General features: G+C 41.7%; 1 protein-coding gene across 6 annotated transcripts; it reads left to right on the forward strand.

Moving 5' to 3' along the window:
• Positions 1-56,026: 56,026 nt before the first annotated feature.
• On the forward strand, positions 56,027-213,571 carry LOC105479920 (neuropilin 1). 6 transcript variants are annotated; one of them, XM_011738246.2, is made up of 17 exons: positions 56,027-56,386; positions 59,796-59,970; positions 119,492-119,673; positions 126,486-126,713; positions 133,923-134,078; positions 136,143-136,309; positions 164,346-164,501; positions 168,703-168,847; positions 176,841-177,172; positions 183,469-183,613; positions 187,760-187,864; positions 193,059-193,118; positions 198,337-198,474; positions 204,316-204,587; positions 205,081-205,177; positions 208,289-208,339; positions 210,701-213,571. In XM_011738246.2, the coding sequence occupies exons 1-17, from the start codon at positions 56,314-56,316 to the stop codon at positions 210,988-210,990; spliced, it is 2,772 nt and encodes a 923-aa protein (XP_011736548.2). In that variant the 5' UTR covers positions 56,027-56,313; the 3' UTR covers positions 210,991-213,571. The 6 variants fall into 6 exon arrangements, with proteins under 6 accessions (XP_011736548.2, XP_011736549.2, XP_011736550.2 ...); XM_011738247.2 differs by having other exon boundaries at positions 187,760-187,843; XM_011738248.2 differs by lacking the exon at positions 208,289-208,339.
• The last annotated feature ends 74,787 nt before the right edge of the window (positions 213,572-288,358 follow it).

Raw genomic sequence — 288,358 nt, forward strand, 5'->3', positions numbered from 1 at the left:
CGGCATAGAGACTTCCTTTTCTTTCCTGCCAACTTGAGGCATCTCTATAGCTGCAAAGGACAAGAAGATTCAGTAACTGCCAAGACTGAGTGAATGAGTCCCCAAAAGCCGTAGTAAAAATTATGAAGGAAATAACAGGCCAAGAACATCCAGTGCAGAAACAATGGTCATTTTAAGTCTAAGTGTCACAGCTTTTATGTTACAAAAGAAACAAGCAAATTAATAGAGACTTGAGCCCCAAAGAAATTAGTCTGGAATTTAGAAAGAAAGTGTGACAAATAAACTTAAAGTTTTTAACGAAAACTGACATTTTTATCTAAAGCACAGTCTTGCATTTCATCAAACTTCTCCTTAGAAGATCATAAAACGCTCCATTATGAATATAGTGGAAACTTGATGAACTATTGTTCTTGGCTTGTTTGCAAGAAAGCAATAAAGTTGCCTTTTCTTGGCTGTTATCTAGATTGTTGTCATTATCTGTGACATTGCATGAACCTAAATTATCTTTAATTTTGTTTTTGCAAACTGATAGTCATAAGAAAATCTCCTCTTTTCCACTTAGTGAATTACTTTATTTTCAATCTTTCCTTGGGTATGATCTCAGCTCTGGGGGAAAAGGCACTGAGAAACTCTTAGAAGCTTGACAAGGACCAGGGGTGGAAGTCAGTGAGAGAGGCATGATAAAACCCTGGTCATAAATATACAGAAAGCATGTGTTGCAATTGTGTGATCACCCTTGTCGTTCAAAATCTGCCCCATTATAAATGCTAGTCATGAATGATAGAATTCCAAATTGGTGGACACTTGAGTGGGCACTTCTCTTTCTCTGGTCACCCAGCCATGCCTAGGAAACTGAAGAAGCCCACATATTCAACTATCAGATCCAACTGATGCTTGATGGCTGGGCTGTCATACGAAGAGGAAGGTTTCAGCCAGAGTGGCTAAATTGACTCTCATTAAGACAGCGAAGCTGAGCATGATGGTTCACTCCCGTAATTCCAGCACTTTGGGAGGGCCGGGCAGAAGACTTGCTTGAGGCCAGGAGCGCGAGACCTGCCCCGGCAATGTAGTGAGACCCGTCTCCACAAAACTAAAAATAAAATCAGCTGAGCATGGTGGCACATGCCTGTAGTCCCAGCTACTCGGGAGGCTGAGGTGAGAGGATCACTTAAGCCTAGGAGATGGAGACTGTAGTGAGCTATGATCATGCCGCTGCACTCTATCCTGGGTGACAGAAAGAGATCCTGTTTTAAATAATTTAAAATTTAGATTGTAAAAATAAATAAAAGAAAAAAGAAAAAGATGGCAATGTAGGGAATGAAACCAACCCCTCAGTGTTTTAATACAGGCCTCAGAGTGGCAAGGCCAGGCCAGCCACCCCAGAGCCTTGCCTCACCGCTTGCTGCTTGGGGGAAGTCATTCTCAGAATTAGGTGGAGCCCACAGTGGCAACAAAAGAAGTTAATATAAAAACATGTCAAAAATTCTCATCTCTTGCAAGATTAGATGATAGCTGCAAAGCAAGCAAAAGGGGAAAGTTTCAAGTTTGTCAGCCAAAAGCATGCTGATGGAGTAGGAATGTGGAAAGCTTAACAAAGTTAAGGCAAGAAAAAAAAAAAAAGAAAAGACCAGGGTGGTGTTGCCTAACAAGGAAAAAGACAGGAACAAGAATGTGGGAAACTATACTAATGTACGTATTGAGTGGCCTGAGCCCTCCAAGACCTTCCAGGTTGAAGAGCACTGTTCCCCCATCCCATCCCATCTTCCCTCTGCCTGTCAGGAACCTTAGCTGAGACTTGAAAACATCTACAATAAAACTGAGAGACCCACAGTGAAAAAGTTCCACCTGCAAAAAAGACCTCAATCCCTTCATGCCAAGAAAGGGAGTGGTAGGAGCCTAGAAATTGAGATGAGGCTGGGCGCAGTGGCTTATGCCTGTAATCCCAGAACTTTGGGAGGCCGAGACAAGAGGATCACTTGAGGTCAGGAGTTCGAGAGAACCCTGGTCAACATGGCGAAACCCCGTCTCTACTAAAAACACAAAAATTAGCTGGGCATGGTGGTGGGCACTTGTAATCCCAGCTACTCAGGAGGCTGAGGCAGGAGAATCACTTATACTGGGGAGGCAGAGGTTGCAGTGAGCTAAGATCGCACCACTGCACTCCAGCCTGGGCAACAAGAGTGAAACTCCATCTAAAAAAAAATTAAATTTAATTTAAATTTAAAAAAATTAAAAAAAGAGAGAAATTGAGATGAGAACTCAGAGTGGGGAGGGGATTTTATTTGAAATAGACCCTAGAGTGAAGGTGGAAGTATCCCACAAATTATGCAATTTAGGTCTCATTTTACAAATCAAGAGAGAAGGGGGTTTGTTCAAGATCACAGAGTTACCGGTGGACTCTGAGTCTTCCGACTCCTTCTATGACGTGGCACTAGCTCTCCGGGACTGAGATGCCTAAGGAATAATGAGGCTAATGGAATTAGGTAACCCATAACCCGATTTCTCATCTCTCAATGAGATCAGGAAAGGAAATATGAAGTCAGGATGTGCGTGACAAGAAGACAGGGCAGTTCAGAGGAGACCAAGGGTAGACATAGATTTGTGCTGATATCTGTCAGGGAAGTGACTTCTGTCCAGGCTCTGGGAGTCTGTGGAGGTGAGCAGGAAGAGCTGAGCGTCCCAGGCAGGTGTGCAGGGGAGGACTCAAAGATCAACAGCAGCAGGCGAGACCAACCTGTTGAAAAATGGGGCAAAGAAGTGGGCTATGGACTCATCTTAGGTCAAAGACTCTTGCCTCTCCAGTTTTATAAGGTTCCTGCTATGTAGAAACACAAAAGACTGCCTAAATTGCAGTTCACCCCAGAGAGAGACAGTGCCTCACAGGCGCTGATAATGCTGTTCACAACAAATACTGGATATAGGCTTCTATGAATGAGGCTTTGAAAAGTCTAGGAGACTTCACCACAATCACCAATTAAACTAGGTTTAACTACTGAAAAGAATGGATGTATGTTATTAGTTGGGTTTCTGGATACAAAACACAAAACTAATTAGAACTACTTTTCATCCAAAAACAGGGCAAAAGGGAAATTCACTATGGGTATACAAGCCCCCTTATGGAACCCAAAGTCAGGCAACCCTCAGCTTTCACCAAGGGACTGGGAACCGCCAGAAGTCTCCACTTGCTCTGTCCGCTCTGGTTTGGAGACGGCTTTTTTCCTCTCTCTCTCTCTGCCCTCTGACTGTCTCTGCCCAGCCCTCCACACTGGGCAGGAGGCCGTCACTCCCACAGTTCCCAAATCCACAGGTCACAGAGCAGCTGTAAGCAGATTCCAAATGGCAGGTCCTTAGGCCTAGCACCGAATACCTGGAAAAAAGCAGGTGCTCCTTCCAGCTAAGATCTGGAGTCTACCTCTGGCCTAGATGGCTATCTCCAGGTAACGCTGTGCTGCAGTGAGATGAAGATGCGGGTTGTGCAAACGGTTTTCAGATGAGGGGCAGTGGTAGAGCCCTAGGGCATCTATGGTATATTCATGTATGGAATTGAAGGCTTCTGGAATTTAAGATGAAGCTTGGAGAGCCTCCAAGCCAAATCAGCCATTTCTTAAAGAAAGAATCTGAGGCTCCAAGAAGGGAAATGCTGGCCTGAGCTTATAAAACTTGTAAATTTCAGAGCAAGGATTATTTGGAAGTCTTCCTGTTCTACCGTTCATTCATTCACCTCATAATGACCTATGGCTTGTCAGCTTGCTGAAAATATAACCGTGTTCCAACCAGACAGGATCTCTACCTTCTCGGAGTGTACAGATGTGGGGGAAAGATCCTACAAACACATATAAAATTATAACCCTGATCAATGCTAAGAAAGCCAATGCCAAGAAAGACACTGATGCTATTTAGTGTCATCAGGCAGGTCAAATGAGTAGGTCCCAGCACTGGGCACTAAGAAAAAAGAGAAATTGCATCTAAAATAAACATTGACATTTTTCTAATTTTGTCCATCAACATAACTTATGTAGATACAGTATGCCATTTTCGAATCTTGAAAAACAGTTTGAAAACACCCACAGCTGTGGCACAGTCCTCAGAGTATGTGATTGTTTACTAGCTAACAGCATTTTATCAATACATACGACAGGGTTAGGCTGTGTCCCCACCCAAATCTCATCTTGAATTGTAGCTCCCATAATTCCCACGTGTTGTGGGAGGGACCTGGTGGGAGATAACTGAAGTATGGGAGTGGTTTCCCCCATACTGTTTTCATGATGGTGAATAAGTGTCATGGGATCTGATGGTTTTATAAAGGGAAATCCTTTTCACTTGGCTTTCATTTCTCTCTCTTGCCTGCTGCCATGTAAACATGTCTTTTGCCTTCCGCCGTGATTGTGAGGCCTTTCTAGCCACATGGAACTATGAGTCCATTAAACCTCTTTTTCCTTATAATTTACCCAGTCTTGGGTATGTCTTTATCAACAGCATAAAAATGAACTAATACAACATACATCTTTATTTTGTTTAATTGGCATTGGTGAACATTTGAAAACAGTGGAGATACAATGTCAACTCAAAACACACTGACTTCTTCAAAGATTTTCACAGTGCAAGCATCTTAGCGATTTCTTTATCAGACATTTGTGACTCCTCAACTAAAATGTTGTCATCAAAAATGTAGAAGCCTATGACAAATTAAAATGACTTTGGTTTGGCTAAGGCCTTCGGCTGGAAGAACATCATCACATGTCTTCACTTCTCTTGCATGTATGGAATTGTATATTTCAGAGATTTTTCTTTTCTTCTTTTTGACTAAAACCATGTCAATTTCAAAGGATCCAGCTGCCTTTCTTCTGAAGGAGGTACTCCTGATTTTTGTGTGTCATTGTTCTCTTCTGTTACAATGTGACTCCTTCTCCAAACAAGAGGCATTCCTCATTTTTTCTTCCATTCCATGAAACGCAAACTAAACTGGAAAAAAAATAAGTCCAAAATAGCATCCTCCTATTTTGGCAGTTTTATATGATTATAACATGCTAGAAATGTCACTATAATTATAGCAACAAATTATTTCAACAGTCCTCACAAGTGATGCTATTTATAGACAATCAGAAATGTATATAGAGAATGAATCCACCCTAACAGAAAAACCTGCTAATGGTTGTCTTGAGCCTGGGGCTGGGGCCACCTGGCACTGCGTGATTAAATGCGAAAACAAGGGTTTCCATGAGCCTTCATTGAAACACAGAACATGAGAAATGAAATAAATAAAGAAGGACATTTAAATGATTATAGCTTGGCATTTACTCTGCATTCCTAATGTGTTAGGTACTATGTATAAAAAATTACAATCACTGCTTAACTGTCTTTCAAGATTTACAACTGATTGTCATATCAGAGAGAGCAGCAGGTTCAGAAGAGGTGACTGTTAGGAGAGCAATGTTTAGGTCAGGGAAATAAATTAGGATATGTACATATCCCTTATCTGTGATCATTTGTAGGCTATTAAGGCTGGGAAAATTACCATCAATTATTACATACCATGCTTTCTTCATTTCATCTTGAGCAGAGGAAAAATAGTTGGCTGGAATTGCTTGTTTGTTATTGGTTTTTCCCTTTTTATTTTTAGCCTCTTTCATTTTATGGTTTTTATGTAGTTTTGCTTAACAGAGCTGTAAATTCAGGGATGAAACAAATTTCACGGTGACTCTTTAACCTCCACTGCTAGGATGCATTTGCAGAAACTTCAATTTAGCTCTGAGAATTTGGTTGGGATGGATAGGGTTCAGAGAGGAGGGAAAATCATTTAACCAAAAGTAATCCCTCAGTAAATCAATTTGCTCCAAATTTCATCTGTATTTTTTGCATACTGGTTAATGCTGTTGTCTCCCTGGGTCACTGAGTAGAGCTGACATCACTGTCATTCTGAGGGTAATGGGTCAGAAGTTTACCATCTCTGCCCAGGAGCCTGACCATGCCACTCTGGGACACCTCCCAGGGATGTGTGAGCGCCAGCTGCAGTAGCTTATAATGACAACCCTATGTTTGACTGTTTTTCGCTTACAAAAAATATGTCCTTAAATTTTCTTAACCTCTTTGTGAATGTCTGCCTTTGTGTCATTGAATGTTTACCTGCCATATTTTAGATTCAGTCAAAAATTGCTTTTTCCCCATCTGTGTTTTTCTGGTGTGCACTATTGCCTTGAGTCTGTAGGGCTACATTTGTCACTAGTTGGCTGTCATTACACTGTGGGAGCATGCATACAGAATGATGCTTAGTGCAGGGCACAAAACTGAACTTCTAGTGGCCATTGCCTGCCATCCAGGAAGTGATCTGGGGACACACCTCATGGAGAAACGACAAGGGTACAAAGGTTCCTCAAAGGCAGCAAACAAAGATTTCAGGAGTTCATTGCTGGTCGCTTCTGATCCACGTGAAGAACCAACCTAGAGAGGAAAAATAATAACAACAATAAAAAAAAAAATCCCCAATAACATGTGTGCAGCAGGGACTGCAGCCGTGGCTCCATTTGGAATGAATAAACATGTGTTAATCATTAGAGTTTGAAACTGATCCCAGAGTATGTTGCATTATAGCTACAGACTTGCAAAATGAAGCATTGCACAGACAATAGCTATGCATGCCTAGGATGGCAACAAAGCCACCCCTCAGTGTAGAGCTCAGGATGGGCTGAGGAGGACAATGTGATGTCATGGGTCACATTTAAGAAAAAAAAAGAGATGAATTTTCTTCCGAGGCAGCAAGATGTTCTCTGGCACGCAACCTACTGGCTTTGTAAAAGAGCTCCAGATGGATGCTGAGAATAAGATACTAAACACAGCAACAACATGCAAGTTGGACAGCTACCTGACAACATGGGAAGAAGCCTGCAGAAAGGGTCCCTTCATTAAACTAATAATACACCTGCTTATGTGGTTAACTGAAGCCAAGGGCTGGGGATAATTCTACAAAAAAGAAAAAAAAAATAGCTGCCATGGTAACCTGGACAACGACAGATCTTCTGGATGTGACAAAATTCCAGTCTGAATTACACAAAGTCACCATAAGCCCAGAAAGCAAAGTAGATTTAATTAGTTGGTTAAGTCTGCAGCACAGGAAGGAAGGCAACACTTGTCCTTTATTCTCTCTCCAAACTAACAACGCGTCACTAGCATGAGCGATCCTCGAAAAGGAGAATTTTTAGCTAAGCACATGATTGCAAAGTGATGCTTCACATGGGAAATCCCCAAATTTAAATTCCCTCAAAATTCCCCATCCAAATTAGCTGGGACCACTTGAAGGATGCATAGAGAAGAGGCTTCATTATATGTCACATCTAAACATTGAGGCTTCAGATGCTCCTCCCCACAGTCACAGAAGTCAAAATGGACACTTTCTAATTTTAGCAGTCAATAGAACTTTAGCACAAGAACCTTCTTTGTCTTATTAATAAAAACATATCTGGTAAGTACACATGGCATTGTATTGAGTATTAAATAAAGCAAATTTCAACAGAGCAAATTCCCATAGACCAGGAATTTACTACCCAAGATAATATCCATGTGATCATAGATAGATATGGGGAAGCATATTAAAGGCACTGAAAACTTCTAAAATGAAAAGATTTATAGGGCTGTTGAGCATTGATTTTTTTCTATAATCCTCATTTTAGTGGCAACTCGACTGTGTTTTTTACTATTATCAATAGCTGCTTTTTATATTTTTCCGTAACTCCCACCTTTGACCACTCTTGGTCTCATTCCTAACTCCCCTTCGCTGAGTCCTCTTCCTCTTCCTCTCTAAGGTTGGTGCAGGCATCTAAGCTCATCTTTCTCTAATTAACATTTGACCTTCACATGTTTCCCAAAGACTTCTCATATATTTAAAAATTGAATTCTTCTCTATTCATTCATTTCCCTAGCTTTATATCAATATTACCACCACTCTTCCAGGGCTTCCAAGCTTGCAACTTCAGATTTGGTTATCCGTGTGTGCCATTTCCAATCAGTCACTAAGTCTTTTTGGTTCTTCCTTCAGATTTTCCTTCAACCCCACCCACCTATTTCATACCTGTCAATAACAAGGGGATTATAGTTCTGTTAACAGATCACAGTCTCTCGGGTCTGTATGCCTTGGAATACATGCTTAATTCAACATCATTGGGTAATAAGCAATTGAAACACAAAATAGTTGACAGTAAGAGATACTGATTATCAAGACATGGATGAACCTCATGGACCTCAAGACCGGAAGCAAAATCCAGCTCCCAAGACTAGAGCCGAGAAAAGTGTCAGAAAGCAAGATGGCATTTCTCCTTACCCAGGGGAGGCTTTCTTCTCTCGCTTTGCTTGGAAACCCACTCTTTGTTCATTCATTAGCATGCAGATGACTACCAGGTATCAAGACCTCCCAGCTCTACTTCCGGTCACCACTGCTATGGCGATATGCCTGGATCTTTTGGTTCAAATTCTCCAGGGAAATAATATACAGGACCAACTCACCTGTTTAACCAAGACCACACATGCGCAAGACTGCTGGAGCACTGATCAGGGATGGCTGTGTAGCAGGGACCAGAGGCCCTCCCTAAGTCTATCAGCTCAGGAAGTAGGAGAGTAAATATGGCTGCTGTTTAAAGAGCCTGTGGGTGGACATGGACTTTAAGGAGCCCAGGGGAAGACAGGGAATGCAACAATTCTTGTCGAAAGTGCTGTTTCCCAGAACACCCTTTCCCCACCCATCGACTCGGAACGCTCCTCCTATACATTCTTTGAAACTCAGAAAGCGTCATTCTTTTTATTCCACATTTCACTCATTTCGCTTAGTGCCCCCAATAAAAACAATCACACCCTGTCTGTGCCGTCCCCCTTTCTTGAGCTCGTACCCATGACTGCACAGAAATCACTAAACAGTAATTATTTATTTCCATGATTGTATCTCCTTCTGGACTGACAGTCCCCTAAGTTTAGGTTTTAAACTTTACTCATTTCAGTATTCTCAACATTAAGCACAGTGTCTGGTAGTAAGTGCTCAACAAATGTTTTGTTGACTGAATTGCTTTTAATATGCTAATTGGTTAATTAATATTTATGAATGATGTCTCCCGAGTCTGCCCCTTGCTTTAGGGAATTAATTGTATGTAATTGAAAGGGCAGAAGTTGGAGTTAGAAGCAATGAATTAGAAGCATCCATAGAAATATGGATGAGTCTTTAAAAAAATAGTCCTTCATGAAAAAAAAGGAAGGAGGATACGTAATTAATATCGCTTACATAAATTAACAATATATGCACACAAAATAATAATACTCAGTTTTCAAGAACACATGTAAAAAACAAATACACATCAAACACACTGAATTTTTTGGCTGTGAAAAGAGGCGAATGAAAACAAGGCATAGGAATTTTTTTAAAAGGATAAAAATAAATAAATAAAACTTCCAAAGGGGCCCGACACACATCAAAGATGATAATGTGTCTTGAACTGAGGAAAATAATTAACTCAACCATCTGCTTTTGACTTAAAAATAAAGAATAAAGAACAGGATATGCTTTAACATTATAAAAGTTTAGGTTTATACCCCAGCTCTTACTTGCTAGTAAATTGAGACTGGGAAAGTTACTTAAATCTCGTTGTGCCTTAGTTTGCCTGTTTATAAAATTGGGATATTATTATCGACCTAATTGGGTTGTCTTAAAATTAAACTGGAAATAATATATAGAACACACGTCACATAGGAACACAAGAAATGTTCATATAAATGGATTCCTTCCAGGCAGATCACCTGAAGTCAGGAGTCCAAGACCAGCCTGGCCAACATGGCAAAACCCTGTCTCTACCAAAAAATACAAAAATTAGCTGGGCATGGTGGTGGGCACCTGTAATCCCAGCTACCCGGGAGGCTGAAGTAGGAGAATCACTTGAACCCGGGAGGTGGAGGTTGCAGTGAGCCTAGATCGCGCCACTGCACTCCAGCCTGGGCAACAGAGTGAGACTCCATCTCAAAAATAATAATAATTAATAAAATAAATAAATGGATTCCTTCACAGACCTCTTGCCTGAATTTACCTATAGATCCTTCCAGTTCAAATATATTCACCAAATCCATCTTTCAAAGACATTGTGCCCTGCTCAAAGCCTTTCTATTATTTCCTGCTTCCTGTGTTATGTATATTCCAATTTATTGGGAATTGAGTAGAGGTGGTAGTTACAAAGTAGGAGTGTTAGAAATGATGTGTTAAATCTTGTTATCTGTGAATTTGATCCAGTGGGGGTGGAGAGATGGCACAGGACAGGGAAGGACTGCCCCATACCATAGGGTTAGACGATGGAGCTGGCTCCTAGAACACCTTTCCTGCTTCTGTAATATGAGGAGTGGCCTCAGCTGTCACCTGATTATCCACTGCTCAATGCTTAGTGATTCCAGGACTTACCAACTTCCTTTCATAAACCTTTAGCTCTAGTTATACCAATTTTGTTTTCATCTTCTCAGTAGGAGTCTTGAGATTTCCAAGTCTATGACTTTACCGAAGATATTCTACATTTGGAATCTTGTGTCTTCTTGTCTCCTATTTTAATATTATTCATTCTTCAGGGACCAGCTAAAACCTTAACTTCTGAATAAAACTTCCCTAGAGCACCCCGCGTTTTGTGTAATTTCTCCTTTCAAGATGGTCACGCTGGCTGGGCACAGTGGCTCATGCCTGTAATCCTAGCATGAGGTGGGGAGGATTGCTTGAGGACAGGAGTTGGAGACCAGTCTGAGCAACATAGCAAGATCCTGTCTTTACTAACAATGAAAAAAAAAAAAAAAAAAAAAAAAAAGCCAGGCATGGGCATGGTGGTGCATACCATGGTGGTGCAGCTACTCAGGAGGTTGAAGTAGGAGGATCGCTTGAACCTGGGAGGTCAAGGCTGCAGTGAGTCAAGATCGCATCACTGCACTCCAGCCTGGGTAACAAAGTGAGACCCTTTCAAAAAAAAAAAACAAAAAGCAAAAAGACGGTCATACTTATTTGTCATTATGTACCACCTTCTCATAAGATTGAGTCATCTATACAATCTGAATTCTATTCATATTTAGTGTAGAATGTTTTATCTTTATGGTATCTTTCGTTGTACCTAGACAGTGACATATATAGTAAACTCTCAAAAAATACTATTTAATGAAGAAAGTGGTTCAATAGTTTAAAATAATGTCATGTTCTGGTGAGTTAATTGAGGACAAAAATTGCAATTTATTCAATCAGTCAAAAAAGCGTGGGTAGAGGAAATAACTATCATAACTATGAGTCAGCAAATCTGTGAGTCAAATTTGTTCTTTTGAATTTTTAGTTTCCCTCTGTCTTTTTCCTCATCCATAGCGGTTTATATGTATATTACTTTGGGATAAGTCACAACCACAATATCGGCTTCAGTTTTGCCATTTGCGAAATGAAAGTGCTTGACTACAACTTTCTTCAATTGGAATTTTACATGGAAATTCAATCTATAACACACAGAAATGTAGCTGCTGCAACCGAAGTTGGGGAGGAGGTGGGATCCCCATTTCTCATCTGTGCCTCATTCTCCAGTCTCTTTGAAGCTGAGCTTGAAAACCTCAGGATGAAATAACCCCAAAGGCTCTCGGATGTCAGTTGCTGACTCTGTTCATGCAGGAAACTGAACACCCTCTTGCTTCTTTTGTAACACCTGTCCATTAGGCTGGCTTTCAGGGTGGCACAAATTACCTAGCAGGCCATTCAAAAAAGTAGGCACATCACTACCCTCCCACATTTCTATAAAGATCAAATAAAATAACATAGGTCAAAGTGTTTACCTATAATGAGTCTTACCAGAAAGGCATAATGGAATTATTCATATTCAACTGTTAATTATTATATTACTACTTTGTGACACCATTTAGAGACAGTTATCTTAGTTTTCTTGAAAGATGAGGAAACAGAGGCTCAAAGAAGTTAAATAAGTATCTCAAATCTGGCCAGTCAGAAGTAACAGAACAGAACAAATTGCAGACATTCGTTTTTACTCCAAAGTCCATGATGTTTTCAAAAGACTGTGTGGCCTCAAGCTGACTTGAAAAAGACTCCCTTTGATAGAAGATGACCCTTGAGAAATACTTTTAAAATAAACTTATAGGTCCTCCATCATGCTAACCTTGACTGACATCCCTGAAGAACTTGGGGTAAATCCTGTTTGATTCTCAGAACAATCCTGAAACACAGGCGATGTTGAGGGTGACGGGATGAGAGGCTATCCATGAGCTTGGTCTGCAATAAAAGATGACAGAGAGGAGCAAAGACCAAGCAGTGTGATTTACTGGTACTCAGGGGTTACTGCTCCTGAGGCGTGGGTAAACTCTATTCTGAGGCTATTTCTGTGGTTCCTGATCATCTTTCACTCTTGGTGATGGCTTGACACAATTCCATGCTTGGTTTCTAGGCACTCCCTTTTTAGAGATCTCAGACTAACACCTTTCATGGTACAGATAAGACCCACACACAATGCATGTCCACATATTTACTGACTACTTTCTGGTATTAAACATGTACACTTGTTTTTTGTTGTCAGCTCAGAGGCCATCAGTCATGACAGTGGGCTGATGATGCCACCTACATTACTGAGATAAAGTAACTTATCTAAGATCATGCAGACAGTGACAAATTCAGTGTCCAAACCCCAAATCCATGGCATGGCTTTTGGACGAAGCATGAAGAACTGGCCTGCATGTTACTATATTGCCATCTGATCCCATTAGTGGCATATGGGTTGTGCAAAATTCAGTATTTTCTTCCCCAGGAAGCTATTTGATTCTCATATAACCAACACTGAAAACATTATGTTTCATGTCCTCACAATATGTACTGTGATGGAAATGGAGCATGAGAGCTTGTTCTGTTTTAAGAAATTTCTCCATGAGGGGTGGAAGGAAGCAGGAATTACCTTTTCCAGGTTGAGCGTCCCAAATCTGAAAATCTGAAATTCACAATGTTTCTAAATTCAAAACGTTTTGAGCATAGACATGCTACGCAAAGGAAATGCTCATTGGAGCATTTTTTATTTCAAATTTTCAAATTTGGGGTGCTACATATATCCAAATATTCCAAAATCCCTAAAAATCCAAGACTGAAACACTTCTGGTTCCAAGCATTTTGGATAAGGGATACTCAACCTGTATTCATCTTTTTGACCTTTCTGTTTCTTTTCTTTTGCAAGTTATTTTTAAACAATCATGCCCAAGAAATTAGTTTTGGTTTGTTTTTTTTTTTCTTCTCTCCTCTGTGTCCATAGCTCCCTGTGGAATCCTAAGTACATCTATTCAAAGAGAAGAACCCCAGAGACTTAGCAAGGGCTGACTTTGGAGAAGGACTTCAAAACATGCCTTCTCATAGGTGCCCAGAGATTCATTAACCTCGCTTCCGAAAACTGCTGGGACTAGAATTTAAACCCAGAGCAGAGAGTCCAAAACCTTTGCTTACAACTTCTGGTCTGCTTCCAGTAAATCTGGGTCTTCCATCTAAGATTTCATTCTTGGCCTCAACACTTCACAGAAAGATACGTTTTAATATAATTCACAAAAACTGGCTACATTTGATAAATTATTAATAAACATTAAATAAGCTACAACAAAATTTGAACCCAATATCATTAGGTGATTTCCATTTAGAATTTCTATTAATTACTCTGATTTAGTCTAAAACGAATACAAAATATGATTGCAATTCAACACATTTTAAATCTTGCATTTTAATTTCATGGGATAAACAGGAAATGAAGAAGGGAAGAAAATTATTACAATTCGAAATCTACAAAACTGTTCAGCCCTCGTTTATTTGAAAAAAAAAAAGAAAAAAAAAACCCTTGGTTTTCAATTTATTCAAATCAGTGTAGGCACTGCAAATAAAATTTTAGAATGTAGACAGAAGGTCTGTGAACATAAATTATAGGTATTTTCCCAACTGGTTTGTGTGATGGATTTGCTAGATCATAAAAGTTTAATTCACTAAAACTTGGTTCTTCTGAAAAATAAACTAACTGGACTTGAAAAATCACATTCGTTCATTTAAGGAATTTATATCGCTGTCCGCAACCCTTGGCAACATGGAAGACAGACAGAGAGAGAGAGAGAGAACAATTTCTGACATTAACAGGTTCATAGCCTAGAAAGTTGGTTGCAATTACTTGAAGAAAAGGAAGAAAAGTACAGAAACATACATTCACTATGCTGGAAATCTCAGGAAATCTTTTTTTGGAACATGGATTACATGTTGAATTCCCTTGCCCCATTTTGGTTGTATGTAGCTTGCTTACCAAAAAAAAAAAAAAAAAAAAAAAAAAAGAAAAGAAAAATGTGTCCAGTGTTTAAGCATCAGTGAAAATACAATGATGAATAACCCATAATCCTTGTCCTCAAGGAATTGCTGATCTTATAATCACTAATAACTAGGTGGTTTTTAATAAGAAGGGAAGTCTCCTGTCCCCACAAATCAAGAATGGGTAGCTTTGAATAAAATAATTACAGAGACAAAAGAACAAAATAGCTAAGTTGGATTTTGTAGAAAGGGGATTATGTTAAGATTGACAACTGACTTTTCCATGACAAGCTCAACATAGAAGACAAACAGACTTCAGGGAGCCAATTTGAATTCCTGGGCCAAAAACTGGCTGTGGTTTAGGAAGATAATGCAGACCCAAAGAAATCTGTGAGAATGGCCTCTCTATCTACACGAAACTGGATACTTATCTACACTGGGTACTTACATGTTTTTTTTTTTTTCTTTTTGTTTTTTAATTTATTTTTATTTTTATTTTTATTTTTGAGATGGAGCCTTACTCTATCAGCCAGGCTGGAGTGTAGTGGTACCATCTTGGCTCAATGCAATGTTTGCTTGTCAGGTTAAAGTGATTCTCCTGGCTCAGCCTACCAAGTAGCTGCAACTACAGGCGTGCACCACCACGCCCAGCTACTTTTTGTATTTTTAGTAGACATAGAGTTTCACCATGTAGGACAGGCTGGTCTTGAACTCCTAACCTCAAGTGATCTGCCCGTCTCAGCCTCCCAAAGTGCTGTGAGTCACTGCACCCAGCCTGTTAAAGAGGAATTGGGATCGCCATCTCCCTATAGTAAGTAGTGACCCCTGACCCAGAAAAGAGTTTCAAAGGTGGAAGACTGAATGTCAGAAGCAGAAACTGCAGGATACACACCCTGCACGCCCCCTCCCACCTCCCACTTCAAGTCCCATGACCCTCGCCCTACCTCTCAGCACCAAAAGCAGCAAAGCTAGGCCACCAGAAGGGCTACATCATCAGCAGCAGTAATTTAGACCCTTAGCAACAACCAGTTTAGACCTTAATGACTGTCATTCTGCACTTTTTCACTCTGCAGAATATAGATAAAATAACAAGCACATCAGAAATGAGGTAAGTGAGAAATTGAAATTGTAAACTTGGACTTGAAGCCTGTACTTTAGTGCAACTTTTAAACTTCAGTTTTAGAGATTGTCTGTTCATAATATGAAACTAAGACCCAAGAAAACCTTTTAAAAATCTGGATCAGCCTGAAATCCCAGCACTTTGGGAGGCTGAGGTGGGCAGATCATGAGGTCAGGAGATCGAGACCATCCTGGCCAACATGGTGAAATCTCGTGTCAACTGAAAATGCAAAAATTAACCAGGCATGGTGGTGTGTGCCTGTAATCCCAGTTACTCAGGAGGCTGAGGCAGAATTGCTTGAACACAGGAGAGAGAGGTTGTAGCGAGCTGAGATCATGCCATTGCACTCCAGCCTGAGCAACAGAGCAAGACTCATCTCAAAAAAAAAAAAAAAAAAAAATCTGGATCAAAAACTTTTTGTGTGTTCAGTGTAATTGGCAGATTTGAAACATAATCTATGACAGTACCCACCTGAAAACCCTTGAATTACTTGAAAAAAGAATCTCACAGAACCATGGAAACTCAAGTTGGAGAGAACTTGGAGAGTAATCTCCAAAACCAAGGAATAGATTTTCCAGGGAATTATCTCCTTGGAAGTATCCAGGTTATTGGTGATTCTGCACCGAAAGCTACTAAGGTTTGAATGTTTGTCTCCTCCAAAACTCGTGTTGAAACTTAATCCCCAATGTGTCAGTATTGAGAGGTGGGGCCTTCAAGAGGTGATTGGATCATGAGGGCTCTTTCCTTTTGAATGGATTAATCCATTCATGGATTCATGGTTATCACGGGAGGGAAACTGGTGGCTTTACAGGAAGAGGAAGAGAGACCTGAGCTAGCCCATCAACACGCTTAGCCTCCTTGCCATGTGATACCTTGAGTTGACGTGGGCCTCTGCAGAGAGTCCCTACCATGAAGAAGGCTCTCACCACATGCAGCTCCTCGACCTTGGACTCTCAGCCTCCATAATTGTAAGAAATACTTTCTTTTTCTTGTATATTACCGAGTTTCAGGTATTCTGTTATAAGCTACAGAAAATGGGCTAACACAGAAGCTAAGGACTGCTTATCCTTCAATACTCCTCCCACATCATCCTTGACAATGTCTGTCTATGTGAGAAGCTATGCTACTCACATTTCTGAAACTGATTGGTAAATAATACTATATGCTTGCCTCCAAAAACAGGACAAAGTAATTTTAACAATCACAACAAAATAATTTGAACTAGGAAACACATAAGGGAATCTTGCCATTCAAAGCAGTAAAACGAGGCCAAGTATGGTGGCTTATGCCTGTAATTCCGGCACTTTGGGAGGCTGAGGCGTGTGGATTACCTGAGGTCAGGAGTTTGAGACCAGCCTGGACAATATGACAAAACTCCATCTCTACTAGAAATACAAAAATTAGCCGGGCATGGTGACAGGTGTCTATAATCCCAGCTACTTGAGAGGCTGAGGCAAGAGAACCGCTTGAACCCTTGAACCCGTAGGGGGCAGAGGTTCCAGTAATCCGAGATCGTGCCACTTCATTCCAGGCTGGGCAAAAAAGTGAAACTCTGTCTCGATAGATAAATAAATAAATAAATAAATAAATAAATAAATAAATAAATAAAATCAGCAGTAAAAAGAGTGAGGGAAAGGAAGACTTCTCATTCCCTCACCTTTTTTCTCAAAATCTCGAACTTCTAGAATGACCTTGTCCATTTTTTTATTTTTCAAAGTCCTTTTCCCTTGAAGCCCTCATCTCCTTAGATAAAGCCAAACATGGAATTATTTTTAAGTCATAACTTTTAAAGAGAAATAAAAGTTGAAGGGTAGTATACACAAAAATCAATCCTGCATTTTTAAAATTATAAACCTGAGGCATAAGCAACTTAATGACTTGCTGAAGGTCGTATAGTGAATATATAAAAAAACCAGGGCCCCAACTTCTAGGAAGATTAGAGTCAGATAAGCATTGACTCTAGGGACAAAATAATAATGGGGTAATGCTTATAAAGCCCTTACTTAGCTACAAACCTAGAATATAGTAAACACCTAATTAAGGTCATCATAATAGGTTTCTGTCTTCAACAATCTCTGGGTGATAAATATGATGAAGGAAATAGGTAGGGGAGGACGTGCTGAGTAATAGAGAACTGCCAATTTTATACAAGGGGAATCTTATTTAAATTCATAGTAACCATACCTCCTGCCCCCTGGACATAGCCTCCTTTTAGCCTGGCTCTTTGATTTAAGATAATTTTCAACCTATTTCTTTTGTCTTCTCTACCTCTCTGAACACTAAACTTTGAGTGTCCATTCACATTAAAAATACCAGCCTGATACACATCAATTTGAATTGGAAAAGAAAGAAAGCTTAAAAACAACAACCAAAAATACCAGCGGTGTACTCAATAAAGTGAGAAATGAATGACAGGACTACAAAAATTTACTTCAACTGACTTCAGAGAATGCAACTTAATTTTTGTCAAATGCAAAAGGCATGAATATTTTCAAGCTTCAACAATTCCTAAATATTCAAAATGCCTAAACTTTGTTGAAGAGTCATTCAACAAATGCTCACAGATCTTTCATTTGTCTAGGTAGTCCTCTTGAATGGTAAAATCTATCCAAACCAGCTATGGTCCTGCTATGATTTGGATATGGTTTGTATGACTCAGCCAAGTCTCACATTGAAATATGATCCCCAGTGTTGGAGGTAGGGCCTGGTGGGAGGTGTTTGGACCCTGGGGCAGATCTATTCATGGCCAAGGCTAAGGGGTGCCAGCATGTGCAGATCATATGGGCAACAGAGGAAACAAGAGAGAGGAGGGAGGTGCCCTGCTCTTTTTAACAACCAGTTCACATGCTGGTTCCCCTTCCCCTTCCGCCGTGAGTGGAAGCAGCCTGGAACCCTTACCAGATGCACATGCTGACTGCATGCTTCTTATACAGCTTGTAGAACAATTAGCAAAATAAACTTCTATTCTTTATAAATTATGCATCCTTAGGTATTCCTTTATAACAAAACGACTAAGATGGGTGCCTGCAACTATCTTTTCAAAGAAGCAACTCCTCCAAACCTACAATGGTTTGACTGTGTTCCCACCCAGATCTCATTTTGAATTGTAGCTCCCATAATTCCCAAGTGTCATGAGTGGGACCAGGTGGAGGTAACTGAATCATGAGGACGGTTTCCCCCATGCTGTTTTCATGATAATGAGCAAGTTTCAAAAGATCTGATAGTTTTATAAGCATCTGGCATTTCTCCTGCTGGCACTCATTTTCTCTCTGTTGCCGCCCTGTGAACGGGGGGTGCTTTCACCATAATTGTAAGTTCCCTGAGGCTCTCCAGCTATGTGGAACTGTGAGTCAATTAAACTCTTTTCTTTATAAATTACCCAGTCTCAGGTATTTCTTCAAAACAGGGCGATAACGGACTAATACAAAACCCTCCTGCCAGTGCCTCATTTCTCTATCTTATTCTCTTGAGTGTGTATCAAATGCAATCCTCCCCACTAAAAATAATTAGAGTCAGAGTATCTAAATAACTTTCTCAGAAATCTTAAAGCATTTGGCATTTATTAACTACCTAATTTCACCTTTTGGATGAAACTAATAAAGTGCAGCACCTCCCCCTACCTCTCTCTCTCTCTCTCTCTTGCTCCAGCTTCCGCCATGTGAACTGCCTGCTGCCACTTCGCCTTCTGCCATGAATAAAAGCTTCTTGAGGCCTCCCCAGAAGCAGATGCTGGCACCATGCTTCCTGTACAGCCTGCAGAACCATGAGTCAATTAAGCTTCTTTTCTTATAAATTACCCAGTCCCATTATTCCTTTATAGCAATGCAAAACTGGCCTAATAAAAGTCTTTTTTTTTCTTTTTTTTTTTTTTTTTTTGTTTGAGACAGAGTCTCACTCTGTTGCCCAGGCTGGAGTGCAATGGCGTTATCTCAGTTCACTGCAAGCTCCGCCTCCCAGGTTCACGCCATTCTCCTGCCTCAGCCTCCCATGTAGCTGGGACTACAGGCGCCTGCCACCACGCCCGGCTAATTTTTTGTATTTTTAGTAGAGACGGGGTTTCACCGTGTTAGCCAGGGTTGTCTCCATCTCCTGACATTTTGATCCACCTGCCTCAGACTCCCAAAGTGCTGGGATTACAGAAAGTCTTTTTTAAAAATAAATTCCTTCATTTTCCCAGATCCCAATTTCTTTGTCTATAAAATGATGGGATTATGTCAGTTGCCTGGATTTTCAGCTTTAGAATTTTGTGAGGCAATGTCGTTGATTTCATTTTCTAAATATGTCCTCTGTCTTCTACGTTGTGTTCCACCCTGACCCAGCCAATGCGATCTCTCTCATAACAGAAACACCACTCACCAAGGTGGTCAGACAGTAACCCAGAAGGCATCCTTCATGCCTTTCTCTCATAACCCACATGCAATCCATTTTAAGTACCGTGAGCCCTGATTTCAAAACATATGCTGAGTTTGTCTCTTTCTCACCATCTGTGCTGTTATAATTGCATTCCAAACCACCTCACTCTCTCTTTTCTCCTAACTTCTTTTCCTGCTTCCACTTTTGCTCTTATAAGGTTTATTCTCTACACAGAAGCCAGAGAGATCCTTTTAAAACATAAATCAAATTCTGCCCTTTTCTACAACAGAGCCATGTGCAGGTTTCCTTCCATCTTAGAACACCTTGCGAAGTTCTTACCGTGGTCTGCAAGATCCTACAAGGTTCCGCCACTATGATGACGTTCTTCCTTGGCTTACTGCCCTCCAGCCACACTGGCCCCCTGTTGTTCCCACTCAGGGCATTTGTACTTGCTAACCCTCTGGCTGGAACACTCTCTTGGTACCGCCACTTGTCCCCCCTACCCGACTTCACAGGTCTCTGTTTCAATGTTCTCTCCTCAAAGAGAGTCATCCTGACCTCCTCATCTAAAATAACTGCCCCATCACTCTCCATTGATTCCCTCATCCTTTAGTTTTCTTCCTGCCTCTTATTACCAATGTGTTAGATTGTTTCGCTACTGGTCCATAATGAATCATGCATTCTCATATCCATGCCCCTAGCTTTGTGCCTTTCTCTGGCCTGTGGGGCGTTAGGAAACATGACACACACAGAAACTTAATGAGCACTTGCTCTTTGGTACTTGCTCCCACGGAACCCTAAGACCACCCAGAGACAAAACATCATGTGGTCAGAGGGGCTTGGCCACCCAGTGCGCCCAGCCAAGCCCAGCCACCAGCTGACCTTCCAGTTCAAAGGAGCCACAAGTGTGAGTTCAGGTGAGGGCAGCAGATGACCCACTCTCTTGCCCACAAAATAGTGGGAAATCATGAACGATTGTTGCTTTAAGATACTTAGTTTGAGGGTTTTTTTCAACAAACTAAAATATAACCAATGCAGCTCTTGTAGCTTATTATGTTTTCTTATTGTTATATTATTATTATTATTCCATTGGAGTGTAAACTCCATGAGTAAAGGGGCTTGGTTTGTCATTATCGTTAATTCCACCACATAGAGCAACTCATTGAGTATATATTCAATGGTGTTGAGGATACTCTTAATAAATATGTATCAACTGAATGACTGTATGAATGAATGAATGAGCAATTTCATAGTTCACAGACAAATATCCTGCTTAGTCAAAGCAAACTTTCTCAGGACCATTCTGTATTTTTAAGTTATAAGAAGAGGCATAAAGGTAGCAGTTCAGGTTGTTTCTCATAATTAACCCTGTTTGAAAATGGAAGCTTTCTTCCCCAAATCACTTGGAACCTGGAATTTAAATCTCCCAACCTCAGTCCTGATGTTTGCACTACACTCTGCTGTCTGTCAGTGACTCCTGTAGAAGTCACTTCAAAGTGTGTGGCTGCCAATATCCGATTAACACCGAAGTGCAATAAGCACTTTGCTGGAAAACTTTTCACCATGCACCCTAAGTGATGGAGAAGTACCAGAGAGGATAGGAAAGGTATCTGACAAGATGAACCTAACCTGAACAAGTGCAGGGCAATTTGAAATGTCTTACAATGTTTCTGTTCCTTTACACAGTAGGTGCCCATGGCCCAAAGCACTACGGTGCCTACCCTGTGTTTCTGGTAAATCTGAATCCCTGTGAGCTTGTGATGCATGAGCTGAATGTTTGACTGACTACTTTATTGATTTTTAAATGTACCCATTCCTGAGCCTTCAGACCCATGTACAAAGAACAGTATACCTTTTAAGTAACAGTTATTTTCTGGAGGGTATAATTATAGTTATAAACCTGCCATTCCTCCCACCATGTCAGAAAAAATGTCTCCCTGCTCACCAGCAGCCTCTGGCTCTGATGAATGAAGAAGGACCTGTACATGAGAAAGCTCAATAAATTCTATGGGTGACAGAGGAATGCAGAGCAAGAGGCCAGATCTAACATCCTGTCCCCTGCACAGTACACTGGCCCTGCTTCTTCCCAGTTAGACCAAGACTGGGAAACCAAATTGACAAATGAGGCACCAAAAAATAGAACCTTATATGGAGTCACAAAGCCAATTGAATACAAGCAGACGGTAGACTACAGAGATCAAGTTGTCTAGGGCCATTAGCCTTAGGGACAGCCTGGTGTCACAAAAAGCAGACAGACCTAGGAATTGGGTGCTGGCCTGCTTGGGACTGTGTCCCACTGGTTTCATAGCCTGGAGTCTATTCAGCTATCTGGAATGCAGTGTTTTTATCTGCAAAATGAGAAAACTGTGCTAGATGAGCTCTAAGGCCCTTTTAGGCTTACAATGTTATGGACCTAAATCAGCACTATCAAAAACATGCTGTTTTTACCGTCTCAAGAGGTGAACCATGAAATCAATATTTTTAGCAATTGCTAAGCACAAATTAATAACCCTACGAAGTGAATTGTTTTTATAAAACTGCCTCCTTGATGTTGCATTATATTTGTCTCTAAAGCAAACAACATGAATTGATTTATTTGCACGTATGTGTTGAATGCTACTGTTACAGAAAGAGCAAGTTCATATGCCCGCTGTGCATTAAGAGACCAATACAATGAGACAGCAGGACTTGCAGGAGAGAAAGAGTTCAATGATCACAAGGCAGCAGAATGAGGAGATGGGAGGAGCCCCTTCAAATCCATCTCCCCTAGGAATTCTGGGCTGGAGTTTTTAAGGGAGACATGGAGGGTAAGGGGCTAGAAAATTGGGGTTATTGATTTTTCAGGGTAAGGGGGATGTGGAAACTGTATTATTTGGTGTGTCACCTCCTGTGGGGTTCTTCAGACCAGCTGAGTCAGTAGTAGTTTTATTGGTGTGCAGGACCTGAGAGAATATCTCAAAGGGAAAAAAATATTTTGTAATGTTCAAGTTATCTGTAGATCAGTTAAGGGGAACTTTTATCTTGTAACAGGGTCTACATGATTCTGAGGCAACAGGCAGCAAACCACTATGAGGAAGCAGGCTGACCTCATGACTGATGCAGAGTGTGCCGCAAGCTTGGCTTATTTTCATTTATCCCCTTTCCTTCTCCCCTGAATAACTCTACAGTTTATATACACTTTATAGTTTTAATCACGGAAGAAGGAAGGGGGATGGTTTCACTACTGTATGTTGGATTGTCTACCACAGAGCACAAGATAGATGAGGACTCTGCCTCCAATACCCCATGGAAGGCTGTGGACATGTTTTAAAGGATCTTCCATTCCAAGCCAAGGAGTTTGGATCTGAATCTACAGGGAATGAGTTCCTGAAGACTTTAAAGTAGGGAGTTACCAGTCAATGTGGTTCAGAGTGGGATTATTCTGGCAGCAGAGCTTCTGAAAAGGGAAGGAGCAGATGTTAGGGAGGCCAACAAGAAGGCTGCTCTCATAGTGTGAGTAAAAAATGATGGGGCCTCTCTGCTTCTGCTACTGAAGTCTAACTGTTGTAACAAATAGACCCAACCATGTCACAGCTCAACTCAAGAGGCATTGCTCTGGGCAGTCACTCAGGACTGTGGGTAGCTGCCCTCTGGCATGTTCACTCACAGACCCAGGCTCTGCTATGTGCAGCTCCACCTCCCACAGGGCCTTGTGACTAGTAGCATTCAGCGAGCAGAAGATGAAATGGCAGGAAGAATGTGAATGGCAGTTTCCTAGGGGCCAAACCTGCAAGAGGCATGTGCCCTTTTATTTATCTTTCCATTGGCATGGCCAGGTAGATACCACGGAGCCTTAGAAAACCATGCTCTCTCTCAAGTGCCCAGGACAACAAGGAGAACGGATTGTGGATAACTTTTGGAAGTTTCTTCTATAAGACATGAACAAAGAGAAACTGGCTGGAAGGGTGAAGATGCAGGGATGAAATGAGGAGATCCTTTGTGCAGTATGATCACAGGATATGGTCACAATTTGGAAGGAAGCTAGAAAATGAAAGGGAGAGGCTTGATGACGACCCAGAATTTTCTAGCTTGGAAAACTGAAATGAAAAATATTGCAAATAAGATGTAATCTCTTTTGGAGGGCAATATGGTGTTATCCATCAAAATTTCGGATGGAGTATACCTTTCACACAAACATTCTACTTTAAGAACTTATCCTACGGAAAAATTAACACAATCTATATGCAAAGACATTCACTGAAGTATTACTTGAATTAGCCAAAAAAAGGAAAATTATGTAAATGTCCACAAAGAGGATGAGTTAAAATAAATTATAGGCATATAAGTATGCAACTATTAAAAATAGCAAGATTAATCTATATGTATTGATATAAAAAGATGTCTGAATTGCACTGTCACATTTAAGAAGCAAGTTGCAGAATGATATATACAACTGTGTTTTGGGATAAAAATATATGTATGTATATTCATTGAAGAAAAACTCTAAAAGAGTATACCAAAACCATTAGTGTTTATTTTGAGAGTGGTATATTGTTTAAATGTATTTTTTCTACAGACTGCCTGTTTTCACTTGCATAATAAAAAACAAATATAATTTTGGTTTTCAAAGTTATTATTATCATTGTATAGATTAGATAAAGCCATGCATGCATAGCCTTAAAGGAAGGAGCAGGAGGTGAGTTCCGGGAATGTATGTGTGCACGTGTGGATATGTGTGCTGTTGTTTTTGTTGTTGCTCCAAAGCACTTTGTAACATCAACGGTTTTCTTATTTTAGAAAAGAGAAAACAGAGGATCAAAGAAACTAATGGCTTGAAGATCACACACATCTGAAGGATCTTTATTCAGGCTTCATGTAAAAGATTGTCAAGCCCTTCTCTGCCAGGGCTCTACTCTACACAGACCGCCAGCAGGCAGACATGAGTGGTGGCCTGATGGGCCCACAAGAGTGAGCGGAGAGAGCAGGGAAACAAAGGCAATGAGCAAAATAACATGGGACATGCCTTTTATTGGAAGAACAAGTGAAATGTCGACTAAAATAACCTGTTTGTCTACTTTCGCCTTGCCCAATTCCTCTTATTTCTCTGTCCTCTTCTTACTCCTTCCTTCTTTTTGGATTCTGCCATTTTTTTCTTTTCCTTCCTCTCCCTACTAAAAAGAAAAGAAAAAAAACTGAGATGAGGAGACAGGGGAGGAAGAAAGGAGATACAAACCTTTCCATTGCTTTCTGTATTGTCCAAATGTAGCCATAGGGTTTTTTGTTTGTTTGCATTGTATATGTTTTTATTTTAGTTTGTAATTGTAGGCGCTTGAAAGACACAGGCAGTGCAATTTGGGGTATTTGGTATTCTGCCTTCTACAGGGAAACAGTCATATCCATAAACCTCTATTATTAACCTCTTGATCATAGGTACCATTGAAGAAATAAGTGGCAGTTGTTGATTTGTTAAAATTATACATTGATCTTAGCAATTAAGTTCTGTGTGTCTATCCTTTCTTAATCGATCTAGTCATCTTTATCAAATGATTTATTTGATAAATGATTTATTTGTTTCCATGAAACAAATAACAAGGGCATACATTTAGTTTTAAATTATTTGTGTTGTTTTTGATGAATCATAAATGAATGTACAGTAAAGATTATAAAAGAGATTGTATCTGTAAGGTATTTCATAGTGAACCTAAACATCACACATACTTGTATGAGTTCACAGAAGCCTATTTCCACATAATGAGACACTCCATAATCTACATTTGAAATCTGATCGTTAGCTTTACAGTCACTACATACAGAGAGACAGATAGAGAGAGAGAGAGAGAGAGAGAGGGAGAGAGAGAGAGAGAGAGAGAGACAGAGAGAGAGAGAAACTTGGCTTGGCAAATATCACTAACAGCCAGTACTGTTGCAACTTCATCCCTATTGCTTTACTTATAAAAATGATAAGCAAAAGAGGGGTTCTTGCATTTAATGTAACAATGGGATTGTTATTGTACAGACAATCCTAAAATGCAGATGGCGATATCTAAGTAAAGTTAGTAACAATTACTGAAAATAGTTTGTTATATTCTTTTTTAATAAATGAAAATAATAAGCTTCACCATGTAGATTTGCTTTGAATATAAGAATTCAGACAACTCCAAAGTTATTGCAGTGTATTCAGATGACAATAAAAGGTGTAATATTTTTATTCATAATAAAAATTCACATAATATGCTTTTCAAAAAATATGATTGTGTGTGAATGTCTTAAATGGTTATCATTTCTAGAAATCTTCTTCAGCTTTCTCTGCTCTCAAGAAAATCAAATAAATTAGATGAGACTGAGCATTAATTGGTTGCCAAGATTCATTTTTGTAAAAATCATTTTGGAGTTGTAGATGTTCATAAAAAGGCTAATTGCAAAGTGGTTTAAATTATTTTTATTATGATTTAATTGTTCAAAACAATTTTCCCTTAGGATTATTTTTTCCAAGTCATTTATTTCACTTTATCAAATGACATTTTAAGAAATTCTATAATCAGCATACGTTGTCAAGACAAAATAGAAAATATGCAGATACACCGGCACTGTCAGCTTTCTTTTCTTCTTTCTTCTCTCTTCTCTCTCTCTTTCTCTCTGAAAGCCATGTATCTTCTTATTAAAATAATTCAAACAAGAAAGACAAGTATAAGTAAAAATCAAAAAGCCCTGCCTTAATTTAATCAGCCTAATTTAGCTTTTGTGAAAAGTGAAAATATTTTAAAATAGTATAGCCAATATTTGATATGAAAAAGAATATGAAAACATTCAGACAGATATTGTTCATAATATTCTATTAGTCCATTCTCACACCACTTTAAAGAAATACCTGAGACGGGGTAATTTATAAAGAAAAGAGGTTTAATTGGCTCATGGTTCTACAGGCTGTGCAAGAAGCATAGCGGCTTCTGCTTTTGGGGAGGCCTCAGGAAACTTACAATCATGGTGGATGGTGAAGGGGAAGCAGGCACGTCTTGTGTCAGTGGAGCAGGAAGCCTAGAGAAAAGAGAAGTGCTACACACTTTTAAACAACCAGGTCTCATGAAAACTCACTATCATGAGAAGAGCACTGAGGGGATGGTGCTGACCCACTCATAAGTAACCAGCCCCATGATCCAATCACCTCCCACTAGGCCCCACCTCCAAAATTGGGGATTACAGTTCAACATGAGATTTGGTAGAGACACAGATCCAAACCATATCAAATATTAATACATCATCTAGAATATATAATAAATACATAATACGAATATATATATATCTCTCTCTTTGTTTCTTTTTCACAAATCTGAATTTTCAATTAAGTGTTGCGTTTTGTATTTAAAGTTTTTTGTATGGGGATCTTTGAAAACCCTAAAAGTTGTTTCTTTCCAGGAATACAGTCTTGCACATTTTCCTTTCTGTGTGCCAACCAACACCAAAGTGTGTCAGTCATCAAAATACATACAGATAAAGAAATACAACCTAGTATATTCGCATTTGCCTAATGTGAAAGTTATATTATTTGACATCTGAGTCCCCAAGATAGAGAGGAAGTTGGAGACTGACAGTCTAACTGATAGTCCCCTTTCTACTCATACATTGAGCAAGTCTCCATGGAGTCGATATGAAGATTTGGATTGTCTGCCCTTCCAGTCTTGTGACGACCCCAAGAAAAGTAATAAAGGTGGAAAACAGAATGGGATTCATCTACAAATGATCAACCAAACACAACACTCTCTAATGGCTAAAAACTGAGTGTATTTAATATATAACTTACTCTCAATAATAATATCAGTCTCATCTCTATGTACTCATCTATATGATCGTACTTGGAGACGGGGCATTTGGGAGGTAATTAGGTCACAGGGTGGAAGCTTCATGATGGGATTAGTGACCCTATAAGAAGAGATAAGAAAGAGCTTGCTTTCTCTCTCTTCTCCCTCTACCAGGTAAAGTATACAATGAGAAGATGGCAGTCCGCAAACCAGGAAAAGGGCCTTCAACAAGACCCAACCATGCTGCCACTCTGGTCTCACAGTTCCAGCCTCCAGAACTGTGAAAAATAAGTATTTGTTGTTTAAGCTACCCATCCTATGGAATTTATTATATCAACACAAGCTAACTAAGACACATGCATTAATATGTGGCCATGGGAGGAATATGGAAAAAAAACAAAAAGTGGAAACATACACAGATTAAAGTTTTGTCATGGATTGAGTTGTGTACCCTTCAAATTCACATGTTGATGCGCTAACCCATGATGTGACTTTATTTGGAGACAGGGCCTTTAGGGAGATAATTAAGGTTAAATGATGCCAGGCCCAGTGGCTCACACCTGTTACCCCAGCACTTTGGGAGGCCAAGGCAAGCGGATCACCTAAGGTCAGGAGGTCAAGACCAGCCTGAACAACATGATGAAACACCATCTCTACTAAAAATACAAAAATTAGCCAGGCATGGTGATGCATACCCATAATCCCAGCTACTAGGGAAGCTGAGGCAGCAGAATTGCTTGAACCTGGAAGGTGGAGGTTGCAGTGAGCCAAGGTCACACCATTGCACTCCAGCCTGGGTGAGAGAGTGAGACTCCGACTCAGAAAAAAAAAAAAAGGTTAAATGAGGTCTTACGGGGGGTCCCTAATCCAATAGGGCTCATATCCTTATAAGAAGAGGAAAGGACATTGGCTCTCTCTCTCATCTGCATTGTGAGGCCATGTGAGGGCTCAGCAAGAAGGCTTCAGTCTACAAGACAGGAAGCGAGAGCTTAGTAGACACCAACCCTAAAGGCACCTTAATCCTTCTAGTCCTCAGAATGGAGAGAAAATAAACGTATGTTATTCCAGCCAGCCAGCCTATGATATTTTGTTACGGTTGCCTGAGCAGACTAATACGGGTTTAAAATGTGTGTTCATCCATTTGCTAATGAAAGGTGAATGGAAAAGGAAAGATGGAAGACACAGGAGAGGTGCAATAACTGGTGGAGCAAGGTACCAGAGGAGACTCGAGGTGATGGCATCCAGAACACAGGCAACTTTTGTTGAAGAGAGCAGTTGTTCCAGAATCTTCTACATAGGGACTTTGAGAACTTCATGAGCATTCTGACTTCTGGCATGTACAGTATTTTAAAAAACGTTTCAAAGTTGTACCTGTTCCCCTTTAGCTTGGAGGAAATGATCCCTCTTCTAAAACTAAGCCTTCGCCTACGCTTAGGGTTTCAAAACTTCCCACAACCTGGAGATCTCTTGAGCTGGTTTCTTCCGCACCTTTCCGCAGTACCTCTCCTTGACCTCTACCTCCTGATATGGTTTGGCTGTGTCCCCACCCAAATCTCATCTTGAGTTGTAGCTCTGTAATTCCCACATGCTGTGGGAGGGACCTGGTAGAAGATAATTGAATCACAGGGCCAGATCTTTCCCATGCAGTTCTCGTGATAGTGTGAATAAGTCTCAAGAGATCTGATGGTTTTATAAGGGGAGTTCCCCTGCACAAGCTCTCTTCTCTTGTCTGCCACCATATGAGGCATGTCTTTCAATTTCTGCCACAATTGTGAGGCCTCCCCAGCCATAAACCTCTTTTTCCTTATAAATTACCCAGTCTCAGGTATGTCTTTATCAGCAGCATGAAAACAGACTCATACAATCCCCCACTACCCAGATCCAAGCACCCAGTGCACTAGTCCAGCATTTTCCTCTCTCTATGACTCATGAACCCTTTTCATAATAATTTGCCAACAATTTCCTTTAAAATTTTTCATGGTATGAAACAAAGTAATTTTAAGTTGAAAAAGGTTTTAAATTTTTTTTAGATCAGTGTATTATTAAAGACCATATTACAAAATTCTTTTAATAAAAATTTCTATAATATCTATTCCATGTATTAAAAATCATAGCTTTTCTCCATTTATTATATGACATATACTGTTTGATTTACTTTAATTATGTAAGAAAAAAGGATGGTTGAGTAATAAATTTCAAAATGACACTGTATGTGATGTGGAGACTAATGTATATTAAAAATGTAGATTAAAATTTAATTACATGTTACATCATCAAGATTTGACTGCTTTAGTAATTTTTAGGCTATTTGCAAGCACTTTCCAAATAACACATTTTTATTAGATGAAAGCCAAACTAGATATGATTATTACTATATTTTTTCTCTTTTTTCTGTTTATTTTTTAAGCAATTGAGACATCTTGGTAAGCTTTATAAGAATTTTGCTATCTGACTTGTGGATCTGACTTGTGAAAATTATCTTGAGCTAAATTTGCAGAAATATTACTATCATTTGCTTCTCAATAACTTATATTCGAACACTAGTTTTCCTTACATTGTGTTTTTAAAAATTCCCCCTTTACAGCCCCAATATGTAACTGAAAAAAATATCAATTAAAAACTGCAGGAGTCTGAGACCAGCTTGGCTAACATGGCGAGATCCCACCTCTACAAAAAAAGGAAAAAAGTTAGCCAGGCATGGTGGCTCTCACCTGTAGTCCCAGCTATTCAGAAAGCTGTGGGAGGATTACTTGAGCCCAGGGACCCATGGCTGCAGTGAGCCATGATCATGCCACTGCACTCCAACCTGAGTGACAGAGTGAAACCCTGTCTCAAAAAACCAAACCAAACCACAACAACAATGATGAAAAAACAACAACAACTAAAAGCCAGCAAAATTCTATGAAGGTTGAAACCAGTGGTGTCCACCAAGTCACAACAGCACTGACTCTGATCCCACACATGATTGTCCTTGCCTGTTGGGTGAGGGGCAGTGGTGAGAGGTTGACTCTTGACTTACTCTGTCATTGCCACCACATGAATCCCTCTGCAACTCTCTGGGGATTTGTGGATCTCCAGTGAGAACACAGTGCCCTAGCCCAGTGGAGAACACAGTGCCCTAGCCCAGTGGTTCTCAAACTTGGGGGAGCAACAGAATCAACCAGAGAGTTGTTAAAACACAGATTACTAGGATCGAATGATTCAGTAAATCTGGTCGGGCGTCCAACAATTTGCATCTCTCACAATCATCAGGCCAGATGCTGATGCTGTTGGACCCATGACCACGCTTTGAGAACCACTGCTCCACCATCAGACGGTTCATGCTCTCCATTCATTTTCCTGGCTTCTTGCCTTTACTTGTTTCCTTTCTGGAATGCCTCCTGCCTCTCCATTTCCTGAATTGTACTTGCTGAAATCTTACCTGTCCTTCAAGGCAAAATTCATTGCCACTTCCTTGGGCTGCTTTCTGTTCTCTCCAGAGTGCCCCATTCTTTCCTCTAGGAGACAGCTAGGCAGGTGACGGTTTGGTGTGTATACATTGTGCACAAGCTATGGGGTAGGCTCTGTGTTAGTTCATTTTCTCGCTGCTCATAGAGACATACCCAAGACTGGGTAATTTATAAAGAAAAAGAGGTTTAACGGACTCACAGTTCCACATGGCTTGGGAGGCCTTACAATCATGGCGGAAGGCAAGGAAGAAAAAGTCACACCGCCGGGCGCAGTGACTCATGCTTGTAATCCCAGCACTTTGAGAGCCTGAGGCAGGTGGATTGCCTGAGCTCAGGAGTTCGAGACCAGCGTGGGCAACATGGCGAAACCCTGTCTCTACTAAAAATACAAAAAAAAAAAAAAAAAATTAGCCAGACATGGTGGTGCTCACTTATAATCCCAGCTACTTGGGAGACTGAGGCATGAGAATCACTTGAACCGGGGAGCAGAGGTTGCAGTGAGCCGAGATTGTGCCACTGCACTTCAGCCTGGGTGACACAGTGAGACTCTGTCAAAAACAAAACAAAACAAAACAAACTCTCACATCTTACATGGCTACAGGGAAGAGAGAATGAGAACCAAGCAAAAGGGGTTTCCCCTTATCAAACCATCAGCTCTCATGAGACTTATTCACTACCACCAGAACAGTATAGGGGAAACTGCCCCAGTGATTCAATTATATCCCACCAGGTCCCCCCCACAACACATGCGAATTATAGGAGCTACAGTTCAAGAGGAGATTTGGATGGGGACATAGCTAAACTGTATCAGGCTCCTAGGAAAATGCTCAGGGCACAAAGATACGTAACTACAGACCTTCCCTTTGAGGAAACCCCATTTATGTATCTCACTCTCATTCACAGAGTTAAAAACTCATTGATTGTGAAAATGATGTTTTATTAATTTTGATATCCCCTGGCCTAGCATACATCTAGGCATTTAATAATGTTACTTCTAACTTTAATTGGCTTGTGAAAAATATTATTTATGTACTCAACAAATACTTACTGGATGTGCCATGATGAATGAGACAGACGCAATCCCAGAGCTCACAATAGTAATGACAATAATGATGATTTACTGAGTGTTTATTATCTGCCAGGCACTATATTAGATGCTTTATGTTTATTAACTCATTTAAACCTCAAAACAAACCTATACGGTAGGTACCATAATTACCTTAATTTTACAACATGAAAGCCTAACTAAGGTCATACAGCTATGTAAGAAAAAGGAATCAGGGTTTAGAACCTGGGAAATCTGGCCCCAGCACCGTTTACCATGACATTATAGCCGATGAAACATTCTAGCGAGGAAGATGGCATTAAAGATGAATGAATTAAATTCTGTCCTGATATGTACTGTGAATGAGCAGTACAAGATACTATGATGTTATGTGGCAGAAGGGGAAAACCCAGATGTTTTGAGATGGTCAGGATGGATTTTCTTGAGAAAATGATTCCTTAGCTGAGACTTGAAGGATGGGCATGAGTTAAGAAGACAAAAGGGAGCAGGTAAAGTGCTATTACCAGTCAAGGAAAAAGCACGTGCTTAGTTGAAATGGGCTGTGAATCGTCTAAGGAACCAAAAGAATGCTTATGTATTATGGTGCAGCTGAAGAGAAACATCAGGGCCAGAACATTCAGGGAATTAAGAGTCCTGTTAAGGATTCAAAAATTCACCCTAGGCCAGGCGCGGTGGCTTACGCCTCTAATCCCAGCACTTTGGGAGGCCAAGGCGGGTGGACCATGAGGTCAAGAAATCGAGATTATCCTGGCCAACATGGTGAAACCCCGTCTCTACTAAAAATACAAAAATTAGCTGGGCTTGGTGGCACACGCCTGTAGTGCCAGCTACTTGGGAGGCTGAGGCAGGAGAATCACTTGAACCCAGGAGGAGGAGGTTGCAGTGAGCCAAGGTCGCGCCACTGCACTCCAGCCTGGCGACAGAGTGAGACTCCGTGTCGGAAAATATAAAAATAAAAATAAAAATTCACCCTAAGAGCAATGAGAATCCACTGCAGTCGTCTAAGTAAGGCAGCCATGTTACTAAGGGTCAGGTTAGAAGGGAACAAGTACAAATGTGGGGAGATGGCTGGTGGGTTACTGCTACAGTCCAGACAAGAGAGGAAGGGGGCTTCTATGAGGGTGTTGGCAGTAGGAAAAGTGAGGAATGGAGAGAAAAACAAAACTTGTTGACTGAGTGAGCACTGAGGGAGAAGTGCCAACAAGAGCTCTAATTGCTGTCACAGAGAGGGATATGACAGAGAGTGACTGCAGGGGTGACTTAATTTGAAACTTGAGTGCCAAAGGGGAACCAGTCCTGTAGAGATCTACGAGGGGAGAGGTAAGAGGAAGCTCCAAAGCCCTGACGTGGCAATGAGCTTGGTTGGTATGAAGAAGAGGAAGAAGGCAGCATGGCTGGGAGGTAGAGGGAGAGAGGATGCTAAGGAGGGCAGGAAAGGGAGACTGGGAGATGGGGTTTGGATCATGAGAGCGCTGTGAGCCAACACAAAGAGTCCAAAATTATCCTAAGTGAAATGGGACATAGGAATACATGAGCATGATTAAATACAGTATTTGCTACTCTGTAGAGTCAATTATAAAAATCAAGAGAGTGCAGAGGAAGAAGTGCAGGAAGGTACCATAATAGTTCAGGTGGGAGATACTGGTGGCTTAAACTAGGAAAACGGAGAGAAAGGAATAAAATCAGGGTGTATTTTACACATGGGAATGGTGAGACCTGTTGCTGGATTATATGTGGCAGTTAAGGGAAGGAGGGAGTTAGATTCTTGAATGACTGGATGGTGGTGCTCACTAAGATGGAGGGTACTAGAGGGGGAACAGTTTAGGAGGTGAGTGTCAAGAGTTCTGTGTTTGGCATGCTAAGTTTGAAGTGCCTACTAGTCTTTCAAGTAGAGAGTTACACTGGCAATTAGATAGATGAATCCACACTGGCAATTAGACATATGAATCCCGAGCTCAAGCCCAAGACTGGGGGTGTACTTTTGGAGGCTTATTTAAAGCTATGGAACTGAGTAAGATCACCTAGGGAAATAAGGAAAAGAAAGGGGTACAGCACTGAGTTCTGGGACACCCCAACTGAGGTTGGACAGGTAGCAAAGGATGTGAGAAGAAGGTCAGGAAAAAAAAATCAGGAGATTGTGTTGTCACAGAAGCCAAGAGAAGAAAATGGTTCTAAAAGACAGAGCTCAAATGTGGGACAAACGAAAGGCTTAGACGAGGCTTGAGAAGTGACCACTGCCAATGGCCACCTGCAGGTGTCTGGGTACCCTAACAAGACTAACATCAGTGATAAGGTGGCAGCGATCATCTGATGGAACTGGGTAAGCAGAGAAAGTGGAGGGAGTGATGCTAACTTATGTCCTAAGTTGTATCGTGATAAAAACCAGAGAAAAGCATGAGAGCTGGAGGGGATACAGAGAATACTACAGCATGTTTGTTTGCTTTAAAGACAGGGTCTCGTCTCACACTGTCACCCAGGCTGGAGTGCAGTGGCACCATCATAGCTCACCGCAGCCTCAAACTCCTCTGCTCAAGAGAACCTTTCTCCTCAGCCTCCTGTGTAGCTGAGACTACAGGTACACACCACTATGCCCAGCTAACATTGTTTTGCTTTGTTTTTAAAGATGAGGTCTTGCTACATTACTCAGGCTGGTCACAAACTCCAGGTCTCCGGGAATCCTCCTGCCTCAGCCTTCCAAAGTGCTGGCATTACAGGTATGAGTCACTGCACCTGGCCACTACTGCTTATTTGGGTGCAGATAAAAAGGAGTCAGTGAATAAACTGATGATGTGGGAAGGAAAGAGAGAGAGAGAAAGAATCATAAATGTAGGACTGAAGTTCTTGAGAAAGGCAGAGGAGGTGACAAAAGTGGAGGGGCTGGCTTAGCTAGGAACAGCGATAGTTTGTCCATCAAAATAGGAGAGAAGGAATACTACATGGGTACAGATGCAATTAGGTTCATCGATATGGTGAAAGAAAGATTAGTTAATTCATTTTCACTTTCTGCTTATATTTTTTCAATGAAGTATGAATTGAAAAAGCTGGCAAAATAGATCAGTGAATATAGACATTTGAAAAGGTCATAAGAAGGTGTGACATTGTCACATAAGCATGCAACAACCCGGGAAATAAAGCAGGGCTGCACAACAACAGTGTCCAGTTCAGTTGTGGTTATGAATTTAAATGAGACCAGTCAGCACAATTATGTGATTCCTCCCCCCAACAATGCTCAGTTGCTTCAGTGACAGCATAGGATAGATGGATCATTGGTGGACACAGGGATGGAGACATGCCAGCAGTGTGCAATGAAGAACAAGAGGGGCAAGAAAATGAAAGAAGCGATTGTAATGATGAGTGGAGAATAAGGAGGGAAGAAAATAAGGAGGGAAGAAAGTGGGAACAATCGAGATCTTTAGATTTGAGATCTTGATAACATACAAGAATTGCTGCTGTGGCGTACTAGAGTACATGATTGGGGGAATATGATAGGGCATAAAGACAGAGGGAGGTTGAAAATCAAGATTCTGATTTTGGTTTTGCAGGATTTTGTTTCTCTTGCATTATAGGTCATAATCAGTTATTCAAAATCCCTTTGACCAGGCACATTCACCATTCAGAAATTTTCCAATGTCACAAAAAAATAGGATATATATGCCCTATGTTACATAACCCCTGTGAGATTCAAGGCCCCATCCTCTAATCAAACACATGAACATTTCTGCAGCAACATCATGGATTTTTACACTAAGTGGGATAAGGAAAGACTATTCATAGGCTTGCAGTAAGTCAGGTCAAGTCATCTTGCCAAGGAAGTTCAGATCTGGTCAGGTTTGGTCTCCAAATGAGTGGCCAATAAATAAATAAATGCAGATGTTAGTTCTATTTGAATTTTAAGACTGCAGATAAGAGATTGTGAACACAATAACCCTCTGTGCCCTGAGGCATTTGATATTTTAAATATTTCTCTTCTTTCTCCTAGGAGAGTTCACATACTTCCATAGGAAGAGAGCCACACCGCACAAGCAACAGGTGTAATTCTAAGGTGCTATTTCTCTGAATTCCACACGTTTACCATTGCTCATCTCGAGGAATAAAAACCCAGTTTCAAGTTTTATACACAACCCATGAAAAACTTAACCTTCAATAAAAATATGTGAACAAAATAGACTCGCTTCTAGGAGGATGGGGAGGGATGGAGGAAATTATCACAGAGAGTGCCGGCTCAGGAGTCGCTCTGAGGTCAGCCCCAATCCTTTGGTTTACATTTGCAGGGAGGATCTACCCAACAGCTGTGCTTTAGTCATCTTTAGAGATACTCTCTCCCACCCCCTACCCTAAGTCAGTGAATTGTCATTGAAAAAACACAGAGTTGAATGTGCTGAGAAGTATACATTATGCTGCATTGTGTGACTGTGTAATTACTGTCCTATACATGCTGGACCAGAGATTGACTGAAGACTGGAGAATTAAACAAAGTTGTGACTAATTCTGGACTAAATCCAATGGGCAGATGAATAGGGCAATCCTGATATTTTGCCAAAGCCAGGGCTATAGATAACTGCAGTGGGCAGGAGGTAAGTGAAAGAATTAGTTGAGCGAAAGTTTTGATTAGGAGGTTGATGATTCTGACACATTTGTTTAGAATGATGTCTTAGGCTAGATTCTTTTATTAAAAAAAAAAAAGCAAAACAAGAAACTTTCTGTGTTCTTAAGTTTTAGCATTGTTTCCAATGAATTAATGAAAGGTATTATACTTAATTTTTTTAAAAAAAATTACTGATATGAACATTTTTTCCTTTAAGAGAATTTTTTCTAGCCTGAGATTCCTGAGCCACCAGAGAGACATAGAGTTTGCAATGGTGGTCCACTTAGAATTTAGTTTTTCCAAAAGCTTAAGAGAACCATCTATTTGATTATGACAAGCCTAAGTAAGCTAACTAATATTGCAAGTATATCCCTGACAAAGTGCATTCCAGGTGTGAGAAAGAGAGTGAGCAAAGGTAGAAAGGTAGAAAGCTGAAAATATCCAGAGAGTTCTGTCCAACTGGACAGAGTATCAACGTAGAAGCAATGGGATTGAAGAACAGAAACAAATATCAAGGCTCTTAAGTGCCAGGCTGAAAAAACAGAATGTAGTTAGTTGGTTTGCAAAAACAATGCTCTTGAAGGGTTTTTGAATAAGAAAATGGCATTATCACATTTATATAGCTTTTTTCCATATAATTCAAACCACTTCATGTACTTCGGTGTCATTAAATATGTCTATGGCTTTAGGGTAACATTAGGTAAATTTGAGTCCTCATTCTAGTTTTCACTGACTTCCAAGACCTGGAATTTATAAATTAGACTCTGCCAGTGCCTCAAACTATCTGAACTTCATTTTACTCATATATAAGTGGGGATGATAATACCAACCGTCCATGCAAAGATCAAATGAGAGGATTTATAAACCACATTAAGATATGGCACCAAGTGGATGCTCATTAGAAATCAGTTCTCCTCCCAGACCCTCCATGGCTTCTAATAATTAGAAACATCAGAAAGAAAATATACCCCCATATGAAACTTTTCATTATTTTTTTTCTTTATTCTTTATTCAACTGAACAAACTTTTATATGGCCACTTACTAGGCCCTAGGATACAAAGATGAATAAGATAAAGCTCTTCTTCTTGAGTATTGTACAGCCCCATAAAGGAAGCAGAAGCTACATCAGTAATTAAAATGCCAAGTGAGGAGGAGAATTAACAAAATACTGGTGAGCAGAGAGACAATAGGGGACAAATCCTGGCCAGGGGATCTGTGAAGACTTCACAGAAGAGAAGATATTTCAGCTGGGTTTTGAAAAATGAGGAGGTTGGTGTGTAAGCAACTTAGAAGCATAAATGTGGGAGTTCCTAAAGCAAGAGGGTAGCCAGGGTAGGCTGGCACAGTAAGACTCCAGGAGGAATATCAGACCAGGTTATTAAGGAATATATCCTACTATGAGTGTGAATTTTTATCCTCTACACAAGCAGAAGCCACAAAAGGTGGTCCAGTACATTGGATTATTTAGACACTGGTAGAATAATATGCGTTGGAGGTAGGAGGCGAGTAGGGGGACATCTACATGGGATTGGATTATTTAGACACTGGTAGAATAATGTGGGTTGGAGGTAGGAGGCGAGTAGGGGGAAATCTACATGGGCCTCCATGTTCTCAGCTTTGGTACAGTTTTGATGGAAATCATAACCAAGATAAAGTGTCCAAGAAGAAGGAACCTTAGGAGAAGTAGATGTAGGCTTGAGGTGAGATTAACTGGGGCCCTTTAGATTTGAATGGACTGTGGCCCATCCAGATAAAAGTATAGAGCTGAAGTTCACTAGAATGATCATGATGGAGTCAATGAACCACCAGGTACCAGTAAGCACTTAAGCCCAGGATGTGGCTACATTCAAACAGGAAAATATGGAGGGTGAAAGAAAGTGGGCTAAGGGTGGAATTATAGAGATCACAGTGTATAACACAGTATATAAATGTATATTTGTATATGCACCTACTTTCCACTCCTATTGGAAAGGAGTGATACCAGTCATACAGAGGGAAAAAGAACAAGGAAAAAGAGTGTCTGGGAAGACAATAGAGAAATCCAGAAAACATCAGCTGTACTTCAAGCAGAAAGAAAGTCAAAACATACTTAGGAGCTTAAAAAATCTTTTTATAGCAATTTAAAAAACAAGGTGAGATGCTTTTCTGATTCTTTTTTTCTTCCTGACTTATTATGTAATGGCCCCAAATAGAAAAAAAGAAAAAATCCTAAAGAGAATACTAGTTTTTCTCATTTTAGATGATTTCAATAGCCCCATTTAGTCTTCTTGTATCTACTTATTTTATAACACAATAAATCTCATTTAATGACAGAAGATATATTTTCCTGAAACTCTACCAAACATGCTATTTTCCTCCTGAAGAAACCCTAGATTACACCCCATTGCTTACAGGATAAAGTGTAATAGTCTATTACTCTTTTACGTGAATCTTCTTTTTCTTGTCTACTCCTGTCATCAAACATATTTTACACATTTATGCCTCTTATAGTTTGTTGATACGTCATATAATTCCCTCTACAAATATAAGCAAATATTAGGTTGGTGCAAATAATTGCGGTTTTCAGCATTAAAAGTAATTGGCAAAAACCACAATTCCTTTTGGGCCAACCTGATAGAAACCTTGCTATGTAATTTCTAGACATCCTTGAATGCTCACCCTAAATCCTTTTCCTATCAAAGTCTACTTTGCCTTTCTCCACCTTCCATAGTTTTTGTTTGGCATTTATCAGGCCAGAGGCCATTAGACCCGAGCTGGGCTCCTAAACGACCACGTGACCTCTGGAAATATTTCTGGGCCCCAGTTTTTTCATCAATAAGTTACCTTTTCAGGTTCTCAAACTCCAAAATCCTTTGATCCTATATGCTGCAGTAAGTTCATAGCTAAAGAGATGGGAATCTCTAAAACAGAGCAGAATAAAAGCATGATACTGTACACACCCGTACACATGTGTGTGCGCATGCACACATGCGCACACCCATGCACACTCTCCCAGCAAAGAATTAAACTGAATATCTGCCAAAGAAATTAATATGAAACACTAGGATTTCACCAATATCCATGGATTTGAGAAAGAACAGCACACAGGACAGAATGATGGTAACGTAGTCCTGGGTCAATTCAAACATTTCCCACAATTGGAAGCTAAAGTCCAGAACAAACTCAAGCTTCTGAAAAACACAATCAGTAAAATAGACTTAAAGCCTCCATTGTCTGACTCAGGTGGCCTCCTGAGACTCATCTCCTGTCACTCCCTGTCTTTTGCACATTGCCCTGTCATGAGACACGATATCTTCTCAAGCCTCTTGGAATATACCATAGTTTTCCCAGGAAGGCCGCTTTTCCTCCTTGAATTACTGCTCTTTCCTTGAGGGTCAGTTTTCCTTCCTGGCATCTCTCTTTCATGCTGAAGGCTTTTCTCAAATGGCCTTTCACACTTAAATGAGACAATAAGAAAATCATGTATGCACCTGCCTTTCCTACTGGACAGTTAGATCTTTGAGGGAGAAGGCTGTGTTTGGTTCACCTTTTTTCCTGAAACATTCTTGCAAGCTTGGGATGCAGTGTTAGTAGTATACTATTTAGAACATAATAATTGGCCCACTTTTTTACTATTCATACCATATGAAGGTGGCATTAAAAACCACTAAGGAGGACCAAGTCAATTATGAAATCATATTATGTGACCAGAGTGGAATAATCACACAGATAAAGAGGTTTTACCTTTAAAAAAAAAAAAAAAACAAAAGCAGGTAGATGGAGCAGGAAAAACAGAACATTAAAAGTTGAGTCAAATATTTGAATGACGGTTGTACAAATACCATTTAACGCGATGTGGACTTACTCTCTATCAGGGCTATCCTGAAAATTCAACAGCTAACTCTCCCAACCCTAAGAGGAAGATACTAGTATTTTTCCCCACTTTACGAATATGAAATTGAAAGGCAAAAACATTAACAAACTTGCCTGAGGCCACACTATTAATGATTGGCAAAGCCAAAATTTCTATCCAGGCTGACAATTTCTAGAATAGTCATTTAACTTCTATAGACTTGTCATGCATTAAAGCCTTTAGAATTTAGAAACAGGTAGAATTTATTTGCAATTAGAATTTCCCAGTGATGAACTGATAGGATCAAATGGCAGGATGTCAAGACTGCATACTTACAATGGTCGGAAAGTTAGATCTTCAAGACCTATTCCAAATTCAGAAGCTTTGATGGTGGTTTTTGTGTACGTATAGGTATCTATTCTTTCCAAATGAAGTGCAAGATTCTTGGGGGTATGAATAATGTCTAATAGTTTTCTATGTTCTTTTATCCATACTGTTCCATGTACATAGTAAGCAAAAATCCTTGTTGGTTGATTTTGAAATCCTTTCCACTGGCTAGCCTTTTAAAACAGGGTTGATTATCCCTCCTCTGTGATACTGAGCATGAAGGCAACAGAACAGATTTGTGACTTCTAAAGCTCCCTTCCAGGGCTGTGATTTGGTAGGGGACAAAAATAGACAGGAAAAAGCACCAACATCCTTATGTCCTTCTGTGGCACAGTTGGAGAGTGCTATGCCAGAGTTTCTGATTTTAAAGGTTGTTTGAGAAAAAGAAAAAAAAAAGATAAAATGAAGTTCTGAGCAATTCTCAAAATCACTTATTGATCATGTCACCCAGCTCTTCTAAATTCCAACCTGTATATATAAGAAATATCAAACTGGTATTGGGAAAAAGAGCTAGGCTTGCTGATGGTCTCAAGGATATATCAGCAATAACAGCAAGCAGTCTAAATAGTTCCAGACTCACAACATTCAAAGACAAGACGACCAATCATCAAGATTTTACAAAACAATTGTCAGCAATAGAAACACATCAGAAAAATTACACTAGAATTGTAGCTAATATTTCTAAATAGTTCTCTAGATTGTTACAAAGATTTTGAAATGATCATTTTGCCTCTAGACAGTGGCAATTTGATATTATAAGTAGCACAATATAATAGTTTTGAAGCAAAAACTACAGGGGTCACTTTGCAATTGACCTTATACTTGGAGGCATTATTGTTCTTTTTTTAAGGCTAAATGAAAGTGCAAAAAATATTATGGAGTCACGAAAGGAAGAGTGTAGGATGTTGATAATAACCTTCCAAATCTACTCCTGACAATTTAAAAATAGCACACTGTACATAGCCATTTTCACCTAATAGCTAAAACATAAAAACATGATTTGAGAAACAAGAAATGCATACACTTGTTGCAATTATTTTATAAAATCTTTAAGATTGGTTCTCTTACCTTATCTTTGAATGTTGTAGTCTGGAAATATTTAGACAGCTTGCTGTTATCTCTAATACATCCTTGAGGCCAACAGGAAGGCCAGCTCTTTATACCAAAACCACTTTGATATTTCTATTTTTTTTTTTTTTTTTTTTTTTTTTTGAGACAGAGTCTTGCTCTGTCACCAGGCTGGAGTGCAGTGGCATGATCTCGGCTCACTGCAATCTCCGCCTCCCGGGTTCAAGCAATTTCCCTGCCTCAGCCTCCCGAGTAGCTGGGACTACATGTGTGCACCACCATGCCCGGCTAATTTTTTGTATTTTCAGTAGAGACAGAGTTTCACCATGTTGGCCAGGATGGTCTCGATTTCCTGACCTCGTGATCCACCCACCTTGGCAATTTGATATTTCTTACGCATCCAGATTGGAATTTAGGAGAACTGGTGACATGATCAATAAGGTGCAAGCACATGGAGACTTTGAAAGCATCAAATAATGATACTCTAGTAGTGAAACATGGTTGGTTTTCAAGTCATAATTTTACCTTCATTAATAAGATGAGCTCCAACTCCCGAATAAGCCATGTACAAATAAGAAGCAATTGCTGTCCACCTTTATCCCTCAACGCCATCCTGGTCCCATGAAGGACACCCAACTCTCTGTGAGCCTCTCCTTCAAATTGATGTGCTCAGCTCTTACAGCACCTCCTGCCAGGAGCCTCAGGTATGTTTAGGACCTGAATCCATTCACCACTTTCAATTCCTGCTACCTAGAATATGGGCCCTTGTAATCCTGTGAGAGCAGCCCAGATGCCAAAGCCTGGCTGTTTCTAGCCTACTTCTATCACTACCCTCTTGCCTTACCTTTCTTGCCCCTCTTAAAAATAACCAGGGCCAGTGTCACAAGAGACCTCACAACTCAGAGCTGCCAATGACGAAAGTTCAGCTACGTGGGAGTTTAAAATGGCTTGGTGGACTGTCTTGTGGCCCATCTTTTATGACATTTTTCCTGTGGGGAACCATGCAGAATTCTAACTAATTTAAAAACTGGTATCTACAGCAGAATTCATTCCTAGGCTAGGGACCACATATAATAATAATCACCCCAAATAAGCAGCATGAGCTGAAATTACACAACTGAAAATATTCCACCAGGGAAAGAAGAGGAGCTAAAATATTGGGAATGTATGTTTAATACAGTTGCAACTATAGAAGGAGAACGTCTACTGGCCAACAAAAAAAAAAGGCAGCAAATTAGGAAGACCTTTAAGTGAAACTGCTCACTAATAACGCTGTCATGGGAACCTCTATAAAATACTTACATTGAAGTCTAGCAGATTCCAGGATCCTCCAGTGCTTTAGGGAATCGAGTTGTTGAAAGCATCCCATCTTTTGTATTTAGAAGGTACTCTCTCTGCTTTAGGCTAAAAAGTGTGTCAACACAACATATTGACAATAAACCAAAAAAGGAAAAGAAAAGTAAGCAAACAAATTAAAAAAAAAAATCACTTCCTTAGTTCTTCTTTTAAAGGAAAAGCACTAGAAAACAAAACAAAACAAACAAACAAAAAAACAATATCAAGGCCAGAGCACAGGACTAATCTAGCTGAAACTGAATGGGACATATTAAAGGTCACCACTGTGTAGGACACACGAACTCAACACCAAGAGGATTTGGGAGGCATTCGGCTTTGACTTAATACTGTAAAAGTGTTTGTGCTTAATTATGGGAGCCCTTGGGGGCCCTTCCTTGCCCTCTTCCCATGTGGGATGTCATCAGTAATGGAAATTACCTGGTTTTGAGATTAACAAAGACAACACTCGAGATGCCAACCAGGGGCCACCATTGTTCTGACAAATGACAACCAAACCTCTATTTCAGGGCAGCAGGATGTCACTCTGGGAGATTTTTCCATCAGCCAAAGTACACCTACCTGGACCTTTGTAGATGTGACCTTCAATTAAGGCAATGATTTCCTCATTACCCATTTTCCACAGGCTTATTTTACAGAGATGCTCCCAGGGAGCATGAAATGGGAAAACTCGGAAGGAATAAGAAAAGGGATTTTTAAACCAGGGTAGTCATTATAGCCTCTGGGGAAAGGAAGAATGTTTGGGAGCCTTTATGAAACTTTATTTTATTTATATTGTTTTTCAAGTACATCTTTTACTAAGGGATGTGGTTGTCAAAACAACAACAAATATATGCTTTGTTTGATGGATGAAGTTCCCCTCCTGCTTTGGGCCAGCATGGAGCTGCAGAATATTTTTATGTTAGCAACAAAACCTACCTCCTGGACTTCATAATATTGAGCATGTTTGCTGGAGCCACAGCTTAATCAGTATGAGCCTATCCAATACCTCTATGAAAAACCAAAAACTGCCCAGAAACCTTCTCTATCAAAAGCATGGTACACTGTAGGTAGAGCTTCCAACCCCACAAGCAAGTCAGCAATTAAGCTCAGAATTGATCTGAAAAAGACTCTGAAAAATAATATACCGCTGGTCCAGAAGCTAGAGATGACATAAAAGAAAATCCACAATGAAAACGTGGCATCACTTGTCTTCCACTTGACCTAGCACCAGCGGTGCTCCATTCCTGCTCCCAGAACCGGGGGAATGATGGAGCAGGGACCCAGGCTAGGTGTATCTGCTCCCATTTGCAAGAGTATCCAGAGAGGAAGAATATTTCCAGTAGCAAAATAGCACGAAATCAGAGAAACATAAAAAGGAACAGCCACACGTTGACCCATATTTTCTTGATAAGCCTTTTCCTTAAATTTGCAATTTAGTTAACTCTCAAAGATCCTCCGTGAAGTAAATACTCTTATTCTCAGCTGAACAGGAATATTGACTTGCCTTGTGTTTTAGAGCAATCAGGCAGAGAAGTTTTGGTAAGGGGTGTCTGTGTTTGCATTTTGCTGTTTCCTTGCTTTGTTTTCCTTGTGGTTTGGTCATCCTCTGTCACTCCTCTGATAGAACTTCATTTTATTTTCATATTTCTTATTGCAAGCTGGCAATATGTACAGATAGACGTAGGGCATGGTATCCATGTCCACTTCAGAGATTCATGGTCCATGTTAGGAAAACAAACAATTCAGAAAGAAAAATATACGAAGAGCGTTTCAAATATCAGCTGTGCAAAGGAGTCGATGTCAGCATAAGTCACATCATGTGCTGTCCTAGTAGAGCACTCCATACTTTCAAGGCCTCCCATAGTATTGGGTAAAGACAAGCCTACACTAATGTTTTATCAAAGCTGCTGAAAAAAAACAGAATGATTCAGTTTGGCAACTGATAAGGTCCTGATAGATCACTTAATTCAAAACTTGTCCTTCACAGATGGAAACACTGGAAACCCAGCTGCATGAAGCATGTAGTGAGTTCTATAGTTTTATGTTGCTCTGGCATTGGTCTTGAATCTAGGCTTGACTTTCTCATACCGGGAGTAGGGCTTAGTCACCCTTGACATAGTTTTCCGCTCTCTGCTTCCTCCCAGTAACTCAAGGTGGTTGACAACCACATGCTGGTGACCACCTCCCTAAGGGAGAGCTGGATACAACCTACTTGACTGGCCCCACTGACTCCCCGACCAACAACCTGCATAGAACACACAGACATGCTGCAGTGACCCCTCTCGGTCGCAACGTCCACAAAGCTCACCTACCTATTAGAACTTCCCGCAGGAAGCCTGCTTGGGCAAGGCCCTGGACCCCAGTAAAGGCTTTGGCCCACGGGTTCCCCCTACAACTCTCTCTCTTGCTCCCCACTCGCTGGTTGCATGTGTGTGTCTCAGACAGTTCCCCACTTCCAGCTGGCCCTGTAAGTCCTGCTCCCCTCCTCTCTGGGACCTGTGAGTAATACACGTCCTCTGCTGTTTCATGTGCTTGATTGAGTTGCCTCCTCTGTGTCTCCCCTGCCTGACACAGCTGAACCCAACCTCCTTCCGGGATCTCCTAGAGAGCAAACCGATCAGGGCTTTCCTAGAGAGTAGCTACCTTGGTAGGAATAAACTGAACACAGATCAAATAAGAGGCACAAGGGTGTCTGCTCGTCGAAACGGATCCCTGTGAGAGAAACACCTGCTCACAGGTGGTCACTTAGGCACTAGGCCTTCCCCCAGGATGAAGAAGTATCCCAAGAAAGTCACACTGTAATCAGCCATGCCCACTTCCTCCACAGCCCCTTCAGGGCAGGGGTTGAGTTTGTAGCCGCTCTTGAGAGAGACCTCGGGAACAAATTAGTGGAAAATATGACAAAGTGTTGTGTTCAGAATTGCTCCAAGAGTTGTGGAGAGCGGAGACTGGATTCCCAGTGCAGTGCTCTGAAATTAAGCTGTGCTTTTTGCTTTCATAGGTGAGACTCTCCCTGACAGTGCTCCCATCTCCATTTAAGTGTGTATTTAAAATACTTTTTTAAAGGTAACATTTTGTAAAAGAATAAACTGGCACCACAGATGTGTGTGGGCCTGTTCCAAATACATCTCAATATAGTCAAGTAATTCTTTTGTTCCAAGACTCTTAACATACCTCGAAAAAACACACCACACAAGATATGCTGTGCAGAAGAACAGTCTGTTCCAAGCCTTTCCTTTTATGATGCTATTGCTGTTATACTGCACACTTTTCACACCTGGAGTCCACCAATCATAGCCCCTTAAAAATGTTTCATTTGTTGTGGAAAACTTTGGATTTTAAAAGTGCTTCTCGGGCTCTGTCTTCATGGCAATCTCCCCAGAGTAAATATAATCTCATTTCCTTTACAAAGGCAGCTTTAAATGTCTGAACACAGCAGTACACTCCAACTCCAAGTATGTATAGGTTCCTTACATCCTTATGAAGATATTTTGGAAGGTTCTTTGCCTCCAAAAACCTTCCTCACTTGGCTAACAGTAGTGCCTGCAATCTCACCATTCTATGAGTTAGGTATTGTGCTCTGCCACTGATCTATTTAAAGATCCTTGTGAGAGGACAGGGAAGAGCAAATAAACATTAGGAACATACACCCAAAAGGAGATGGAGTTAAAAATGAACTCCTCTTGGCCGGGCACGGTGGTTCATGCCTGTAATCCTAGCACTCTGGGAGGCTGAAGCAAGTGGATCACTTGAGGTCAGGAGTTCAAAACCAGTCTGGCCAACATGGTGAGACCCCATCTCTACTGAAAATACAAAAATTGGCCAGGCATGGTGGTGGGAACCTGTAATCCCGGTTACTCGGGAGGCTGAGGCATGAGAATCACTTGAACTTGGGAGGTGGAAGTTGCAGTGACCTGAGATCGCACCACTCCACTCCAGCCTGGGCCACAGACCGAGACTCCATCTCAAGAAACAAACAAAAAACTCCTCCTGCTTTATAATTTTAGTGACAGCTGACCCTGCATAAAGTACTGGCCTCAGATTTTGAAGTAAAAACTATAAATTCATGCTGTCTGCCACAGCTGGATATTCAAATAAAAAACTGAAAGCAAAGCAAAATAAAACAAACACGACAGACACTAACACCAACCAAAACAAAAACTAAGAACATGTACAGCTGACCTTGAACAACACGGGTTAGAACTCTGCAAGTTCACTTCTCTACAGATTTTATTCTGCCTCTGCCTCTGCCACTCCTGAGACAGCAAGACCAACCCCTCCTCTTCTTCCTCCTCCTCAGTCTACTCTTTATGCAGATGATGAGGATGAAGACCTTTACAATAATCCACTTCCACTTCATGAACAGTAAATGTACTTTCTCCTCCTCTTTATTTTCTTAATAACATTTTCTTTTCTTTAGCTTACTTCATTGTAAGAACACAGATATAATACATGTACACGATATGTGTTAGTTGATGGTGTTATTGGGAAGGCTTCTTGCCAACAATAGGCTATTACTAGCTAAGTTTTAGGGGAGTAAAAAATTATATGTGAATTTTCAACTGTGCAGGGGAGGGGTCAGGACCCCTAGCCCCCGTATTGTTCAAGAGTCAACTGTACTCTCACTTGAAAACAACTAACTATAACAAAGAGAATGGGCTGCTGAATGGCGGTCACCTGTTCCCACTGACAGCCTGGCGTCCTTTACCCTTTATTTGTATCACAGAATCCAGAGACTCCCTTTTCCTCTTGGAGATGGCCTGTCTGCATTCTGTCTACCACGTGTTCTCATGCTCACAGCCAGGGTGGGCAAATAAGAGTAACCCATCTCCCTTGACAACTAACTGGCCCAGGGATGGGCACACCATCCAACTGGAGCAAATCAGAATTTTATGAATGATAATTACATACTCTGAGGGAGAAAGCACCCTCTGCCTGAACACTTTCTCAATGATCATGACCTTGAAGGACCACTTAACTATGGAGCTGTCATTACTACCTTTGACACTGCGTGGAGAATGCTTGCTTGAGAAAGAAGCCAGCTCAGATAAAAACACAGAAGACACCCTGCTGATTGGCATCCACTGAACCAATCAGCAGGGTTACAGCTATGCCTGCAGCCAAGCCCACTCCAAAGTTTCCCTGTTATGACCACTAATCTCTTTTTTCATTAAGCTCATCCAGGTTGTGTTTCTTGATATGCAACTGAAAAACCAGGATCACCACTCACTCACGTACGCAGGACCTTAAGAGATGCTTCCTCTTTTATGTGACATGCAAGTTATTGTCCTTTTATATAATAAAAGATATGCACTTGACATGACCAGAACTAGTATCAAATATGTAGATGTCAGAGTTAATCTATCTAAGATGGATAACTGTTTTGAAACCCAAGGCAAACATTCTCAAATCAAGGTCCAGAGAATTTTAAAAATCAATGAGACAGAAGTTTGCTTTGGCACACAACATTACATTTGAATGTTTGAGTACATTTGAATGTGAGTCAAATCTGAGTATGTTTAGCTACATCCAGTCCACGCCCCAACATCCCAACGTAATTACTAACTCTGTGAAATCACAAAAAGGTTTAAAAATTCAGCAAAAGAACTACAGAAGAGAAACGTGCCAGACTAGACACAATAGCACAGTATGAATTTAAAGAAGCCATTTGACTTTGTAAAATACAAACTAATGGAAATTCCTGTTAATTTTCAAAAGGATACACCATTTGTGTATGATTTAGCCTTATTTTATTCTAAAGTTTTACTTTCACTTTCTTTAAGATACAGACTCAATTTCAAAACATCCATTTCCCATGTTTTATTCCATCACAGAATTGCTGCATAGTTTTGCCAAATTTGAACCCTCAATATGCCTCATTTCCGCTACCTGTATCTTGTTAGGGAGAGAAGCAAGAGAATGGTAATACCAAGTTCCACTTTGAACTTTGTGAATGCAAATTATACTAATTAGAGGGTCTCAATGTGTGCTTGCTTTATCGCTTTACATTTTAAATACAAACTGATATGTTTTGTTGTATCACCTGTCACTTTATAATTTTGCTGTTTCAACTTTTACATTTCTATTTTTTCCAGTTTCTGCAACTAAAACTTACAGGGGAAACATCAAAAAGAGAAAGTGCAGGAGTATCTTTTAGCAAATATTTTCCCTTGCTGTCTACATTGCTATTTATCGTCCCTGCTGGGGTGTTTATAGCATTTGAGCAGGAGGAAAATGTGCCTGCCAAAAGGTAACCTGTTGTACTAACAGGCTGAAGACTTCTGAAAATATAAAAGTTCCAGAAAGGCCTGTTCTGTTCTGCATGACTTCCTCATGTCATATAGGCTTTAGTGTGGATTAAAGCAAGTCCATCAAGGCAGTGCAGTCTGTAGCTGAAAATCAACCAAAAAAGTATTAATGTATCACCCCTTACTTAAAAGTCAAGATGCTTTGGCAGTCTGATGCTTTAACAGAATACATTGAAGGAAAAAGGCTTTGTTGAAAACAACGCCCTCTGATAACCTACCCAATGCATTTGACTGAAATATCAAGGCAGGAAATTGTATAACAATTCAAAAAACATCACATATATATCTGAAAAATGTGTGTAATATTGATGTTGAGTCTAGACTTCACAAAACTAAAGAAACATCTTGGTTGTATTTCACTTGAATTATCCAAATAAGCCAGTCTGTGGAGGTCTGGTACAGGATATAAATGATAACTTTAAATTCTTCTTTGGTTATCTCTAGGAGGATAAAGCACAAAGAAGAAAATGCAGGGCAGGGAGGAAGTGAAGACATTATTACAAAGAATTATTTGGTTGGGGGGAAACTTTTCCTGCACATCAATAGACGCATTCCTTAATGTGCTGTAAATAATGGTTGGAAAATTTTCTTTTTAAAAAGGAACATTTATAGAACACCTACTTTGAGTCACTAAAGCTGAAGTAATACCATTCATATTATATTACTACTTCCTTATGAGTTAAGCAGACTTTTTTGAGTTTCATGAAAAACTAGCCAATTTTTCTAGGAGAATGCATTCTATAGAAAATGTGCTCCCAGCTCAAATTTTCATCTTATGAAGTTATCAAAACAATAACATGATAACAACAGCTTCTTTGGTCAGCCCCTTCAATTTTTTTCTGTTCTCCAGGGACTTTCAGCTCCTCTCCTCCACTGTCATTCTTACTCAAAGGTATGACTTACTTCACAGAGAAAACCAGAGTAGAGAGAAATTGCCCCCCAACCCACCCACTGAAATGACAAATCTTCTTGTAATCACACCCATCAGCTCCTCTTTCCCCAATGCTATAACAGAGCAGCTGTCCCTCTTTCAACTTACGGTAAATCTGTCTATCCGGGCAGTAGATTGTATCCCTTCCTGCCATCCCAGGCAATTAACACCCTGATTACCTTTTCAGTAGTTTAATGTCAACATATCCCCCAATACGAGATTCTATCCATTGGCATTCAAGAATGTTCACAAGTACCCTATCTTAAAAGCAAACATAAAATAAAATAAAAAGTCAACCTCCCTCCACACCTCTTCCTTCCAGAGCTATTGTCTGTCTCCTCCCCCTTAGTAGAAACTTCCAGAGAGAATTTTATCTTTACTTGTTTTCTCTCTTTCTTTACCTTCTATTGACTCTTCAGCCCATTGCAATCTGGTCTCTAGTCCTGTTCCTCCATCGCCCCACTGAATGACTCTTGGAAGAGTCAACTCTCAGTAACCATCATACCACTAAGTCCAATTGCATTCCAGTCCTCATTGGAGTGGAACTCTTAATAATGTTCCACTCTTGTCCAGAGCTTCCTTTTAGAAATTCCCCCTCCTCTTGGCCTTCATGACAATAGGCCCTCCTGGTTTTCCACTTACCTCCCCAGCTGCTCATTCTCAAGGTCTTTTATTAGTTCATTGTGGCAATCCAGGCTTTAAAGGGTCCTTAACATCTTATCCTGGGTCTCCTGAAATTTCCTCAGCAATTTTATCCATTTCTTCTACTTTAATTGCCATCATCTACAGGTCAGTGACTCGCAAACTTAAAATCTGCAATCCAAACATCTCCACTGAATTCCTAACTCATTTGATTTTTCTCAAAGAGACTGGAAGCTGAACCTAACCCCAATCAAATTCATGATCTTCCTTCCAAATTAACCTTTTGCTAGTGTCCCTTTGCTTACATGAAGGCAATTGCACCCATCAGTGATGAGGGCCTGAGTCTTATGCATCACTGTTGGTAACACCCTCTCCTTCATTGGCTTATCCACCACCATCTGTCCTGTTAGACTTTCTCAGTACATCTGGAATGCATCTTTTCCAATCTCCACTGCCAGGTCCTTGTTGAAGTTCTCCTTTAGATTCTACTATGGTTACTTCAGAACTGGTCTCTTCATTTCTTCCCTTGCGCCACCCATAACCCATTCTACAGGCAAATGCCAGAGTCATCTAATAAAAATACAAAATGAAATCACATTCTTTGAGAGTAAATTCAACAATTCTTAACTGTTGTGGCCATTGTTTGATAATTTTAAATTGTTTTTTATTGATTTCTTTCAAAATCTCTTAAAATTTTAGCTACTTACATAAAACTATGATTAAATATTAAGAGGCAGCCACTTTTCTATTTTGGTTGCTCAAATTATATTTTAAAGATTGCCCTATTTAAAACAGTCCTTTCAAATTTTGAGTATGTTCTCTCTAATGATGTCTTTATTGGTTTGATGAGCGTTTCTGTTGGTTATAATTATTTTAATTTTCCCAATTTAAAAGTAATCCAATGAAGGCAAAATCATTTAATATTGTTATCTCCGACAAATAATATAGTTTTCAAATACGGCTATAACCTCTAGCAAATGTTTTGAATCTAGCGCGATTCAAAATTTAGCATTGTCTTTCTTCATCTTGTTGGTTATTAAAAATACTGTATTACAAAAACTTCACAATGTAACTTTGTTTTAACATTTTAGTCGGTAGTCGTTTCTCCAATATTTGATGAATTTTCAAGGTAAATTTTAAAGGGCTAAAAAGGTAGAATCAAAGTGAAGATTCATTTGTTTATTTCCTTCCTTCTCTGTTAGTACAAATCAAGGAGATGGACAAAAATGAGGCCCAGATGACACCCTTGCATGACAGAGTCACTTGACAGAATAACCACATTTAATAGGCTTATTTTAAACACTAGTTAATTAAAATTCCAACTTTTAATGTTTTTCCAGTTTCACTTCATCTATTCATACATTTCAAAACTAGGTTAGCTCCTACTAAAAATATGGTGTTGTATTGCTTTTCTGATATATATGAGTTTGATGTTTTCAAAAAACTTGACTAGACGTGATGCAGTTTTGAACTTTCAACCCAAATCTCCATATTGCATGAATCTAGAGTACTTTGAGGGTGTTAGTGGTTCAAATGGCCTTCTGGGAGCAATCGATTTCATCTATTTCTGACAAAGGGATGAGAGCCTGATGAAAGGAATGGAGCAGTTACCACCCAGTCTACTCTTACTGATGGACCACGGTTCTAATCTGACTCAGGGAGCCCCAGCTGAAGGCCCTATTTCTGCATCACCCCCTAAGTGGGAGTCCAGGAAACTGGGCATTGCCCACTCACAGCCTCTGCAGGGCGTTCTGGGGGTGCGCTAGGGTACTCTTTCCTTCCCTGGAATTGGGTCCTACCAAGTCCAGGGATTTGTTCTATCAGGAAGAATAATGTGCTCAAGAGACCAAAATAAAATCAACCCGGGAACACTGCCAAATTCTTCCTCTGTCTATCACTTATTCTCATATAGAGCCGGCCTGTCTCCATGCTGGGGAATTGCAAAAATCTAAAACTGACCCTTCTCACCACTTAGTGGAATCCAACAGCAAAGGAAAAAGGTTGTTAGCAAGGACAATTTGCTCTGTACCAACCCACTGGCAGGCAATTCTCAATCAGTACGGTAGGGCTCCATTACCCGGCACTGTGTGTGGAAGCTAAGGAGTCTAGAAAAACCTCAGATCAGCTAAAACCAGGGAAATCAGAGGCAGAACTTAAATATGACATTTCCTTCTGAGTCCATAGTGCATCCCTTATTCGCTGGTTGGAGAAAGCTGGCAAAAGCGCTCAGCTGGAGGCAGGCGTTTTCTGTGTGTTGAGGCGCCGGAGGAGCCATTCCCCTTGGGAAAGGCAGTAGGGAGCGGTGGGCACAAGGTCGGGGTGTGGGCAGTCGCTCCGGAGTGCAGGATCCGGTGGCTTTATTTGCTGGCCTGGCGGGTCTAGGCTGGGAAATGCACACTCAGCAGGGAAAGGGGAAGAGAGATTGGCGGCAGTTTTCTAAAAACAACACAGCTCAAGTCTTCCGCGTGTGCCCGCTCGCTCACCCCGCCGAGGCGCAGAGAGATCCAAACCGGGGCCCCGGAGCGAGCGCGGAGGCCCGGTCCCCCCAGGACGCAGGCGGGCCTCGGAGACTCCAGGCCGGGTGGCCGCCGCTCCCGCCGGGTTCCCCTTCCCTGTCAACCTGCCAGGTCTTGAGAGGCGCCTCTCTCTCCGAGCCTGGACCGAGGTCGCTCCGGGTCACCCTAAATCTGATGATGCCTCTCACCCGGCGCAGTTAGGGGCTGGGACTGGCGGGGCTGCATTTGGGGAGGCGGCGACGCGCGCGGGTAGTAGCCGAGAGCCCGGGCTGCCTCTGCGGCTCTCGCTCCCCCGGGGTCTGCGCTGGGCGCGGTCGGCGCCCCTGTCTCTCCTCCCGCCTGTCTGGGCGCGGGGCTGCCCACGGCTTCGACACTGCTTCTTCCGCTCAACGCAGGCATTTAACTCCCAGCCCTTCTGTGCCCACTTCCCACTCCGCGCCTTCCAAGGGTCCGACAGCTGAGAAGAATGAGGAAACTAGCAGAGGAAGGAGGCGCCCGGGGGGCCGAGTCTCCAGCTAGGCGACCGGGAATCCCGGGGCTCGTGGGGAGGAGAAGACAGGCTTGACCCTGGGCGAGAGAGTGGCGAGTGCGGGCCCCACGGGTGCACCCCCCACTGACCCGGGACCCGCCTGCACCCCGAGGGACGCGCGTCACTGCGCCCAGCCGGAGCCGCGAGCGCGCAGTCCTGGCCTGGGGCCCGCGCGCCTTGGGCTTTCTCCCTGCCCGCCCCTTTTTCTTCCGCCAAAACCTTTGACCAGAGTCTCCTTGCCAGCATTCCTACCTCCCTTTGGCCAGCTATTTGTGCCAGGTAGGAATCAGGCTGCACTTTGGGTGTGTGTGTAGACGCCAATCCCCAGGAGGTGTGTGACCTTTTCACCTTACCCACAAACTCCCTGGGAGGTGGCCCGTGGGCATTGACCCTTCTCTGGGGACAGATCGGTGACCGCAACCTGTTTGTTCCCTGAAATGTCCTTGCTTTTCCCATCTACACACGCTTCCTGCAACAGTTCTCGGAAAACCCTCGGAGATGGGCCTGGGGGGCATCCAGCGGGCTGGGGGCACGCGCCGCTGTGGGAAGTGGGGGTGGCAGGAGCTCGAGGGCCGGCGTGCACGTTCCCTGTGGTTGGGAGCGGGCACTGTGAGGGCGCAGCCAAGAGCACCCCTCCCCCGTCACTCTTTCCCTCCCTCCGGATGCACAGAGAAACGGAGGTCACCCGACCCCTGATTTCCACACCCCTTCCTAGCACCTGGGCTCCCAGACAAGGTTGGGCGGTGTCGGGAGGCGCTTGCCCCCCAGCTTGGAAGGCGCAGCACCTCCCCCCTCCGGTGTTCCCTCTGCCCCAGAGGAACGGGCACCAAATCTCGGGAAACAATGAAGCCTCCGCGGCGCGCAGAGGGCACCCGGGAGCGATCGGCACCCAGCCGCGCGCCCTGATGCGGGCCAGTGAGGCCGCGTGGGGCTGTAACCCGGCCTCGCCCGCCAGGCGGTCTGACTTCGCTTCACACTGCAGCTACACTGCCACCCCTCTCCCGTCTTCGCGGTGCGGCTTCCACTCCAGCCCGGCTTTCCCCTCCTCGTCCTCCAGTTCTGGGCGGGGGCCTCCAGGGGTGCCCCACTGCTCCCCGCCACAGGTCTCAGGCTGGCGCGATGAGGAGTGGCAGGGGGTGACCCTGCGCTCCTCGCCGCCGCGGGCACGGGCCCCAGGATTTGAAGTTGCGAGAAGCAGCCGCCACCTCCCGGGCGCTCCGCACTGCGCGGCAGCGGGATCTAAGCCTCCAGGAGCTGCCCAGCTCTCCCTCTAGGGGTGCAGAGCGAGCACGCGAGGTGGGCTGGCCAGACTCCGCGGCTGGCACCGACCTCCGCGCCCCTTCCTCCGACGCCCGCACCCACGCGCCCGGGGCGCAGACTCCCAGCGCCTTCCTTCCCGCGGAGATCCCTGCAGGATCTCCGGGAAAGACAGACAGACGGACGGGGAGAGCACTCGGAGGGAAAGTTGTTCCTCCCAGTCTCCTGTCAGGCAATTACAGGCGAGCCCGAGCGGGGAGAGGGGCGGGATGAAGCGAGGGAAGGGCTCCGGAGTGGGGGGAGGCCGCAGGAGGGGAGGAGGGGGTGCAGTTGGTGAAACTCCTCTGTCTCCCGCTCATCTTTTCATTGCTCGTTCCTCTCCTTCCCGCAGACACCCGGACCTCCCCTGGGCGCCAGCTCCGCGGCTCCAACGGGTCCAGAAACAAGCCGGATTTTTTTTTTTTTTTTTTTCTTCCTGGAAATTGGCTTTGGTGTGTGTTGCCCTACCTCCCTCCTCCCCCTCCCACCCACAGCCCCCCCTCCCTTTTTTTTTTTTTTTTTTTTTTTTTTTTTTGAGACATGGCCCGGGCAGTGGCTCCTGGAAGAGGAACAAGTGTGGGAAAAGGGAGAGGAAGCCGGAGCTAAATGACAGGATGCAGGCGACTTGAGACACAAAAAGAGAAGCGTTCCTCTCGGATCCAGGCATTGCCTTGCTGCTTTCCTTTCTCCAAGACGGGCTGAGGATTGTACAGCTCTAGGCGGAGTTGGGGCTCTTCGGATCGCTTGGATTCCCCTCTTTGCTGCATTTCCCCCCACGTCCTCGTTCTCCCGCGTCTGCCTGCGGACCCGGCAAAGGGAGAATGGAGAAGGGGTTGCCGCTCCTCTGCGCCGCGCTCGCCCTCGCCCTCGCCCCGGCCGGAGCTTTTCGCAACGGTAAGTGACAGGCGGAGGCGCGGGTGACAGCGGCGCCCAGGCTCCCAGCTGCCCACCCCGGACCGGGGCTCAGGCGGGGCTTCCCGGGATCAGCCGGGAACAGCCGACTCCCGGGCAAAGGAAACTTTTATCTGGGAGGAGAGATGAAGAAATGAGATCAGGCGGTTTAGGGCAGGAGGATTTCAGGTCTTTGGGCTCCCTCCTGACGTTGATCGTTGGGCTGCGGGGCTTTTCCTTACCTCTGCTACAAGACAGAGCTGCCTACCTTCCCGGATCAGCACGCCAATTATCTTAATAATGTTTCCTCCCAAAGGCAATTAGAAGAGACTCCCTTTCAAAAATCTGATGGCTGTTGAAAGTTAATGAACACTTTACCAGGAGATCTTACTTCCTGGTTCCTTTGCTGTGCCCCTAAGCCGTTTCCTCTGGTGGGTGATGGCCAGAGATACCGGTTTGTGGGTTGATGAAACTCCCTCCCCCGCCTTTGTACATCTTCCCTAATCTGTCTGGAGTATGACTGAAAGTTACATAGTATCAATACAGGAATCTGATATATACAGTGTAAGGCACCAGGATATCTGAAAATCCCTAAGCTAGTTGCAGCTTCCACTCAGCTTTTAAAACCACTCACTGTCAAGTAATTGAAAAACTATACTGGGGTCTAAACAGTACCATGTAACCTAAATAATGTGTTTTAAAATGGGATCTGGTTGTAGGCATGTTTGACTTCACACTGTAAAGTAAGTGCAGGCAAGGGTATGCAATTATCTTTACAGTAAGTCGTCAGCAATTGTTATTAACTAATGATCAAATATTTACTTTTGTCTGGCTTAGATTTCAATCACAGTAATTAGAAGAAAAGAACATCCACTACTTACTGTGGTATATTGTTTTAATAAGAGACCGCGAGTGGAGGGCCTCATACCAACAGGAATTTAAATCACATCTTTATGATGGAAGTTAATCTCTCTAATATGCTTTTTCAAGGTTTTGTGATTTCAGCAATGGATTTCCCTCAGCAGCTACCAAGCAGTATTCTAAAGAGATGCTTAAAACAAAACACATGCAAAAAAAATTATGAACATGGAGTTCAACTTATTAGTGAACCCAAGTTGATGGCATTTTTCTATAATCTGGCAGGAAAGCAAGACACAAAAAATTATGAATGTAGAGTTCAATTTATTAATGAACCTGAGCTGGTAGCATCTTTTTATACTCTGGCAGGGAATGAAATAGCATTCTCGTCCAACTGAAAGAGCTCAAATGGTTGGACTAGAAATTATAGTAACCCTGTCCTCCACAACTCTTTGAGAATAAATCCATAGCAGGGGTGTTCACAAGCTCAATGCAAAGAGCTATCAGACTTTAGGTTGTGAACTACACAAATATATATGCAGTACACACACACACTTCTTAATTTTCTTAGCAGAAATGTGGGGAATGCTGAAAATCTGGCTTTAGTTGGTGAGCTTGACCAGCAAAAGCCATGTTGCTATGCTTGAAGTGACCAGAGCCAGAAAATGCCACTGTAACTCAGCAGAACCTCTTAAAGCCATGTCCACCTCCTCTAAGTAACCAGTGTCTGCTAAATTAGTTCATTAACCTTATTTAGGACTAATGGTCCAGAGTCATTAGAAATTGCTCTTTCTTAATCAACTGCTAGAGAGATTTAACAGAGCCAGAGAGTCTAGCAGTCCACATTATCTTATTACACTGTCACTTTCTCAGAAGTCACAGATTAAAGAGCTCTGGTGTGGTACCAAGTCCACCTAAATGTCTTCTGAAGTGACTCTGCTGAGTGACTAGAACCAGGGCTGTTTTATTTCACTCCTGTAACAGATGCCAGACACTACCATGATGTTTGTCCAGAGCTGGAGGAGACTTAATGAGACGAGGTCACTTTCCAAGTTTTCTGCACATTCAGAATAATGCAAGAGTCTCAGTAGAATCACAGAACAGAGTCCAACATGATCATTAGCTGAGATTTTGAACTCCAGTTACAACATCATTTCTTCCTGGCAAACCTTACACTTTTACAAGCCAATGCAAAGGAAACCAGAATAAGACTACCCCCAGTCAAGGAACAAAGTCAAGCACCTAGTGATTGAGAAAAACAATATAACTTATATTGTCTTCTTTTTTAATTTATGGGAAATGATTTCTGTGATGCATGTAGCTTTACGCATTTTTGATGTGCACTTCATCTTTCATTTCCATTTGACCTGGTTTTCCTGTAATAAAATTCTGTAGATTTTTAAATTCATGCTGAGAGCAAAGAATGCCATTCTCTTTCCACAGAGAATCTATTAGATGCAGTGTTAAAATCTATATATACCATTACTGAAAATTTGTGATTGATAGGCTTATATATTTCACTGCTTTCATACCTGTTTCTCTTGTATAGTTTATGCACCGAATTTTTATTGCTCAAAATTAAGCATCAATAAATGTGGCAGCATTTCAGGCTGAGGTGCTCCAGTATGAAATCCATCATAAAATGTGACAATGAGAATCTATGCTGAACAATAAGGCAGTCCAGAGACTAGTTTATTTGGTTTATTTGGCTTCACTTGAGCATTTTTGAAGTGAAGGCTCAAAACGAGTTAGCTCACCTTTCCCAGAATGTGAGAATGTGGGTTACCACACATGATACCCACACCTGTGTGGTGGGTTATTTTTCACCCAACATTTAGGTAATTAGAATTAATGCCATGTGGCTATTTACCTTTTTTTTTTTTTCTGCCCCTTTGCTTTGATCTGATTTTTAAGAATGAACAACCTTACTTGGAGAAGTAAAGCAGAATTATTTCTGCTTCACCAAATATACTTTGTTCTCTGTTGATTTGGATCTCAAGAGCAGAGAGAACTCAAAATCACTTAGATTTATGGGCAGATAAAACAACAACAACAAAAGGTTTGGCTTTAAGCCAATCAAAGACAATCCCCACTGATCAATGACATAGACCAGGCTTATCATCAAAAAACAACACAAGGGGTCGAACAGCATCTTTCAGTCACTTTCCACTTAGAACTTGCTACTTAATGTGATTACACTTCTTGGGGGATAATTAAGTCTAGCAGAAGCTCCCAGGGGACCATGTTAACATCAATTGAGGGGATTTAATGTTTTTAATGCTAGAAGACCTTTTCCTTAGGAAGAAACTTCGGGGCTGGGCGAAGAGTCCTCTCAGATCTCAGTTGGCTTTCTGCCTGAGTCAACCTTCCTGAGATCAAAGAGTGTTTTTTTTGTGGAGTGTTGCACTCAGGGCCACACGAAGGACTTACGGGGACCTTTTAAAGTTCCCCTTAAAAAGTTAGGGAATGTTTAATAACTGGTAATTTATATATAAAGCTAGATTACCTAAGAGGTTGTCAGGAAAGATCTACTAAAATCTTACTTTTATTGCAGATAAATGTGGCGATACTATAAAAATTGAAAGCCCCGGGTACCTTACATCTCCTGGTTATCCTCATTCTTATCACCCAAGTGAAAAATGTGAATGGCTGATTCAGGCTCCGGACCCATACCAGAGAATTATGATCAACTTCAACCCTCACTTCGATTTGGAGGACAGAGATTGCAAGTAAGTGGGAATGTGTTTGAACAGGGCACCACAGCACCATCTAGTGGTCACGCCTGTCTACGGGGGGAAGTCAGCGTGTACAATGTAGATTATAAATGGATCCAGGAGGGATTCCAATCTCAGCCAGATTATATGTCAATGGTATAGAAATTGAATTACGTTAAGTGATTTCTGAGTTCCCCAAACCAGGAAGATTATAGTTACATGTGTAATCTCTCATACTCCTTCCTGTTAGCACTTTTGGTTTGGGAACTCTTTTGTGAAGAAATGTATACACTATGTATGTTTCTTTTTGCTTTCTTTTTTTTTTTTTTTCCCTGGAGAGGGGAAGAACTAGAAACTCAAAAATCTCACTTGCATTTTTATGAAATGCAGTGGATCTCTAATATACATCACATCCACAGATAGTGGGATTGGAGATCTCACTATTTGAGATATATTGAACTGAGGCACATCTTATGATTAAGAACTGCATCTTACTAAGTTTGACATGGGAAAAGCAAATTGTCATTGAATAATGACAATTATTCTTACTAAGTTTGACATGGAAAAAGCAAATTGTCATTGAATAATAAGAAGTCCTACATGATAAGCCAGATGAGGGGTTTTGTAAATGGTAGATTACTGATTAAAATACTTTTATGGAAAATGCTAGAAAATAATTGGTAAGACACGATGAATACAATGGGAACTCAAATACACATCAGTGTTTCATCCATCTGCTTAGTCTTGCTATCTCTTTCTATTGTTAAGTTTCTAAACATTAACTTATGCCAGATTTTGTTATTTGAAGACATTCTCACTACGAGACAGTCGAAATTATATTTCCTCACTTTATGTGAAAGAACTGGTATGTGGATATTGCTTTCCACAGTATTGAAATTATGTTTTTACCTTGCACGTAGCAGTCCACTCGGATACATATTTGCTAGTCTCTCTTGACACCCAACAGACCCCCTGTCTTTATCTTTTACACGTTATCCCATTCTGACACACTGAAAGTGGTGTAGTTTCCAGAGACTTGAACCTGAATATCCATCTTTTATTAAGTTTGTACCTATATAAATAGTTTTATCAAAGAAAACTAATCAATTTAAATCTCAATTCTAAAGTGTTTCTCAGGGACTGAGAGGTTTTTGCAAGTTTTAAAGTGGGTCAGTTTGGTGTAACTGTGTATGGTATCTATAGACTACTGCTACCACTGGACCTAAATATTATTTTGCAAGTATATTCATTGTTAAAGACAGTCTATTTGAACACACGTTTCTTCTGGGAAAGAACAGAGTAATATCAAAATCTTCCTACCTGTAGAAAGCGCTCAACAACCTGTTGAGTTGGTGTAGTAAACTAGCTTTTCATGGTCAGACAGATGAGGGCATCTGGTTCATTCAACATTTTGGTGCCTAGAGAATTAGTATAAATCCATAGGCTGATGATCAGTTTCCAAATAATCAATGTATACTACAGTGCAATAAAATTACACCAATTCCAATTTAATCTTTGCTTTGTGATTCAGAAGTGCTCCAGGGCATTATATTGACTTTTTAATTGTGTATGGAAGTTGCCATTAATAGTGTTACAGTGACTGCTTGGAAACAAAGAGTTCATTGTATTTATTTATTTATTTTGCTAATATTCTTTATGGTGGTTTTTACAGTGTCAATCACCTACACAATCTGGATACTTGTTTTCTATTATATTTCATATACTTCATTATTATTATTAGTAGTAGTAGTAGTAGTAGTAGTAGTAGTAGTAGTAGTAGTATTTGCTTTTTGACCATGTTTAAACTGCTATAGGAGAATTTCTGGTAAAACTTACTCAAGTAATAACATTATTCCAAAAAATAAAGTGCTGTTAGAATTCAATAAACTGACGTTTACTAATTTCTAATCTGGAAATCATGACCATCAATACATGTAACATAATACTTAAAGAATTCAGAATAATCACTAGTTATTGGCACTGGTGTGGTGGTAAATGTTTAACAGCTGGCTCTTTGGAGAAGACAAGTCAAGTCCTGATCTGTATGTAGCACATGCCAATTTCTGTGGTGTGAATACTCTCATCATAGCCAATTTCAAACTACCCATGTGATGTCACTGCCCAGACTAGCAAAGAAATGTGCACAGTTGGTTCTTATGAGCTGGTGGGCGCCAGATCCAGCACACAACCGTAGTAGAAATTTAAGAAGGGAAGCCAGTTGAATCACTTAATATATGTAAAGGGCTTACAATTCTATTTGCACACACATTTCTTCTGGGAAAGGACAGAGTAATATAAAAATCTTCCTACCTGTAGAAAGCGCTCAACAACCTGAGTTGGTGTGGTAAACTAGCTTTTCATGGTCAGGGAAATGAGGTCATCTGGTTCATTCAACATTTTGGTGCCTAGAGAATTAGCATAAATCCATAGGCTGATGATCAGTTTCCAAATAATCAGCATATACTAATTATTACAACAGCATCTCACACTATTACGATAGTGTCTAGCTTGCAGTGGTGTCTAGCTCACAGTTAACCTTAAATAATGTTTTGTCATATCATGGTGTCAGGTGGGGTATGAAGGGATTAAAGGAGCACCTTTTTGGTTAGTTTTCTTTTTAAAAAGTACAATAAAGGATTATTGTAATTCACAGAAAATGACAATTTTAGTGATATCAGCAAAGTATTTGAGAAACTGACATGACTGAGAAGATGTTACGTAACAATCTTATGATGGTGACTTTGCTTTTTTAATGCTATAGAGTAAGGTGATTTCTTAATTGTCCCAACTGAGGCTTTGCTCTCTGTGAAGGTGCCATCTCCTGACCAAAGTTGAAAGGCTGATATGTTTAGCCTGATGAAGTCACTGGAGATTAGATCCATGGAAAATATCTTCGCGCTGTGTTTTGAAGTGTTGCAATGTGATCTTTTTATCAATGAGAAACTCCAGAAAGATACAGGAAGAACAGCATAAGGCATTCCCTTCACTATCTTTCTAAGCTGATTCATATGAATGACTCGTGCTCAGTGTTGAAGGGTGCATTTGAGATTCTACAAATGTGGCAAAATTCTTACCTCCTTTTGTGAAGGCTTTGAGACGAATCCACAGTTCTAAATTTTACAGGGGATTGGAATACTCCAAGAAACAAAAAACAAAAAACACAGGAACACCAGAAATTCTTTGAAGAACAAATTCATAGACTTCAAAGTTTAGATTAGATTCCTAAACACATACTTTTGTTATTAGGGTTTTTTTTTTTTTTTTTTTTGTACTTTATATCAGGTTATTTACAAAAGTGGATTTGAAGTGGCACAAAACTAGGCACAGTTAAAACCACATTCAGAAAGCTGGTGAGCTTTTAGTTATCACTCCTTTTAAGAACAAACTATTCATCTTATTTAAGATATTTAATACTTTTCCTTGTTTCAGCTACATTATATGTCTGTTGGCAGTAAAAAATACTTGCTATACTGATGTCATAGGGTTACTAGTAGGATCAAGTAGTAGATAGGAAAGCCCTTTTAAAAGGTAAAAGTGACCCTCAAAATAAGTTATCATTATTATGATATCTTTAACAAGTTGGTGATTATTAGAACATTTGGAAATATGAAACTAAACGTACGTCAAACTAAATCTGTTGATCCAGTAATGAGATGATTTGCACATGATACACGCTGCATTTTCTGTTGAAATGGTCAGTACTCGTACAGTCAACTTTCACCCTGAGAAAGCTTAAGAAATCGATGTCTTAGCACATTTGCTTATTGTGAAACACCTTTGAAACCCAAGTAAACAGTTTTCTTTTGCAGAGTATAGGGATGGTTAAGTCATTAGACCAGCCACATAGTTCTGGCAGAAAAAAAAAATATTTTTATTCAGATTTTTATTGTTTTATGTATAATTAGGTAAAAAACATCATTTCATAATCTTAACAATACAGTATACAGTCACAACTTCTCATGTGAATAGCACCAAGACTGACCCAGTTCATAAGAAATTCTGGACCATACTTTGCAAAATGGTTGTTAAGTTTTTGCAGTGGCTATCAAAGGTGGATATTTCATTAGGAAAATGAAATGTGTAAGTTGTGCCCCAGTTAGTTTTAAAATGTAACATTCTGTGTCTATGCCACCACTGAATGAGGTTTCATTTCAAATAAGCATCAGAACCATAATACTATAACCCCTTAATTCTTTCATTGAACAAGAATTGGTGTAAATCAGTCAGTCAACAGAGCAGGGGAGCATCTGTCTGCAGGGCTAACACAGGCCTGGGATTTCTAGCTAGATATATGCATGATTTTATTATTCAGTTGAGAGGATTCTAGAGAATGCTCACCGAAGCAGGTGTTAGGGGAGAGGAAGGAATGTTGATTTCTTTTTTGCTAGCAAAATCCTGCACACTTGTGAAGTGTCAAAACACAATTAAAAGTAGAAAAGCAACAAAGAAGTGACCAGTGGAGAGTTCTCGGAAAGACATGTTCATTGCACATTGAAAATGGCTTTCAGTATTTACATTGAACTAGTTAGATCTTACTCCACTGAAGTTTTCTTCAATGGTAAGGCAGATACCTTGAATCTCATAAAAGTTTATATCTGTATAATAAACAAGAATGTCATTGATACGGTAGTTAGAATTTATGAAACTTCTCCAGTTTCCCAGCAATGCACACAATCAGCATGATAATTTATAATGGTTTGTGACAAATACTGCTGAGCAAAGAGGTGTGTGGTTACATTCAGATCAGATGTCACCATCCAGGGAGCAATAAACATTTCACAGACATTGGGTTAAAAACATTAAGGAAATGAATGCAAAGCTCTAACAAAAGTCTGAAAAGGTGGTAGCGTTGGGGGAATCAAACCCAGTAGTGCTTTTCCTACCGACAAGAAGAAAATCTTACTTACCGACGTCAGTGTCTGATTTGAAGTGCTGTTTCATATCATGGCATAGTTGCTTTTTTCATCTATGATTTAGATTCGTAATCTCTCCTATGTGTAACCAATAATAGGCATATTTTTCCTAACTCAATGCATTCAAAGGATGATTGCATTCTTGTAACTTCATAAGAAGTTTAACCGTAGTGAAATTATAAGCAAATAGAGATGATATTCTTTTCAGAATTTTGTTGGAATAATTCACACATTGTTTCTTTAATGCTACTTGTTAAATTACCTACATTATTACAAACTTTGAAACAGTGCTAATGTCTTTTATTTTCAGAGGATATAAACTTATGGAATGAAAAATAATCTGCCCCTTGGTTTCTCAAATCTGATTTTTCCTGCACATTTACATTTATTCCTGCACATTTGCACTTATTGGCACTTTTTGGAGTATAAATTCCATTTTCTGTTTTCCTGAGTAATATTTTCTGTTTTAATCTTTCCTTATTATTATTAGCATGGATTTTTTAGGATTAATTTGGATTTTTTAAGAATGTTACATTAAAATACTATTTATCTCAATCACTGAGTTTTTGGCTTTTTGTATCCAACGGAAGTGCCTCACTCTAGTCCTGTATTTCAGAGCATCACTTACACTAAAACAAAATCCTTGTTTTATGGGAAACTGAATTTTTTAAGCCAAAATACATCTCTATTTTCCATATGAAATAGAGAAGAATATATACCTTTAGTGAAGTATAATATATATTCAGAAAAATACACAACACAAGTATAAGAGCTGATAAAATTTTGTAAGGTGGATACATCCACAAAACCAATCTAGAGGCCAACATTTCCAGCTTCCTAAAAGCCCTCTGATGTCACTTTTAGTCACCAACTTTTGCCCTCAAGGGCAACTGATGTCCTAACTTATGCGACTTCATTTTTATACATTGCAAAATCAGCTAAAACTAAACTAGAGTCTTAGAAGTTTTTATGTACCTGCCAGGCACGGTGGCTCACTCACAAATTTTGGGAGGCAGAGGTAGGTGCATCACTTGAGGTCAGGAGTTCAATTGAAAACAGCCTGGCCAACATGGTGAAACCCCGTCTCTACTAAAAATACAAAATTAGCTGGGCATGGTGGTGCATGCCCGTAGTCCCAGCTACTCAGGAGGCTAAGGCAGGATAATCACTTGAACTTGGGAAGCAGAGGTTGCAGTGAGCCGAGATCTGTGCCATTGCACTCCAGCCTGGGCAACAGGAGCAAAATTCTGTCTCAAAATAAGAAGCCTGTGGGTACTGTCCTTGAATACGGACAGTGAAAGTCTTTGGAGTGGATATAGAAAAAAATAGGCACTATTTCTAATCAAAAAGCAGAATCCTACTGATGCATTTTCTAATTATTTTCAGTGGCTACTGAAGGAAGTATCTCGTCTTTATTTCAAAGTTTTCCATCTGGAGCCTGCTTTTTATGCAGGTTTTATGTGCAAGCAAATTCAGAAACATTCTCCTTTGCCTTACTTTTCTTCATCTTTTTATTTCTGGGTTTGATCTCTAGTGACTTCTCAATATGAGAGGCACTGCCACCAAGCTCAAGTCAATTCAAAAACTATTGGTGGAAGAATGAACCCTCCTCAGAACAACTGCAGGCCAAAGTTGTTACTACTACTTGCAGCATCCTTGGTTATTACTCAGGCAGATAATTATCTACTTTCTTCCTTTTGATTTTTTTCCCCACTAGCACTGAATTTAATTTGAACAGAGCCTCGCAGTGTTTAATAAAATTAATTTACTTTATTATTCTTTAGTATAAGCAATCACATTTGATCATAATGAATTTTGAGTATTACGAGGTTGTTTTGTGTTAGGCATTTCTGTAATTTAAAGGAAGCAACTTTTGCGAGTTAAAGGAGAAGGCTGGTTGAAATCTTATCAAACTGAATCAACATGTGCATGGCATTTCCAACGAGATTTCACTTTAGGGAGCAGGCACTTAACTGATCCAAGTGAGACATATGCCTTCAGCCGGCATGCACATTCTCAGCTCCTTTCTTTCCAGCATAAAACTTGATACTTGCATGCCTGCTGACATGGATCCACAGAAGCACACACACAAACACATATGTGTGTGTAAAGGAAGCTAAAAAATAAACGTAACTAATTGCAGTGGTAGTATTCATCCAGGCTGATCATTAAGCCTAAAGAAAAACAAGAAACAAAAATTCGTGTTTGGATCAGGTTCCAAATGCTTTTTGCCTGGGTGTTCGTTATCCATCCTGATTGTAAGAGTCAGTGGCCTGGCAGTTCATTGCACCTTGAGAAGAGGGTTCTCCTGCTCTTCTCTGGTTGATTGGCCTATATCTGGTATCTAGAGCAGTTAGTACTGTCTTATGGTTGAAACAATTCAGAATCTTCACAGATAGCTTAGGAAGTGAAACACGTTCATTCAGAGCTGTACTAAGTTCTGCAGAGGAGCAGAGGAAGAAAAAAAAAAACAGAGTATTTTGGCTTCCATCCACTCAATTCCTTTGTAGAGTTCAAGTTCATGGAGAACTTTTGCCTTGTAACATGATCCTCCTCATCAAGCCCAGGTCTTTATAGCTAGATCTTCTTTGATAAAGATGCTGCTTTCTTCTTTAAATAATCATAGAGTGTTTGGGAAGGAATCATTATGACTGGTTTTGTTTTGTTTTTTTTTTTGAAAAAACTATTTATTTATTTAAAACATAGAAAGATGGGGGCGGGGGGGACTTCTCACTATGTTGCCCAGGCTGGTCTCGAACTCCTGGGCTAAGCCATTCTCTGCCTCAGCCTCCCAAAGTAATGAGATTACAGGCGTGAGCCACCATGTCCAACCTATGCCAGGCTCTTGCTGTTGAGTCTTCAATATGTGCCCACTATGGGGATGAAAACTCACTTTTCTCTCATCCTCATTTGACAGCTGAGATCCCTGAAGTTTGGAAAAGTTATACCAACAGAACCCAAATAAACAGTTGCTGCCTCACAAATCTTTCTGTCTTTGTGATCAAAGTCACACTTGGATGTGTCCTTGTGAATGAGGAAATTCTCATGAAACGTTACCAGCTTATTTTTTCTTCAAGCAACTCTTTTCTTTTATTAACAAGTTCTCAAGAAAGTTTAAGTATCAACCAACTAATTCTGAGGAAGGACTTAATTTTTAAACTTTAAGTTCAGATTAAATAAGCACTTGTGAAAACTGTGCACAGAAACTTTCAACCAATTGGTGGTTTTCCACTCAACTGAAGCTTGGCGGGAGTAGTGGCTCAGGTCTGTAATCCCAGTACTTTGGGAGACGGAGGTGGGAGGATTGCTTGAGGCCAGAAGTTCAAGGCTAGCCTGAGCAACATAGCAAGGCCCTCTCTCTACAAAAAATAAAAAATTAGCAAATTGTGGTGGTGGGCACCTGTAATCCCAGTGCTTTTGGGGGCCAAGGCAGGAAGATCACTTAGGCCAGGAGTTTGGAGTTTGAGGTGACAGTGAGCTATGATCTCGCCATTGCACTACAGTTTGGGCAACAAAGCAAGATTCTATCCTTAAATGTTTCAAAGAACAAATAAATAAAAACTTGCTTTAACTTAGGAATGGAAATCCTGGGAAATAAATGTCTAAATTCTAGTGCTTTTTGTTGATGGAGTTTCAAAGCACAAAGCACATATAAATACAATGTTTACTTAAAGCCCGACAACCAGGCCGCACGTGGGCTTCATCTGTTCAACCGGTAAAAGGGCATATTAGATACCACTGTGTCCAATGCTTGTTCTTAGGCCCAGAGGTAAGAAAGCCTCATTCCCTTCCAAGCGCTGGTCATTTACTTAATCTCAGGTAAAGAGCAGGGAAGTGTTCTTCTCCCACGGCTCCCTCATTCATACAATTTCGATTCTTGCATTTGCCACGGTGGTTCTGTAAGGGTTAAAGGGAGACTGTTTGCTCAGGCACTGGGTTCCTCGGAGAAATGGAAGAGTGTTTCCTGAGAAGAAACAGATGCTCCAGTGTATTTTGTTTTTATCTGGGCGGATACTTTGTACAAGCAGCCAGCCAGGTTGGAGGTGATGGCCTGCTGCTTCTGTGATAGACTGCTATGTCACGGAGAGCGCTTCCAGTCCCAGGCTGTAAGAGGATGCTAACTGTCTCTCGATTCCAGTTCTTATATTTCTCCGGAATAGCCGAAGATGGCAAAGGCCAGTCGATATAGTCACGATTCCAAGTCCTTTTCTGACTCTCTAACTGTTGGACGCTACCAGCAGGGCAGCTATTATGCAAGATACAAGCAACCTGGGAAGTGGCATGGAAAGAATTAAGACGTGGTCAAAATCTTAATCTTACATAGATCACTTCAAAATATTTAAAGGCACTACATTCTTACATTTAAAGAGAAAAAGAACACACTCTCGACTCAGAGATTAAAAAACAGACACAAGTCTCTACAAACCTGAAGAGCTGAGGCTGACTTGGTCTGATGAGAGATTAGGTTGTTTTAGATGTGGTAACCCCTGGCTAACTAAGATCACTGTTTTATCTTTTAAAAAAAAATCTCAGTTCATAGTCGTCTGTCTTTTTTATTCTCAAAGTGAGAACGTGGACATTTATTTGTTTACACATTTGGTCACAGAAAAGATGGTAAAAATAAATTAAAATGTAAATTTCTAGCCAGGCGCGGTGGCTCACCTATAATCTCGGCATTTTGGGAGGCTGAGGCAAGCGGATCACGTGAGGTCAGGAGTTCGAGACCAGCCCGGCCAATATGATGAAACCCTGTCTCTACTAAAAATACAAAAATTAGCTGGATATGGTGGCATGCGCCTGTAATCCCAGCTACTCAGGAGGCTGAGGCAGGAGAATTGCTTGAACCCAGGAAGCAGAAATCACAGTGAGCCGAGATCAGGCCATTGCACTCTAGCCACAGGGTCACAGAGAGACTCTGCCTCTAAAATAAATAAATAAATAAATAAAATGTAAATTTCTAGATCAACTCACTGTTTTGGAAAGATGGCAGCCAGTCAAATTGACACATTCCAGTTAATGTGACAGTCTGACCGCAGCACTCTATTTTGCCTTCCAACACCCATCTCTGCAGAGTCCTCATTCTAACTGTACAAGTGCTCATCTCCCGTTTGGGTGGCAGACTCCAGCAAGACGAAAACCACGTCTTTCTTACTTATATTTCTACCTTTTGCAGTCCCACAGAATACTTTGCACATGTAGACACTAGTTTAAACAGCTGACACTTGTATTGAACTCAAAATGAGGTATATGAAGAGTCGAGGTAAAAAACCGCAGTGTGTCCCTGAGGAGCGTCTGTGACGCACAGTAAGTCATACGGAGACGAGATCAGCAAAAATTCAGCAAAGAGAGAGTGAAAGGGGCAATTTCAATAACTGCTGAAGTGGGTCGTGCGTCTGGATAACAAGCTTTCAGAAGGTACTTAAGACAGCCACTCCCTGGACATTGGAGTGGGTGGCTGCCTGTCCGCATTCAGAGAGTCTGGCCACATCCGCTCCTCCTCACTCCCTCCAGCTTAATCAGAGGCACATGATTTTGAATTTTGGGGCCTCTGATTCCCAACAGCAGGGGTAAGGGCTACGGATTGTCTGGAGAGAGACTGGGTTCCGGAGCAGGATTTTTTTTTTTTGACAACTCTGTCGCCAGGCTGGAGTGCAGTGGCCCAATGTTGGCTCACTGCAACCTCCAGCTCCTGGGTTCAAGTGATTCTTCTGCCTCAGCCTCCCGAGTAGCTGAGACTACAGGCACGCGCCACCACACCCAGCTAATTTTTTGTATTTTAGTAGAGATGGGGTTTCACCATGTTGGTCAGGCTGGTCTCAAACTCCTGACCTCAGGTGATCCACCCACCTCGGCCTCCCAAAGTGCTGGGATTACAGGCTGAGCCACCGTGGGGCCCCAGAGCAGGCTTTTACACATGCCTGGCATGCCCCCTTGTGTCCAGAGTTTGTTCCTTCCTGTGGGTTCCTGGTCTCGCTGACTTCAAGAATGGAGCCATGGACCTTTGCAGTGAGTGTTACAGCTCTTAAAGATGGCACGGACCTAAAGAGTGAGCAGCAGCAAGATTTATTGTGAAGAGTGAAAGAACAAAGCTTCCACAGCATGGAAGGGGACTCCAGTGGGTTGCTGGTGCTGGCTGGAGTGGCCGGTTTTATTCCCTTATTTGTCCCCACACATGTCCTGTTGATTGGTCCATTTTACAAACCTCTAGCTAGCTACAGAGCTCTGATTGGTGCATTTTTACAGAGCACTGATTGGTGCATTTTACAAACCTCTTGTAGAAAGGTTCTCTAAGTCACCACTCCACCCAGGAAGTCCAGCTGGCTTCACCTCTCACCCTCTTCCATCATCAGTTACACTGTGGGAACAGGCTGCCAAGCCTAACTCAGATGTTTGGAACATATTTCAGCCCTGGCTCTATTAGAGTTCCTTATATTACCAAAGCTGTGCTAGCACCTTCTTCACTGCTGTTAGGTGGGCACAAAAGTTATTGCGGTTTTCGCCATTGAAAGTAATGTCCAAAACCGCGATAACGTTTGTGCCAACCTAATACAAAGGGTAGCCCATAATTTTATTTTTCAGTGAGGAGTGGCACTAAGCTAAGGAAACAGTGAGGGATTTTGTTTGTTTGTGTGTTTCATACTGATTGGAATTGTCATTTCTTTTTTCCTTAGGAAACAGCTTTGCATTCTTCTTCCCATTTATCCCAATGCCAATTTCTTTGTCTGTGTCTGGGGACACTACCGAGTAACTATTAGGATACATAGGTTCAGTCCTTCCAGACATCCCCACTTCCGTCTTCAGCTAATCTAGCAACCTGATGTGTGTGTTAGTTCATTTACGCAAGCTGGGGATTTCGGATTGTCAGGGGATCCTGTTAGCAGCTCCCTGTGAAAAAGAGTTCTGGTGAATTAGGGATGTGCGTTACAATCGCACCTCTGCCATTCATTCTTGTCTGTGAGACTGGAGATGGGTCATATGGGCTGGGTCCCAATACGTGAATGGCTCATTATGGCACCATCAACATTGCGGATTTGACAATGTTAACCAGTACACCCCAGGAAGATGTGACAATGATCAGGTTTCCTACATCAGAGTCTGCCTAAGTAATGCCACCTAGACACAGCTTTAATTCCGAAGCAAAAGTGCTTTCCTTCCTCTACCTATCTCAGTAACACAGTGTTGATGAGCTAATGTAGATGGAAGTGTCTTATGAATATAAGAGACATACATATTTATAAATAATAAGACCTAGGTATTACTAAAACAGGAAGTGCATCCGCAGGTTTTGTTCCTTAAATAAGTTTGGGCTGTAAACAATAACGTCTGCATCCTTAGGAGGAGACACTTATAAATATTTCAAAAGCACTGAAGCACTGCACATACGCACAATAGAGATAGTATCTATGCTCAGTGTGCATTCAGTCAGTGAGAATTTCTGAGTGTTCTAATAAGTTGACCAGTTAAGTTTCCTATAATTGCAGCCTTCTGAAGATCTAGATGGATGGAGTTTCTGGAAAACCTCATGGAAGATGCTATTTCAGTGTCACAAACTTGATGATAATAGCATCAATGACTTTAAAAAATTATTATTTTTTCATGTGTGCTTGAGGACTTGTAAATATGTTCAGTGCATTCAGACCATAAGCCAGCCCATACTTAAATAGCAGTATTTAAGCCAATAGCTTTGTGGTTATTACACAGGATTGCCAGTCCTTGCCAATCAATTCAACCAAATAGTGGCATTATGTTCCTTTCCAAGAAAGAGGAAATGACATGGATTTTGTAGCATAAATCCACAAGGAAAGGCAGCTGAGAAATAAATGTTTTTAAACTGATGGTCCATTCACATCATTTTCCCTCTATTTCTAGTATCCCCTGTCTTCTGACCTTGCTATCTCCTTCCCGCATTTCTAGTTATGACAGATTTTCCAGTAGTAGGGAGGGGAGTTGGTTCTTAGTGGAAACAACAAGGAGCGTGCTTGCAGGAAGGATCCTGGGATCATGGCAGAGAAGAGGCCACTATTGTAGCTCCTTATCCCCACCTCACTGTGTGATACACATGATATCTGCAATTCTTCAAAAGCATTCTCAGCCCTTCTTCATTTCACATGGCTACAGATGTGGCTGGGAGATCCATCAGAAGGGATTGGCTTTCTTTCTTGTGGGACTGATATGGGTCTCTGTGGGTCAAATGGATTCTGTAGGATCTAACTCTTTGTAAGTAGCAAAATTCTTCTTGGACCTTGTTACCTTGCAAGCAACTATTTCATATATATATATATATATATATATATATATATATATATATATATATATATATATCTCACCCTCTGTCTCACTCTTTTTTTCTCTCTCTCTCTTTCTCTCTTTCCTATTACTGTCAAGGTATTGAAAGTGGTGACTGCAGTTCAAAACTCTACTTTCTTACTTAGCTGTCTTCAGCATAACAGTATAACTTCAGCATAACATTGCCTCCAGTGGACTGAAACTGTTTGCTCAAATCAAATACTCCAGTGACTCTTCTAATGCTTCAAAACACTGGCCAATTCTTGGCTCTAATTTCTCCAACCTTTGTGCAACCTTATACATAATTGGCAACTCCCCAGTGTTGGGACTTTCTTCTCTCTTGCATCTCATGGTGCTGTGCCATCTTGGTTTTCTCCCCACTTCGCTAACCTCTTCTCTTTTTTGACTCTATTTCTCCTCCAACACTGAAATGTAGGCATTGGCCAAGGTTTTGCCTTTGCCCCACATCTTTGCTCTCTGAATACCCTTTTTGATCTTAGCCGCTAGGCTCAGATAATACCTAACTTCCTGGATCTGACGTGAGCATTGGCCTCAGACTTACAAATTCTTTCTGGAGGATGTTGACCACCTGGAGGACTGACCATTTCCTAAAATTAAAAACAAAAACAAACTTTGCATCTTCCTATGCAAATGACTTCTCTTCTGCCTTGTCTCTGTTTTACTGATTCCTTCATTTCTTACTTATCCAAATTTGAAACTCTGGAATGTCTCCTGATTCCTATTAGTCCCCCATATCTAGTCAGTTTAAAGGCCTCTCACTTATCTACTATGTCTCTCCTATCTCTTCTGTTACATTTCTGCAGGTATTTGCCAGATGCAAGCACTGTTTAACCTATCCCTGGAGTGATTGCATCAACCTCCAAAAGAGGCTTTCCTCCTTCGTGCCCTCTGCTTAGAAGCATTTAGAATTCCCCATTTCCTCCCTGCCTCGAAAGTAACCACTTTTAGCTAGAATAGGTAGGGGAGCCACAGGAGGCCAGATAAAGAGATAAGGCCGGATAAGGCCTTCTCTCTGGCCTTATCCCCAGTGGCTCCCTTATCTATTCTAGCCAAAACTGGTCACTTTCTAGTTCTTGAAGCTCACTCCTCCTTTTCCCAACCCCATGCCTGTGCATAGGATGTTTCCTTCACAGGTGTGGTGGGGGTAAATGCCCTTTACACACCTGAGACTCCCTGTCAAAATGTTACTCACCATCCTAGTTCTACCTGAAATGATGCTTCCTTCATGAAGCCATTTTTGATAACCAGCTACCAAGTAAATGTGGTCTTTCTTTCTGTGTCCTGTGACACTTCTGAGAACCATGTTTATACTTCATGTTCCTTGTGCTATTCTGTATTGTGTTGTAATCATTTATATTATTCCACTATTCTCCCAAGATCATACAGTAGTCACAAACAGGGACTAGTATTGTTTTCTACTACTCAGAGCCTAGTTTAGCGCTTTGCATATAGTAGGTGCTGTTAGTACTTGACAAATTGAATTGGCCAATGGACATCAAGTGAGTCTTCTCCAATTGGCCAATGGACAACCAATGGGTCTTCTCCAATTGGCCAATGGACATCCAGTGAGACTTCTCCAGTGTGTTCCTTTAGCACAGGAAGACCAAGTCAGCTCTCTGGACAAAGGCTTAACTTAATCATACTGCAAATTTCTCACTTATTTTTCTCATATACATAGTAAACCCTCCTTTTTCCTGGGTAGTTGAGTCAGACTTACATGTTCCCCCTAAAAACCTCTATTTTTAAAAGCTTGAATTTTTACATTTGAGTAGCTTTAGCTTCATCTCAAAAAATCTGCAGAGGTAGTGCTTGGCTGAAAGCTTTTCTTTCTGTCTCACAGTCATCTCCATAATCTGTTTTGGAGTTGAACGCATAAAATGTATTAACGTTGTAGGCATACGTCCTGATTGCTGAGTGTTTTCTGACATCCCCACAACTCTTGGGACTTTGTGTCACAATTCTGTAAACTTGGTCTATTGTATATTCACATCTGGGCTCAGGTCCAAACCACCTTTACATAAATTAAACACAAATAATTTAGTGCCTGCTTCCGTTCCAGCTGGCAACCCCAGTAAATGCACATGTTAACTTCACAGCAGGCTTGCCAGGGAAGAGGCAGAAAGTGAACTTCTTCGTTAGAGAAATTAACATGGGATGCATTCCTAGCAGAATGGTGTAAATATGTCAGTCCATACCACCAGAAAAATAACAAGCCTCCTGTCCTAGACAAAGATGCTACTTGGAGGAACTAGCCCAGGCCTGCCTATTTCTGGAGGGGGCAATGAGAGGATTCCACTGCTGCCTGGGCTATCCCCTCTCCCTCCATACCAGTGTTTTCTAAGTGTTTCTTAAGGCATGTGGCACAGTGTGTTCATGCCAGCCCAAGAGAAAGAGGCAAAGTAGTAGATGCATGAGGACACCTACAACAGGAAACCCCAGCCTCCACAGCTGGTTTTATCTTTCTTACTAGCTCCTCAATGTTACTGTCTTACACTTAGGTTTCCACAATATTTCCAAATGTTTCTGTTATCTGTCTATTCTAGAAACAAACAGAAAGCACTCCCTCCTTCTCACCTCTCTAGTTTGTCTGCAACCATTGAAAAGAATGACTTACATGACGCTGGACACAGTGGCTTATGCCTGTAATCCCAGTACTTTGGGAGGCCAAGATGGGAGGATGGCGTGACCCCAGGAGTTTGAGAACAGCCTAGGCAATACAGTGAGACCCCATCTCTATAAAAACTTTTTAAAAATTAGCCAAGCAAGGTGGCAGGTACCTGTAGTCTTAGTTACTTGGGAGGCTGTGAAGGAAGGATCACTTGAACCCCAGGAGTTCAAGGCTGCAGTGAACCATGATCACACCACTGCACTCCAGCCTGGGCCCCAGTGCAAGACTCCACCTCTGAAAAGAGAGAGAGAGAGAGAGAGAGAGAGAGAGAGAGAGAGAGAGAGAGAGGAGGGAGGGAGGGAGGGAGGGAGGGAGGGAGGGAGGAAGGAAGGAAGGAAGGAAGGAAGGAAGGAAGGAAGGAAGGAAGGAAGGAAGGAAGGAGAAAGAGAAAGAAGGAGAGAAAGGAGGGAGGGAAGGAAGGGAAGAAGGGAGGGAAGGTAGGGAGGAGGGAAGGAAGGAAGGAAGAAAGGAAGGAAGGAAGGAAGGAAGGAAGGAAGGAAGGAAGGAAGGAAGGAAGGAAGATCATAAACTAATAAACGTTAGCATTTCTGTTTCCATGGGATGAAAGGCTAAAGACTGTCTGGGGCAGAGGCAGAAGCTTCTCTTGATTGTGCCCTCAGCTTTATCTCCTTGGTGGCTGTCCTTTGTGGACCATATCTGTAGCTCTGTCAAGAAACTTGCTCAGTTAACGGTGTGGTCTTCATGTGTGATGCCCGCAGGTACTCATGGTGATCCTGAGTTCTAGGAATCACTTGAGCTCTAATTAGCTGTGGGCTCAAGTGTTGAGTCTTCCTGGGCCTTTGTGTCTTCATCTGTGAAATGAGAGGAATGAAACTTTTCTCTTTAAGCATGTTTGTCTCTAAAGTAACAGGATTCTAATTCTCCAGAAAAATCCTCCTGCCATAGAGCATATTACGAAGACGTCTCTTTTTTTTAACTTTTAGTTTTGGGGTACATAGCAGATGTATACATTTATGGGGTAGATGAGATATTTTGATGCAGGCATACAATGTGTAATAATCAAAGATGTCTTTTCTGACAGCTGAGGCTGGCCCCGATCCCTGGGCTTTTCTTTGGTCTTTGCAAGACCCTCCCTACTTTTTACTTTCTTCTTCTTTAGATCTAAGCTGCTGTTCCAGCCCAGTCCAGACCCTTCTTGACTTCTGCAACACAGCCTTCTCTTCCTTCCTACTCATATTTCACTGAGACACAGGTTTTATGTCAGTTTTCAGCCCCTAAGTGGTATCAGACATTTTAGACCCTATTTTGGCAAAATTGATTCTAAGGAATTGTCTACTTTTTCACCTAGATCTTTGTCTTACCCATGAACAGATGCATTTTATCTAATCAGTTATTTAGAAGAACTGAGAATGTGGTCTTCTGAAATACACACATATTGTTCTGCTGTTGTTGAATATAATATTCACAGTCAGCAGAAATTCTGTAGATGAATGATTGGTTTGGTCTTGAAACTACAGGAGCTGCAAACCAAGTTTGAGGTGTGCTGTAATTGCAACTGATAACCTGAGTATTAGCCCAAATTCGGGTTTGATCACTAACACAAAAGTAGCTTTTACCTGATCTTTTTGTTCAACATAGCTCATTAACATTAGCTTGTAAAGAACAGAAATTACTTTGAAAAAATAAAAAAACACAAAGGAATGACAACAGTGATTTTGTTCATGAATCCCACCTCACTCTTTGTGTCTCAAAGGCAGTGTAAGCAATGTAATAAGCTATGTATCTATTTGGAAAACAGTCTCAAATTAAGGAGCTTATTCAGATGCCATTGTAAAAATAATTTTCTGAAATTGTGGTCTATTGGCAGGAGATAAGATGGCATTTTGTTGTTACCTGCAGAGGCCTATTAGAAATATTCTATTTCAGAAGCAAATCACACTGTAAATACCACATTCAGACTCATTTATTCCTACAATAGCATTTTTGCAAAGGTGCAATTTCACAATTTGACTTAGCACTGATCGTGCATCATCATTTCAAAGCTCTTTGTAACCACTGGCTAATTCACACATCCTTGGGAAATGGTTTAGTTGTACCAGACCCATTTTTAAAAGAAATATCCAAAATGTATAATGATAAAGTAGCTTGTCAAAGGCTAAACAAGGACACGGATGTGTTTTAAACTTGTTTTCTTTCTGAATGAGTCCTTAGCACATCTGACAAGGAACTTCTGAGCAATTTAAACATAGATGTGTTTGCCACCAATAAAGATTAAAGAGCCCTATTAATGATTCTATTACAGAGAGGAAACTTGATTTAAAAAATAATTAAAATAATAAATGCAATTCCTTCAAGATGCAAATGTAAACAGGACCTAAAATGAGTGAATATATTAATCCCACTTTTCTCCTCCATCTGGTCCTCCTGAGCCATATTTTTGTTAAAGCAAGTGCTCAACAGAGGACTAACATCTAAAGTTATTCAGCTAATTCCCAGCATTAATTAGAAAATGTCTAGTGTTTCTAAACACTGGTATGAAAAAAAAAAAAAAAAAGGATTTGAACTGTCAACTCACATTATTTTTGTCATTACACCTTTCCTGAGACTGGCCTTGTGATTTAAACTGTTCCTGTTTCTTATCAATGTTGTTTTAGGATTTGGTTTATATGTGGAATATTATACAAAGTCCTGAGATTGATGGTGAACATGAGGTCACGGTTAAACATTCATCACAACATGTGCTTTAAAATATATATACATGGTAATAAATTCAGAACTCACAAACTCAGAAATTGAGGGAGATTCAGGCACTTTCCCAAGCATTGTTTCTTGGGACACCAGAATTATTCTTCTGAAAACTTCGTTTGTTGCTTACTACCCCAGTCATTCATTCATTCGTTCATTCATTCAGTAAGTATTTATTGACCAACCAGTATGTGCTGATCACTGCGATAGATGATAGTGATAGTGATAGTGACAGTGATAGATCAGTGAACAAAACAGGTATCATTCTTTGCCCTTGTGGTATTTCTTCTCTAGAAAGACAGTGACAAGTAGAAGAGACCTGCTACTCAGGGGCTGTTCTCCGTGTGGCCTCCATGCCCTTCCAGCTTGCAGAACCTCATTATCTTCATCTGCAGCCTCCAAGGCAGGCCCACCTGGGACCTAGATCTCGCTCTAAACAAGATGCATATAAAAAAACATCTGGCTGAGGCAATTGTTGGCTGAGGATCAGGTTTGTTCCCGGTTGCTGGTGCTCTCTACTTGTAACCCTCTGCTGGGGTCCTAGACCCTCTGAGATTCAGCCATCAGCTGGAACACTCTTGTTTCCCAAGGTCACTCAATCCCCCAACCCTGGACACTTGACTGGCATATGCCTGTTCTCCATGTAAGACACTCTCTGCCAGCTCTAACTTAGATGTTTGTCTTCTTTGCCTATAATTCTAGGTCCCAATCAACCCCTTTACACTCACCAGCCAGCTGTGTCTCATACTCCAGAATGACAGGCCTTACCTCTCCAAAGGGGACTGAACCAAGTCAGTTCTGACTTTTTGGAGTTGGTTTATAGTCTTGGCATCATTGTACTGGCTCTTCAAGTGGCACAAATTGAACAAAAAGAATAAAAAGAAACTGTAGGTCATCTTTTTTTCTCCACACCCCAAGCCGGGGTCTAAAAATAATAATTATTCAATAAATGTTGAAAACTAAATACATTAGTAGAATGCTTTATCCTTCCACTTCACGCTCATTTCTTCCCACGATAGGACTCTAGCCACTCTCTGAAGGTGACTGGCAGCAGTAAAGTTAGAAAGAAAGGTACATCCTCAAGGAAACGTGGAAAGAACTTGACCAGTGATAGAATTGGAGAGGAAATGAAGGCCAGGATGTTAATGATGATACAAATGTCTCCATCTTTGGGTCTGAAAGAACAGTGGTAGTAGTAACACTAAGAATAAATAAAGCATCTGGGTGCGGTGGCTCACTCCTGTAATCCCAGCACTTTGGGAGGCCGAGTTGAGTGCATCACTTGAAGTCAGGAGTTCAAAATCAGTCTGGCCATCATGGTGAAACCCTGTCTCTACTAAAAATACAAAAATTAATCAGGCATGGTGGTGCGTGCCTGTAATCCCAGTTACTCGGGAGGCTGACGCAGGAGAATCGCTTGAACCTGGGAGGCGGAGGTTGCAGTGAGCCAAGATGGCGCCATTGCACTCTAGCCTGGGCAACAGAGCAAGATTCTGTCTCAAAAAAAAAAAAAAAAAAAAAAAAAAAGGCAAATACAGCAAGAGAGTAGGTCTCATTTTGAACATTTTGAGAGGCCTTTAAACATTACAGGTAGAGATATGCAAAAAGGAAACTGAGAAACGAGAAACTGGGCAAAGCTGGACAGAGAAACGTGGGAATCGTTTGTTGGCTAAAGCTGTAGAAATTGACTTGTCATAGAAGGGTAAGGAGAAAAAGAAAAGAAATAAATGTCTCAAGAAAAAGCCCCCTTGATGGGATAGATTAAGGTTAGACGGTGTTCAAAGGACAATGGGAAGGCGTTATGAGAGTATGAGAGAGGTACCAGTTAGAACAGTATCTTGCTACAGAAAGCTGCTGAAGTGAGCATTTCAAAAACAGAAGCATTGTTCACAGTGTCAGGTGCTAGAAAGAAATACAAGAAATTGTGGACATGGGCGATACAGTAACTAGGCTCACCAGGACGCTTTAGGCAGCAGCTTCACTCAGCCCTTGGGGCAGTACATCCTAACACAGACATTCAGAATTGAATGCATATCAAGAGACACCATGCATTTCTTTGGATTTGAAAGAAATACACACAGAACATTCTAAGACATTCAAAGCAAGACGATCAAGATCTATGGTGATAAAAATGTGTTTCATCAGGTAGTCTTAAGAGGAGGAACGGTGGAATTAACTTGGAAAACTTACGTAGCCCAGTCACAGAGGGCAAATATGTTTGATATCACTTAATACCTCTGACTGATTAGTAGTGGCCGTCTGTAGTACATTTGAGAAACTTCTCAGAAAGAAATGGCTTAATAGGTTGCAGTGTTCACTGTGGGCTTGAGGAAAAAGTGGCAGCACAAGTGCCCCAAATCTGCCATCTCTGCTCCATCTCCAATCTTTGAAAAGATAATGTGATTTATAAAAATAATATTTTAGAAAATATTTAATTTTTATTACATTAAAAAGTGGACTGTTTTGGAAATGGGTTAATACTCATTTTTAAGTGGGTACTAACTTTATTTGGGGCTAACATTTCTATAAATTAAGAAGAACTTTATTTGGGACTAACATTTTCATAAATTGAATAGAAAGGCATGTATATTTATTTTTCTTGAGCACAAAATTATCTGAAATGAATTTTAAACTATATATTTTGGCATATATTATTTCAACTTTTTTTTGCATTTAGAAATATGCATATTTTTTTAAAAATTGAGGCCAGGCGTGGTGGCTCACGCCTGTAATCCCAGCACTTTCGGAAGCCAAGGCAGGCAGATCATTTGAGGTCAGGAGTTCAAGACCAGCCTGGCCAACATAGTGAGACCCCATCCCTACTAAAAATACAAAAATATTAGCCAGGCATAGTGATGCATGCCTGTAATCCCATCTATTTCAGAGGCTGAGGCAGGAGAATCACTGAACCCGGAAGGCAGAGGCTGCAGTGAGCTGAGATCACGCCACTAAACTCCAGCCTGGGGGACAGAGTGAGACTCCATCTCAAAAAGAAAAAAGAGATTATTCTCTATAGATATCTTTTATCCTACCATTTTCTCTTGAAATTACATGTAAAGCATTATATTAGGCTCTTAAATATATATATTATATACATATATATTTATATATATAAAACTTTTGTTTTAGGTTCAAGGGTCCATGTACAGGTTTGTTATATTGGTAAATTGCATGTCACAAGGGTTTAGTGTACAGATTATTTTGTCACTCGGGTAAGCACAGTACCCAATGGGTAGTTTTTTGATCCTTTCCCTACTCCTACCCTCCATCCTCAAGTAGACCCTGCTATCTGTTGTTCTTTGCACCCATGTGTACTCAGTGTTTAGCTCCCACTTATAAATGAGAACATGCAGTATTTTATTTTCTGTTCCTGCACTAGTTCACTTAGGATGATGACCTCCAGCTGCATCCATGTTCCTGAAAAGGACATGATCTCATTCTTTTTTATGGCTGCGTAGTATTCCATGGTGTGTATGCACCACATTTTCTTTATTCAGTCTGTCATTGATGGGCTTGTAGATTGATTCCATGTATTTGCTATTGCTAATAGTGCTATAATGAACACATGTGTGCATGTGTCCTTATGGTAGAATGATTTATATTCCTTTGGGTATATAACCCAGTAATGAGATTACTTGGTCAAATGATAATTCTTTAAATATTTTTAAAAACAAGCATTTGGTAAATCACATTATCTTTCTAAAATAATTTTTATCTAAATGGCCTAGGATATTTATGACATTTTCAATTTTTTAAGATTATAAATAATTATAAATTTTGATGGAATGAACATCTGTATGCATAAATCTTGATGTATGCTTAGGGATTTCTTTAGAAGAGATTTCTAGAAGTGTGGTGGCTGAACTAGAGAGTAAAAACAGTATTAAGACTCTTGGTAGATATTCCAATTTGCTTTAGAAGATAATTCATGGAGGTAGGGGAGGTTGGGGAGATTTACTTTAAAACTATATCTATATTTTCAAAGAAATTGATTCTTTTTTTATGGCACAAATTGATATTTTAAGTCAGGAATTGACACACTTTCTGAAAAGGGCCAGATAGGAAATATTTTAGGCTTTGCATGTGAGACAGCCTCAATCTCAACTGTTCAGCTCTTCCATCATACTGTGAAAGTAGCCATAGACAATAGGCAAATGAATAAGCATGGTTGTGTTCCAATAAAACTTTATTTACAAAAACAAGCAGTCAGACAGGTTTGATCTACAAGCCATAGTTTCCTGACCTCTGTCTTAATTGAGAGTCATGTTGTTTTGTGAAAATATATGAATTGTGACTGTCAAGAATTGGGAGGCATGCTTTGCAAAATTCCCTTTATGAAGATTTGAGCCTGTGGGATCATGAATCCTAGTTACAGTCTTGGGAAGGGAGTAAATCTGCTTTTGTTGCAAAGCGATTTGGAAACTAAGCAAGGAAGCTATGAATCAGCCTGTCGTTTCAACATATGCAGAGTATGGAAAAGTCCATAAAGTTAGGCTTCTGTTTGTCTCTGTCAGGCAGCTGTAGCTCTGCCCTGAGTCTTTTCTTTGTGTACTTTCTTGAGAAATTCAGTCCAACTCCCACAAAAGTAATCACAACCGTGTTTACAAGCTAATTTCACCCAATATTGATTCAATCAAAGTCTCTATCACTCATTAATTCTAGCATTTCTACACAATTCCTAAGAAAACAAAGCTTGAAGCTGGAAGGAAAAGAGTCATCTGAGAAATAACTTTGTTCTCATGAAACCTACCCAATTGGGAATATTTTTCCCAGATGTTAGGCCTACAATTGCTTTTCCTTAGGTGACCCTTTATTGAGCAGCTAAAAGACATCATTGACTGCCTTTAACAAAAGTGTAAAGCACAAAGGAAATAAACCAAGCATAATTTCTGAAATAATAACACTATGTCGTAATTAGCAGTTATCTGTCAAGGAAAATTGTAAACTGACCACAGGGATAAGATACATTTTACCATATTTTTTTAGTCATTGCCTGGCCTGTCTTAATCTCTTGTTGCTTCCGAAGGTGCTTTGAATTCAGAATCTTTATGTCAAAATAGAGGTTGAAGGAAGCTGCTTTTAGTGATTGTCAGATCTTACATAGATGCAGGAGCGTGCACACACAGACGCACACACACACACCCTTCAGACCCGCAGAATGCAAAAGCAGCTGCCTTCGTAAACACTACATCAGAGTCCAGCAGAGGTTTAACACTCATTGTCCTGCCTCTTTTATTTAAGCTAGAGAAACAATGTCAGCTGGATGCAGACAGCTCTCTGCCATGAACAGAAGTTTGTTTGCAGGTTAGCCCAAGGAAGTCACAAAGAGTTGGGGGGAAAAATGGATTTAGCCTTTGCAAATTAATGGAAATAATCACTTCCCTGCACGCATGCACATACCCTACATGTATGACAGCTGGAGTGAAAATTTTGGTTAGAAATATTTTTTACTGGCCTGGAGCAGTGGCTCACGCCTGTAATCCCAGCACTTTGGGAGGCTGAGGCAGGCGGATCATGAGGTCAGGAGTTTGAGACCAGCCTGGCCAACGTGATGAAACCCCATCTCTACTAAAAATACAAAAATTAGCTGGGCGTGGTGGCATGCGCCTGTGGTCCCAGCTACTCGGGAGGCTGAGGCAGAAGAATCTCTTGAACCCAGGAGGCAGAGGTTGCAGTGAGCTGAGATCATGCCAATGCACTGCAGCCTGGGTGACACAGTGAGACTCCATCTCAAAGAAAGAAAAAAAAAGAAAAAATATATATATATATAATATATAAATATATATATATATATATATATTTTTTTTTTTTTACTAAGGGATCCCAAAATTGTGTTCCCATCATCATAGACTTTTAGTCATGGAGTTTTTAAATTTTTTTTAAAATCTATAGAATTTTACACATGTACTGTTTGGCAGCTAACAGAGAATCTGACTGACGTCTCTGGTTGATGGGTGCAGAAAGCGGAGTTTAGGCAGGAAGTGTCTTGCCCAGTGAGTGGGTCCACGGTGAAAACTTGGTTCCCAGCATTCCCAGACAGTGATCCTCTCACGGAACACACTTGTCTTCAGCATATTGCTTTCCCTACTTCTTACTTTTCCAGGTAATGTAAAATCACAATTTGGTGTTTGGGGGTACATGCACCGCTTTTGCAGCTAGATCTTCAGGGGGTTTAAAACTTACGCTGTGTCATCCTTAAGGGCAGAACAGGGACCAATGGGTAGAAATTGTAGCTCTAATATACCATGAAAAGGTTTCCAACATGCATCAATTATTATTTTCCTAGGATGTCCAGATTCTCTCTTGAGCTATTTTAACTTGAAAGGCGCACAAAATTTTTTAAAATCGTTTTAGTAGATTATATATGTTTGTAAAGTGCAATCCAGCACATCAGAATAGTTATTCACCCAAATATATGATAGCAGATCTTCAGAACTGAGGTACCAATGAGATCGCACTACATCATTGATTCACATTCTCCTGCCCATGTGCTGTGGAATGTATTGTACGACCACAGAGTGCTCATGCCTGACGGAGCACACCATCATTGTGCACATTGCTCTACACCAAGTCATTCTTCAATTTCAAAGCATCGATTGGACTGTTTACATTACTTTAAGTCAATCTGGTTGTATGGATGCTTTCGCTTTTTGAATGTCATTGCTGAGACTCAAGGCATATGGTTTTCTACTCTATTTCTACTCGGGTGACAGACTGCCTCGAAAAGCAGCGAGCTCTCCTTCCACCAGAAGCTTTCAAGGGGTGGCCAGATGCCATCTGTGAGGAGTGCCATGCATTTCTGTAAAGCCTCAGACCTAGACTGAATTGGATCCACAAATAAATGAGGAGGAGTCGATTGTTGAATGCCAACCATGTGACCTTTGGTTTAGAAGGGGTCATTCTCATTTCATCTCCCAGAGCACATAAGGAAAGACACAGTTTATTGCAAAGCTCTGTTTGAGTTGAATAATGTCACTGGAATGGCTGCTAGGGGACCATCATCACACACTGGGGTTCTGGTGCCCTAGTGCTAAAGAGTAGGAAGACCAGTGAGGTCATAATTGGTAATAAGTACATAAATAGTCTTTCCCTTTTGAAAACCGTTGAAAGAGGGGTCTATGAGAAGGGTCTTATAGAACAGGGCAGGGTTGACTGACAGATAACTCACAGAAAGCAAAACTCTCCGAGGTTTCCTTTTGGTAGTGTTGGTTTTCCTCCCCATTGTCTTCTTAGCTTTCTCAATTTCTTGCTGTGATGAAATAGTCCATCTGGGGGAAGGAATTTCATTCAAAGAAAGAAAAGTCAATCAGTGAAAGAAGATGGAACGGAGACCAGAAATAGAAAGAATTTTAATGAGAACATGTCTTGGGTCAACTCCTAACCTAATTACCATGATGTCTTTCCGTTATTTTCAACTATTTGGCCTGGGTGTGTGTGTTAACAAAATGACACTGAGTTATTTCCCAGAACAGCTAAGTGCCACACAGGAAATACTTGCTGCTTTATGTGATTTGGTTGAATCCCCAATTTATAGCTTGAAGGAAAAACAGATTCTCAAGATTTGGGGAAAAAATCAGAATTTACATTTCTTATTTCTTATTGCCATGACAATATTATTTGATGTTAATCAGAGAGAAACACTGGAGTGTCTATCAGTGTATATCGTATGCCAGTATCACAGTGGGTACTACACGGGTATAGAAAGATGGATAATGACTTGTTTATTGTCCTTGAAGGGGTCTCGGTCAAGTAGGGAGACAGGACTTGCAAAAAGATATGTTACATCGTAAGATGGTGAATGCTATAACTAAAGTGTAAATAAAATGTTTTCTAAGTTGGTTCTCTGTTTGCTAAACGTGCAAAGGCACATTTAACATTTACTTTCTTATCATTAACCACCAACCTCTGACTTCGAGACACTGAAACAGATAGAACAGCCATCTGCAAGTTCTGACTTCATCATTTTGTTTCCTTATTACAATGAAATAAGGCCCAGGTCACTGTCAATTAGAAATGAAATAAGGTAGAGTTTAAACACGAAACTGTTACCGATGCTCGTACCTAAAAAGTATGGAAGGAAGGGGCAGAGAACTATGCTATATTCCCCTGGGATTGAAAAGTTTATAATCTGTTTCAAAAGATGAAGTTTATCCAAATAATGAGATCATAAATGGAAAAAGACAATTTATTAAGTGCCCTCTAAGTGGTGCAGAGAAATCTAGGATAAGAAATCAAAGCACCCTTTCTTCTTGTCAGGTAATTAACAAAGAAGGATGAGTTTCAAGATAAGACGCATTCAGGAAGGAAGGTTTTTTGAAAATGTTTGTTTGTTTGTTTTGGTACACTTTGATCTACTCGCCCAATTTAGAAAGAAGGTAGAAGATAAGCTTTGTTCTCTCCCTCTCGCTTCACTTTTCCATGGCAAGGTTCAGAGACAGGTGTGATTAACTAGAAAGAAACGCAAAATTCTTGAGGGACTCTTGAGGGACAGCTTTTTGCCTGAATGGGTTAGCTCGTAATGAAATCACAGGGGAAAGATTGGCTGCCTTGGAAAAAGATGTACCCAACTTTGAAACTATGAGCTGTGACTGTAACGTTGACCCTAAAAACAGACCTAAGCAGTTCTTTTACATGGAATGGTGTCTCCAAATAGGAAGTCATTGACTATCCTCCCATTTCTCAAAAACAGGCTATTTACCAACCATTGGGATAAAACGAATCTTTTTTGGTGGAAGTCATTATTCTTATTTCCAAACCATGAGACCCTGAAGGTTGCCGGGGCTCTCCATGCAGTCCTTCTGTCCCTCTTTCATATTCTGAACTGATGTTTGCTTCGCTCACCCTCCCTGGCTGCTAACCAGGAGGGGACCCCTGCCTGGGCCATTGCTCAGAGGAATCTTTGTGTTTCTCCAAGCCATACCTCCTCATTAACAGCAGAGCAGCTGCAACTTACTTCTGTAACTTCATGGAGTCCTGGTAAATTGCCTGTCACCTCTGCCATAGATACCTAGTAATGTGCCCTCCAAGAGAAGATCCGATCTGGAAAATAAGAGTGGCTGGCAATTTAGGGGAAGTTCTTATCCAATAGCCATCTTTTGATCAAGGAGGAGCCCACAACCTCAGAGGAAATCTTTCCTGTTTACAGACTTCGGGGGCTTTGAAAGCCTGGTAGGCTGTGGGCCAGCCATCCTTAGCTGTTACTCAAAGGGGCCAAACAGGATGAGACCAGGGTGGAAACTGCATATCATAGGAACCCAGACGGGCAGGAAGTAACAACATAAGAAGGAATTCTTGATTAAAAGCACAATTAGAAGGTTGGTGTTGGGTGGGTAGGGGATAATGACATTAAAATGTGTCTAGTTTGTATGTGTGTTTGTTATAATAAAGCCATTAGCCCATCTCCTTCTGTTGTGTTTCCGTTGTTACATTATTCTCCACTTTGGAGAAATTGGAAATGTTTTTTTCTATACAGAGACTCTGTACTAAGTAGTCTATTTGGAGGAAAAGCAAAACTCCTTTCTCTCTTTCTCTCTCTGTCTCTCGCTCTCTTTTTTTTTCTTTTTATAAATTCTCTATGTTAAATAGAACCTAGGAAAGACCTTGTTATCCTTGGCAGAATTCATTATTCTAGAACGAATTATTAGGATATTGAGAATAAGCAATGTTTATAAAGGGTAAAGTTGCTATCCATATGTTCTTTCTACACTTATTCCCCAAGAATGACACAGATGTTTGTGAACTTTTTAAAAAAACAAATTGCTCAAAAAGTGGCATTATTATGAAAGGAACAATGTTTCCTACTTCCAAAACTTTTTTTTCTTGGTGTTGGCTGCTGTTGAAATCTCACTTGTGGAGTAGAGATGTCCACAAAACACCCCTTTAATTTTTTAATTCCTCTCCTGACACCACCACGCAGCATATGAGTGGCTGAGAGTGACGCGCACTGGCCCCATGTCCACACAACAGAGTGAACCGTGATCGTCTGTTTCCAGACAGAAGTCAGTAGTAACATGTTTTATCATTGTAGTCCTGTGCCAACTAGAGAATCAATGGTCGTTACCAGATGGTTCAGTGTTGCAGAAAATGTGTTCGTACAGAATTCTGCATCAGCCTCCTTGACTTCCACCCTGCAGGTGATATTTATGGACTGTTTACAAGTTGCTCACATATGGCATTCTAAAGAGGTTTGTAACTTTTATACGCTGTCATCCAGTTTATTTATTTTATGAAAATTCCACTCCAAAGGTCACCCTTGTTCCACCTACCTCCCTAACTTCAGGCTTAAGAGAAAATCCTGAATGTAATCTCAGGACAGAGGAGCCAAGCGAACAGGTTGTCAAGCCCTCCACATTCAGTTCTCCCCATGCACCAAACTGCTCCTCTGGACTGCAGGCATAACCCAAATGAGGACAGCACAGAGCCTCTCTCCTATTTGAATAATACAACATTTGTGTTGTTTTGTGTGGCAACATCCTCCTGATTTGGACTTTGTTCGGCTCCCATGGAGGAGATAATGGGGCAGCAACCCCATGGAAAGGGGTGCAGCCGGTGTGAACCACAAAAATCTGAGACAGGTCTCAATTAATTTAGAAAGTTTATTTTGCCAAGGTTAAGGATGCACGCCCATGACACAGCCTCAGGAGGTCCTGAAGACATGTGCCCAAGGTGGTCAGGGCACAGCTTGGTTTAATACATTTTAGGGAGACATGAGACATCAATCAACATATGTAAGATGAACATTGGTTCGGTCTGGAAAGGCGGGACAACTCGAAGCAAAGGCGGGACGACTGGAAGTGGGGAAGGGCTTCCAGGTCAAAGGTAGATAAGAGACAAATGATTGCATTCTTTTGAGTTTCTGATTAGCCTCTCCAAAGCAGGCAATCAGATAAGCATTTATCTCAGTGAGCAGAGGGGTGACTTTGAATACTATGGGAGGCATGTTTGCCCCGAGCAGTTTCCAGCTTCACCTTTCCTTTAGCTTAGTGATTTGGGGGCCCCAAGATTTATTTTCCTTTCCCACCAGCACTGGGGGTTGAGATGTGCACACACTCAGGAACCACTGCAGCATCCTCCTGTCAGATAATCCTGCCTGAGTCTGTCCAGACCCGGCAGGAGGAACTCGAACTCTTTGGAAATCCTCTCCTGGCTGCTGTCCAAAGAGCTCCCACCTGAGGCAGTGACAGGTTTGTACCTGAGTTCTTTCTGACACAGATGCATTTTGTTGATGGACATTTGAATCCTTCACTATGTTCCTCCTTCCAGGTGGACACTCTTGAAGTGTGCAGAAATTTTATTGCTGTTAGAAGACCAATGAAAATAGGAAGGAAGGAACTTTCTTGTCCCCTTAAAAGCTAATGTAAACAAGGGACATTATTTGGTCATTGGAAACACTTCAATGCCAAGGTTAGAAGGAAACACTAGGCCTAAATGTACACATGGTGTCCCCGTCATGGCAAAGAAAAGAGAAGGAACAGGTTGTACAGGAATACAGGGGACTGTGAAGATGCTAGACATTGTGAAAGTCAAGCAAAGTTTTCATATTGATTTGGTAGGAAATTGGAGTTAGCAGGCAGTTCAGAGCGTGAACTTTTTCAAGTGGCTTTCCGAGTCATTTTTTTGCAGCCTTCTCTTTAGAGAAGTAGAGAGCAGTCAATAACCCAGAGTTCAGATGGAGTTCAGGGTCCCCCTAAGGCCCCCAGCTTCTGTCAAGGTCGGGAGGATCTCTCCAGGATTCTCAAGCAAGCATGGTACTCAGAATCAATTGCCTGTAGCAATTGGTTTATTTTTTTAGAGATGGAGCCTCTCTCTGTCACACAGGCTGGAGAGCAGTGATGCAATCATAGCTCACTGCAGCCTCAAACTCCTGGGCTCAAGGGATCCTCCTGCTTCAGACTCTTCAGCAGCTGAGACTCCAAGGGCGTGCCACTAAAACCAGCCAATTTTTATTTTTATTTTTTTGTAGAGACTAGGATCTCACTATGTTGCCCAGGCTGGTCTTGACCTCTTGGCCTCAAGCAATTCTCCCACCTCAGCCTCTCAAAATGCTGGGATTACAGATGTGAGCCACCACACCCTGTCACCCGTAACAAATTTTTTCAAAAAATACCTAGAATCGGGCCTGCCTCAGACATCTTGATCTGAAATCCTGGGATGGTTCTTAGGCAAGGATCAGAGGCAATTCTGGGGAGTACAACAGATCGAAGGGCCTGTTTCAGCAGCTGGTGTCCAACCCGAAAGCTAGTATGCTGTGCTCAGCCCGCAGTGCTGATGGACTCCCGCTTGGAAGAGCGATGAATACAAAGAAGATAGGTAGTTCTAAGGATTGGGGCGGGGTCGGGGGGGGGTGGGCAGGGACAGCTTTGGGAGGTGGGGTGCAGGTTTGGTTCATTTTCTAGAACAGGTGTGGCATCGTTTTCAGACCAGTACCTTTGAGTCAGACAGAGCCGGGGTTAGACACTTCCTCTGTGACCGTGAGCCATGTAACCTCTTCACGCCTCGTTTATCTCAGTTACAAAGTGGGGCTAAAAATAGTTCCTATCTTGTGGGGTCCTTAAAGTATAAAACAAACCAAGGTTATGCAGCAAAGTACCTAGTAAAGTTCCTAGCACAAGTAAGTGCTCAATGCTTAGTAGGTAGAAGTAGTAATAGCAGTAGTGGTGGCGGTGAAAGTATTTTGATTAGTGGGAACAATATGAAACTTACATTCTGCCAACATTCTAGCCCAGGCCTGGAATATGACAGCTAGAATTCGTGTGGTGTCGACAGTGTGCCTGGTGGCATGTGTGTAAATACAATCTTTAATCGTCACAAGTACACTGCAAGATATTATCTTTCTCATCTTACAAAGGAAGAAACTAAGTATAAAAAAGATGAAAAGATCTGCTTAAGAATACATAACTTGAAATGGCAGAACAAGGGCTTGGAGGCAGCTGCCTCTGATGCCAAAACCGACATGCAGCCAAGCACAATGCCTGGCCAGATACAGAATTATGAGACCCCCTGCTCCCCAGCCAGCAAGGAGGAGATTTGCGGAGTTCTTGTCTTCACAATGGATGTTACTGTGGTTCTTTCCAGGGTAGTAAGTGAAAAGCAGTTGGAGATCTTGGAAATTCAGGCACTCTATATGGTTAGAACATTAAATGGGCCCATCGTCTTCCAGGCTGAAAATTCATGAAGAGTTTCTCAGTGTAAAAAGTAGACGTGAAGAATAGCCCAGCGCCAGAACAGGAGGGTGGGAGCTGTCTGTGTGTATCATTCTGTCTGTGTGGATCATTCTTCTGATCCATGAGCTGAGACTGTCTCCGCCCTGGCAATAAACCCCAGTGAAGCAGGGACGACAGAGATCGACCTGCATCTCTGATTACCCAGCAGGGAGTCCCTGGTCACCTAGTGTAGAAATAAGTTTAATGTCACTTTCACATGCTGTTCCTGGGACAGGTGCTGAAAATATATGCTTTCTTGCAAGTTCCTTTTCAACAACTGAAAAAATATTTCCAGAGGATCCCAAGATCTGGAAAACTTGCTTGGCTCCATACAAACGTGTATTTTCGTGCTTGCCAAAATGAGCAAGATTAACAGGATAACTGAATTTTGACTGTGAACTGAAGTTGATGAGTATAGTATCAACAGGAAAATGTGGCACTAGTTTTCAGAGGACAGTATGATTCCAGGGGATTTTTTTGTTTTCTTAGAATAGCATCCTAGAATCTGATTTCCTAGGGCAGGAGGCCATATCCCATCCCATCTAACTGTAGGATCCCAGAAAATCATCAAGGGGTTACAGCCTCTGTTCCTTCCTCTCCTCCTTCTCCCTCTGCCTTCAGGACAGAGGGTAGTAAATCCTGCCTTTAAACCTCAAAGTGTTTGAAGGAAAAGTAGCTTTCTTGGAACAAGATGCATTTTTTTTTTTTTTTTTTTTTTTTTTTTTTTTTTTTTTTTTTTTGAGACAATGTCTCGCTCTATCTCCCAGGCTAGAGTGCAGTGGCACAGTCTGGAGTCACTGCAACCTCTGCCTCCTGGGTTCAAGCAATTCTCCTGCCTCAGCTTTCCAAGTAGACTGGGACTGCAGGCATATGCCACCAAACCCGGCTAATTATTGTATTTTTAGTAGAGACAGGGTTTCACCATGTTGGCCAGCCTGGTCTTAGACTCCTGACCTCAGGTGATCCACCCACCTCGGCCTCCTACCTTGGCCTCCCAAAGCGCTGGGATGAGAGGCGTGAACTACTGCTCCCAGCCATGCACTTTAGCCACGTAAGATATAAGGTAGGAAATACAATTTTCAGATGCCCCAGTAATGTTCCAGAATCCTAATATTCCATCCAAATCTAAAGAAACTGACAAACTCTTTGCAAATGGGCTTCTAAGAACATCCTTGGAGAAAAACTACCAACGCATAGGTTCCAAATGCAATATTTATCCGTCAGAAGTGTGCTGCTTCCTGCAATAAGGCGCACAACCCCAACCCACAGCCTTAACTAAATTTACCATAACCTATGTGGCATCGGGTAGAGAAAGCAATGATTAGTGCTTGCTTTGCATTACAGCTTATGTTGGCTTCCAATTTGTGATTTATAATCAATTTTTAGGGTATTTAAAGAGATGAATGAAAGGTTTTTCTTTGTTTAAATTTTTTTTCTTCTTCTTCTTCTTTTTTTTTTTTTTTGGTCATGATCTCAGCTCTCTGTAAACTCCGCCTCCTGGGTTCAAGTGATTCTCTTACCTAAGCCTCTCAAGTAGCTGGGACTATAGGCACGCATCACCATGCCAGGCTAACTTTTGTATTTTTAGTAGAGACGGGGTTTTGCCATGTTGGCCATACTAGTCTCGAACTCCTGACCTCAGGAGATTCGCCTACCTCAGCCTCCCAAATTGTTGGGATTACAGGCATGAGCCACTGTGCCTGGCCTAAATTGGATTATTAAGGCTGAAATCCTAGCCTTGACGTCTGGGCTTTGCTGGCCCAGTGCTTTCTCAGGGACTCACTGACTCTTGCCTAAACCAATCTAGGGGTGAAGCCTTGGAGCTTGAGGCTGCCAAGTTACCTTTTCCCATCCCCCCTGAAGCTTGGAGGTCAGAAGGGATCCCTTATGCCTCCAGCTGAGCAGTTACTGCTCGGAATCAACCCTCCCCAGGGCCCTGTCTGTATCCAGACCTCCTGCAAGGGTCCAAAAACATCTTGTCCTTCTACTCTTCGAAGAATAAGTCGGTTCTGAGGATTCCAGATGACTCTGGGCTGGCTTGGGTGTAAGGAGCAGGATTAAGATGAAAAGAGTTATTTTTCCTAAAACCACTTAAAGTAACTAAAAGAAAAGGAGACCAGAGGGCTCCAGAACAAACTTACTAGGGAGGCAACCTGGCTTCTAACAGGCCTTCCTGTCTGGCCATGGGTTCCTGTCCTCACTGAAAGGCCTGAGGATGGAGATGAAAGAAAACACAGTGTTTCTCCAACTTAAGGAATGTATGACCCTCTTTTAAAGGGAAACATTTCCAAGGATCTTTGGTGTTGAAGATTACTTTTATTCTAATCTTACTTATTATATACATACAAAAAATTCACTCACAACTTTTTTTACCTTTAGTATTCCCATAAAACAAATGAGTCCAAGCAACTTTACACACCAATCCCAACATAACTATAAAACCCAAACACTCAGATGACAACATTAATTTGGTGTGATGACTGATGGCATTTTGTAGTAGCAAAATTCCTGTTATCGGGTAATACAATAGTAGAATTACTTGCACTTTAGACTTTGCTTGTTATTAACTTAATTTTCTAAAGTTTTAGCATAATAGGCAGCCCTTTTAGCCACCATTATTGCCTTTGCTGTTTATTTTTATTTATTTACTTTTTATCGTTTAATTTGTTTTAGCTACTAACAGGCCAAATGATTTAATGGTGTACCCCCAAAATATAATATAGGGAGAAAAATCTTTTGTCTTTTTGAGACTAGGTTTCACTTTATTGCCCATACTGAGTGCAGTGACGTGTTCCTGGCTCACTGCAGCCTCAACCTTCTGGGCTCAAGTGATCCTCCCACCTCAGCCTCCCAAGTAGCTGGAACTACAGGTGTGAACCACCATGCCTGACTAACTTAAAAACTTTTTTTGTAGAGACAGAGTCTGACTCTCTTGCCTAGGCTGGTCTGGAACTCCTATACTCAAGCAATCCTCCCACCTCAACCTCCCAAAATGCTGAGATTACAGGCATGAGTCACTACACCTGGTCTGGGAAGAAGATCTTCTAATGGAAAGTTCTTCACTGCCTATTTATGTCTAGACTGACCACGAATGAACTGTTGCTTATCAGTTGTCCAAAGACTTGAACATGCTGCCAAAGGCCAGGATGCGGGGTCTTTTGAGTTCAGATCCATGTTACTCCTGTGTTCCTGAGTGATGGTTCACCTCTCCCACCACTGATTTATTTTTGAACAACTGGAAAACCTTGGCTATATAGGGATTCATGCTTTCCTATCACCACACTTGGCGGTCATTCAATCATCAACACAAACATACGTGTTGCTACAAAAATGGTACCTGTCCATTGGTACCTGTCCAAAATGGTACCTGTCCAAAATGGTACCTGTCCATTGGTACAAAAATGTCCATTGGTACAAAAATGGTACCTGTCCATTGGTACCTGTCCAAATTGGTACCTGTCCAAAATGTCCAAAAATGGTACCTGTCCAAAAATGGTACCTTATATGGTACCTGTCTAGGTGCTCCACAATGGGTATACACTGTCATTTTTAGAAGATAATCATGGAAATGAAAATCTAAGATTTTTAAATTCTTTGATAACTGTGGGGCACTTGAAGAATGCTTTGCTTGAGACCCATTGCCCAAAGTTGATGTAGTATATATATATAGGTGGTATCAGGACAAGTCGGAGACCCTGGGCTAAGATGAAACCCAAACACAGCATAACTGTTTTTGAATCATGGTGTGTTTGTTGTTTATGGAAAGGGCCTTAGAGATCTTCTAGGGTAATCCCCTTAGGTTGCAGATGAGGAAACCAAGGCCCAGAGAGGTGAAGTTCTCTCCCAGGTTCCAGGTTCCCTTACGCCTGGTGAACTCTTCAGTGTTTCACAAAAATGACATTTTCCTTCTTATCTTCCTCATTAACTTTCAGACACTTACTCTCCTGGCCCCCTTGACTCTCTCAGCACAATTATTGGGACATATATATATATATATATATATTTTTTTTTTTTTGAGACAGAGTTTCACTCTTGTTGCCTGGGCTGGAATGCAATGGCACGATCTCGACTCACCACAACCTCTGCCTCCCAGGTTTGAGCAATTCTCCTGCCTCAGCCTCCCGAGTAGCTGGGATTACAGGCATGCACCACCACGACTGGATAATTTTGTATTTTTAGTAGAGATGGGGGTTTCTCCATGTTGGTCTGGCTGGTCTCGAACTCCCGATCTTAGGTGATCCGCCCACCTTGGCCTCCCAAAGTGCTGGGATTACAGCCACGAGCCACTGCACCCAGCCAGTACATAGATTTTGATAAAGCATTCCTCTGCAAAGACATCAACTCCATGAAGAACAGTGATGCACATTTGCAGGAAGCTAAATGCCAGGTTACGCTCTGGCTACATTCTCACACTGTAAGAACTCATCCCCAAATCCCACACTCACTGAAGCATTTGAGATATGTAGGACCCCTACCGCGATGTAAAACTGCACATGCACATAAAAATTACTAAGCGATCAACATGTTATTTGGAAGGAATCACACTGATTTTAACTCGAGGTTGCAAAGCCCGCAGATTCTACTTAGATCCATTTGCTCACACAGCAGCATTGTTCAATGGTAATGTAAAATGAAGAGTATATTTTAGTTGGCATTAGCGGCCTCTTTGAGTTGTCCTGAGGTTAATTCTGAAGAAAACACATTATCCATACTATGACTATGACAGACAAAAGAATTCACATTGAGTATGGATGAGTGAAATCCATTCATTCACATGGATTTTCAAAAATTGATAAAGTCCATCATGTGGTAATAGTGTCACATCTTTATTATGCAAATCAGCTATGTTTTAAAGGATTTTATTGGGTTTTGAGCACGTGTGTGTGTGTGTGCGCGCATCCTTGTGTGCATGCTTTTAGCAGATGGCAAGCATTCTTCCTTCAAAAATAATGAACGTGTTTTCTGTTTTCTCTCCCCTCTTTACTGAATGCTGAGTGAGTGTGTTTTAATAGAAAAAGCAGAGAATCCAGAATCCAGTGCTGACTGTGCTGTGGACGGTTGGTCCTGTGACCTTTAGCAGCCCACGTAACTTACTGGGGGGCTCTGTTTCCTTATCTGTAGCATTTAGGGGTCAGAGAAGATGCCCTCCAAATTCCCCTTTGTAATTCCGGTCCACGCCTGTTTTCCTTGTTTCTAGCACAATGAAATTAATTGTATGTGATTGAATTCATGAAAAGAAAGTTGCCATCTCCATTATAAAGATGCAACTGTCCAAACAGGTTGTAAAATTCTAAGGAAGCACCCTGTATCTGTTTTCCTCTGCACTGGCTGCCAAGATATGTACTAAAGAAGTTAGAATTAAAGTTTGCCGAGCCAAAAATACTCCAGGGAAGGAAAAGCCTGGGAAAAAAAAGCTCCTGTCTGGACCATTGTGTTCAAGTTAATATTTTATAAATGTTTCTTACTTCATCTGAAAAATTCCAGATAAAGATAGATTTTATTATTTTATTATTCGTGATCTCAAATTGAAACAAGACAAATTGGAACTCTGTCTTCCAAAATTTTCTTGAAGGTAGGGGTTATGGACTACAGAAATCAGTTCATAGGGAAGCCGTGGAATTACTTTCATTGGCGGAGGTTTTTTTCTTTTTTTTAGACAGAGTCTTACTCCGTTGCCCAGGCCGGAGTGCAATGGCGCGATCTCGGCTCACTGCAACCTCTGCCTCCTGGGTTCAAGCGATTCTCCAGGCTCAGCCCTGAGTAGCTGGGATTACAGGCGTGTGCCACCACACCCGGCTAATTTTTGTATTTTCAGTAGAGACAGGGTTTCACCATGTGGGCCAGGCTGGTCTCAAACTTCTGACCTCAGGCGATCCGCCCACCTCGGCCTCCCAAAGTGCTGGGATTACGGGCGTGAACCACCGTCGTTGGCGGATTTTTAAAACAGGACAGATACTGTTTATCTGCTGGAACTGGATTAGGTTTGACAAATGAATTATTCAGGGCCTTTCAATCCTATGTTAGGATTGCCACCAAAATGCTCAGATGCCCTCTTTCACCTGCTGGGCTTCGGTGTCAAGGTCAGCATGTGGTCTATACATAGACAACTTACTTTCCTCTCTACTTGTATTTGCAATTAAAGACGAATCAAGACCATCAGAACCCTTCAAAATGCATATATATTTTTTTGAATGAAGATTTTAAAAATCACTTTGTTTACTGTTGAAAATATGCTAGAAAGATAAGAGGTCTACAATCAAGAGTTTGACACTGTAGAATTTTGCTCTCCAAGAACAATTGGGAAAGAAGTAAATTAGCAGAGAGGATTTGCATTCTTAACCCATACAAGTGGGAAAACCTGTTTGAGCAGTTTGTGGAAAAGTGCAAGATGGGAGTCAGAAGACCTGGGTTTTTTGACTTCACAACTAACTCTGTGGGCCGAGCACAGTGACTCTTGCCTGTAATCCCAGCACTTTGGGAGGCTGAGGAGGGTGGATCACTTGAGCCTGAGAGTTCAAAACCAGTATGAACAACATGGCAAAACCCTGTCTCTACAAAAAATACAAAAAGTTAGCCATGTGTGGTGGCATGCGCCTGTAGTTGTAGCTACTCTGGAGGCTGAGATGGGAGGATTACCTGAGCCCAGGATGTCGAGGCTACAGTGAGTCGAGATTACACCACTGCATTCCAGCCTGGGTGACAGATTGAGGCCCTGCCTCAAAAACACAAAACAAAAAACAAAACGAAACAAACAAAAAAAAACTAACTCTGTGAGCTTGGCCAACCCAATCTCTTAGAGCCTTAGCCTCCATATTTGAAAATAAGGATATTTTGAAACAGACAATTTTCTAGTTTATTTTCAGGTCTATGACTCTTCTAAATTTTTCTTCATTTAATTGATTCTCTGCTTCCAAAAAACACTTCACAATCTGCTTTAAATGTTCATTTACAAACAAGTTTCCAATCCCTTTGAGTTTACATCTAGAATTCATGCCAACACCATATCGATCAAAAATTGTATATTTGCATCTGTTTGATATGCTCCTACTAATTTCTTACTGAAGTCCAGGTTTCCATAACACATTTCTGTTTAGTATCGCTCTGTGGTTGCTCTTGTTCACAGTTGTCTGGAAAAGTCTTGTCTCCAAATTACAGTGGCTTTCTTTTTCTTGCCCTGAAGCAGCAAATGATGGGAGAAATATGTGTTTGTTTCTGTTCTTCAGAGTCAGAGCTGCTTCAAGCATAAAATTCTTAGCCCTCTAGTTTAATTCAAATGCAATGAGTCACAAAGTAAATGCGAACTCCGGGCTGTGTATCGTGGGGATTGGGCAAGTTAAATTAATTTTTAGAGCCAGATTGTATTAGTTAAACCTAGGATCCTAATTTGCACTGACAAAAATCGTCAAATCAGCCTGCAGAGGTGCCTGAAACTTACTGCCCAGATAACAGCAGACAATTTGAACTTGGTAGTTTTATGGATTGGTTTGTATCTAAAAAGCAGGCAGCTTTTAAAAGCCCTGAATAAAGGTTGCTTTCTGTGGACACCTATGGCGTGACTATTTATAAAAGTACCCAATGATTTTTCCCCTCCTAAAAGTGCTATTGGCAGAATAAGGCTTGGTATTTAATCCATAACCCGCTATGCACTGCCCCCTACAGTGGCAAAGAACACGCAGGGCTAGAAGAAAGAGATCAAGGAAGCATTAAAAATGTCAGGCCACGAGACCATGTTTAAATTATTAGGTGAGATGCCGTCTTGCATTTAACAATGGCCCCACGCACCGTGAGGCCCAACTTCCTCTCTCCCTGGATGTTTGACAGGTTATTGCAATCTTTTCTGAAATTGAATTTCAGCTTGTTTCAATAACATTTCCCAGTAAATAGGAGTGACTCTGGTATCTCATTTGTGAATCTTGATGTAATAATCGGAGGTAATTGAAGCGTGCACAAGCCGCAGAGACTTATGACATGTTTTTAAACAAGGATTGACTGATACAAAACTAATTGAACAAAAGCTGGAAATCAGATTCCTCTAAGAAACCTTGCACAGAATACAGGGTCTTTCATTATGGCACTGAGTTTGACTTTAAAAGTGGCGTGTTCAAGTTTCCTTATTTTCCTGAAGGAGTTTAGGAGCGAGTTACTGACAGGCAAGGTTGTGATCCAACGACCAGAGTTAATCATCTGGTGACTGGAATTAATCCTCTGTCTGTCCTGTGGTTTGGATTAACCAGGGTCGGTCATCCCCTTGTGCCTTGGTGGCCCTTATGAATTTAAAGAAAAAACCTCTTGGTAACAAAGGTACACAAAATGAGCTTCAAATGACAGCATTTTGCATAAACTAGCACAGATTTGGAAACTTTTTATTTTGTAAATTAATCTTCTGTAGACAGATAAGATTGTAATATTTTATATTTATGCTCAAGCATACACGAATATATGCACATATAGACGTATCCCATACAGGCGTTCTATACATCCTCAGGTTGCAAAGTGGCTGCTGGACTTACATTCCATTTCAATGGAAGTTAGATACTAAAAGGAAGAAATAAAAGAACAAAACCCGTAATTTACATATCTAAGCTATACAAGAGACCAAGATTATTAAAGCAGGGCGCACAATGCTCCTTAGCCCCTGGATTTAAAGTGGGGGGTGAAAAGCATTTATAGATAAGAATTTGAAATTCAAATGAAGGAACAAGTAGTCTGTCTAAAATGTTGGCCTCCACAGATACTGACCTTCCGTACAAAAGGTGGCGGATTTTTATTTTCAGGCACTAAAGAAAAGAGAATGAATTGTGTGTCGCGCACTCAGATTCGTGATAACGATAAAACGTAGCAAACCTTTTGATGCTTGGCGGCTAATTGAAGGAAGTAGAGGAGAGTGGTACAGTAAGGAGTGAACATAACTAGGAGAATAATTAACAGCTTCATTAGGCAAAACTTACCATTTGTATGTGTATCTAACACACGTTAATGTCAGTTGGATTGAGACTTGATGTGGAGCAAATTTCTTTAAAAGATAATGAATTGCTGCTCTTCAAGGAACAATTCGAAATGCGTAAATGTCACCCTTATTTATAACACCTCTAGAGAATGGCAGGAAAGTTGAGATCTAAACATTTTATTTCTCTAAACAGGAATCATGACGACGTGGACCTCGTTAGAGCTACCACTCCACCTGTGGAAGCTAAAACAGATAGGACTGATATAAGCACCTAGGGATTTATAGACATAATACTTATTATCACTAATAGACGTTAGGTAACCAAATCCCAGAACGTCTTGGTGAGACTAAGCCCCCTGAGTATTTGGCATGCCCTTCCGAAGAGATGTTGTCGTCATGGTGGCTGTTTTTATAAGGTTTAATGTAATTGGAACAAAAGCAGTATACCCCGCCATGCTTTGAGTTTTCCCAGAAGTGATTTACGTGATTTTTAAAAAAAAATTTCTGAAAGTTTAAGGTGTTCTCTTCCAGAGCTAGTTCCTAAATGATTTAGAAGATTCTGGTTAAGTGTTGTTAAAAGTATGAATATAAAATAGTTTGACTACCTGGGCTATGTGGTGGTTGTTCTAGTTTCTATTGTAGGTTCATTTTCTCAGTAGCATGAGCTTAATCCCGGGGAAACAGTACTGTTTTTGATTCTCAGAAAAGTTTAGGGTAAGAAGGGAGATATTTCCTACCTAAAAGTATACATTTTATCAGGGAAGCAAATAAGATGCACAAGACCCCCCTAAAAATAGTTGTAGTGCAACATTTGGCAAACTTTTATTCCTTGGCTTGTACTCCTTAATTAAGGGTTTTATACATTCGAGTAGGGGAACATTTACAGGTGATTGAGTGTAAGAAAAGCTTCACAGAATAAATGAACCTTGGGTGGGCTTTGAAAGAGTGGGATTTGAATCAGCAGCAAAAAGAAAAAAGAAACTTCTAGGAAAGGGGTGCCAGAAAAACTCTCTAGTTATATGAGCGACATCAGGCTCTTGTCTTTGTCCTTCAAAAGAACTAACATGCCAGGCAAAGTGGTGTGCCTGTAGTCCCAGCTACTCAGGAGGCTGAGGTGAGAGGATCACTTGAGCCTAGGAGTTCTGGGCTATAGTGCACTGTGCTGAGGAGATGTCCACACTGAGTTCAGCATCGATAAAGGTGACCTCGGAGCAGGGGACCAACAGCTTACCTAACGAGGGGTGAACCAGCCCAGGTTGGAAACAAAGCACGTCAAAACTCCCATGCTGATCAGTAGTGGGATTGTGCCTATGAATAGCCACTGCACTCCAGCCAGGGCAACATAGCGAGACTCCATCTCTAAGAAATGTAAAAAGAACTAACACTATCCCAAGAATAGCAACTGGGTAGGGAGTTGGGGCAGAAACGCACCCACAGGATTAGCCAAGGCATGCCTCTTTCTGTTTGAGCTTTAAAGTGAAAACGCTGTGGCCAATACCTGGACACACATTTGATCTCCAAATCACCCATCCTAACTTTCATTTTACCCTGACATTTATCTACCAAGATATATATTTTATTTCTTAAGACCGTCATCAAAGTTCACTTTAACCAGATTTAGATACCATTCTTTACCAAGTCTGGGTTAGAGTTAGAAAGAAAGGCACTGTGTTGTTTGCAACCCAGAAAAGCTCGGGCTCACACTCTATCTTGAGACAGCTCTGACGTTGTGAAGCATGCTCGAGACACCATGGCAGACAAGCTGCCATGGAAATGTCCTCAAATGATCTTCAGCAGACACAGCTTCCATTTCTCTTACCTTCTCCACAGCACCCATGCTATAGCTTGATATCCTAGTCACAGGCAACAAGGTTCAGACCCACGGATGAGGCATTGACTCTGTCTATGCCATTCCTTCCACTCCAGACGCCTCTATGGGCCCCCGGCTGAAGAATGCAGGAGTTAATTCAGCAGACTCACTAGTCAGGCTAAAGAATTGCCTGTGAAACCCATGTTCTTATCAAGTCGACAACTCTCCCAACAGTGTTGGGGACATAGCTGCAGTAAAGGTATACTCATGTGTAACAGGACACCACCTGTTCATTCTTTCTCTCCAAGCTTCTAAAATAATGACAAGCATAAAACCTCTTTCAGCTTTTCAGAAAAATGGGCTACATAAATATAAGCTATTACTACTTTTTTCACTAAAAATTATGTATGTCGTATATGCTAAGAATCCTTTCCTGTTTAATCGCAAAGCATCATGAGAGTAGAAATCAGAACTTTTGCTAGTAGTCTTCTACCATTTGTATGGAAAATTGCCGTGGAAGAAATCAATATTATTACTGTTCAAATATTTGCACAGCCTATGTTTAACGTGCCTGTCACACATTAATGAGAAAGTATTTTTGAAGACATTGGATTTAAAGAAGAAAACTTAGAAAAACATCAAGTTGAAGTTATTATTTTTAATGACTGCCAAATTCAATGTTAGTTCTGCTCCAGTAGTATTTGAGCTGCTAACCTGTGTTTTTGAGTGTATGTTCTTGGTGAATAATTAGGGAGGAATTCCTTAGTAAGTAATTGATATAAAGGCCATTTGACTTTGAAATTTACAAAAGCCGATTTTAAATTCATAATTTATGAAGGTTATGTGTGTGTTTAATTAGTGAAAATGGGTATTTTGCTATGTCTGGGAAGGGGGATTATTGCACTCTGAGTCATTAAGAAAGGTCCCCTGAATCAATGACATTTTTACAGTGCAGCAATAATCTTATTATATTACACACACGTAAAAATGTTAAATGGACTATAAGATTTGGCATGAAATTGCCTAGTTGCATGAGGAGGGGGAAGAGAAAAGTCAGCATAGCAATTAAACAGTTACAAAAATAGGCATGTTCTTTGTCCAGAATTTGGAGTTCTTGGCTGGCATGCCCAGTTTATAAAAGAAAAGTCAGCAGAATAAGTTAAGTTCGTTCTGTGGCATCAGAAAGCCAACCCTCAAAATAGATGTGGAAAATGCTTGTGTTAAATGGTCATCCAGGCATTTCTTTGGCTCTCTGGTGCTTGGGGTCATCTATGAGAAACCTGGATCAGCCCTTCCTTCTGCCCTGGACCTCTCTCCATTTCCTGGATCCTTGCTCCAAAGAATGATAGGAATATCTTCATTCTCATCACAAGACTCTACCTCTAGATTGCCTGGTTCCAGATTAGCAAGAAGGGCAGAGGCTGGAGGATATAGGAATGGAGGGAAAAGCAAGGCATTTAAGGGATAAGAACACAGAGGGGAAGTCTAGTCATCCATCCTTCCCTCTGTGACACAGACTTCCCATACATCTTGCCGAGCCTGTGAAATACATACATACACAATTTTCAAAGTGCTTGCCATCCCTGTCTTGTTAAAATAATAACATCTCAACAACCTTTATGCAATTAAAGAAGTCATTTCTCTTCTTATCTGTGTTTGGGCCTATTTCTTAGGTGTCAGTCCAATAAATGAGTTCTTTAAATTTGTGCCTTCTCATAATGACATAAAATTAGGAACTCATCATGGGGAAGTGACATCGTGGTGCAGATAACTGCAAGGCTGTCATGTAGAAGAGGACTTAAATGTAGTCTTAGGATCAATGGGTGGGAATGGCATTAAATACTGAAGAAACAATAGTTGAGGGAACAGATTGGAGGCAAAGTTAGGAAGATTTGGAATAATCACCTGGGGATCAGAGATGGGATGAGCTTCCTGTCTGGATTCAGAATTTCCCCTTCTTGTAGGTTTTGTTTGTTGTTGTTGTTGTTTGTTTTGTTTTGTTTTGTTTTGTTTTGTTTTGTTTTGTTTTGTTTCTGAAATGGAGTCTCGCTCTCTCACCCAGGCTGGAGTGCAGTGACTCGATCTTGGCTCTCTGCAGCCTCAGCCTCCCTGGTTCAAGCAGCTCTCCTGCCTCAGCCTCTAGAGTAGAGTGGCTGGGATTTCAGGCATGTGCCACCATGCCTGGCTAATTTCGTATTTTTAGTAGATATGGGGTTTCACCATGTTGGCCAGTCTAGTCTCAAACTCCTGACCTCAGGTGATCCTCCCACCTCAGCTCCCAGAGTGCTGGGATTACAGCACTGCACCCAGCCCCCTTCCTGTAGGGTTTTGAGCAAGGATGAGAAATCTCGTGGTAGGAATCTCAAATTAGAAGTGGATCCTAATGATCACAGAAAAATCTCCCATCATCGCCTAAAAAATGAGATGTCACGATTTGTCTTTCATCCGAATACTGTGGTAAGTTCTGATTCTTCTATTATAACTGCATCTGGAATACTGTTCCAGTCCGTTGAGTGTTCTGGGCTCCAGTTTTTCCATCTATACAATGCAATCTTGGCCTATTATATCTTCCCACTGTACAATATTGCTTCGTTCTATTCATGGTGGTCACCTTAACTCAAAGTAGTAAAACCAGGGCATTCTTGACTCCTGCTCTGAGGGAGACAAACTAGAGGAAAACAAGCTAAGTGCATTTGACAGCCTTGGTTGAGCTCTTTTTACCAAGTATAGGCACAGTCTTAGGTATCAGCATTGTACTTGTTTGGCCAGAAACAGTTGCTAAAACAGTCTTTCAAAGCACTGAGTCAAATTAAATCCTTAACATTGAAGGCAGAATAAGGAGAAAGAACTAGATTGCCAAATTTATCTCTGTCTTCTCAAATGTATGTTTTCATTTACAAAGTTGATTCTCTCCCAGAATTTTTTTTATTGCCTCTGATCTGTGCTTGTGCAAAGTAAATGACTTTTCAAAATAACACATAGCAAGCACTTCATGACGACACTGATTCCATAGGTATTATGTCATAAAAGGGTCATGTGATCAATGAGATTGGCGTATGTTGGGTTTAACCAAGTTAATTCAGGGTTTCATAACTCTCAGAGCCTTGAATTTACTGATATAAATTGTGAATATTCATGAAAAGAACATTATTTGCAGCGTTTCCCTAATTACTATCAAAAAAAATTTCTCTTGAAGCATTTTATAAGACTAGTGAGAAAAAGGGAGTAAACACAATAGATTAGAAAGTGATGAAAACAATAATATGATCTCGGGAATTTGCCATAAAGGAAATGAATGAATGAAATATCTGAAATACGGGGTATTTTTAAATATTGCAATTTCAGGAACCTGTAATGTTTTTAATAAGTTTCAACTGGAAGGATTTCCAAAAGGCCTGTTTTATTGGACATTTTTAAATGAGCACTTATATGCTCCCAAATAATTCAAAAACTAAAATGCTGAAATATCGGCTTGTTCCTATCTCTTTCTGTGACTTTATCAATCCTCTTAATGAATTTTATGCATAAAGTACAGTCAACTGCAACTGTCTACATTAAATATATTCAAAGACATTAAGTTGCTTAAATATGGTAAAAAGCTAAGTTATTTTATATATTCTAGTTTTTAGTAAAAACAAATCCCCTTTTTGCTGGAATAATAATCTGTCAAAGAAGGTGAAGAACAACATTCTCTCTGCCTTTGCCTACCTGTCTTGTTGTCACAGCTGAGCCTTAAGTATTATCGGGGGAATTTTTTATACCTTTCTCTAGCTTCTATTGTGTTAGGAGAAGAGTACATTTGGACATGTTTGCTTTATGCCACGTTTTATTTTAATGAACTTGACCCTATTCTATTTTTTCCTGTTAGGATTGCCATAAGGTTATTTTGGGATTGAGGAGCACTTTAGATGGTAGGATGAGGGTTGTGTGCTCCCCTTGTTTAGTTTAAAACATGTTCAACCACAGGGCCCATTTCAGCAAGTTGCACCTTTGTGTGGTCATATGCTTAAACTCAGCTGAGATGGTGCTCCTGCTCTTAGGTAACGTTTATGGCTGTTGCTTTCCTTTCTTCTAAACACACAATTATTCCCTAAGGTCCATATAAATCATGAGGTTACCTAGGTCATTACAATCCTTTCTTCTCTCCATGAGCTTGCTCCTAATATACAGATAGTAAAAGGTTTGCTGTACACCAATTCATTAGTCTGTAAGGCAAGTCAGTGAAAACAAACAAAATCATGTGAAATACTGGCTAGATAATAAACAGTGATTCTCTGAATCTTTTATTCTCGCATGTTGTCAGAGAGGAAAAAGCTCTAGTTTATATCTGAAGTATTATTGTACATCTATAGATATATTTCTCATTATATAAATTATTCACTGCTTTACAAATTGATTTTGGGCATATAGAGGATATTTGGCAGGATAGTAAGACTAATAGAAGTTTAGTAGTATGGAGTTGATACACCCACCTTTTGACTTAATAGAATTTCAGATAATGAAAAAAAGAAAATGGACAAATACTCTAAGCATGAACGTATCAGACTCTAAAGATGATTTATAGCAAACAGTATGCTGCTTTCAGTAAACACTGGAGATTAAAGAAAAGGAAACTCTCTAACACATGGTCTGTTTTTCTCATGTACATTTCATTCTAGCATCATGAATACATTAGGAACATTTCTAAAAGATTCATATTTCTTGGTTGTGGTTATCTTAGCAGTTTGTACTTTAAGGAAACTGGAAGGGTCTGTTGAACAAAATTGTGCAATTTTGACTTAGGTCAGGGCTCACTGCCCTTCTTAAAGTTCAGGTGCGGTGGCTCACGCCTGTAATCCCAGCACTTTGGGAGGCCAAGGCAGGTGGATCACGAGGTCAGCAGTTCGAGATCAGCCTGACCAACATAGTGAAACCCTGTCTCTACTAAAAATACAAAAATTAGCTGGGTGTGGTGGTGGGCACCTGTGGTCCCAGCTACTCAAGAGGCTGAGGCAGGAGAATTGCTTGAACCCAGGAAGCAGAGGTTGCAGTGAGCCAAGATCGTGCCACTGCACTCCAGCCTGGGTGACAGAGCAAGACTCTGCCTCAAAAAAAAAAAAGACAAAAAAGTTCAGCTCAACATTTCTTTTAATATTAGTGCCACTAAAAGGAAGATGTATCTAAGTGCTGTCAGTAGACCCATTTTTCTTCAACATTTTTTGCTTTTGTTCAGAAAAGATGACTGGTCATTTTAAGATAAAGGACTTCCCTGTTCCAGAATAAATAATCTCCCCTAGTTGATGCTGAAAATGTTCTATGGTAGTTATTGGGTGAGGTGCGGTGGGGGGGACTTTAAAAAATAAGAATTTGCCAACTTTAATTCCTGTAGCTTTGATTAGCAAACTACCTAGATCCCCACTGGATAATTACGAATTAATCAGGAGGATTTTAAAAATATCTTTAAATGAGCACATTAGGTCCTATAATATAAAACAGAATTATTGCTTCATTTCTTGTTTCCAAAGAATTAAAAAGAAAATTTGAGGATTATGATTTTGCGATGCAGTAAGCCAGACGTACTACCTTTCCAGAACTGGAAATTGCACGCTAGTGCCTCTACCATACCAATTAAGGGGGCTGTTTGAGCAAATTCAGCACTGCACGCTAATAGCACTAATCCAACTGCACTTCATTAAATCGGTTGGGTACATCAATGGAAACACTTAACGGATTTCATGATTTAAAAAAAAAAAACATACCATGGTACATATAAATCGCTTTATTTAACTCCATTACTGACAATGGCTTTGATTGATTGAACTTTGAGAGCAATGCTAGGGCAAAACTGACTGTCATTCCAAATAGTAATTTTCAGAATATCAGGCTATGGCCATATTCTGAGAGTTGGTTATCTTCTAAGTGATAGAGTCCCCTGGGAGATAGCAATAGCTAAATTTCCTGGACTACCTAAACTACAGCCTGTTTTGACCCAGTAGCATACCCTGTGGAAAACAAAGTTCTTCTCCATTTGGTTTTCTATGTATTTGTCTCTTTCCTTCTCTCCATATCCCAACCTCACTTGGAAAGGGACCATCGAACCGTTACAAGCATCGTGACATATATGATTTCGTTTGTTTCTCTCTGGGTTTCTGCGAGGTAATCATCATTTTGTCCATTTTACAGATGAGCCACTGAGACTCACAGAAGTCAGTTAGTGACCTGTCCAGGGCACAAGTCAGTGGCAGATTGACTGAGATCACAGTCATCCAGTTTTGGATGACTTCACTGCCAGACGTCAGGCAGGTGTCACCTCCTTTCCTCATTGTCCCCTGTGACACTTTGTGAGGTGTCAAAGATGGTGATCCTTCTTAATGGAGGAGCCGCCTTTTGGATCAAAGGTGCAGGAGTGTCTCCTGAGCCTGGGAACAAAGAACAGAATCCATTTCTTATGGCCTCAATCTTCTCTGCAGGACTGTGCTTAAAAAAAACAAAGGGTCAGTTCACTTTAAAAAAATTACTTTGGAGGCCGGGCGTGGTGGCTCACACCTGTAATCTCAGCACTTTGGGAGGCTGAGATGGGTGGATTGCTTGAAGTCAATAGTTCAAGACCAGCCTGGCCAACATGGTGAAACCCTGTCTCTACTAATAAAGTACAAAAATTAGCTGGGTGTGGTGGTGCACACCTGTAATCCCAGCTACTTGGGAGGCTGAGGCAGGAGAATCGCTTGAATCTGGGAGGCAGAGGTTGCAATAAGCCGAGATTGTGCCACTGCACTCCAGCCTGGGCAAGACAGTGAGACTTTGTCTCAAAAAAAAAAAAAAAAAAAAAAAAAAAAAAAGGAAGTCTGCAGGGAGAGGAGCAGAGAGAGGAGAATATTCTTTTTTCCTTTTTCTTTCTTTCCCCTTTTTTTTTTTTTTTTTTTTGAGACAAGGTCTCACTTTATCACCCAGGCTGGAGCTCAGCGGTGCCATCTTGATTCAAGCTCCCAGGTTCAAGTGATCCTCCTGCCTCAGCCCCACAAGTAGCTAGGACTACAGGCGTGTGCCACCACGCCCAGCTAATTTTTGTATTTTTGGTAGAGACGGCGTTTCACCACATGGCTCAGGCTGGTCTCGAACTCCTGACCTCAAGCAGTCCACCCACCTCTACATCCCAAAGTGCTGGGATTACAGGTGTGAGCCACAGTGCCTGGTGGAGAATATTCTTTATAGGAAAAAAAAAAATTCAAAGTAAGGATATAAGGACTTAAAGCAATAAGAAGGAAGTAAATATGTACAAAATGCCTCCTTTATCACTTCTTGATGGCTGGACTTGCTATATAAACTCTTCTTGAGACAATCCATGAAAGTAATTCTTTTTTTTTTTCCCTGAAGAACAGTGGAAAGTTGGCAAGGAGTAAAAATTTTCTACGAAATAGGGAGGTGAACAAGTTATAAATGATGTTAATATCTTCCAGATGGCACAGTTTTACATGGGAATTGAGTTTATCGTAATTACAGGCATGTGAGTTTTCTACAAATACTGAACTTTGCAAGTCTGACACTAGAAGATTCCATCACTTCTGGAGCAGAGTTGTTTTAAGGGAGGCGTTCCTTCCCTTCCGTTTAGACTGCATCCTTGGGTTTTGTAATCTGAGGTAAATCAGAGAAATATTTTCCCATGTGAAGGGTGATTTTTTTTTAAAACAAGTCTTCCTGGACAATAAATCTTAATTATGCAATGAAACTCCTAGAAACAAGAAACTTAGATTCCAAATATTTTTTCATTAACATTATATATTTTGATCATTGTTTAACACCGTATGTCTTTAATGCTTTGATACATTTATTTTTGAGTTAAGCTGTTATCACTTTTCTGTCTCTAGACGTGTGTTGGGCAATCAATCTTGGAGCTTCTGGTTTTGCTTCAATCAGGAGAGTGTGGCTCAATCAATTATCCTGCTTTCCTATTCCTTGTGAGCAATGCCTGTAGGCTCAGAGCTTCCAAACCTGTAGCCAATATGGTGAGAGACATTGAAACAGCCTCCACCATCGCTTGCTTCCCAGTCCTGCCCTTGGCTTTACCCTAGACCCGACTGCCTTTTGCTGCATCAGGTGATGGAGCAGATGATCCCTCCTGCCTTCAGTACCCATTGCAGCTTTCAATCCCCATGTGTCCTAGAAGAGCCTGGTCTTAGTGGTAGGCAGAATTCCAAGAGGGTCCCCAAGATCTACAGCCTCTCATATCCACATACTTTCTCCCAGTTATTCAATCAAACACAAATCTAGGAGCTTCTGCAAAAGGCTTTTGCAGATTTAATTAAGGTACCAAATCATCAGTCAACCTCAAAAAAGGGAGATTATCCTGGGTGAGATGACTTCATCTGGTGAAGGGACTGAGCATTTCCAGAAGCCCGTGGAAATGTGAGAAGAATGCAATGCTAGGGAGATTATCAACTGCTGACACTGAAGATGGAGAGGATCTGGGAGCACCCCCAGCTGGCAGCCAGAAAGAGGGCAGAGGCTGCAGCCCTGCAGCTGCAAGAACCTGAACTCTGCCACAGTGGTATGAGCTTCCAGGAGGATCCCCAGCTCCAGATAAGAATGCAGCCCAGCCAGCACCTTGATTTCTGCCCTGTGATGCCCTGAGCAGAGAATCCAGCAAGGTCATCCCAGACTTCCGATCTGTAGACCTGTGAGCTAAGAACTGTGTGTTGTTTCAAGTCACTAAATTGGTGATAATTTGTTATTTTGCAATAGGAAACCAACAGTCCACTATCTGCTAGACATTCATTGCCTTGGTTTCTCTCTTTCCAAGTCAGCCTTGACTAACCGTCACCCATGACAGCTCTCATATTCTTGTGCACAATTAATTATTATTCCTTTGCATTACTACACTGAAAGCCATTTTGATCTCTTTTAATGTTTCTTATAAATTTTTTCTTTGATATTTTATTTTTTCCTCACTTTTATAATACCTTCTTTCCTGAGACTATAAACTCTTGTACCTGATGTGATTACCTATTTCATAAATTAATCATCAGGTTTCTTAGTGACAATAAAATTATTGATAGTCATTGTTATGACCCCTGAGACATTACAAAAACTTAAAGGTTACATTTTTAATGTGTGAGATTAGCTTTGTGAGCTTTACTGTACTTTGATTATTCAAGAACTGGTGATCTCAGTATGACATATATGGAAACCTTTCCTAAACTGAATCAGAGTAAGATATTAGGTGGACTATATCGGATTGGAATTTCTTGCAGGAGAATGTCCTTGAAGCCTTTGGACAAGCTCAAGGGTCACACTATGTAGGATTTTGAGGAAGACAATGACATAAGACAAGACAAATGTTTCTGAAAACGTTTTAATTTTTTTTTTCTGCAAGAGAGGTGAGGACTTGGTGTCCCATTTATAGTCAGTGAAGTTGGTTGCAGGAGAGAGGGTGTAGCTTAAGTACATCCAGCAGCCACTGATGGATGTCACATTGCTGCTCTGGTCTTAGCATCACGTTCTTCCCAGCTCTGTGGCTTGTGTCCAAGCAGCCCAGGAGATCATCCCTGAAATTTGGAACTTGTACTTATTTTGGAGCTATGCAGACAGCAAAAACCTTGAGTCCTCCCATATAGTAATAGATGGAATCTGAGTTTGGGTGATAAGATTGGTGAAGGAGTTCAATGGTGGGGAAATGGAAAGGCTACTAAATAATCACTGTCCTACCAAAATGAAAGGGATTATTAATAAGTCATAAGTGCTTGCCCCAACAGAAAAAAAAAAAATGTCAGCTTACATCCTGACAGAATCTACAGCGTATTACTAGATGCAAATATGCATAAACACATCGCAAAGTATAGAAGTAGTAATGCTATAGTTTAAAAATTAGGTTTGTGGGGTGTATTGAAAGGACCACAAGAAGTAAGAAAAACGGAGTTTTAGGAAGTGTCATAAAATATAAAAATAAGCCCTGGAACAAAGACATAGGTCCCACAATCCTGCTTATAATACACAGAGAGCAAATTGGAAGATAGATACATAGATAAATGAATGAATGAGTGAATAAATACATTAAATATGTGTGAAAAATATATGTAGAAAAATGTGTTTTTTTAAAAAAGAAAAAATATAAACTTAAAAACAAACTTCAAAGGAAATTACAATATAATAAAGCAATATTCTTTATTATTCTTCTTTAATATTCTGTAGCATGCAATTTTATATTTTATACACATTTAGAATGACTTTCATAGAAATTTGGCATTTGACCACATGTTAGGAACTGGGAGGACAGCAGCCAGGTCATGGCCCAGCCTCTCCGTTTCTCATAGAAAGGTCTAGGGATTCTCTGGCACTGCCCTGAGGCTCAGGTCCCTTAGCTGCTCTGAAACTGGGCATTGCCACCCAGGCTGGTGGCAGCGCTGGTGGTGGTCAGGCCTTCCCTGGAGCTGCCCGTGATCAGGCCCACAGTGCTGGTGCGAGGAAGGAACCAAAATTAGCGCTACCATGCAGCCCCCTCCAGGAGCCAACCGTGTTTCATCTCAGTCTTGCAGGCTGGGCTTTGTTTCCAGTAGTCATGAGGTCCCCGAGCAGGAGGACCAGGACAGCTCTGACAGGAAGCCCATTCAGTGGGACTCACCAGACACCAAGACTGCTGCCTGTGTCTGTCTCTCTCTGTCACATACACTCACTCATGCACTGATTATGTCATAAGCATTTTTTTACTGATTATATCATAAGCATTTTTCCTGTATTTAAAAACTTTTATTCAGCAATTTTTTTCTTTTTGTTTTAATTTTAGAGACAGGGTCTTGCTCTGTTGCCCAGGCTGGAGTGCAGTGGCACAGTCACAGCTCACTGCAGCCTCAAACTCCTGGGCTTAAGTGATCCTCCCACCTCAGCATCCCAAGTAGCTGGGACTACAGGCACGAGTCACCATACCCTGCTAATTAAAAAAAAAAAAAAAAAAAAAATTGTAGAGAAGGTGTTAGGGGCTCTTGCTTTGTGGCCCAAGCTGGTATCGAATTATGGAACATATGTCTTTGATCCAGGACTTATTTTGTCTTATCTCTTGTAGTCCTTTCAATGAATCTTTGTGCAAACCAAGATGCTCTAAGCACACAGAAAAATCAATGAGGTATTAGTTGATGAGACAATTGTCAAGCAACAATAACCAGTGGAAAAATGAATCACCCATAGTTAATGGCGAATTCTAAAGTAAGGCCACACCCATCCCCCTCCCCCCAAAATATGAAAGAGAGTAACAAGTGCAGATACCGGAATCAAGCTTGCCCCAAAGTAGGAAATATTAAAAGCATAAAAAGTACCTCATTCCTGGGTCCCTTATGCAGTACTCCCCCAGCTCAGGGCTCTTTCTAGGATACCACCTACTACCTGCCTTCCTGGGATCATTGTAAAGACTAAATTAGATAATACATGTGAGAACATGCTGACATGGAAATTCCCGTGCAATGTCAAGAATTCTTGCCAGCCTTTCAGAAAATAGGAGACCAAATCCAATTCATTTTAACTTTCCGGTCCTAAAAATAAATATCACACAGAGCATCTCATTGATCCAGTGGTAAAATAAATAAATAAATAAATAAAAGCCAGTCTTTGATTCACTTCCAAGATAGTGTTTTTTTTTTTTAACCAAAAAATGGAAAATAAGGCAAACAGGTATTGATTTGCTTATTTCTATATAGGTAGTTAGTGCTTTTCAAAATAAGTTTTATGTGATTATGAAGGACTACTTGTCCATTGTAAAAATTTTGAAAAATGCAGAAATGAATAAGGAACGTAACGTCACTACCCAGAGATAACCACCTAATGGCTTGGCCTAGTTAGTTCCTTCTAGCTTTTTTTCTGCATATGAATAAGAATTGAGAATATACTGTACATAGAGTTTTATATTCTGATTTTTCACTGATTATATCATAAGCATTTTTCCAGTTATTTAAGAAACTTGTTGAGCATTTTTTTTTTTTTAAATTTTAGAGACAGGATCTTGCTCTGTTGATCAGGCTGGAGTGCAGTGACACAATCACAGCTCATTGCAATCTCAGACTCCTAGGCTCAAGTGATCCTCCCACCTCAGCCTCCCAAACAGGCGGGACTACAGGCACGAGCCACCGTATCTTGCCAATTAAAAAAAAAATTGTAGAGAAGGGGTTGGGGGTTCTTGCTTTGTTACCCAGGCTGGTCTCAAACTCCTGGCCTCAAGCAATCCTTTTGCCTCGGCCTCCCAAAGCACTGCAATTACAGGTGTGAGCCACCGTGCCTGGCCTGAACATGTTTGTTTGTTTGTTTGTTTGTTTGTTTGAGATGAAGTCTCACTCTGTTGCCTAGGCTAGAGTGCAGTGGCGCCGTCTCGGCTCACTGCAGCCTCTGCCTCCCAGGTTCAAGTGACTCTCCTGCCTCAGCCTCCCGAGTAGCTGGGACTACAGGCGCCTGCCACTACGCCTGGCTAATTTTTTGTATTTTTAGTAGAGACGGGGTTTCATCGTGTTAGCCAGGATGGTCTCGATCTCCTGACCTCGTGATCCACCGGCCTTGGCCTCCCAAAGTGCTGGGATTACAGGCATGAGCTGAACACGCTTTTTAGTGACTGAATAATATTCCATGGTATTTGACATTATTCTGGGTTGTTTCCTTAGAACAGATTTCTAAAAAATGCTTTTGTTAAATAACAGGCTATGACTCTTTTAAGACTTTTCATACATTGTGATTAGAACATTGCAAGCAAGCCAGAACCACTAGGGGATGACTCTCGTGTAAAACCACTCAGAAACACAGATGCAGACTAATTGGTTCCTCCTAGCTCCACCACTGTATATTTTTATTTCCAAATCCTCTTTCTAATACTCTGGAAGAAAAATCTGTTCTCTTTTGGGGGATACGTAAGTTAATTCTTGGACGGCAGCACAGCAGTCGTTTACAGGTTGTTCAGTTTTAATAGCTATTAATGCCTCGTGCAAAATAAACCAAAGACCCACAGAAACACATTTTTGCAGGTGAAAATTGTGTTCGCCGACATCATTTCTCACTCCAGCTTATGATGTCAGGCATCATATTTCTCCGTTATTAATGTATGTATGCCAGTGGGGAGAGATCCTCTTGGAAGGAGATTAAAAAGACACCACCACCTCAAATCCCCCTTCCTAATAATGTGAGAATGTCCAGAAGCCTGGGGAGTTGGTACAGTAGCTCACAGTGTCAGACAACACCCTGTGGAGGATTAGCTTCCTTTCCATTAACCATCTCCACCATAGAGAGTCCGGGGTCATTTGTGCTTACAAGACAAAACCTGACTTAGGCAAAGTCACTATTCGTCTGTTCAGCACCGCATACCTATAAAGCCTCCGAAACCGCTCTTTAGTGACTGAATACATTTCTCATTTTCCCATCACTTTTCCCCTTACTTGGCCATTTTCCTAAAGCCATAATTCAAACTTTCCCAAAGAAAAAAAATAATCTCTAGGTAATCCTTTTAAGAATTCTTAGAAAGAAATCTTTATTCTTTGAGCACTCTTCTGGGAAACCTAACCTGTGATTACTGTTAGGATTCAAAATGTTTCACCACCCGCATCTACGTAGATAAATTGAGCCTGGGGAAATACGGAGCCAGTAGGCTTTTAGCTTGAGGAGCGGGGATTCTAAAGCCAGGGACGCTCATGAAAACAACGACCTGGTGGATTAAACCCCAAAATTGAAACTGTGGCAAAGTACCTTTTAATTACAAAAGGGTTTAGGCAGAGATCTATCTTTGAGTTAGTTGGCAGTAAATGTTCACCCACTTCACCACTGTTACTATCAAATGGAAAAGGTTTAAGGTAGAAAATTTAAGAAAAATAATGGGAAGATGCCTAAATGAGGAGGGAGGGGTTGGTTGTCTTCTGAATATTTAAAAAATCCACATCATGTTTACATTCTGGGGGTGGTAAGCGGGGAGGGTGAGGTCTGGGGAGGGACTTTCCCCAGATGGGAGCCTTGTCTGTATGTGAGCAGAGAGAAAAACACCTTGCATAGAACGGTCGTGCCCTTTGGACCCATTCATAGCCTCCTTGTGAACTGGAGTTTTCTTTTTCCAAAGCAGGGACCCAGACAGACAGAGGGGTCAACTCTCTGACGCCTCCTCTAGTTTTTATGAATTAAATTCCTCGGACCTAATTCCCAGCTCTCATCCAGCGTCTGGAACACGGGGAGTGAATGAGAGCCAAACAAGTGCCTTCATTCTCACCTTTGCCGGGCTGCTGTGCTGTCGTGACTGGGGATCTTGACATCCCGAGCAATGCCGTGTTTGCCACACTGGCAACAGTAACAGAGCAATGTGCAGCCGGCTTCGGGATCAAAATTTGCAAACTCAGGATCCTGGGCCTCAGGCCAATGCAGTCTGGGTGCGTTGCAGTGGTGACACGTTTAGTCTCTAGGGAGGGATGCTGGCACACCAGTTGCATTCCTGGCAGCACGCTTGCCAGTGCGAAACTTAGCGAGCGGAGCTGGTATCAACTCCAGAGGGAGACGCAAGCTGCTTCCTTAACTTCTTTGGCAATACTCCCCTCTGCAACTTGTGCGCAGTACACCCTCCTGAATATTTACAAGAGCTGCTATTTGTGATACTCTTTGGGGCCCTGTTGGATAGTACTTTGAAGAGAAGTGCTAAAACGATAGCAGCCTTCCAGTTTACAAATGTAACTATGGTATTCCTGAATAATTCAATTTCCTAAAATTGGCACTTAACTGTGCAATGACTTATTTCTTGCTGGGAAGAGATTCTAATCCCGCCCCCACCCCCCACTCACCACCCCACACATACTTTTAAAAATAGCTTTTACTTTTGCCAAGAGGAGCGCCTAGTATTTACTATTGGAGGATATGTGAATTAAAATACTAGCTCCTTTCCCTGTTGCAATCCACCGGCACTATATTAGCTGAGTTCTCGGCTACCTGAGAGGAACGTATCCTCAACGGAAAGGCCCTTAGTTTTTCAGAATGCCTCACCCACCTCTCTTATTTGTGCTTGGAAGGCAACATGAGCTAGAATTTGGCCACTTAGTATTCAGACCATGTCAGGATTCAAGTAAAAAGACTATATTGCAGAGCTGGATGCACCGTCGCCAGGCCAAACACAGTCAACAGTTCAAATCACAGTTAAATTATAAGAAGGCGTGGGGTGAAACATGCAAACCTGCCTTGTCAATGAAGCAGTAGAGATAAAAGGAATTACTCCATAAATGCCAGCTTGTGGGGCTTTAATGAGTACAGAGATGGTGTCCTTTCCAGCTACATCCCATTGATTATAAGGCTAGTTAAGATTTTAAACATAATGCTTTCTTCTTCTTCCTCCTCCTCCTCCTTTTCCTCCTTCCCTCCCCTCCTCCTCCTCTTTCTCCTCCTCCTCCTTCTCCTTTGTCTTCTTTTAACATGCAAAGCATTTCCCAAAGTACAGAGAAATGAACAATACCTCTGTGTATTTCCATAGTTTTGCAAAGGGATGGTGGTGTTAGCAGGCCAAGTATCTACTACTGGAAGCATCATATGTAGCAGAGGAAATGCAGTTAATACAATAATTCACATATGTTAATGCTTAGTTCCATCAATGTCAGCGTTATTTTCTTCTCGATATACACAAAGCTGGCACACAGTTTTAACTGATGAGGTAATGTCATTTTTAATTTAGAGAGCCTTAAGCTGTCCACTTTAACTAGTGATATCATGGTTGCAGTTGTCTCCTGAGACTTTATGTAAACATAAGTCATGCATCCCCGGCAGTTTGAGAAGAGATTGTTAAAGATGACATTGGGCATCATGAAGATTTCCCCCACTTTGATCTCTTTTAAATTGCCAGATACAGTTTATGTTACTGACATATTTTAGCCATTCCTGAAATTAATATATCCCAGGACTTTTGAACCAAGTTAAGCACAGAAATAAAATAAAGGTTGGAAATGAATGCCTTGTAATGTTTTCATGTCATTTCTAGAAGAAAAATGGAAGATGAATCAGATTCTCTTGCTCCTAGGTGACTTGGTAAATAAAAAGAGAAGAAAGAGCAAGCTACTAAGAAATACATAACGCCAAATAAACAAAAGCCTTCTTATTTTCCTAGGGGACACGAGTGTATTGGTGATGGCTTTGTACATTTTAAAGATAAATAAGATCCAAGTATATCTTATTTCCATGTTAACTTTTGAGTAATATTTATGGTCACTTTCCTTACGATTTGTATCCTTAGTGTCATTATTAAGCCTGAATTTTAAATCTCATTACTTTTGTGGTATCAAGCGTTTCTTTCTCAAACAACCAGATTTCTTTAAAGACTCAAACAATGATATTACTTTAAAGATTCAGACTAGCGGGTATAAACAAAGTTATTTTCCATTCTTAACTCAACTTTTTCTTGGGAGAAATTACGTTCTAGGATCCAAGTGTCATTTGGGGGAAGATAATCTGTGTTTTAACTATTGGATGTGGCTACTGAGAGACTATTTTCAAAGAAGTCTGGAGTTTGGTGGAATGCAGTTAAATAGTAAAGAATCTGTTTATTATTCTGTGGCCATATGTTTAGAGGGTCGCTCACAGAAATCAAAGTATTGTTCATAGAAAGCTCCAGCCAGGAGACATTTTGAATTCATAAAAGAACTTCACAGTTTGAAAAGAATGCATAGCATTATGTATTGACACCCCACCACCATAGACAAAGGAACACAATTTAATAATAGAGGATTGTGCTCATGAGATTTTCTTTTTCTTTTTAATTGGTTACTTTAACTGACATTGTCTGCAAGTATAATGGACACCATTATTCTTAATAGTTCTGTGTTGCCAGATGTATACAGACATGATGTAGTCCATTTTAATTATTTCGTTTTGCTAGATTTTTTTTTCCCTCCATTTAATGCAGTGATGAATGCAGATAGAACTTTTTTTTCCTGGCACACTATGCTAGATGATGCTGGTGTCTAAGTTATTGAAATTAAAAGGGCATTTCTCACCAACCTAATGTTTTCTTCCATGTTTGTGTGTTAGGTATGACTACGTGGAAGTCTTCGATGGAGAAAATGAAAATGGACGTTTATGGGGAAAGTTCTGTGGAAAGATAGCCCCTCCTCCTGTTGTGTCTTCAGGGCAATTTCTTTTTATCAAATTTGTCTCTGACTACGAAACACACGGTGCAGGATTTTCCATACGTTATGAAATTTTCAAGAGAGGTGAGTGAATAGCTTACAGTAGAACAAGGATGACTAAAAGTTCATTTAGGCCGAGTGCGGTGGCTCACGCCTGTAATCCCAGCACTTTGGAAGGCTGAGGCGGGTGGATCACTTGAGCTCAGGAGTTCAAGACCAGCCCCGTCAATATGGCGAAACCCAGTCTCTACTAAAAATACAAAAATTAGCAGGGCATGATGGCGTATGCCAGTAATCCCAGCTACTCGGGAGGCTGAGACAGGAGAATCACTTGAACCTGGAAGGTGGAGGTTGCAGTGAGCTGAGTACAGGCCATTGCACTCCAGTCTGGGTGACAGAGTGAGACTCTGTCTTAAAAAAAATCAAAAATTTATAATTTATTTAACCTTGTTTGATTTCACAAAAGACAAAGTGAAAAGAAAGATAGGAGTAATGCTTTTATCCTTTTGTAACATATATATCCTCATTATAAAAATGTTGGGAAGTACTTTAAAATAAGGTTAAATTACCCATTGTATGAAGGAAGTGTGCTTAAATTGAAAAAAGAAATACATTTCAGCAATCAAAATTTTACCAGTCTGAAGTGTTGGCCAGTGTTACAGGGCAGCAGTCTCCAACCTTTTTGGCACCAGGGACCAGCTTCATGGAAGAAAATTTTTCCACTGACAGGGTTGGGGGATGGTTTCAGGATGATTCAAGCACATTACATTGATTGTGCACTTTATGCCCATTATCATTACTTCGTCATATATAATGAAATAATTATACAACTCACTGTAATGTAGAATCAGTGGGAACCCTGAGCTTGTTTTTCTGCAACTAGACGGTTCCATCTGCAGGTGATGGGAGACAGTGACAGATCCTCAGGCGTTAGATTCTCCTATAAGGAGAGCGCAACCTGGATTTCTTGCACACGTAGTTCACAAAAGGGTTTGCGGTCCTATGCGAATCTAATGCTGCAACTGATCACTGATCTGACAGGAGGAGGAGTTCAGGCAGTAGTTCCAGCGATGGGGAGTGGCTGTAAATACAGGCAAAACTTTGCTCACCAGCCACTCGCCTCCTGCTGTGAGGCCCAGTCCCTAACAAGCCACAAACTGGTACCAGTCTGCGGTCCGAGGGTTGGGGACCTCAGTTATAAGGTATACACTCCGTAAGCTTTTTAAAAAGCATTTATTCTTATCTATCTTCTTCAAAAATAGGTTTGATCTATTCTTGAAGTTTGATTTCTTTCGTTAAAAATGCGTCAGCCAGCCATGGTGGTGCGTGCCTGTAATCAGTTCCAGTTACTTGGGAGGTTGAGGTGGGAGGATTGCCTGAGCACAGGAGTTAGAGGCTGCAGCTGAGGCTTGATTGTGCCACAGCACTCCAGTCTGGGTGACAGAGCAAGAAGAGCCTGTCTCTAAATATAAATTTAAAGATAATTTAAAAGTAATAAACAAATTAACAAACATGTAAAGTTATCTGGTGGTCACTGTTTTTAGCAACAGCCTATAAGTTCCTTTCATGTGTGAAATTCAGCCTTCCTATTACTTATATTTTTAAGTTGCCATTAATGTCTAGAAAACCAATCCAGGGACGGAGGATCAAGATTTGAATGTATTGTCTTGGAATACAGAAGAAAAAGCTTGTTTCGATAGAAAAAAATCTAACCACATCAATTTCAAAAGCCTTCGGTCTTCTGGGTTTGTGATAACTGAGAAAAATTTAAAGGGGAGTTGTTAGGGGCTCCAGGAAACATTGCGACAACTTCTTTAACTTTTGAAGATATTTGGCTCTGACACCATAAAAACAGGGATCAATGGAGAGAACTTTCAGAAATTTAAGCACATAAGTACTTAGAACACCTTTTGTATAGATAATAGTATACATATGACATCAATATAAACAGATGATGAATGTACATATTTTTAGTGATGAGAACTGTTTGACTTGTTATAGAAGTCATATTATACGTGTCTGTATATGTACACACACACATCTACACCTGCTTGCTTACCTGTCTGTGGCACTATCAAAGACAAACGTGTCAGAAAAGGGGCTAGGAATAGCCTTTTATTTTCAGTTTTCTTAGAGATCTGAAGACAGTTGAAGGAGAAAACAGAGATCTGTCACTAACTCATGAAGAATTCTTTGTGTTCCTTCCAAAGGAACTCAGCTCCCTATGTATCTGTGAGTCTCAGATGTACCAAAGCTTCCTGTCCTACTCTCCAAGCCCATTCTTCAGACTTGAAGTCTTCTTTTGTTCTTTCTCTTCTTGACTTCCCACATCCAATATGGCATCCACTGCTTTTTAATTTTTATCCAAAGGTCTCAAAGACTCTCAGCTTCTCTTCCATGTCACTGCCATTAACCAAATAGGCCCCAGTTGTGGCCCTCCCATGTGACTCTATCCTGCTCACAGCTTCTCAAACAGGCAGGAAGCCACTGTCCTCAAAACGTCCACAGAGGGTCTCTGTCACCCCACTGGGCAAGATTGAGGCCCTGCTCAAAACTTAGCATCAACTGCATAAAAATCATTAATATAATCATTTATGAAAACCTACACACACACACACACACACACACACACACACGTAAAAGCGCAGGTCATGAATGTTTTTTCCTCAAAAGTTGTTTAATGATATTGTAGAATTCATGGATCATTGTTCCTTTGAAAATATAGCACTTCTTTTAGGATGCAGCAATTTCAAGTTTCCTGAAAACACATGAATTACACCAATCATAGTTTAATGCAACCAGAATGGCCTTGAGGTTTCCGGTGTGAGATCACAGTTCTGAGACATTTAGGCCATTCCAGAGTCCTTGGGTTGCATTGCTCCAGGATCATCTTTGCCTGACCGTCAACAAGGCCAGCCCTGCTTCTTCCTGCCCTCTTGCAGCCACGTTGGACTGCCCTAATTCTCCTCCTAAGAGCCCCTCTTTTCCTTCTACATGTCTCTTCCCAGATGCTGAAACCTTAGGCCACCAGCCCTACCTTTATTTCCAATCGCCTAAAGAGATTTCTCTAGGAAACCCAAGCCTCCCCACTGATCTCTGTTCCCATCCTTCCCTTGGTCTTCAGGCCCAGACGCTGGAAGAAGCTGCTGCTGTTTCCTATGGGTCTCAGTGCAAGGGGGCCGGGAGTGGCGGGGGTGCCATTTACTGAGAGCAGACTTGGTCACTTGATATATGTTACATGATTGAGAGTTTGTGCATTTAATAATAATTCCGAAGAGAGTCTCTTGACTGTTACTATTCTCCATCCTTATTGTCCTTGGCAACTAAATGGTGGCATTCCTTATAGCTATACAAGTTACTCCTGTTCTTCCAAGTAAAGAGGAAAGCTCATGTTCACTAACTCCAAATGCCTGTGTGAGTGCCACTCACTCCTAGGCACCCAGGGCTGCTGGCCTCACTCCTGCTCATCTCCTGTGTTGTATATTCATCTCCTGTGTTCTGAAACTGCTGTAAAGAAATACCTGAGACTGGGTCATTTATAAAGAAAAGAGGTTTGATTGGCTCACAGTTCTGCAGGCTGTACAGGAAGCATGATGTTCACACCTGCTCAGCTTCTGGGGAGGTCGCAGGAAACTGACAATCATGGCAGAAGGTGAAGGGGAAGCACATGTCACAGTGGCCAGAGTAGGAGCAAGAGAGAGAGGGAGGGGAGGTGCTACACGTTTTTTTGTTTTTTGTCTTTTGTTTTTTGAGACGGAGTCTCGATCTGCCGCCCAGGCTGGAGTGCAGTGGCCTGATCTCAGCTCATTGCAAGCTCTGCCTCCTGGGTTCACACCATTCTCCTGCCTCAGCCTCCCTAGTAGCTGGGACTACAGGCACCCGCCACCACACCTGGCTAATTTTTTGTATTTTTAGTAGAGACGGGCTTTCACCGTGTTAACCAGGATGGTATACGTTTTTAAACAACCAGATCTCATGATAACTCACTTACTATTGCAAGGACAAGGCCAGGAGGGGATGGCGCTAAACTATTCATGAGAAATCCACCCCCATGATTCAATCACTTCCCACCAGACCCCACCTCCAACACTGGGGATTGTAATTCGACATGAGATTTGGTGGGGACACAGATCCAAACACTATCATATGTATTCACCATGGACTTTCTTAACCCCTTTTCTGCCATTGTCCTTTCGGGAGAAAGTGTTTCTTCAACTATGGTGAACTGAAACAACAGTGAATAAGGAAAATATGAAAACGAATTTTGGTGTATAGTGGAGAAAATAGGAAGCTAGAGAATATTTAAATTAGAAGAGATTTTATTTTGCAAATTCTAAAGTCCAACTCCCGTTTGTCATGCACAGAATTTGAGAACCAGAAAGACTAAGAGGCCACCCAAGTTTACCCAGCCGGTGAATGAATCTCAGGACTGGAATTCAGGTCTCCTGGGGATCCATCCAGTTCTCCTCCATCACCCCATGGAATGTCCCCATGTTTTGTCAAAATACACAAGAAAACCTGGGATCACTTCCATAGCATGACAAGGGCAAAGTGAAAGCACCAAAATTCACTTGCTTTTGAAAGTATGACCTTAATTCCTGTCATTTTTTTTCTCAATAAATCTTAATCTGAACTGAAACATTTTATCTGTATAAGAAGGAGAAAATATCAGTATCTGCATGAAATCTTGCTGTTTACTTTGGCTTATAAGAATGTAGCCAAAGCGTTTTTTTCCCCAGGGAGGAGTTTGGAGGTCTCCAGCATAATCGTTTCTACACTGTGGCTATAAAATCCTAAAGGGTCCCCAGTAGCATATATGTACATATGTATTTTTTATTTGTGGATGAATGACTCAAATTAGCATAGTCGCTGTCATCTCAGAAGACACCAGAGTAATTTAGAAACTAAGATTATAAACCATACAGCACATGTCGTAATCTCTACCTGGAACTGACGAGGCGAATTGCTACATGTTACTAACTTTTGAACCGGAATCAAATAGATAAGCATTTGCAGTGCTCACGGTGAAGGGTGAGCCGTGTCCAAGAAGGTTTGAGAGGTATTTCAAATAAGTCAGACCTCTGCAGACCAGGTTTCCTGTGCCCATCTAAGAATTCTTCTGCATCTGCAATGCCATGGATCCATGGATAGTTGATATGTGCATGAGGAGGAAAGGATTGATTTGTTTTCTCAACAGGCTGCCAGATGCACTCTGTTGGTATTCAGCCTCCTGACCTGAATCACTAAAACAAGAGACCTACTAGTTAACTTTAATCTCTATTGATGTCTAATGAGTCGCCTCTAGTTGCCTGGCACTTTGGGAGAATGTTCAGTTAAGACCAATGTCAACAAAGCACCTTATTTAGAATTGAATCCTTGCACGCCATTGCCAGGGCCCCATCACTTCTGCCTTCAAGCCACTGTGAGAAAATGGTGCAGGAAAAGAGTTGTTGAACTGAACACCCCCAGATTTGATCCTGAAATTCAAAAGGGTAAAGACTTCTCTGATTCACAAGAGTCTCAAGTGTAGCTATTTGAAGATCATAGCAGCAGGTGGTATTGAGGGACTGAGTTGATGTGCTCATGTTGGTAGAGAAGGCAGTTTTGGGGTTTGTTGTTGTTGTTGTTGTTGTTTGTTTGTTTTTTGAGGTGGAGTCTGGCTGGCTCTGTCACCCAGGCTGGAGTGCAGTGGTGTGATCTCGGCTCACTGCAACCTCTGCCTCCTGGGTTCAAACGATTCTCCTGTCTTAGCCTCCCAGGTAGCTGGGATTACAGGCGCCCACCACCACGCCCAGCTAATTTTTCTATTTTTTGTAGAGACGGGGGTTTCCCTATGTTGGCCAGGCTGGTCTCGAACTCCTGACCTCAGGTGATCCGCCCACCTCAGCCTCCCAAAGTGCTGGGATCACAGGCATGAGTCACCGTGTGCACCCAGCCGAGAAGGACAGTTTTTGAATTGTGTAGTGAATACCACCCTATGCTGGTTACCATGAATTGAAATTGGAGTCATTCATACAGGCATAAGGTCAACCTGCACTATATGCATGGATGCTCTTGACCAATTTCAATGACAAATCACTATAATTTGTAAAGTCTTGGTGGTACTGAACAGTCATTAAAATTACACATTATAAATATATGCATTACACACACACACACACACACACACATCTATTAACATGCAATTTTAGAATGGCGTACTATACTGTGCCTGATACTTCGGGGAAGGTTAGGATGTCAGCATTGATATTAGGTGACTTCCGGCATCATGGCCTGTAATCACAGTTTATCGTGCCCTCACTAACAGCCACACTTTACCGGCCCACCTGTGTCAACACCACTCAGAATGAGTCACTCACCCTTGGTACATGTACGAATTACCTTTCACATTTCGTTTGTCAAAGAGGCATAGGTCACATCTGGCAGAGTTACTGAGTCACTGGTGTAGGAATCTGAAACCCAAACTGCCTCCACTGAAGTCTCTCCCTCATCATTATAAATGTTCTATTTCACCAATAAAGGGCTGTCAGCCTCAAGATTTAAAGATTTAAGCTTGACGGGGCTATAATTATTTCTCTAGGGCTCTGTCGAGATTTCTGCAGCTTACTCATTCATTGTTCCCACATGATTTTATATTTGTCATTTTTTTCCCTGCAACAGCAGAAGTCTTTAAATTGCTCCATACAAATGGAAAGCTAAGGTTAACACAATAAATCTGAACTTGACTTTCCATACCCATTTTACTAATAGGAAAAAGCTGACTAATGCATGATTAGAATAGTGGTTATAATGGTGGGCTTTTATTAGAAAGATGTTCTGTCTTTACCCAGGTTATTTCTTGGGGAAGTTGTTTAAGTGGGATTTTCACTTTACTCCTTTTTCTCTTCTACTCATAGGTCCTGAATGTTCCCAGAACTACACAACATCTAGTGGAGTGATAAAGTCCCCCGGATTCCCTGAAAAATATCCCAACAGCCTTGAATGCACTTATATTGTCTTTGCACCAAAGATGTCAGAGATTATCCTGGAATTTGAAAGCTTTGACCTGGAGCCTGACTCAAATCCTCCAGGGGGGATGTTCTGTCGCTACGACCGGCTGGAAATCTGGGATGGATTCCCTGACGGTAAGAATGACAAGAAGCACCCCAAAAAGGGAAGGTTCTGGAGGAAGGGCACCAGGATTCTTTTACTAGAGTCATGATACATGCATCATTTTAAAAAAATGCTCAAAAGGACACTGGAAAACAAAGCAAAACTCTCTTTATGCAGAGCAGTGATGAAATGTTTGAGCTCAAGAAGACCTTAGTAATTATCTAGTCCAATTCCTTCAGTTTATAGATAAGGAAGCTGAGGCCATGAAAGATTACGAAAAGTTCTTGTAGCTATTTTTGTGATATAATTGAGGTGAACACATAGTTTTTCTCACTGAAGTATTTTGCTCATCCACTGACCTGGCTACTCATCATTAATTCACAGATTGTCAGAGGATGGGCTCTTAGTAATTCCATTATATCAAACCACTCATTTTAGAAATGCAGAGACTCAGGACCTGAGAGGTTGAGTACTTAATAAAATTTTAAGGCTAAAATATGCATCTGTTATGCTACAGAATAAAAATTTGGAAAAGGAACGAGAATGTTTGGGCATTCCAAATTTAGACAGTTTCCCTGTACATTCTCTACAGATTTTTCATCTTTGGGAATTTGAATCACCTCATTACATCATTTATCGTCATTGACCTATCATCTAAATGCATTCATATACCTAAAAAGTATTTCTTGAGCATCTGTCATGTACCAGGCACCATCCAACCCCTGTGTAAGCAAAACAATGAAAGGTGCTGCCTTCTGGAGTTTCTCTTCTGCCAGGGAGAATGAGACAATAAACAATGCACATTAAAAATAAATGAATTATGTGTGTGAAATGTTAGAAGGTGAGAAGTGCTGTAAACAAATCTCCCCAAATGCAAGCAAGAAAAAGTAAAGCAGAGTCAAGGGATGAGAAGTTAGGAGGGGGAAGGTATAGGGTGAAATTTTAAATAGGGTGGTGAGGTTAGACCTATTTATTTATTTATTTATTTATTTATTTATTTTTGAGACAGAGTTTCGCTCTTGTCACCCAGGCTGGAGTGCAGTGGAGCGGTCTCGGCTCCCTGCAACCTCTGCCTGCTGGGTTCAAGCGATTCTCCTGCCTCAGCCTCCTGCGTAGCTGGGATTACAGGTGCCCACCACTACACCCAGCTAATTTTTTGCATTTTTGGTAGAGACGAGTTTTCACCATATTGGCCAGTCTGGTCTCAAACTCCTGACCTCAGATGATCCGCCCGCCTCGACCTCCCAAAGTGCTGGGATTACAGGCGTGAGCCTCCGTACCCGGCCGAGGTTAGACCTTATTAAAGAAAACAACATTTGAGTGAAGATTTGAAGGAGGTGGAGGAAATAGCCAAGTGGACATCTAAATGAAAGTTTTCCATTCCACTCTTGTGAATTAGAAGGTGAATGGCAAAAATACACAGCGAAATTCTGAACAGTGAGGGATAATATCCAATAATTTTTACTGCTGCATTGCTTGTCTTGTGTTTAGTCTGGTTTAATATTAAGATTTCTCTAGAGAACACACATTACACAGATCAGAGAGGATGGCTTGGAAGTCTTCACCATCATGGAGTTAGGAGATGTATAACTATCTGTAAAACAGAGTCAGATACTATTCTCAAAAGAGTATTTAAATACATTGTACATAAAGAATAAAGTAAAATGTAGACCGGGTGCTGTGGCTCATACCTATAGTCCCAACACTTTGGGATGCCAAGGTGGGTGGATCACCTGAGGTCATGAGTTCGAGACCTGCCTGGTCAACATAGTGAAACCCCATCTCTATGAAAAATACAAAAATTAGCCGGGCGCGGTGGTGCATGCCTGTAATTCAGCTACTCAGGAGGCTGAGGCAGGAGAATCACTTGAACCTGGGAGGCAGAGGTTGCAGTGAGCCGAGATCATGGCCACTGCACTCCAACCTGGGGAACAGAGCGAGAATCTGTTTTTAAAAAAAGAGTAAGTAAAATGTAAAGGAGATTGCCTTAGTCTTTGAAATGACATTATTATTAGTGTGATTCAATTTAGCTATGTTCCTCAATAGTAAACAGCATTAGAGAAAAACCAGGTTTAGAGAATCCTTATATTGCCATTGGAATAAACGGGTGAGTTAACATTAGTTTAATATCTTCTTTGCTCTTTTACCATATAAACAGGGTTATGATAATCTTATCAAAACTCTTTTATTAAATAATGAGATTTGCCCAAACAGAGTTCTGATTGATTTCCAAGTATTCAATCTGATAATTAGGAAAACAGTATTATAATAATATTGTAACAATAGTTGGAACATTTTACAATGGATTTATTTGTTCACAACCCAAATTTGCAGCTTTCCTTTCTAGAACTTTCATTTAAATTGACATCTGAAGAGGAGGTCCAATCAACCAACTTATTTAGAAGACTTTCAGAAAGAAGGCACATTGTTATTAGTGTCAAGGGTTTTTCAAAGTAGTAATTTTCTGGCTCTAGAAAATCACTGAGTTGAATCGAGGAACAATTAACAATAAGAGTTATCAGCCTTGCAATTTACACATGTTTTAAACTATGGTGCCTTTCACTTGTTCCCAGAGAAAACTGGCTTTGGAATATGAAGAATGCATTTGTATATTTGTTAACATTTACCTGGCCTCATTCAGCCTGTACCTGCATAATGGTTTTCTTTTTTAGGCAAAACAAAACTGCATCCTCCTGGATTTTTTTTTTTTTTGGTCAGTGACACTAAAAACATTTTTGTCATAGTAGTTCAACACACATAGTTCCTCTGCCAACAAAATTGCTTTTAGTCTTTGATATCCTTTCCAAAAACAACAACCAGAAGGTGCAGAAGGCGTTTAACCATCAAGTGATTTTACGTTGCATTTTATCATAAACATTGAATTAAATGACTAGGTAATTGAAAGCTATCCATTGATTCAAATTGACTTTGAGGAAAAGCAGTTTACTCCAGAACTCAAAATTCAAGGCATGCGTGTTGTGAATCCCGCATCTCCGTCTACCACTCTGTTTGAAGCTGCATGGATTCACAAATGGCAACTTTGAAAAAAATTGGTGGAGGTTTACATATGGGCGAAGGCCAAGAGCACAGCATCATTGCCCAGGTAGATGCTGGAAGTGTTGGTGCTGGATGATGGGGCTGGAAGTGAATGCTTAGCTCACATCGCATCGGTGCTGATGACGTCAGCCTTCTGCCTCAGCTGGCAAAAGGGGCTGGAACTGCAATTGTTACCTGTGTTCCAAAAATTATCAATCATTTCAGGAATACATTTCATAATAGCTAGATTGAGTTCTGCTTGCTTTTATTTACTTCTACATTTAATTAACCTTCTAAAGACTAATTTAGAAGAGAGAGAGATAAATATGCCAATTTTTTTCTGGGGAAAAGCTACAAAATGTATTTTTGGTATTCCAGATATTCCACACCAAAAAGTCTATTAATTTCAGAAAAGTATAGACGACCTATCTTGTACCTTTGAAACGAATCCCTTTTTTGTTTATTATTCAAAATACTTCATTTTAAAAGGATACCTTTAAGCCAGGTGTGGTAGCTCACACCTGTAATTCCATCACTTTGGGAGGCCTAGGTGGGAGGACTGCTTGAGGCCAGGAGTTCAAGACCATCCTGGGCAACATCGAGAGATAAGACCCCGTCTCTACAAAAAAAAAAGTTTAAAAATTAGCTGGACACAGTGGTGTGAGCCTGCAGTCCCAGCCCCTCGGGAGACTGAAGTGGGAGGATCACTTGAGCCCAGGAGTTCCAGGTTACAGTGAGCTATGATTGTGCCACTGCACTGCAGCCTGGGCAACAGAGTGAGACAGCCATCTCTAAAAAAGAAAAAAACAAATTTTAAAATACCTCTTTGTAGTAGATCAGCACTTTTATTTTTTCACATAAAAACGTGGCAGAAAGCCAAATCATCTGATTCTGAGATAAGGTTATAATTATTGGAAAGATTAATGGGAAAATGCAAAAGATGTGGGATCACCATTGCCCGTTGTAGGCATATATTTAAACAGCACAAATACTATATTCCTTTCACATCTGAGAAGATATGATCATTCTAGCTCTCCTCTTCCTGAAGCTTGGCACATGTTGCTTGCTAAAATTCTGCAATAATTCAATTTTTGAATTATACTTCGGCTTTTGTGACCGTTTTCATTCATCTCCTCGGCCCTTGGGTTCACAATAACAGAAATAGGAAATCCGATAGCTATGTTCATGTAAATACACAAATGAGCACACACACGAGACGGATAAGAGTATTTCATCCACTCTCGCTCAGATCAATATTGCATTAGCTTGCTAGGCTAAGGTCTCGCTGTTGTTCAGGAAAATTCAATACTTCTTTGTATTATAGTCGAAAAAGCCTTTCACTGTCGTATCTTGAGGGCTCCTAAAGAGAGTGGCACGCTGTTGTCCGGGGGCAATGTTCTAGGGACAGAAGGCAGATTTACCCAGCATGTCTTAAACATTATAAACCAGTGAGTCATGGAGACTCTCTAAATTGCAAGTCTGTATCAGACAAGTTCTCTTCTGTTTTCTCTTTCAAAGAGATTCCCCTTCCGCCCTCCCCAAAGGAATTGGGTGATAGTGGCGGGGAGGATCAGCCGCCTGGGCTTCCACAGGGCGATCACAGCTTTGCTTGCGAGCTTGTATTCCGGGGGAGGTCAGCGGCTGTGGCGATCAGAGAACGACCCCAAGGATTAGGGCTGTAAACGTTTGCCCACAGACTAAAGAAAAAACATCATGAAGCCACACTAATGGAATTTAAATGAGGGAAAAAGTAGTGAGGAAGTCTGAATGGACTCTAAGCCTTCTTTTTAATATTGCAGATCAGAAATGAGATTCTTTTTTAGGAAAGTAAAGACTTAAGTGTATGCTTCTAGCAAGGTATTTTCATGTGTATGTTATGGACAACTTTGTGCTCCAGAGATAAGAAAAAAAAAAGTGTTACATTACTACTAGGGCCACATCCAGAATGAAGAAAATCTATTAAATAGCAAAGAACCACTACCTGTAGAAGAATTAGAAGCCAGGATTAAAGCTGAAGAGAGACAAAAAACAGCAAGAGTTTCATCTTCTGAGACGCTTTCTTCTGCCAACAGAGAAGTCTAATATAACAAAATTTGCTCCCATAATGCAAAGCTATTGTCCGTGTCAGCGTGATGCCCTGTAGATAATCCGTATCAATCCTCCCCACTGGGTCATCCTCCTCGTTTTCTTCATGATAAAGCAGTCTACGCACACAAACTGTGTGGTGCCTGGAGGGAGAGTGAGGGGTTGCGATAGAGAGAAAACTCTGAATTCACTCAACTGCATTATTTTCAACACATTGAGAGAAATTAGCAGGTATTGTTCAAAGCAGCCCATTTTTGCGCTAACTCAAATAGGTGAACCATTTTGGTTTACTTTAGTTATTTTATTTTGTTTGGGTTTGGTTTTTTTGTTTTTTGTTTTTTGTTTTTTTTTTTTTAAGAGAATTGGCCAAGAGCTGAAAACCTGTCAGCCGAGGATCTGTGCAATCCACAAAACAGGGGCTCGGATTTGCTGCCTACTAGGAACGCAGCTGGTACTCGGGGCTTCAGGGAGACCAGTTCTTGTGAGGTTCACTTTGGCAACCACATCTGAAGTCTCTCCTGGCCTTCATCCGCCGCGTCCTGCATCCATACTGTACACACTGGCCTTGAAACACCACGTCCCTGTTGAAGGCCCCTCCCTCCAGGGACATGTCCACCTAATGTGCTTCTTTAAACAAAGCAATCATTCTTAGTTGAAACGCACAGAACCATGGATTTCTTGGAGGGGAAAACAGTCCACACCATATTGTCCTTCTAAACCCAAACCATCTGGTATGTTTTTACCATATGTGCAATGAAAAAACCTAGAGGGAAAAAAGGACTTTTTTGTATGTGGCTTGTCGATGATCAGGACAGGGAAGTGGAAAGATTTGCCATCCAGAGGAGTTCTACACTCTTCCCAAGGCAATTTCCAGTTTACTCATTGCCAAGGTTTGCTTAAAGCACTTCAACAAAGGTGTGGCCAGTTTAAGTCAAACAGCAAATTGCTGTATTGATTTTTGTGTTTTTTTGAGACAGAGTCTCACTCCGTCATCCAGACTGGAGTGCAGTGGTGTGATCCTGGCTCACTGCGACTTCCACCCCCTGGGTCTTGCCTCAGACTCCCCAGTAGCTGGAATTAACAGGCACTGCCCACCACACCTGGCTAATCTTTGTAGTTTTAGTATAAACGAAGTTTCACCGCGTTGGCCAGGCTGGTCTCGAACTCCTGACCTCAAGTGATCCGCCCACCTCAGCTTCCCAAAGTGCTGGGATCACAGGAGTGAGCCACTGCACCCAGCCATCAAACAATTTGACTTTAACATAAATTAGTGGGTGTTCCCAATCATTCGCCTCCTCAAGTCCCCTTTATTTCCTGGTGTGCACAATCAAATGGATGCTTTTGGTGATGTCTTGGCCCCTGGAAACAAGTCACCTCTCAGTTCGGAGAGAAAAAACTAGGACAGAAGTCAGACAGATGCATTTTTATTTCATTTAGATTATAGGTTGCCATTATTTATAAATTATTGGTATATGTAGTCTCCAACTTTTTACATAGTTACAATGATTTGTCTTCACATAAAGCCCTGAGTAGGACATAATCCATTGTCCTTTGTCCAAGCTTGGGATGTTTATCATAATAAGAATCTAGGGCAAAAAGATAGCATGAGGAAGCCAATCACAGGTCAATTGTGGATCAGACCCCTGGGACTGATCAGACCACAGGGTTCCCTGGACATCAGCATCCCCAGAATCTCCCCTAGGGCAAGAGAGGCGAGGATAGGTAACTCAGAAACCTCAGTGACCACAGCTTAGCAGGAATCTGTTGGCGCTGGGCTGTGTATACAGTTTTGCCCTGCCAATGGGTACCAAGGTGCCACTTCAATAGCCTAAATCTCATTCTTTGCAGTTGAAGCAAGCATTTCGATTCTGTTCCTGAAAACAGTTCTGCTCACTGGGGAATGCGGTGATGCCTGTTACTGCCCTTCTGAGTACACTTTAAAATCTTCTCCGCAAACCCAATCCAGTATGTTCACTGCAAACCAATTAACTTAGGGAAGCCTTGCTTTGGGTTAGAAAACACTCTGGGTTCTGCTGGGACCCATGTTTGTAAATGGTGGTTCTTGCATCTGCTGCAGGAGAAAAGACATTCTGACATTGTCTGTATTCCTCCCGTTCCAGTTGGCCCTCACATTGGGCGTTACTGTGGACAGAAAACACCAGGTCGAATCCGATCCTCATCGGGCATTCTCTCCATGGTTTTTTACACCGACAGCGCAATAGCAAAAGAAGGTTTCTCAGCAAACTACAGTGTCTTGCAGAGCAGTGTCTCAGAAGGTCAGTGTTTATTCATTTTGCAAAGCCCTGTGGTAAATACTCAATGTCATTCCTGCTCACACACCTGCAGCCACAAGAAGCACTAAAGTAATGTGTTGTGAACGTGGGTGCCAGGTATCTGTTTTTCTCTTTTAAATTTTTTTTTTCTTTTTTAATATCAATAGGAAGAACTATTTGCTGTGCTTTCTTCATAAAATTGTGGGTGAGAAGCCTGCTTGGGAGCCTCTGAAATTATGCGAGAAAGTGGGAAATGGCAAAATAGTGCCTTGAAACAATGAAATGTGACTAGAGCATCTACCTGGCACCCTCCAATGCATACAAGGCTGAGCATCATAAGAGGACAGGCATCTATCCCAGACGATAAAACAAATCTGCGGTAGTTCACCGACAGAGCAGTCACAAAGTGTGGATAATGCAGTGGTTTGGTTGTGGAAGATGCTGGAGGAAGCCATTATGTTTTTTGTATTCTATTAAAATACTCAACTCAGCTAGCTCAACCCTTCCTCAAAGTTTTTGTGGTCTCTAGGTCTTTTAAAGGCCCAAGAAAAAATCTGAAAGAACAAAGAATAAGGCCAGGACTTGTGGCTCATTCCTGTAATCCCAGTGCTTTGGAAGGGCGAGGCAGGAGGACTGCTTGAGGCCAGGAGTTGGAGATCAGCTTTGGCAATATAATGCAAACTTGACTGTACTAAAGATTGAAAAGTTAGCTGGGCATGGTGGATCATGTCTGTAGTCCCAGCTACTTGGGAGAATGCGGGAAGATTGCTTGAGCCCCGAAGTTTAAGACTGCAGTGAGCTATAATCATGCCACTGCACTCCAGCCTGGTTGACAGAGTGAGACCCAGTCTCAAGAACAACAACAAAAAAGAACAAAGAATAAATTGTTTGTGCAATTATCAGCTCTAGCTCCCAGCCTGTAAAGTAACATAGGGAGAGGACAAGGGGTGTTTGGAGAGGTATCCTACAGATATGCTCATATCTTCTACAGCAGATCTCACTGGAAAATAAAGAGGCCAGTGAAATTTCAAAACCTTATTTGTATTTTATTTATTGGATTAATTGATTTATGTATTTTTGTGCCTGTAAATAATTGTTATATTACAAATAACAAAGCTAAGCTTAAAAATACGAAACCATTGCAAGGAAACCTTGTATGCCCTAAAACCTTATCTGTTATTGATAGAAAATTCAGAAAATGGGGAATTTTGATTAGCTGAGATTTTCTGGATGGTTGAGGATCTTCCCTTTAATCTCTAAAGCTTTTTTCACTTGTGTACTTTGGATTAACATTTTCCTAAAACTGAATGCTCATTTTCCCAGTATCATCAAACTGAGGATGTTAGGCCTCAGAGAATATAGATTTTGATGTTTCATGGTCACTGTTGTGAGCATTTTGATTTTGTGCTCTAAAACTGTGGTGCTTTGGGGCCATGTGACAGTGCAGTTTACCCCCAATGCATAATTGTGTGTTTTAATAAGCTAATTATGTTAATAGTCATGATCAGGCCAGAGGCGGGGCATAAGAACAAAGGAAGTCAGGAAGAGGTGGTCTGGGTGCCAATAGTAGAATCTGAAAGACAGGAAGTTAGATCTACCATCCTTTGAGTATGAATTGTAACTAGACATAGAGTCTTTTTTCAGTTCTCTTTGATATTAAAAGAAATAATTTAATACAAAAATTTTATTTTAAATACAACTTTTTGTGGGTACCCATATGACAGGTAGAGCCATAGATATAAACACACACACTCAACTGTGAACATAAATCAGAATTTTCATCATTTCCTGGTACATTTCAAACAGTCTTTTTGTCAACCTAAGTCCACTTGGCAAAATTATTAATCACTGTATGATCTTGATAACCTTATTTTTAAATATTGCCATGAAAATCCAAGTATCAGTGCTATATTCCAGTAAGTCCCTTACTACCATCTTTTTAAAGAATTTTGAATGAATGAACTCTTTGGTTTGTCAAGTTAAAAAAGAAAAATGCATCTTTTTCTTTTTTAAATTTCATTAAATCCCCTATGTTTTGATGACTTTGGGCCCTGTTTTTCCCTTCAGATTTCAAATGTATGGAAGCTGTGGGCATGGAATCAGGAGAAATTCATTCTGACCAGATCACAGCTTCTTCTCAGTACAGCACCAACTGGTCTGCAGAGCGCTCCCGCCTGAACTATCCTGAGAATGGGTGGACTCCCGGAGAAGATTCCTACCGAGAGTGGATACAGGTATGCAGCATAAGATCAAGCCTATCTAGGATTGAATAAGTTTTTGACTGTCTAGAGAAGTTGTTGAAAGAAAGTGGTACTGTGCCAAATGGCCTCCAATGAAAAGATAGGTTAATGGCCATCAGGTATAAATCACTGCAAAATGAGCGCATCACTACACGATCAGAGAAAAGCAGGCCCAGATGACATATCTTCTCAGATACTCACATACTACTCTTCCGAGAATGTGAGTACAGGTGTCTCACTTTGATAACAGCTCCAAGATCTGATTTTTCCCAACTACACACTGTCTGTTAATGGGCTTCCTATTTTGACATGTTTTTATTTCCTGGATGAAATATATGAATCCTGTTTATAGACGTGTATGAAATAATTGTTTCCAAGTATAGATTTCTGTTTGTTCAGGGTAGGAGAAGGGAAGGAAAGGTTGGAGTGTGTTTTTCCACGTAGGTCTATATAGCACACATCCAAGAAGGGGTTCGGTTGAAGGCACTCTCCGTTGATGAGATATCTATGTTTAGGCGTGAAATGTACATACCTGTGTCCTCATTAGTGATGCTGCCTCTACTTTCCTCGCTTTGTTCTGACACTTCCCGCCGTCACTTACATATCCCCACAGATACCTTGTCTGCCCCACATCCCCACCACTGACCCCTTTTTCCAGCCATCTACCCAGCCGTCTACCCCCTCTCATCCCTGGCACCACTCCTAATGCCCACTTGCCCAACCTTGATATCTGGGTATTCCCACCCAAAGGCCTGATGCTGACAGTCCTGAATTTTTCACTCACTGTTAAATGAAACATCCATAGCTGGATCTGTGGGTTAAACTGTGGGCAAATTATACAAAAGATTATTTGCTGAAGGATCCAGGCTTCCTTTTCAGGAGAATAGTCAGAGCCTGTCTTACTTTTATTGCTAGATATAAAATGACTAATTCCCAGAGAGAGTTTCCAAGCAAGGGGAAAAAAAAAAAAAAAAAAAAAAAAACACAAGATGATTAATCCTCTACTTTCCACATCTATTGCTGCTTCAGTCTTTTAAGCACAAATACCAGATTTTGTTTTACTTTGGAAAGGTCAATATTAGTTTAACATACACTTAAAGTGAAATGGCCTATTACAGGAGACTGAACTCACGCTAACCTCCAACACTGAGAAACATGTCGAGGGTGAGAAAAGATGAGACGTCTACCTTGGGATTGCTGAATCCATCTCCAGATTAAGTCAGAAACGAAATGAATTTGCCTGTGTCAAAATAGCTCTTGGTAACTTGTTTTCCCACATCCCCAAACCAACAAGCAGTTCAGTATGATTGACAGATGTGCCTCTCCGGGGAAGCTCACATTTTGCAGCACTAAGCATGTTTGTATGATAATGAAACAGGAAAGGTCTCCTTGTCTCCCTCACAAGACGTGCGATAGGGGTGTGGCTCGCTTCTTCAGTGCTCCTCTGCTGAAACCTCTAGGGGAGCATACAGATGGGCAGGCTGTGGGGCTTCGACCCCACGGCAGTGTCTAAGGCTGAATGTTTACAAGCCGCAGCCCCAGTGGGCGCGTGTTACAGGTGCTCTTCTGGTTTGCCGTCTATAGGCGGCTTGTGTTCACCAGCTCAATTAGACCCCCTTCCTTATCACAAAGACAGAGGGATTTCTGTATCCCAGGGTTTCTTGCCTTGGTGTACAGGAAGATTCGGATCACACGTGATCTTGGATAATGAGTGCAAGGTTTTATTGTTGGGGGGGCCGGAAGGGAGATGGTTTTCTCCTGGACTCTTCTCCAACAGCTCCGCGCAAACTCCACGTCGTTCTGCCGGTGCCTGTTGGTGTGCTCTTCCACGGGTGGGCTCTCGACCACCAGCCACTTGTGCCTTCTTCCCCCATTGTGTTCCTCACGATGTCCAGCCGCTTGTGTATCTGCCCGCTAGGGTCTCGGGTTATTAAAGGCCCAGGATGGGGGCGTGGTGGGCCCGGGTGGTCTTGGAAAATGCAGCATTTGGGAGGGAAAGTGGGAGTACCTGTCCTCACTTTGGTCCGTGGGGGCGGAGCGCTAGCCAAGGACTCTCCTTTCTCTACCCTGCACTTCCCTTCCCCCTTCCCTATCATTTAAAGGGACCATGCTCCTCCCTTCCCAGCACTCCTGTATCAGTAACGTAGTCCCATTCTTGGTACTGTGGGAAGCTCTCATTAAGGTAGAAATGGTGGTCTTCCAGGAGCTCTGAAACTGCAACTGTAGCAATTCTTCTGTGCAAGGCAATTCTCTTGTCAGTGAAAACACTGAGACTACATGGCCTCTCACAAAGCATTTGTCAACAGAAGAGATTTACATCATTCTTTGGAGTTAGACACAATCTGAGATTGCCCCAGAAGAAAAAAAAATCTCAAATCATCCATCTCTTTTTGCCAAGGAGAAAACATGATCAGGAGAAGCAAGGTACCTCAAACTCCCAAAACTAGATGGTTTTCTTCTTGCTCATGCCATGTCCTATGGCTGGGCCAGATGGGGTCTGCTCCATATCTTCTCACACCAGGACCCAGACCTAGGGAACAGCGTCCTCTGAAATGTTGCCTGCCCCAAGGCAGAGTGTATTAGTCTGTTCTCACACCACTATAAAGAACTACCCAAGACTGGGTTAATTTATAAAGGAAAGAGGTTTAATTAATTCAGTTCTGCATGGCTGGGGAGGAAACTTAGAATCATGGCAGAAGGGGAAGCAGGAAACTTAAAATCATGGCAGAAGGGGAAGCAGGCATGTTTTACATGGCGGCAGGTGAAAGACGCAAGGGAAGGAGGAACTTCCAAACACTTATAAAACCATCAGATCTTGTGAGAACTCACCCACTATCATGAGAAGAGCATGGGGAAAACCGCCCCCATGATCAAATCACCTCCCACCAGGTCCCTCCCTCAATGCTGGGGATTACAAATCAAGATGAGATTTGGGTGGGGACACAAAGCCTGACCTTATTACAGAGGGAGAAAGATCACAGCTCATCGTGATGGTTCTCAGGTCTCCCTGCTGGATCACTTCCACCCACCTTCACTGCCAAAGCACATCACAGAGCCACACTTAACTTCTGAGGGGCAACAGGAAGCCATGGCCCCATCTGGCTAGAGGGAGGAGAGCTTAAATGACAATTGTCCTACTCATAGGACATTGATCCTTTATCGAGTGCACAGAATGTGGCCAGATCTATGCTAAGTACTTGACATATTTTTTGTCTGATCCTCACTGCAATCCTGGGAAGGAGGTATAATCATCCCCATTGTAAAAACGAGGATGCTGAAGTTCAGAGAAATGGGTAAACACTCAAGGTCACAGTTAGTGACCTAGTGACCTAGTGACAGGCTTGGAAATAAGGTCTATCAGACTCTAACACCCACTTGTTTATATTACAGCATGCAGGATTTTTACCATTTATTCCCATTCATATACTTTCAAGTGTATTTTATGACATGTCCATCACCTCCCTGCCGAATCACGTTGAGACGGGTTGGGTGCTTCCTGTCTCTAAGCCTAGCATGCAGGGACTTTGCTGCTCCATCTCTCTGAAAGGTGAAAGTCACAAAAGCTTAGCTTCAGGTTCACCTTGAGGTAAAATTACCGTTTTTCCCCTCCCGAGCTCAGCAGGCTCATTTACATGCTCGTTGTGTCTGTGTACAGGGTGGGTGCTGTTATCATCCACCAATCACCTAATTATGAATAATTTCATGTGTTTCCAGCTTTTCTGAAACTCCTTGGAAGTGGTTGGCTTGTTGTTTTCGTTAGATAGATGTTTTGTAAATTAACCAACAAGTACAGCATAATTTAGACTGAGGGCAAGAGGCACATACCTCTAATCACAAGAACCTTAGCACACATACATTTCTATTTATATGCACATAAATATGCAGAAAACGTTTGTTTTCTTTTTCAGATTTTTCACATTTTGCGTGAAATATGCCCCCACAAAACAAGTTGCTGTAGCAACAACAAGTATACAAATACTTTCATGTGTTAAATTAATAAGGCAATATTGGAAGCTGACTTTCCATCAAGACAGGAACAAGCTTTGGTTCCCATTGTTTTCCCTAGGAAATTACTGAGTGGCATTAAGAAAAAAAAAACAATGCATCATTAACTGTCGATATGAACGTCCACATTGGAGCTTCCTGTGAGATCTGTTGTCTGCCAGAAAGCTTAAAAACAAGTCAAGGAGCCTGTTAGTGAGAAGGAGCGTGAAGGAAGTCCCAATGTGAAGGTTTGCACACAGCCATATCCTGCTGAAAAAACCACTTCATATCCTGAGCTGCTAAAATTCCCTCATTGTCAATGGCAGAGTTAATCACACTATGAAATTTGCCTGCCCTGCCTTTTTTTCCAGATTATTCCATTCTGTATTCTGTGTCCCAGAGCTGCTGATCTTATTATTAATTTCACCTTTTTCCTTCCTTTGTTTCTGGTTAATCATTCCAGGATGCAAAATACAGACTGTGTATCAGTGGTGTGATCAAAAGTCTTCCTTTTCAAGCACATCATTAGAACCCAGGCCATTACGCTCATTGAAACTGAGTTTCTTTTCCCATAAAATAAAGATAATGTAGCCTTCACTCCATTCAGGCTCTCTCAGTCTATGATCTATGAGTCTCAGAGAAGTGCAGTTTCAGTTTTTCCTTTTCATTTCTGCAAACTAAGTACACAGTGTACTGCGTCTTCTGGGGAGACGTTCTCAAAGATCCTGAACGTAGCCATTGACACGCAAAGCAGAATTTAATTCGTTAATTATTTCAATGTTTTATTAATGATAGTGTTCACCACGCTGTAAACAGATTTATCCTTCCAGCTTTAATTAAAGCTCTTGGGAGTGCTTTCCTCAAAACAACTGTGACTTTTCTCTGATTAAAATGCCAGGAGACCAAAAAAAAAAAAAAAAAAAAAACAAGAGACGTAATACTTGGGTGGGATATGAACTTTGTTGTTCGAAAAAACAAAAATAGCACCAGGATTACCACACCCGCTAGTGACTTTAGAAATTAAATCACTTGACAAATCAACTTGAGCTGAAACTACTCTTCTCCAAATTTAGGGGCTTTTTCTCTTGTGGAAAAAAATGGTGGTACTAGAGTATGTATGCCTTCACTTATTCCGGAGGAGCAGAGAGCGGTTGACTTCTAAACCACATCCTGTTTGGGTTGGTAAATCAGCCCTCTTATGGATTAATCAGACAGAAGGAAACCTCCAGGAAGATAGTCTGTAGGTGTAAGACCACATCAACAAACCCTTGAGGCAAGAGCCTCTTCTTTCTCCACTCCGTTTTCTAGTGCAGATGTTAATTCTGAGGTATGAGAAGAAGGAAATTTCCAGAAAAGAAGGACTGGAGCCAACCTGCTGAAGAAGCTTATTTTCGTGTTTCCCTTTTGCCTTATATGTATTTCTCAAATAATATTAAAGTCTTCCCCATTTTCTCTCTGAAGGAACTTTGGAAGCAGATACCATTAATGAAAGCCCTTAGTGTGGTAGGGAGATGGGCTGAATGGAATTGAAACACACACAGTCATGTTTAGTCATTTGAGACAATAGTGTCAAAAGAAAGTAAATGCCCTTCCTCTAAGTTCAACATGAGAAACTGGTCCAATCTAAGTAGCCTTTAAGGTTGCTTTAAAGATTTTAAAATTAATTGTGACACATATTCTAACAACAACATCTTATGTTTCCATAGCACTCTTCCCTTACAAAAGCACTTTTGTTTTGAGACAGAGTCTCGCTGTGCTGCCCAGGCTGGAGTGCAGTGGTGCAATCTTGACTCGCTGCAACCTCCGCCTCCTGGGTTCAAGCGATTCTCCTGCCTCAGCCTCCCGAGTAGCTGGGATACAGGCATGCACCACCACACCATGCTGATTTTTGTATTTTTAGTCGAGACGGGGTTTCATCCCATGTTGGCCAGGCTGATCTTGAACTCCTGGCCTCGAGTGATCTGCCTGCCTCGACCTCCCAAAGTGCTGGGATTACAGACATGAGCCACTGCGCCTGGCCAAAAGCACTTTTTATATACGTCCTATTTTAATCTTACTAAGTGAGGTCAGTTGACCAGAGATTTTTACCCCCATCTTCACGTGAGAAAACTGAGGCCCAGTGGGGTTAAATAGTTCACCAAAGTCCTGACTCCAGAGAAAGACATAACTTGTGAGAAATCTCGGTCTTACACAATGGACGTGGATATCCTTCCTCAGACTCAGGAAGCAAGACAGCAGGCACAGAAGAAGTCAGACCGTGGCCAGCACGTGCATTGCCACTTGCCTCTGGATCTGACACCCAGTCAGGGTGCAGCCGAGGCTTGCAAAGCTCTTTGGCCACTCTGATTATGTTTTTCACTGAGTGCTCTTGCGATTGAGGTACACTGGAGAGATACTCTTATGCCAGCTATTCGGAGATACATAACTAATCCTGGCATCAGGCCTGATACGCCACAGACCAGACTGTCAGACACAATCAGGTTTGCCACCCTCAGCCCTGGGGTCCTTCCTTCAGTCCTCCGAGGTTTCCCGTCCATACACTTCACCAACATTCCATCCAGAGCAGTGAGTTGTTGCTTCTGGCAACTTCCAAAGTGGCTCTGTCATGATTCAAAACTTGAATTGCCTGTTACAACTTGCTGAGAATGGGCATGAAAAATAACACAATGGCATAGACGTGATTTCAGGAGCTGAGAAGGGCCTGCCTGGACTTCCTTTAAGACCAAATAGAGTGAAGTAACTTATGAGCCCTTGGAAATATTTCCTCTGAAAAATGGTAGTATGATATATTTTTATCACATTTCAGGTGGGATGAGTGAGTGCTGACATATTCAATTTGAAGAATCTGTTACTTGAAACCCTTGTTTTATCTTTAAAATCTCCTCACGTTGAAAGTAGAAACTGAAGTAATTTACCTTAAAGCTTTAGAATGTCATTTGTTTTAACACGTTTCATATACAATTTTCTTTTCTGCTAAACTTTGTGGACAAATTTTTTATTCTCTGGTATTAATGGGTTGAGTGTGGAACAGATATCACCTTGATTTTTTCACAAAATTGCTGGTTTCTCACAGGTTTTGTTCGTAGTGTTGTATTCAAAATTGGTTCCACCTGCTAAATTGACTGATCCAGAGCGTAGATAGGGCCAGGTTATCCTGATTGTCAACACTCTGTGCCTATAAACCAGATACTTTAGGGGGTGTATTAACTCATTCAGATCATTAGTAAATTGTCAAAATTACATTAAAATGATACTTTATAAATCTGTGAGTAGCGAACTGACAGAAATAGCTCACTGGGTTACCCAAATGTGGAATGATGCATGTAAAATACAGTGTTGGCAAAACTAGGGAAAATACAGCTGTTCAAATAAATGTGGATTCCCCAGGTGTGGTGTGCTGTGTGTGCGTGTGTGTGTGTGTGTGTTTATTGCAACTAATACTAACATGCTGTTTCAACCTAAACATTTATCTGGAAGGAAGACAATTTGTTTTAAAAACAAAATTCCCCAAGGTGAGCTTTTGGTGCTTACCCTGATTCTGCATTGACTTCTACTTCCTCCATAAAATAAATGCTTTACATACTAACCATTAATGAAGCAGAGGTCTGTTACCTATGACTGAGTTTCCACCCAGGAAGTCTGTTCCAAAATCTACAGTGTCCTGAGGAACTTTTCCTAATGTCATCCTGGGACCATGGCTTTTTACATCACAGGAAGTCATTTGAAGGGAATATGTAGGTAGAGATGGATTAAATTCTAAGTGGATTTGTTTGTTTGTTTGTTTGTTTGTTTTTTAAGGAGGGTATGATTTGGGGAAAACAGATGCACACATGAGAGATGATTATTTGCAGATTTTTAACCAATTGTTTTGTTTCATAGAAATTACCAAAAAAAAAAAAAAAGAAATTACCAAGATGATTTTAACCATTTTGGTCAAGTTGACTAATTAATTCGGCTTAAAAAATCAGTCCAATGATTATACTAATTTCTTGTCAACACACCTTAAAGAAAATGTATGATATTTGAAAAAGTCTCTTAGATTTTGATGATGAAGCATCACCGAAAAGACAATTCTTCAAGAACCACCACTGTTCAGGTAGAATTACTCTTACAAATAAATTACCTGTGTAGCAATAACTTTCCATTGTACTTACAGTTTTTGGTTTCTTATTGTTTGATGCAGCGTCTATTTGAAACAAACACTCATAGTTATAGTCTAGAGAAGAATTTTTTTTTCTTTCAAGTATATCTCAACTTTAAGACTAAAAGGGATACAGGCATCCTTTTGTGTAAATCCCTTATTTTGCATAAGTTCAGAGGTTAAGTGATTTGAAAGACCACAGAGGAAGTTAATGACAGAACCTGGACTAGAATCTTAGCATCCCTGCTCCTACTCCATTGTAACAAGATGAAAATGGATTTCAGTCTCTTTTGAGGCTGGTGTCGTGAAGACCAAGTAAGCGTGTTTAAACCTGAGCCTACCCCTACTTGTTTGCTGACTGGCAAATGGTGCCTATGAAATTGAACAATCACTGCAGAAGCTTTAACTTACGTGGTTGGACTACATCTAGAGCAGGGTTTCTTGGTCTGAGCAATACTGACATTTTGATTTGCATAATCTTTTTCTTTTGGAGGGATTGACCTGTGCAAGATAGGATGTTGAACAGTGTCCCAGGCCTCTGCTCACTAGAAGCACATAGCATACATACACACGTAAGTCATAAAACCCAAAAACTGTCTCCAGACATTGCTAGATATCCTATTGAGGGAACAATCACCCCCGCTCGAAAACCACTGGCGTAGTAGATCCTAAAATTCTAATCAAGTCATTTTTTTCATATAGTCATCCTTTTGAAAGAAAAAGTTCATTGCTGTTTGGCTGGCTTTTATCACTTCTAGACTGCTTGTAGATATTATTTGAACAGAACCGTAGCTCTTTCGTTTTCCAAAAATACAGATGTGTTTGTTGACCTTATGCAGGAAAATAGCTTCGTAAACCTTCCTGCTTATTTATCTTAGGCTTCCCTATTTTTAGCTTTTAAACGTGAACTGTTTTTAGCTAAATAAATACAGATGTTATTTTAGAAGGCTGTACCATTGGGTCTCAAAATGCACTAATAAGGACAGGATTAAGAAAAGGAAGCATGGGATAAAATTGTAAATTACCATTGACAAGATTCAGGCAAAATAAGACTGAAATTAGCTCTTTGACACATGAACATTGGATGTCACCGACCTTTGTCTACCTAGTTTTGTTTTTATGTGGTATGTAAATCAGACAGTTCTTGGGTTTTTTGTTTTTTTTTTAACTTCAAATATAATCAAAAGGAAAGAATCGTGGTTGAAAAGGCTGTCTATTGGTTAATAACTTATCTTTTCATGGGAACGATAATATTAAGTTTCCACTTCTGTAACCTAAATAGCAACACATTAAAAGCTATCAATTACCAACCAGTTTCATATCTGTGGACCAATAAGGAGGTAAGGTTGATGGTTTCACATCTGTTTTGGGTGAAAGGCTGTTCCTGTCTGTGGTATTTAAAATTTAAAGAACTTCTGTTATTATACAATTGGGAATCCTTAGGGAGTAAAATGTTAATGAAATCCATAACATGCACAGATTTTATGATAGCAGTTTTAAGAAATTCCTTTGGTGGGATTTGTTGATTTCTGTCCCAGCGGTAATAATTGCACCTTTTACAGAGTGCATTAATGTTCACATTTAGGAGCAATGGCTACATTTATGTCGCGTGTAAGGTAACACACCAACTCCTAAGCTTTAAATAACTTTCATATAGTAATTTGAAAGCACCAGAGCAAAAAAAAAAAATGTGTGTTCTTCAGAATTAGCAAAACCCATACATTAAAACTTTTCTAGCACATCCATAGCCACCTTCTCCAAAGGTGAGAGAGGGCTGAACCCTGGAAATTCCAAATCCCTGGTGTGGATGAGGATTTTATACCCTTGTGTAGTTCTCATTTAATGCACCATTTGAAAGCACCACATCAAAATGGCAATTTTGATCCACGTCAGAACAGCAATTTTGGATGCTAATCTGAAACAAAGACAGACACAAGCATGCATGCACACACACACACACACACACACACACACACAAACCTCCACCCTCCTTCTCCATTCTCCTTCTCCTTCCCTCCCTCCCTCCCTTAGCCATCTAATCTCATTCAATTCAAGATTCAAATAAAGGGAGGAAAGTAGATTAAATTTAAAAATGTTTTATAAATCCCAATAGTAATAAAATGCATTATGCTTTTATATTTCCAACTACTGAACAGAGTGTTTGAGACTAATTGCACATGTTAGGATTGAGGATGATCACATATGCACTTGTGCATGTGACTTGGGCATTTTTTCCCCAGCTCTGTTTACCCCAAGGGGTTAAAATGCATTTATGGCATTATTCTAATTGCCTTCCTTCAGGAGAATGAGATGTCTCAATTCTACCAAAGTTTTATTCTTCCTACAATTCCAATGCTTTAAACTTCTAACTACATATTTTGGATCTAGAAAAATAAACAAATAAGCTCCTTTATTCTTTTAGCAAGCCCGAGAATGCTATAGATGAAATTCTCCAGGGGATGGGTGATTGGACCAGACAGATGCTTGGGTTGTTTCAAGCATTTAAAATTCTGTGATTCTATTAAAAATAAATTTACTCAATCAACTAGTACCCTGAGCTTGTCTAAGATGAAATATAAGTATATGGAGTATAGCTGGAATTTGTCTCAAACACTATTGATAATTATGTGAGGCAGCACATAGCAAATTTTTTTAATTAACAAGATTTTTTTTTTCTTACATCAAATAATTGTTCAGGTTGGCTTCCTCGTGAAGCTCCTCTGGGGATTTCACATACAAACCTCACTTGCGGGGCCTTTTTCCTTGATGCTTTTGTGCTATCTTGTAAGAAAGTGCAGCCCACTGGGGAAGATAAGATGAAGCCCAGACGGTTCATCTTTCATGTCCCTCCAGTCTTTGAAGGAAATATCTGTAAGGCATGGGCTTACCCACCATTACAGACTGTTCACACCTTAAAGTCCTGCCAAAATCTGCTATTTTTTCCTTCCTTAAGAAGACAAATACCATGTTCCATTCTGCGTAGTTTGTAGGCCATAATACTAACCCAGAAAGAAGAAAAGAAAAGGCAGAGCCAGGGATCCAGCTGTATGAAGAAACTCATTATAGTTGTCTTATCCATCTAGCCTTCGTGTGTTTACCTAGGGCTAAAGCTGATGCAGTAGATCCCATCTCAGGATAAAAGACCGAGACCCAGGTAGACCCAAAGGCTAATGGCTACAGGTGCAAGAAATTTCACAGAGCCTTAAGTTTGAGGATCTGGAAATGAAATATCACATTTCCAGTGGGAAATACTCATGATAATGAAAGGAAGTTAGAAAATAATGTGAAATGTGAAATACTAAAGAAACATTTTTTGATATTTCTGGAGGTACACAGAGTTTAGGGGGAGAAGAGAAAATAATTTTCCGGAGTTTTCCACCTTAAAAAATGAGGGTGTAACATGCAGAATTTTACTAGCCTAGTTATTTAACATACCTTTACAAATCAAAACTAATCATTGCCGGCACATACATTATATTGCTTCTTTAGTTTTAATGTAGTTTATAAATATTGTATATATTTATAAGGATGCTATTATGTATTTGGAAAGCTCCAATATATAGATGCAAGAATTCATTTATTTAACAGTCATTTACCATGTAAACAAAAATCAGACATTACTTTTGTTCATTTAACATGCTATTTCCTCTGAAATCAACCACTTATAAATAGATGAATTCATTTACTGAGCATCTTACTGACCTTCATCTGGACAGTCCCGTGTCTTCTGGGGAGGAGTAAAAGGAGGCAGGAAAAGGTGATTTGGGATTCAACCTCTCTATGCTGAAATTCAGCTCCAACTATCAACTTCTGTAATACAGTATTCCAGTTTCCTTAGTGGAAGAATGTTGCTGTTCTTCCAGAAGGGTTTAATACAAACATCTATTTATCTACTTATCTTTCTTTAAAGTGTCTAGATTTAGAATATTTATGTTTCTCATATAAAATTCATCCAAATTAAAATATTTTTATTAAAAATAATTCAAACAGATTAAGAATCAGTTCATTTCTTTTTCAATACTGGCAATGTATTAAAATCGTTCAAAGTGATATGTTTTAAGCCTTAACTTGGCATCTAAAACCATAATGGCAATGTGAGAGGATTTCTATTGCTCTGAAAACCTGGAAGATTATATGAAAGGAATGTCTTTTTTTTTTTTTAACCCTTCCAAACATGTGCCTTAGCCCCATTTTTTCTGTCAGAGATTTCCCTAATGCACCTCACACACACCAGCACACACATACGACAGTACAACCATGTCCACCAAAAAAACGTTTCACCTCTTGTCACCTCCAAGTATGTGGTTGAAATAGAGGTATCCAACCGTGTGTTAAGAACGGTTCCAGTGGATAGATGTGAGCCACAGCTTCCATTACTTTAAGGACTTCAGGCAGTGCTAGGAGAGGATTAACATGATGTAGTTAGTGTGACATCTGTGTTTGTCCTCCTATGGTTTGAAAGTTGTTGCACAGATGCATTTTTTCCATTGTGTGACCCAGGCTGAAATGCATGAAATTAGTATTGATAGATTATTTTTTCTGGAATATGGAAAGGATTTGAGTTCTGTCAACTGACAGTATTTGAATGGCAAAGGGAGTACATGTCTTCAGAGCACAGAATAATGCTATGCCTTGCCCCTTTCTCCCAGGAGGAGCACAGAAACCACAAACAACTGGGTAACTTTTTTTCCTTCTTCATTTTCATTTTCTACCTCCATGCATGGCATTTGTATTTTGACTGCCTTTCTCCTGCCCTAGGCTGGCCTTTGCTCAATTCCAAACATCTGCTGTGAATTCTAATTACACATGATTTTCTTGGAGAGTCGTTCTTTGAAAATTCATTTTTGCAAAGCTTTCCCCATCCCCTTAATGTGAGCTTCAAAACAAATCAGCATATACAGTTCCTGGCTGAATGGTAAGCTTCCAACAGGGAAATGCAGTTGACCAAATATTAAATTGAGAAGTTCATTTCATCTGTTCCCAGGAATGATTGGCATTCCTTCAGAGACTAACTGTTTACCCACAATTTCTGACAACCAGCTGTACCTAGGCAGCCTGTTCTTTCTCTTCGTTCTTGTCTCCAGGGTAGCATTCGTTATAACCTTAGGCTGGCGGCCGACTTTAATCTCAGTAATCCCATCAGCTCCTTGCAGGATTTTTAATGCCAAGGAGAGTTTCTTTGGACACCTGCACTTCCAAGTTCTCCATCAGCACAGGAAACTCTCATTACCAGGAGAGGCCCACCTAGATCACCGGGAAATACATGGAAAATTGCTGTAAAAAGATGCTGTCAAACTTTATAGGCCAAAAGACTGATTTAGACCATCACCCTCATCTGCAAGTCTTTAGTTTCCAGAAATTCATCCTTGTGTTTGTTTTTGAAACCAAGCTTAAAGGGGAAGGTAGAAAAATTAAAGGCGTGATTAACTGCAAAACCAATAATCAACAAGGCATTTGTTTGTGCTGGAATAGACAGATGCTGTTTGAGTAAAAGTGTGTGTTTATCTTGAGTCACTTAGAAATCACCCCAATAGTGCAGATAAAACTTTATGGGTAGCACAGTATAACCGCTTTAAAAATCAAAACACACCGTACCTGTACGTGCTATTTAATACTTTCCTGGTATTTTAGGTTTGAAAATTTCTTTAAACTGCTGAAAGCCTGGAGAGGGGTGTGTGTGTGTGTGTGTGTGTGTGTGTGAATAACTGCACCTTGGAAACGTGTCAGACATCCTTGCCTCATCGCACAGCCACCTCCAAGACTTCTTCCATGAGCCTTTTTTTTTTCTTGTGAGGCTGCTTCTCAAAGACCATGAGACAAAGAAACACAAAGATTGCAAAAGGTCTGAAGTCTATATTCATTTCCTAGCCACAGAAAGCTATAATTCCAACAACTTATAAAAGATCGTATGTTAATTTGGTAAAACCATGGTGATGCGGTCACTCTAGTGATGCAGTCAATTTCTGATGTTATATTTTCAAAAATACAGGAAGGGTATGGGAGAAATCTGAGATACCAGGTAGATAAACATCTGATACATAAACATCCTGCGGACGTCATGCTTGCAAATAACCTTAACTCTAAAATAAGAAGGTTGAGAAGAGGTTTGAGTGAGGTACTTGAGAGCATAATAGATATAGTGAAAATTGTGTTTAATCCCCGATGCCTTTGGGGTTAACTCCTGGAAGAGAAGCACTATTGAGTTAGGGAGAGGTCATTTGAGAAATAAATAAAAAGGAATACTTCACATGGTGTGGACCTAGCCAGTGAAACTCACCAGTCAGCAGACTCTAGTTTTAAGTGGACTCTTCAAAGGACTAGAAAGTTTATGATTCATTATAATATTTGCAGTTAGAAATGCTAAGATAAGAGTAGCCACATTCCTAGCTTAAGGGTACAAGTCAGGTGCTCAAACACCTTAACATTGACTTTAATGACAGGCAGTTTGGAGGAAAGGAGTTTCAGATCTTGCTGACAATGCCAGACTTACATAACATCGAATTTAAATTCAACTAACATTTATTGAGCATCTGTTAAGAATTAGGCACTATATGTGAAAATAGGTGAATTTGAAGTGAAGACATATTTTTTCTTTTCTTTTCTTTTCTTTTTTTTTTTTTTTTTTTTTTTTGAGACAGGGTGTTCCTCTGTTGCCCAGGCTGGAGTGCAGTGGCACGATTGCAGCTCACTGCAGCATCGACCTCCTGGGCTCAAGTGATCCTCTCCTCAGCCTCCCAAGTAGCTGGGCTACAGGAGCATGCCACCACACCTGGCTAATTTTCTTATATTCTGTAGAGACAGGGTCTTGCCATGTTGCCCAGGCTGGTCTTGAACTCCTGAGCTCAAGTGATCCACCTGCCTCAGCCTCCCAAAGTGGTGGGATTATAGGCATGAGCCACCGTGCCTGGCCTAAAGTGAAAGAGACTCTCTCTCTCCTTCAAAGGATTTATAATCTAGGTACTACCGGCAAAACTATGCACACCCACCCACACACAAACACATGTAGGCACCCACTCCAATTACCCAAAAGACTAGGTAAAAAAAATTAGGTCACATTCTTATGGTTAATATGTGTATATATGCATCATCATGATCTTCATAATAGCCATGCAGAATGACTAAATGAGGTAAGCATTGGCATTTCTGTTCGAGAGAAGAGGAAACTAAGACTTGAATGGACTAAGTAACTTGCTTATCATTATCCAGGTCACTCCTGCAGGTCAAAGCTATAAAACTACTTCTGGGATCTGTGCTGTTTTCCACCATATGCTGCCTACATCACCCCAGTTTTCTCTCTGTTGTACCAGAATGCATTGATTCATTTTAATGCAGTCTGTTCACTCTGTATTGTGATTTACTGTTTACTTGACTTTTTCCTTCACTATCTACAGGGCAGGAATCTTATCACCTTCACTCCCTTTCACCCAAGCACCTAGCACTTATTTGTGTTGTGAATGAATAATCGCCACCCATCAAGTTCTCTCCACATTGGGCTGGATATTAGAAACACAACTGCCCATCATTAGAAGATCATCCTCTGAGCTCATGAGCTTCTCCTTAAATGTTTGAGGCAAGAACAGTGTGATTTCAACAGAAGCGTGAATCTCTAAAGAAAGCATCTGCAGTTTCTGTGCCATTTCATTGACAGGTTTTATTTTAAATGTAGACATCCACAGAGGGTAGGAGCTGCAGTGTGTGCTGCTAGACTCAAGAGAGAAGTCTTGCTGACTCATACAGATTGAGGTTTTGTCTCATTCCCAGGAATGCTTGGACTCCCAGAGGCAGTGAAACCACACATTTTAGCAGAATTACCTCAGCAGTGTAGTGCATGACCATGAACTTCAAGTTTACCTACAAAGAAGATTTCATTGCCCTTCTGTCACTAGCCAAACACTTCACAGCCTAGACTCCTGGACTACATAAAGGCCGGTGCAAAATGTGTGTGTGCGCGTGTGCGTGCATGTGCACATTTGTGTGTGTGTGTGTGTGAAGTGGGGGAGGACACTTATCTTTGCTCTCCAAAGGAATTTTGCCATGAAATACTAGATAGAAGGAAAATATTCATTGTGCCGGGCATGGTGGCTCACGCCTGTAGTCCCAGCACTTCGGGAGGCCAAAGTGGGCAGATCACTTGAGGTCTGGAGACCTACCTAGTCAACAGGACACAACCCCATCTCCATTAAAAATACAAAAATTAGCAGGGCATGGTGGCACACCCCTGTAGTCCCAGCAACTATAATCATTTGAACCTAGGAAGTGGAGGTTGCAGTGAGCTGAGATCCACCACTGCACTCCAGCCTGGGCGACAGAGCCAGACTCCATCTCAAAAAAAAAGAAGAAAAATATTCATTTGAAAATATTCAAAAATATTTTCAAATGTAGGCAATTGGGTGGGATTTTTTAATTTTTTAATTTTTTAATTTTTTATTTTTTATTTTTGTCTTTCTTCTGCCATTAGTTCATCAACTCTGGCCGCTTCTGCTTCCCCCTACAAAAGTCCAACCCCCAGTCCTATGAGGTCCACTTTGAACGGTTCAAATGACCTATTTTCCATCAAGCCCTTTCTAGCCCCTTCCACAAGTAATTTTCCCTTCTTCTGAATCCTATAATGCCCCACTTATCACTAGGCTGACACTTTTTACTCTCAGTCTCATAACATTATTACTGCCATATAGGCTTGTGTGCTTCCAGATCCTGGCATACAGTAAATGCGTGTTGGATTTAATGCACTAAATGCTTTTATCAGGATACTTGGCATCCTTCAGTTTACTGTAATTTCACACTTTTAGTTTGAGTGGCTATGATGTGTGAAGCTCCATGATTGGGCTTTGGGATGCAGCTGTGTGAGCAGACACTCTGAGCTCCATAGTTTATCAGTTGCTAGACTCCGAGCAGAGGTAATAATTGCTCAGAAAGACCAGGAGTGTGAAAAAAGAAAAAAAAAAAAAGGTCTTAATTGCGCTATGTCTCAGCTTCATTATCTATAAAACCTGTTTGAGGGACAGTTGAGAAAATGTAAGATGAGGGACAGGAAGTTAGCACTTAGTACAATACCTGACACATCATGGTTGCCCCAGAGAAGTTTTTAATAGTAACAAAAACAATAATCATCAGCAATACTTTATCAACATAATACAGTCCTACTGAATTATGTGCAGAGATCACCGATTCTGCCACCAAGTCTCAAAGTGGCTATAATCCAAACCAGCCATTAACTCATTCTTCTGTTACTGTTACCCTCTTTGTTTTAGGGCTGACAAATATTAGGAGCGAGAGACCTGTATACACACTCTACTTAATCTTACAGGATATCTAGAGCTGTATCCTTGCAGTCAACGAGATCAGCAGCACTGAACCCAAACATTTCTCTTGCCTACCTAACCCATGCAATTCCTACCCTCTCAGTCTTCTACTAGAAGAATCTTTCCTAGCTTTCATGGATATTACACATAAACAATCAGATGGAATCAAGAGTTATATCAGGAGAGCACAATACCTGCCCATCCCTTCTATGTAGTACTTGCTCGCTAACTCTTTATTAAGTAAACCAATCTAGCAAGAGCACATGCTCTGATTCTCCTATGAGGTTCTTGACTGGAAGATTCTCATCCCATGTATACATATTTGAGACTGATTATCATTGTTTTAAAACTGTAGCATGCTTATTTTTTCTCTGTTAAGAAATTTCAGTTAGGCAATTTCCATCAGAAAGTTTTTAAGTTAAAATCTTAGCCAAATTATTAGGGATTACATTTGGTCTGTTCTGACAGCATGTCCTCTTTCCAAATCAAAGGATTAGGCTCAGGTTTAAATTAAATGTAACTTACAAATAAGCATTCAAAAAATGTTAATTAAAAGTATTAAGTCCTTGAATCTTTTACTGCCTGGCAAGAACTCCTAAGTCTCTTTGTAGGAAGAGGAGGAGGGGACATTAAAATGTCATCTTTTTGACCAAGCTGTTAAAGGTTTCCCAGGCATTCATCTGCAAGTTAACATGCCATTGAAGGAAAAGACTTTATTTTAAAGAAGAAAAGATATCACAGGTCGGTGTACGTCTTAAAAATGTAAAACAATATTTTCTAAAGCATAGAGATGTAATCAGCCATTCTCTTTGACTCTACATAAGAGTTTCAAATTGCATTAGATGCTGATTACTTGTATTTCAGAGTGTATAGAAACCCCAGCACCACTTCATTTTCTCCCTCTTTGTTATCAGAATGTATTGTGTCCTGGTGTCCAGATTTATACAGGTTTATCAAGTAAGAGAGGAATATAAATGGAATATTTGTCCGGTTTTGGTGAACACAGTTATATCTGCTCTAGATAATGTGGAAGAGGAAAGAAGCCCTCAGGTTTTACGTCAAATGCATGAAGACTGGCTTCTCATATTTGTCTTAAATGTGTTTCATAAAATAAGCTGAGCGTTTTCTGGTGGCTTGCCACAGTTCCATGCATCGCTCTCAAACAAAGGTCTTTCAGAGCCTGATGCTGTTTCCATCACACTAAGAAAATGTAGAGCAGTGGTAGTGACTCCACCCAAAAATGGCATTCTTCACCTTCACATTTGATCTTTATGGTTTCCAGATTGGAGCGATTTGGGTCACTGGATTCTGGAAATGTCTCTAGCTGAAATGCTGGAGTATTAACCTGCCGCATTGAGTCCCTTTTGTTTCTTTTGGACAATGCTACTTGCCAATTTTAACAACTACAGCAGATTTTACTATTCAAACAGAACCAGATGGGACTCCAGTTCAAAGAACATGTCAGAATTAAATATTTCTTTTTTAATTAGTTGCTCCTGATTTATGCAAAAAGAAAAATTCACATGAGAGTGGGAGAATGTGCTATAAATCCAGACGTGCCAGAGCCCATGTAAGCACTATATCCTTTCATCTGCCAAAAGAGACGGAGGTCAGCCCTTGTGTGGGGACTTCATTTTTCTTACTCATTTTCTTGTTGTTCTTTTGCTGTGACTGCAGTGGCAGTCAGGGAAGCCAGCCCTTCCACTGCGTCTGTGCTGTTGCAGCCTTATCTCATGTTATTCTAACTGGCAGGATCAAGTTTTCTGGTAGGAAAATTCGTCAGTTCATTCACTTGGGACTGTTTTACTATGAGCAAAGGTTTTGTTTGTTTCCACGCAGGAAAATGCTCTCCTTTAATTTAACCATGGAAAAAGGGATTAATTCAGGCAATGAAGACTCAAAGAAAATTCATGAGATTTTTCCTACCTTGCACTGTTCTTCTACTTGGGTAATTTTATTCTTTACCCGAATTTTAAAGTATTTCATTGTTATCCTTTGCTCAAAATGATTCAATGCTAGCGTTTTGTTTTTCGACAGCATGAATAAATTATTTACAAAGTTTTACTTTTTAGTAGCAAGTGCTAATGTCCAACTGATAGTCAACACAATCGGAAATGATTTCATATTCCTTATAATTGTATAAAATAATGAATCTCCAGAAAGAAAAGCTATTGGATTTAATTATTATTACTGAGAAATTATAAACTATCTTTCCAATCATTATGGTTATAAAATATGAATTGGGGAATAGCATGGGTGTAGCAGCTCATACATGGGCCACCAGTCTCATCTGGGGTATAAGTCCTGGGTCAAACACTGGTAAGTTATATGACTCTGAGAAAGGTACATATCACTTTGTTCCTCTGTTTCTTTGTCCATAAAACGTCCCTTGTATGATTGTTGTAAGAATTGAAAGAGACACTGTATATGAATTTAACCCTTCATAAAATACCTAACATGTAGAGGTTGCACCATGAATTTCTGGTTATTAATGGTAATTTTAGCCTTAGCCATCAGGATTTTTTTCTAGGTAATAGCACCATAGAGACAAAACACAGAAAGAGATAGGGAGTTATGTCACTAACTCTAAAGCGACTGCATTCAGATTCGTGACAGTAAGAAGTCCAGGATCCTCAGTTAATGAGCACAATGGTCAGGTACTGTGAGTTAAGCCCACAGAGCCTAGAATAGCATTGATGTTCACAGGCCCAGGCTCTGTCAAAAAACATGTGTTTTATCTAAGGAAATGAGACAATTGCTTAAAAATATTTTCTTTAGCTTGTAGTGTCAAGTGATGAATTAAACAGCTCTTTGAGTCATCAGAGATGCCCCAAAGAAAATCCGACAGTCTCCCCCTCAAAAAATATTTTCCTGTTTTTAATCAGACCTCAGCTCTTTGTCCTCTATTTTTTCAGGCCCTTGTGTTGACTTGCCTTGGGAGTGTTAAAAGCTGGTAAACGCTCCCTTGCCAATGCTAGCTCAATGGGCAGTATTTTATTGAGAAAGACAGATTCTCATTTTAGAAATGAGGCTTTCCACGTTATGACATTACCAATATTGGTTGGTTATGTATTATTATAGAAAGCAGTGATATTCATTTCATGGCTGGAAAGCTGCGTGCTGGTGTTTAACCAGCAGTTTGCAAAGATTTGCTACATGATTTACTACACATGCTGCTTTGTCCTCAAGTGATTCCTGGTAAAATGTGTGCTTCTCCTTGCTTCTCTTTGTCTGGGGAATGTGTTTCCTGTCATTATTAAGACAATACCATGGCCATATGGTGCATGTGGATGGTTCCTGTAGATATCTTACAACAAAGAGTAAGTTGGGAGCATGGTAGAACCCAATGCCGTGGGGAGGTCGGGGTTCGCCACCCAGGAACTGCTACAACATCACCCCTTCACCCCTAGAAGTGGTGAGGAAACCTGTTTTCTTCTAGTCACACATTTCTCCCCACCCAAAAGGAAAGGCTTGGGATTTCCTCTTCTGTATCTGCTAACAAGGTCTTCTCACTGTGAATGGAGCACAGTGTAAGATGTGGGTAGACTTTCCACCACCAGTGTTAGAATTTCATACCCATATTGGAAACAGGGTATTATGTTGGGTCACTTCCGCCTACGGCGCTATGTATTGTAACTTAGAAAGTGGCCACCAGCTGGGCGCAGTGGCTCATGCCTGTAATCCCAGCACTTTGGGAGGCCAAGGCAGGCGGATCACTTGAGGTCAGGAGTTCAAGACCAACCTGGCCAACGTGGTGAAACCCTGTCTCTCCTAAAAAAAAAAAAAAAAAAAAAAAAAAAAAACAGAAATTAGATGGGCACGATGGTGGGGGCCTACAATCCCAACTACTCTGGAGGCTGAGGCAGGAGAATCACTTGAACCCGGGAGGTGGAGGTTGCAGTTAGCTGAGATCTTGCCATTGCACTCCAGCCAGGCGACAGAGTGAGACTCTGTCTCAAAAAAAAAAAAAAAGAAAGAAAGAAATGAAAAGAAAAAGACAGCGGCCACTAGAACTCAAAAGGAGTTTGATAAAGTTCTGTAAAATAGTCTACATGCCATCGATAAGTACCAGATGTTTATGTTTGTCACACACACAGAGGGAAACGTTCAACAATTTCAGTGAATGCATTTGATGTTCCATTCCATCCCTGCCCACTGCCATCATCACACCCCCTCACCATCACCCTTAATGTCAAACAGAAGTATATCCAACTCAGATGTGAAATCACATCCATCTTCTAATTAAAAATAAAGCAGCTGTGAAATAATGATATTCTTTCAAAATAAGAAAACGGTGATTAGAGCGGAGCTGATTGGGTTGAGGGAAAGCAGGTTACTTAATTATGGTTATTGTATGTCTGAATTTTTGTGGAAAGAAAGGAAGTATTGTTTAAGACGATGAACTCTCCAAAACATAGAGGGGCGGCATTGTGCAGAAGTACTCTGGGTTGTGTTTTTGTCTTTCCAGCTGCTTGTCCTGAGTCTCCAGTCTTGCCTATTAGCATGTGACGTTGATGAGAACTTAGCATGATTCAAAAAGCTAAGCCACCAAAGATGATGCGTAGTGTTTGATTTGGAGTGGGTTTTATGACTACTTATCATTTCAACTTCAAAACAACCAGAGCTCATATTCTTTAGAGAGCAATACATTTTTTGACAAATAACATCAGTGGTGGTGAGGGAAACATAATAGGTTGTTTAGTGTCTATGATTTCATTCACTTATTTCTTCCTGCTTATCTCTGCCATTTCTGCTGCTTCTCATCCCTGGAACAGTCTTTCCCTTTGTGTCCACTCACAAGCTCCTACTGTGTATCCCTCCATAGCCATCTTGAGCATAGAAGTCGGCTATGAAAATCTCCAATCCCCCCTACCTCCAGTTCTCTGTTAAATTGTTTACCTTTTCCTTGATGCTGCATGTATACATGTCTGTACAGTAATCATGGGTTTGTGTTTTGCACACTCTTACTGCTCTTTATATCCTAATAACTTAATACAGAACTTAGCGGATAAGCACTATTAAGTGCTCACTGAATAACATCAATCCAGTTGAGTCAGATCCAATACCTAAATATTCACAGCCACTAAAAATTATGATGTAGAAAAAATAGTAGTGGCACTAGAACATCTATAGAACTCCGTTATAAAGCCAGTTATGGGGCATAGAGGTAATATGACCTTATTTTTCAAAGTAAAAACATGCACACAAATATTCACATGTACTTTGCATGGGAAAAGAAACTCTGAAAGGTTATGATTGGTAATTATTTCCTAATGATGGTCTTAGGGAGATTTAATTTTCTTCTATCATCTTTACTACATTTTATGAATTTTCAGTAGGCATTTATTACTTTTCTGCATGGAAAAAATAGATGCTTTTCAAAGGAAATCCACACAGCAATCTAGAAGGAGGTACAGCAAAAAACAGAATGATGAATTCAGTGATGGAGACATGAGCTATGAAGGGATTTAGCCTACTAGGCCAAAAAGAGGAAAAAGTCATTTCCAGTCAAAAAACAGACAGAGGTTGTTTTGGGGCAAAGGAACTTTTTATGTCAACACATGCAGATAGAAAAGGCTTATATTCTGTTACAAGCAACAAATATTATAATATGGCTGGGTGGTACAGTTTTGGAGAGAGAGAGGTGTAGCAGGAGAGGCCAACAAGGTAGATTGAAGCCAGTGCCATGACTAGCAGAGACAGCTACACCAGTGAGAAAGGCTTGTAAGGGAAGGAGAAAACTTTTCATCTCCTCTTTTAGGTGCTGCAACTGAGGCCTGCAAATTAAACTGATAAAAGACAGATTAACAGGAAAAAAGGCATTAATACTTTAAATTTTACATGCACAGAAGCCTTACAGAAAAGAAATGAAAAACTCAAAGAAATAGATTCAGATGCTTATACACCATTTTAGCAATGTGTGATAAGTCGTGGATAAGTGACTTGAGAAAAGAAAGAGGGTTTGGGCTTCTAGGGTGGATAAGTTGTAGGAACGTGACTAGGAGATACATATATATATACACACATGCACACACACACATATATATAGGAAACTAATGGAAAATAAGAGTTATTTTAGTAAGATTTGTTTATGCAAATTTTATCTCTGTCTCCACTGATAAATGTTGCTCTCTTCATCCTGGTAGAGGAGAGGGGGGAAATTTATGCCACTTGCCCTAAGGGAAATGTATGCCCTGTTTTAGGCAGAGAAGGGGAAGGCACAGAATTCTTGCATCTGTTGATTCTTGATTGCCTTCAACTCAAAATAATCTTCATGCCAAAGTGGCAAATTTGGGGGGTGGTGTCTTCCAAAACTCTTCAGATATGAACACCAAGGCATGAAGTCTTTCTAGGTCTCCTGACACAGACACCAGCAGTGTGAGCAGTGGTGCTTATGAGGCAGGACTTTGTCTCCCCTCAAACTCTCTCAGGCACTTGAGAGTGGAGGGCAGATCCCTGTTAGAGAATTCCACTAAGGCATTAAGAGAAAGGACTTGTGGAAAGAATTTCCCTGGTCTTAGCAGTGAGGGTTGCACGGTGCTGGAGAGGCTGTTATGTTGTTAGAGTTCTGGGTACTATCCGGTTTTAATTGCAGTGGTTCAAGCCCCAATCCTAATCACTTTGTGAGGTTGTCATCTATCCTTACTAAACCCACGGGCAATAATCTTAGGGAGAAAAATGAAATGAAATTTCAAGTATCCCCGTGTGGTAAATAAGAGAATCTGCAGAGTTTTAAAGCACAGCAGGAAACTATGCAATTACAAGAGGAGGTTGCCAATGCATTTCATTGCTGTTGAGAAAAGAAAATATCTTTCTTTTTTAATGAGTGATTCATGCATATGCTTTGGGGACCTTTGTATCTTCGGCCTTGGACGTTTTCCTGTGTTGGATACTAGTTAATTCCAGTCAATTGCTCCTTCGTCTGATGTCAGCTGTTCCTAATACCTAGGAATCTTCTGTTTGATCACCAGTTAACTTCTTTTGTACTTAGTAATTAAATCTAACTCCAAAAACCAAATTTTAAAAAGTAGAAAAAGGACAAACAGGGAATGTAGTTCTAGGGTTGTTTCAAATCAGCCCAAGCTAAATACACACTCTTGGGAATTTAATCATTTCCAAACTAAAGAGCCATCTGTAAGTTTGACAGGAAAAGTTTATTTAAATAGCTCTGCTTCATGGTCCCTTGGACTTCAAGATTTTAAGGACCCTTCAGCTTGAAAGTAGCTGTGGCATTGGGCATGACTTTAATGGACAGTCGGAAAAGCGCTAAGTGTTCTGAGAGCATTTGAAAACAGTGAAAATTGTTCAGAGCAACCATTTTTAGAGTACCCATTAACTTTTAGATTGCAGCATTGTGAAATCAGAGAGTTTCTGCAGCAACTTAAAATCACCTATTTGTCTGGAGCATAGTGAGATTTAGGGTTGTCAGATAACATCGATACAGAAAATCCATTTAAATTTGAATTTTATGTAAGCAATGAATTAGTTGTTAGTATAAGTATAGCCCAAATATTGCATGGGCCATACTTATACTAAAAGAAAAATTTGGTTTTGCCTGACATTCAAATTTAACTGGTGTCTTATACTTTTATTTGCTAAATCTGACAACCATCAATCACCTCCCCTTTTTGAAATATGTACATGAGGGAGATAGGAAGTTTAAAACATTCATCAAAGAACCATGGTTCACTTTTGAAAAACAAATGCAAATTTTGGTAAACAAGTATAGGCACTTGATAAGAATATGCTGGCAAAATATTTATTTGTTAAATTAAAATTATGAAATCTGTTGTTATTATTCTAAAATATTAAATTCTATGGAATTCTTGTTCCTTTTTCTCTTAAATCTGGTGAAAGCACACAAAGCCTAGAGTTTGTATCTTTAAAACTAGGGAAATGAAATAAAGATTATTTTGCGTTGAATGGTAGCCCCATCTTTTCCAGATGAAATCTACTACTGTTGAATTCTATAACTTCAAATTGGCTTCCATGTGCTGTTTTTCCTGGATGTAGACAACATGATTTAACTACTCCAAGTGCCTTCAGGAAAAAAGCAATTCATGAAAGACAAAATGCCTCCATGAGGCAGGCTACGCATAAAATGGAAATTCTTTAAGTGATCGTGGCCTATGGGCATGGAGAATTAATTGAAATATTATATTCTGAAAACTGAGTTGTAATATGGCAACTGGAAAGCAAGATTCAAAAGTTGGGAGAGGGGTTGGGCTTTTTTTATTTGTTTTGTTTTATTTTTATTTTATTTTTTGAGTGAGAGTTTTTCTCTGTCACCCAGGCTGGAGTGCAGTGGCGAGATCTCAGCTCACTGCAACCTCTGCCTCCCGGGTTCAAGAGATTCTACCGCCTCAGCTTCCCGAGTAGCTGGGATTACAGGCATGTGTCATTATGCTGGGCTCATTTTTGTATTTTTAGTAGAGACAGAGTTTCACTATGTTGGCCAGGCTGGTCTTGAACTCCTGACTTCAAGTGATCCACCCGCCTCAACCTCCTAATGATCAAGGTACTGTTGCAATATCTTGTCGATGCTAATAGTTGTAACGTGTAACTATTTTCTGTGTCCTTTAAAAAAATATTTGCCATATATTTGTGGGCTTTTTTTAAGCTTCTGTATAAAGCTGGGCACACAATTGATGGAGCAAATAATTTTATAGGAATAATCAGATGTATTAAAATAAATTGAAAAATCAATATTATATAGAAAATAGTAATGAGTTTTCTTTCAAGATGATTCTTAGTTATTAACTCTGGTAATAAGGAGAGTTAAAGAAAAAAAAAAAACCTACTCCACTCTACTGGAAACATCTAACACATATGAAAGAAGGAATTTTAGGAAGTCAGAGTGGAAAAGAGTCTTCCAAGTTATCCAATCCCACTCCTTCATTTAACAAATGAGGGCCCAGAAGCCTAAAGATGATGGCAGAGCCTGGAACATGGAGTGCTTGCTGCTTAAATCAGTTCCTTACCACTCACATCACAGGGCCCCGGTATGAAACCACAGACCCTCGAGGTCTGTGACCCTCTAGGTTTTCAGTCACCCTCTGGTCATCACTACTCAGATGCCCTCCAAGAGCCCGACCCCTCAGGATATGAGATAGGCTAGTGAGAGATGAAGGTGAGGCTGTCATGTTGAGGAGCTTTCCCACTGGAAACTTACCAGGAGAAGGTTGCAAGCCCAAGCAGTTGTTTCCTGGGGACATCAGTCTCCCCCACATGATGACTTGGAATCCACCTGCCTCTCAAACTGAGCTGCAAGGAGAGAGGCCACAGGAAGATGTGGGGAGGGAAGAAATCTAAAGCTGAAACAGAAATCTTTACCCTCTTCCTCTTTATTCCATCCCAAGTTATAAATCTATGGCCCCTCTCCCAAACCACAACACCCTTAGAGCTTTCAAGTCAGTATCGTTTCAGTCTGCATTTAATGTGGAAGGAGGTAGGATGCCAAAGACAGAGGGGAAACGGGATTATGTTAGACAGGAATTCAAGTCCAGGCCTCTCCATTATCCATTGTGTGAGTTTATCTTGTTTGTCTTGATTTTCTCTTTGCAAGATGACACATATGAATGTGCAGTTTGGAAAGTATGTTTAATCTCTTAGAAAATATAATGACATGATATTGAATCCAGTTTTCTCTTTTCCCCCGGGATTCAAGCAATCCTGGTTACAACAGTGAGAAAGATCTTTTCCTGGATTTCCTCCTAACAATGGGAACCAACTTAGGGCCATGCTGTCTTTTGTCAACAAAAAGAGTCAAACTCTGAAGTTTAATATATGTTTGTTTGTTATTTCTGTTAAATAAAAATGGTTCAGATACCCCGTTAAAAAAAAAAAGAGTCAAACTGTAAAATACTTGAATAGATTTATTCTGAGACAAATATGAGTAAGCAGTGGCTTGTGACACAGAATCTCAGGAGGTCCTGAGGACATGACCCAAGGTGGTCTGGGTACAGCTTGGTTTTATATATTTTAGGGAGGTGTGAGACATCAATCAGATACATAGAAGATGCACATTGGTTTGGTCCAGAAAGGTGGGACATCTGAAAACAGAGGCTCCCAAGTCGTCGGTGGATTCAAAGATTTTCTGATTGGCAATTGGTGGGAAGAGTTAAGTTACTGTCTAAAGACTTAGGAATGTCTGGGTTAAGATAACGTACAGGTAAAGACTCCAGGTAGCAGGCTTCAGAGAGAATACGTTGCAGATGTTTCTTATCAGACTTAAAAAGTCTGTTCTATCATTAATTCCAACAGAGATGAGGGTATAATAATGAGGCTTGTCTGACCCCCACACTGTCCTGTCATGGCCTGAACTAGTTTTTCAGGTTAGCTTTGGAATGCCCTTGCTGGGACAAGGTGTCCATTCAGATGGTCAGGGGGCTTAGAATTTTATTTTTGGTTTACATTGATCATGACTTTGCCTTTCTTTACAAGGAATGGAAGGGAGGAGTCAGGGGCAATGGACATCTGATGGAATTAGGCCCTGTTGATCCCAGGTGGATGAAAGCCACAACATGGATCGTACCAGAAAAGATGCTTTGGGTTACAGTGCTGCAGGGATGGTGCACTGACCATGCTTGTTCTTATCTTGCAGGTGGACTTGGGCCTTCTACGCTTCGTTACGGCTGTCGGGACACAGGGCGCCATTTCAAAAGAAACCAAGAAGAAATATTATGTCAAGACTTACAAAATTGACATTAGCTCCAACGGGGAAGACTGGATCACCATAAAAGAAGGAAACAAACCTGTTGTAAGTTAGGCTGCCACCACGGCAACCAATGCAGTCTTTTAAATGGATGATCAATTTTTACTTGTTTGTTTAGTAGCTTTCTGTCTGGCCTGGTTTGTTTTTGAATTGATTTGAAATGAAAAGTGCAATTAGAGGTTTAAATCTGACCAAGGTGTCTCATGTTCCCAGATCCAGAAGCCAGGAGGAAATTATATGAATGTTTCCAAGAAAAGTCAATACTGGCCAAATTAAGTGTCAGACTCAAGAATTGCTGTAAGCCTCCCACAGGGACACAGATTCTGCGTGGGATAAACACTGTCCTCTTAGAATCTTAGGAATTTGGGATTTTGTTGTTTTTCCCCCTCTATTTCTTCATTCTCTTTCATAGATTCTTTCTCTCTGTAATGGGCTGGTTTTAGTAAACATCTTTTCATCTATCTACTGTGGCTCACAAACTAATTTACAAGTACATTTGACTGCTTCTTGTAAGAACGCATGGAACCAAAGGTATTTCATTGTGTTCCCTCAGATCACACAAATAACACACTACCTCTGTACTACTTTCAACCAAGAAGGCAGCACAGACCACACTGTGTGCCTGGGCACTCTGCCCTAGCTTATTTGGAACTGAGATGTTTTTCTTAGTCTGCCTGTTTATTTGAAGTTACACTTGCTCTGATTTTCTAATCAAAAGATTTTGGAGAATTCATACTCACCGTCTCCCAGAAATTAAAAGCTTGACCTGGAGGCCGAGCAAAACACAGGAAATTGATGAGGATAGGAGCAAAGATCCAGGTAGCTTGCAGTGATGGGCTTGGGGAGAGGCCAATTAACCTGTCCTTGTCTCTCTTTTGAGCATTGGTGTACTTGATTTTCTCCTGGTGGATCTGGAACTGAGAAAAGCTTCCTCGGTGTGAAGTGAGAAAACCTATTAATTCCCTTTGATTAGCAGTGAAACCCCCACTCTCGGACAGGGCAGGCAAGATGGAAACAGCTACAGATAGACAGCTGCTCTGTAGGAGGAAAATGCTATGGGCAGGCAAGTTCAAGGCCATTGTCGAGCCCCGGAGGACATGCAACCAGTTTGTCTAGGGAAGAAGAACCTTCCCGGTCAACGCTCATGGAGATGAAGCGAGTAAATTTTGACCCCAAGTTTCATGACTGATTCTTGTTTGGGAATAAATTTCCGAAGACATACTTTAGGTTCAAGGAAATAAAAAATCACTAACTCTAATGAGGCACCTACCAGCCAAAGAACCCAGAGAGAGCCGGGAGAGCTGATCTTAGACTTTCAGGCCATTTCTTTTTAAAATAAGCGCTACTTCAGGAATAGAAAACCAAACACTGCATGTTCTTACTTATAAGTGGGAGCTGAATGATGAGAACACATGGACGCATTGGGGGGAACAACACACACTGGGACCTGTCGGTAGCGGGGTATGTGGGAGGAGTGAGAGCATCAGGAAAAATAGTTAATGGATGCTGGGCTTAATACCTAGGTGATGGGCTGATCTGTGCAGCAAACCACCTTGGCACACATTTACCTGTGTAACAAACCTGTACATCCCACACAGGTACCCTGAAACTTAAAGGTTGAAGAGAAAAAAAAAAAGAACAAAATAGAACCATAAGGTGAAAGGTCTAAAATAATGTTAAGTGAAAAACTTAATTGGTGTTTCATTATCTTTATACTGGAATGCAAGCAGATGAGAGGAATGAAAGGAAATAGCAACATGACCATTTTTTGTTAAGGAAAAAAAACCATAAGGGCTATTTCAGCAACACTTTTTCTTCAACTGTTGTCCACTGGTAGTTTGCATGGCCCAGAAGAGGGGGGCTGTCAGAGAGCACCCACAGATTCCAGGGGTGTCTGACAGTGCACGCAGCTTGCCCTGGGAACTCCCTGGCACACAGAAGGGCTTCAGGGGCACAGGCAGAGGGGATAAGGAAGGAGTCGGCAGAGAGGAAGGCTTGGCATCTATTCTGAGCACTTTAGCTGAATCTAAATGAAATTAGAACATCCACCTAGAGTCTCATGATTGCTGCCCACCCCACCTTTCTCTGTATTTTAGGGGCTTTCAGCCACTCCCCTCTACCCTCATTCCCACTTTGCTCCAGGAGTGCAGCTTTCGACCAATAACAACTGCAGCAACCCTCTTCATGTTGGAGAGAATGTGTGTAATACATGATTTTCAGCAAACTTAAAACTCCCTGAGTGGGAGCAAAATGCACCTCCCTTCTGCCTGCACCAGAACACACAGCTCTCCTGCTAGACTTCTGGTCTCTCTCGGACATGGACTCGGTGCCCCCATAAGGAGAGCACCATCGCTGGGGGCCCTCCTACCCTGGCAGCTACCCGTTACTCTTTGTCACACAAAAATGCTCCCACACAGATTGATTTCCAGGGGGAGATGCTGATGTAGGGCAGAAATCAAAAGGCCATCACAGACTGGGATAAATTAGGATATCAGGTAGTCTCTGGAGAGAGATCAGGCTAAAAACTGACTTTTTTAAACAAAAATAGAGACAGGGTCTTGCTCTGTCACCCATGCTGGAGTGCAGTGGTGAAATCATAGCTCACTGCAGCCTTAAACTCCTGGGCTCAAGCCATCCTCCCAGCTAAATCTCCCCAGTAGCTAGGACCACAGGTATGCACTACCACAATGCCTGGCTAATTTTTTTTTTTTTGGAGAGTTGGAGTCTCACTATGTTGCCCAGGCTGGTCTCAAACTCCTAGTCTCAAGCAGTCCTCCTGCCTCAGCCTCCTAAAGTTCTAGAAGTACAGGCATGAGCCACCACACCCAGCCACAACCAACTCTATAAAGCATTTGACCACCAGCCTGATTTTCACAAGCCCTTTCTCCCAGGAGGAAGAGCAGGACTTGGGAAACCATGGACCTCCTTCATGTCCTCACCTGGAAAGGTGGGGAGGAAGCTGCGCACCTCGGGTGAGCCCCATGATGCTCCAGTTATGCAGCCTAAAACGAGGGGTCTGACCCAGCTGTGCAGAGAAGCATGGTGCTGAATGCACGAGGCCCGAAACTAACTGAGAAACGTCACCACTCCACGGCTGAAGTAAAATCCGGGAAAGGGTAGGCAGAGTATTCTGTGATGGCAAAGTCTCCAGTCCTCAGAGATCTTACTGGAGAATGCTACTGCAGCTCCCCCGCCCAGGCAGAGTGGCCCCCACTAGTCCTTGTGGGAAACATCCATTGGTGCCCAGCATGCATTACATTTGCAGTCACATGCCTCATCTTTCTTAGAATAAAATGACTCGCTTTAAAACTAGAAGCAGAATCCCAGCACTTTGGGAGATGGAGGCAGGCGGATGACTTGAGGTAAGAAATTCAAGACCAGCCTGGCCAACCAACATGGTGAAACCCCATCTGTACTGAAAGAGACAAAAATTAGCCAGGCGTGGTGGCAGGCGCCTGTAATCCCAGCTACTCAGGAGGCCTGAGGCAGGAGAATTGCTTGAACCTGGGAGGCGGAGGCTGCAGTGAGCCGAGATTGCACCACTGCACTCCAGCCTGGCTGACAGAGCAAGACTGCGTCTCAAATCAATGAATGAATGAATCAATCAATCAATCTTGAAGCACAAGCCCTGGAAAAGCTGATTTTTAGATAAAAATAATTCATAACTCAGTTTTGACTTTGACCACTAAAACATAATTTTACCAATAATCAAAAAGGATTAAAGTCACGCATTAGTGTGGGAGACAAGATCTTCTGTCAAGGAATGAAGTCAAAGGGGAGAACACTGTTTGACCTAGTACTGTAGCTGCAAACACAACCTAGAATTTCAAAAAGCCAGACCCTACACTGAAACCAAAAAACATCCCTTCTGGGGGTTCTTGGGAAAGTCAAACAGTGAGTTTCCATGACACATCTACAGTATTATTTTGGTCCTCTGGTAGAGTTAATAGTTTCACACTTTTTAGATAATAGCATGCATTCTTTAATCAATATTATCCATGTAATTAGTGCTTTTAAAGGCTCTAGCCTCTCAGAAAATTGAATCGATGATTAGGACACTATTCTATATTAGACATCATTCTGATTGCTAATTGAAAAAATTAACATGGCAGGTTATTAATGCCATCTCATCCTTGATCGACAATGCTGAAATTGTAAATACTTTTTACAACCACTTGTGAAAACACACTTTTGGATTTAAATTCAAAACCTCTGCTAAAGAAAGGCACTTTTTCCCCCCATACAGCTCTTTCAGGGAAACACCAACCCCACAGATGTTGTGGTTGCAGTATTCCCCAAGCCACTGATAACTCGATTTGTCCGAATCAAGCCTGCAACTTGGGAAACTGGCATATCTATGAGATTTGAAGTATATGGTTGCAAGATAACAGGTAAGCTGTGGAAGATTGAAGACTGAATCTTCCAAGTCGAAGATTGTCTTGTTTTGATTTATGCAAACCTTTAAATACAGGGTGAATAAATTTGTAAATGCAATAATTTTTATTTGATAATAAAAGCATCTACTTTGGATTTAGACAAATCCAAGTTCAATTTCTGCCTTACTACTCACTAGCAGATTGTTTTGGTCAATATACTTACCTTTCAAAGCTTTAGTTATCTCACCTGGGAAATAGTCATAATTATTTACATCATACAGCCTAGTTGTGATGATGCTTTGATGCATTATCATTAGATAATGGATATAAAGCACATAGCACAGCCTAGCATGTGGTAGGTATTTGTTTACTGGTACCTTTTCCACTAGACTGTAAGCTGCATGAAGGCAAGTATCATGCCTTTCATCTCTGCTTCCTGGATACTGACTACTACTTAGTAGATTTATAGTAACTAACTGTTGCATGAAACATTCTCCAGCAGTTTTATTTATTTCTTTGTTTCTTTATTTTGAAACAGGGTCTTACTCTGTCATTCAGGCTGCAGTGCAGTGGCATGATCATAGCTCACTGCACCCTCAACCTTCCAGGTTCAAGCGATGGTCCTACCTCAGCCTCTTAAATACATGTGGGAGAACATGAGGGCACCAGTATAGACAACTAATTGTAACCCCTATGTTGCTTGGGCTTGTCTCAAATTCCTGGGCTCAAGCTATCCTCCCACCTCGGCCTCCCAAAGTGCTGAGATTACAGGTGTGAGCTATTGCTCCTGGCCAGCTATGTCTATTTATTTATTTATTTATTTATTTATTTTATTTAGTTTTTTGAGACCGAGTCTCACTCTGTCACCCAAGCTGGAGTGCAGTGATGTGATCTTGGCTCACGGCACCCTCCACCTCCCAGGTTCCAGCAATTCTCCTGCTTCAGCTTCCTGGTACTACTACAGTAGCTGGTACTACTACAGGTTCACACCACCACACCTGGCTAATTTTTGTATTTTTAGTAGAGACGGGGTTTCATCATGTTGGCCAGTCTGGTCTTGAACTCCTGACCTCAGGTGATCCACCTGCCTCAGGCCCCCAAAGTGCTGGGATTACAGGCATGAGCCACCGCGCTCTGCCTGTCCATTTATTTTCTTGCATGACTATGTTATATTCTGCAGTATATAGCAGTCATATTAGAATTCCTTTCCATTTTAGTAAATACATCGCCAAACTTTCATTGAAACAACCACCGGCACCAAAAAATACCAGTACAATGTGATCTTCATGGTAAGCTTGAAAGTTCAAAGGCAGAATCAGTTGACCCACTCACTAAAAAGTAATTAAAAGCAAACAATGTCTAAAAGTCTTTGAACTACCTTTTAATATTATGTTATATATGTATTTAGGGTATTTAATTTTTTATTCCATTTTTATGTTTATCCTTTTTAGTTTAATTATTTTTAGACGAGAAGAATACTGACTTTGGAAGGAAAAAAAAATCACTTTGGCAATGTTCCATGAAATTACAAGCAATTTTGAGAAGAGCTAATGAACAGGAAAAACTACACTTGTTGATAGTAGAGTTCAGTTTGGAAAGTAAAAACCAACATCGGATTTTTTAATAAAAAATTTATTTATTTCCACCCCGTAGATGGACTTGTTTATTATTTTAGGACCTAAGACTTAGAAAGTTCAAGGCCTTCGAGGCAGGAATTGAGTGGAGAGGGGTTTGAAAGAAGAAAGGACATTGAAAAGTTAGATATAACCTTGGCTTTATTTTCGATCAGCAGTTAGATGACAGAAAGTTCTAGGTCATTTTCAGAGCATGACAAATTTGTGCTGTTATTCATAAATTTGTAGAAATAAGGCTATTCGAGGTTTGGGTGGAATTTTCTGGCCCATTTCTTCAACCTTATCTCATGTCATTGTATTTTAAAAAATGAGGTAAACTTCATAAAGACTCCAAACATGTTAGCCAAAACTCTGAATTTCCAGGCTCTTAGAGATTTATGTCATATCCTTTTAGTTGAATAGAATTTTTTTTAATACCTAAATTGTCCTTTTTAATTTTCACAAGGATTTCCCTGAGAGGTAATTCTAGGAATGTGAGCAAAGAAGGTAAATAATTTGTTCAATTTTTAAAAATAGTTAAATGATCTAGTTATGTAAATTTAGATGTCTAAAATAGCATATCCTAATATTTTCATACATAATTAAGTAGCCGTTTTTCAAATAAGGTGCTTCCTTTCAGTTCCCAGTGCTAGTCTCTTAATCATAGTCTCCACTATACTTTTAAATAGTTTCTCTCTAGTAAAATGGCTCTAGTCTCCAAATAATTGCTACAGGCAGGTTTTTGGAGAGGCTAACACATTGCAATGATAGTCACATGGACAGAAGCTAGGCAGACATGTCCAGGCTTGACTATGGACTGTCCACTTAGTGTATGTGTGACCGACCATGGGTAAGACACTGAGACTCACTCTGATCTCCATTTTCTGGTCTGTGAGGTTCACCTTAATGCAACTATAATGAGGAGTAAATGAAAGAAAATTTGGAACACCCCGGGCTTAAAGTAAGTGCTCACTAAATGGTATCCGTTAGATTAAAATAGTACACGGCACTCAATACATTGAACCTAGCATATGCCCCGGCAAGCAGAGCTTCTAATAAGACAGTAATTTCAACTTTTTCTTCTTGATTATCAGAAGCAGATAATCTTCATTTTCTTGAGGCTACAGTCCCCTTGAGTGGAGATTAATGAAAGGAGGACTACAGTATCCCTGCTGGACTAGATGGTCCAGGAGAGCAGGGGACCTGTTTGCCTCATTTTCTGTTGTGTCCTGTATGCCTGGAACATAACAAATGTTTGGTGGTTACTTTTGAATGAATGAAGTGCAGTTCTATCCAAACCTTCTGAGAAACAAATGGCCGGACCTCAAAGTTTCACCCTGTCGAGTAGTCATAATTCAATCTGGATTTTGTTTAAGCCTACCTAATCAAAAGTTACTGCTTGAACACATCACTTGGCTTCCAAAGCCACTAGAGCCCCAAGTTTCACCCTAATTTTTTGATTCAGAAATTATTTTTTAGAAATATAGTAATCCTGGGCTGGGCACTGTGGCTCATGCCGAGTGCCGAGGTGGGCGGATCACGAGGTCAAGAGATCGAGACCATCCTGGCTAACACAGTGAAATCCCATCTGTACTAAAAATATAAAAAATTAGCCAGGTCCAGTGGTGGGCACCTGCAGTCTCAGCTACTTAGGAGGATGAGGCAGGAGAATGGTGTGAACCCAGGAGGCGGAGCTTGCAGTGAGCCGAGATCATGCCACTGGCCACTGCACTCCAGCCTGGGCAACAGAGTAAGACTCCATCTAAAAAAAAAAAAAAAGAAAGAAAGAAAAAGGAAATATAGTAATCCTGGAAACTTCAGTTTGTCACCATATAGAGATATAAAGAAAATAAGATTGGAACAAACCATCCTGCTTTATAGGTGATTGATGAAAGGCATTTTCATTATTTTGACAAAGTAGGCTTCATCATTTTGGCAGAGGTGGAAATTGATGAAAATCACGTTGGACGATGCCTGCTTAACACACTGTGAACTCTGCTGTCTTCTGTTATTAACCAGAAGTCTGTTACCCGGCACTTCAACACATATTCATGTGCTCCTAAGTCAATCAGAATTCACAATGATGATCTCAGACACCATAATATCCAGAGGTACTTTCTGAGTCATCAAGGAAAGATTAAATTATGCTCATTCAGGGTCTCCCATCGAATGCAGTTATTACTTTCTCATTATTTGGAAATTGGTTAACTGGATATTTGATTTACCAGTATACCTCAGTTTTTCCATTAAAGCTGAGTACAGAGATTTACTGTAAAATAATATCACTGAAAATAACCACCTCAATCCTCCATTACAAAACTAATTTCTCCCTTCCATCATGAAGTGGTCTTAAGCTTTCCCAACAAGGTTGCCAAGTGAAATACAAAATGTCCAGTTAAATTTGATGCAGACAAACACGACATAATTTTTCAGAATAAGTATGTCCCATGCAATATTTGAGACATACGTATACTAAAAAATCATTCATTATTTCTCTGAATTCTAATTTCACTGGGCATCTTGTTTCTTGCTTTGTTGTTTGCTTGCTAAATCTTGCAACACTATTTCCAAAGGGTTTGACCTGTACCAGGCTGACCTGTACCAGCCTGTTATGAAGGGACAGAGTTAAACACTATCATCTCATTCAAACCTTGAATTAATTGTTAATGTAATTTTTCTCCAAATTATTGTTAAAAGTGAGTCAAATAGTTTTCAGTCAAAGGTAAATCAAGTTGCCTCTTCATTTTTTTTTTTGTTTTGTTTTAATGAGGCAGCCATATGGAAGGAGTAAGTCTCACTTTGCACCATGGATATGTTGGCTAAATGGGGGCAGGACATCACTAAGTCTGTTAATACAGAAACTATGCCCCAGCTGAGTCTGCTTGAGAAAAAGGGCATTAATCTGGTGACGGTTCTGCTCTCCTTACAGTATTCAAGTTAATTATGTTTTCCTCCAAATGGTAACATCTGGTCCCCATTACCAGCTAAACATTGCCTTTCTAAAAGCTTGTTTGGAATCAGGCAGGTATGAACACCGTGGCCAAAAAAATGGCACTCTATTTTTAACACTATAGTTTCATAGTCCCTTAGTAAAATTGTTTTTGTAAATCTTTTTTTAATCCCGACTGAGTATATTCTTGGTTTCCAGATCCCAGCCTGGAGCAAATACTGTGGTTGAATTACAGGAAAGGGCACTTGGGAAAATGACAGCTGCCTTTTATTGTATTAAGTTGATTCATTCAACAAATATTTGTTGAGCAAATACTATGTATAAAACAGGGCATGAAGAGTCATAGAAAACAGAAAAATATGACTTAGTTCATGTCCTCAAAGAAGTTAAAATCTGGGGAGGCAGAGAGCAGCATTCCAAAGAACTAAATGTGCTCATCAGCGTTTGAGGGCCGGGTGTGGTGGCTCAAACCTGGGACCACAGTATTTGGGAGGCAAAAGATCTTTTGAGCCCAGTAGTTTTGAGAGCAGCCTTGGAAAAATAGCAAGACCAAAAAAATAAAAAATTAGCCAATCATGGTAGCATCTGCATGTAGTCCTAGCTACTCAGGAGGCTGAGGTGGGAGGATTGCTTGAGGCCAAGGGTTCAAGGCTGCAGTAAGCCATGATCATACCACTCCACTCCAGCCTGGGTGACAGAGTGAGACCCTGTCTCTTAAAAAAAAAAAAAGGCTGGGGGGGCCCAGGCACGGTGGCTCATACCTGTAATCCCAGCACTCTGGGAGGCCAAGACAGGCTTCACGAGGTCAGGAGATCAAGACCATCCTAGCTAACATGGTGAAACCCCTTCTCTACTAAAAATACCAAAAATTAGCCATTCATAGTGACAGGTGCCTGTAGTCCCAGCTACTTGGGAGGCTGAGGCAGGAGAATGGCGTGAATCCGGGAGGCGGAGCTTGCAGTGAGCTGAGATCACCCCACGCACTCCAGCCTGGGCGACATAGTGAGACTCCGTCTCAAAAAAAAAAAAAAAAGAAAAAAGGGACATGCAAATAAAGTGGTGTGAAGAGGCCCAGAAATGGAAAACTGTGTCTGGTTACGGAGAACAGAAAAACCGAGTAAGTGATGTGGCATTCGAAAACAGGTCAGGATTTTAAGCAGTTCAGATCATGGAAAGTGTAAGATGATGGAGAATTCCTTGCTGAGGGAATAGAAAGAAAGCCTCCAGACTCCCAGAAGGAAGGAAGTTCTTCATGTCAATTGGCACCGGTTAAAGGAGTGAATGGGGAGAGAGGCCTTGCAAGGACATGATATGGAAGGCCTGCATGCCTGATTGAAAATGACATGCATAATTTCTAGACAAGAAGGCAGTGAATGTCTGAGTAAAGAAATGACGTGATTTGGACCATAGAACTCTTGTGGAAAGTATCTGAGTAATTAATTCTTAAGCTTCAGCTGATAACATGGACTTAGTTTAATTGCATTAGATGTTTGCCTCTCACTTAGGGGTAGTTATATTTTTAGGCTAACTTTTTATTACATTATGCAGAATTGAGTTGCTTCAAAGAAAAATAGGTTATCATTCCTGCACATGTTCTTGATTGGGACATACAGTTTATAAAGGAAAATAATTGAAGTGTTGGACGTTTTGTCATTAAGCCATCGTTGAATTCATCAATGACTGATGCTCTCCTTGTGCTCAGAAGCTACTTGGGCTGCTTTAGAAGACATAAAAAGGTCTATGGTGCTGTTCGTTGCCTTCAAAGATCTTACAGTCTTGCTGTGGGTATATCACTAACAATCTTGCAGCCTTAGAGAGCAGTGGAATGCTGAGCTCTGTGCTACTTACATCATATTTCTGAGATGGGAGAGCTCAGAATAAATGCTGGAGTAGCTTGAAAAGCTTTTTTGAGTCTTAAGCTGGGTTTTGAGCAAAGGCAATGATGAGGATAACGTCTATACTGTATGAGAAGAGAATTGGTTAACTGAGATGTATTGTCAGTAATAGAAAATCAAATTAGGCAAATGGGATGAAATCAAAATGAGGGTCTTGAACACCAGATCGAGTTTTGATATCTTCCCATCAGTAATGGAAAACCATGGCACATTTTCAAAAGATTTCTCTTTTATATCATGGGGTAAAATATACATAACATAAAATGTACTGCTTTAACAATTTTCAACCACTTTTAACCATTTTCATTTTATCATTGTACATTTTTAAGTGTACAATTCTGTGGCATTAAGTACAGTCACATTGCTGTGCAAGCATCACCTTATTTCCAGAATTTTATAATCATCTCAGACTGAAACTCTGCACCCATGAAACATTAACTCTCCCAATCTCCGTTTCCCCCAAGCCCTGGCAACCACCATTTTGCTTTCTGTCTCTATGAATCTGACTGATCTAGTGATAGGCTACTCATATCCATGGAATCAGACCATATTTGTCCTCTTTGTGTCGGGCTTCTTTCACTTAGCAGTGGAGATTTTTGAGGATGAGAATGACATGGTTAAAACAACATTTTCTGAAAAGTTAGATAGCAGTTGGTGTAGTGGAGATTCAGAGTGGGGTCTGGGAGGCCAACCAAGAGCTCATGTAGCACCCTGGCCAGAGCGCTCTGATCAGGATAAATCCAGAAGAAAGGAAGGAGGCGACAAGGGTTTTGTTGCTTTCTTTTACTTAACAAAAACACAACAGGATTTGGCAGCCAAACGGAAATGACAAGATGACTAGCCAGGAACTGGATGATTAGTGATGCCACCAATTAAAAGACAGGGTTCAGTGAAAGGGTGCAGTATCCAGGGAAAGGACTGTCTTAGTCTGCTGATGGTACATTTGAGATGACGATGAGACATTCTTGTGGAAAGTCCCCAATGCAATTAGAAATAGGGGTGGGGGGAAGGGTTGCGGGGGATCGTGGTCACTATTCTTCCACACTCAATTCAAACGTCACCTGCCCTGGGAGGTCCTCTCTTACCCCTGCAGGCTAAGTCATGCATTTCTTCTCTTTACCTCTGCATCACTGTCTCTTTACCTTCGTTTTAGCAACTTTCCTGCTGTTGGAATAACTTCTATGCACATCTCCAATCCATCATAAACTATGAACTTCTCTGAAGCAGGGCCAGTACTTGATCCAGGGATAAATTCTGGATACCAAAGAGATTGAAATATGAATACTAAACTTAGAAGACCTCATAGCGGGGGGAATGTATCTTTTATTGAAGATTTGCCTTACTGGGATGTGAGTGTAGAGATAGGAATTCTGACAGCGCAGGAGGAAAGTTTGAGGGAGGGAAGAGTTACTGTAAAATAATCCAGAGACTGAAAATTGCGTATGATTGGGTACCAAGTCATGTCTTTATTCCATATGTTGTATTTTCTTTCTTAGCATGGAGTCGCCCAGAAAATCATTTTACATTATCTATTTCATTTCACCTCCCAGATTATCCTTGCTCCGGAATGTTGGGTATGGTGTCTGGACTTATTTCTGACTCCCAGATCACATCATCCAACCAAGGGGACAGAAACTGGATGCCTGAAAACATCCGCCTGGTAACCAGTCGCTCCGGCTGGGCACTGCCACCCGCACCTCATTCCTACGTCAATGAGTGGCTCCAAATAGACCTGGGGGAGGAGAAGATCGTGAGGGGCATCATCATTCAGGGTGGGAAGCACCGAGAGAACAAGGTATTCATGAGGAAGTTCAAGATCGGGTACAGCAACAACGGCTCCGACTGGAAGATGATCATGGACGACAGCAAACGCAAGGCAAAGGTGAGGGCTGGGGACTGGCAGGAAGTCGTCCCTTGCGTCCTTAACTTCCATCAAGGGCCTCTGGCATTCTCCTGAGGAAGGGCTTTTTTTTTTTTTTGAGACGGAGTTTTCGCTCTTGTTGCCCAGGCTGGAGTGCAATGGCGCGATCTCAGCTCATTGCACCCTCTGCCTCCCGGGTTCAAGTGATTCTCCTGCCTCAGCCTCCTGAGTAGCTGGGGTTACAGGCATGCGCCACCACACCAGGCTAATTTTTTGTATTTTTAGTATAGACAAGGTTTCCCCAAGTTGGTCAGGTTGGTCTCGAACTCCCGACCAGGTGATCTGCCCATCTCGATCTTCCAAAGTGAAGGGCTTCTTCTTATTTCCTTCCAGCCAGGACATCATAGGAGGTGTGTCATGGGGTCAGTAAGACCCTTGATTCTAGGAAGACTGGAATATGGCATGAAAAGCGATGTCTGAGATCACATGCAAAAGAATTGCATTGCTGGTCCCATTCCCTGCCTGGAGGGAAGGAGGGACAGCTCAACAGGCAGACAGGAGACAGGGAAGCCCGGGGCTGACAGCAGCTATCCAGCCAGTGCTCAGAACCCCTTGCAGACACCACTCAGTCATTTGGGTCTGCCCTTCCCCTATCTCTCACCTACCTGTAGTTTAAGTGTTTTGTTTTTTGATATACATTTTAATTATGGGCCAGGCGCGGGCGTGGTGGTTCACGCCTGTAATCCCAGCACTTTGGGAGGCTGAGTCAGGCTCATTGTCTGAGCTCAGGAGGTCGAGACCAGCCTGGACAGCACAGTGAAGCCCCGTCTCTACTAAAATACAAGAAATTAGCAGGGTGTGGCAGCATGTGCCTGTAGTCCTAGCGATTCTGGAGGCTGAAGCAGGAGAATTGCTTAAACCCGGGAGGCGGAGGTTTCAGTGAGCCAAGAGCGCACCACCACACTCTAGCCTGGGTGACAGAGTAAGACTCTGTCTCAAAAAAAAAAAAAAAAAAAAAAAAATTAATTAATTGTGATAAAATACACATAATATACAATTTCCCATCTTAACCTTTTTAGTGTGCAGTTCAACAGTGTTAAGTGTGTGTATATTGTGCAACCAATCTCTAGAACTTTCTCATCTTGCAAAACTGAAATTCTACACCCATTAAGCAACAACTCCCAGTCACCCTGCCCCCAGTCTCTGGTGACCACCTCCACTTTCTGTCTCTGTGAATTCAAACCATTTTAGGGACCTCAAACTGTATTTGTCTTTTTGTGATTGCTTTATGTCACTTAGGATAATGTCTTCACGGGCCATCGGTGTTGTAGCATTGTGTCAGAATTTCCATCCTTCACAAGGTTGGATAATATTCATTGTCTGTTTATACCACACTTTGTTTATCCATTCACCCACTGATGGATAGTTGAGTTGCTGCCACCTTTAGCTATTGTGAATAATGCTTAAGTATATTTCTTTTTTTTTTGAAATGGAGTCTCGCTCTGTTGCCCAGGCTGGAGTGCAGTGGCACAATCTCGGCTCACTGCAAGCTGCGCCTCCTGGGTTCAAGTCATTCTCCTGCCTCAGCCTTCCGAGTAGCTGGGATTACAGGTGCCTGCCACCACACCAGCTAATTTTTTGTATTTTTAGTAGAGACAGGGTTTCACCATGTTAGTCAGGATGATCTCAATCTCCTGACCTCATGATCCGCCCACCTCGGCCTCCCAAAGTGCTGAGATTACAGGCGTGAGTCACCGTGCCGGGCTTTAAGTATATTTCTTTACACACTGAACCCTTTTAAGATTCAGTAGGCTTTTGATAATCCAGTGAAAAGAAAAGGAAATCTCAACACAAAAATATTCCAACATTCACCAAAATGCACGGTATAATTTTTTTCAACCAAACAGATCAACCTCAGTCATTATATTTTACTCAGAGTGATGGCTAAATTTATTTGCCAGCATACAACAGCAACTTGGAAAGGATACCCTGGAGTGTGCTGGGTGGCCCAGAAGCTGGTTTAGGATTCAAATATGGACCAACCTACAGACAACCAGCAGTTTAAGTTCTGTGTGCAGTGTGGGAATTATATTCAGCAATGATATTTCTCATACCAACACAACTGACCTTTTGGTCTTAGCCTTTCCATCCCTTCTTTGGCCACGACCTACTCCTCTTGTGAAAAACAGATTTTAGCTTATTGAAGGGACTATTATCCTCACTCCCTCTCTAAGCAAGTGTGGGAATTTGGCTTAATATAGTGACTCAGGCCAGAGGCATTGCAGGCAGCAAAGAAGCCAGGCTGTGTCACCAGCTCCCACTCCCTCCAGATGTGAACCCTCCAAGGAAACTGCCGGCTACCACTAGCACAGCAGGCCACTGACAGGGCTGGGTGCCATCAGAAATATCTGAATCTCTCTCCCATCTCTCCCTTCCTGAACTTGTGGTTTCTAAAATATTTTCAGTGTTATATTTATCTCTCTGTGCAGCTACCTTTTTTCTTGTCTCCAGTTCATTTTCCCCTTTTGTGCCTTGTTTGGGGGGAAGAAAAAGCAAAAAAAAAAAAAAAAAAAAAAAAAATCAGAAACTGGAGTTCCCTTCTGAGTGGATCTTTTCTGAGAAGCAGTGAGCTCTGACTGCATCAGAAAGTGTGAATATGCTGCATATCAACAACTTCCTGCTGCTGGCGACGGCGGCGTGTGCTGGTGTGACATGTTCTTCAACACTAGGGCTCTGAGAGAGAAAGAAAACAAGTCACCATATGCTTTTGATAGGGTGCATCACGTGCTTCCCTGTCTCTATATAATTCATGCGTCTGCAACCAGATCTAAAGCTATCACTCTTCTGTAGTAAATCCAGCACTGAATTCCATGAGAAGCCAACATACATCTTTCAACTTTCACAAAACACTCAATTCAAGATTGGTTGAACGTGTTGGGGTTTATTTCTAAAATATGATTCTATCCATCATTATCATCTTCCTATGATATTGAAAACCATAAAAACTTCTTCGTTGTTTATATACAGCCTAATCTATGATTCCTTAACCCACCCTTCCAGTGAAATAAAATCTCTAAGACAAAAAAAGAAACGGGTGAAAATCTTCCATTTTAGAGTGGCACATGGTTTTTAATTATATGAAGATTTTTAAAACATGCTATATTTAATTTTACAAGTGAAGGCTACCTCTTAAGATGCCAAGTACCTTTTATGTAAAAGTAAAATGAGCACTCTGTTTTGTGAAATCCACAGCACTTGGATGGATTTAAATTTTCAATGCCCTTTCCTCACTCTCTACCCCAAAAATAGTGTGTAATGGGCAAGCTATATCAGAATCTTTGCATTAACTAGACTTTTTAGCAACAGAGAGAAGGTCCAAACACCCTAAGTCCTCATCTTCTAAAACATAATTAGCAACAGAACACAAAGAATTCATAAGTAAGTTTATTATATCAGTTAGCCTAGCTCCATATGGGTTTTCATTACTAATATTCTTCCCAGCTCAGCACTGACAGCTTTTATAATGTATTTACATTGTGCTAATTCTTTGCTCAAGTTAAAATGAAGAGATGAGCCTGGGATTCCATAGATATAAATGCTTTTCTCCTATGCTCTTTGGAGGTATGTTAACATAGACAGAACTTGCATATGTAGTAATGGTATTTTCATTATAATTAGTATCTTACTGACAACAACTTAATTGGGCCTAACAATAATATGTGTCAGAGTCTCAATTACTGGCAGCAATTGCAGTTCTATAAAGAGTGCAGAACCCCGATAGTGAATTTACTTTTGATAAAAAAAAAAAAAAGAAAGCAATTTTAATTGGAAGAGGCGGGCCTATATTAGCAATGCATTTTTAAACTCCTAGAGGCTTTTCTGAGTTGGAAAAGGCCAATTAATTTACTTCTAGAACTCAGAAACCCGCTGATTCTGTTGCAACCTACCCAATCTGTCTTCACTGACATGCCTCCACTGTTTTGTTATGACATTTCCACCACCGAACAAGCACATATTAGGCTGGTTTTTGATGTCCTGACACAGCTACTGGGCATGGCTCTACTCCTGACTGGCATGGCCTGGGGCCGGCCAGCCACTCCATCTGATCTACCAGGTCTACTAGTCCAATTTGCATCAGATTAAAGACAAATTAATGAAACTAAATGTGTGGCCTTGGGCATAGATGTTTCTTGGACCATGGTGTTTTCACCTATTAAAATCAGGAGACTGGGCCGGCTCGGTGGCTCACATCTGTAATCCCAGCACTTTGGGAGGCTGAGGTGGGCATATCACCTGAGGTCAGGAGTTCAAGACCAGCCTGGCCAACATGGTGAAACCCTGTCTCTACTTAAAATACAACAATTAGCCAGGCATGGTGGCGGGTGCCTGTAATCCCAGCTACTCTGGAGGCTGAGGCAAGATAATTGCTTGAAGGTTATCTTCAAGGTTACAGTGAGGCAGAGGCAGTGAGCTGGAGGCAGAGGTTGCAGTGAGCTGAGATCGCACCACTGCACTCCAACCTTGGTGACAGAGCGAGACTCCGTCTCTAAAAAAATAAATAAATAAATGAAGAGACTGGACTAGATGGTTTGTAAGGGCAGAGGCATCATCGTGGTGTGGTTAAGGGCGCCAGTTAAGACCACCTAGATTTGAGTCCTGGCTCTGCCACTTGCTGTGTGTATGGCCATGGGCCAATGACTTGACAACTCTGTGCCTCAGTTTCCTTGTCTGTAAAAGGACCATAATATAGAATTTACCTCATGGAGAATTTACCTTCATTTGGAAAATTAAATGTAACATGTTTTTAAAATCTCTGAATAGTTAAAAAATACGTGGCCAGGCATGGTGGTTCATGCCTATAATCCCAGTACTTTGGGAGGCCAAGGCAGGCAGATCACTTGAGGTCAGGAGTTCAAGACCAGCTTGGCCAACATGGTGAAACCCCATCTCTACTAAAAATACAAAAATTAGTTGGACATATTGGTGTGCACCTGCAATCCCAGCTACTTGGGAGGCTGAGACAGGAGAATCACTTGCGCACGAGAGGCGCAGGTTGCAGAGAGTCAAGATCATGCCACTGCACTCCAGCCTGGGTGACAGGGCGAGACTCTGTCTCAAGAAAAAAAAAAAAAGTGCTGCTCTTAAATGGACCATTTTATCAGTTTTCTTTTTCACGTTAGAGATTTTTTTCAGTGGAAAGGTGTGTTAGGAATCATAGATTAGGTTCTATAGAAACAACTGAGAAACTTTTATGGTTTTTCAATATTATAGGAAGATGACAAAATGAGTTGTTCTGAGGATTAAATGAGTACATAGATTTTAAGCAGTTAGAACAATGTCTTACTCTATCAAACGTCATGCAATGTTTGATATCTAAAGGGACATTCCTTATGATGAGACAATTTTCTTTTCCTCCTCCCCCTCTGCCTTCTCCCATTTGGAATGGGATTAAGAATTATGCTGGAGAAGAGGACACAAGTAGGCTCATCCATTTCTTGAAAAGGAAAACAGGGCTAGTCGTTGCTCCATCTTCTCAGAATTCCAGAAAGGATTTTGATCTATCTGGGCATGTGAAAAGGAAACTAAGTCAGTAGCAGCACTGGCAGTGGGTGGCCAAGCTCCTGAAAACTGTCACAGGGACTTCAAGCTAGGAACACACTTCAAAAGAGATGCCAACTCATGCCAGGAGCAGTGGCTCACACCTGTAATCCCAGCACTTGGAGAGGCCAAGCCAGGAGAATCTCTTGCAGCCAGGAGTTTGAGACCAGCCTGGGCAACATGGTGACACCCTGTCTCCACAAAAAATTAGCTGGGCATGGTGGCGCACGCCTGTAATCCCAGCACTTTGGGAGACTGAGGCAAGCGGATCACTTGAGCCCCTAAGTTTAAGACCAGCCTGGGCAACATGGTGAAACCCCATCTCTGCAAAAAATACAAAAGTGAGCTAGGCATGGTGGTGGGTGCCTGTAGTCCCAGCTACTCAGGAGGCTGAGGTGGGAGGATCACTGAGCCCAGGGAGGGTGAGACTGAAGAGAGGTGCAATTGCACCATTGCACTCCACCCTGGGCAACAGAGTGAGACTCCATCTCAAAAAATAATAATAATGAATAAATAAACAAATGCCATCTGTCACTTCTTAGAGAAGCTTTCATTGTTGTTTCCTTTCTCATTTATGAAAGAGATGTCCACCATTTACAAAGTGGTAGAATGAAGCCTTTTCCTCTGCCCTATTCAGAGTCCTGGTGGAGGGAAGAAACAGTTGCTAAAGGGGAGCACTTTTTTTTTTCTTAATGCCCTGTGTTTTTCATGCTTCACAGTCTTTTGAGGGCAACAACAACTATGACACACCTGAGCTGCGGACTTTTCCAGCTCTCTCCACGCGATTCATCAGGATCTACCCCGAGAGAGCCACTCATGGCGGACTGGGGCTCCGAATGGAGCTGCTGGGCTGTGAAGTGGAAGGTAATTATGATCTCCAGAGTTAATTCTCATTCCTTTTTAAATTTCCTCTTCCATGCATTTAGGCCCCTGATGGCGCCTTTGCAAATTGCCTACCCTTTTCCCTTGGGAGGCCCCATATCTCAGTGCCCGCCCATCAGTGAGGCTCAAAGCTCTGACACATGTCACAAGGCAGCACCTTCACAGTCCTACTTTTGTCTTGGGTTGTTTGACTCTCCTTGGATTATGTGAGATTGTCTCTCTTTACTTAAAAAAAAAGAGAGATAATTAATAGAGTTGAAATTCACATAACATAAAATTCACTACAACTCGGTGGCATTTAGCACATTTACAATTCAGTTGTACCAACTCCCCTCTTTCTAGTTCCAAAATATTTCCATCACTCCAGAGGAAAACCCCTTACCCAGTAAGCAGGCAACTTCCCTCAACCCCTGGCAACCACTTTTGCCTTTAAATATTATTTAGAGGTCGATATCTGATCCAGTTTCTATCTGCAGTGTTGATTACCAGCACATAGAAACAGAAAGCAGCCTTTGACAGACTAAGACACCAAGACATTATCCTGGATGAATATCTTAGGCTGCTGCAGAGAAACAGAACTTTACATGAGACAACGTGTCTGAAAGTAGAGTGACGTTACTGCCTACACTTAGATTATTATATGAAGGTCATATCAAGTACAAATTCAGTCCACACGCCGACCCCATGGCTGCACTCTCTTTGAACACATAATGAATGAAATGAATGTTTTGAGTTGGTTATTGTACCGTTTAATATATGTATGCACTAGAATCCCCATCTGCCTTAGATTTGGACATAAATGAGTAACCTACACCAGTTTTTCTATCCCCATAGAGGTCTTGCTCCAGCCTAGCTTCAAGAATGACTATTGTTGGCATCCAGATGTTAATCAGCCGAGCATATATGCTCACAGTTGTTTTGAAGAATGCGTTTTAATGTCACCTTCTTGCAATTTTACAATTATTTGTGTCTCAAGCTACCAAATATAATTATATTCCTGAGCACATTAAATACCATAAAACTTTACTTGTGCATGACAGAATCTTCAGCTATCAATCACCATACTCCTGAATAATTCATAGCTACTTTTTCAATGTGTTTATTTAAAAGCAGGCCATTTTCTCCCATTCTTTACTGTGTGGTTGTTTCCATATCTGTAGTCATGCCCTAGACACCTAAATTATCCAGGCACTATCAACACAGACCAAGAATGTCCATGTGCCAGGACTTTGGCAAAGGATGCCAAGAAAAAGAAGGGATGGGTGGACTCCATTCACTGCAGATGCGTTCGTTCAATTCACAGAGAAACGTGGTCATCTGGAAAGGGAGTCTGCTCTCAGGATGCGAAATCTGTAGCCCGGATTCTGGAAGGCGATGCTGATTTAGGAGGTGGAGTGAATGGAGGGTTGAAAAGATAGCCTGCTGGAAGTTTTGAAAGCACCCTTGCAAAAATTGTAAGGAGAATGTGATGACAGTGAAAGAGATCTGACCTAACTGACTCCATCTTGCTTCTAACCTCCAAGCTGTCCTTGTTCATTCCTGGGCGTAGGCCAAACTAACTTTAGGAGGAACTTCTGGTTTAACTTTGAAACAAAGACAATAACAGCTCTTTCCCAAAACAAACCCCCTTCCTGCCTGGGTACTAGATTGCCTTTGCAAGGCTAACGAATTAGCCACAAAATTAGAAATTATGGTTTAGGGGAAAAAAATGAAATTATGGTTTAGGGGTCATGCACCTGGAGGCTGCAAGATTCTGAACCTCCCCAAATTGCTCCTGGGGATAATGTCACTGTTGTAAAATCTAAGATCAGGGCTTCAGATATTTTGCAGACCCTGTAGTTGACGGATCAGCTGGCACTACCCAGATCAATCAACTGGCTCATCCTGCCTTGTGTCCCCACCAGAAATTGACTCAGCACAAGAGGACACCTTCAACTCCCTGTGATTTCATCTCAGACCTGACCAATGAGCACCTGCCACTTTTCAACCCCTACTCACCAAATTATCCTTCAAAACCTCAACCCCAATCAATAATAGAACCCCTATCTCCCATACAGTTGTCTCCGCATGAATTAAACTCCTTCTCTATTGCAATTCCCCTGTCTTGACAAATCAGCCCTGTCTAGGCAGCAGGCAAGGAGGACTCATTGGGAAGTTAGAGCTTCCACTCTCTAGTGTCACTTCTGTAGTGAGGTAGAAATGATCGGTGAAGGGATTTGCCTACAGATGTTTCCAAGCACTCACAAAAGTGAGGACATTGCCTTGGGCCATATGTGAAACAAACATCTGGGGAAAGTAATGTCGAAGCTTTTTGATATGATTGGTGAAAAGAAATGCTTTTCTTCTCCCTTCAATCAGTAACAGGCCCTTATTAAATATCTACTCTGTGCCTTGTTCTAGGGGAGACACCTAAGGGAATGCAGGAGAAAGATGCAGTCCACTCCAGCCTCCCAGGAGTGTCTGTCCTAGGTGCCAGCACTTATATTTAAGAAATAAAGAACCACAGGCTGGGTGCAGTGGCTCACGTCTGTAATCCCAGCTACTCGTGAGGCTGAGACAGGAGAATCTCTTGAATCAGGGAAGCGGAGGTTGCAGTGAGCTGAGATCACGCCATTGCACTCCAGCCTGGGTGACAAGAGCGAAACTCCAAATCAAAAAAAGAAAAAAGAGATAAAGAACCCCAGAAGATAATATATTTTCAAATAGTAAAACTGGAACATACATATCATTCGCTTCCTCTTTTTTTTCCGTTGAATCTAGTGAATCTAGCTAGCCACTACCTCAGGCCATTTATAATGCGGAACTCCTCCTTTAGAAACAGCTTGATGAATGCAGAAAAATCAGCAAAATGAATAGAGTTTTAAATACTTAAAGGTAGCACATTATCAAGAGCAAGGAGAGCTTAAGGAAGAAAGACAACTGTCTGGCTTGCCAGAGAAGATGCTACTGATTCAATGAGAGCAATACATAGAGGCCAGAATACGGGTGTATGTGTTTTACAAAAAAGTCTGGATTGCAGGCCTGAATGGCATGTATGTTATTTGCACATGGTAACTTCTTAGTTATTACTGGTGTGTGTCTTTGGGCCATTGAAGAAGCTGAAACTTAGCTCTGTTTCTCCACGTGCCATAACTCTGCTTGGTGTTTCAGCACCATTCAAAGAATGTCAGATTTTTACTGAGAAAGCAGCAGTTACTGACACATTCCTATTGGCCAGAAGAGAACAGCCCCCAGCCACCAACATCTTGTATGGTTCTCAGACATCACGAGAACTATCCATTATCTCAAGTCTTATAAAGTGAAATGTAATGCCAAAAACTGTAAAATATTAAACAGATTGCAAAAATGAGTAACAGGCTGAAAAAAAAGAGCTGAATGAAATTTAAAGGACTTCAAAAGCAGTCTTTGGTTAATGTTGGATACCTTTCAACTGCAAATTCAGAGATATAGGAATACCTGTGAACAGTGGAATGCAGTCCTATGAGAGTTCATGTAAAATGACCCCGGGATATCTGAGACAACTTCTCTCACACACCTGCCCTGGAGAGAGGGCTCACAGTTTGAGAAGCTACTTAAAGAGAAATGGAATCAGTGTTTTTTGTTTGTTTGGTTTGGTTTGGTTTTAAAAAGCACTATTGCATTAAATGTGAATGTTGACTCCCTTCGGGGAAGAATTATAATATAAACTTAGCAAACTTAGTCAGTACTAAGAATATAAAAGAATGTATGACAAGTGAGTGCTCTAACACCTCGAAAATGAAAGGGAAAACATTTCAAGCAAAATCTCTATCTTCAAAGTTCTCAACTCCAGGGTCCTGAATAAATAACCAGTGAGAACTCAAGAGCTTTTCAGAAGAAGGATGTTTATGTAGATAACAACGTATAAAATGCTAAGGCAGCCAACTCTACTCAGCAGATATGAATCAAATACCGAAACAAAGCAGGCTCTGCTATTGTACATTCTGCAGAATCCAAGCATATCTAGCTCCTGAAAGAGAGGCAAACCATGCCCCTGGCCTTCTTACCGCAGATTAAAGTTTTCTGCATAAGCGTTAGCAGATCCAACAGCCAGAGGCTTGAGAATACATTTCCAAGGTGTGAGATAATAATCCTTGGATCTTGTTTCAGCCCCTACAGCTGGACCGACCACTCCCAACGGGAACCCGGTGGATGAATGTGATGACGACCAGGCCAACTGCCACAGTGGAACAGGTGATGACTTCCAGCTCACAGGTGCAGAAACCATCTTCATCCCATTGCTGTACCATTTCAGTTCGTGTCGTAGTTGGGACCGGCTAACGCCTGTGTGTGTGCTTATAACTCCGCATGGCAAAGAGCTGCCCAGGAATAGAAGCTGCCTTGCCAGAACACGTGCATCTTCATTTCATCGTGTCATCTGGATAGACGAGTTGTTCTTAGTAGCCACAACCACTTGAAACAACAATTTGAGCCATTTTCAGAGCCGAAGGCTAGGATTATCTTAACTGAATAAGAATTTCTCCATGGCTAAATGTGCTAAACTGATCCTTATTTTCAGGCCCCCCTCCCCTCATAACACGTGCACCGCCCCTACATAACCACACACTTCAGAATGTTTATTTTCATTTTCTAATAAGGACAAGTTTTTTTGAGTGGATCCTTTATCCAACGAATGGATAAAATTAGGCTTATATTTGAAGTGCGGCTTTTAGGTTGGGATTTGGCAAATCATTATACATTAACATTTACAAAGGCAGAATTAGTTGCTATTTCACATCACCACCGGCCGGCAAACACATCAGCGATGTTGTGTGCCGAATGTCTCACTAATTAATCTAGAGTATTACTCTCTAATCTCCTAAAACCCTAAAAGCTAGGAAGTGACCTTCTCTTCCACTTGGAATGGCAGAGGAAGTATTAGGCAAGTGGAGAAATGGGATTACACCATTTGGAAATTGGCCAAGGCACTAGGGTTTTCACCCTGTGGTTGCAAAAGGTATCGTGGGACTTTTACTGCTCCCTGGGTCAAAATGCAGTTTCAATAGCATCTGACTCTCATTTTAGATTAAAAGTGAGCTTTTGAATGCAGGTCTGCGTTTTTACCCAGAAGGGACTCGGAGAGCCCACATAATTAATTTCCATGGGCAAAACTGAAGGCGTTACCATGTAACTTCATAATAGGGCCATGTTATTGGCTAATGCATTCGTGCAAAATCTGGAAGGAAATGTCCTACAGTACATTTCCAATTATTTCAAAAGCTCTCCTCTGAAGGAGCGAGAGAGCTCTGCACTCTGAGATGAAATAAAGAGTAAAAGAAAGAAAAAAAATTGAAAATCTACCCCAGAAATTTGGTACTATAAACTGGGTTTACATTTAAATCCCACCCCCTAAAGCTGTCTCTCTCCAAATTTCCAGAATAATCATTTACATTCATATGGCCAATAAATGTCACATTGCTATGAACTTTTGAATGCTTGTATACAAGCAGCCACAAGCCACAAAACTTAGTTTAATTAATGCAGAGGCATATTCTGTGTAAGATGTCAAGTTCAAGTTGAAAACTCAACCGCTGATATAAAAAACAGAGTACTATTCCATGAACCAAGTCCTCTGGAAGCTTCCCGGGGTTGCCTATAAACATTCTGCCACAAACCTCAGGCTTTTTACAGACCCTGTCACACATCCATAGTGAAATTTCTCATAAAAAAGGAATGATTGCAGGATCCCAGTGTACCCTTTCAATTGCCCTCTTGTGGAAGGGGTTCTTTTCTTCATAAACCCTAAAGTGGTCAGTTAATATTGATTAGAAACAAAGCCTCAGATTTACTCCTCATATCAGAACAACCAGCCTTCTCATTTTTGCATTAGTTCATGACTGAATCAATTGAAACTGAAGCCTTTGAATGAAATAGGGCGAGTATGTTAGCCTGGAGCAAATTGTGTATGGCAGCGAGTTACAAACCACAGAAAATGGGTCATTTATAGTGGAAACACTGACAACCTTTCAAAACTGTAAGGTTTTGCTTTACCTACAGCGTTCAAATTATTTCTTTGGTAGATAGAAGAAAGTTCATTCTGATTTTTTCTTTTTACATATCACCATGACAAAAAAAAGTTATTCCCAGATCAGCACATTTGTCTCAATAATTCTATAAATACTCTCATATATTAAGAACCGCTGAGGATGTTGATAAGGCCTGTCCCACACCTCCATCAAGAAGAAGTCATTTTAGAAGACATTTTCATGCTTCATATCCATTTATTGCAAGAAGGCAATCTTTTTCTTTTTAAAACATTTTGTACTTTACAAAACTATTTGCTATTCTTTTCTGAAAATGGATGTGCTCACATGCCATTGTTTGCAAGGGGCAAAAACCTCACCTAACCCAGACACCTTTTTATATGGAAACTACACATCTCCTATGCTCACGAGCAATTTTGCATCCTTTTTGCTAATTCTGGCACAGGCTTTGCTGTCAGGACTACAAACGTTGGATGTTTATTGTGATGAAACCAAACCAAGAGCGTTATTGCTTTAACTCTGATAGGTGGAACATGGAAATTGGGATCAATGCTGTCTTTAGGGGTTGTCTGTTCCTTAGCACAGGTGTTGATTTAATTTATTCTCCTGCGGTGACCTACCTGTATCTAGAGGGGAGAAATATTGTAGTGAAATGCTTGTTACTTACAAACCACGCCGAATTCCAGGTGTACTCTACCAAATGCATGGAAAGGAGTAGAATGTGCTCTCCCAGACCTCCTAGCCAAGGTGAAGATGCTTCCCTGAAGTTACTCATTTGCAAATGCCTTGGAAATCATTAGATAATACACTTGGCCTCAAAGGCACCAGACAGCTAAATTTTACGTTGGAGCTGTGTATACCCAACAGTGGAATTTGCTTCCCAACCTATAGCAAAACCGATTATGCATATCAGTTTTAAAAAGCAAATTTTCACCTTGAATCTTTCTCCTATAAGACCACGGGGAACAGAATGCTAATGTATTCTGGCCTCCCTCCAATTCTGCCATTATAGATTCACCTTCTTAACCCATAGTACATATAATTCCTTCTTCCTAGTGCCTGCCTTGTTGAGGCCTTGCACACATGTGACCACACATCCAGCATATTTGCTGGGAGAACTGAGGTACCGTGACTTGGTGCTGCAGTTGATTAGCCTAGAAACCTTAAGACCATTCCAAGAGCACAATTTTATGGCTCTCTGATTCATGCTATGGAAATGTAACATGATTTCTGATCTGTGGGAACTGCCAGATAGGCCTGGCCCGAATAAAGATCATCACAAATCTTTATTGAATTTTATGATTGGGAAGTGCACAATTATGGCACCCTGTAACCACCTCCAGAACTTTCCATAGTAGTCATGGGCCCACCCCATTCACTTACCCTGAATTGGTTCAATACTGTATCTGGATATAACAGGTTACTTCCAACCATAATCTGCATCATGGATAGACATAAGGAGAAACAGCTTTCTCAAGCACCTATGTAATAAACAGCAAACCACTGTTTCCCAAACTCAGTGGGTTATAAGACTCATCTGAGAAGCTTTCAAAAATACAGATTTTGGCCGGGCATGGTGGCTCACACCTGTAACACCAGCACTTTGGGAGGCCAAAGCGAGAAGATCACTCGAGGTCAGAAGTGTGAGACCAGCCTGGGCCAGATAGCGAGATCCCTGTCTCCAAATATATATATATATATATATATGTGTGTGTATATATATATATATGTGTGTGTGTGTGTGTGTGTATATATATACACACACACATATATATATATATATCAGCCAGGCTTGGTGGCACACACCTAGTCCTGGCTACTCAGGAGGCTGAGGCAGGAGGATCCCCTGAGCCCAAGAGTTTGAGGCTACAGTGCATGATGGCACCACTGCACTCCAGCCTGTGTGACAGCAAGACTCTGTCTCAAAAAAATATGGATTTCAAAGCCTTACGCCTAGAGATTCCAATTCTCATTTAGGTCTGGAGAGGACAGGTGGATGGGAGACTGCAATTTCAACAAGCGTTCTGGTGATTCTTATGGTTGGGCAAGTTTAAGAACACTACTTTACAACAGAAGTATAATGATGAACAGTGGGAAATGGGTGAGTGAGTAAAGAGGTGGAAGAGAAGGTGAAGCTAAGTCTCAATAGACAAGGTTACAGCCTGTCCCCTGACCAGTGAGATGCAGTAGGCCTGCACTCATTGGAAACTCACAGCAGTCAGGGTATTACTTGTTCAGTCTGTGAACAAGTTTCTCCTGTTCTTGTTCACAAGAACTGGGACTGTGAAATGTTTCTCCTGTTCTCCTTTTCCTGCTGCTTCCTGCAGCTTCTCCAAACCACATACAGGGCAGAGTATTTGTCCTTGAGGAAAGTAAACAGCTCCGGTAGCCAAACAGAGGAGGAACCCATAGCACCTTACTTTAAACCCTCAGTTTTCCAGTTTTTAAAATAGGTTGTGGGGACTAGCCTTGCAACTTCCCTGAAGGCACACACCTGAAACCTTGGAAAACGATTTAAAGATTAGAGGTTGAGGTCAAGTTTAATACCCAAGTCACCGAGGAGGTGATTTTGCTTTTGCAGAGGCCTTTGCTTTTCACTGTTGCAATTGTGTGCTGTGTTTTGTCTGGGAATCAGTGAGTGGCCATGGAGTGAAGTCCCAATTTCTGGGTGCCTTCTGAATGCTTTGTAAAGAAAGGTGTTAGGATACGTTGTCTACTTGAAAATTGCAGGCTGGGCACGGTGGCTCACACGTGTAATCCTAGCACTTTGGCAGGCTGAGGTGGACGGATCACTTGGGGTCAGGTGTTCAAGACCAGGCTGGCCAATATGGTAAAACCCTGTCTCTACTAAAAATACAAAAATTATCTGGACATGGTGCCACATGCCTGTAATCCCAGCTACTCAGGAGGCTGCGGCAGGAGACTCGCTTGAACCTGGGAGGCAGAGGTTGTAGTGAGCCGAGACTGTGCCACTGCACTCCAGCCTGGGCAACAGAGTAAGACTCCATCTCAAAAAAAAAAGAAAGAAAGAAAATTGCTAAGAGATTAAAGTGTTCTCACCATAAAGAAAGCCCAAAATAGGTTTATGAAGTAATGCATATGTGAACTAGCTTGATTTAGCCATTCTACTAAGTGTACCAAAACATCACATTGTATGCCATAAATATATACAACTTCTATTTGTTAATTTAGACAATTAGTTTATCTGTAAATTTTTAAAAGAAGTATGTTAGGTAAAAAAATGGTTTATTTGAATTTGATATTGTGATGAACAAAATTGAAGGGAAACAATTGCTACCACTGAAATTAAAAGGATTTTTCTATGGAAAATATTTGCCTCTGATAGACATTTTAAGTGTACATTTTTCTCCTGCATATTCGCTACCGTTTTCTTATTTTTGCATGTTGCTGTTTTTGTTTTTCAGGTGGCACCACTGTGCTGGCCACAGAAAAGCCCACAGTCATAGACAGCACCATACAATCAGGTATCAAATAAAATATGAAATGTGGCAGATTCCATGTACCTCTCTCCTCTCTGCGGCTGCGCTCCTCGCTTTCAGTTTCCCTGAAAGTCCTAGAAGGAGAGATGCCACACAGCATCTGGTCTCCAAGCATGAGCCATAAATATTGCTTTCCTTTCATCCACATGTATATGCAGCAGGGAGTGAGATTTCCTTCTCCATCAGTAATTGCCAAATGGTGACAATCCCAGCTCTCCACTGAAGGAACGGAGTAACATACTTTGTTTAAACGCAGCACATCTAGGACATGGATTGTGTTTGCAAACTACAGGAGAAGGAAATCTCACAGGCAGCACAGCCCGACTATTTATTTTCATCGCAATCCTGCAAAACCCAGACAGGCAAAGTTTGTCAGTTTTGCCTGCCATGGAGTTGGCAGTTTTACAACAGCGTTTCCAGTGGGCGTGCCATGAAACGGGGTTCAGGAAACCGCAGTTTATAATTGTGCATGGAGAGAAGCACACCCTTGGGAACAGCACCTCCTCATCCTTTTATTAATAGAAAAGCGTAACGACTTTTAAAGCCCTTGGTTTGCTGTCGATCAGGGGCCAGTCACGGTTAAACGGTGGCCTTCCTCTCGCTGGCCTTTGTGTTTAGTTAGTATCCTGTAAAATTCTTCCCGGCAGACATACACGAAGGGAAACAGTCAGTATAAGCAATCAGAGGTTTTAAATACTTTAAAGTTAATCATTAGAGTAAGGTGAGCAGGTCAGTTTTCCAGCTTTCTCCCATTTCCTCTATTGAAGCCCTCTCAGCCTTGGCCTCTGCAGTCATTTATTAATGGGGCGTGTGGTGTATATCAATGTTTCCTCAACGCTATGACACTACCCAGCTAGGCAGAAAGTAGAAAGGGCCGCCCTAATTAGTATGCTTTCTTAAAGGACGCTGTCACTGTTGACCTGATTAAACTGCAAAACAAACTTCTCTTCGGTCGAACTTAACCCCCAGCTGCCCTGTAGCATGTTCAGGTTGACAAAATTCCTGCTACCACACAGCCCAGACACCCCCTACAAAACCAAGAGATGAAACAGAAGAGTCACTGCCGAAATTCAGAAAATGGTGTAGTCCTACACACATCTGAAGTTGTAAAATGTGGCTTTCAAAGACTGTGTGGGCACCTCCCATAACTGAAGGTACTCATGAGAACAGCCCTGCCTCTCCTTTTCTTTGTACCTTTCCTGTAAGTTCTCAGCCCTTGGGAAGATTTTCTGTGGATAAAGGGTAATGACCACCAGTTGGTTGTCTATGTCCTTTCTGGGATAGGGAAGAGGGGTGAGGTGAATAAATGAAGTTCTGATCACATAACAAACCTTTTAGCTGTTGTTGCAGTTTCTTCTCTTGCCAGAGAGGTAATTAAAGCCACTATGAAGTTGCCAGCTAATTTATTTCATCTCATCCCTCTTCTCCTTGACGATGAAAGGGGGTAGGGATCGTTAAAAAAAAAAAACAGAAGTGAACAAGAGCTGTGTAGAAAATGGAAAGTTATATCAGATTCCAAATCTAGGTAATCTTCCCTGAATGTTGAAGGTCAATATTGTCAGAGCAGGAGTGGTTTTGTTAACATATTTGATTTGTGCACAATCTCAAGGTCACTTTAGGGATGGCTTCTCAGAGTGGCCAGTCATTCCTATCACAGAGTCTACTGTGGTCAGAGGGCAGGTGTGCAAATTACAACAGTAGGACCTATTGCTATCACCCTCTGAACAAGTTCAGTTCAAACCACACGGGTCTACTGATCGGGGTGGTCTGACCCGGTTTGAATTTCACAGTCAGTGCAGAGTCCTTTGCAAATTGACTTGCTTTCTTGTTTCTCCATTGTCTAAGTCATGAATCTGGACTCCAAGTCTCTGTTTGTGGCTAATGGACTGTCTGACCTTCCTGGAAGGAGTTCTGTTGATCGTAACCTCCTCGCTAAGTCAATGCCCAGAATATTGCACGGGGACTTGAGCATGCTTCAGCCAGGGGTCAGGTCTGACTCTGAAGAGCTGACCTGGTGGCCCAAGTCTCCTGATACTTTGATCCACACTGTTCTGCAGGATTCAGATTCTTCAAGTGTCGTCACAAGCAGCAGTCAATGAGACCTCAAAACCTTCATCATAATTCCATTTTGCCATTACAGACTCAACTCAGAGTCTTACGATTTCATCTTACTGATTCTCATCAACATAATAAACTCCATGGGCATGTAATATTTATATACTTTTATGTAATCAGATGCAGAAAAGCTGGTTAACCCTCCACCAGCAAGTGATGGGATCCTTATATTTTTAATCCAGTTCTCTCTGGTGAGAGCTCTAACCCTCTGAGCCTCCTCCAGCATTCCTGCAGCAGCTCGGAGTATATTCTTCACCGATGATTGTATGGGCCTGAGCACCTCTGCTTGTTTAGACTGAAAGACTAGTCTATGAATAAGTGAGTTAATCTGCTCTATAGAAGTTTGGAATATCAGATTTAAAAATTAAATCCTTATGCATGCATGTGGTGCTAATGATCCAACTTCAGGCAAGATGGGTTTGGCAAGCACAGCTGGTACTTGCTCTCAGAGGCTATAAATTTGTTTTAAGTTCAGAATATTGTTTCCTGCTATTTTTAAGAGTCAAGAAGGGATTTAGCTGGATTACCCCCATTGAATTTAATGAGAGTTGTGTGCCCCTCCAGGGCTTGGGTAATATTTTGAAAACGTAAATATCAGTAGTCCTATATGTTTGTTTCATTCATTCATTTGCTTTTTTTCTTTTCTTTTCTCTCTCCCTTTCTCCTTTCCTCTGTCCTTCTCTCTTTCTTTTTCCTTTCTATAAATGTTTATGGGTAGTTTGTGTGTTTGTCTTTCTAGCCAAGCTGAAAGGTCACTCCATAACCCTCCCCAACAAAAGGCATTGATTTAAAAACATACCCTTTAAATAACCAAATTGCCACAAGTTACGTGATCAAGACAAGAGGATAAAAGGGCAGTAAAATACAAAAAGAGCAATTCACCTTGTTAAATGTACAGGATGAGGAAGGACACTGGAAGGTAAAGGCAGACTGTCATTCTCTGAAGCGAGAAGAAGTGCCTGAAACATTTTTTCAGGCAAAGGGGTTCCATGTCCTGGTCATTTCAAAAATATCCAAGTTCCTACATTTTATGATAGCATCAGAATATTAATAGCCACAATAATGGATGATGTCGTTTTCTGTTCTATAGATAATAAATGTAATGCATTAACAAGGTAAATATAGGCAGAACTGTGTGTGCTGGGGTGGCTTTCATTATCCTGAATGTGCATGTTTTATAAAGTGTATTTAAGCAGAAAAATCAATACCACACACACATTAACATGTTCCGATATTAACATTTTCTAACATGAGATTATGCAACAATACACTTTAGGGTCGTGGGCATTGGCATCCAAGGTGGCTCAATCATTCAGTCACCGTTCAGTTGACTGTACTTCATCTACATAATTCAATCTTGCTACAGAAGAGTGTGGTAAATTTTGGAGCGGGTTTCCCATGCCTTAAGAAGTACTGTTTCATGGCTATGATAGACTAAACCTGAAATATATCTCTCCGATGACACTATAGCTGTGAAAAATATAGCCTTTTTGCACTAAATGTAAGTACTCATGTTAGACACATCACATAGCTTGCTAGTTTACTTTCCCCAGCTGGCTCTGTCTAGCCTTTGGGAGGTCAAGGCATCATTGGGAGAATCCAGACTGCTCCTTTTTGATAGTTCTTATGGCGAATTCCTTCCAAAATTTGACATTAGCCCTAGAAAAGGGTTCCTTACAAACTAAAAAGGCAAAGTAAACCATTCTTATCTATTCCATAAATCTTCCCATTAAAATTCCTCCTGCCATTGGGGGAGGGGCTGTAGAGACCAGGCTCAGAGCAGAAAGCGAGATACTTTGTATTAAACACGAGCAAGTTAAAGAGCTCAAAAGGAGATAAGGTCTTGGCCTGACCCTAATACAGCATCTAATACCAGACTTCCCTTATTGTTCATAGGGATTCTTTTGAGGCTTATTTTTAAGTTCAACGGGCCAGACGCCCCAGGCGCCTCCCTGTTTGTTTCAATGCTGCCATCTCGTGGACTGCCTACACTCAGTGACGAGCCTAGAGGCCCTTCGTCACCGGGGAAAGCAGCTGCGTCTGTGGGCTTCGTTCTTTATAGGGAAGATGAAAGAAGGGAGCAGAAACCTGAGAATTTCGTCTTTAGAATTTTTTTATTGTTAGCTTATGTTTACGAAAACAACAGTCATACTTGGGATAAGTAGCGATGATTTCATTTTTCCCATACTTAAAAGTTCAGCTCCTTTCAAAAAGAGGCTGCGTAAAAGTCAGGCTGTGGGTTTTAAAAACACCGTAGTCCAACAGCACCTCGTAGGGCACACACAAGGCAAGTCACTCCCGTGAATTCATTCACGCTGTCTTTTCAGATTCCTAAGGAAACCTTTTGAACATTAAAAAAAAAAGAAGAAAAGTAAAGTCAAAAACGGGTAGCTACTGAAATGGGCTTTGGATTTAGATGACCTTGCATTGAGGTTTTAAGCCGGGTGAACAATTTATATGTAAATTTAGAAATTAAAAAAGCAGAAATTTATACTTAAATTAATCGACTTTATAGAAAGCATGGAAGAAAAAAAATAATCTTAAAATGCTTAAGAGATTCTAACCCTGACATTAAAGACCTGAAGCATGAACTGGTGAGGTGGAAATAGAGAAAACCTCCTGGGTGAGGCATTTCGCCAAGTTACTTTCCACTTTTGAGGCTTCATGGGTCAATCTCTAATTAAGATTCTTTTCATTGGCGGGTATCAACTTATATGATTCATCCTCAAGAACAGAATGGCTTTCATATTAAATACTGTGGAAATGGGGAGAGTGTTGCAAATGTAATATACGTGCTTTAGAAAATAGCCTTCCTGGAAATTTTATGTAAAGCCAATTTGACAGGCAGTCCATAATCCTTTTAAAGCTGGATTTTTAAAGAAATTACTAAATGTGATTTTGCAAACATTTTGACATCTCCATGCATCTTTTGGTTTCTTGGTAATCCTGGCTTTCCCAGAATTTTCAAACAGACATAAAGTTGTATAAATCATGCTTTCCATGAATGAATGAAGGGCTTTTGTGACCCTAAATGATCAAATGTGTCTTTCTCTGCCTGTCTCTTGTTTTTACTTCCCACCCACTGAAGAGTTTCCTACATATGGTTTTAACTGTGAATTTGGCTGGGGCTCTCACAAGACCTTCTGCCACTGGGAACATGACAATCACGTGCAGCTCAAGTGGAGTGTGTTGACCAGCAAGACGGGACCCATTCAGGATCACACAGGTAGCACAGAGTTCACTTCGGCTGCATGGCTTTGCAGATTCTCTTTGATTCCGAGGCTGTGTTACTGGGAGGGCTTCTAATGTCTGTGAATTTAGGGGAGTGGGAAATACTACAGGCATTCACATGTGCCCTTATTTTCTGGAATTAACAATGTTTCTTTCCCTAGTACAAAGAAGCATAGGGCAAATCATACTAATGCCCCTTGAAGTTGGCCACTGATTGGCCTCCTTGAAAACAGCAAATTGGGCAAGGATGTATGCATTAGCATTCATCTTATACTTTTTTTTTTTTTTTGAAACGGAGTCTCACTGTTGTCTGGGCTGGAATGCAATGGCATTATCTCCGCCCACTGCAACCTCCGCCTCCCGGGTTCACGCAATTCTCCTGCCTCAGCCTCCCGAGTACCTGGGATTACAGGCACACACCACCACAGCCGGCTAATTTTTTGTATTTTTAGTAGAGACGGGGTTTCACCATGTTGGCCAGGCTGGTCTCGAACTCCTGACCTCATGATCCGCCCGCCTCAGCTTCCCAAAGTGCTGGAATTATAGGTGGGAACCGCTGCGACTGGCCTTATCTTATACTTTTTCTGAACTTCTTACTTTGGGCAATTTCAACCATATTCACAAATGGAAAAGAAATAGTAGAATGAATTCTCTATATGCATGACCCTGCTTCAACAATTATCAGATCATAGGAAACTTAATTTATGTCTGTCATCCCTGACTCTGAATTATTTTCAAACAAGTCCACCAGGCATATATTTATGTCATCTCATTTATTTTACAACTAAAGAAACAATTCACAATGCTTGCTCTCTCCACACCCTTGAAGGGGAGGTGGGGCAAGGTGGCGTGGGATTCTTATTCACTGGGGAAGGATTTAAAGTCTAGTGTATTTCCTTTCAGCAGGTAGAAACCTCACCATGCCCTAGCTCACAACCCTCCCACCACCTCCTGCCTTACTTTCTTCCTAAGATTAATTGGTGGGGGAGGAATGGGTTGGGGGACAGAAAGCTGGTAGCTTCTCCAGTGAGCTCTCTTATCTGCCCCCATTCTGCTACCCACCTAGTTATTTCACTGCCCAACTTGAGGTACAGTATAAAGGACCAGCAGGCAGGACATGGTGGCTCACACCTGTAATCCCAGCACTTTGCGGGGCCAGAGCAGGAGAATCAGTTGAGTTAGAGAGTTAGAGACCAGCCTGGGCAACACAGCAAGACACTGACATTACAAAATAAAAGCTTTTTAAAAATCAACCAAGCATAAGTGTGCACGCTTGTAGTCCCAACTACTCAGAGTCTGTTGTGGGACTTTGAGCCTAGGAGTTCGAGGCTGCAGTGACCTATGATCGCACCATTGCACTCCAGCCTGGGTGACAGAACTGGAACCTGTCTCTAAACAGAAAAAAATAAAAATTAAAAATAAAGAAATAAATAACCAGCCATGTCTGGCCCAACACACACACACACACACAAACACACACACGTATACACACTCACAGCAAACACCCAATCCACGAACTTCTGTGCCCACTCGGAAATACTTACAGAGCACTGCTTGCTCAGGTAGTGGCTTCCCAAAAGGTAACCCCGGGGGCATTTACTGATGCTAGGAAATCTCATTACATTCTCCCCATCTTGGCTCTTTGGGTGAGTGAGTCAGTGGACTGATGGCTGGGCCAAGGGTACTTCATGCCTTTCCCATTTTGTGGTTCACTTTTCTCCCAGTGAATATAACCATTAAATAGGTTGAATAGGCCTCCTTCTACCACGGTTACCTCCTTGCCTAATGAGAATGACAAGGAAATTGGATAAAATTGGACTCCTTCAAATCTGAGACACTTTCAATTGAATCTTAAGACAGGCAGTTTTAGAAAACTTAAAATACTTTGACTGTAAATGGCACTGTACATATAAATGGCATCAAATTAACTAAATGCAATTAGCCAAAATGAAGGCAGTAATGGTGGAAAAATTGATGCAAAGTGAAGCAAAATGGCTCAGTAGGATCTGACATTCAAAGGAGGTTAAAAGCTATGTTAGCCAGAGACAAAAGCTAAAAGGCTTGCAGAAGTAAAGTGCTAATTGAGAAAATGAAGACAGAGTTCCTGACCCAGAACTGTGATAAAACCCTTGAAAGGGAAAATATCAGTGCTTTATGTGTTAGAGTATCAGAGAAGGAGGGCTTGTCTTAGATTAACAGCTGAGAAGTGTGATTCCTTCAGAAGGGTTGGACTCTTTTGTTCTCTCAGCCACCCAGATTTACTTGGCAGTTGTGCCAGGTCAGCTCCGACTAGAAAGAACCCCTGCAGCTCTAGAAACACAATCATTTGTGCAGAGAGATGGGTGAGCCCAACATCTGAAAGGCAGGAACTACTTGTTAACAGGGAAAAGATCTAGATGAAAAGAGCCCTCCACGAAGCTCCCGCGCGTAGACTGACATTAGAGAGTAGATGGTGCTTTTTTTACAATATTATTTGGTGAAACTTTGCAAACCAGAGATTGGGTTGTTTAAAAAGAAAATGAACACTAGCTAGGTAAAATATCCTGCTGCTTAATTTTGAATATATTGAAAGGCATCCCATTTGCTTGGTTTTCTGCATTTGACCTCTAAGAATGGAACTAGGTACCTCCTTTCAGAGGATTCCTGAAGTCTGGCATCTCTCCCTGGTTCACTGAACAAGTGGTATTTGAGAAGCTCTGTTACAGGGCAGATGCTGTCTTGGGCACTGGAAATCACGTGTAAAGGAAAGACGTCCCTACGCCTGAGGAACTCACAGTCTGATCATGGTTGGGAAGTGACCACAGTGCAGTTCAGTGAGGACTTCCAATGGCAGAGGCCAGTGACAACGGACCATGTAAAAGATGATGGAAGAGGGGTCAGGGAAAGCAGCCCTGTCCAGACACCAGCTGAGCTAGGCTTATTTTACTGGCTTGTGTTTGGTATGCTTTGCACAGGTTTTTGTATGGGAAGTAGTTAGGTAGAAGTAGAGTATGCATGACTTTGGGAGCTACCTCCTTGCCTAATGAGATTGACAAGGAAATTGATGAAATTGGATTCCTTCCATTTTCACTGAGTAGAGCAGAAGTTTGTGGATTGGATGTTTATTGGAGTGTGTGTGTGTGCGTGTGTGTGTGTGCGTGTGTGTGTGTATGTGTGTGTTTTGGGCAGGACACTGCTGGTTCTTTATACCATACCTTAAGTTGGTGATGCAGTGACCAGGAGGAAAACAGGATGGAGGCAGATAAAAGGTCCATTGGAGGGGCTGCCAGCTCCCTCTTTGTGAAGAAGTGTGGATAAGCTGCAGGCAGTGAGCAGCCCCTGAAGAATTCTAAGCAGAGGAGCAACACAAGCACATTTTATTTGTTTGTTTGTTTGTTTGTTTGTTTATTTAAGACAGGGTCTCTGTTGCCTAGGCTGGAGTGCAGTGGTGTGATCTTGGCTCACTGCAACCTCCACCTCCCAGGTTCTAGCGATTCTCCTGTCTCAGCCTCCCAAGTAGCCGTACTGCCAGCTACTTAGGACTACAGCTATGTAGGAGCTACTACAGATGCCCACCACCATGCGTGGTTAATTTTTGCATTTTTGGTAAAGACATGGTTTCGTCATGTTGGCCAGGCTGGTCTCGAACTCCTAGCCTCAGGTGATCCAGCCACCTCGGCCTCCCAAAGTACTGAGATTACAGGCGTGGGCCACCACACCCGGCCACACAAGCATATTTAAAGACTACAGTGTGAGAGGGCAGGGACCATAAGAACTTCCTTAGGCAGAAGATTCTTGAAATCTGGCTTCTCTCCCAGTGCACTGAACAGGCATCATTTCAGAAGCCCTGTTACCTGGCAGATGCTGTGTTGGGCACTGGAAATACAGGTATGAAGGAGGGGGTCCCTGTGCTTGAGGAACTCTCTGTCTGGTTGTGGGTAGGAAGTGATCATGGTGCAGTTGAGTGAGGATGTCCAATGGGAGAGCATCCCTCTACCTACGTCCACTTCTCTCCTTCTTTCTAACACCCATTCTCTGACTGGCCTCAATAAACTTCGAGCAGTGACCTCAATAAGTGGGATTAAGACATGGCAGCAGCATTGCCAATTTCAGTCTTTTTTCCATAAGACTGGGGGGACGGAGGCACAATGGGTGTGTTTTTTTCCCATCTTGGTGGATTGATGGATCTTGATGGATCTTGATGGATCACCATCAAGGTGATCACATCTTGATAAATTAGTGGGCAAACAAATCCTAAGCGTGAATGGATCAGCTCAGTCACAGAGGACACCCTGCAAGGTCGGAGAGCGAGAGGGACATTCATCCTGCAGTATCAAACCTACTAGAGTGGCTAGAGTTGCCACTTGTGAACACCCTTCCCTTATGATTCCACCCACTGGTTTCAAGAAGGGTTGGCTCTCACATAAGCAGCCAGGTAAGGAAAGGAAACTGCCCGCGAACACATCCACATCCACCTGGACACTGTTGACACAGGCGAGCAGAGAGGAGTATGTGCCCACGTGTGCACAGTGAGAAAGCACCTTGCAAACACACAAGCCTCTTGGGCAACAAACACAACCTCCTGCTGCCCATTGAGGCCCGAGCAGCAGATTCACACTTAATCAGGTGAGGCATTAGAGAAGATGATTTCTATTTGCAAAGCCAACAGTGAAACATGGGTTGTGTGTTTAGACCAGGTGGTGGCAGGAGGAAATGTTCCCAGTGGGGGTCATTAAAAGTGAAGCCAAGAGAAAGTCCTCGCAGTTCAGCAAGTGTCTGTCTATGTTGCCAAAATGGCACGTTCTAATGAACCTCAACAAGGCAACCTTCCTCTCCTTGGGCCAGAAGCCCACCTCAAATAGGAGCAGGGCTCACAGGAGAGATGCAAGCTCTCAGGTGTGTTTAAGGAATTCAAAAACCGTGAAAACAAACTACGGGAAAAATAATCTGAACTTGAAAAAGTTTTTTTTAAAAGACTACTACATTATTAGGAAGAACTACAGGTTTATGATTATCAAGGAGTCATAGTGACAGAAGTTTCTTTAATCAGAATTCCTGCTGCTCAAATGATAAATAAAAATACATCTCAATGATTTCATTTAATGCATGTGTTCACATGGATGCTGCTGTGCGATCTTAAAGTTGCATGAAAACAGGGTTTCTTAGGCCCAGCATGGTGAATCATGCCTGTAATCCCAGCATTTTGGGAGGCCAGTGTGGGAGGATTGCTTGAGGCCAGGAGTTTGAGACTAGCCTGGGCAACACAGGCAACAAAGACTCTCTCTCTTCTTAAAGAAAAAATTAATCTTTTTAAGAACTAGCTGAGCATGGTGACACGGGCCCATAGTCATAGCTACTCAGAATGTTGAGGCAGGATGATCACTTGAACCAAGGAGTTTGAGGCTGCAATGAGCTATGATCGCACCACTGCATCCCAACCTGGGCAACAGGAGTGTCTAAACATAACAAATAAATAAATAAATAAGGTTTCTTCTTCGAGAGCCAGGCGTTTTCAGTCCAGGCTATGCACAGACGTTGCTTTCAGTTTGCTTGTGATGGTGCAAATGCCAGCTTGAGCCATAGCCTGTGTCCATATGAAAATGTATTCCATTATAAGTAGTATCCTAATTAGTGCCACTCAGCCTTCCCCTAATCAAATGTCCATTTTGCAGGAGCTGAGAGCAGGGCCTCAGGTGCCCATGAGGTCCCCAAGTATGCACACTTCTCCCTTTCCACTACATATTTGAGTTCTTGGCACTCAGCGCAGGAAGCTTTTGATTAGTGAGACTTGAAATAAGAGAGATAAAAGTGTGGTAATCCTGGCCACTCTCCCTAACACAGTTCTTTGTCATAGCAGGAGATGGCAACTTCATCTATTCCCAAGCTGATGAAAATCAGAAGGGCAAAGTGGCTCGCCTGGTGAGCCCTGTGGTTTATTCCCAGAACTCTGCCCACTGCATGACCTTCTGGTATCACATGTCTGGGTCCCACGTCGGCACACTCAGGGTCAAACTGCGCTACCAGAAGCCAGAGGAGTACGATCAGCTGGTCTGGATGGCCATTGGACACCAAGGTGACCACTGGAAGGAAGGGCGTGTCTTGCTTCACAAGTCTCTGAAACTTTATCAGGTATGACCTCTTCCCAAGGCTGGAAAGGGCAGTGGCTGCAGGAATACTGAGACGATATGTTGGAGGTTGTGCAAATGAGATGCGGGAATTATTCTGAAATTATTTCCAGTGTTTCCCAACCCTGAGATATTGCTGCAATGATAACCACCTTCATAGCAGATTTCACAGTCTCCTATATTGTAGGAACAGAACCAATTTGCTGAGAAAGAACACAAAGGACTTCCATGTCATCTATTTCTGGGCTTTCACAATGTATCATTCCTTTTGTTTGCTGCTTTCTCCCATTTTAAAGTTTGTATTATAAAAAGAGAGTGTGAGGAGAAGGTGCATGCCATCACCAGGCAGCCAATGTGGATTGATGAGTGAAGTGTGTGCTTACACTGAATCTGATGAATTTAATTTATGTGTCATAGCGGGAGCTGAACAAGCATTTGTAAACTCTGCCACATGAGATGAGCATTTCAATACTGTGAAAATGATCTTATTTTGTTAGGTGATTTTCGAGGGCGAAATCGGAAAAGGAAACCTTGGTGGGATTGCTGTGGATGACATTAGTATCAATAACCACATTTCACAAGAAGATTGTGCAAGTAAGTATGAGCTGCTGTAGAAACCAATGGAGTACTTGCCAAAGTGGTGGTCTTTGTTTTGCCCATTTCTACTTGGAATTTCCGTGTGGCCTCTCGGCACATCATAGGAAATGCATATTCTGGTGCAACAGGGCATAAAATCAGCCCAATTTACCTGTGGCTGTCCCATTACCTACCCTAGGTCCTTCATAATGTCTGCTTGATACCTACAAAACTCCACAAATAATGCAGAATCCAAAGAGTATAGCTAAGAAGACCCAGCTTACAAGCTGTATATGCCATACGGAAACATTTTGATGAGCAGCGGAAAGTCAGACATTGGATAATTCCAAATATCTGAGTGTATAAACAAAACAGCAAGCCTCTGAAAACTTTGATCAGGACGAGTTTAATTAAGAATACATTGTTAATGAACCATAGAAGCCATAATTCTTTGCTTTATTACAAATAAGTAGATGTTTCTGACTTTTAAAATAGCTGAAATGGCTTAAAAGACTTAAATGAAATTCAGAAACTTGGCCTAGTATTTCAGAGTTGGTCTTTATGGTTCTTGTACTAGGTGGATGTAAGACATAGAAAACCAATTCATATTCCCTAGTTCTTGATATATAATTACAAATAGCATTACTAATGGCAGTGTAATAGCATGGTAATTAGTCTTAAGCTCCATTTGCTACATTGAAACTTTTGTTATACATCATTATATAATACGATGTTAATTATAACAAAATGGGATAAGCCTTTTGGGCAAATTTAAGACAAAGGAGGCCTGTTGGCTGTAATGGGGGTTTTGGTCATTTCAGCAACTTACAAAGCTTTTATTATATAATATATTGGATATATATAATCCCTAAAGTGGCAATAATTTGATAGGATCCATTGAAGAAATTGGGCAAAAAAAAAAAAAAAGGAGCAATGAAGAAAGGCTTGCTTCTTCATACATTAAAGGGAATCTGCTTCGTGCCACCCTACTTAGCAAATCTTCACAAGAATGATAAGGCTTAATAGTTTAGCTGCAACTCCTTTACAAGTTACCCACATCCATATCTACACTGCTGTAAAAATGTGTATTTCATGTAGTAACACAATGTCTGTGATATCTTCACTTCTCCATTCCAAAGTGAGAATGATGATGATGATGTTTTGGGATGTGAGAGCAAACTCCACAGACTAAAACAAAGAAACGAAATTCAATTCAGTTCAACAAGTTCTGACCACATACCATATGCAAAGCAGCATGCGGATGCTCCAGTGAAAGTACATGGCTGAGCCAGGCGCAGTGGCTCACGCCTGTCATCCCAATGCTTTGGGAGGCCGAGGTGGGAGGATCATTTGGGGCCAGGAGTTTAAGACCAGCCTGGCCAACATGGCAAAACCCCATCTCTACTAAAAAATACAAAAATTAGCTGGGCGTGGTGGCACGCACCTGTAGTAATCCCAGCTACTTGGGAGGCTGAGGCAGGAGAACTGCTTGAACCCAGGAGGCAGAAGTGCAGTGAGCCAAGATCATGCCAGTGCACTCCAGCCTAAGTGACAGAGCAAGACCCCATTTCAAAAAAAGAAGAGGAGAGAAAAGGAAGGAAGGAAGGAAGGAAGGAAGGAAGGAAGGAAGGAAGGAAGGAAGGAAGGAAGGAAGGAAGGAAGGAAGGAGGGAAGGAAGGGGAGAAGGAGAAAAGGAAAGAAAGAAAAGAAAGAAAGAGAGAGAGAGAAAGCAAGAAAGAAAGCAAGAAAGAAAAAGGAAGGAAGGAAGGAAGGAAGGAGGGAAGGAAGGAAGGAAGGAAGGAAGGAAGGAAGGAAGGAAGGAAGGAAGGAAGGAAGGAAGGAAGAGAAGGAAGGAAGGAAGGAAAGAAGGAAGGAAGGAAAGACAGGACACAGCTGAGATATCTATGGTACTTTTTCTTTTCTTGTCATTTGTCCATTTAGCTGTAGTTGCTGCCAGGCATTGTAGTGGGAAAGTCACAACTAGAGCTCCATTAAACCACTTTATTTGTTTATGTTGCTACCAATAAAAATATGTGTAAGAAAATTGTACAATGATTCATCAAATATGCATCCTTGAACATCTGAGTGTGGATACTATGAAATTATCAACTATTTATTAATCTTTCATTCATTCATACATACAACAAATATCTATTAAAGCACCTATGATGTGCTAGACACTGTTGTAAATGCTGGAACATAGCAGTGGACAAAGCACTCAAAAATTCCTGCTGTGTACTTAGTACCACAGGGATACCAAAACTTTACTTCTTCGATAGCTATTTTATGTATTTATCTATTTTTGTAATACACAGGACACAGTCTCTTCTCTCAAAGAGTTGACATCCTATTCGAGAAGCAAAACTAACACACACCAAATTTAGGAAGCAGTTTTCTGCAAACTATAGGATGGTCGCCGTATGTACAAATCTGCTTCAGTAGAACCTATGTTCACCGGATTTTTCTTCCACATTTCAGATGCCAAAACCATGTCTCTTCCCCCTTCTCTCCTTTTTTAAAAAAATTTGTTGTTGTTGTTGTTTTTGCTTTTTTGAGACAGGGTCTCGCTTCCATCACACAGGGTGGAGTGCAGTGGCACCATCATGGCTCACTGTAAACTCCATCTCGTGAGTGCAAGCTCCCCTTCCACCTCAGCCTCCTAAGTAGCTGGGAAGCTAATTTTTTTATTTTTGTAGAGGTCTCACTATGTTGTCCAGGCTGGTCCTAAACTCCTACCCTAAAGTTCTCCTGCCTTGGCCTCCCTAAGTGCTGGGATTATAGGCATGAGCCAGCACACCCAGCCCACCCTTGTCTCCTAAAACAACAGACTCTGCTAGCAGCAGTGCTGCCTGGATTTAGATATGGCACCTTAAAGGCAGTGTTGTGACATCACATCACCAATTTCCTGGTCATTTATTGATCTATTTGGTGGGTTCTGGTTGAACTAAAAAATCCAAAAGGAGCCCAGTAGAGACGTGTGTGTGTGTGTGTGTGTGTGTGTGTGTATGTGTATGTGTGTGTCTGTGTGTGTGTGTGTCTGTGTGTATGTACCTAAAGGTTTGTGTAGTTTGGTGCATTATATTTTGTTGGCAGTTCAAATATCTCTTTCAATTTTGTTTGACTTGTCAGAACCAGCAGACCTGGATAAAAAGAACCCAGAAATTAAAATTGATGAAACAGGTAAATTTGTCTTGCTGACCAATTTTTTAAAAAAATTTTTACTATGGCTTTCATTGTGTTTATGAAGCAACTTTGTGGAACTCTAATACACCGGAATGTCAAAAGTTCAAATGAAAAACATCTATGCCCATGGCCCTGGGTTGGTGCTGTGGGTCGGATTGTGCCCACAGAGTACCCACTTCCGAGCCGCCCGTAAGACTTGGGGAGCCTCGGTGACGGTTCCTGCTTGTACATACTTGGTTAAGCCTGGGAAGTGTGCTCACCCTGGCCCTTCCCTGCCCAGTCTAGAGGTGGAACATAAAGGATAATCAGCTCAAACACACTGAGTTTATCACTACAAAGAAAGAAAACTAGTGAAGACGATTTCCATACATGGTTATTTGAAACCAACCAAAATTATTGTCTCTAGTTGATATCCAGCTCGGATCTTTAAGAGACCAGAGCCCAATTTCTGAGATAATCCATTGTGTTTGATTCATCTTTTCCCATCTTCCTCTACTAGAACCTTGGTTTTGTGATGACGATGATGATGATGATAAGAAGGATTTATTGAAGAGCTAGTATGTTCTGAGCACTTTACATACCTGATCTTTTTCTTTTCTTTTTTTCTTGAGACAGAGTCTGTCTCTGTCACCCAGGCTTGGAGTGCAGTGGTGTGATCTCAGCTCACTGCAGCCTCCACCTGCCAGGTTCAAGCAATTTTCCTACCTCAACCTTCCAAGCAGACTACAGGCCCACACCACCACGCCCAACTTATTTTTGTGTCTTTTGTAAGATGGATTTTGACCATGTTGCCCAGGCTGGTCTCGAATTCCTTAGCTTAAACGATTCCCTGACCTCAGCCTCCCAAAGTGCTGGGATTACAGGCATGAGCCACTGCACCCATCCTACATACCTTAGCTTATCTAATCCTCACAGCAGCTCTAGGGTTTGTATTTATCCCCATTCTACAGATAGTGAGACTGAAACTTAAGTACCATAGCTAATTGGGTGGCAGCCTCACACTTTAGCCTGATGAACTATAAATATGTGTTTTTGTTGAACGCTGCTTGGTGATCAAATGCAAGACCTTTGATCAGAGTTAGGCCTTTCCTGGTATAACTCTATTCCCAGAAGTTTCCACATCTCCCAGCCAGCACTGTGTGCTGTTGGACACTTGCTCCAGCATCACTGACAGCTGCTGTGGGTAGTGCTGCACCCTGATCATCAATGCATGTCGGCATCTGTTGCCGTTAGAAATGGGATCCTACTTTATGGCCAGTCGTGGACTTCATACAGGTAAATAAATATGGCACCATGCTGTTAGTAATATGAACACATTACCAAGTCCACACAGAGATATAAACTTTATTAGAGGTTGTTTCAAAACAATATTTCATCAAGGGAGAGAATATTAATATGTCCCAAGGCTTGTTTTCTCTTGGTTAGGGACTTGTGTCTCATATTTTTAGTTTTCTTTGATTGGAATCTTTGTTGATCAGAACACCATTAAGTAAACCCCAGGCACATTGTGCGTTAACATTTTCATCCCGTTTCTAGTACCAGGTAATTAGGCTGAAAGCTGCCATGTTAACAGTTTCTCCCATTCCACTCTAAAGAAAACAAGTCCCCAGTGACTGAGCTGCAGAGCAGTGCAACTGTCTCCGGTTAAACTACCAGGGCTGCAAAGATGCTGATTATTAGTAAATGTCTTCTATTCGGCATGACAGACACGGTTTTCTCGATTTGAGCCACACTCTGTTTACATGTCAGCAGCAAGCATTCTCTTGTTCTAAAAAAAATCACTCCTTCTTTACTGAAACTACTGTAGACTTTGGGCAAAATTTGTTTGACTCGAAGATTTCCCATATGGGAGAACAAACACATGCATAAACCATGCCAGATCCTGGAAGCAGCACCACGTAGAAGGGCGGCCATGAAGGTTTTTCTCGTGCCTGTTTTGGGATTAGGTACACGCACTGGGAATGGTAAAATCCCCTTGCTAGACTAATGTGTGACTAAGCATTTTGCAAAACTTAATGACCACATATCTAGCCAAGGACTGTAAACACAGATTACAATCTAGGACAGATGGGGCAGCATGAAATCTGAATTGGATGAGCATGGAACCTCCCAGTTTATCCAGAACAGGTTGTTTCCACGTGCTAAGCAGTCTGGCAGAAGCCCCAGCGCCCACTCCCCACTACCACTTCCCACTCCCCACTACCACCTCCCACACTTCCATTCCCAACAATGAGTCAGACATGACAGGCAAAACTGGGGTGTGCAATTTGCTCCTGTTTCGTTTCTTTCTATTTTTCTGTCTGCTTTCATCTGGTCCGTTGGCAGTGCTCACGGAGACAATCTTGTTTTTTTCCATAGGGAGCACACCAGGATATGAAGGTGAAGGAGAAGGTGACAAGAACATCTCCAGGAAACCAGGCAATGTGTTGAAGACCTTAGACCCCATCCTCATCACCATCATAGCCATGAGCGCCCTGGGGGTCCTCCTGGGGGCTGTGTGTGGGGTCGTGCTGTACTGTGCCTGTTGGCATAATGGGATGTCAGAAAGAAACTTGTCTGCCCTGGAGAACTATAACTTTGAACTTGTGGATGGTGTGAAGTTGAAAAAAGACAAACTGAATACACAGAGTACTTATTCGGAGGCATGAAGGCGGACAGTGATGAAAAGACAGTCAGAGGACGGAAGTGGAAGGACGGGAGTGAGCTGGGGAGCTGTTGATCTTTCACTATACAGGCTGGGAAGTGTGTTGATGACCACTGAGCCAGGCTTTTCTCAGGAGCTTCAATGAGTATGGCCAACAGACATGGACAAGGAGCTGTGTTCACCATCGGACTCATGTACAGTCAGCTTTTTTCCTGTTGGTTTCATTTGAATAATCAGATGCTGGTGTTGAGACCAAGTATGGTTGACATAATCATTCATTTCGACCCCTCCTGCCCCCCCCCCCCCGCGCCTCCTCTCCCTTTTATGGATTCTTTTCGGAAACTGTGCGAAATCCAAGATGCTGGCACCAAGCGTATTCCATGTGGCCCTTTGGATGGACATGCTACCTGAAACCCAGTGCCCAGAATATACTAGAATCACTGCATATCAGTGGACTCCTGAAGTTGTACTTGTGTATAATTGCCTGCGTCGTGCATAGGCAAAGAAGGATTAGGCTGTTTTCTTTTTAAAGTACTGTAGCCTCAGTACCAGTATAGTGCATCAGCCCTGTTTACGAAGCAATACTGTCCGATTTTCTTGCTGTTTTTCCAGTGTTGTACTAAACCTCGTGCTTGTGAACTCCATACAGAAAACAGTGCCATCCCTGAACACGGCTGGCCACTGGGTGTACTGCTGACAACTGCAACAACAAAAACAATCCTTGGCACTGGCTAGTCTATGTCCTCTCAAGTGCCTTTTTGTTTGTACTGGTTCATTGTGTTACATTAACGACCCACTCTCTTTCTTGCTGGTGAAAGCCCTATTCTTTAATCAAACCCTGGTGGCCCACTGACTAAGAAGAAAGTTTATTTTCGTGTGAGACGTCAGCCCCTCCGGGCAGGCAAGGGCTCTGAAGATTTGGCAACGTGGCTTAATTGTTCTGCTTTTTCTGTAGTTCAATTTCATGTCTCTTGACCCTTTTGTATAAAGCTGCAATATTCTCTCTTGTTGTTCTTTCATATGGAATGTATTTTCAAATGTAAACTCTTTTCTCTTTCTCTCTCCTATCTCTCTGTCTTTTTATCTCTCTTAAAATTGGAGGATTTGCCGTTGTCCAGAAAAGAAACTTGCAGCTTTAACCTGCTGGGAATGGCAAACGATTTTACTAGACTTTATGTTTAAAAATAAATAAATAAGGGAAATTCCTAACTTTGCCCTCCAAAGTCTAACTTTGGTTTTCTTGTTAACTGGTTAAAGTGACAGTATCTTTTTTCCTTATCTATTCTGTTCAAAACGACCTCTGATAGAAATGTTGGCATTTAGTAGAAATAGTGGTAAGTTGAGGAAAGAAATAATACAAATTGGCTTTCAAGTGAGACCCAAAGGAAGAACTGGATAAAATCTTCCAAATATCCAAAAGCATGAGATTTTTCTATCCAAATATGCAAAAATGACCCAAGAGAACCTTCTTGTTTTGCTTCTGAGTCAGACAAGGGAATTGGAAGGAATAACAGTTAATTTAAGAATTAAACTATAAATCCTGATGCCTGGGCGTCAAGTATTTTAAGATAAGAGGGGGAAAAACATAAAGTCAAAACAAATGGTTTACAAAATTTATAAAAGCAACCTTGAAAAAATAGACTTAAATGAATGCTTCTAGAAATTTCCAGCGGCTTGCAAAAAATAAGCCTGCCTTAGGGCTGGCAATACCTAAGCCTCTAACAGCACAGGGAAGCAAATATCTTACCAGGCAGCCTATGAATTAACCCAAAGAAGCTTTGGTGGGTTTTGGTGCATTTTTATCATGCCATGTTGGACATGAGATTTTTTAGATCTTCCTCCCTTCCCGCATTGCTAGACGTCTCGCTCAAAGACATTTGTGGGAGTCACATTTGCATCATAGATGAGACAGTCCATTCATCTTAGTTAAATTGGATTGAGAATGCCTTTTGTTTCCAGGAAAGTATTGATCACCATGAAAGAAGAATAGTTTTTTGTCCCCAGAGGCATTCATTTAGTTGATATAATCCTACCAGAAGGAAAGCACTAAGAAAGACTTGCTTTTTGCTTTTAAAGGCAACAGACTTATAGTTGTCCTCAGCCAAGGAAAAATGATACTGCAACTTTAAAATTTAAAGTATCTTGCACTGATAAATATATTTAAAAATTATATGTTTATAAAGTTATTAATTTGTAAAGGCAGTGTTACAAAATGTTCAGTTTATATTGTTTTAGATTGTTTTGTAATTTTTAAAGGTGTAAAATAACATATTTTTTCTTTATGGAAATCTATAAAACTTTCTGTAGTAAAATGTTTTCATTTTACTGGTATATTATTGCTTCATGTTTTGTACCATCATAAGATTTTGTGCAGATTTTTTTTACAGAAATTATTATTTTCTATGACAATATGACACTTGTAAATTGTTGTTTCAAAATGAACAGCGAAGCCTTAACTTTAAATGACATTTGTATTCTCAGACACTGAGTAGCATAAAAACCACATAGAACTGAACTGTAACTTAAATTCCAAACTATGACTACTACATTCCAAAGAAACAGTTGAATTAAACATTTTCATAAAATATCCCACACCTGATGGCTTTTATTATATTAGCACTGTTCTAGTTAAAGAAGTTGGTGACATGCCACCATCCAATAACTTTCAAGATTTTTTAAAGTTCTCTTTTTTAAAATATTCTGATAAGGAGAGAAGATTAAGAAGACATTTTCCGAAAGTAGAATCTCAACTCAAATTGGACCCTGTCATGATAAGGAGTACAGAATTTGACGTTAGGAATGGAAATGTTTAAATCCTAAATTGTGTGTCAAATGTTCTATATTTCATTTGGTAAAGTTTCTTTTATCATATTCACTCATAACTTGGTAAGTTTTGTTCTTGTAGAAAATAGTAATGAGTCTGGCAGTATTTATTCATGCACTCATGCTACATTTAGGTAATGGGAAAAGTTGGGTAGGACATTACAACTGGCTGTTTGGTAATTCTTAGGAAAGTTTTTATTCCATCTGGAACCAGAATAATAGGAAAAATAATAACAACAACAAGGACAACAGAAGTGTCCAGTTAAAGGGGCCCTTTTTACAACAAAACTGGCCTAGCTTAATTTCTATTACTCACAGACCAATAAGTCTTTCTCCACTACCATCCTCTGACTGTAGGAAAACTAATTCCTGGAAGCACAGGAACTCCCTGAGGAGTGGGCTGCTTTGGACAGCCAGACTCCATCAATCAATATTTCCTTCACTTCCTGCTTTTCTCTGGATGCTTATGCCTTTTTGCATTTTCCAAGATTAACCGAGAATAGAAAATTTTCCCTAATGCATGGGTTATTAGGTCTCTCTACTCCCAGAAAAGAGTCAGAGAGAATCACTTTAGTAAAGTTACATTCTACCTAAATTAATGGATGTTTCCAGAAAAATATGATGACTTCCAAGGAGTCTATTAGAATTAATCCACACATACTTTCTGAAAAATGCTAAGGGCCATGCACTAATATTATCTCTGTTTTATTGTTTGAGAAGAACTTCAACATGAATACTTTTCACTCTTATCCCTAGTTAGAGGCTAAGCTAGGCTTTTCGTACTAGGTTTCACAAGCTAAATCGCTGTATAATACTTCCCAGATTCAGGACTGAAACATTTAACTTAAAGCATAAAAATGATTTACTGTTCTGTCTCCTTTCTTCCCTCATAACTTATTAATTGCCACTTGGGCTGAACTGCACTGTATTTTTATGCAAATCAAATCAGCATTCCATAATGCTTCTGCTTCCCAATGGTAATTATAACTGTTTGTGTTGCATTAAAAAATAGCTTTGCCAAGAATTAGCTCTATTTCCCTAAACTATATCCACTAAGGGATCTTAAGCAGAATTTCAACTTGGGGATTGAGAAACCTAGATGAAGGGACTGTCACACTGAGTAGAACTTGGCACCAAGAAGCATGGAAGACAATGATGAGAACTGACTTTTTCTCCACAATGTTCCAAAGAAACATTGAAAGATGATTCAGAGGAGAACATCATATTATCACATGCATGCCAGAAAGGTCCTAGGAGCTGATCCCGTCATTTTAGGAGAGAAAGAGCATGGGGATTGTCTGTGGTGATGGCATCATACTGCTATTTGTTGAAACTCTAGCTGTTTTCACAGCTGCTTTGTGAAAGGTAAGTAAGGTAAGTTTTGTAATTATTCATTCTACTTAAAAATGGGGAATCCAAAGTTCAGAGAGGTTGAGTGATGAGTCCAGGATGTATCTGGTCTCATCTCTCCTCCATTCCTCCCACCGTTCCACAGTTCTGTATTAACATGGGAGAGGTTCACACTGGACCTGGCTGCCCAAAATGTGTCCCAAGAGGCAGCAATAGCAGCAGCATCACTGGAAGCCTATTAGAAATGCAGAGTCTCGGGCTGTGCCCCAGATCTGCTGAGTCATTTTAACAAGATCCCCAGACCACCTGTCATCACAGTCAGGTTTAAGAAGTCCCAACGTGGCCTGCCGCCACCTAAGCCAGGTGTGCGAAAGTGTGCATTGCTTCAGATGGTGGTGTCTGAACACAAAGAGCTTTTCAGAAGCATCTAAACACAATGCAGCCTGTAATAACACCGGTAAATTTAAAATCTCACTTAATCCAGAAGTGCTTTGTGGTCATTCTGCCTGATTACCTGTGAGGGGCCTAAAAGTGGGCTTTTCTGATAGAGAAGAGAGGCTGCTGATGTGGTAATTTGCTGGATTAAAAAGTTTAAAAGTGTGGCAGAAGCATAGCAAATGCTCTTTTCCTTATCACAGTGCAGTCAGTGGAGAAAGGGGAATGCACACCAATATGTGAATACCCAATTCCTTCTACTCAAAAGACGTTGCCTTACATAGCACACACGGCTTAATACCTTCCAAAGATATTAAATTCCTGAATAGTAAAACTAGATGGAGCTCTATTTAATCTTTCTTATTAAAGAGAATATCAGATAATAGAGCTTTGTTGTCAATAGTGGCTCTCAAGAGAGGGTTTTTCTATGCGGAAAGATTGTCTCATCTCCACATCTAAATGGAATTGTGCTGTAATGATGCAGGCGTTCACAAGTGTATAATATTCATAGCCAATAATCTAATTTTATCACTGCCCTGTAAATGGACTTGGAAAGTCGCTTGCTCTGGCAGAATGTTGGGCTGGAAATGGACTCACTGTCCTGGAAGGGGCTTCTGAGTCTTGCCTTTGTGCAGCTTGGACAAGACAATGACTCACTCGGATGGAAAGCAGGTCTCTGTTCCTCATAATGCTCCTTTCAGTGATCTGGGCATCTCTGCCCCGTCATTTCTGACATGAGCCAATTCCACACCCTTTCCTTAAGGCCTCATTATCATTTTTTCAGATAGATGATGCTGGCAGTGCTCATGATCTTGATGTTATCCTGCCAGGAAATCATTCCATCACCTATCAGGATTATCATTGCTCTAATTTTGTCCAACTTCTGAAATTTTTCAATGCTGATTAAATTGCTCCTTAACTTTGTATATGTGATATAGTCAAAGCAGACTCAATTATTATGCTCTCGTCTTTTGCAATTCTGCTGGAATTCAAGCCCTCCAACTATAAGAAACTTATTTTTAGAGTCTTAAACATGATTTCTCTTGGGTCAACTTTTAATTTTATTCATATTTAAGTCGCCCAAATTCTCTTTACTTGTAAGAAGAAATACTCTTTTTGTCATGCAAATAACAAATTCTCCCTTCTATTTAATTTCATGTACATATTAGAAAGTTTGGCTGCCTGGAGGGGTCCAAGCAGTGGCAACAGGGTGATCTCTCCCGTGTACCCTAACACACAGAGTTAACTACAGTAGATATTTATGTTCCAACTACTCAGGAAGCACATTGTCAAATCCACTCTGCATAAATATCTTAACTCCTTAATATCACAACCACTACCATTTCCTAAAGGTTTGCTGTGTACCAGACTTTGCTAGATACCTCAATTAATCCTTCAAGCTACCTTGTGATTTGGGGATATAAAAATAGGTTCAGAGAGGCTAAGAAAAGTAACTAATGTCACACAGCTAGTTGGTAAGGTGCACTTGCAAGATTCAAACCCAGGTCTGTCTAACACGAAGCTTATAATCCTAATAGCTACCCTACGTTGCTTCCACAGTGTAAAGACAAAGTTTTGTCACTGCATGTCAGTTGCTACAGAAATGCTTTGCAGTATGTTAAGCTACAATCTCACTTTACTATTAGGCCTGGTATTAGTCAGCTTAGGTTAGGCTATAAGGTAAGAAATATACTCCCAAATATTAGTGGATTAACCTATACAACTGTATTTGTTGCTCACACAAATTGTAGCATGAGTCTGGTGGCTCTGCAGGGCAGTTCTCTTCCATGCAGTGATTCAAGGATCCAGGCTGGTTACTTCTTGCTGCCATACTAACCAGAACATGTGGCTTGTAGTCTCTGTGCAGGAGATAACTAGAAAGATGCTTATTGTCTCAGATGCTTCAGCCTGGAGTTGACACAGACCCTATCACATTTCAAGGGCTCTGAGAAAAGAGGGGGAGCACTTGTATATTCAGTGAGCTGTTGGCATCTCTGTCATAGCTTTCTTTTTTTTTTTTTTTTAAATGACAATGGGTCTTGCTATGTTGCCCAGCCTGGTCTCAAACTCCTGGGCTTAAGCAATCCCCACTTCTTGGCCTTCCAAAATTCTGGGATTTCAGGTATGACCCACTGTGCCCAGCCTCTGCCACAACTTTCAAGGGCAAAGCCACACTTCTGCCATAGAAGGGTAGATGAGATCATTCACTATGCTTGTCAGTAGGGAAGTGAGGTTCTTCTCCAACTGGAAACCAACCATAATTTAGATGGAGCAGTCAAACAAGATGTCAAATGAGATGAGATGGCTCATGTCAAAGATGAGCCTCCTGAGTGTGGGACTGTGAGCGGCATCCTCCATATGGAAGCAGGTCAGGAGACAGGAAGTGCGGAATCTGCAGTAAGAGTCTTTAGAATTATTTAAGCCCTTTGGGTTCAAAGAAAAAAGCTCTTAGGAGGCACCATGTGAAATGAGACAGGCTCTGAGTCCCGGGACCCAACGTTTACACTTCTCATGTGTGCTCATGTATTTCCACTTGAGTTTCCCTTCATATTTAGTCATTTAGTATTCAGTAACTTCAGTAATATGCAGTGATTTTAAAGTCACCATGCATCTCAGCTTTCCAAAGGAGAGGGGAAGGGTTTGTGTTTATATTTGGGCCAAAACCCAAGGAAGGAAGTCAAACAATATCTGGGGCCCAATATCCACAATATTTGTGAATATTCCCATCCACAGGACTTCCTGTCTCCACTCCCTATTTTATTTCTTTCCCTAGAATTTATCACCTGTTAGTACAATATATACTCTATTGACTTATTTTATTATCTATCTACACTGTTAAATACAGATTCCATGAGGGCACTGATTGTCATCCATTTAGTTTAGTGCAGTGTCTACAACACATGGAATAAACAGTACCTGGTACATGGGAGATGTTAAATCAATATTTGTCGAATAATGGAACCATGGTTTGAAACCAGCCTGGGTAATATAGCAAGACGCCACTCTACAAAAAAATTTTTTAAGTTAGCCAGGTGTGGTAGTGTGTACCTGTAGTCTCAGCTAATTGGAAGACTGAGGTGGGAGGATCACTTAAGCCCAGGAGTTCAAGGCTGCGTGAGCCATGATTACACTACAGCACTCCAACCTGGTGACAGAGCAAAACGCTATCTTAAGGGGAAAAAAAAGAAAGAAAGAAATCAGACATCAGGAGACTTTTAAAGTTGGGTGCAGGAGATTCTCCTTTTTCAGCAAGAACTTGGAGGATTACAGTCTCCAAGTTTTCATTTTTTTTCTTAAAAGAAATTTCTTTCACACCCTGCTTGTTCTGGAATTACTCTATACCAGGATGACACCTCCCGCACTACTTATCTCTTCCACAGAGACAAGCAGTCCTCCTGCCTAAATTTCTTCTTTTCTTATCTCCACCCATCCTCACCACACAAAACTTATTGAGTGCAAAATCACTCATGGCTTCATCGCAGCTCCTCTCCCAGCAACTGGGGGAAGACCAACCTTGTGGATATTGTGTTGAACATGGCATAAAAGGTTAGCTCTGTGGGATGCCAGCATTAAGGATAGATTTTAGAAACACCACCAGGCTACCTGCAGGGTCAGTTAGGGAGGCAGACAGCTTCCTGAGTGGCATTATTTGGGGATTACTGAAAGGTCTCCAAACACCTAGCTCTGAGCCTGTTTCTCATTCAAAAAGACAGATTAAGCATAAACTACTACTTTCTCTACCCCCATGATTTTATTTTATATATAAAAACGATACTTTAAATGTAATAAATGTGTAATGAAGCTTAAAAAAATAAGTACAATAGCAGAATGGAAATGAAAAAATACAGGCAGAAAATGAATGAGTAAGATAGACGACGAAACTTTTGAGTTAATAGCTCAAATAGTAAATTAAAACTACATCCTCTACATGCAAGAAAGAAAATTAAGCAGACAGGTCCCGGTGCAGTAGCTTAAGCCTATAATCCCAGCACTTTGGGAGGCCCAGGTGGGCGGATTGCTTGAGTCTAGGAGTTAGAGACCAGCCTAGGCAACATGGTGAGACCCTGTCTTTATTAAAAATACAAAAAAAGGCCGGGCGCGGTGGCTCAGGCCTGTAATCCCAGCACTTTGGGAGGCCAAGGTGGGTGGATCACGACGTCAGGAGATCAAGACCATCCTGGCTAACACGGTGAAAACCCGTCTCTACTAAAAATACAAAAAAAAAAATCAGCCAGGCTTGGTGGCAGGCACCTGTAGTCCCAGTTACTCGGGAGGCTGAGGCAGGAGAATGGCAGGAACCCGGGAGGCGGAGCTTGCAGTGAGCAGAGACCACATGCCACTGCACTCCAGCCTGGGCAACAGAGCGAAACTCCGTCTCAAAAAAAAAAAAAAAAAAAAAAAGCCAGGTGTGGTGGTGTGCACCTCTGCTCCCAGCTACCCAGGAGGCCAAAGCAGAAGAATCGCTTGAACCTGGGAGGTAGAGTTTGCAGTGAGCTGAGACAGAGCAAGACTCCATCTCAATAATAATAATAACAATAAAGAAAAGTAAGCAGACAGGGAGATAGAGAATGCTTAAAGACGGGTTATAAATGATAAAAGAGAAAAATATTGAAAAACAGAAATTGGGGCGAAAAAAACCCTGCAACACAAAATTTTCCTCTACTAACTATGAAAATGAGACTAAAATAGCAAAACCCAGCAAAAATAATCACCTAAAGCAATTGAAACAGGTAATGGCTACAATCAATTTCAATGCACTTTCAAGCCTAAAATCCAAGAAACAGAAAACTCTTGAGCAGGCAGGGAAGTGCCACACGGCCTGGCTTCTCACCTGATTCTGTCCCTCTGAGGGACACATAGAGCTGGGTCAAAGAAATCCCGAGTCCGGCCGGGTGCGGTGGCTCAAGCCTGTAATCCCAGCACTTTGGGAGGCCGAGACGGGCGGATCATGAGGTCAGGAGATCGAGACCATCCGGGCTAATATGGTGAAACCCCGTCTCTACTAAAAAATACAAAAAAACTAGCCGGGCGAGGTGGCGGCGCCTGTAGTCCCAGCTACTCGGGAGGCTGAGGCAGGAGAATGGCGTGAACCCGGGAGGCGGAGCTTGCAGTGAGCTGAGATCCGGCCACTGCACTCCAGCCTGGGCGACTGAGCGAGACTCCGTCTCAAAAAAAAAAAGAAATCCCCAGTCCTCATTGACAGTCGGCACCAAATCTTGAGTTACTCTGACTGAGAGGATGCCCTTATCCTTATCCTTTTCCTTTCCTGACCCAGGAGACATGGAAGACTACTGGGAAAAACTGGTGGGACCTCGGGGGAGGCAGGCACCACAAAGCTCTCTCTGAACGGGGGAAGCCCTCTGAAGCCCAGGGGTTTCCTCACCCTGAGAATGAGCTACACCCCACCATTAGGTGAAGGGTAACCTGGTGATGCAGAGCCGTCTGGTTCTCTGATTTCTTCCTTTAATAATTGTATCCCGTGGCTGGGCACAGTGGCTCATGCCTGTAAATCCCAGCACTTCGGGAAGCCAAGGTGAGAGCTCAGGGTTGGGCCAGGAGGTCAAGGCTGCGAGGAGCTATGATCACACCACTGCATGCCAGCCTGGGCGACAGATTGAGACCTTGTCTCTACAAACAAACAAATAAACTATACACACACACACACACACACACACACACACACACACACACACACACACATATATATACACACACACACATACACACACATATATATACACACATCCTAAACTTTCACCTGCACAAATGGCTGCCTAGAACAAAGACTACGTTTCCCAATCCCCTAGGTGCTATGTGGCCATGTGATTATGTTTTAACCAATCATGTGGGAGAAATGATGCTTGAACTCCCCGTTCCTGTCTCTAAAAAGTGAGATCATGCCCTTTCCTCCCCCTTTTTCCTTCTGCACTGAATAACTGTGGATGTGTCAGTAGGAGCTGAGCATCATTGTAATGTATAGGAAGTTTAACAGACAACCAAATAGAGGAATTTGAGATTCCTGACACCACAGAACTGCCTGGTACCGCTTCTGTGCTGCCAACCTGGGCTGTTTTATGTTCAGTTACAGAGGAGAAATATAAACTTCTCTGTCATTAAATCATTGTTTTGTCCTTTGTAGCTAAACCAGTATCACATCTAAGACCTGATTAGATATCAAATTTAGGACATTTAATAAAACCTTAGAAGAGAAAACTGAGCCCAGATAGTCTAACAAAGACTGAGCACCAACCACGATGATCTCATCTCCTTCCTTTCTTGTTTTCTCACACAGTAAGTCAGATATGGTGGGATGAGAGTCAAGAATGACCCACTCCTAATCAGAGCAAAGAGAAAGTCCAGGCAGAGTTATTTAAGAGTAAACAAGATTGTTAAAAAAGCATCTTGGCACCAGGCAAACAACAGTAAACACAAAAACATCTTTAAAAAAACAAATAACATAATCTAGTAGAAAACATAAATCAAGAAACAGGAATTTACTGATAATTGCTTGATGCTACATATAGAACATGAATATAATAAACAAAAACTTAGAATCAGATAATAAAATAACAGGATATGACAAAAATAGGGCTCACAAACAAAACAAATATGAGGAACAAAATAGCATTATTAGGTCAGGCGCAGTGGCTTATGCCTATAATCCCAGCACTTTGGGAAGCCGAGGCGGGTGGATCACCTGAGGTCAGGAGTTCGAGACCAGTCTGGTCAACTTGGTGAAACCCCATCTTTACTAAGAATACAAAAAAAAAAAAAAAAAAAAAAAATTAGTTGGGCGTGGTGCTGTGCACCTGTAATCCCAGCTACTTGGGAGACTGAGGCAAGAGAATCACTTGAACCCAGGAGACGGAGGTTGCAGTGAACTGAGATCATGCCATTGCACTCCCCTGTGCAACTAGAGCAAAACTCTGTCTCAAAAAAAAAATAGCATTATTATAGATTTAATAATTAACAGGCAAAATACTGCTTAAAATAGAATTACTGACATAAGAGGAGGGATTTCGAGATAATTATAACTGAAGACAAAAAATATATTAGAGCAATTATATTATTACAAAGGGAAGAAAAAAAGGCAATCTAACATAAAGATACTTTGTGTCCGTAAGTTAAAGAACCTACCTGAGGAAAGACAATATACTGAGAGCTGTGATACAAAAATATTGTAATGAAATAAAGGTGATACTTAATCTGCTGATTGAAAAGAATATTGTGTTTCAGGAAAATATGACATAGTGTATTCAGCACTGAGCTATATATGCCAGTTAGGCTGTTGAGCTCTAAGAACATTGAACCAAAGAATGTTTCAGACATCCAAGCAATAAAAACAAATTACTAAGAAAGAAGAGGAAAAAAATCAGTCCATCCTCAGTCTTGCCTAGAGTAACATACAAGAGTCCATCCAAAACAGTGGAGCAAAATCTACCAAATTCCAAAGAAAAGAAAGTATGATACTAAGAAAACTCTGCTAATCTAGGATGTTATTCAACAAGAAAGGTAATAGGCAGACATTCTTTTTAAAAAATGTCAAGGAGTACAGAATTCTTTAGATGCTATTGAAAGAGCTGTTGTCAAATTCAGACGATCCAGATATAAATTAAAAACAAGGAAGGCTGAGGATGCAGAAAGGGGTAAAAGGATGACTATTAAGCTATGTAAGAATCAAATTTACACTACAGAATGTGAATGCTATAAATCTGAATAATGTAAAAATACTAGTGTATTTCAAATAAACATGTATCGGTCAGGATGCGAGAAGAATGAGGCCAAAGGAGGTGAGATTTCTGGCATTCTCTTTCCAATGCCCTCTTCTTTAAGAGCAATAATTCAGATTATATTATCTTAAAGTGAAACAACTGTTTGTTTTTCCAATAACTCTGAGATCTGAAAATGTATCCTAACTCCTTTGTTGAGCATGAAGTGGTCTTTCAGTAAGTAATAATACTAAGAGTAAAGAATCATTTTTGCAGTTCAACATTTCTTTCATTTTAATTTAGTGTTTTGCTATGAACTTTCAGTAAAATTAAATTGGATGATTTTCATTAAAATCACATCTATAGGCCGGGCGCGGTGGTGCTCACCTGTAATCCCTGCACTTTGGGAGGTGAGGCAGGTAGGTCACTTGAGCCCAGGAGTTCGAGACCAGCCTGGGCAACATGGCAAAACCCCCAACTCTATAAAACATACAAAAAAGAAATGAGCCAGGCATGGTGGCATGTGCCTGTAGTCCTGACTACCCAGGAGGCTGAGGTGGGAGAATCACCTAAGCCCAGGAGTTCCAGATTGCAGGGAGCTATGATCGCATCACTGCATTGCAGCATAGGCGTCAGAGTGACACCCTGTCTCAAAAAATAAAAAATAAATAAAAAAACAGGTATCTATAATAAAATCCCATTTATATAAATGTATCCAGCCAGGGGCGGTGGCTCAGGCCTGTAATCCCAGCACTTTGGGAAGCCGAGGTGGGCAGATCACGAGGTCAGGAGTTCAAGACCAACCTGGCCAACATAGTGGAACCCCATCTCTACTAAAAATACAAAAAATTAGCTGGGTGTGATGGCAGGCACTTGTAATCCCAGCTACTCAGGAGACTGAGGCAGGAGAAAGGTTTGAACCCGGGAGGTGGAGGTTGCAGTGAGACGAGGTTGTGCCATTGAACTCCAGCCTGGGCGACAGAGCGAGACTCCATCTCAATAAATAAATAAATAAATAAATAAATAAATAAATAAATAAATAACTATCCATGCACTTATCCATTTATCAATTTAAATTATACCTTTAAATTACTGCTTTAATAGTAGGAATATTGATGAATGTTGATTTTTATCTTTTTCTGTACTTTTAAAAATTTACAGTAACATAAGAAAGAAACTGGTATCAGACTGATTAAAAAAAAAAAAACAGAGGTGCCAAGGCAATTTATTGAAGAGTATTGTGTGCCTGCTTTATTATATAATTTTCCTTTTCCCCTTATTTTAAGCAGGCAGCCAGCTTTGTAATTCCTTGCCTCCAGCATTTTTGCTAGATGATAAGCAGCTGAAGTCAACTTTGTAAAAACATAACTCCATTGAAAAATTAATGTTAAGTATCTCACAGCGAGTGAGGAGAGAAGAATGATTTGGGAGGCAGAGAACAACGGGACTGAAATTCACTCAGAATGAAAATGGAAGGAAGGTCTCTGGTTTCCGTATGTCCCCATGGCAGCACCTAAGAACAGGAGTGAGCTCCACTGATGTACGCCTCCCCATCCACCTCAAACTCCTCATGCCCTGGGAGTGGAAAAATAAGAGAATTTTAACACAAAATTCAAAGTTATATTTCTTACTTTCTAAATAAATAAACTTTATTTTAAAAATAACTAAAATCACTTTCCTACATTTCATTTCCATGTGTCAGCTATCCTATTAAGGCATTTGCATTACAAAGAAGGAACTGCATTCACTGAGCAAAACATTGGCAGGAACAGGTTTATCTCATTATCCTTTCCCACTCATTACCACTGAAAGAGAGTGTGGCTGTTAGAGGAGGAAATGTCATGCCAGGAAGACACGCCGGAAAGGGAGGAGCCCAGGAGCAGGCTGTGGTATGTTATCCCAGCCAGGAAGAGAAATCAGCTCAGGAGTTAAGGAAACCTGGAAACCTAGAGAAAGTATCAAGAAAAGAAGGAGGCTTTACAAAACGAAAGGAGACATGAAAACCAAAAACAAATTGCCTGTTTACTCACTCCTGAAACAGGTCCCACTAGGAAGATGAATTTTTTTGAACCAATAAGTTGTCAATCCACAATCAGATTACACAGCGAGGCAAGTGTCGGAATGGCCTGGCCGAAAGTAGAGGCTCAGTGAGTCAAGGAATTGATGAGGGGTGAGTGATTGGAAAATGGCACACTCTAGAGAGTATAAGGCACCAGGAAGTGGGGTCTAGATGGTTATTTTTGGCTGACCAACACTATGGATCCGTGTCTGTCACAAGAAAGCAACAACTGCTCATAAACAAACCCAAATGTGAGGAGCACTTGAGGACAGGAGTTTGAGACCAGCCTGGGCAACATGGTGAGAGCCTATCTCTGCAAAAAGTTTTTTAATTAGCCAGAGCCTGTTGCAGAGGCTCCCACGTGTAATCCCAGTACTTTGGGAAGCTGAGGCGAGAGGGTCACTTGAGCCTAGGATTGCAAGACTAGCCTGGGCAACATGGGAAAACTGATTCTCTACAAAAAATATGAAAATTAGCCTGGTGTGGTGGCACACACCAGTAGTCCCAGCTACATGGAAGGCTGAGGCAGGAGGATGGCTTGAACCCAGGAATTCCAGGCTGCAGTAAGCTATGATCTCACCACTGCACTCCAGCCTGAGTAACAGAGCAAGACCCTGTCTCAAAAAAAGGAAAAAGAAAAACCAAAAAACAACACCCAAATGCTAAGAGCCTCAATAACATCTCTGTTTTAGAAACTCCCCTCAAAGCAACTCACTCTAGAAAAGAAATATTTGCATCAGTAAGTCAGGCTCAAGCCTATCTTTCTCTATTGAGGGTCCAGAAATGTCACACTTACTCTCTCTTGGTATATACCTGATAGCCTCTGGCTGGCTGACCCTTTAGGTTCTCTTGCAAGTCAAAAGAGGGTATTACTCAGTCAACCTCACTGCATGATCTCAGCATCATTGTCAAATCCCTGGCAGCATTTTGGGCTTTCAAGGTCATCTTGATAGTGGCATTATTTGTACCATCACCTGACAATGGTACCCCACGAAGTCATTTTAGTCTATAACCCCTGCTTGTAAGCTCCTACATTTACATGCATTTTTGCTTAAGGGAATATATGATAGGCAAAGCACTTCTCAGTGAAGCACCTTAGAAAAGGAGTTTTTCAAAAAGAAATATTCTTATTAAGTCCAATTTTCCCATCATGCTCTGAGTTCCCTTTGAAGTCAGCGGAAGCCCTCCTTGGTAGTGGCACAGCCCAAGCAGTGATGCGTCAACGTGAAACTTGTCTGCTTATCTCCAGAGCCATTCCTCGGTCCCCGGGGTACAGGGAGATGCAGCGAACATTTTAAAAATGCGGATCCACAAATTGACATCTGCAAGTGCAAAGTATTCTTGTTACGAAATCGCAAGGTAAAGTGCAACTCCTAATGCACAACAGCCAATTTTTCAGGCTGTGTTACAGTCACTTGAGGCTGTTACTCTGAGCTCCAGGGAGCACACTCCACAAAGCACATGTCACATGTTACCATTAAGCCCCTCTAACCCAATCTTGGCAGGAAGCTGGACGGAAACGGTAAGTGAAAAAAAGCTCCAAACACAATGATCTATTATTTAAATGAACTAGAGTGCTATAGATCATGAAAGACAAGCTATTCCATTTCCCTTCTGAATTAAATGATCTCTAGATGAAGTAAAACAAGGCAAAATGTTAATATTTGTATAGTGACACTTCAGTCGATTCAGCCACTTCTCACATCTAGTTAGTCATGGGGATCTTGAATGATCTGCATTGTACAAACCTTATTTCTAAGTCCATTCACTTCTTTTTGAGCAGTGTAGATAAACGTCTTTATTAAACTTTGCATTAACTCTTCATAACTCACGCTAACTTGCAAGCCAACCCTCACTATTCTTAATATATTCATATTCATATTTCCTCATACAAAAGGAGGATGGAAACCAGAAATGTATCAAGATAATTTACTGTGGGCCCATTCTTTGCGTTTGTTCTGATCAATAATATTCAAGATATCATTTGTTAGAGCGGAAAGAACAATGACTTTGGCCTCTGGACCTTGGTATTTATCTAATTCCTCTTTTCTCTCCTTTCTTCCTTCTTTCCTTCTTTCTTTTTTTCCTTCTATTCTTCTTCCATTCCCCCATATATATTCATTAAATACCTATCTGCACAAGATGTTACATGACATAAAAAGGGATGTGAGATCTAGATTAGGCCCTCAAGTAATTTGTAGATTTGTGTGGGAAATATGAGTGACAGGAAGAAGAAGCTATAACATGGGCTTTGAAACTTAGCAGCCCTTTGTGTAAATAACCAATTTAATTGTTCACTCTTCATGTCATTTTGTTCAAGTTACTTAATTTTGCTGAGTTTTGGTGAATGCATCTATAAAAATGAAGTTACTACCATGGGAACCAAAAACTGATTGTGAAAACTAAATTGACAATATGTCTAAAACACTCAGAAAGGTACACAATAAATTTTTCTTTAAAAATTATAGATGTGGCTGGGTGCAGCAGGTCATGCCTGTAATCCCAGTGCTTTGGGAGACCAAGGCAGGCGGATCACCTGAAGTCAGGAGTTCGAGACCAGCCTGGCCAACATGGCGAAACCCTGTCTCTACTAAAAATACAAAAATTTGCCGATCGTGGTGGCATATGCCTGTAATCCAAGCTACTCAGGAGGCTGAGGCAAGAGAATCTCTTGAACCCAGGAGATGGAGGTTATGGTGAGCCGAGACTGCACCATTGCACTCCAGCCTGGGTGACAGAGTGAGACTCAGTCTCAAAAAAAATAAATAAAAATAAATAAAAATCTAGACTTGAAGTCAGAAGAGCTGGGTTCCAGTCAGGCACAGTGGCTCACACCTGTAATCTCAATGATTTAGGATGTCAAAGAAGAAGGATCTCTTGAGGCCAAGAGTTCAAGACCAGCCTGGGGACATAGTGAGACCTTGTCTCGCAAAAATGTAAAAAGATTAGCCAGGGGTGATGGTGTGTGTCTATGGTCCCAGCTACTCAGGAGTAGTTCACGGTGCAGTGAGCTATGATGGTGCTGCTGCACTCAAGCCTGGGCAACAGAGCAAGACTCTGTCAAAATAAATAAATAAATAAATAATAAAAAAGCCGGGTACAAATTCTGACTCTGCTACAGGTGCAGCATTGGAGGAGTCATGTAACTTCTGCAGGTCCTAAAATCTCCCTCAAATAAAGGCAGCATTGAATTAGCCTATCATGAACACCTCCTTCATGCCTAAAAAGTACTTTCATCTGTTCCAATGGAGATACAGTGGAGATGTTGGCAGAGGAATTACTTGGATTGATTAGAAAGATTACATTGGTAGTAGTTTGACAGGGGTACGTGTAGAGTTAGGAGAAAAAGACAAGGATGTCTATTAGGAAAACGTTTGGAAACTCTGATTGGTGACCATGAGAAACAAAAGAGTAGATGCAGGGGAATCTGCAAGTGCAAAGTATTCTTGTTACAAAATCACAAGGTAAAGTTCACCTCCTAACGCACAACAGCCAATTTGTCAGGCTATGTTACAATCACTTGAGGCTGTTATTCTGAGCTCCAGGGAGCACACATGGAGGAGAAACATGAAGACATTAGAAGGCAATGGAGGCAAGAAGACTTCAAGATGATGCTTGCTTCTCAGTTTGGTTGACCAGAAGTATGGCAGCATCAGCCATTTCAAAAAGAACAACAAAAGCAGTAGCTAGCTGGGTGCAGTGGCTCACTTCTGTAATTCCAGCCACTCAGGAGGCTGAGATGGGAGGATCACTTGAGGCCAGGAGTTCGAGGTTAACCTGGCCAACGTAGTGAGACCCTGTCTTTAAAAAAATTTTTTAAAGAGAAAAGCTAATTTGGGGGGAAAGAAAACAAGGGCAATTTTAGGCATACTGAATGCGGTATAGCAATAAAATATTCTCTCATTTCACTTTTTACTTTCCAAAATGTAAATTGTATCATCATCCCTCTGCTTTAAAATATTCAGATTTCCCATTGCTTTTAGAATAAAACCTGGTCACTGTACCCTGGTCTAGTGGTCCCCAGTGAGCCATACTTCCTGGTCTCTGTGCCCTTGTGTGTTCTCTTCCCACCTTGACTCTGGGCTTGGCCAATGGACACCAAGTGGCTGCTTAATAAGCACTTTACACATGGGCACTGTCCTTAGGATGGCAGTCACCATGCTGTAAAGAAGCTCCAGCAAGGCCAGGCATGGTGGTTCACACCTGTAATCCCAGCACTTTGGGAGGCCAAGGCAGATGGATCACTTGAGCTCAGGAGTTCAAGATCAGCCTGGCCAACATAGTGAAACCCCATCTCCACTAAAACTACAAAAATGTGTCAAGCGTGATGGCGCACCCCTGTCATCCCAGCCACTCAGGAGGCTGAGGCAGAAGAATCACTTGAATCTAGGTGGCGGAGGTTGCAGTGAGCCGAGATTGCACCACTGCCCTCATGCCTGGGCGACAGAGTGAGATTCTGTCTCCAAAAAAAAAAAAAAAAGAAGCTCCAGCAAGATGAATGGACAGTGAGAGATCATGCAGCCAGGGACCCTAGAAGACAAGAGACCAGCTTGAACCTTATAGCCCCAAGGGAGATCTCAGATAAACGAAGCCACATGAGTGATGTCAGCTACCCTACATGGAGCAGAACTGGGTGCAGTCAACCTATTCAATTGCTAGAAACAATACATCATTCCTGTGTTAATCCACTAAGTTTGGAGATGGTTTGTTACACAGCCATAGGTAACTGAAACCTGTGGTCTACAAGTTCTGTGCGATCTGAGGCCTTATAGATACTACAATAGACCTACATTAATAAATAATGACAGGGCTCTGTATCTGTTTCATTTCACCTCAGGCCATTTTATACCGTGCTTGCTGAGGTCCAGATACACTGATCTTTCAATACCTTAAAAGAATCAAAAGCACTGCCTATGCTTTCCTTTCTTAGTTAGCTCTCCCGTGTGTCCCATTCACCCAGTTTTCCCCTGTTAATTATTCGGGTTGCAATTTAAATATCCTTTCCTCTTAGAGGTCTTCACTGACTTACCCCTCAACTTAAACTTGGTCCCCTGTTACTCTCTTTAAAAGGCCCTGTTCTTGAGGCCGGGTACAGTGGCTCACGCCTGTAATCCCAGCACTTTGAGAGGCCGAGGCAGACGGATCACTTGAGGTCAGGAGTTCAAGACCAGCCTGGCCAACATGGTGAAACCCCATCTCTACTAAAAATTCAAAAATTAACTGAGCGTGGTGGTGGGTGCCTGTAATCGCAGCTACTCGGGAGGCTGAAGCAGGAGAATCTCTTGAATCCAGGAGGTGGAGGCTGCAGTAAGTTGAGATCGCACCACTGCCCTCCAGCCTGTGCAACAGAGGGAGACTCCAGCTCAAAAAAAAACACGGCCCTGTTCTTGTGCTACGCTGTACTGATTAAGATATTAATGGTATGCTGATTTAAGTAACTGTTTGCATCTGTCTCCTGCCGAGCTGTGAGAGCCGGGCAGGCAGCGAGAATGTGGGGAATGTGGGTCTTGAGCTCCAGTGGAGGTTGATGTGGAGAAACAGGACAAGCACGGAGGCATTTCTGGGTGGAACTGACAGACAAGTGTAGTACTGGTAGCAGATGGGCCATGAGACTGGGGTCCGAGAGTAGGCAGGATTTGAAGGAGCAAGTTGACTAAGAGGCAAGAATGTCCGTGAAGTATGGCAGCCGCCAATGAGAGGACCTAGCCTCACAGCTGGGCTAAGAACTAGGAACACAGTTCCCAGGAAGAAGCTAGAACCTGTGTCAACCAAATCCCCACTTTTAAAGAATCTCCCCTCCTTGAGGGTCTCATTAGAAGTTCCAAGAGCCCCCATCCCGCATACAGTGAAATTCTCAGCATCCTCCACGCCCAAGTCTCTCCTGAGTTTCTCTAGGATGCCTCTCTTTGTGATGTTGCTTCCTCTGAATTCTCCATGTCTCTGGAGCCTCATGTCCAGTACCTGATCTCTTCTTACCCCATCACAACTGAACAGGCAACACCGCCCAGATAGAGAACACAGCACCTTTTATTTAATCCCCCCAAGTAGCCATGCACACAGGTCATTTTTTATAGCAGAGTTTTACTTAAAGTCCATAAGTAAAAATGCGTGTGTTGTGGAATAGGACAGTAGGGAGTTGACAGAGGAGTTATTAAAAGCCACACCATTATCAAATAACTGAAAGCAGAACTGCATGATCCATCCCCTACACCTTATGCCGCTATTTCCAACATGGGGGACATGTTCATGGGCTTCTCAAGAAAGCCCTGGAACCACAGGACACTTCATGCTACTCTGCTAAGGCGCTTAGAACATTTTCTCTTCTTTCTTGCATTTTTCCACCCTTCACTCCTTCCCACTCCAACCCCTGGAGTCCGAGAGCAGGCAGGATATTTATTTAGTATTGATAATATTATTATCTAGCCCTAAAATAGCTGATATTTATCTAGTATTGATAATAGAATTGCTATTTAAGACCTTGCCATGTGCCTGGTACTATTTTAAGCACTTCACATGCATGTATTATTTCATCCTTACGACAAGCCCACTGGCTAGAGATAATCGTCATTATCACCACTTGCAAAGTATGAAATGGAGGCACAAGGAGGTTAAGGAATATGAAGGAGATGGCCCAGTCTGCATGTGGCAGACGCAGGATTGAAGAATTGACAGTATGACTCTAGGTTCATGCTCTCTGTCTCCCCTAACCAGCTATACCAGGGATTCTTACTCTCTCCTTTTCTGACCTTCCAGGCCCCAAACTAAAAACTCCTCCCATTTTTTGGTACCCAGCAATTCACCTCTTTTTTAAGGAGTATTTTTATGTATTTATTTGTTTGTTTGTTTGCTTCTTTAATTTCCTTTGGTTTCGGGGAGAACAGGTGTTTGGTTACATGAGTAAGTTCTTTAGTGGTGATTTCTCATTTTGGTGCACCCATCACCTGAGCAGTGTACACTTACCCAATGTGTAGTCTTTTATCCCTCACCCCCTTCCACCCTCCCCCCCAAGTCCTCAAAGTCCACTGTATCATTCTTATGCCTTTGTGTCCTCATAGCTTAGCTCCCATTTACGAGTGAGAACGTACTGTGCTTGGTTTTCCATTCTGGGTTACTTCACTTAGAATAATAGTCTCCAGTCCCATCCAGGTTGTTGTGAAGGCCATCATTTCATTCCTCTTTATGACTGAGTAGTATTCAATGGTATATCTATTTATATATCTATATCTATCTATCTACCACATTTTTCTATATCCACTCATTCATTGATGGGCATTAATGACTTCTTTTCCTTTGGGTAGATACCCAGTAGTGGGATCAGCTTCCTTTTTTTTTTTTCTTATCTTGTCCTAAGCCTAACCCATAGGCTTGTTTAAGGCAAAGAAAGACTACAGATCTTTGATATTCTTCATTGATCTCTTCTCTGTGGCTTTTCATTGGAAGAATCATTTTGAGCTGATCCTTACTGTCCCTCGGCAGGACAGGCTCCTTCCTAAGCCAAGGTCAAGCATACACTTACCAAGACACAAGGAAGAGGTAAAGGTGCCTTGGTGCCCCTCTCTCCTTAAGTACAATTAGACAGTTGCCCATTTCAATCTGAATATATACAACTTGACTAAAGCTGACTCTCAGCCATGCTGTCCATTCATTTCCACTTGAATATATACCATCCCCTGAAGTTTATTATTAAAAAATTGACCCGTACCAGGTCTTTCACTATCAGAGAAAGAATAAATGTAGTCACTTTGAAATAAAATTTTAAAAAATTATGAATGTCTGTGGCAGTCATCTTTCACTATTTTGTGGCCTAACATTTTTGTGGCTTTTGCTCATTTTATTGTGCTGCTTGGGTGCCATGATCCCTTTTTGACAGAGAAAACACAAAGGTGGTAACCACCTAACCAAGTTCACCCAAATAAACACATAATGGCCAAGGCAGGAATGAAACCTGGCTCCTTCCAGAGAAACCTGACTCCTGAAATTCACTGCCACTTGTTTCAACTCTTTTTTGTACTCAGCCTTGTCTCAAAGACGAATGGCCTCTATTTCTGTGCAGCTCCAGGAGGAGCTGTTAGTGAGACACAGAGTGGAGGGAAGAATAGGATTTCAGAGGGGACAAGAAGGAAAATGCAGGAATCTTGTAATATTAAATCATGGAAATGGAGATGGAAACATATAAGTTGCTGTAGTCTTAGAGGTTCACATATCATTAGCTCTTCAGGAAATAGTATCAAAATATGATGCAATCCCAGTGGGACTGAAAATGTGTCATTTCCTGTTGAGAAGCAATGACTTTTATGTATTTGGTGCCAATGTGTCTGCATGCTGTTCTAATAGGAAAGAGAAAAAGACATTGCGGGGGGGATGATTGCTGTCAGAGAAGACTTGGGAGTATATGGTCCTTCCTAGCACACTCAAGAGTAGGGTCTCTGGATGATACTACAGGGCATTTTCACCTCCTCTCGCATGAAGATTTTCAGAAAACCAGCTGGTGACCATCTCACTTCACACATGAAGGAAGTGTGGGCAAGATGGTGTAGAGGAAACCCAGCAATGGACTGGACTGATTGAAGAAAAGAATCAGGAAAGAAAAGTCCTTCCTCAAGAGCCTCCTAAGGAATCTTGGTTATTTAAGATATTTCAATAGAGATGATGAAATAGACTAATGTTGATGGAAAATGCCATATACAACTACATCCCTCTTGAAGAATCTCAGTGTATCTCACCACGCTAAAGCCATTTTGATATGCTAAAGTACACTTTAATCCAGAATTCCCCAAATTTACTTACCCATGGAAAAAATTTGCATATTCAATACTTTAATAATGTCCCCATTCTAAGAAATGGTTGAATAGCAATAGACTAAGAAATATATTTGTTTGTACAAATGAATATCAGGGCACATTACGGTTAGAAACTTTACCCCAAGATGTAAAGAAGTGATTCTTGAGACATTTGGTCTCATCGAGCAAATAAAGGACCAAAAAAAAAAAAAAAAGCCTTAGAACAGTCTCGATACGCAAGACTGTGATGTACAGGAATCTCTTAGGGAGGAATTCTTTGCTACAATTTACAACTTGCTCCCTATCCGTTTCTATCAACAAATACTTTATGCTGATGAGTCTGGCATTATCACTCATCATCATTTCCCTGTTAATCACCCTGATTGCCTCAGTTGTGTGTTTATAACACTAAGTTAAACAATGCAGACAACCCTTTCTTCTTCTCTGACTGTGACAATGTATCATAATTGAGTCATTTCTGCCTCCCTGGTCACCTTGGTATTCTTGGAAGTGCATTCTCTGTATTTTAATCCTCTAGTTAAATATTGATAGCAAGCCTCTGCTTTCATATTTACTTTGTTGCTCCATTATTGCTACATACAGGGTGATTATTTGTTTCTGTCTTTTCAGTCTGTTTAATCAGGACTGAGTCAACGTTCTCTATGTTTAACCTTCTTGTCCAATCATTGTTGGAGAGTGTTTTGGAGAATACTCTGAAATCAGCTCAGAAAGAATTCTCTGCTTGGTGTATGCTCCATCATAGCCAGTAGGGGTCAGAAGGGCATTTCTCTCTGGGGTCAGGTGGTTGGTGGTGAGAAAGCAAAGTCCTGGAGGCATTGTCTTGGGTTGAACATCTCTCCTTGAACATTGTCTCCGAAAAGTAGACGAGAGAGAGAGAAAGAAAGAAAAAGAAAGAGAGAGAGAGAGAGAGAGAAATGTCACAGGGCCAACAGCTCTTGTGTTTTTGATGGAGTGTTGGCCCTGGAACTCTTACAGGGTATGAATTTGCAACAAGAGTGGCTATCCCAACAAGGGCTATGGAGTGGCAGAAAATGTCCCTGCCAAAAATAGAGACCTGGGCACAATCCCTGGTTTGATGATCTCCAATCCCTCCCGTCTATTGGAGATTTCTGGGCAAGTAACTGAACTCTTTCCATTTGTGCCCGCTGATCACGGGGTCTTGCGAGAGCATTAAGTGACACATGAACAAGGAGCATCTTTGCAAATACACCATTCTCTGCTACTACAGAAAGATGCACGAAAGCATAGAAATGGAAATATCATCTTTGAAGGCAAGCAAGTCATTCTGCTTGAATGAGAATGGTGTGTGTGGTGGTGTCTTCAACTCCAAACTGAAAGCTGTGAACCCTCCCCAGAGCAGAAAGGCCGCCATTGCTTCCCATATGTGTGTATTTTAGGAAGGGGTGATGATTAAGTCTTAGACACCATTTGTGTCACTACCAAAAGAAAAAGACTAAACAGATGTTCTCTGGGCCCTTTCCAAGCCCTGGCTGCAGTTTGTTCATCAGTGTCTTAGGAACTGTCTTCCTGACCCTTCACTCTTGCAGAAGAGAGGTAAGTAAGAAGTGAATCTTCCAGAAGATGACAATCTGGTTTCCAACAATAGAGTGTCTTGCAGTTTAAAGACTTTAAATAACATAAGTGTCATATGTAAATACATTGTTCAAAGTTTCCCCAGAGATTGCTAATAAGGTAAATAACCCTTTGCATTGATAGAGAAGGAGGACAGAGGCCTAAGTTTTCCGGTGATTTTCAGGTGATCCCTTCCATTCTCCAAGTCCAGGGGAATTTGAGGCTTCTGTGGCATGAGTGATGCCGGCAGGCATAAAAACTGAAATCTGAATATCTAAGCTCTGAGTAGTCTGCTTGTTTTGTGTTTAACCCATTATTCAATGATTGGTGAATATTTGCCATTCCTCTAAAACTTCATATTTTGTCACATTGCCATACTTCTGGCAAATGTCTGGAATACTCCCTCCCCACCCCCCTTGGATTTTCTACTCATTCTTGGAGATGCAGCTCAAATTTTCCATTCAAGGAGAGCTTTCTTTGTCCCCACAAGTAAGACAGAGAGACAGCCACCATCTGTGTCACCAGAGGGCCTTGTACAGGCGCTATTTATAGCAGCATCATATTACATTTATAACTATTTATTTGTTTTTTGTATTTTTCAGGCTATGGTCAATAAAATAAAGCCCTTCTGGGTAGTTCAGCAGGAGGAATTTAATGCAATAAGCCAGTTACAAAGGTGTTAAGAGAGTGAATAAACCAAAGAAGAGATAAGGGGGCATCTCAGATTTTAGTTACACTAGGAAGCTGCTAACAGTCACAGGGCTAGAAGAACAAAGGTAAAGCATAAGCTGTTACCAGAGCCCAGCAGTCAAGGCTCTCTGGCTGGATCTGGTCCAGCAGAACTAGGATCACCGGAATACCATCTGAAGCAAAGAGAGGTGGGGATGATTCTCTGGCCATCTACCCAATACCCATCCTCCAATCTCAAGCCAGTGTCCCCACAGCCTTAAACAGGGACCAATGCCTGTTGTTAAGGCTATCTGGGAAATGCAGATTTCAGAGAAAGGCCAATGACTGGACGTGACAGCAAAGAAGTGAGTAACTGCCTCCTATACCCATCTCCCTCAGTAGACAGAGAGTTTCATTCTGATTTCTCCAGCACAAGAAAGATACTACACGAGTTTACTGAGTAAAGTGCTGAACTGAAAGTAAGATCCATTTCCTTTGTATTCTTGTCAAAGGAACTTACGCCTCTTTAGAAAAATAATACCAACCTTCTTAGCCTAGCTTGAACCATTTTCCCCACCCCTGCAATTATGGTGTTTCCATCTTTGTCTGTTGGCTTTGTACAGTTTACACAATCTCAGACTTCCAAGAGGATGAGAAGCCACTGGTAATCTTGTTTGAAATTTGCATTGAATTTAGTTTTCTGCTCCCAAGGGCCCTCTCTGTGGGCCAGTCAGGCTAAGAAAGGAGCTGCTTTGCTTTCAGAAACTTTTTAAGTCTTTTCGTTACCAATTTGTCAGCGTGAGCACATAATGAGGTCTTGAAGTAGCAGATAGGGAATTCATTTCTCAGCCAAGTGGCTGAACTTGTAGCTGCCAGATCATGGACTGTTATCTATAATTACTTCACGGATATCCCACAAAGATAATTTTCTTTGTATGATTTAAAAAACAAAAAAAAAAAACAGGTATTTCTGAAGGCTTTCATTAAGCCTGGGCCAAAGCAAGATGAGCCCATGTTGATACCTAAGAGGGGTGTGTATCTCTTCTCTAGGATGAAACCATGAGGCTTCAGTCCCAGCCGTGAAACCACCTTCCAAAAGGCAACCAATGGTAACTATATGAATGGGCGTCTGCTAGTCTCTGAATCTCTGGGCTGTTTCCCATTCATCAATTTTTACATGCAGGATCTATGTCAGTGATTCCTATTTGTCATGACATTCCTCAGAACCTTCTTATACATCAGCTTAGCGCCAGATTCCTTGCTCAAATTCAGGGGGATACAAGATCATAAGCTACTCTCTGAAGAAACAAATGGAAAACTCAATGAGAAAAAGAAGTTCTTGTTTGAGAAAAGTGGGTAAGGTGGGGAGGAAAGTGGGTAAGTGGTTTGCTGGATGCAACTTGTAAAGACCCCCAAAAGCTGATTGAGTGCATCTCTTCCCAACTCTGTGTTCAAAATGGCATCATGCTGATAGCTTGAAATTGACCAGAATGTTGAGTAGTTACACCACAAAGGCTGGCAAACACGGCAACTCGGGGCTTGTTACTATTAATTTTTCTCAGAGATCTGGTTGCAAAACATATACCTCTGGAAGGAGAAGAGTCCTATCTTTGCCAACCACTCCTTTGATAAAGTCCATCAAATGAGGATTACTAAGAATGTACTTGTGGCCAAAAAAAAAAAAAAATAGGTTTGTTAACCTGCTACGACAAGGGTGATGGAACACCACGGGAATTGTGAGGCATGTCATTAAGACAGGGTTGCAGGGGTTATGGGTTTGGGGCTGGTGCAGAATGATTTTTAAGAGGGGCTAGGGAAGATGGAACAGCTCTATATTGGATGCTGCCATGAAGAATAGGCAGTTTAGAAACTAGGAACACAGCAATCATTATTCAGGAGGAAGAAGAGTGAAGTGGGGCTGAGGGAGTCATTGGGAAAGAAGTTTGCCATTAGGTAGGAAAGCAATAATTGCTCAAAAGGAAGAGGTTGCCCATCCTTCTGCAGCTGTGGGATGGCCTAGGAGGCACGCTGTAAATTTATGTGGCCTTGGCCACGTCCCATCACAAACTTTTTTTTTCCTTTTTAGATTCTATTGGGAACATCACAGTCTAATAACCAGCAGGTCTAAGACTTGGACTCAGGGTCATGTTTCCTTGGAAACAGCAAAGATAAGAGAACTGTGGAATGTTGTGTGCAAACTTCTTATCGCCTGGTTTGGAAACCAAGGCTGCTTCCCTATGTCAAAGTGACCCATGAGGCTCGGCCCCTCCCATTCCCATCAAAGCGAACCAAACAGCAAAGTTTCTCAAAGCATAGGATCTTAGAAAACATGGGTTCTCCACACAGTTTCACTGAGGTCGGTTAAGAAAAGCAGTTTTTTCTGGTTCACACCTTCTACTACACTTCTTCTACTCACCATTGCTGACTTCATGCTCACTGGTCTTGCTACTGGATTCACAGGGAACATGGTTGCATTTTTGCCCAAAGAAAGTACAGATGCAGTAAAAGATTTTAAAAACCTTTATATCTCTTTCTTATTTTTTATTTTTTAGAGACAGGATCTCATTATGTTGCCCAGGCTGGCCTCGAACTCCTAGGCTCAAGTGATCCTCCAGGCTTAGCTTCCCAAGTAGCTGGAACCAGAGGTGTGCACCATCCTGCCTGGCTCAAGACTTCTATTTCTGAAACACCTGTTGTCTCCAGAACTGAACACAGTGCCTGGCACAAAGTAAGTGCCTGTGGGATGAAATGCTATAGGATGAGAGATATTTGGGAGTGAAATAAGACTTCAGCACATCTCAGCCCACACTGTGTGGATAGCTCACCCTGTGGATTGACAAGTCGTTTGTTGCAATAGTGGTCAAGTTCCTTTTTCAGTAGCAAGTTCTCTCCAATATCATGTGGATAGGAAGACAAATGCGGTATCTGCAGCTGTGTCCTGTAGGTGTGGCCCTTGCTGGGAGTAAACATAAAACATGGTTTTTTCTACAACTCACATCCCTAAGGCAACACGCCACAAATGACCAGCACTTTCAGCATTGTTTCTCTTAATGTGGTCCCCACACCACCTGCACCAGACTCACCTGAGATGTTGTTTTAAAAAATGCAAATTCTCCTCTCCACCCCAGATCGACGGAATTGGAAACTTGAACACTGGAAACCAAGGCCTGCAGTTTTCACAATCTTCCCCACGCAATGCTTGTGCGTGCTCAAGTTTGAGAACAACTGATCCACATGATGTGACTTTTTTTTTTCCTTAGGGTCTCCTCATCTAACAAATCAACAGGAATGTATTGATGCTGGACAGTCATTCACTTGTCCACTCAAGCAACATTGACTGAGTGTCAGGTGCAGAGGTAACTGCACTGAAGAAAATACTCAAAGTGCCTACAGTTGCCTAGGAAACCCATCTGTCAAGGTTGTTTGCCCTGAAGAGAGAGAGGTCTTGTTTGACTTTGTTTCGATGAAAAAGATAAAAATGGCATCGTGCTTCCTGACCAACAATCAGAGATGTTAATATTTCTGAGCTAAGCTGTTGAACATGGTTACTTCTCAGAGGGTGGGTTTGTTTGGGAGGGGGAAGTGAAATAAACTTGATCGCACCACCCCAGTTTTTGTTGAGCCCTCTCTCCTGTCCACTCTCCATCCCTGAGGCTCTCAGCCGGGGGCTCAGTGCAGAGCCTGGTACCCTGGCTGTTGCTTCTTCTCCAGCAGACTCAGCTTCTCTCCTGGCACCTACCATGGTGGGAGCTGAAGCATGAAGAACTGTAGATCCCATGCCCTGGCCCCACATGACCAGATCCCTTGGAGGGTCTGCTTCTGCCTTCCCTCCCAGACTTCAGTGATATTCAAGGATCTCGCTTGCTCAAAGCCTACAGGCTCTGGGATGCCCGCGTGGGGCAAACTGGCCAATAAAGAACAAGACAGGTATGGCTGTCATTCTTGGGCTCCTCTGTTTTGGGATCCTATGTTTCTTAATTTACTGTCAAATTTAATTATAGACTAAATATATTTATTGATGTGTAGGTACTCATATTTTCCATTTCTCTACAGCTGTTGGAGGATATGATCTTGCCAAGATCAAGAAACAAGAAGTCACAGGATCTTGAACACACAGGCTCAAAAATAAGACAATGGCAAAAGGAAGTCGAGACAGTTCTCTGAATTCCTTCTCTGCTACTACACGACCTCTCTTAAGTACTGAATGAAAGGACAGATGAATTAAAAATGTTTTGAAAAAGTGTTTGCTAGCAAACATCCTTACACTGACTGACTGGCCTGCAAAGCACAGCCTTAAAGAACAAATAATCTTACATTAATTTAGTGCTGACTGCAACAAGATTACCAGCATTTCCTTATCAGTCTTTCAGCTAAGCATAGAATTTTAGTTTGGGGCCAGGCACAGTGGCTCACGCCTATAATCCTAGCACTTTGGGAGGCCGAGGTGGGCAGATCACCTGAGGTCACAAGTTCGAGACCAGACTGACCAACATGGAGAAACCCTGTCTCTACTAAAAATACAAAATCAGCCAGGCGTGGTGTTGCGTGCCTCTAATCCCAGCTACTTGGGAAGCTGAGGCAGAAGAATCGCTTGAACCCAGGAGGTGGAGGTTGTGGTGAGCCGAGATCACACCATTGCTCTCCAGGGTGGGCAACAAGAGTGAAACTCCGTCTCAAAAAAAAATAATAATAATTTTAGGTTGGAAATTATTTTCCCTTTGCATATGGAAGGCTTTGTTCCATTGCCTTGTGGCTCATGGTGTTGCTATTGGAAAATCCAGTACCATTCTTATTCCTAATCCTTCGTATATAAGGCTGATTTCTGGAATCTTTTAAGGTCATTCCATTATCACAGGTTCCATGATGCCATGTCTCTATGTAGGAGTATTTTCCGTCTTTGATATGTTCTCAGCACATTATGGGCCATTTCAATCTAGACACTTGTGTCCGTCAGCTCTGGGAAGTTTTGTTGTATTAATCTTTTAATAATTCTGTATACTCTATTTTCTCATTTCCTGTTTCTGGAATTCCTGTCCATCAGATCTTGGACTTCTTCATTCGACTTCTGATTTTCCAGTTTTTCATTTTCTATTTTCCATTTCTCTTTTTTAAAAAAAATCCATTTCCTTATCTTCTCTTCTAACCTTTGTAATAAAATGCTGTAAGAGGAGATATTCTAGTTTTGGGGTTTTTGTTTGTTTGTTTGTTTGTGACAGAACCTCACTCTATTGCCCAGGCTGGAGTGGAGAAATACAATCTTGGCTCACTGCAACCTCCACCTCCTGGGTTCAAGGGATTCTCTTGCCTCAACCTCCCAAGTAGCTGGGATTACAGGTGCACACCACCATGCCCAGTTAATTTTTTTGTATTTTTAGTACAGACAGGGTTTCACCATGTTGGCCAGGCTGGTTTCAGACTCCTGATCTCAAGTGATCTGCCTGTCTTGGCCTCCCAAAGTGCTGGGATTACAGGAGTGAGCCACCATGCTAGTTTTAATCTCCATTACTTCATTCTTATTCTCTAATTACTCCTTTTTCTTTTCTTTTTTTTTTAATTATGGAAAAACACGCAGCACACAAACTTTGCCGCTTTAAACATTTTTAAGTGCACGATTTAATGACATTAAGTACATTCACAATGTTGTACAACCACTTCACAAGCCAGTCGATAACTTTTTCATCCAATATGGAAACTTTACCCATTAAACAACTTTCCATTCCTCCGTCGCCCCAGTGCCTATAAATCACCTTTCTACTTTCTGTCTATGAATTTGACCACTCTAGGTACCTCATATAAGTGGAATCACATGATATTTATCCTTTTGTGTCTGCTATATTTAGATAAGCATGTTTTTGAGGTCCATCCGTGTTGCAACATGTATCATAATTTCATTCCTTTGTAAGACTGAAAAATATTCTACTGTACACATATACCATCTTGTATTTATTCATTCATTCATCAATGAACATTTGAGTTATTTCTAACTTTTGACATTGTGAATAATTTAGCTATAAACATGGGTGTACAATATCTGCTCAAGTCCCTGCTTTTAATTCTTTTTCTTTGTGATTTCTGTGGTTCAGCATTTCCCAAAGGATGTTTTGAGGAATGGCGGTTACAAGGGTGTTAATAAAGATGTGTAAAGAAAGGATTCCATGGCCAAATAAAACAAGGGAAGTGTTAGGCCACAAGCATCTTCTGGCAATGGTCATATCTTTTGAACAAGTTGAACAGCACTCTTCAAGAAATGCCTTCTGAGCCAACTTAAAATCCACATAAACTTACTGACATTAATGATATAATTCATTGCATTGTGACATGTTTCTTATTATTACAAACACACACATATGGAAAACACACACACAGTGTTGGTCCTTTTTGCATTGCTATAAAAGAATACCTGAGACTGAGCAGCTTATAAGGAAAAGAGGTTTATTTGGCTCATGGTTCTGCAGGCTGTATAAGCACGACACCAGCATCTGCTCAGCTTCTGCTGAGGCCTCAAAAAGCTTTTACTCATGGCAGAAGGTGAAGGGGGAGCAGGCATGTCACATGGCAAGAAAGGGAGTAAGAGACAGGGGAGGAGATGCCAGGATATTTTAAACAACCAGCTCTCGAGTGAACTAACAGAGCCAGAACTCACTCATTAGTCCAGGGAAGGCACCAGGTGAGGGATCTGCCCCCACAACCAAAGCACCTCCCACCAGGCCCCATCTCCAACTCTGAGGATCACATTTCAACACAAGGTTTGGAGGGGACAAATATCCAAATGATCACACACCTATATTAGATTCAGCTTGCATATCTATCCTAGTCCTCAGATGTGGTTCTAAATTATTTTAGAGCTAAAATACTAAAATAAAAATAAAAATAAAAAGCCTTCATGTCTATGGAGAAATTCCAAGCAATGCTTTGGGAAATGAAAGTCAAGGTAAGCCTAGAACTGTCCAAGATAAGTCCTTCAAAAGGGACAGCATACAGTTGAACACAGAAGCCTTGCGTATGAATAATTTTTTAGTCTTTTAGTTCTGTGGCCCCAACTTTTACACTTAATTGTAGGATGGCTTCCAACTTCCTGAAAAACAAGGATTCATCTCCCCAAAATGGCCAATGAAGTCTTCTGCCTTGACAGGCATCAAAACCATCAAGGGTCTGGGCTTCTGTTTTCTTTATTCTTTCTGTTGAGCTCTTCCTATGAAGTTGTCCCACATTTGATGTGTCCTTTGTTTAAATACCACTCATTCCCTGCCAATTTAGAAAAACATGCTTTCGTTCTACTGCTATAGCTGAAAGGAAGGATAAAAGACAGTCTGGGATTTTTTTTTCAAGGGTAGATGGGGAGAAGTATTTTCCAAAAGCACCCAGCAATTTTCTCCATTCCCAATTGTGACATTTCTTTCATGGTTCGTCTCTTTTTTGAAGAAAGACGATTCTTGTATGCCAAAATGCCACATGTTACAAATGCAGTTGGCATCCCTGAAACACTCATAGGGTAACTTTGTGATCTGCTGAAGTGTCTGGGTGACACAGTGTGCAGCTCAGCTGCCAGGACCCTAAATGAATGCCGATTACAATTAAATGCAAATTAGTTGCGGCAGTACATACATAATTTCTTCAGCTGCCTGCGTATTCCAAGGCACAAATGCTATTCCAGACTGTTATAATTAATTGCCCCAGATAAGTATATGAAGAATGTCTCCATCATTTCATCTTTCATCATTGATGATTTATCCATCTGACACAAGGAGCATGAGTTTACCAGTTAGGCAGTTTAATTAGGTTAATTGCTGCAGCCACCAGTATACTGTGGAAGTCACTAGACTGTCTGTTGCCTAGCCACCTTGTCTTTATGCATTACAGCATACCCCGTGCCGAACTGCAGGTGAACCAGGCACAGCTCCTGCGGCATGGTAACACTGTCCTTCTGGTCGAATTCACAGTGTCTCTCTAGTGCCCAGCACTGTGCCTGGCACATAGTAAGTGCTCATTAAATTTGTTAACTAAATGGATAAACGAATGTTCTAGAGTGTTATACTTTTATCACTGAAACGCTTTACTTCCACAGGAAGTCAGAGAAGCTCTATAAATGAGAGGATCAGAGGATGTGACAAGAAAATGGCTGGTGAGGACAGAGCCCACGACAGAGTGTCTGTCTGCCTTGCTACATTTCTGCGGCTGTCAAGCTGAGCCTAAGGTCGGCCTGGCCTGGTCCACTTCCACTGGGATGTGTTAAAAGAGTGTCGGAACATCAGAACACTGTCTGGGAACCATGTGGTCACACTTTCCCTTCAAACAGAGACTCAAGAGCTCACAGCGTGGTGCTGGTATCTCTGCCAACACCCTACAAAGTGTCTTTGCAGATGTCTCCATTTGACCAGTGAGCATTACAATGGACCCATTCATGAAGTGAAAAAACTCCTTATTGCATGAGTCAGAGGTCACGCGCTACAACCAAAATAGGCTTTCCTGCCATCACTGCCACTCTGAAGGGGCTCCCCAGCTACGGCTATATGGTCTAGCTCATCTTGCATCTGGGTGGCCTCATATGACTAGTTCTCACCAAAGGAATTGTGGCAGATTCCCTATAGTGGACCACACCAGTAATTCCCACTTCATATTGTTTTATAACATGATGTTGCACTCCTGTAATAAGCCATGGGCTCTATGTTCTCTCCCCTTCAATCTGGGTAAGCTTGTGAGGCTTATCAGGCCAAGTCACAAAAGGTGATACAGCTTCCATCCAGGCCTGTTGGGATACTCTTGGAACCCAGCCACCAAGGTGTGAGGCAGCCCAGCAACCACATGGAAAGTCTAACTGTGGGTGTTCTGGCTATGGCCACAGTTGACGCACATGGAGACACCAGCCTTTGAGGTGAAGGGGAGGTGGTGGTAAGTTGTCCAATACCTCCACCCCCAGCCTTCAAGCAATCCTAGGAGACACCAAGTGGAACAGAAGCAAGCAGTCCCCACCAAGCCCTGCCCAAATTGCAAATTCATGGGGAAAACAAATGTTATCATGCTGTAACACACCAAGTTGGGGGTGACTTGTTAAACATCAATAAAGAACTGGAATGGGAATGGGAGTGGAAATGCCACTTCTAGTCCAGGCATTCAGGAACTAGGGATGCCTTCTCCACACCCTCTCCTTCTCCAAGGCCCTCAGACCACAAGATGAAAAGAACCAAGTATCTCAGCCAGGTGTGGTGGCTCACGCCTATAACCCCAGCACTTTGGGAGGCCAAGGCAGGCAGATCACAAGGTCAGGAGATGGAGACCAGCCATCTGGCATGGGGCTAACACAGTGAAACTCCATCTCTACTAAAAACGCAAAAAATTAGCTGGGCGTGGTGGTACACACCTGTAGTCCCAGCTACTCAGGACGCTGAAGCAGGAGAATCGCTTGAACCTGGGAGGAGGAGGCTCCAGTGAGCCAAGATCACGCTACTGCACTCCAGCCTGGACAACAGAGCAAGACTCCCTCTCAAAAAAAAAAAAAAAAAAAAAAACAAACTAGTGTCCCGATTGCTACACTGTGGTAAGTCTTGGGTCAACCAAAAATACTTGCATCAAACTGCTCAAGAGCTAGAAATAAATTTCTATTGTGTGAAGCCATTAAAATTTAACAGTTTCTATTTTTATAGCATCTAAAATTACCCTAACTAATTCAATTCATTTTTTCTACTCTGTCCCAAACCTTACACTTTTACCAGCATTTTCTTCTCTGTTCATTTCCCAATTTTCTGAGTAATACCAACCATTGTGTTTCTGTTCAATTAGCCTTGCACCAAGAGATTAACAATTGTGTATTCCCAGAGGGACAACACTCACAAACTTTGAACCCCATTGGGTGATGGTTAGTCTGAGGGCAAAGGAAGAGTAGGAACTCCCCTTTGCCTTTTTTTTTTTTTTTTTTTTTTGAGGTGGAGTTTCACTCTTGTCGCCTAGGCTGGAGTGCAGTGGTGCAATCTTGGCTGGCTGCAACTTCCACCTCCCGGGTTCAAGAGATTCTCCTTCTTCAGCCCCTCTCCCCAGTAGCTGGGATTACAGGCGCCCACCACCACGCCTGGCTACTTTTTGTACCTTTTAATAGAGACGGGGTTTCACCATGTTGGCCAGGCTGGTCTCAAACTCCTGACCCCAAGTGATCCGCCTGCCTCGGCCTCCCAAAGTGCTGGGATTACAGGCATGAGCCACCGCGCCCGGCCAGGAATTCCCCCTTCTTATCCTTCCTCAACATCTCAGTGAGGAGGGCAGCACTCGTGAAAGACAAGAGGGAAGGAGGAAACATAAGTCAGCAGCCGGGATCTCTGCGCTTTACTCCAGAGGAGATCTCATACAGTGAAGCTGGAGCATCATCAAGTGAACTTCTTGGGGTAGATCATGTTGATGTCCTGGCCATTTCATAACCAATTTAGAGGGAACAGACAGATATCTGACCCCCGGGGGCTCCAGTGCCAGATGAAGGGCTAAGAAAATGTGAGTTTCAGGGAAGCTCCTGCTCTTGGCCTCCTGTTTCCCAGTGCCCAGTCCCTTCCCCACAGCCCTGAGGGATCTAGGTCCAGAACTTGTCTCTTGAGCTCTCCACTGATCAGAATCTTCCCACCTGCCTGGTTCTGACGGGCCCCATGCCACCAAATCCTCCCGGGTAATAATGCCACATCTTACAGCGTCATTTCTGACACTTGAGAACATGAAAGCAGAGCACACTTGCTCGTGTTAACATGTAAATATGAGTCACTGCTGCAGGGGGTGGATGATGAACTTCTGTGGGTGCCTTTTCAGCATTTCAGGGTTCTGAGAGACCCCTAAAAGGCCTTGCCCTCTGCCTAGTATTAAAATTCACTTTCTAACCAAAAACATATTTGGAAAAAAATTGAGACATTCTTCTGGGGAGCTCAGATTATATTCATAACGCCCTGTTTGGGGAACCTTGGGTGAACCGTGGTGGTCCAGGGAGTGATTTTTAGAATATTCAGCATAACGTATGAGTGCCCCCAACCCAGTCCTTGACCCACGCATCCCTAACAGCACAGAACCTGCCCCACATCCACCCACAACTTCCTTTCTGATGGTATTACTTATACTCCACTACTTAGAGTTGCCTCAAGGTTTTTTTGCTTTTTTTTTTTTTTTTCCTGCAAGGCTGGATGGCAGCTTCCCAGTGAAAAATTAGGATCCAATTCAAGATGAAAAGACTTTACCAGTAAAGGAAAAAGTATGATAAAAAAATACCCGTGGTTCGTGTTTACTTTCTGAATTCTAATAAGAACTCATTTTATCATGGATTTCAAATCTCACAACTCGGGTGCAATCACAGACAATTGCAGGTCTGTGGGGTCTGCTGTGTAGCCAGCCCTGGAGCAGTAGAGAGTGGGTTCATGTGCCATTTCCCCCAAATGGGCTGTGGAAGAATTTTCTGGCTTTTTATGCTTCATCAGAGACCCCAGAGTAGAATTCAGCATTTCACAGTTCATTCCTGAGTTGAACAAGCCCCTTTCCTATGGGGAACTCAAGAATGTTAGCGAGCTCCTCATCTTCACATGGTTTGGAGCGTGGTCTAATCCCTTATCTCTTCACGAGCTGTTTGGCTCATGCTGTTTTGATTTCACCGGAACGGCTGAGCCTTTGAGATCCCTGGCTCTGGCCTTGTCTCTTCGATGGGTCCCTTTGGGCCTCTGGGCTTAATGTCTTCAATCTTGTGGGATATGGGATAATGTTTCCAAATTTGTTTTCCAGAGCCTCAGCCCCTGGGAGAGGCCTAGCCCAGGTTTTGTCAGTGTCCCCCAGCCCCTCCTTCCTCTCCTCTTTCTCCCCCTCCCGTCCCTCTCCCTCCTCCATCAGCAGCTCCCTCCCTGTCGGCTTCATCACTCAAGGCTGACCTGGGAGAAACCATAAGTGTGTTTGGTGGCTGGGCTCAGCTGGAGAGACTCAGAGGTGCCAAAAGCCAATTTCTAGTTTCCAGCCTCTCCATCTTTCACTAGTTCTCAACAGATTTGGGGATTTTAAAGGCTTTCGTCAATGCATAAAACCTCTTTTCACTCATCCTTGTCCCTGGAGATCTTCATTAAAGGGACAGCCACTCTCCACCCTGTGACGAGATTCTTTTTTTTTTTTTTTTTCTAAGAGAGTCGCTCTGTCACCCAGGCTAGAGTGCAATGGCGCTATATCGGCTATCGGCTCACTGCAACCTCTGCCTCCTGGGTTCAAGCAATCCTCTCACCTCTGCCTCCCAAGTAATTGGGATTACAGGAGGCTGCCACCATGCCCAGCTAATTTTTGTATTTTTTTTAGTAGAGATGGGGTTTCCCCATGTTGACCAGGCTGGTCTTGAAATCCTGACCTCAAGTGATCCACCCAGCGTCCCAAATTGCTGGGATTACAGGCATGAGCCACCATGCCTGGACAAGATTTTTTTTCTTCTCATTAAGGGAACCAGGACTGATGTACTTTTGTGGTGCATGGAGATACTGAGTGCACAGTGGACTCAACAAACCCCCAGGACTAGGTGAAACCATCACCCCCGTTGACTTGAAAAATCAGTGGGAATGGGAGGAGCTGTCTTCCTAGGTAGCCCGCCCTCCAGTGCTGGGCCCCTCATCTCCTACAGACCCAGGCTCTGTAACCACTGCTGGATTGCTGAGAAAATAAGAGCATCTGCCTGAGGAAAATAAGCTGAGATCCTAAACAAATCCAGATTCTCCGGCAAATCAGATGAAGAGGAATGTAAATGCAGGGTGAATTGCATTACACTTTAGGCCAATACCACTCAGGGCCCAGGCACACAAGCTGTGTGATTAGATGAGGCCTTCAAGTTGCAATCAGGTTTCAAATCTGATGCTCCATTCTTCACATATAGGAGCTGATGGAGTCCTAGGGTCACAAAGGAAACAAAAGACAGCACGTTCTAACGACATATTTCATGGATGCAGACACTTACACCCAGAGTGTAAGACATGCCCAAAACCACCCTGGACTCATTACGCCCTCGATCCAGGAAGCATTTCTGGAATGGGTGCTGGGAGCCAGGAAGTGAGAACTCCCAGAGGCGCAGTCCCTGTCTTCAAGGAATTCCCAGTCGAATCAGGGACACGAGCTTGTAAACCTGGCTTCTCCCACACCTGGCCCTCCGTCCAGATCTGAGTGAGAACCTCTGGGGCTGGACCTCAAGGCGCACTTATTTAGACACTGCAGATGGTCCTGATGTGGGCTCCGCGCTGGGGACTCCTGTAGACGCACAGAATGGGGTGTGAGAACCAGAAGCAGCTCATCCATGCAGAGGGAAGAAGAGAAGAGTGGGGAGAACCCAGGGAGGCAAGTAATAAGTGTATGCATTCACTCCACACTTTTTTTTTTTTTTTTTTTGAGACAGAGTCCAGGCCAGGCTAGAGTGCAGTGGTGCAATCTAGGCTCACTGCAATCTCCGCCTCCCTAGTTCGAGGGATTCTCCTGCCTCAGCCTCCCAAATAGCTGGGATTACAGGCACGCACCACCACACCTGTCTAATTTTTGTATTTTTGGTAGAGACGAGGTTTCACCATATTGGCCAGGCTGGTCTCAAACACCCAACCACAGGTGATCTGCCCACTTCAGTCTCCCAAAGTGCTGGGATTACAGGCGTGAGCCACCGCACCCAGCCAGCCCACAGATGCTTACTGAGAGCCTCGAATGTCTCCTGGGTGCTGGGACTATGGCAGTGAGCAAAACAGATTTAAAAATCCCCATTCTTGTGGAGATGATGGGCCTTGATCTCGCTGTATATCATCACAATTGGCGGAGAGGTGAGGGAAGGAAAGTGCTGTGATTTGAGTGTCTGTCCTGTCTGAACCCCATGTGGAAATTTGATCCCCAATGTGGCAGAGTTGAGAGGAAGGGCCTTTAAGAGGTAACTGGGTCATGAGTACTCTGCCCTCATCAGTGGATTAATCCATTCATGGATTAATAGGTGGATGGGTTAATAAGTTATCACTGGAATAGGGCTGCTGCCTTTACAAGAAGAGGAAAAGGCTGAGCATGGTGGCTCACGCCTATAATCCCAGCACTTTGGGAGGCTAAGGCAGGCAGATGATGAGGTCAGGAGATCAAGATCATCCTGGCCAACATGGTGAAACCCCGTCTCTACTAAAATAGAAAAAAAAGTTAGCCAGGCATGGTGTCGGGCACCTATAATCCCAGCTACTCAGGAGGCTGAGGCAGGCGAATTGCTTGAACCCAGGAAGCAGAGGTTGCAGTGAGCCGAGATGGCACCACTGCACTCCAGCCTGGCTACAGAGCGAGACTCCATCTCCAAAAAAAAAAAGGAAAAGAGACTTGACCTGAGCCAGGACACTCAGCCTCCCACCATGTAACACCCTGTGCCACCTGTCCCCACCAGTTATGACCCGTCAATCTTGGACTTTTCAGACTCCATAAGTGTAAAAAATACATTTCTTTTCTTTACATATTACCCAGGTTCCGGTATTCTGTAATAAGCAATAGAAATCGGACTAAGACAAGAAAGGGTAACTAAGGGCAAGGAACAGCAGTGGAGTAAAATGAGAGAGGGAGAAGAGGTGAATGGAGAATGGCTTCACCGAACACGGATGGAGGGGAGAAGAGGCGTGAGGCGAGCATGAGGATGCTGGAGACGGAAGCTCGTGCTGAAGGTGCTGGAGGGAATATTGCCAAGAAGAGAAGGAAGAGCTGAAGGGACAGGGAGTTTAAGATGTGGGCTCCAAAACACAGTGTAGATGATGACAAGTTCCAGGTTGTGATTGTGGGATGCTGCCTTGGAGTGGAGGCTCAAGCTCTGAGGTGGGGGGTGCGAGCAGCAGCAGCCTTCCGAGAGCGAGAGTCCATGACTTGCCCATCCAATGAAAAGGAAGTAACTGCCCCCTGCACAGCCTTGTTTTTGCACCTTCTACCTATGAAAGGACAAATTGTTGCCAGCTGTGAAAAAAAAAACTCACCGTTGTTACCACTTCAAGCATTTGGGGTTTGTTTTGTTTCTTTTTGAACGGAAGTAACCATGGGTACCTGGTAACCATAGATAGATAAGTGTGTATCTCAGTTTCCCTCTGAAAACCAAGCTGTTGACAGATTTCCTTGACAAAGTGTTTTCTTTCCTGTAACTGATATCAAATCAAAAAAAAAAAAAAAGAAATTGCTGGAAAAGTACTCATTTATGCCATGCTTTATTCCTCTAGTTAACTGATAGGGTGATTTTTTTTTAATTTTTTTTTTTTGAGACAGAGTTTCGCTCTTGTTTCCCAGGCTGCAGTGCAATGGTGCAATCTCAGCTCACCGCAACCTCCACCTCCCGGGTTCAAGCAATGCTCCTGACTCAGTGTCCTGAGAAGCTGGGATTACAGGCATGCACCACCATGCCTAGATAATTTTGTATTTTAGCAGAGACTGGGTTTCTCCATGTTGGTCAGGCTGGTCTCAAACTCCCAACCTTAGGTGATCTGCCTGTCTCAGCCTCCCAAGGATTACAAGTGTGAGCCACCACGCCTGGCAGTGATTTTTTTTAATACAGGAATTTCAGGCTTGGTCTGGGGTAAATGTAGAAACAAAAATTCCCTGAAATATGCAAGTTTACTATTATGATTTGCCCCGAAAATAATACGCTGATCAACTCTATGCTTTTTTCCTCATATATTTGTTAAATTCTGGTTCTTAATTACAGCTTTGCATCACAAACAATGGTTACGTAAGTGTTTTGTTATGTTTTGCTTTGCTTTGCCTTATCTTACAAATTTGATTGTGGTTTCTGAAATGCCTTGAATTATTTCAAAGAGTTATGTTATTCGTGTAGATGAATATCTCTATCCAATAGGCCTGGAAGTTGATCCTAAAACTGATGACCAAAAGATACATGCATTTGTGACCCTTGTCTCCCCAGAAACTACTGGAAGGACCAAATTTATGATCATAACAACCTTTGGTGCCAGCCTTTGTGCAATTTCCTTGCTAGGGCTGTGTGGCCTCTCTCACAGGGACCCAGCTAAGCGGGGTGGGGGAGTCCCTATGTGTGTGGGCACCAGCACAGCAGAATTGAGAGACCTGAGTTTGCATCTTTGGGCTGCCACTTTGTAAGTAGAAAGGCTTTGGTTTCCTCAATTTCACAAGGAGATTAGAATACCCTTTTCCTCCCTCACTTCTCCAATAATCCGGATGCTATGCAAAGAGATCAAGTCCCATCACCTCCATCATAACAGGGACTTTTTATTTAAATCTGTGCTGTTCCCTACCATAGTCCCAGCACCCAGGAGAGTGATGGACACGGGACAGGCTCTCCTAAACAGCTGCTGAATGAATGCATGCATTCATTACTTCACTCCTCTGGTTATCTCCACTCTTCTCTCCTTCCCTCCGCATGAGTAAGTGGCTCCTCTATTTCTCCCACCTATACCGGCGGACTTCCAGGACCTCCAATCCTGAGTGAGCATCAGGATGACCTCAGGGTTGGGCTGGGTGCTGGGTATGGGAGGAGTCAGGTTTACAAGCTCACGTCCCTGATTAGACTGGGAATTCCTTGAGGACAGGGACTGAGTCTGTGGGAGTTCTCACCTCCTAGCTCCCAGCCCCTGTTCTGTAAATGCAGTGTCGCCCAGAGAGAGTATACACTCAGTATCGATGGGTCTACTCTCAGACTGTCTGGCTCTGAGACATGTTAGATCGTGCGGTCCACAGAAGTGCTTTACCCAGGTTCCTTCAAAAACATCTCCTATCAAGGAGTTTCACCCAGGTTTCTGAGGACCTGGCTTGAGAGAAGGCAGGGGGAGCTCCTGACTTCAGCATTCCTCACTGCTCTGGACGTAAAGGTTCACTTGTGGGGGCACAGGCACGCCCAGCCTCCCCTCTGCCGATGCAGAAAGTGGAGCCGTATTTCACATTTTGTTCAGACCCCTCACCCCCAAGGGCCCACAGTCTGGCAATCAATCCCAAAGCCCCTTGCACTGCTCCTCCTAGATGGCTCTAGGACCTCAAGTTTAGAGGGAACAAACATTCTGGACCAGTACCCTAGAGAACCCAAGTCAATATGGTAGCATGTATGTGGGCCCAACTGATCCTGGGAGACAAAGTTTGTCCCTATGATGCACATAATTTTCAGAAGGAAGATAGTATATTTTGTAGGAAAGAGCATGGGATTTGGAGGCCTGGGACTGTGGTTTATGATCTTACGATCTGTCTCCTCTTGCTAGCTTTGTGACCTATGGTGACTCACTTAGCTTCTCTCACTTGTAGATCCGACATATGCAAAGGAGCATATTAGGCATAGCTACCTCCAGAGTTTTTGTTAGATGAATCAGAGCACAGATCCGTCTCCTTGACTGGTTGCTAATTAATCTGTGTTGCTGATTAACCATCTCTCCCCTGCAATCCATGCCCCAAGCCCTTGGTCATATTACTGCATTGTCCAACAGAAAGGAAGTGTTAAGAAATACGCATTCTTCTTTTAAAGCCCTGATAAATTACTTAATGGAAGGTGGAGGAGGTTAGGTCTGTTTTGGGTTGAAATGGGTTTTCATGAGTGAGTTGCAGATCACTTAGTACCCCATCCCACCCTCATTTTCCCCAGAGAGGTTGCACTCGAAGCATATACCTGTCTTCCATCATGTGGAACCCAAGTCAGCTCTTCATTTCACGTTAGCAGGCTTTCTCTTCACAACACCCCCACTTTGCTACCTCATGACCCCCTCTTGTGCAGAGGAGTTTGCCACAAACTACTCATCAACATGGATCTGTGCACATAATTGCTTAATCTCCCAGGCTTGGCACATCTATGTAAATAGCTTTGATTAGTTTCAGTCTCACTTAATAGTAACAGTTGTGTCGGCCAAGGGAGGTTAGGCTTGATCTTAGACTAAACCAATTAGCAGCAAGACTCCCACTCCCCCATCTTTCTGCCCCACCCCTGCATCATTGCCTGCATTTGTAGCTATGAACAATGTCTAAGGAGGCTGTGCCAAGTTCTAAGCCGGGACTTTCAAAGATTTGCCTGGGTGCTGCTGCCTCTGGACATAAACTTTGAGAGCACTGTGCAGTCTGGACTGAGCTTAGCTACCTCTGCTATAAGTCACCTTTAATGTAAGTTGCTCTTGTGGGGGCTTCCGTAGTTTAAATATGTTGAAAGTTGGCCTCTAATGTGAGCTTCACCCAGTAGGGCCAAGTTGCATGGTTTATAAAAAATGTTATTTCAGTTATGTAATATCCTTTAAACTCAGAAATGCACTGAAAATGGGCCAAGCACAGTGGCTTACGCCTGTAATCCCAGCACTTTGGGAGGCCGAGGTGGACGGATCACTTGAGGTCAGGAGTTTGAGACCAGCCTGACCAACATGGCAAAACCCCACCTCTACTAAAATACAAAAATTAGCCAGGCATGGTGGCAGGTGCCTGTAATCCCAGCTACTTGGGAGGCTGAGGCAGGAGAATCACTTGAACCCTGGAGGCAGAGGTTGCGGTGAGTCAAGATCATGTCACTGCACTCCAGCCTGGGTGACAGAGTGAGACTCCATATCAAAAAAGAAAGGAAAAGAAAAGAAAGGAAAAAAGAAACACACCAAATATGTAAAAGCTCCCAATTTTAGCTCAGTGCTGAAAAGTTGCACTCTTACCACACAATAGGTAGGATTGGTTACTTGGTAGATATCACCCCAATGACCACAACCAAGCAGGATTTATTTATTTATTTGTCATTTTAGATATAGGAGGTACATATGTTTGTTTGTTACTTGGGTATAGTACATACTGGTGGGCATTGGGCTTCCAGTGTACTCAATATGCAAATAGTGAACATCGTACCCAATAGGTAAGTTTTCAACCCTTGTCCTTCTTCCATCCTCTCTGCTTTTGGAGTCCCCATTGTCTATTATTTCCATCTTTATGACCATTCGTATCCATTGTTTAGCTCCCACTTATAAGTGAGAACACGCAGTATTTGGTTTTCTGTTTCTCAGTTCACTCAGGATTATGGCCTCCAGCTCCATCCACATTACTGCAAGAATGGTATATATAAACCATGGAATACTACACAATCATAAAAAGAATGAAATCATTATTTTCATTAGTATTCCATGGTGTATATAGACCACATTTTCTTTATCCAGTCAACCACTGAAGGGCACTTAGGTTGGTTCCATGACTTTGCTATTGTGAATAGTACTACAATAAACGGGTCTTTTCTTATGTGATTTCTTTTCCTTTGTGGGTAGATACCCACTCATGCACTCAGAATTGCTGGGTTGAGTGGTAGTTCTAATTTTAGTTCTTTGAAAAATCTCCATACTGTTTCTCACAGAGTTGAGCTAATTTACATCCTCACCAACAATGCATAAGTGTTCCCTTCTCTCCACATCCACGCCAACATCTGCACAACCAAGGAGGATTTAGCAAGAGGATTTTATTCCTTGCAATTAGCAACGAGAATACTTGGGATAACTTCCAAAGCAGTGCCTCCTCAAGCTGGGCGCTAGGTCTGGTTTTGTAAGCGTAGGGTAATGAGGTGTGATCTGATTGGATCTCACAATGAAGTGACACCAAAAGCCATGATCTGACTGGATCCTGCCATGAGGTGATGCCAGGGCCTGATCTGATTGGATCCTGATCCTAGCATGCAATGTTCGCTTCTTATTTCAGTTCCCACTCCTCAGTCCAAGCACTAAGTTTCCCCTATGGTTGCATGCCTCGTCTCATCAGGGCATGCTCATGATCTTCAACCTAGGAGTCCAGGGCAACTGAAAAACAAATCACAACTTTGTTACATAAAATTTGAACCAGACTGGTCTGGTACAGCTACAGCACTGGCAAGAGTGGAGCCATGGGCTGTGTGTCAGCCGACAGATGAGCTGGCAGATGATCTGAAAATTAAGGTGGCTGTTTTGCCACCCATCTCTTTGAGCTTGTGGAGCCTCTGAGCTGGGACTCTGAGCAGAATCTAGAAATGACTGGTTATCTCCTGTTCACTGATGCTCATTGGCTGGAAAATATTACTGGGTACTGAACTGGCACAACTCTGCCTTGAAATGACTCAACCTGCATGAGTGGGGTGAGTCATCCCACTCTGCCACCTTACAGCACAGGCCCCACGTGTCGGTTTTTATTACCCTGCATAAGGTCCAGGCCTCATTCAAGTAGGACTCCAAGGTTGCCTGTCCCCACTTTCTCCATCAGGAAGGAGGTGACGAAGATGGATAACAATTTTGCCACCTGGGGATGTGGATTTCTGCCTCCTATTCATCACATTCCTGACATAGGTTTGGCTAGTCTATGGGTGCCTTTGCTCCTTGCTCACAGCCAGAACTGAGAATCCTAACAGCCGGAGAGGTTATTCTTTTTCTTATGTTGTCACTAGATTCCAGCTCTGAAATTGCAGGTAATTGTCTCTCAATGACAAGCATGCCATCTTTCTCCTCTCTATTTTACACCCAAGCAGGCAGGATGGTTGCTGTATGGTGCATTTTTATTTAATTAGCTAAAAGGCTTGGATCTGCTTCTGTTACCCATAAATTAATGCCCATTGCAGTGTGCCATGTTTATTAGTCATGGTGTGGGATTAGCATGTCAAGAACGAGAGCTTCATCTTCATCACTGGGCATTGTCCTGTCCAAAGAAAGCAAATGATTGAATAGACCAAAAACAATCTGGGAATCCTGTAAGTAGCATCACATAAGCAAAGCAAAGTAGGCTTTGGCAAAGGGACCACATTCAGTCCCCTGCTAAGAAGAGCCACGGCTGAGCTGAAGGCCCCCATAGCTCTGTTTAAAGTGAGTTAAGGATCTAGAACCAGAAATACCACTTGACCCAGCAATCCTATTCTGGGTGTATACCCAAAGGATTATAAATCATTCTGCTATAAAGAGACATGCACACATATGTTTACTGCAGCACTGTTCACAATAGCAAAGATTATTTTTTGTAGAGATGAGATCTCTACAAACCAACCTACATACCCATCAATCATAGACTGGAGAAATAAAATGTGGCACATATACACCACGGAATACTAGAAAGCCATAAAAAAGAATGAGTTCATGTCCTTTGCAGGGACATGGATGAAGCTGGAAAACATCATTCTCAGCAAACTAACACAAGAACAGAAAACTAAACACCACTTCTCTCTCATAAGTAGAAGTTGAACAATGAGAACACATGGACACGGGGGCGGGAGGAACATCACACACCAGGACCTGTCGGGGGGTGGGAGGCTTGGGGAGGGACAGCATTAGGAGAAATGCCTAATGTAGATGACGGGTTGATGGGTCCAGCAAACCACCATGGCACGTATATACCTATGTAACAAACCTGCACGTTCTGCACATGTACCCCAGAACTTAAAGTATTAAAAAAAGAAAGTGAATTAGGGCACTGTGGGAACTGGGCAGGACACCCAGCCCAGCCTGGTGGAGTGAAACATGAAGGTGATTCTTGAGTTGAAGCCCAAGGTTTAGTAGGAGTTGGCCAGGCGGAGGGTGTGAGCCTAACATTCAGAGGGAGCAGACACATGAACACAGGAGAGAGAACCTGCAGGTGGTGCAGTAGACCTGCAGAGGGGAGAATGGCGCCCTGGGTTCTAGAGGGCAAGGCAGCATTGGATCAGGAAGGTCTTGCACGATCTGCATGAAGGATTTTAAGCAGCAGAGCAGCATGATCAGAAGTGCAGTTTCTAAAGCTTATGCTGGTGGAAGAGGGGAAGAAGGCAAGAGTGGAAGTAGAGAACCCAGTAGGGAAACCAGGAAAGAAATGCGAACAATGGCCGAGCTCTGTGTCTCATGCCTATAATCTCAGCGCTTTGGGAGGTGGAGGCAGGACGATTGATTGAGCCCAGGAGTTTGAGACCATCCTGGGCAACATACCAAGATCTCATCTCTACAAAAAATAAAATAAAATAAATAGCTGAACTGGTGGCATATGCCTGTGGTCCTAGCTATGAGGGAGGCTGAGGTGGGAGGATTGCTTTGAGGCTGCAGTGAGCTGTGATCGCACCACTGCACTTCATCCTAGGCAACAGAGTGAGATGCTTGCTTAAATGAAAAAAAAAAAGAAGAAATGTGGATAGTTAGAAACCTAGGCGGTGGTGGTAACAATGGAAAGAGACAGAGCAGACAGATGTGGGGGACAGTGTAGGGCAGGGGATGTATTGGTCTTTGAGGCTGGTCATCTAAGAGAACATCAGAGTCACTCACTACAACCAGGCACCCAGGAAGGGGAGCAGGTCTGCAGAAGAGGGCACAGGAAAGAAAGATGAACTGATGGCATGTTTCATTTAACCCAGGTTGAACTTGAAGCCTTCCTGTCATATGTGGTGTGCATCCATGTGGACTAGTTGCACATGTTCAGGTAACTGTAACACTCTGTGCCCCACGCGACCCTTTCCGCCACCCCTACTGGGGACACAGGAGAAACTGTAGTTAAGTGCAGTGTGGGACTGGGGAAACTGATCAGCTGTGATCTAAAGCAGGGGTCCTCAACCCTCCAGGCCATGACGGGTACCAGTCTGTAACCTGTTAGGAACTGGACCAAACAGCAGAAGATGAGGGATGGGCAAGGAAGGGAGCCTGAGCTCCGCCTCCTGTCAGATCAGCGGTGGCATTAGATTCTCATAGGCACGCAAATCCTATTGTGAACTATGCACATGAGGGATCTAGGTTGCATGGCTCCTTATGAAGATGTAATGATAGACTGGGCACAGTGGGGCACACCTATAATCCCAGCATTTTGGGAGGTTGAGGCAGGCAGATCACAAGGTAAAGAGATCGAGACCATCCTGGCCAACATGGTGAGACCCCGTCTCTACTAAAAATACAAAAATTAGCTGAGCGAGGTGGCGTGCACATGTAGTCCTAGCTACTTGGGAAGCTGAGGCAGGAGAATCGCTTGAACCTGGGAGGCGAAGGTTGCAGAGATCGCGCTACTGCACTCCAGTCTGGTGACAGAGCGAGACTCCATCTCAAAAAAAAAAAAAAAAAAAAAAAAAAAGGAAAAAGAAAGAAGGAAAATGTAATGATAAATGAAATGTGCTTGAATCATCCCAATACCCTTCCCTGTCCCTTTCTGTGGAAAAATTGTCTTCCACAAAACTGGTCCCTGGTGCCCAAAAGTTTGGGGACTGCTGATCTAAAGCATTCTCTGAATTCTCATCAACACACACAAAATGCACACACAAAATATAGAAATGCTATATGGTTCATGAGAAGAAAAAGATAACAATCTTTTAACTCCAATTTAAAGAACCATAATCAATTTTTTAAAGGTCCATGAAGGAAAAACTATAGCCCCATTATAAATTCTGAAAAGAGCCAACTGGTCATGATCAATTTTGCTACCTGAGTAAAAATATCAAGATTCAGATAATTAGGCAATAATAATGAAGAGTGCCTACTCTGTGAAAAGGCAGCAGGAGATACAGAGATGTCTATGATGGCTCGCCTCCTCAAGGTATTTGTCATTTTAAAGGGCATTCATGAACAGCAATAGCTATAAGTAAAGGTATCTATTTTATAAGTAGTGTTAGCTAACTATCAGCAAAATGCCAGGGTGAGGAAGATTAATTCTTAATTATTTATAAAAAGATAGGATCTCGCTATGTTGCCCAGACTGGTCTTGAATGCTTGACCTCAAGCAATCCTCCAGCCTCAGCCTCCCAAAATGCTGAGAGTAAAGGCGTGGGCTGCCACATCTGGCCTGGGGAGATTAGTTTTGATTGGGTTGTGAGAAACCATGAGTGGCTTCATGGGTCTAAAGTCATCTTAGCCTAGGATGCTCTATGAATCCCCCAAGACTGGGCCTTGGAGGCCAAGTAGGATTTCATCTAAATTCCACATGAGGTTGTCTTGCCATCATGAAATAAAAAGGTCACAGTCAAATCTCAAGCATATACAGCATGTCAAACCATAAGAAACAGCCATTTTTATGGGTAAAAGTTGGTTGAATATTGAACAATTTCATAGAGTTCAATCTAATAATCCAGCTTTATCTGAATTTAGAATTCCTAACATGAGCAGGGGGTCCCACAGCCTCCTGCAGAGGCTCGGCTTGTGGTCACCATAAGCATCTTCACATCAGCTGCTGAAGGAGCAACATTCCACAAAGCCCACTCTTTTCCCAGACCAAATTTACATGGTCTGAAAACTAGACATTTTGCACAATGCATTGATGCTGTCTGCCTCATTCCCGGGGCTCCCAGTCTGTGAACATTAAAAGAAAATCAATAGGATTAGGTCATGTTTTTGATGGCACGTGCACCTGACAGGCCTCGCATGTTAAATTCTCACTAAAATAAAAGCTCTGTGCTCTGCAGCTTCTGGGGGATCCATGTTAACTTCTCATTCAACCTTTCCTGGAGTAGATTAATCACAAGAGCCATACCATTGTCCCAGCCCTACTTTACTGAAACTCGCCCAGTGTTGAAAAACTCAGTTTGAACCCAGCCCCGCACCCCACAGGAGAATCCTCTAAGGCTGGACTGAGTCAGTCTTTTTGAAGCACACATGCTCTTTGGAGCTGACTGATTGCTGGCACTGTCAAGTGATGAGAATGTCATGATTCCCCGAAGCTGGGGTGATGAACCCAGAGCATATTTTAAAAATGAATTAGAGAACCATTTCAACATCCATGTGGACATGAGGAGAAAAATTTGTTGATAAATAATTTAAATGGTTCATGTTGGCCCTGCCCCAGGACTGTGGACACAACCAAAGCTTGAGGGTAGGATTATTGTGCAGAGTATATTAAAATTCACCCCACAAATGGCTTTCTATTTTTAAGGAACAGCCTTATTCTAGAGTTAGAAAGAAGAATGCTTTGGAAACCCAAAGATCTCACAAGCATTTTCAGATGTTACTTCATTGACCTCTGCAGCCCCCTGGATGGCTGTAGTTCGGAGAGGTTTGAAAGCTCCGGCAGAGAGTGGAGGTGGCTGAGGCCTCACCCCTGCATTGGCAGAGACATGGCTTGCAGAGGATGACACACACTCCATGACCACTTCAGAGAAAGACTACCTCAGTAGCTTGGCACTGGATCACCAGCTTCTTTCCTTCTGTCCCCACACTGCCAAATGTGGGCAGTAGAGAAAAAGAAAAGTACTTATTACAGCCAACTCGGCAATCAGAGAGTTTGGTGGAGTGGAACCGCTGAGAAGTCCCTGGGACCCCATCAAAAAGAAACCACCCTGGGTGGGCTGTCTAGAGCATTTGGAGGGAATTCCAAGCCCTTGGTCATCATTTCAACTAGATCAGCCCCGACCACATCTTCCTAAACTGTAGTCCAACTTCCTTCTTCTCCTCAACAGGAAAGAGAGCCCCAAGGGGGTGAAGGGACTCTTCTAAGGGCACAAAGAGAAGCAGTAGAAAGGCAGATCTCTGGGTTCCAAAAATCTGGGGAGGGAAAATTGAGCTAGCAGGAGAAAGGAGAGAACCAGAAAAAAAAAAAAGGAAGATGAAAGAAAAAAGGGCAGAACGTGAAAATAAGGAGTTACAAGTGTAGGATACTTTTGTGTCCCCACCCTCATGCACTTCTATGTGGCCTGACTGGCCACCAGGTGGGGACCTGCATCTTGGAAAGTGCCTCAAGGAGAAGCCTCAAGTTTGGTCACTGCTCTTGTAGAAAGGGAAATCTCAGGAACTGAGGACCACACGTGCCCCAGGCACTGTGCACACATGGTCTTATTCAAGAAAACTCAGGCCACACGGTAGCTTACACCTGTAATCCCAGCACTTTGGGAGGCCGAGACAGGTGGATCACTTGAAGTCAGGAGTTTGAGACCAGCCTGGCCAACTTGGTGAAACCCCATCTCTACTAAAAATACAAAAATTAACTGGGCATGGTGGTGCATGCCTGTAATCCCAACTACTTGGGAGGCTGAGGCACCAAAATTGCTTGAACCTGGGAGGCAGAAGCTACAGTGAATGGAGGTCATGTGATTGCACTCCAGCCTGGGCAACAGCACAAGAATCTGTCAGAAGGAAAGGAAAGGAGAGGAAAGAAAGGGAAGAGGGGGGAGGGAAGGGAAGGGGAAGGGGAGAGGAAGGGGGGGAGGGGAGAGGAAAGGGGGAGGGGAGAGGAAGGGGGAAGGAAGGGAAGGGAAGGGAAGGGAAGGGAAGGGAAGGGAAGGGAAGGGAAGGGAAAGGAAGGGAATCAGTCCCTATTTTGTAAATGACTGAACTGCTGCTGCTATGTCCTGGGTTTTTGAGGCAGAGACCCCCTCCCTTCCCAACACTCATGCTCCCCTGCATTGTAAGCGGCCTAGATTCCTGCCCGGGAGTGCAGGGAGCACAGTGGAAGGGTTGTGGAGTAAAGCAGAGGATGCCTGCATCCAGGTCCGCATGGTGTTATTATTTCTTTTTGTGATTCTAAGCAAGAATCTTCCATTTAGCTTAAAGCAACAAAATACGGCAGCTGAGAGGGAGGTAACATTATCTTTTTCAGTATCTTAACCCTAAATGTCCATTTATTTCCCTGGAATGGAGTGTGGATTTTTGGAATTGTTTTTGGCAGGGAAGGGGAAAACATGGGGGTAACATTGTTTTGTTTTCTCTCTCTCTCTCTCTCTCTGTCTTATTTTTAATTTTTATTTTGAGATGGAGTCTCGCTCTTTCACCCAGACTGGAGTGGTGCAGCGGCGTGATCTCAGCTCTGTCTCCCAGGTTCAAGCAATTCTCCCACTTCATCCTCCTGAGTAGCTGGGTTTACAGGCACCATGTCCTGCTAATTTTCTTTGTATTTTAAGCAGAGATTAGGTTTCACCATGTTGGTCAGGCTGGTCTCGAACTCCTTACCTCAAGTGATCTGCCCACCCCAGCCTCCCAAAGTGCTGGGATTACCGCACCTGGCCACGTTTTTTTGTTTGTTTGTTTGTTTGTTTGTTTTCAATTGAGCTGTGGATGGTAAAGATTTCCTGGACTTACTGAACTTGAAGGAATGTGCAGCACTGCCTAAAAGCCTGTGCCTGATTCAGAGGCACTAATGGAGGCTGTGGGTGATGGGGTGGCATCAGCCAGTGGGGCAGGGTGGCAGAGGGCATATGGCACCAGTCCCCAACAAAGCCTCCCATATCTTCCTGCTGCCTGCCTCCTCTGGGGCCACAGACAGTATTTCTCCTGCGAGTAGGCAAGTAAAATGTATGGTTTAGAAATGAGAATTAATAGCAAAGAGTAAGTCTTTGAGCCTCTAGCTGAGGGTGGCTGCCAGGGGGGAGGGTGTGGGAGATGGGCATCGTGGTTAAGAGGAACGCTGAAAGAAAACATCCTGTCTTGCTTTGCTTGCTAATTATTTATCCTCTGTGACTCCCAAACTAGTATGCTGTCCCTGAGGTCAAGAGTCATTCGACTGACGTTTGAGCCCAGGAGTTTGAGGCTGCGATGAGCTGTGATTGCACCACCACCACTGCACTGCAGCCTGGATAACAGAGCTGAGATCTCATCTCTAATAAATAAGTAAATATTTTTTTAAAAAATTCTTTTAAAGAGTCATCTGATTGACAGTCCTCTTTTCTGGAGCTGCAAAGGGCAGGCCCAGGCAGCCCATCTTCCCCGAGAGTGAGCATGAGTTTACAGAGATCGGGGTGTAGCTTAAGAGCCCAGAGAGCAAGAGACAGAGCTTGAAAGTCTTTAAGTCCCTGGCAGGCAGGAAATGTGAGCTTATCTTCTATTCCTCATGCGGCCTGGGCAGAACAGACACACAGGATGTGACCAACACAGATCTATGCACTCATTCTTGGGAACAGCTGAGCAGAAGGGCCGTGTTTCCCGGAAGCCTACTTTCAGCCCAGAGAAAACTCCAGAAGGGTCAGCTACACCCTACTGTCCTCCCGCTTGAGAAGAACTGGCTGACCCACCTCTTGCCCCCACTGTAAATTCTGAACTGACTTCCTAAGAATATCTCAGATCTCAAGAGCGAAGTAGGGCACAGGCGAAGTTGGAAGCACAACCACATTCTCCTTTCATAGAAATGAGCAGGAAACGGAGGCAGGGACACAGCTTCTGGAAACAGGTCAAGCAGAGGGAATGGCTTGGAAAATCACCTTCCATTTGCCTTCAGAGGCTATTAAACATGAAAGGAAATTCCCAAAGCAAGAAGTGAGATATCTGTGCCTGTCAATCTCAACAAATACCCTAGATACTCAGCACTCTGTAGTGATTCCAGGGGTGATGGGCCCTAACTGAGGGCAGGGGAAGAGAGAAACCACCCCTCACAATTCCTCCATTCACAGCATTGCAAGCTTAAAGTCTGATTTCGTTGTTAAAGCCACACTCACAAGGACACACACACTCTATTTGAGCATTATTATTCATATCATACAAGTAACTTAAAAGGCATTCCCTGAACCTTCCTGGTGCTTTAAAAACAATGCCCACTAGTTTACAGACTTTCCAGGAATGTATAAAGGAAGACACGTCTGCTGATCAGCCAACCTCATGGCCTGTGGCGTTCAGCATGAAGCACCCCTCTCTGGCCCTGGACAGGGCTTTCATTTTTGTGCCTCCCAAACTTGGCCATTCCTTTCTGGCGTTGTCTTCAAGCTCTGATTACTGGGCAGTGCGCCTATTAATCTTGAATGAAATGAAGTCTCCGCCACTTCCATTTGAAAAAGAAATAGCTTTGCCTTTTCCATTTGATTCGACAGTATAAAATATTTATGATTCCTCTGGCACCTCCAACGCTCCCTCTCTCCCATCGATTCTCTCAGTCGGCACTAAGTGCTCACTTGGTGGCAAGTACTTGTTATCCATCAGGGACAGCCAGGGGATGACAACAGCCAAGAAGCCCAGCTGCTCCAGGACCATCGGGTCACCAGAAAATCTTCTGCTTTTCCCCTGGGGGGCTCTTGTGAGTTTCCAAGCCCCCACAGCCACCTTGCGGAGGATTTCGCTGCTGTAGGCTCTGAGGTCCAGCTTTTCCACCTTACTTTCTTCCATTGGTGTGTTCCTTCTATAATCACACACAAGCACAACTGACACCTTTGGATCTCCTGTGACATCTAGGGCCAAGCCAGGGCAATTGGGAGCAGGGTTGGGCTGTGGGGTCTATAGTTGCACCCCAGAGAGCTCTGACCTCTAGGCTGTTTGATTAACCCACATGCAGCAGTTAGATTTCCCAGAGGGGAAAGCACCCCGTTGGTGTTTCTGAGGCTAACGAGAGGTTTTTCTCTTGCCTCTCAAAAGTGACTCCTAGGCTGGCTGAGGTGGCTCATGCCTGCAATCTCAACGTTTTGGGAGGCCGAGGCAGGAGAATCACTTGAGACCAGGAGTTTAAGACCAGCCAGGGTGACATAGCGAGATGCCATTTCTACCAAAAAAAAAAATTTAATTAGCTGGACATGGTGGCACACACAGATAGTCCCAGCTACTTGGGAGGCTGAGACTGGAAGATCACTTGAGCCCAGGAGTTTGAGGCTGCAGTGAGCTATCATTTCATCAGCAAACTCCAGTCTGTGCAACAGAGCAAAACCCCGTCTCTTTAAAAGAAAAAAAATGACTTCTGTTCACCCCTCGCTGGTCCCCATACCATATCCCTGACCTCCTGATAGCAGTAATCCCTCCAGACTCGCTCCCTGTTGTGGAAGTAGAAAATAGTGCTGGGAGTAATGGAAAACAGAATGATCTCAATTTAACAAAAGAAAGATACAGAGCTCCGTACATCTCTAAAACCTTCCATTCCTCAGTTCCCAGGCTGTGTAATGAGGATAGGGATGATAGCCACCATCCCGAGTTATTAGGAAGGTTATGTGTTACAAAGCCTAAAACAGTGCCTGGCATTTAGAAAGTGATTAGTGAAAGCTGGGCGTGGGGCTCATGCCTGTAATCCCAGCACTTTGGGAGGCCGAGGGGCTCATGCCTGTAATCCCAGCACTTTGGGAGGCCGAGGTCAAGGTGGGCCAAGGTGGTCAGGAATTCAAGACCAGCCTGACCAACATGGTGAAACCCCATCTCTACTAAAAACACAAAAATTATCTGGGCATGGTGGTGGGCACATGTAATCCCAGCTACTCAAGAGGCTGAGGTCAGAGAATCACTTGAACCCAGGAGGTAGAGGTTGCAGTGAGCCAAGATCAGGCCACTGCACTCCAGCCTGAATGACAGAGGGAGACTCCATTTAAAAAAAAAAAAAGTGCTTAGTAAATATGAGCTAGCATTGTTGGTGTAATGGTCGTCAGTTTCATTTGGCCAGGCAGTATCGGTTCCAGCCATCAGTGGCAGGACTGGCTCTGGCCAATGGCAGGTAAATGCAGTGGGCAGAAAGCCAGGAAATAAGGCAACTTCAATATGAGGATAACTGCTGCCTCAGCCTGGAAGGTCCTTCTAGACTTCTTGCCATTAGCCCAAAGACGAACCCCATGCTCCTAGACTTTGTATAATTCTCTATACACAGTAGGTGTTCAGTCAATGCTGAATGTATAGATTTATGTGTCTCACTCCCTAAGTTCCTATTTTCACATCTTCTCAGTGTCCTAAGTGTTTTCCACAAAAAAGACCTCTTTCTCTCCCCTCACAGAACCTACCATCAAAACATAATTGTCAGGGCCGGGCACAGTGGCTCATGACTGTAAACCTAACACTCTGGGAGGCCGAGGTAGGTGGATCATTTGAGATCAGGAATTCGAGACCAGTTTGTGCAACATGGTAAAACTCCATCTTTACTAAAAATACAAAAATTAGCCAGACATGGTGTCAGGAACATGTAGTCCCAGCTACTCAGGAGGCTGAGGCAGGAGAATCACTTGAACATGGGAGGCAGAAGTTGCAGTGAGCTGAGATCATGCCACTGCACTCCAGCATGGGTGACAGAGCAAGACTCCGTGAAAGGAAGAAAGAAAGAAAGAAAGAAAGAAAGAGAGAGAGAGAGAGAGAGAGAGAGAGAGAGACAGAGACAGAGAGAGAGAGAGACAGAAAGAAAGAAAGAAAGAAAGAAAGAAAGAAAGAAAGAAAGAAAGAAAGAAAGAAAGAAAGAGAAAGAAAGAAAGGAAGGAAGGAAGGAAGGAAGGAAGGAAGGAAGGAAGGAAGGAAGGAAGGAAGGAAGGAAGGAAGGAAGGAAGGAAGGAGGGGGGAGGGAGGGAGAAGGGGAGGGAGGAAGGGAGAGAGGGAGAGAGGGAGGGGAATTAATTGTCAGGTATCCCAAATTCCCAGAGTCCTGCAATTTGCCAACTGTATAACTGTACAGTGTTTTAACACAAGAATTTTGGAGTAAGATAGACTTGGGTTCAAATTCTGACTCTGATCCAGCTTTGCTGTATACCTGGGGCAAGCTATTTAGCCTCCAGAAGCCTCAGTTTCCCTATCTATGAAATGAGGAGAATAAGAGTGACTGACTGGTAAAGTTGTAACTCATAAAGTAGGGCTTTTAGAAGACATTGCAAGAAAAGAGATCAGCAAAGTGGGTGGTGCACACTAATTAATTGCCCAATAAATATTATTATAGTCATTATTATTCATTAGTTAAGACACTAAAGCATTAAGTAGTAGAACATTCAAGTTTTACTGAACCTTCTAGAGACAATCAAAATTGCAACTGGTGCTGAGCATTTTGTTCAGGCCACAAGGGGACGTATGGTTGGAGAAGTGATTTTCTGGGCACTTTCTCCAGTGCCCATGATGGGGTGCTACCTCCTCTAGCCCTGACCAAGAAAAGCAAAGGAAAGAAAACTTTGCTACTGGTCTGGAGGGTAGATTGAGCTCATTTGGCCCTTCATGGTGCCAAGGGAGGCAGGATGGGAGAGGCAGAACAAATAGAAGACTGGTTCTGAGTGAAATGTGGTCACCCTGGCAGTGGGGACCGTTTCACTCATGAAGTTATTTTAGGTGGTAGCAGCAGGAGGTTGGTTTAAAGTAACTTAATTGTATTGTCTGCCCTGAGAAAAATTCAAAACCTGGAGAACATAAAAGAAATGATTAAAAGTCACTGTTAGTCACTGCTAACCTGGTACATCCCCCTTGAAAGCTCATAAACAAACAGGCTGCTCTTCCAACGTCTACTGAACTGAAATGGTGCCGCCCAGCCTCTCCTGGGTGGACCCCGAGAGAGGCATTCGCTGTGCATTTCCCTGATGTGAAACTTCTGGGCCCTCCTGGAAAGGGTTGAGCAAACACAGTTGTTTAATGCGGCTGCATTTGCCCACAGTGTCAGCATGCTTCTGCATTAGAATGTATTACACTCGGCCACGCTGGCGCTTTCTCCATCTGTTTACATTTAGAATGGGACTCGCTGCCAAAGATTAGGAATCCCAGCGCCCACAATCCAGAAAGCACAAGCCAAGGGGTAGAAATAAAAACAAATTGAAAAACCACTTGTTGTTAGCTGGTTTTGTTGAATTCAGAAGGACTAGGAATTTTTCCCTGGTGTTTTCAGTTCCAGAGAGGAGGACCTCAGTGGCCGAAAATCTGAATGGGCTTCACAGGGTCTCTCTCCAGGTATATGACCGTGACTCTGGGCTACATTCTCTGCAATAGCAGACCATGAACTTTTCAAGGCAGGCAGGGGTATGCTCAATTTTTCTTCATTTTCCCAGCGTAGAGCCTGGTTCCTGTATTTAATAAATGCTGGTTGGTGGAACGAATAAATGAGTTATACTCAGTTCTTTGTGTAGTTTATTTAATGTGGCTGCAAATTCTTTTGATTTGCACTGAGAAGTACGATCAGCATCCCTTCCCTTTGAATCTGGAAACGGTTGTGGCTGCTTCCCTCATCTTAGCTGAGCAGAAGTGGCTCCATGTAATTCCAAAGCAAAGCTATCAAAGCCCACGCAGCCAACACCTGTTATCTTTTGCTTTTTGATGCTAGCCATCCTAATGGGCATGAGGTGATAACTCATGGTAGTTTTGATTTGCATTTCTCTAATAATTAATGATATTGAACATCTTTTCATATGCCTGTTGGCCATTTGTATGTATGTGGAAAAACTGGAGTTGGTACACTGTTGGTGGGAATGTGAAATGGCATAGCCACTGTGGAAAACAGTATAAAGCTTCCTCAAAACATTAAAAATAGAACTGCCAAATGATCCAGCATTTCCACTGTTTGGTATATACCCCAAAGAATGGAAATCAGTATATCAAAGAGATAGCTACACTTCTATGTTGACTGTAGTATTATTCAAAGTAGCCAGGATAATAGAAACAGCCCAAGGGCCCAATGACAGAGAAATGGATACAGAAAATGTGTTATATATGTACAGTGGAATAGGATTGAGTCTTTGAAAAGGAAGGAATTCTGCCATTTGTGAAAACATGGTTGAACCTAGAGGACAATGAGTATGCTAAGTGAAATAAGCCAGTGACAGAAGGATGAATACTGCATGATTCCACTTACATGAGGTATCTGTGTGATACCATAGAAATAGTGAAACCTGTAGAAACAGAGAATATAATTGTAGTTGCCAGAGGATAGAGGGTGGGGAAATGGGGAGTTGTTCAACGAGTATAAAGTTGCAGTTATGCTAAATGAATAAGTTCTAGAGATCTGCTGTACAACATAGTATCTGTAGTTCACAATACGGTATTACACATTTCAAGATTCATTAAGAGGCTAATCTCATGTTAAGTGTTCTTACCACACACACACACACACAAAAAAGAAACAAAGAAACAAAGTGGTGGAACAAAAGAAAACTTTGGAAAGTGTTAAACATATCTGTTTTCTTGCTTATGGTGATGGTACCAAGGGCATTTGCATATGTTCAAACTCCTCAAACTGTACACATTAAATATGTGCAGTTCTTTGTATATCAATGATACCTCAATAAAACTCTTTAAAAAATAAGATAAAACAAAGTAGCCTTATTTTTTTTGAAAATGATTTTTTTTTTTTTTAAGAAAAAGGCCATGTGGCTTTCACGTTTGCTCTTGAGGTCTGAACCAGCATGCACCATGTCCAGCTACTCTGAGTTGCCCTGTTTAAGAAACCACGTGCAGTGAGGTCTTGACACTCCATAGAGAGCGGTGTCCGATATGACCCCGGGTGTTTGACACGTGAGCAAAGAAACCTTCAGATGACTCTGGCCTCGTTGTATAAGTTACCCCTAGCCTTTTTAGTTTCCCAGCTGAGGTCTCACAGTCACTGTACAGCAGAGACAATCCATTTCTGCCATATCCTCTCTGAACTCCTGACCCACAGAATCCAAGAGCAGAAGAAAATGGTGCTTGCTTTACAGCAAGAAGCTCTGGGGTGGTCTGTACATGACAACAGGCAAATTAACTTTCTTCAAGACTCTAGGCAGAAGAACCATCGCAACGTTAGCCCCTTGTAGTTGGTGATAATTCCCACAGTCAGGAATTTGATCTTAAATTCCCTCTTCAATTGAAGCCCATAACATCTTTCTTTATATCTGGAGAGTTGGGTAACAGCTGATTCCCACTCTATGTTTTTCATAGACCTTCACACATTCGAAGATGTCGAGTAAGTAGCTTTTCAGCTTCTTCTTCTTTGGGTCATGTACTCTGAAATCTTTGTAGATCCTTTTATTTTCCTTTTACTTTGTATTTGTCACCCTCTAAAAACAGATGTCAACAGCTTTTGGAGAGACAGAAGATATAGTCATGAAATGAGAGCCTTAGATCAAAATAACAACTATTTTGACATCTAGGGCACTTTATAGTATGCAAAACATTTTCACCTGCCTTATTTCTGAATCCCCACAACTACCCAACAGCATGAATGAGACAAACGTTTATTCCTATTTATTAAAGTTAAGTTCCTTTCTCAGGATCATAGTTATTAATGGCTGAGCTAAAACTAGAAAACAAACCTCCTTGAATTGCCAGTATATGGACAAGGACAAAAAGAAAATTGAAAAGAATAAAATCAGCTGATGTGTCTGAATAGCAGATTATTTTTCTCTCCAATGTTCCTTGATTGTAATTTTTGCCTTTTCAGTAAACAAAATCAGAACTATTTTTTAAAGCTGAGTCTTTATAAAGTGTTTGGGCAGGGCTGGAATATTTTGAAGTATGTAATTTAAAAATAAATAACTCAGATTGTGGGCACAACAGAAAACTACACAGTGAATGTTCTTCTCGCTACTTTCATTGACTTTGATTTTTCTGGTTCTAGAAAAATGGTAGAAAATTTGTTGTAGTCAGAATTAGAAATAAAAATATATTGAGTACCATTGTGTTGAGGTAAAATATTTGCATGCATTTATACTTAAATGCCAAATACAAGTGTGTCATATTGCATGAATAATGGAAGTGTTAGACCCTAAAGGTGCAGCAAGATTTTATAAATACCATGGAGTATTCTCATGGACCAGCCACTAGAATGAAAGTTCCACCTTTGTGCAGTTCTATGGTAGCAACAGAACATAGCAAGTTAAGGCATAATGGCCTCTGCTCTCTATAATAGGTATGGGCTCATGTTTAGTTTGTATGTCAGCCTTCTAGTGGGTATAATAAAGGTAGACACAATCTTTATTTCCATGTGCTGAATAGAGACAAGGGAGAAGTAGTGACCCAGAGTGATGGGGGTGGAGTAGACGGTGAATCAGGTTTACAGTGATTCCTACTTAGTGAAGTTCAGTCACATTCTCAGGAGTGCATCTGTCCACGGCTGAGCTGAAGCTAGAAGGCAAACAGTGAACAGAACAAGGATCGGAGGCTGTGCCACGGACACAGCAAACAGTCCCATTTGTCCCCACAGTGTTTCACAAAGAATGAACCTCAAAAACTGAATCCAAATCTTTGGTGGAGGCCGGGGGTACAAAAATCTGCACACTTAACCAGTATCCCTGGCAACTGGGGGCACACTAAAATATCTGTGTTCCTTCATGCCACCTGCTCAACAACTCAGAAAGTTACCAAAAGTAATCCAAGACTTAGGGAGGTTCTGTCGAACAATGCCTGGGAGAACCAAACCTGAGCCCTTCTGACAACAGAAATAGATTCAGTTCTTCATTGCGCATTGCCACAACCTGGTGGCAAGTCTTTACACTTCTCTGAGCCTTGGCGTCCTCTTGTGTAAAGTGAGAGTTTAGGATTTCATTTGTGTTTGGCATTTGATGATGACCTGAGATGAAACAGTTGTCTGCATCCAAGACAGCTGGATATCAAGGTGCCATTTTGGATCAGAGAAACTTGCACAACTCTGGGCCAAATGGTTTTATAGCGGTCTCTGACTCTCCCAGACTAATTTAACATGTATCCCAGAACGATTAGCCTATGGCCCATTTATATCAAGATCCAGCTGAGTTCTAATTGGCTCGAGCAACCGCTAGCAAGGTACACACAAGTGCTTGCAAAGGTGATTGCCAACAGCCACCCAGCTGCAGCGGAGAGGATGTGGGCACAAACCCTTCAGTCTAGGGTGTGTCACTTGAGACCAGGCCAGAGCCATCAAAGCACCCTGTTTTCCTCCACCCTTTCCGACTGCCCCAAGACTGGCACAGGGTTTAGTAAGAGCGAAAGTAACACTTGCCCATCTGGGGGCCAACAGTCTTTTCTAGGTTGAGTTTTCTAACTTGAGTGAAGTGCCAGACAGCAAGATGCCACCAGAGAGATTGGGCTGCCCCGATGTGCCATGCAGCAGAGCCTGGCCCTTATGGCCTGCCAGACAGCATTACAACAAGTGACAAGCGCACATTTACTGTCACGGCCTGACCGAAAATCCTTGTCATCTTAATTTGTCATTCCAAAAATATATGAAAACAGCTACTTAGGCCACGAAGCCTTATTTTTTGCCTAATGGTGTTCTAGAAATAAACTGGTGATGAAAGATACTGCACTGTTACGGGGATGTTGTCGGTTGGTTTCGTTTATCAATTTATCAATGCCATTTTGCAAGAAATAGTCTCTGCTTTAGAGATGACACTTCATACATAACAGGGAGGGTGTGAGTTTTCCTTAACTGCCAGAACATTACATAATATAACATGTCACCAGGCCTCAAATGCAGCAGCAAAGACTCTGTATATAGGTGGCTCCAGAGCCAACATGCACTCAGCCAAAAAAAATGATTTAATGCCTTCAGAATGTGAGATGCAAAATGAGATTCTTCAGGAGTCAGGGATCAGTGGTGGGAGAGTGTAAGAGACAGATCTGACAGCTCCCAAGTTCTGGGCAATCTGTTCTCAGTTAACTCATAGTCGAGAGGGAACACTGAAGGATACAACATTGATACCCCAAAGCACTCCAATCGGTTTCACTATTTCGCCTGATTTTATGTGTCTGTTGCCCATCCCTCCCTAACTCCTTCTTGGGCTGCAGAATGGGCCTTATTTGCAGGTTTGGTTATCAGTTATCAACTTCCACTGGGAAAAACGACAATTAGGAGGTGGTGGGGACAGGAATCCTACCTGTGAAGTCCCAGTTAATCACCAAGCCATACAACCTCCCCTAAAGAATCAAGAGCAGGTGCAGGCTGTTGATGTTTTTCATTCAAAGCTAGCAATGCACCATTCTGAAAACTCCTCAGCATAGAATGCAGGAACCCTGAGTTTTCTATCTCTGTCTAGTTCTGGATTGAATGGGCTCAAGTCATCTAGTTAACCTCTCTGGATCTCAGTCTTCTGAAAAGCGAACCTAAGAGATCTAGCATTCTGCAGAAAAGTACTGGAGATGACTCAGGAGTGAAAATGATCATGAAGCCCTTTGCAAATATCAAAGTGGTGATGAAGCAGTCATGAGCTTTGACCAGAAACCGTGTTTTGTGGGATTGCCGCTTGAATCGCTCCTGTTCATCATTAGCATTGTTACCAGAGTGTGGAAGGAGGTGAGTGCTTTGGTGGTCTTGCTAGGCTGCGGAGCGTGGGCTTTTGCAGATATGCAACAGTGCCCTCTATTGTCATCCAGCATATTTTAAGCCACTGAAGCTGATCAGTCCATTTTCCTCTGCCTTGTGTCTTTGTACTTCTCAGCGGAGGCCCAGCGAGCTTGTGTGTAAGGGGCTGTGACCGGACTGCTCAGCGAGGGCTTTTGCTTCGCAGAGTGTTGCGTGTACATTAGAAAGCTGCTGAGTGGAAATCTTATTCCCTGGGATTTTAAACAGCCACATTTCCTGGCATTTGACTTCAATGGGACATTTAGCAAATGGAGTGCCAGATGGAGCTCCTGGCTCTATTTTCTGTAAGACACTTGAGAGTCAGAACCCTCCCGATGTTTGCATTTGATAGGCTTGCCCACCATAGGGCCGGCCACGGCTCAGTGGATGTGGGGCATTCCGCGGGCTGGCAATGTGGGGAGAGTGGGGACACACAGGACAGCACGTGGCAGCTCAGCCTGCATTGCTACACACAAAAGAGTTTCAAATTCCAGCATCCTTGGTAATTCACTTTAACACTCAGTCACCCACTTCTCTTACGTTACTTGTGACTTCCTCACAAGCCACATGCAAGGAAACAAATAGTAATTGACTCACACTTTCACAAGCACTGTCTCTCCTGAACTTCTCAAGGCATAGTAAGTTAGGGCAAACCTTGGTGCCACCGTTTTGGAGATCAAGAAATGGAAGCTTAGAATGCTGAGGAACATGCTCACAGTTCCATGGTATCACCTTGTAACTTATAGAAAAAGCAATGAAATCTCAGATTTGTGTCTAATATCTAAGCAGTGCTCACTTCCCCACCCCACCCCACCCCCCCTTCTTCTTTTTTTTTTTTTTTTTTTTTTTTTTTTTTTTTTTTTTTGAGATCGAGTCTCACTCTGTCACCCAGGCTGGAGTACAATGGCATGGTCTCGGCTCGCTGCAACCTCCATCTCCCAGGTTCAAGTGATTCTCCCACCTCTGCCTCCCTAGTAGCTGGGACTACAGGCACATGCCACCACACCCAGCTAATTTTTGTATTTTTAGTAGAGACATGGCTTCACTATGTTGGCCAAGCTGGTCTCAAACTCCTGACCTCGTGATCCACCTTCTTTAGCTTCCCAAAGTGCTGTTGTTACAGGTGTGAGCCACCGCTCCCGGCCGCTCTTCCCCCTATGTGAACACATGTACTTTTATTAAATCATTTTGATTATTTTCTGTTAATAATTCGCATTTATATGAATCACAGAATTCAAGATTACTATATAGTTCCTAGAAATTGCTTTATTACTCACTGTATTTATGAAGGCTCCTAGTAAATCACCATGGTGATATTTGGAGAGTCTCTGATATATTCAAAGTTGTCCTGTTTATATACTGAAGGCAGCTGGCACTGATCAAGTCAATGAAATCATGATTCTCTGAGAATGAATATTTGGATTTTTTTTTCTTTTCATAAAGTTGCTGTGTCTTTAGTGTTCAGGCAGGTAGGTGCCACATTGCTTTATTAAATTGGTGTAATGGAGCAGGGATTTTTTTATATTGTCATATGCAATGATATTCTAAAATTCTAGAGCTATGATTCATCTCTTAGGATGTTTCACTCATATTGCACAATAACCAGAAAGTATTTAGACCTCAAACATCGGGTTAACTAGGCTTGGCCCTGTCCTTGTAAACTTTGCATGCTGTTATTTTTACCGACGTTCTCCTCAGTTCCCACCTTAATTCAGGTCAGGGGAGTTAATGGGAAATGAAACTGCATCTCCTCTACTTCCCTCCTTCCTGCATGGTTGACTTGAATTATAAGCCAACAGCTATGCTCTGCCTGTTGATAACTGAGTTGTTTACCACCTCAACCAGGAGATGCAATGATTAGCTGTTTTTTTTTCTGGCTTTAGAAAAAGGTTACCTCGTAAATAGACAAGGAGACAATCTGCACATCTGCCCCATCTTACCTTTGACTTAGATACCTACTTCCCTACTGAAACAATAAACCAGTCTCGGGCTGTTGCTGCAGAAGAATCTGCTACAGAAATATCTGTCACACTTTAAAATTGTTTCCCACACACGAAACAAGCTCAACCGTTCTTCTCTTGTTCCAAAACAAAACCCTTATCCTGTAGGACTCTTTCAACAAAAACCGATGAAAAACATCTTTACTTTTTAAAGTAAAACTAATAACAAGGATCACAAAATGAAAACTTTGTCTTTATATTTATTCAACTTCCTCTGCTCCCCCCTACATTAAACCAAGTGTTTGAGAAGAGTTTCATGAAATCTTAACTTCAGAAGGAATTTCAGAAACTTCCTATTGCAATCTCCAACTAACATAGAAATCCATTCTCTTGATAAATACTTCCACTAACAAAGAGGCCTCTCTTAAAAAGATTGTCCATTCCTTTTCTGGAGAGTTCTAAAAGAGGATAATCAAAAGGAAAGACCCTTCTTTCACTGGAATTTATGTCTTAGTAAGTGTTCATTTCAGATATATTTATAAGTAAAAAGAGTAAACTCTAAGACTCAAAAGTGGGCCATTTCTATGAAATAAGGACACAATAAACCAAAGCTGAAAGATGTGATCAAACTTATCAATTGTTAAAAGACAAGTCTTATGGAAAGAGGCTTCGCCAACTCCAAAACTGACTCTTTTCCAATGCTTAGTGATCATCTGGATACACTTGTGGAATGTGACATTTTGGTCTAACACAAGCACAGAATAATGTGTAGCATATACCCAAATGAAGTGAATCACTAGCAAACAGGTCCTTAAAGTCTACAAAAACCAACCACAGGACTGTAATGAAAGAAAGTGATGACAGACAAGTTATAACATACAGCCAGCCAAATTCTGAACACGGTATTTTGGCTGACTAGTCTTGGACATGGGAAGAATTATGCTGTTCAATTTGCAAGTATTAAAGAGGGAAAGAAGTCATCGATACAGATAGCTGGTTCTATATCAAAGAAGACTAGGAGAGGTGATATTACAGAGCTTCTATGGAGCAAACTGTCAAGCAGTACTTAACTCACTTTCCCCCATAACTAACCATTAGAAAAGAATGAATTTTCAAAAAGTTAAAAAAAAAAATTGCAGTGTTCTTAGTAAGCCATGGCTTTACTCACATATCTGCAAAAGCCTGGACATGCTGATAGAGTCAGCTTCATTCCTTAGGCAAGGCAATAATTACTTTTTCACATGGTGCATGCTCTCTGCAAGCAGTTGCTCACATGTGGAATGGAATGCCTTTGTTAGGGGGTGGGGAGAGTTTACCATAATGTTTTATGCTAGTAGATTAAATCTGCCCCTAAATATAACATAAAAACTACTTTTGATTTACCAGAAGAAACACATGGTACTTTAAGTACAGTCTATGAATATTTTGAACAGTAGGCCTCAAATAGGTAACAGAAGTGTCAAGCATGAGACCAAAAGAGTCAGCTGGGCCTAAATGGACTTTGAAGTTGCTTTTATTACACCATAAATGAAGTAATGTTCACTGTTGCTTTCAGTTGCTGTCGTAGAAGAACCAGAAGTCTTGCGTTGTGGTTCCTGTTTTGCTCTCAATCATGTGTGCCTGATTTTGGATAACCTTTCAGAGGCCTAAGCTGGCTTGTCTATAGAAAGAAGAAAGCTGGATTAAAGTATCTCCAAGATTCATTCAGTCCTTATATTCTATGATTTTTATCTTCTTGAATGGATAACATCACCACCCAGCAGTGGGGAAGAAAAGACATCAGGAACTCTCCTAAGCCTTTGTCCATGGAGGTCTCCTGAATAATATATTTCAGAAGAGAAATAGGATGTTAGTCCCCTGACACCCACGTGGGTGTGAATTAATCATCCCACCACTGAGCCATTTGTGACCTTAGAAAAGACTCTTAAATTCCTTTCACTTTCATCCATTTGTAAGTGGCAATAACCCGTCCAACCAACCCGCAGCCCAACCAGACCTCATTTATAAAAATTAATTAGATAACATCTTAGGTTTCCTAGTCCATAGAAGTAAATGTTGTAAAAATGTAACTATTAGGTTGGTGCAAAAGTAAATGCAGTGTTTGCAATTTAAAAGTAATGGGGAATTATCCTCAGCAAACTAACGCAGGAAAAGAAAACCAAACACCACACGTTCTCCTTTATAAGTGAGAGCTGAACAATGAGAATACATGGACACAGGGAGGGGAACAACACTTACTGGGGCCTGTTGGAGGAGGGCGGAGGTGGGAGAGCATTAGGGAAAAGAGCTCATGCATGTGGGGCTTAATACCTAGGTGACGGATTGACAGGTGCAGCAAACCGCCATGACACACGTTTACCTATGTAACATACCTGCACATCCTGCACACGTACCCCAGAACTTTAAAAATGTATATAAATAAATAAATAAAAGTAATAGCAAAAACTGCGAATACTTTTGCACCAACCTAATGTTTATTTTTTAAAACAATCCATGTAACTAGCAACCTCTTGTGCTGTCATATATAAGCTTTTAAAAAGAATATTTTGAGTGCACTTTGACTCAAGATTTAATTACCGCTTTTCTTTACAACCGTGAAGCTTCTCACTTTAGTTCTGAATGTAGAAGCTGTTCATCAGAATAAGATGCCAGCTTGGGCTACTTCCTTTTCTCTACAGAAGGATTTCACATGGCAAGTTGGAATTTTCTTTATTTAAGATGCTTGAAAAATCTGGAATGGTCTCATTGATTTATTTCTGGAGTGGGAGTGTCCAACCTAAAGGGTCTGCTCAGCATGTCTGTAATTTCTATTTCACACAGGAAAAGTTAATGCCAAGCAGTTGCTCAGCACATGCTAATCAAAATTTCATAGATGTAAAGCCCCGAGTTAGGAACATCCAGATGTATTTAAAAACTGGGTAAAGTGCCCCAGCACATCTCCAGGGTAGCTGTGTATATGGTGGGTGGCCACTGGGCTTTAACTGGTGAGTAATGACTAGCATGAAGGATTCTATGGAAGATTCCATTGAACTTTGCAAGACTCTAGCAAACCATGTGGTTTCCTTCCTTCTGTTTCAGTTGATTAATCAATCCATAAGGAGTACCCATTTATGTAGAATTTTAATATTTCAGAGTAACAAATTATGCCCCTCATATTAACATAGCCAGGACAAGATATGAAGCCATTGCTGATTTTTTTATTCAATATTAATTCTACCACAGCTATTTTTCACCTTTAAAAATCCAACCATAACACAGACCCAAAAATAGATGATTCAGGCCTCTTGTTTTTAATACATTCTGTGGGGGAATTTTTGGTTAATTTCCCAGAGGTACACAAAACTAAAAAATCCTTCCCCATACTAGTTTTAGGTGGAGCCAGCCCAAAAATTTCCTCATGACCCTGAGTTAACTGAGCTATTTCTGGATGTGAAAAATAAATCTGAACATTGTAGTAGAGGGAACCCTAGGGAGATCTTCCCATTAAGACTTTGGAGTTCTCTTCAGAAGTAAAGAGGAAGAAGTAGACAGCGTAGGGGGCCAGGATTGAGAGGCAAGTCACAAACAAGTTAGCACTAACACTCAAAAGGAGAAGTTAAAGAAAGTAAATTTCTGTTTTCGCTCTGGAACAGGGAAGAGTGAGGAGTCATTGACTCTGAGTCTTCAAGTTTAGGAAGGACCCTGACACAGGGCGATCGGAAGGAGATGGACTGCACTTCCCTGAGGACATGTCAGCAGGAAGGAGACACAAAATTGCAATACTGGGGGCTTGCATTAGGCACCGAGAAGCGTTTCCTGACAGTGAGGGCTGTTAAACACTGGAATGAGGTACCAAGGGACCGTGGGCAATCTCCATTCTTGGCAGGTTGAGAAATTAGATCCTTATCTGCTGGAATCAAAGCTCTGGGGAGAGAACTGGGCAACCTCAAGAGACCCCTTTCAAGCCTAAGAATCTCTACTCCGCCACAGTAGGAGGAAAGTAGATAATTTAAAAATGAAGAGGGCTCGCCACTGACTTGCTTATACATTTCCTTTTTCTGTCAAAACGAGAAATTTTTTTTCTTTTTTGAGAGGATGTATATCCTGAGGAAATTATTATTTTTTATTTTCTTTTGATAAAAATAGTGCCAACCACTTCTGGGTTTTTTGCAGAACTCACAGGTGGGGGTGAAGAAAACCTTTGACAGTGCCGGCAACAATAGCCCAATATGAGTCCCCCAAGAGGTCTTCATTAAGGAAGGCCTGAGAGGGCAGAGCCACTCAGTGCTACAGTTTGCAAAAATCCTTAGGATGTTGGTCTGTGTGGCTAGAGAAAAGAAAGAAAGAAAAGAAAGAAAGAAAGAAAGAAAGAAAGAAAGAAAGAAAGAAAGAAAGAAAGAAAGAAAGAAAGAAAGAAAGAAAGAAAGAAAGAAAGAAAGAAAGGAAGGAAGGAAGGAAGGAAGAAAGGAAGAAAAGAAAGAAGCTGCAGGGGTAATTTGTTTTGACAGGGCAGCTACTTCAGGGGTTTGGTCACTGTTGCTGAGCCACAGCATTCTGAGTACTGGGGAAAGGATACACTTACATTCAACATGAATGCTTCTAAGAAAATCGCACGTTTCTTACAAGCTTCCGGATAAGAATTGTGTAGAGTTGTATCGCATCAAAACATGTGGTTTTCACACGCATGGCTGTGCAGATCACAGGATTCTTGCACTTGACAAGAACATCTTGGGAGGAGACCGAGAAAGAAATCTGAACCCCTCTGCAGACGTCTCTTCCCATTAAGGTGATTCACAGCTCAGATGTGATCCGCCCCCTTTCACTGTTCCCATACCTTTAGACCAGTCGTGCTAGATTTTGTTAAGTAAAAATGGAGACTCTGACTGCAGAAAGCGATACAGCCATTCCAGCAAGGAAGGATATGAATCCATTTTGTCTCTTTTAAAATACAGAGTTAATAGGAACTTCAAGATGGTTTCTGCAGCCCTTTCTGAGAGAAGCTGAAGCAAGTGCCCTTAGGGAGTGATTATTATCTGTTCTCTCTTGGTTGTTGTTTTGGGTACAATATGTAGTTTTCCCCTGGCAGCTGGAAAATTATGTTGTGGCAGGAAGGACATCATTCTGCCTGTCTTGAAATGCTTTTCCCAAGAGATCTCAAGCTAAGGCTGTGTTGATAAAACATACACACAGAGAAAAGAAAATATCTTCCTTACTTACTGCTTCTCTCTTTCTCATCATTACACACCTTTGGAAGGGAATAAACTAAATATAGAAATAAAGGACAAGAAAATTGAATGAATGCCTAACTTGAGATAGGCAGCTTCTGTCCATGCAGTGAGTGGGCTAAATTATCGCAGTTTCTATAAAACTCTTTCAGCACCACATGGAAATTGGCCCATCTGCAGATTGGGGCAGCTTTCTGCAACTGACCCAATTGAACTTTTTCAAAATTGTACATATACACACATCTGAAAGCTCAGTACAACGGACTGTGTGGTAGCTAAGGACTGGTGAAATCCCCAAGGGAACTAGTTATACTGCCTTTCTAGGTCTTTCTAACTCTCAAAAGTTGTGTTTTAAACTCTTTCTCACATCTTCCTACGCATGACTTCACTATTTTATTTGTTGTGCTTACTAGTAACCAAAAATTATTTCAAGGTTCTATCCCAAAGTCCCCCACATTTCTGGTGGTTTTGAAGTTACTCTAATGATTCTCTGTTCAGAAAGGTGGCTCCCACTTATCTGCGATTAGAGCATTTTGTGAACAAACGAGGCTGCAGAAATGAGTGCAGTGACATAAATTCCTACTCACATTTGGACAAATGAGTTTATCTGATGTAAATTGTTCTCCTTTCTCCTCTGAGACCCTGGAATAGGCAGAGGAAAGGGTCTAGGCATTGAACTCCAGTGCACCTGTGATTAAACTTCAACTTACTATGTCTGAGCTGTGTAACTTTAAGGAAATTGCTTACCCTCTCTGAGCGTTAGGTTCCTCCTCTGTCAAATGAAGGTTCAAGTCTCATCCTTACAAGGTTATTGAAGATTAACTGAGATGATGCATATGGTGCATGTGGTGTAGAACAGGTACCTGGTGCTACTGATGTCATCCTTTGGTCCATTAGTAAGAACATGTCCCAAACCCAAGTTTGTATCAAGTCCCTTAGAAGAAATTGAAAAGAAGACTCACAAGAATACAAACAGAAGGATAGATACTGATATTAACAAAATAGGCTCGAAAAAATCCTAAAAAGTGACCTCCTTATTTTTCTATCTACCTTCCTGGTCTCTTTCTTTACCTCCTGAATAGTTTGCATGGGTTCCCAGATGCGGACACTGGTTTACCCTCTGCAAGTTGTAACTCTCATTAAAGTGTTTCAACTGTTCTGCTCTTTGCTTCCGGAATAATTAAGAATAGCAATGTCCAGATGCTCTCCTAACCAGTTCCCACATTAGCATCTTCCCCGTTTGCTAAAAAAAAAAAAAAAAAAAAAATAGGTGACCTTTTGACCTGATTCATTGGGAAGGCTGTTGTGAACTTCCTGGGTCAGTTGCCTGGGTCAGTTACATTAATAGCCATCCCACCTCTAAACCTTCCTGGGAATTGTAAAAACCTCCCAGATCCTCAGTAATAATGAGCTTGAAGGGTCCTTCTTCTCATTTCCAAAGGATTGAGGAATTTGGGCTTTACCCAGTAAGCCTGCATTGCACTTTGTCTTCTTACTCCATTAATTCATCACGCAGCATTGGATAATCCAAGAGTTTGTTAAATTCTCTATCTGTACAAAATATTTCCCATTGAATAAATTGCTCATTGAAACCAAGTCTGTCTTCAGAAAGAGTTCTACCGAGAATATATTGATCAGTCTCCAGAGTAATTAGTACATCTATTGAGCACATGCTTCATAGCTGACAAGGTTCTAACAACATTCGCTCAATTCACTCTCCTAACCTTCTATGAAACAAGTGCTTGTGATACAGATAAGGAAAACTGAGGACTTGAAAGTCACAGAGTCACTGAACGGTGGTATGGGGAACAAACTCAGGCTGTCTGAACTCACTCTGATATCCTGCAAAGCAGTTACTAGCACAAACTCTTTCATTCAATTGCTTATGATGGACTCTGCACTGATGTTTTAGAGAAACTGAAATGAAACATGAAAAATACGGTTTTGGTTGATGTTTTTCCTAAGGAATGAGGATGAGGTTACTTCACTTTAATATTACATCTACATTTAATTAGAATGAATGCAAAACTAATGAAAATTCTAGATTTTTCAGAAAGAAGCCTTTTTATTTTCCTGTTTGAGCCAAATCACTACAATGTCTATTTCCAAAAGCCAATAGTGAAAGAGCTGTCCCCAAAGTGAAGAGATCCTATGGGAATTTAAAACCATAATTAAAAACAAACCATAGTGATCATTTCCGTTTGCTGTGACAGCTATTCAACTGCGGTACCTAGATTTCATCTCCACCTAGAAAAAGTGAGTTCTAGTATCTTACTACTTTGAGAAAACTAGTGAGACGGGAGAGTTCCCTGACCCCTTTGTGGGATGTGCGACAGTGGAGTGGGAGGCAGCTCCATTTTGCTCGGCAGAGCTTAAACCCCTTGTGGGAGGGGGAGCATGCAGGTGAGCAGGTGAAGGAGCCGGGATGAGTGTCTTTAGGTGCCAGCAGGAACGAACCCTGTACTGGCCCACAGCAGCCTCTAGGGGTTGCCCCGACCTCTGGAGCCCCAGAGGGCATGTGTTACAAACAATTCTCTTTTAGTATTTGCCATCCACGGATGGCTAAGTGTTAACCGGCTCAGTGGAGAATCCCGGTGGCATACACCCTGCCCTCTTGGTACCCTGATTCTTGTCCAGCATCCAGGAAGAATCAGGTCACATGGACTTGAAGGATGGCGAATGCAGAGGTTTTATTGAGTGATGGAGGCGGCTCTTAGCGGGAGTGGCGGGGAGCTGGAAAGAAGATGGTGCAGAAAGAAGGTCATCTTTCCCTGAAGCCCGGCTGGAGTCATGCCTTCTGAAGTTAAGCCACGTCTATCCATAGTCTCTGACACTCAGTTACTCCTTCTTCTCTCCATGTTCAGCTGCTTGACTATCTGCCAGCTGAGTCTGGGGTTTATATGGGCACAAGATACAGGGGGGATGGACAAGGAAAGCCAAAAGGTAACATTTGGGCAGAAAAACAAGGATAACTGTTCTCATTTAGGGCCGTAGTTTCCAGGACTGAGGGTGGGGCCTTTGCCAGGGAACCACCCTCTTCTACCCAGTATTTCCCCGTCTCCTGTCCATATTGCTAGTATGGGAATCATACGGAAAATTTTAAGCCTCTATTAAGTTGGCAAAGCGATTTAAAAATCAAGTCCTAAGCACTGAATTTTCCCAGGCTTTGTCTCATTCTGACTGACTGACTAGCTGTGATCTAACAACCGTCCTTGTGAGGCATAGAAGCTCTCTATGACATTTTCGGTGCAGGCGCCTGAACCTCGGATGGATAACCAGTACAACTAAAGCTTTAAGGGCATTTCTTTTTTGTCTGTTTGTTTGTTTGTTTGTTTGTCTTGAGACAGAGTCTCACTTTGTTACCTAGCCTACAGTGAAGTGGTGTGATCTTGGCTCACTGCAAACTCTGCCTCCCAGATTCAAGCGATTCTCCTGCCTCAGCATCCAGAGTAGCTGGGATTACAGGCGTGTGCCACTACACCTGGCTAATTTTTGTAATTTTAAGAGACACGGGGTTTTACCATATTGGCCAGCCTGATCTCGAAGTCCTGGCCTCACGTGATCACCTGCCTCAGCCTCCCAAAGGGCTGGAATTATGGGCGCTTCAAGGACATTTGTGATGTGCTGAATACTTCTGTGGAATAAGGCATTCCTGGATCCTAATAAATAACGAATATTTATTTTAAATGAATTACGCATCTGTGGTGTTGAACTTGAGCTTGAACAGTGCTAGCTATCAGTTTGTCTTCAGTAGGTTAAAAATCCCCCTCAAAATGTCCTAGTATCTTCAAGTGTGGCTATACCAGATCCGTGCTTAAGGTCCGACCTCTGTGTGCAGTGTAAGAGTGCGTTGTTTTTTCTCCTCTGCTTTTAAAAGTCACGTACATTCACTGTAGAAACTATGTCATATGACAAATATTGCAGCCATAAATTATATATTCGATATTTGACCCATGCTGGTAAATATAAATTTAGCATTTTTCACATCTATCTTGTACCATATAGTACCAGTTGTTTAATAACAATTTGATATTGTTAAATAACAATTTATTGTGAACATTTTGTCATGTTATTATTCTTCTATTTCGTCATTTTAATGACTGACCTATATCCTATCACATGAACATGCCATAATTTTATTTCACAAACCCACTATAAGTGAATGTATTTGTTATTTATTGTGCATAATAAATTAGCCCAAACTTAACAGCTTAAAGCAGCAAACATTTATTATCTCACAGTTTCTGTAGGTCAGAAATCCAAGAACAGCTTAGCTGGGTCCTCCAGCTCAGGGTACCTCACAAGGCTGCGATGCAGGTGCTGGCTGGGGCTGTTTTCATCTGAAGGCTCAAACCGGGAAGGATCTGCTTCTGGGTTCACTCACGTTCTGTTGGCAACCTTCAAGTCTTCACTGGCTTTTGGCTGGAGATATCAAATCCTTGTCATGTGGGCCACCCCATAAGGCAGTTTATGACATAGGGCGTGCCTTTCCCCAGATGAGGATTCCAAGAGACAGAATGTGAGAGAAGATACCCCTAATGGAAGGTGCAGTCTTTTCATATCTTCATCTTGGAAATGGCATACCATGATTTTTGCCATATTCTAACTGGTAGATATTAGTACCTAAGGTTTGTCCACACTCAAGTGGAGAGGACCACATACCAAGGCATAAATATTGGAGACAGGGATCACAGAGGACTATCTTAAAAACAGACCACCACAGTGGGCATTGAGGTAACACACACATGCATGCATAGTTCGGACACTAATAACAGGGAAATATTTTTCTAAGTAGCTTAGAGGAAGTGACCAGTTGAAGTTTTCAACACGTGATGTTTCAGCCATTGAATGAAAACAGCAGAAAACCCGTGATGACATTTTTTCAAGTCAGCTTGGAACCTGAGCCAGAAAAATCACCTGTCAATGGACTACTTTGTGGACATTTTCCAGTGTGGTGGTGGATTTAAAGAAGTAAGTTCTGTACCACTTCACTTGTGTCTTCCCCCTAAACAAATCATTCATCACCAGCCTGGGGGCTCATGTCTTCATCGGGCCATTTTGGCAATGAGAGAACAGCCTGTGTAGCCTAGCACTGAGCTTTCCCATGGCCCAAATGCAGGCCATTTTTCCAGTCTTCTCACTACACAATCTGTCTGGTCCATGCCAATGATAGAAGCAGGAGGCAGATAACTCTCCTAGGCAGACAGGGGAAGGTCCCTGGAGAACCTCCAAACTGCCAAAGTCATTGTGCACAGGGAGCTTGCCTAAACATGCCTGTGGTGAAAAATTCCATCCCTTAACACATGCACAGTAAGGGAAATAAATCAATATGAAGTGGCTCAGACTAAGGTCCCACACGTGCACTAAAAGGACAGGGTGGAGCCTCCAGGAATTCATGCCTTATACACATAGGGAACCCAGCCCTATCACCAGATATGCCCTTGTAGTCAACTGTGAAGGGGCTGCCAGGAACCTTCTTTCAGGACCCTCTCTTCGCTGAGAGCTTTCCTTTCACTTAATAATTCTATTCCACTCATTCTCCAGTGTCCACGTGCCTGATTCTTCCTGGTCGTGAGACAAGAACCCCGACCTAGCTGAGCTAAGGAGCAGAAAAACTGCATCACCAACACTAAAAACAATGCCTTTGTATTCTCTTTCTCTCCACCTATTTGTATCTTATCCATCCTCTGAGTTCATCCCAAATTAGCAAAAACCTCCATTCTACTTTCTGTCTGTCACAACTCCTAAAATTGTTCTAGAAATCACTCAAGTATGTCCTATGGTTAGAGGACTCCAGAACTCAGAAGACTGAAAGAGTAAGACTTCAGACAGGGAACAGAGTAATAGAAAGAGAAACAGTAATATCCACATACACAAGAGTGGCTTATGTAGCAATGGCAGCATGCCCAGTACCACCTGGGAGAGGGATTGAGCTGATAAAGCGCTTGAGAAGAGCTCATGTTAAAACAACACGAAACGCTCAGTGAAGCTCAGGAATGTGGAAAGCAAAATACCCGAGAACAAAATATTAATGGTCAAGATGAAGCTCTAGACCTGGACTGAATCATTGATCACTAAGAGGAGCTGGCCCTGGTCACAATGGAGAAATATTGAAATATTAGATACAAAAGAACACATATCTGAATGTAACATACGTAATCAGCCACATGTGTCTATGTTCTTTAATCAGATAAATGTTTGGCTCTTCTCAGAGTCAAACACTTATTTTTCTAAACTGCTAAAGTAAAAAATCCCTGTTGAATCCAAAACACTAACTCTGTTAGGACTCATCTTCTAGGAGTCCAGGCACAGAGAAGTGAGTTACATAACTGGCCCCAGAACACCTCCATCAAGCTGTGACTCTCACTCTCCATCCATATGGAGGCACAAATGACTGTACATAACTGGGGAGAAGCAAACAAAGTAGATTCTCGGTCCCTCTATTGCTTAGAAGAATAGCAACAGCTCAAGAGCTGATTGAGTGCAACCACTGCAAGCAATCACAGAAGTGTGTTGACTTCTCTTCAGTCCCTGGACATATAAGACCATCCAGATTTGCCTGAGGACTGCAGAATTTCTTGAGATGGCCCCCACATCTGGAAGGTCTTTTTCCTGAAGGCCTTTCAGAAACCCCCAAAGCTATGGGACAGAGTTCTCCATCCTGCGTGTATTTCTTGTCTACCTTCTATTTTTAATAACAATATGTTGGGTACCATGAGAAAAGAAAAAAAGAATCAACTAGAGTTCTTATCCTCACAGTTCTTACCATCCCGCTGGTAAAACAAAGCACGATAACCTTCAAACTGAAGTGGCCCAGACTGAGCAACATGATGAAACCCCATCTCTACCCAAAAAAATACAAAAATTAGCTGAGTATGGAGGTGTATGCCTGTAGTCCTAGCTACTTGGGAGGCTGAGGTAGGAGAATTGCTTGAGCCTGGGAGGCAGAGGTTGTAGTGAGCTGAAATCGCACCACTGCACTCCAGCCGGGATGACAGAGTAAGACTCCACATTGAAAAAAAAAAAAAAGATGACGTGGCATAGGCTGCAGTGTACAGTTAAGTACCGAAAGAGTAGGTGATCCATCA

The sequence above is a fragment of the Macaca nemestrina genome, chromosome 9, assembly GCF_043159975.1.
Source record: "Macaca nemestrina isolate mMacNem1 chromosome 9, mMacNem.hap1, whole genome shotgun sequence".
NCBI classification, from domain to species: domain Eukaryota; kingdom Metazoa; phylum Chordata; class Mammalia; order Primates; family Cercopithecidae; genus Macaca; species Macaca nemestrina.

What these genes read in the sequence shown, in the direction of transcription:
- LOC105479920 (XM_011738246.2), top strand. Translation starts at nt 56,314, where the DNA reads ATGGAGAAGGGGTTGCCGCTCCTCTGCGCCGCGCTCGCCCTCGCCCTC. An exon ending in AAGAAGGAAACAAACCTGTT is followed by an intron (nt 164,502 to 168,702) that starts GTAAGTTAGGCT and finishes CCCCCCATACAG; the next exon opens with CTCTTTCAGGGAAACACCAA. An exon ending in AATTAAAATTGATGAAACAG is followed by an intron (nt 208,340 to 210,700) that starts GTAAATTTGTCT and finishes TTTTTTCCATAG; the next exon opens with GGAGCACACCAGGATATGAA.